The sequence below is a fragment of the Lacerta agilis genome, chromosome 2, assembly GCF_009819535.1.
Source record: "Lacerta agilis isolate rLacAgi1 chromosome 2, rLacAgi1.pri, whole genome shotgun sequence".
NCBI lineage: Eukaryota > Metazoa > Chordata > Lepidosauria > Squamata > Lacertidae > Lacerta > Lacerta agilis.
In genome coordinates this window covers 27976248-28234788 of record NC_046313.1, presented here as the reverse complement: position 1 = coordinate 28234788, position 258541 = coordinate 27976248, and the positions used below count along the sequence as shown (strand labels likewise).

The 258541-nt window shown below is 44.2% G+C and overlaps 7 protein-coding genes and 1 pseudogene across 8 annotated transcripts; 5 read left to right on the top strand and 3 right to left on the bottom strand.

The window, feature by feature from the left end:
- Positions 1-33089: 33089 nt before the first annotated feature.
- LOC117042898 lies at positions 33090-33373 on the top strand (annotated as a pseudogene).
- A 17492-nt stretch (positions 33374-50865) lies between these two features.
- SOCS3 (suppressor of cytokine signaling 3) lies at positions 50866-53519 on the bottom strand. The gene is made up of 2 exons (XM_033139060.1): positions 53356-53519; positions 50866-52884 (listed from the first exon to the last, which is right to left on the bottom strand). Exon 2 carries the CDS (start codon positions 52813-52815, stop codon positions 52198-52200), a length of 618 nt encoding a protein of 205 aa, XP_032994951.1. The 5' UTR covers positions 52816-52884; positions 53356-53519; the 3' UTR covers positions 50866-52197.
- A 15127-nt stretch (positions 53520-68646) lies between these two features.
- Positions 68647-106807, top strand: PGS1 (phosphatidylglycerophosphate synthase 1). 2 transcript variants are annotated; one of them, XM_033139059.1, is made up of 10 exons: positions 68647-68816; positions 84224-84413; positions 85332-85409; positions 86097-86196; positions 87466-87655; positions 87957-88135; positions 92666-93199; positions 100033-100181; positions 104875-105004; positions 106169-106807. In XM_033139059.1, exons 1-9 carry the CDS (start codon positions 68674-68676, stop codon positions 104992-104994), a joined length of 1683 nt encoding a protein of 560 aa, XP_032994950.1. In that variant the 5' UTR covers positions 68647-68673; the 3' UTR covers positions 104995-105004; positions 106169-106807. The 2 variants fall into 2 exon arrangements, with proteins under 2 accessions (XP_032994950.1, XP_032994948.1); XM_033139057.1 differs by having other exon boundaries at positions 104875-105019.
- LOC117040927 (dynein heavy chain 17, axonemal-like) lies at positions 106017-197016 on the bottom strand. Its single transcript, XM_033139056.1, is given in 77 exon segments — positions 106017-106350; positions 107265-107490; positions 107961-108104; positions 109237-109419; positions 109915-110097; positions 110501-110680; positions 111487-111678; positions 113302-113529; positions 114668-114795; positions 114910-115058; positions 115486-115679; positions 117223-117345; positions 118863-119033; positions 119416-119556; positions 119965-120129; positions 122279-122371; positions 122373-122458; positions 122461-122483; positions 125116-125238; positions 125970-126205; positions 128079-128271; positions 129340-129455; positions 131162-131369; positions 133000-133217; positions 133762-133857; positions 135272-135436; positions 137377-137610; positions 140778-140939; positions 143217-143483; positions 145901-146092; positions 146635-146799; positions 147854-148015; positions 149737-149828; positions 149976-150123; positions 150340-150442; positions 151913-152078; positions 155005-155212; positions 156391-156564; positions 157035-157317; positions 158775-158923; positions 159015-159142; positions 161375-161507; positions 161751-161888; positions 162220-162447; positions 162850-162988; positions 163642-163799; positions 164611-164715; positions 165781-165937; positions 166037-166197; positions 166970-167101; positions 167766-167873; positions 168292-168417; positions 168724-168876; positions 169590-169716; positions 170733-170824; positions 170914-171261; positions 173176-173298; positions 173397-173645; positions 174864-175016; positions 175353-175439; positions 176721-176837; positions 177385-177607; positions 180145-180314; positions 181025-181279; positions 182289-182471; positions 184650-184793; positions 185814-185954; positions 186074-186177; positions 188383-188491; positions 189456-189602; positions 190101-190296; positions 190437-190705; positions 192837-192953; positions 193196-193363; positions 193711-193797; positions 195979-196134; positions 196896-197016. Coding segments are annotated over 77 exon segments (12450 nt in total). The 5' UTR covers positions 196998-197016; the 3' UTR covers positions 106017-106102.
- An 852-nt stretch (positions 197017-197868) lies between these two features.
- Positions 197869-205942, bottom strand: LOC117039003 (dynein heavy chain 17, axonemal-like). The gene is made up of 6 exons (XM_033136031.1): positions 205868-205942; positions 201112-201473; positions 199152-199345; positions 198300-198492; positions 198105-198204; positions 197869-197987 (listed from the first exon to the last, which is right to left on the bottom strand). Exons 2-6 carry the CDS (start codon positions 201448-201450, stop codon positions 197869-197871), a joined length of 945 nt encoding a protein of 314 aa, XP_032991922.1. The 5' UTR covers positions 201451-201473; positions 205868-205942.
- Positions 205943-210711: 4769 nt separating this feature from the next.
- On the top strand, positions 210712-217219 carry LOC117038993. Its single transcript, XM_033136020.1, has 5 exons — positions 210712-211142; positions 213257-213431; positions 214271-214319; positions 215724-215846; positions 217001-217219. The coding sequence occupies exons 1-5, from the start codon at positions 210959-210961 to the stop codon at positions 217217-217219; spliced, it is 750 nt and encodes a 249-aa protein (XP_032991911.1). The 5' UTR covers positions 210712-210958.
- A 14-nt stretch (positions 217220-217233) lies between these two features.
- LOC117040926 (autocrine proliferation repressor protein A-like) lies at positions 217234-227289 on the top strand. Its single transcript, XM_033139055.1, has 8 exons — positions 217234-217347; positions 218960-219089; positions 221163-221283; positions 221670-221805; positions 223776-223864; positions 224793-224871; positions 225998-226063; positions 226937-227289. Exons 1-8 carry the CDS (start codon positions 217243-217245, stop codon positions 227054-227056), a joined length of 846 nt encoding a protein of 281 aa, XP_032994946.1. The 5' UTR covers positions 217234-217242; the 3' UTR covers positions 227057-227289.
- Positions 227290-236307: 9018 nt separating this feature from the next.
- On the top strand, positions 236308-255344 carry LOC117040923 (autocrine proliferation repressor protein A-like). The gene is made up of 13 exons (XM_033139053.1): positions 236308-236607; positions 238568-238754; positions 240324-240372; positions 241634-241756; positions 243438-243536; positions 243701-243790; positions 246274-246403; positions 248221-248341; positions 248746-248881; positions 251288-251376; positions 252276-252339; positions 253733-253798; positions 254904-255344. The coding sequence occupies exons 1-13, from the start codon at positions 236424-236426 to the stop codon at positions 255021-255023; spliced, it is 1458 nt and encodes a 485-aa protein (XP_032994944.1). The 5' UTR covers positions 236308-236423; the 3' UTR covers positions 255024-255344.
- Positions 255345-258541: the final 3197 nt, after the last annotated feature.

Sequence of the window (258541 nt, the reverse complement as noted above, 5' to 3'; positions counted from 1 at the left end):
AGCTTCTCCCATTCTCCCCGGTGCTGTTCGGAGGCCCAGGCTTGGAATGTGAGGGGAACGGCCACACATCCCTACCAAGCCCAGACAAGGATTTCCTTTCTTGCTGGCCAGGCTGTTTGTCTTGTTCTTTTGCCAGCCATTAATGAGCTCTGACAGGCCCAGCCATCGGTTTCCTATAAATCAGCCTGGTGTTAATGGGTAGGGAGCACAGCCTACAAAGCCCCTTGCTGGTAATTGCTTTGAAAATGGAGCAGCTGAGTCAGGAGGCTGAACCCCTGAGAGAAAACACCCATGGAAAGGGGTTTTCTGTTCTATAGGGGCCGCCTGGGTAAGGGAGAGTGTGGGTCCTATGCAGGCAACAGACAAAGAAGGGTGGGGGAGTGAGTGCGATTCTTACCCCACAAAGCTCCTTGCGCCATTTCTGCTTTTTAGCTTTCATTGAGTGCCAGCAGGGCGCACGGTGCGCAGTGATGCTGGAAGAAAATGGGAGGGCATTTCTTAGGAATGTGGCAGTCAGAGATCTGCTCTTGCACCTCACACGAGAAGTTGTAATCCTACTGTAAGCCTGGCCTAGGCCAAGCATTTAGGCTCCGAAATCCAAACAAAAGCTGCGGGAGAGCAGCTGGCAGCAGCCACGGCTACATTAAATCCACATCATCCCCAAGGCAAGTCACCACGAGTTGATCCCGCGAGGCCAGTCCTCGGAGCCAGCATCTGGTAAAGAGGAGGGGGAGCTGCCTTTTCCTGGAAATGGGTCTACAGGGATCATGCCAAACCTCCTAGATTCCAGTAAGGGCAAATAAGTGAAGTGACTTTTTTTCCCCTTTCCGAAAGGCGACATGCTTCAAATCCATCTCAGCTACACGTTCACATCAGCCCCATTTTGAGCACATTCCACCATCCTTTACTTTGCCCCACTTTTTAGCCTAGTCTCCCTGTCAAGAGATAGTGTAGGTCACAACAGGCAGTGTTGGGATCTCATGGAGTTCAAACCAGCAATCTCTGGATCTAGTGCCCTGATGATGGTGAGGTAATCAAGACTGTGCAGTGAGAGAAAAATAAAGTGTGCTGCTCTTGGATGCCCTAGGATGGATCCTCCTCTTTCCAATCCAGATAACTCCCATGGTTATCCCTGCACTGTGCTTAAACATTTCCAGGCCAGGCTTCGCTTCTTGCCCAAGGAATTTACTCAGCATCATAGAATTGTAGAGTTGGAAGGGACCACAAGGGTTATCTATGCAGGAATCTTTTGCCCAATTTGGGGCTCGAACCCACAACCCTTACATTAAGAGTTTCATGCTGTGTTGACTGACGTCACTTGCCTGGTATATTCCGAGCTCCCTTGGCTGAGCTTTCTGGCTCCTCCTGGCTTTTGCTGTCATTTTTTCCATGGTACTGATCACCATTTCAAGGCTGCATGCCTAGTTCCACAGCTCCCATTTTTTCAATTCCTCTGCCTTCCACCTTAGCTGTCCCACAGCTCTGCCCTAGCTCAGCTCTCTCTTCTTTTGGAACTGACATCTCCATTCCTCTGACAGCAGGAGATGCTTCCCTACGGAGAGCTGCCGTCTGCTGTCTGATTGTTTATTTTGTTCATTAAAACATTTATATACCACTGTATCATTACAAAATATATCACAGAGGTTTACAACAATACATAAACATAAAATAATAAAAAGTTAAAAATAAGTTAAAAGCAAAAAGAAATTAAAAACAAACATCAATAGACATTCTTAATTGACTGGAACAGAGTAGTTCAGCAGGCGATTAAAAGTTGGCACAGAAGGCACTCCCTGCAATGTTGTTCTTCCTCTACCAGTGATGTCTGGTTTGTCTTCTGAGGACTCCATGGTACCAGCTCAAGACGCAGCACACAACATAGTTGGATTCAACATAGAATTAAGGTGATCTTCAGCACACTGGTTTCTCCTTCAATGGAATGCTTCCTCATTCTCTTCTCACTGTGCCCACAATCTGTTCTGGGTGATGCAAGGTATGTGAGAGATGAGGAGAGGGGGAACTCCTGTTGCACTAATGCAAGAATTTAGTTGAATATCGCCCAAACCTTTTAAAAAACATAAGAAGTACCTGTTGGATCAGGCCAGTGGCCCATCGACAGCAACAGGCAATCTTTTAAGTTGTACTAGAGCACACATTCATTTAAGTGCAATTGTGAGGTTACTCTCAAGACTTCTCCGGAATTGTTTAGAAATCTTTGAAACTGTTAACTGGCAAATCTCCAGATCAACTGTCCCCCCCATCTCTTCTTGAAATAATGGTGACAGGAAGACAGGTTTTTTTTTTTTTTAAGGCCAGTTTTTAATGTTATCAATCTCTTCATTTAAGCACTATTTTGCTTAAATACAGAAAGCGTCTTTGTGCTCATTAAAAGACTGATACTAAACAGTTGATAAAAAGGCATCTGCCAGAAAGTTAATATGGAAGGTGTGCCAGATGTGGCTATAGACTTGCTTGCTGGATATGTCACTGCACAGGTCTCAACCACACCTCTAGGAAATAATGGAAAAAGCAATGCCAAGGGGACCTACACCTGCAGAGTAATTGTAATTGCCACCATTCAAAAAAGCTAGATTTTCTGTTATCTGAAAAGACAAAAGAACCCTGGGGAAAGCACGGGATGACAACAGCATGCAGATGCTCCATAAAATCAGAATGAACAAAGTATGGCTATTCCACGCTAAATACCTAATGTATAAAGTATCTCTGGTGACTCACCACTGATATAGGCCAGGAATGGAGGGCCTGTAGCCCTCTAGATGCTGTTTGCTTCCAGCTCCCATTAGCCCCAGTCAGCATGATGAATGGTCAGGAATTAAGGCAGCTGCAGGCCAGTAACATCTTGAGAACCACAGGTTCCTGGCATAGGCAGAGAGCCAGTTTGGTGTAGTGGTTAGGAGCGGCAGACTCGTAATCTGGGGAACCGGGTTCGTGTCTGCACTCCTCCACATGCAGCTGCTGGGTGACCTTGGGCTAGTCACACTTCTCTGAAGTCTCTCAGCCCCACTCACCTCACAGAGTGTTTGTTGTGGGGGAGGAAGGGAAAGGAGAATGTTAGCCGCTTTGAGACTCCTTCGGGTAGTGAAAAGCGGGATATCAAATCCAAACTCTTCTTCTTCTTCTTCTTCTAGGCAAAACAGTTTTGGTTGGGGCTGGGTGTCTTCTCCACTCATGACTGTCAGCAGACTGTCAGACTGTGTGGTTGGTGGCATTTTGGGGGTGCTGCTGCTGCTGCTGCTGCTGCTGCTGCTGAGAAATATGTGAGAGAAACAAGAATAACCCAAGCGCAAAGCACATTCACAACACCTTCAGACATTTTCCACTCGGCTAAGAAATGCCCTGGCTCGGCTGCAGCATGGAGACCAGGTGTTATTGGTAGGTGGTGATATGCAAGAAGTGAAAGGTCTGTTGTCTCGCACCGCACCTTTAGGATGCAGTTGCTTCTGTTTGCAGAAGCAGAACTGACACCTCACAGAGGAAACCCTCAGGGCGTGGGCTCAGGCTTACCGCAGTAGCAGCATTTAGCAACCATGGAACCCTCTAACCCACAGCTTGATGTCATATCTGACCTCGTGCGCGCGCAAGGTGCAGACACACAAAGACACGCCATGGCTTCTGGAAGAGATGCAAACATTGTATAGTTATGAGAGGTTACGTTTTCCTTCCAATTTATGTGCAAGCTCACTGCCAGCACTGCCAGGATGGGACAGTCCTTGAAGGAAGAGAGCAGTTCTTACTATTCACTTCCTTTCTGTTTCATGCAGCAACTGTGGTCAGCAACTGTGGTCCTTTCATTACAGCGCCTGTAGAAACTCTAGATCAGTAGTGGTCAATCTTTCCAGCCAGCGTGCACTAAATAAAGTCCAGAGTATAAGGTGGTGGCACTCTTTAAATCAAATATGTTACCTACATTCTCCCCCCTGTATATGGTACATTTTCATTTCTGGTGTAGTGAGCTGGGGAGCAGGTAGTTCAGCAATGCAGCCAGGGAGAGGAAGGTGGGAGGCCCTCTTGTTCCTGTTCAGACTTGTAAATCTCTTGCTTCCTATGCCATCTCTCATCTGCTGTGACCAGCAGGCTTCCATCTTCATTTCACAATAGCAGGGGTGAAGGATGGCCAAGAGAACCTGTAGAGCAGGAGAGGCAACACTTAACTTTTCAGGTGTTGTTGGACTATAACTCCCATCATCCCTCACCACTGGTCCTGCTGGCTGGGGCTGTTGGGATTTGGAGTCCAACAACATCCAGAAGTTAGCTACTTCTCAAGTAGAGGGGGAAAGCAGCTGATGTAGTAGCATATTCTAAACTGCACTTACAGTCTCTATATCTGGGTGGGACTGGATCATTTGGAAATAATCACATGCCACATTAATAAATTCTGACATAAGGAAAAACAGCTGGCATACTGTTGCATCTCTGCCAACTGTATTTTAGTAGTTCAGTAATTCCATCTCGCTATGTACGCTTGTTGCTTCATGTTTTGTCTGTCCCAAATATGAGCCCAGTGCTGTTCCTCCAATGTGCTTTGTCTGCCGGCACAGTTTTGAAACTCTGAAATGGATCGAGTGGGAGCCAGATATGCTGACATATCAATACCGCCATGTTACTTACACAACCTGCTTCCCTGTCCGCTCTGATCAGCTCTTCTCTCACTTAACATAAGGCAAATGCATCTCCACACCCCCCCCCCAGACAAACACCAGGCATTTTTCCACTGTTAGTATAACCTGATTGCAGGTTACTTTCCAAATTGTAGGTTCATAATAATGTCCTTGCATTTTTACTCTGCTCAGGTGAATGCCGATCACTCCACACGCACACACGTGCAATACCTTGTGGTTGTTTACATAGATTGTAATTCAGAGATGTCTAATCTCTGCAAGTCTGTTATCTAAAGAGCAGACAGGCGCCTGTTCGTGTATTTTGCCAGGCAAACTGGCTGTCTCATGAATGTTTAAACTCTATAATAAAGTTGCAGAGATCAGGTTTCCACATGTCAAGGCTCCTGCTTGAAGGAAAGATGGAGCAGGCCAGTTTAAAAAACAAGGCTCTAGGATCCTCCACGTGGCTCTCATATTTCCTTTTACTATGTTGTCCCTCGGCTCAGTGCAAAAAGGAGTACTGCCACCTGCACTTCCATTGTTCGTTTTCAAAATAACATTTGAGAAGGCTCACAATCTTCTTTTATTTGCCAGGAAGGTGGCATTGTGGCCAAGATTGAGGATATGTGCATCAACGGGCCACTAGGTGGAGACGAGAGTTTAAGTTAAGTGGAAAGAACATTGAGGTCCCTGCCAGTACTGTGCGGAACCAAATTAAACAGGATTGGTTGGGGAAGTTTTTTGTTTTTTTTAACATAGAAGAGGTTTCTTTTGCAAGATGGAACTAATGATTTTCATTCAGTGGTCTAGAGAGCCAGTGTGATCTGGTGGAGAATGTATTGGGCTTGGACTGGGCTTCATATATGGCTCTCCAGGTGTCAGTGGCGGGCTCTGCTAGGGCATGACAGCGCTGCAAGAATGCTGACACCAGCCCTGCTGTGGGCTTCTCCACATCACAGAAATGCCCAGGTACACATAACCCTTTGTGTCCAGTGTTTGCTGCTTAGTTTGTGGCATACCGGCTGCACAATACAATGCCAAATATATCTCCTCTTCCAGGATCAAGCATATTTCCCCCCTTGTCACTTTCTGATGGGAAATGGAGCATTCTCCTAGATCATGTGAAAAAGCACCTTCCTCACACTTCCCTATTATGGAGGCACTGGAGCAGAACGCTTTACTCAGTCTTCATCATGCAAATGTCACATGATCACTCTTTTTTGGTTTTGGACTAGTAAAACCTTGGTTCCTCCCAATTTCAACTTCCAGTCTGTGGTCACACCGTGTTAGCATTTGGCAATAGCCTGCCTCACTTTTTTATGACTTTTATGCTGTCAGTTATCTGTACTGTACTTGTCGCAAATGGTTGGTAGATGTGCGTTTGGCTCCCACCACTCTCAAGCATCCTTTCTGAATTTCCCCTGGTTCTGCTGCATGAAATACCAACCTCTCATCTAAAACCATCTCTTTGCTTTCCTTTGACTCTATCTGTTAATTCGTCCCGAGCTTCCTCTCCCAAAGGAACGGGTGCTCTGAAGACCAAATGAGATGTGACATTTGGGATTTTGTTGCCGAATCTCCCACAGTTTGCAAAGGCAGCTGAGGGTAATGGCACTGCTGAATTGAACCAGGGGGTTGTGGCATTGGGGAAGGGGGGGGGGAGTTCATGATCTGAATTTCTCTCCCCGTCGTAGTGGCTATTTGCTCTGGGAGGAAAACATGCAGGTGTTCTTTTTCCCCATAGAGCAAAACATGCAAGGGAAATATATATCCCCTTCTTAATTCAGTGCCTATGTTCCCAGCCACCACCACTGAACCCAGAAAGCCCTGTCCTCTCCTAGCTGTCTGAATTTTAATTTTTCTCCTGATGTCCAAAGCCACTACCATTTTAGCTTCCACCATCAGGTCAGGCCAGGATTGAAAATGAAATACCCTTATTCAGGGGTGTGTGGGTGCTGTTCCTACAGTTGAAGAGGTTCTTCTGACTCTAAAACGGGATGTTGTGGTTTTTCTCTGCAAGGAGATCTTCCACGACATGCCCACCAGGCAGACAAGGCTGACGTAGCATGACCAACAGATTTGTAAAACGAATGCTGGGAATGTACATGGCTTTTAGGGAAAACCCTGGCTTCCAGTGAATCTCTGAAAGTGCTTTCCAAGTCTAGGCCTGTGGTGGACTTTCCATAAAAGATGTGAGCAGCACACAGCCAACACTTGTGTCAGGGTTGAACTCCGAATAATGAGTTCAAGAGAACAAAGGTATGGCATAGACCCTTGCAACATAAATTATAGCAAATAATGTTGGAGATATTTAACGTCCCATAGAAGCTCCATATATAATACCACTTTCCCAAGTGGCTGTGTCCATGGTTCAGTGCTACTCTCTGCTGAGGACCAAAGAAAGCTGTATGTTCCTTCCTTCTCCTTGCTGTGGCCCCCACCCCTTCATGGACTGGAGAAAAATATTTGCCACATTGGTTGAATTTAAAAGGCACGGGACCCTCTAGCCTACCCTGTTCTGTTATGTGTCCTCACAGGCCTCCCTTCCCGCCCCCTATTCTTTTCATCCCTGGAGGGGAAGACACAGTCAGATGATGGGTCCTGTGTAGTTTCTACCTTGGTCAAATGTTCCTTTTGCAGTTTCTCTACCAGGGAAGCCCATCACCTTCTTGGAAGCTGAGTGACAAAGGCCTACTAGCAAAGGGGTTCAGGTGAGGATTTCTAAACATTGCCTAGTGACGTACATGTGCAAATGGCCCCAAACTGATACGTGGCGTGAAGGCAGAATTCTAGGTCTTACCTGAGGGCTTATCCACGCTTACCTTTCCTCTGCTCTTTCCAGGCATGGCCCATGCTTTAAAGCTTCATGCACAAGCACACACACCCTTTTTGTCCCAAGCTTTCCCTGTGAAAACCTGCTCTTTAAACTTAAAAAATCAATCCATGGAAAACCTGAATCGAGAGCATAAAAGTTTTCCAGATCATCATCATCATCATCATCATCATCATCATCATCATTTAAATTTGTATACTGCCCTATGTCCATAGATCTCAGGGTGGTTCACAACGTAATTATCACACATACCCAAACTAAGCAGCAATGTGTAGGAAGTTAATCATTCTTTCTGCACAGATTATTTACATGAGCAAGCCATTCCAACCATGCCCCTACCTGCTCTACTTCTGATGTCACAACTGATGTCAGGTATGGGGTAGGTGGGTGTGGTTGGGGAAAACAGCCTGATGAGACCAACAGGGAGCCCTGGTAGGTCAAATTTGGCCCTAGGGTGGGGAGAGGGACTGCAATTCTCCATCTTTTACCATGGGGCAAGTCTGAGCTGCAGCATCTCCCTATGCTATGAATGTAATGTCGCAGCAGGCCTGTGCAGTTCAATTCAAGCAGATTCTTATACACTTTCTCATATCAGGAAATCTGAAGCGTAGAAGACTTTCATTATAGAAATTCTTGCTTAGCTGTAACAAAACAGCTATTGGAAGATCAGTCTAAGAAGACAACGGCAAAGTACAGACTTGGTGGATGCAAAAAAGATGCTCTGCTTTTGAAGAATACCAGGCCAACTCTGGAACTACTTGCCCAATCGAAAGCTTCGAGAAATGCTACACAGGGAGGGATTGTGCAAAAAAATAAATAAAGGGGTTGGCTCCTTAGGAATGCCAGTTTAGCTGGGCATCTAAATAGCTCACCTTTATTACTGGGATTATTGAACCCACAGCAGAATAGCTAAGTGACTTGTTGGCTACTTTTCAATATAGAGCAGTAGGACTTACAGTATTTTGGCTACAGGTAGGTAGTCGTGTTGGTCTGCCGTAGTCAAAACAAAATAAAAAATTCCTTCCAGTAGCACCTTAGAGACCAACTAAGTTTGTTCTTGGTATGAGCTTTCGTGTGCATGCACACTTCCTTCAGTATTTTGGCTGGAAGGCTCAAAGCAAGAATGTGGAGTGAGATATCATAGTTTATTCAGAATCCCCTTGGATCAAACTTCACTTTAACCAAACAATTTGATTTAATAACATAATATACTGTACACTGTAGCCAATTTGGGTCTTGAACCAGTAGTCACTCTTTCTGCCTTCCTGGAAGATGAACAGCATGAAGCTTGTAGGGCTCCACCAGCTAACTTCAGCAGAAGGCCCAGAGCACAGGAGTTGGCTATAACTAGGCATTTATAAATATTTTCCCTTGGCCTCAAATGCATCAGGATGTTGGCTGGGGTGAAACAAAGGACACTCTAGATTGCCCATTCAAGAATAGGAAGGATGGCAGGAAGGCACATGGGGGGCCTTGGGCTGCAACAAAAGGTCAAACTTGACCACTTTAGGCATTTTCAACCATTTAACCCTGAACTCCCCAACTCTCTGTTAACATCTAGGGTAAATGATAATTGGGTAGGTTCAGGCTGGCATCTCTTTTAGAAAAGAGTCAGTTGCATCTGCCTATTAGCTAACTAGAAGATTGTATTATGGGTTGGCTGGTAACCCATGTGCTAGAAATACTAGTCAAACTGGTTTGAAAAATAACAACCGGTAAGGCAATTGTTTGTTGAACTGTCAGTTTTGAAAAGTATGTTCAATGTGGGTATTCCTGATCAAGCTAGACAAAATTATTCTTGTGATGTCATAGTTTGGAAGAAACCTCCATGCACTAAACTTGGGCTTGGATTTGTTTCCATCTTCAGCAGAGAATAAGAGCAGGGGAATTTATCACAGAGGAAACGTTTGCAAAACAAGAACTGAAAATGATACCCATGGGTTTTTCCTCAACCAAAACTTAATGTATTGATAGATGGAGCCTTACAGGTGTGCATCTCATGAGAAAGGCCATCTGGGTTTAGGAATTCATGGTCTCAGAGCAATTTAGGTTTAGATGCTCCTCCTGCTATTCCTGCACCTCAGTTCTCAGGCATACATGCATACACTTACTTTGTCACTCACATTTGATCTTCAGACACAGGAAAAGGTTTACTCCCTCTTGCTCATCTTTTCTTTATTGGTTTAGCCCCATAATTGTCTAGAAGATCATGGGCTCTTCCAAATGATGTTTATTGAGCATTCATCCTGATTTGTGTATAGAAAGCTTACGTGGAAATTAGACAACGTCTGGTCTTTATTGTGCATTCATTTGGATTTGTTTGCAGGGAAATTATATGAAAATGAGCATTCATCCTAAATAGACAGTGGTACCTCTGGTTACGAACTTAATTCGTTCCGGAGGTCCGTTCTTAACCTGAAACCATTCTTAACCTGAGGTACCACTTTAGGTAATGAGGCCTCCTGCTGCCGCTGCTCCGCCACCACACGATTTCGGTTCTCATCCTGAGGTAAAGTTCTTAACCCGAAGTACTACTTCCGGGTTAGCGGAGTCTGTAACCCGAAATCTTTGTAACCCGAGGTATTTGTAACCCGAGGTACCACTGTATTCTGATTTGTTTGCACAGTGGTTATATCTGTCTTCCCATTAATCATTTGTTCCTCCCACGCTTTTCAATGCATTCCCCATCACTTTTATGGTTAATAAAGGTCCATTTTTTTTAAAAAAAGGGGGATTTGTTGCGACAGAGCACTTTTATCCTCTTTAATTGCACAAATGTACATTTCTGGAATGCACTTATATCTGTCCCGCAAAAAAAAAACCAAAAAAAAAACCTGACAGTCTGTATGTGACTTCTTGTTTTTCCCCGTCTTCAGTTATTTTCTGTGTGTTTTGCTTCTGGCTCTTTTCCTACTGTGCTCTTGATCGTTCTCCACTCACTTCCCCAACCACTGTGGCATCAATGTAGTCACAAACAAAACACACACACACACACACACACACACACAGACACCCCAGGGTTTCCATCTAGGCATGGGCTGATGCAGCCTTTCAAAGGGCTTCCCTCCTTCAGAATTGTCCCACTGTGAGTTTGGTGAACCATTCATAGTTTCCTTTGGAAACAGCACTCTGATTCCTGCTGTGATGGTTCCAGGAGGCTGAGTCAGGGCAGCCAAAGCAAGCAGATGAGTCTCCTTATTTATGTAACTTTCCTGAGATCCCACAGAGAAAATGTATGCCACTGCCATGAAATTCATGGTCCCATCGGTGCATGCAGCTTAAATAAATAAATGATTTCTAAGGGTGTCAGCTTGAAATCTAGATGTCCATTATATATGAGTGAGGGAAGAGGCCGAACAATTAACTATAAAATGATGGTGAGAGCATGGCATCATAAATGGCAAAGTGAAAGGGTTGATGAACAGAGCACTTTATCTTAACCTGAATCAGGATGAAATAACCTATCAAGAAAAGAAGAGAGAAGAGAGGGACTTTTTTCCCTGACAGAAAAGCTGTATGATACGCACAAATTCAACTGGCGCAGCTTTGGCCTGAATGGAAAGGAACTTCTGCCTGCCAGCTAGTTATTAAGCACAGAGCTTCTATCAAGAAAAAGGTGGCGATCACCTGGGATAGGTGTAGGGGTTACAGATAAGGGTACAGGCCTTTTGCAGCAGGTAGCAATTAGCAGAAGTAAACAGCGTGAGAAATATGTACAGTTGCAGAGAGAAATGGGGACACGTTGTACTTTACTGTCAGGTCTTTGGTGAGTGGTTTAATTAATGCTCCTTGCCTCACAATTAGAACGTAGAGTTTCCCTAAGGGCTGTTTCTGAGCAACCCCAGAGTCTCTCAACCAGGTTCTTTCCTCAAACAGGATTTGCCATCCAGGCCACTAAACAGGAAAGGGCCTGTGCTCACATACAGTACAGTAGCTTATTATAAAGAAACCAGTTTCTAGCTGGCAGCTAAAGTTTATGAGGAACATGGCGCTTGTAGCTGCACTTTCAACAGTGGTCTGATATATTGATATTAGTGGGTGAACTTGTTTCTTTCTTTTCACTTTATTTTGATCGCTTGCAAATTGCATCAGGGCTTCCTTAAGGGGAAGCAAAGTACAAATATAATAAACATAAAGCTATGCTGTGGAAAGCTACACCTGCTTCAGTAAGTGGAAGAGCAGGACCAATGGTTCTTTTCTGATCAGTTGGCAACAATGATCATTGGAGAGGAAAATAATGTTTTACGTGCTCATGGGCTCTGTCTGTTATAGCTCTGTTCAAACATATCCAGGGTAAGCGAAGGTGCTAAAGGATCACGCCCACTGAAGTTGACAATAAAAACAGGTTCCAAGGCAAAGTCCTGATAGGTTTGTGTCAATGTCATCAACCTCTTTAGGGTTGCCATGTGACCTCTTTTTTTCCAGGACATGTCCTCTTTTTCAGGGGTAAAAATTCTGTTTTTAAATTTGCCAAAATGTATTTCAGGATGAGACATGGACATAACTGGTGGTTGAAGACTTGCTTCCCTCTTCTCTTCTCCTGCCGCCCTCAGCAATATATCACAGCTTCTATAGCCTACATATAGTAGGGCTGACCTAACTGCGGGAGGCAGTGGAAGACAGGAGTGCCTGGCGTGCTCTGGTCCATGGGGTCACGAAGAGTCGGACACGACTAAGCGACTAAACAACAACAACAACAACAACAACAACATAGTAGGGCTATTTAAAATGAGAGTTGTCATAGCATCCTCTTTTTTGCAACCCTACTTATCCCTAACTAGTGAGGTCTGAGGACAAATTCATACTATACGTTTACAGCATATCCAACACACATTATAGCACATGGCTTCCCACAAAGAATTCTGGGGAACTGTAGTTCTATCCTATTCCCTTAACAAACTATAATTCCCAGTATTCTTTGTGGGAAGTCATGTGCTTTAAACGTGCCTTGGGTGTGCATTTGTATGGATCTGCCCTAAGTTTGTGTAACTGCAACGTTTCCTGACATTCAGCTCTTCTTTCACAGATAAGGCTTAAATCATTTCAATGAGATCTCTCTGCAGTGTAAATGCAAAACATACATTGAGCAGATGGCAAATTCAGTTTTTAAATCGCTCCCTTCCGCTGTCTATCCAACGTTAAAGCATTAACACTTGGCAGAAAATTGCATGGGGCAGTTTTTATATCACAGATGACACCTTCCTGGATTTAACTTAGCCTGGACACAATGAATACTGGAGAAAAGTATTTTAATATTTGATGGAAGCTGCCCAGAGTGGCCGGGGAGAACCAGCCAGATGGGCGGGGTACAAATAAATTATTATTATTATTATTATTATTATTATTATTATTATTATTTAGGTGAAAGGGATGGACTCCCTGCTTTGCCACAGTGAAACATCTTCCTTGCCAACTGTCTACCAAGAGAGATGTTAAACTTTGGGTTGCCTGTTTTGCAGAGCCCAGGCATACTCCTCTGAGAGGATAAAAGGCATCAAGCGCTTCCACGCAACCTGTCTATTGACCATTCATCCTTATTTGTTTGCCGGGCGCTTAGACTTAGGTGGCAATTGGCTATTTTAATGAGTATTCGTTCTGATTTGTTTTGGGAGAGGTCAGATGACATTGCTGATCACATCCAGGCCACACACGTAAAGCACTCTTTAACAATCACAGAGCGTCCTGGGAAGTGTCATTGGTTATGGGTGCTGGGAACGATGGCAGGTCTGTGAGGTCAGCATCCTTAACAAGTGACACTTCCCGGGATTCTCCATAAAGCATCATAAGAGTGCTTTAAATGTGTTCTGATTGGATTATAAGCATTCCGATCTGTTTGCCGGGCAGTTCAATGATGTGTCAAAGTCAAGTGTCACACCACACTCCCCGGTGCATTTTCGCCTCACTTTCCTTATCACAAAACTTCAGATCTTTTGGGGAAGCAGGTTTGCCGTGCAATACCTCCCTCATCAACTATAATTGTGCAACCTGAATTTGCTGGTACGTGATTGAATTCCACTGGAAAGTAGTGGTTGTCTGGTAATGCCCCCACTTCCTTAAGACATGCTGATAACCAGTTTTTGATAAAGGTGTCACATGAAGGAGGCTTCGTGATGGCAGAAATACAGGTATTTCCCATATCAGTCCTCCAGTGTGTGTGTGTGTGTTTGTTTGTTTTTTGTTTATATGTGTGCATATTGGGCAGGGAGCGGTCCCAGGAGGTGTGTTTATAAGTTAAGTCCTACATCAAGCAGTTCCTTTGGTAGCAGTCTTAAGCTAACTGTGCAGCTTGCAGCCAGGGTGGTGGTGGTAGCTATCAGAGCGTCACTTGAGGAAGTGGCACTTGTGCTTGAGGCTTCTAGCCCTGTCTACCCAACGGTAGGAAGGCAGCGCAGTGCACAGCACTGGTAGCAGCAGCCTGCACAACTCTTCCCAGGATTCTCTATGAAGGTAGTGGCAGTGGGCTTGCAACAATCATCAGGCAAAAGTGGAACCAGGGAAGCAGTTTCAGCCTAGCAGCAATGAGTTCCTAAAGTCACTTCCCCAGACTTTATATGTGTTTTTGCAGAATTCAGAATGGTGGTGGTGGTGGGGATATGTTTGTCTTGTGACTCTCTTTGGGCGCTCGTCTATACTTCATTTTCTGCTGCGCTTTCTAGGCAGAGGTCTGGGATTTCTAGGTCTGTGTCCGACCGCGGGGTTTTATTGTCCCATTGCTTCCTCTGGGGAAACCTGCGGAAAACCCGATTCAGTGGGTAAACAGCGGGTTTTCCTGGGGGAAGTGGTGGGTCAAAAGAGTGGGGGGAAACACTCAGACATGGACCTAGAAATCCCAGACCTGTGCCTAAAAATCTTGGCACAGAAGGAAGTGTGAGTGAGCTTTTTGTTTTTCTTCCTGATCTGCCTTTGTGATCCGTTTTGGTTTTTTGGTTGTGTGCACTTGTGTATTAAGCCACACACTTGCTGGCTTGTTTGGGCAGGATATTCCCCATCTTATGCATCTTTAAAAATTCCCTCAAAGAATTCTGGGCACTGTGGTTTGTTAAGGGCCGCTGGGAACTGCAACTCTGTAAACTACAGAGCCCAGAATCCTTTGAGGGGGATAATGTGCTTTAAAGGTATAGTGTATTACACACAGAGTTAATCTCAACTTCAGTGCTCCCTGCATGAAAATTATCATTTTATTATTTTTTAATTTATTGAATTTATATACCACCCTCTACCCGGAGGTCTCAGGGCGGTTCACATAAAAGATAGAATCATAGAATCATAGAGTTGGAAGAGACCACAAGGGCCATCAAGTCCAACCCCCTGCCAAGCAGGAAACACCATCAAAGCATTCCTGACAGATGGCTGTCAAGCCTCTGCTTAAAGACCTCCAAAGAAGGAGACTCCACCACACTCCTTGGCAGCAAATTCCACTGTCGAACAGCTCTTACTGTCAGGAAGTTCTTCCTAATGTTTAGGTGGAATTTTCTTTCTTGTAGTTTGAATCCATTGCCCCATGTCCGCTTCTCTGAAGCAGCAGAAAACAACCTTTCTCCCTCCTCTATATGACATCCTTTTATATATTTGAACATGGCTATCATATCACCCCTTAACCTTCTCTTCTCCAGGCTAAACATACCCAGCTCCCTAAGCCGTTCCTCATAAGGCATCATTTCCAGGCCTTTGACCATTTTGGTTGCCCTCCTCTGGACATGTTCCAGCTTGTCAGTATCCTTCTTGAACTGTGGTGCCCAGAACTGGACATAGTATTCCAGGTGAGGTCTGACCAGAGCGGAATACAGTGGTACTATTACTTCCCTTGTTCTAGATGCTATACTCCTATTGATGCAGCCCAGAATTGCATTGGCTTTTTTAGCTGCTGCATCACACTGTTGACTCATGTCAGGTTTATGGTCTACCAAGACTCCTAGATCCTTTTCACATAATCAACATAAAAACCACAATGTACATAATAAAAATAAAAAGAACAACCCAATAACACCTCTCAAGTAAACCGATTTTTTCTATAATGCCTTAGAAATTCTTAATTCCATAATACTATGTTGCCTGTATATGTAAGTTCGCTGTGTACATTATAGCCACTATGGCCAATGGTCAAGGATGTTGGGAGGCAGTTCAGCAATTTCTGGAGAGCCATAACTTCTCTGCCCCTCCAAAGCTGGCATTCCTTGCTTGAGTTACACACACTTTTAGTTCTTGCTTTGGGCTTGTGATTTGATCTAGACTGTGTTAAATTGATCTGTGGTGTGGCTAGCTCTCGTGTGTGAACAGTCTTGCTCAGTGGCCAGTGACATGTTTAATTGTATTAGAGAAGAACAGAGCCTGTTCTGTGGGCTTTTGCCTCCTCACCTCCCTGGACCCTGGACGTGCCCCTTGCCAAGAGTTGGCAATCACATTCCAGCCATTTCGAAATTCTTTTAACTCTTCTCTTACAGAAAATCTCATGAGCAGGATTCCTGCAATGCAGTGATTCACACACGCCCTCACCCGAAGCTGGAAGCGATGAGTTTACCACCTCCAGGAAAAGCGCACAAGATGGGAGGATAGGGCTGTGGCCATTCATTATCCTTTCAGGCATGCAGGAACCAGATGGCAGAAGGTAGCTAATGGCTACATCTTGGAGCCCTGCCAGGGGTGTGGTTCCTGGAGCTGGAAGAAAATTCACCCCTAGGGAGAAGGGAACTTGACCTCTTCTTATAAACACCACTGTGCTCCTAAGGAGCCTGGGTCTGCTTGGACACATTGGCTTTTACAAAGAAAGCTAGTTTTGCATGCTTTCTGAAGTGGGCCTAGGGATAGGAAGAGAAAGGCAGCTGTTTGGGGAGAGACAGGGTTTGCCACAGCACCAAATCACCCAAGTCAATGATGCAGAATGTTAAAGTGCATGCACAAGGCAACCTCCCATAGTGCTGAAATATAATGACTATCATCCTGAGAGGTTTCACTCTGTCTAGTAAAGAGGGCAACTTACAAGCCTTATCCCTGTGCCAGGGCCAAAGGCTGCATACATTTCATATGTTGAAAGCACATGGCTTCCCGCAAAGAATCCTAAGAACCAGTTTGTTAAGGATGCAATAAATTGTAGCTCTGTGGAAGGTAAACCACAGTTCCCAGTATTCTTTGCAGGAAGCCACATGCTTTCCATGTGCCCTAAATGCACGGTATGTACGCAGCCAAAGAGAGGATAAACCTTTTACACGCATGATAAATAATCTTCTCCCCTGTAAGAATGAAGCCCCCGGGGTAAATTAAAACTACTGCAGATAGGGATGTGGGCGAAGCTAATAAATACTGCGACAGCGGCAAGCTGCCTGATCTTGTGACACGGAACGTTTCTGAAAGTGAATATTCTGCTCTAATATTAGGTGGGCAAATATTAGCATGTGGTACACAAGGTGTGGTAGCTGGTGTGTGTCTTTAGAGAAGTCAGAACGCAAGTGCAAAGTGGAGAAATCAGCTTTTCGTGCTGCAGCGATCCAGAAGAAGCTGGGGCTTTGAGACAAGGAGGAGGCCACCTCCCCAACCCCCCCCCCCACAAAGGCAACAGTAACATGACAGTGACAAGTAGAAACTGAGAGCTCCTCTTTCCAAATAAAAGTTCCTTGAAGGCCGTGTGTGTGTGTGTGTGTGTGCGCGCACGCATTTGTGGGAAGCAAAGTGAGTTAGTCCAGGTCTAAGGCATAACTGTTTGTATATCGCCTCTAAGACCCAAGGCCATATGTGCAAGGCCTGTTCCAGGAAACGACTGAGGGAAGCCAGGCTTCCGAGTTCCCGACAACAGCTTCAATAACAGCAAATCAATGGGGGCCTGATCCCAACCAGAACAAGACCTCCCTGTTCCCTGGTCATCGCTTTCCTGATATTTTCGCTATGCTGGAAAAGAGGACTTAATATACAAAGGACTTTTCCAGAAACGGCGTGTTTGCTTTTTGCATTATGCAAAGTTGTTTTTGTTACTCTTTTGTTCTGGGAGGGGAGGTTTCCTAGATGCCTTTCTTCAGGGTAATGCCTGTGTTGCAAGGGTATCACATTTTTTTCCAGCACTCAAGTGACCCTTGAGCCGTCAGAAAGTGCTTTGCACTGTGCTTTTTGCAAGTGAACACATTATATTATTTTCTCCGACAAAGAGCTATTGATTCTTGACATTTGTTAGGAATGATATTACCAACGTTGTTGTATTAAATGAATAATATTGTACCTTTTATTGCTCTCTACTATATTTGAAACAATTTTTAACTAATTCAGCACTCAAGCCTCAATATTTTGTTGTGGGGAAATGAAGTCCCCTTCCCAGGCAATGGGGCCGTTTTGACTCCCTGGAAGTGGCATTGTCAGCAGTTATAGGTACCTATTGTATAGTACTTATGAAACCATCACTAGCATTGAGTAGTACAAGTCCTGTGCCCCTGCCTTAACAGCAGCACATAAACTGTGGGAATGTCACTCATATCAGCCTCCCTACATTTTCTGAGCTCCGCAGATGAGGCCTTGAATCTCTGGGTGCTTCTAGGCGACCTGTTTGTTGGGCATTCACCTGGTTGGGTTGCGGACCAATTTGTGAGGAGGTTTGCATTTCCCCCTCCTTACTGCAAAAGTCCTACTTTGTGGGGAAAGTAGGTTTGTTGTGTGCTCTCTCTCAGCTTTCTGAAAACGAGTTAAAACATTTTTATTTCATTAGGCACTGGTGGGTGATTTTTATTTTATTTTTTATTTTATTTTTGCTGTTTTAATTGTGCTGGTAGTTATTTTTTCTGCTTCTATTTCTTGTTTGTAATTTCAAGTGGCCTGCAGTTGCTATTTAGTTGTTCAGTTCTTTTATTTTATTATGTATGATTTGTTTTAAAAACAGCATCCCACTATTCATATACCTTTTGTTTCTTCTTCTTCTTCTTCTTTTTTAAAAAATAGCTTTTTAAAGATTTCCCCCTTAGCATTAGAGCACATACTTGACTTTTACTTTCTTTACCTGTCAGAGCATAGCTCTCCCTTCTAGAAAGGTTATCGTTTCATGTTATGTGAAAAGAGAACATCCCAGTTTGGATACTGATTGGTCAGTGGCACCATAAACATAGTAATAATCTCTGCTTTTTTCTGGGGGGATGCAAGGGTACGCATACCTTTAAACATTTTGTGAATTTAATGGCCTAATTGAAGGGCAGTATTTTAATATGAGTAGGATAATGAGAGTGCCCCTAAACATTAAAAAAGCACTGGTAATAATATTAACTTTTTGTTCACATAGGGCTTGTCCACACTTCGGCTTGTCCCGTGCGTAGAAAATACGGGTCAAAGTGGTTTGCCCCATCACCTTCCCAGGGAAAACTCACTCTTCGCTGCCCAATCAGAGCAAACATCAATCCATGGGCGTACCCAAGGGGGGGCAGGAGGGGGCACCTGCCCCCCCTAGAAGCAAAAAATAATAATTAAATGGTTATCGGCAGCCTAAAAGGAAAAAAAAAGCTCTCCGAAAAAGCTCAACTACCAGTCTTTCTCCCCCTCCCAAAATCTAAATAACAATTGAGCTCTGCCGACCGGCAGCCGGCTAGTGTGTGTGTGTGTGTGTCTTGCGCTGGCTGATCGTTGCAAAGGAGCTTTGGAAACAGTTCCCTTGCATGGTGAGTTGCAATGGCTGAGGATCCTAGGAAACTGAGTTTTTCAGCCATTTGGGGGCTTTCTGTTTGGGGGGAAAGTTTTTCTGTTTTTTGAAGCTGTTTTTGTTTGTTTGCTGTCTACATAATATGGTCAATAATCTAAAAACGAACCGAACCCCTAAAAAACGGGGCATTTCTCATCCCCCAAAAAGGTCAACAACTTTGAGCTGAACCCCCAAAAACGGGGGTAGATCACTGCTGAAAGTAGATCAGTCTCTTGGGAGTTGGCCACCCCTGGTATAAGACATGTAACTAGAATAATTTTTTAAAAAAAAATTCAAGCAAATAATTGTAATAACTACCGTAATAAAGCACTGCTATAATTATATATAATTTTCCTAAAATTTTGGTTTCATTCGCCTTTCCGTGCTGAAATGTCACAACCTGAACGACCATGGCTTGCCCCCCCCCCCAGTTTTGATCCTGAGTACGCTCCTGCATCAATCCGCTATAAAGCCCATTGAGGTTTGCTCCTATTCAGTGGTAGAGAGTGGGTTTTCCCTGGGGGAAAGCAGTGGGACAAGTGGAAGTGTGGACAAGCTCTTACATGGTGAAGTGAGGGGGGAAACCCTGAGCTCCTTCAGGCTTCCTTTTCTACCACATCTCTAGGCACAGGTACACACTTTAAAGCTCTGTGTCAAAATGCGCTTTCCTCTCCCCGGCTCTTTCCCCATGAAACCCCCCAACTTTACCGCTGAATTGGAGCAAACTGCAGTTTGCAGAATACCCGAATGTCCAGCTTTAAAGTGCGGACCTGTGCCTAGAAAGCATGGGGCAAAAAGTTAAGTGTGGGTGGTCCCTCTGAGGGGCTCTTAATTCTGTTCCAAATACCCACTGCTCATGGGCACAACATACTCCAGGGTCATCAGCTGATGAGGAGTCGGATGCTGGTGTCAAACTGAAACACACGTGAGCAGAGGGAGGTTGGGCAAAAGTTGGCTCAACTTCCATCAGCCTCCGTATTGGGATTTGTAGCCCAACCAGCCAGGCATAATGAGAGTTGTATTCCAGCAACATTTGTAGGGTACCAGATTGGGGAAGACTGCTCCCTCTGCACCAGAATTCGCTGCAGACTCATTGCTGAGGGAGACCACAGCAATAAGAAGGGGGAGCTTTTGCTAATCCCAGTGAGACTGGGCCTTGTTTGCTGAGCAGTCTCTGCCATGTTGTGCCTGGCACTTGCCACAGGCTCCAGTGCAGTGGTGCTACAGCTGTGCCCCTGGCAGGCGCCTGCTGTCTTTTTCTTCCTCTGTTCAACATAATTTGCTGGCCTGTGCTTGTGACTCACCTTCCCCCTTCTTACCCCACCAGTCTCCTCTGGAGAGGTTTACACAAACCTTGTTTGAAGAACAAATTAGTCACGATTCTCAGCAGGGCTACCCAGGATTGATTCAACAACAAATCCATGGGCATAAAAGGCATTGTGTGTGTGTTTGTGTGTGTGTGTGTGTGTGTGTGTGAGAGAGAGAGAGAGAGAGAGAGAATGCCACATATCTGCTTGCTTTCTCCTGGTTCTGTCTAAACTGTACACACACACACACACACACATGCATGTTTCTCTTGCCAGAACCTGGAAAGGCTGGGATGTTTAATTTTTTTTTAGGAAAAGTGATGCTTACAACCCACCTGGTTTGCAAACCTGAGGGTGGGGGTGGGGATGCACTCTCCACCTTCTCAGAGGCACGTCCGTTAATTTTTACCTTATGCGTTCCAGAACTGACACTAAAAACTGATGCCAGGGCTGAGTCTGGGTGAGCCCCAAATTAAGCTCTTGGGAGAGGACCCTTGCTCGTTGGCAAGGTTTGCATGCAGAAGGTGCAGGGTTTAATCTCCAACGCTTCCAGGTAGGAGATGTTTTCTGTCTGAAACCTTGGAACGTCGCCGTCAGTGTAGACAATACTAAGCCAGGTGGACCAAAGGTATAAAAGCAGCTTCCTGGGTTCTTTACTAAACTCTGGTTGACCCTTCTAGGTTAAAAAAAGAAAGAAAAAAGAATGAGATGAAAATCCCACAGCATTTCAAGGATGCTGTGTTGGGAACCAATAGTAAAGGGTGTTCTGCCACGGCTCACATAGACACCAAATGCAGGATGACTGTGACCACAGTGATCCCCACTTCAGAAGGGAGATGTGGTGGTTGGGCAAATAAGTAAATATTCACCAAAGGAGCCCCAAAGTAAAATTCTAGTTGAACTAAACCACCTGCAGGGGCATAGGAAGTGGGGGGCGGGGTGGGGGCAGACCGCCCCACATTCCATCATGGAGGGGGTGACAAATTATCAAGGAACAATTACTGCCCTACTAGGGTGGTTCATAATAAACTTTAAAAAAAAATGCTTGCTCCAAAGGTCTTACCTTACTACACTAGGGATTATATAGCTATATATGAAATTTCATGCATATCAGTTAATATCTTGACCCTCCTCCATGAAAATAGCTGTTTACTTGGCCGTTTTCCTATGTCGTCAAGGCTGAAATTTCAATTCAGTGGAGCACTTACGGTTCCCAACCCTAACCCTGTGGAAAGCCATCTAATTAGACTTTAATTTGATTTTGATATGTTTTTAGGAGGTAATTTAATTATTGTTTGATTTTATACCAATGTGATGTATCTGACGTTAGCCGCCCTGAGCCCGACTTTGGCTGGGGAGGGTGGGATATAAATAAAAGTTTATTATTAATTATTATTCCTTTGTAAGAAAATATGAAATAATGTAAAACCATTTTTGCAGGCAAAAAAAAATCAATGGGGGGGAGGGTTGACAAGAATTTTTCCACACCGGGTACCACCTGACCTTTCTACGCCTCTGACCACCTGATAAAAAGAAAAGATCAAGGTTGTGTGAATATGCAATAGCTTCCCAGTTCATTTGCCTCAGGCAGCTGGATCTGGTGTGGTTTGGATCGTCCTTGTATCTTCTACAAGACAGCCTTTGCCAACTTTGTGCCCTCCAAATGTTTAGGACTATAGCTGTGCTGGCTGGGGCTCATGGGAGTTATAGTCCAAAACATCTGGAGGGCACCAGGTTGAGAAAGGCTGACATAAGACAGAAGCCATTGAAACTGGCATGCTATTTAACAGGAAGCTGAATGAAGCCATGACCCCAGTCCCCGGCTGTGTCCTTCTTGCTGGCTCAGAAAATCCCCCACCGTTTCCCCTGAATTATGTAAGTGATGTGAGGGCAAACTCAAACTTCACAGCAGCAATATGGATGATACCAAAAATAGGCACTGGAAGCCCAGTAGGTAAATCCACATCCACAATCTTTACATCTCATCTTCCCACCAGTAAAATTGGTACAATAGTGACCTACAATATGCCCGAGGCAGTTTGCATAGAAGCAATAAAACAATGAAGTGCTTACTGGAACTGCAAAGGGGAAAGCCGAAGGGGCCTTTCTGTCAGCTCTGGTACCTTTGGATAAAAGTAAACAAAGGGTGGCCCCCAGAAGAAAAAATGGAATGTAGTTCCCTCTGTCCAAGGTAGTAATTTGAGAACTGCATGATATGAATCACTGTAGTATACTGGATTTATGGGTGTGTACATGGATGATGGATATGCACGTGCAGATTATAAAATGGGTGTGTTATGGTTGTGTACAGGCTGACGGGAAGCAGGCCCCACATAAGAGTTGTGTAAGCTGCCGCAGCCTCCACTCCACCTCCCTGTTACTGGCTCCACGCTGCCCTATAGGCAGATGGGAGGGAAGGAGTCACAACAGTGTCTTGCTCAACCTGAATGGAATCAGAACAAACTTGTTCTGGACGTGTGCCAAGCTGGAGAAACCAAGAGCCGGGAAGAAGTGGGGGGAGGGATGCTACAGCATTGCCTAGGAAGCCAGAGCTGGGTTATGAAGCCTGATGTGACAAAGTAAAAGTAAAGGTGTAACAGCATGTGAAGGAAAATGCACACGACTCTTTGCGTCCAGGCAGGCCAAGGAAGCTGGGTCCAATATACCTAATCCAGGTGTATCCTCAATCCATGAAGGGGCTGGGGTGGGTAGACTGCACTGACTCAAAAGCAGAAACCTAGAGCAGTCGTGTGAATTTACCTTTGTAATTGCTGTTCTGTGCGTGTGTTTGTGGCAATGTTTCATGAGCGCTGGGCAGGGCTCTGGTGCCAGAGAAACATCAAACATCTGAACAGTTCTCCCCAAGGTACAAGGGGCAGATCAGAGATTTAAAGTGGCGTCTCTTTGAAATGGGCATGTGAGTTTGGCTCAAGGTCACATTTCTTGGTGCCTGCCCTCCCGGGCAGTTTTCCCGAGCTATCCCAGTCGTACCAGGATCCTGTCTGGGATGGGACGAGATAAAGTTGAAGTATCTTCTTGTTCCCGCTGTGTTCCTTTCCTTTCCAAAGAGACATTAGCCCTACCGAAAAAGGCACTTTCCAAGAAGCTCTGTAAAATTTGGCAGACAGTGCTGCTGTGTTGGACACCAAGGTGTGTGTGTATGTGTGTGTGTGTGTGTGTGTGTATGTGTGTAAGAGAGCCAGTGTGGTGTAGTGGTTAAGAGTGGTAGACTCGTAATCTGGTGAACCGGGTTTGCGTCTCCTCTCCTCCACATGCAGCTGCTGGGTGACCTTGGGCTAGTCACACTTCTTTGAAGTCTCTCAGCCCCACTCGCCTCACAGAGTGTTTGTTGTGGGGGAAGAAGGGAAAGGGGAATGTTAGCCGCTTTGAGACTCCTTTGGGTAGTGATAAAGCGGGATATCAAATCCAAGCTCTTCTCTTCTAAGAGACTATGTGTGCTGCAGTCGGGCTGCAAGGGTTAAAATGCAAAAGGAGAAGCATGCAAAGGCTGGGATCCTATAATGAGCGGGAACATATTCTGAGGCGATAATTGCAACTGAGCTTTCACTGTGCCTTCCTCCAGCCTGGACTTTTGAAGTTTGGCATTTGCCAAGGACTCTCCGTCCCATAAGAGTTTCCTTTTAATTTTTTCCTAATGTTAGATTTAATCCCACAATAGGCTCCTTTGTATTTACAGAATAGCTGCACCAGAAACACTTTCAGCTACCTTTCATATCTGCATAGGCAATTAAAGGTGGTGGGTGGCAGAAGGGAAGTAACAGAATGGCATTTGTGTCCACGCAGTTACATGGATCAGATTTAACTTCTAGGCATGCTCAATGCAGTCTGAAAACTCTAGTGAGCACGTGTCAAAAGGTTAAATAGGATTAGTGTTTTACCAGGGACAGGAATAAGAAAAAGGTCTGTCTGCCTCTGGTATATAAGGATGGCTGGACAATCTGACAGTGCAGTCTGCTTTGGAAGAAAGACTTTGTAGACAACAGTCCTTGTCCCAATGCAAAGATCAATCTATGCCCCGTTGTCCAACTGGCCTCGCTATGTTGCTATGTTTGCCCTGTGATGTCACCCTGTGATGTCCTGAAACCAGCATGCCCCAATTCTTGTCAATCCAGTGCCCATTGGAATCCCCTTCAGATTTACTAGGACCAAGAATTTTCTGGGCCAAGAATAGATGTTTTGGCACTTCAGCTTGCATGAGTCGCTGCCTTTCCTGCCAGGGAGCCAAGCAGTGGTTATTGCTTCCTCTTCTCCTTGGTTGCCTCCCCAATTTGGGGAAGAAGGAGGAGGGATGACATGCCTGCAGCTCCTGTTACCATAGGAACAAGGATTTGTTTAAATTCTTCCTCCAAAATGTCAAGACTTTTCTTTTTGTATGTGCATGCGTGCGTGTTTCTCCCCAACAAGCTTCCTGTTACGCAGGATAGAGATTTACTTGGCTGCCTTGGAAACCAAGAGGGATAGCTAGTGCTACCCACACTAAACATCTGCTCCAGAGTTTGTACACGTTACTAGCTTAAAACACAGGGTGTTGGTATGCGTATTGTTGTACACAGCAGAGAGAGGGCAGGGATGCATTCACACAACGCATATTCCCTGTTTGGTTTCCCTGTGCCCGAACCCTCTCCTCTGTCATCTGTGCATGCGCTGCGATCTGCACATGTGCGAGGGCCGTCTTGGAAGTACACACCTCAGCTTGACTGCAAAGCAAACTTGGGTTATGCTTTCAAATCAGTTGGAAGCTGGTTTGAGGGAACACACACCCAACAGCAGTATTTCTCAAGAAATACAGGATTGGTATGGATTGTGGCTAATGTCACGAGTACATGGCTTCAAAAACCAGAGGGGAGAGTGCACTGGAGCCATGGTAATGTGTACACAGCCCCAGTCAGCCGAGGAAGCAGAAAGTTTGACATAACAGAGAGCAAGAAGGAAAGGAAGGGCATGGTCAAAGCAGGCTCACTCAAAGCTGGATGTATCTGAGTGTGTCCTCCTTATTTTACCGGTATTTTGCTGTCTCGGGTGAGGCTGCTGGGTGAAGTTATTAAGACCAACAGGAAGATAATTCCGATATGTTTGTTCAGCTGCCTGCTTCCTAGGGGTCTCAAAAGCAGGTGTCCTTCTCCCTGGTGGTTGTGATGGCTATGTGCTACATTCAATGCTGGAGGCGGTATGGACTGAACCTTTCCAGGGGAAATTCATAGAATCTTAGAGTGGGAAGGGACCCCAAGGGTCATCTAGTCCAACCCCTTGCAATGCAGGAATCTCAGCTAAAGCACCTAGGACAGATGGCCATCCAACTTCTGCTTATGGAAGGAGAGTCCACAACCTCCCGAGAGAGACCATTCCACTGCCAAATCACTCTTACTGTCAGATAGCTCTTCCTGATGTTCAGTCAGAATCTTCTTGTAACTTGAAGCCATTGGTTCGAGTCCTATCCTTCCGAGCAGGAGAAAACAAGCTTGTTCCCTCTTCCAATTCAATAAGGGAAGGAAAACCCTGCTGCCAGTCACCCGTTAACGATATCTCAGTGACACCCCCTCCCCCCCCCAGTGGCTGGGAATCACAAGTGGGAAGAGTGCAGTTGTGCTCAGGTGCTGCTTACAGTCTTCCCACATTGCACCTGGGTGGCCGCTGTGAGCATAATGCAAGATGCTGGGCTAGAATTGCCTTTGGCCTCACCCAGCAGAGCTCTTCTGATGAAAGAGGGAGCTTCTGGAACCTTCCACAAGAGCTTCATGCCTTTGAATGGCATCCACGTTTTTGAAATTGCTCAAATGTCTCTGCCATGCTGTGCCCGTAAGTTACTAGTGCAGTGTAAACAGATTCAAAGAGCATTCAAGGTCAGGCATCAAAGCAGGAGGCGTCTGAATGAGTAAGCTCTGCTCCTGGCTATAACATGGATTTGGAAAGTTACTCTGTGGTTCCTGATGAGTCAGAGAAGGATCAGAAAATACCAGTGATGGCTTCTCCCTTTCCATACTCGCTGCATCCTAAACCACCCTCAGTTGGCTACTACTTCTGTGATGATGTAGTTGGTGGTAGAAAAAAGTGTGGAGGAAACTGAGCAAACCAAAATACAAGGCACCTCCAGACGGGTCTTTTACTGTGGGTGCATCCTGCAACATGTCATTGACACATTAAGTGTGAATCTGATGTGATAATTATCCTGGACTGTCTGCTCTATGTTTCATTGCATTCTTTTTTTTACCAGTATATAAAAAGCAAATTCACTCTCCCCTGCACCCCTGGCTTTATAGGTAAATGAAAGAGCATTTGTTTAATAAACCATGGCTTCAAGGAGGCTTGTTTCAAATAAACCATAGTTAACATTAGCCACTCTTTGTTGATTTGGATGCAGTTAAACAAAAACAGGAGCCGGAGCTTCTGAACTCCTCCTTGGTCCTGCACTGGAGGAAAGGGAGGGCGGGCATATGATACCAAGGCTTGCTATGACTTGTTCTTAACACATCAAACTATGATTAAGCATGACATTGGAATTGCACCATAGTCATGTCTAGTTGGGCTCTATCTCTTAGTTCCCTCACTCTCCCTATCTGTAGTATACAAATCATAATACAGAGCTGCTTTGGGGCATGCTGTCAGCATCTGATATAGTGGGGAAAACGTTTGGCCCCCTTGGGCCATGGAGGATTCTATGCTGCTGGTGCTGACCTGATTATTATTTTTTTTTTTACATCGCCCCTGCCCTGGCTGCCCCTGTGGAGCATGCAGAGTGCCACCAGCCAGGGCAGAGTTGCCCAAGGGCCCGTCAAAGCTAGTGCTGGCATCGACTTTTTTACAGGGCTGTTGTATGGATTAGTCAGGTGGTATATTATAAGATGTTGGGAAAGATGGAGGGCACAAGGAGAAGGGGACAACAGAGGATGAGATGGTTGGACAGTGTTCTTGAAGCGACTGGCATGAGTTTGGCCAAACTGCAGGAGGCAGTGGAGGATAGGGGTGCCTGGCGTGCTCTGGTCCATGGGGTCACGAAGAGTCGGACACGACTGAACGACTGAACAACGAACAATATCATAAGAAGCCCTTTAAACTCTCATAAAGTATTCTATGTGTTGACTATGTAGACACATTCATATTATTAATTCAGCCTAGTATCTAAGGCGCCTTGCCCTCAGAAAGTACAGGTCCCATGACTTCCCCCCCGGGGCTACTGCTTGCCTCCACTTGCTCTGTGCTGGGAGTAGCAAAAACAGGGGCCATATCAGGAACTGCAGCTTGCTGGGGAATTTCTGGTGCTTTTTTCTGTTTTAACTGCCTGACAATATTTCTCTTCCCTTTCCATGAACCAGCTCCTAGGGTGGGTGCGTGTGTGAAGGATCGCAACTGGAGCGTTTCCCTGAAACGCCAGCACTGCCGGGCTATTGAAGTGTGGGGAAAATAGCGAGAACTGGCTGCAATTTCCTCAGCATTGTGGCCACATCTCATTGTCCTGTTGAAACTGCTTGGAGTCTGGTCAAACAGGGAAGCAGGTGCTCCGCTCCGCTGTCCCTACACCACATTTCTCAGCTGCTAGTTCCCTTTTCTCTTTGCAAATTATGCAAATACGATGACATTTCCTTCTTTCCTTGCCACCAGGAGAAGCACAGTGCCCAGATAAGACACTGGATGGGGATTTCCTCCTAGAGGAGTTCGCCTAATTGCCAAGATGAGAGTAAGCGCAGGAGAGTCCTGTGAATTTTCTAGGCAGTGGCCGAAACCCAGACAACCGTGAAAGTAGTTCCACGAAGTCAAGAGAGTTTGCTGAAAGGCAAATTGATCTTGAAACTTAGGGTATTTTTGTAATATTTGTAACATGACGTGTTGGTCAGCTGAGAAACAACATGTCGTAGTTAATTTTACTTGCGTGACACCGTTCTCTTGCATGAGCCTAAGCAGTTCTTTTGCTCCTGGCTATCCTTTTAGCAGGGGTGGAAGCAAGATTTGCCTAAAAGCAATAAGATTCAGGCCTTTCAGGTCCCAGGACCATTTTTAGCAGATGTGTAGCTGCAGCAACCATGACCCCTCCAGACTTTCATATCAGTTTTAACCTGATAGGCTCTGAAGGTACTGGTGATATTGTGCATTGCACTGATAAAGTTCCTTCCATTTACCATTGTGGGAAAAGGAAACAAATGGATGGGGGATGGGGAAAAGGTCTATCTACAGCAGCAGTTAATCCTTGGGGAATCAAAACCCCAAATTCAAGGGCAGTAGAGCAGGGGTAGGGAACACTTTTGAGCCCAAGGGCCACATTTCCTTCTCGGCAACCTCCCAGGGGCCATAGGCCAGTAGTGAGCCAGAGACAGAAGTGGTTGGAACAATGAATGTAAATTTTACCTTTGCGCAGTAGGCTAGTTTCTACACATGTATCTCTCTATCCTCCAACCAGGGAAGCACAAATCGTTATCAGAGTTCAGTAACACATCCCAGCTAGATAAAACCACTCAAGGAGTGTGGGAATATGTTTCACAGGTGCCCTTGCACCTGGTTATTTGTGTTTATTTATATTTACTTTGTAATATCCTTCCACCTTGGAAGGAAAGGTAAAAAAGGATCCGACGGGCAGTTCACTGCATGGATCCTTCCGCAGTTAAAAAGGGTGCTTTAGTTTAAATAAGGTAACTGTCATTAGTCTTCTTCCCGCCTAAACTTAGCATGGTAACAGGACTGTAATTGGTTGTTATGCTTGTTATGACATTGGTTGACCCTTTAATAAATAGCGGCCGCTCCCTGTTTGTGGTGTGGAGAAAGCGCGAGGCAAGCCGAGTAAGATCATCGTTGCGTGGCAAGCACAGATAGAAAGAGAAACTGAAACCAACCACGCAGGGTAGCGGTAGGCTTCTTCACCAGACTGCAGTCTCCGTTGTATTTATTTCATTTTCGTTTTTGAAAAACCTTTTATTTGGCCGTCTAGTTTCTGGCCACCATTTAGTTTCGTTCTTCTTATTTTCCGGAACCTTTTGGAACTCGCAGACGCTCGCAGAAAACTTCCGAGGCAACAACATTCGAACTCACAAGCTATAACCTTCAGATCGTGGCCAGTGGACCCTTTTTCACAGCGCGGTGGGAGCAGGACTCCAGCATTACCGGCCGTCCCATCCGCAGGCTACCCCCACAAAGGAGAGCCTGAATATAGAGAGGCTTGCAGTGCCACATTTGGGTCCCAGGCCTGAGGTTCCCCACCTCCTGTAGTAGTATTGTGAGATTTGGAGGCTGGGAATGAGAGGATAATTGAAGCCAGAGGCACTGTTAGAGACCTCCTCAATGGAACCTCAACTGAATGAAATATTGCAGCTGATGCTATGTGGGAATACGTTTTAGGATTTTCCCGTGCGATAGCTGCTTTGTTAATCCTTCCGCGCTACTGCGCAGAAGGAAAGAAGATCCGGCCGGAGACTGGAGCCTGGATCCCTCCGCGCCTCCCCGAAAGCGCGCCAGGAAGCCTCCTGGTAACGGTCGCAAGGCTGGTTTCCCGCCCGGAAACACTCGTTATTGCAATGCTGTTATTGGTTGATGCTTGTTTGATGATGCCAATAAATAATTTGCCAATAAATAGCCCTGCCTCTGTTAGCTCGACGAGTACGAGCAGAGCGACACAGAGACGGAGAGCTCGCTCACAAAATTACCGACTGCAGTCTGCTTTATTTGGCCTCCTTTCTGCTTCTTCGGCTACACCTTTTGCTTTGCTTCTTGCTGCCTGTTCTATCCTTTTCAGCCCTTCATCTACTTCCAAAACTCCTCACGACCTTCAAGAACCCTCATAACCAGAGACCTTCATAACCAGTGGGAGCAGGCTCTCCAGCGACTGGTTATCCCAACAACTGGTTATCCCGACAATGCTATAGATTGGTTTATTCTTATTTTTATTTTACTAATATTGATGTTCAAGTACCATATTTTATGAAATAAAAAACAGAAGGCATATAGAATTAAGTTACTGACTGGTTCTTTGTGTTTTTGTTTTTTGGCATTGTTGAGTATGTGCATTATATTTATATCTATATAAAACACATGTGCATGTGATTATATCTATAAATCAACAGGAATAAATTGGATTAAATGCAGGTAATTTGATTACATTAGGCTGGTAGATCAAACTTTCCAGCACACAAGTACAGGCACATTTTAAGGGCAGCCAAAATAACTCTGGACAGGCATAAGTGCACTGAAATAAATAGCTTGCTGTAGAAACAAGAGTAAACTCCCAACTGCTAATCTAAATGTGCTTCAGTGTGGCAAAGATCCTAATGATAGACTCTTACTCTAATAGGACAGACTGCCAAGTCAGACTGGATTTAGACTCCAAGTGAGGTCAATGGACGCCACCCAATTATCTGTTAGTCCTTGTAATGCCCTGATTATTTTGTCCACTTTTGGCTGCAATCCTATACCCACTTTAATAAATGGCACTGACTTCTGCTAGGCATGTACAGGATTGCTCTGTAACAGTCCTTGTGACTTCATTAATAGTACAAACCTATGCATGTTTACTCAGGAAGTCGGCCCCACTGTGTTAAATGGAGCTTACATCCTTGTAACTGTGTTTAGGATGGCAGCCTAAGAAATCCAATTTGGGGGGGGGGTGTTTAGCGGGTGGGTGTTAAATGGCTCACAAATTTATATCTGTAGGAGCTTCTGAAAGGAGCTACTGCATCAGACTCATGATCTGCCCATCAAAATTTATTTATTTATTTTTTAAATAAGAATTAATTGGATTTTCACAATAAAAATACACAAAATACAAACACTATCAAAAAAACTACAAAACAATACAAAAATACAAAAAAGAAAAAAGAAAACTTACACACACTTATCTATCCTTATCCTCTTTATAATCATTATTTTGGGACTTCCTCGCATCCTCTCTTCTGCGTTCATTTCTAATCTTCTTTAGTAACTTTATAACATTGTAAAATCTTCCTTCTCACAACTAATCTTAATCTCACAAATCATAATCATCATATACCTAAAATCTTATTCCTAATAAAATAAACATTACACAACTCCAACTTCTTATATCCTCTCTTAACTTAATTTCTGATTACTGTAGCCTAAATCTCTTCTGATTCCAATTTCAGATATTAATTAATCACATCCTATCAAATAATTAAATGTTTCTTCCAGTTCTCATACACTGTTTGCCCCTCTGGTTTCGGAGTTCCGTGGTCAGCCATTTTTATATCCACTTTAAATATCTTCCTTTACCCCATACTTTTCCTAACCATCCTAACCCTTCCCTTTTCCCTTCCCATCCCCCACAGGTCTCCCCCCCCCCCAAAGTCCACTCTTTCCAGCTCCTTCTTCTTCTTTTGTTGTTTCCATTATGCCCAATTTTAAGCTTGAGATTCCTAGTTGTATCTTCTTCTTTTCCAGGTTGTATCTTTCTTCTTGGTGGATAACTGCTCTGACATAGCCATAAAGTGTCTCTTCTTCATTCTCTGTTACATGTTGCATTTTCCTTTGTTGCTATCCTTGAACTCTTGGTCTCTCACTCCAAGAGCTCTCTATTCTGTCCAGTCCCTGGGCTCCAAGCCTCTCACACTTAAAGAGCCCTTCTTGTTTTCCTAATTGTGAATCCTTGTAAACCACCTCTTCTTCATGCCCATCAAAATTTAAACTTGCCTATGCTTTGAATGGTGAATCTGCTGAGTTGCTCACAGAAGCGGATTTAGGGGGGCACAACTCTTTTGGTTGTGCTGGGAGTGGAGTCTTGGGAGCAAGCCAGGGTGTACAGCAGCTATGATGCAGAATGGAAGGTGAGAAGCAGGGGTGGGTGGTCACATTTTGGTGTTGCACAGGGCACTGCTGAAATTTGGGACCCCCAAGGTCTGTCTCTGCTGCTCATGCTGCTGCGACCCAAGTCTGAATTTATTTCAGCACTGTACATATGGCAAATTGTGATTAATGGATTTAGTTTGAGGATGGGTCATTCCTACTTTTAAATTCTAATTATTATTATTTTTACATTAGTCCTTGTATATTTTACTCTTGTTTATTCCCTACTGTTTATTAATATTCTATGTGTTGCTTTTAAAACTGTTGTAGAATTTATCTTTAACTACTTTTGTTACGACCTATTGGTTTAAGCAAATGTATATATTACCTACTGAAATATGTATGATAAGTAAATTCTGATACTGGAATATCCTAATCCCCCCCCCAAAAAAAATTCACTCATTCGCTGATTGCTGAACGTGCTTATTTAAAAAAAATTTCATACTACTTGATTGTAGTAAAACCTCTAAGTGATTTACAAGAAATATTAAATTATCAATAAAAAAGCTAAAAACATTTTAAACTAGTTAAAACCAACAGTAAAATAGATTAAAACATGTCAACACCTTCATGTCTGAACATTACACTTAAACTGTTCAGCCTATCACCCATTCCCACCACCCTTCTGAGTAATACCCCTCCTCACTCTCTCACTACATATAAGGGTCTGGTGACTTCTGTTTCAGTGTATCTGAAGAAGTGTGCATGCACACGAAAGCTCATACCAAGAACAAACTTAGTTGGTCTCTAAGGTGCTACTGGAAGGAATTTTTTTATTTTTTTATTTTGTTTTAACTAGTTTAACTAGTGTAATCCTCTGTCTCCTTTAGGATTAAGCCCTTTGCAATAGCCAATAAAAACTGTTTGGGAGTCTTTCATCTTGGGTACTTACCTGGGCAGGATGGAGGCGTCTGGCGCTCTCAGTGTGGAGGCCTTGCGGGAGCAGCTGCTCCAGGGGCTTGAGGCAGAGCATGTGGTGGAAGAGCACACAACCCCTGGACTCTGTGCCACAAGCTTCAAAGTCCTAGAAGCTTCCCCACGATTCTGAGGAAAAGCACTGTTGCATCGGCATGGGTTGGTCAATGAAGTCTTACTGGAGGAGTTGAAGCACATTCACGCCTTTGAGCAGAGAACGCCAAGGCCAGAACAGTGGGCAAAAGAACAAGAAGCTAAGTGAGAGGGGAGCTCCTTTGCCTTGGAAAAGAAGGCAGCAGCCCAGAGACTAAAACAAACTCCCAAGGGGATGGGAGAGGGAGCTGTGGAGCAAACATAGGATGCAGGCGTGGAACCCACCCAGGTCCCTCCAGTGGGTATACTAGGAGGACTTGGAAGAGCATGTAGCAAAAAAATAAAATGTAAAATAAGCTGGGTGGGAACTGAGAGAAAATGGAATGTGTTTTTGCCATATTGACATAGGTCTAATACTTCTTTTTAAAAACAAACAAACACGAAAGGTTTTTTTTAAGTATATTCAGGGAGTACCACTGACAGAATTTATTTTGAGAAATTTAAGAGATTCTGATTCACCCTCTTAAACATACAAGAGTAAGATTAATCCGGCAGACAGTGAAGACCCATTAGCCCTCATTCCCACCTGTGATGAAAGTAGCAGGGATTAGTAAATTCTACCCTGTATGTAGATATCGCCATAATCCCACTAGTCCATAGTCTGCTGCAGATATATATTTCTCATCAGAGAGAGAGAGAGAGAGAGATGATCAAATAGAGGGACATCCCTAGGGCAACAAAGGTGGGATTTGAAACAAATTCTCCCAGATCCTGACTCCGCTATCTAGGACAGGCAATGGCAGGGAATGCAACCACATGGACAAATGCCTCCTCCATTGCTTACTCGTCCATACAGAATTGACTATACTGTACAGTGGTGCCTTGCAAGATGAAATTAATTCGTTCCGCGAGTGCAGCAGAAATTTCATCTTGCGAAGCACGGTCGGAGGAAGCACGGTTTGACGGGGGGGGGAACATTTTCGTTTTGCGAGTCACGGCCATAGGGAAATTCGTCTTGCAAGTCACCCTTTCATTAGCGAATGCCTTTCGTATAGCGAGTTTTTCATCTTGCGAGGTACCACTGTATAGCAAAGACAGGGAACCTGCAGCCTTCCTGATGGTTTTGGACTCCTACTCCTGTCATTCCCAGTCAGCAAGGCCAATGGTCAGGGATGATGGGAGTTGTGTTACAGCAACATCCTGAGGGCCACAGGTTCCTCATCTCTGTACTATAGGGAAACGACGTTCATGCACATACCCGAGCAAAGTACTTCTGCTACTCTATTAAACCGCTGCAAAATGTTCTTGCCGCAAATACTGCATTGGTGCCAGTGAGTGCAGCCTTCATTAGAGACTCCTTTGACAGAACTACAATTCCCAGGCTCCTTGGATGTGAGCCATAACAGTTAAATAGGCTTTAAATTGATTTAAAACTGTAATGTAGTCATGCCCTTGGTTCTTTGCTCTGAACTCCTGGAATTAATTTCATTGTGTTTTTTTTTTAACAGCATTGATCTCTTGGGAATAATCTTGCTACTATTATAAGGTTTACAACATTCCATTTAAAAAGTGCCAAACTTAATCACTGCCGAATGGAGCGTTGCACTGTTATGTTGTCCCTACACCAGTTTTTTTTATATTCATTACTTTATGATCACTGTGGTTCTTCACAGCACTTGAAGCTTGCCAAAAATGTTTGGCTGATACGTTGCCCGCTCTCACTGAGCTGCCAGGTGTATATCACCTTATGAATCCTGCTTTTGGAGATGCTGAGTTGAGAGGGCAAGAGAAAGAGACCACAAATTGAATAGGGCAGAGCAGGGGAATAGATATTCCAGGTCTATGCCCACTCTAGACTGATTAAGCTTGGTGCAGCTGTGAATTCCCAAAGCATGCCTTAAAACAATTAACAACGGCACCTTACACACAAACAAATTTATACTGGCATAAGCTTTTGTGAACTACAATTCACATCATCAGATGTGTGAGTGCTGTTCTGAGGTGCAGGGTAACATATATACATGGTTTGCGGGGGGGGTATTATAAACAGTGAGGTCAGTGGGTAATGAAATGCAGAAAGAGCAGATGGCGAAAATTAATTAACCGTGCTCCTTCACAAAGCGGTTGTCAGTGGCAGATATCACGGCACTGGTAAGCCAATTGCATGTAGAATCAGAGAATGGTCGAGTTGGAAAGGACCCTGAGGATCATCTAGACCAGGGGTTCCCAAACTAAGGCCTAGGGGCCGGATGCGGCCCAGTCGCCTTCTAAATCCGGCCCACGGACGGTCCGGGAATCAGCATGTTTTTACATTAGTAGAATGTGTGCTTTTATTTAAAATGCATCTCTGGGTTATTTGTGGGGAATAGGAATTCGTTCATTATTTTTTTCAAAATACAGTCCGGCCCCCCACAAGGTCGGAGGGACAGTGGACTGGCCCCCTGCTGAAAAAGTTTGCTGACCCCTGATCTAGAATAATGCCCAGCAATGCAGGAATATGCAGCTGCCCCATATGGGGATCAAACCTGCAACCCTGGTGTTATCAGCACAATGCTCTAACCAACTGATAAAAATGATTTGTTCAGTCCACAGGTGATAGCATTGAACCTCTAGATTAACTGTAATTCAGTGGTTTCACATTGCAGTCTCCCTTTGAAGATCCTTTATTTAAGAATGGCTACTTTATAGTCAATTACCCCTGGGAGGTTGAAATGTTTCCCCACTAGTTTTTGATATTGCCATTCTAGTTGTCAGATTTGTGTCCATGTAAAAAAACAAACCACAAAAACAAAGCCACTGAGTTGGGTGGATGCACCTGCAATGACGTGCCCCTTGGAATGGGGAAGCCCCATGCAGACCTGACAGTGGAGCACTCCCCCCCCCCCCCCGTAAGGTTGCATGGCTTTATCCACATTAAACCATGATCTTTTACCACTGTCCTTAACAAGGCAAAGGAGAGGAATGAAAACCATATAGTAGGCATTATACAGTCAGTGGTCTGTGCTTATTGTTCTGGGAGCTGATCAAGAATATATTTACCTTTTTGAGAATAGAATGTAAAGTGTAACTATTCTTCCAGTTTTAATCCAGAAAACAGAGTGTTTTTGAAACACTGCTCTATTGATATAATTATCTGAATTTATTGTGTTCTCCTATCTGTCTTTTTCAAGCTTCTGGTCACTACATATTCATCATCTGTGTCATTTGGACGGATTAGGACCCTAGGGACTATAGCAATTTCCACTTCTAGAGTCATACATTTATGCATTATATTGCCTTGTTTCCAGTTCAGTGTATGAAGAATTCAACCTGGGCTGCAAAGACTGACTTGAGATCTTTGCCACCTCTGCTTTGATTTTATTCACAGGCCCTGGGAAGCCTTGTGGTGGTAGTGAGGGCCTGGCGGGGGGGGGGGGGGTGGAGACGAGAGAAGAATCTGATGATCTCATGGATCTTGGTTGCTTTGGCTAGAAGGAAAGGTCTGGGCTCCGAGAGGAGTTTCGCTAATGGAACAAGTGAGGAATGCACAGCTGCCCGTCTCCTTTTACGAGTTTACCGTAGGCCTCATTGGAGACGGAGCAACAGAAAACGTGTTGCTATGGATATGTACACAGCACTTCAAATGAGCCAACTCTGCCTTCCCAAATACGCGCCAGAGTTCCTTTCCTCTCCCTCCTACTCCCATTGCAGCAGTATGTGCTCACACTTCTGTTAAGAGCTTCCACTTCCCTGAAAGGCTGGTGGCTTGAATCGGTAAGACTCTCATCTCCACAGCACATTTAAACTAGCTTAAACATCTACAGTTAAAACAAACCCTGAGAATGGTAGCCTTCTGAAAAGGCTCAACAACAACAACAACAACAACAACACACACACACACACACACACACCCCAATACAGTGGTACCTCTGGTTAAGTACTTAATTTGTTCCAGCGGTCCATTCTTAACCTGAAACTGTTCCTTAACCTGAAGCACCACTTTAGATAATGGGACCTCCCGCTGCTGCCGTTGCGCCGCCAGAGCACAATTTCTGTTCTTATCCTGAAGCAAAGTTCTTAACCTGAAGCGTTATTTCTGGGTTAGCGGAGTATGTAACCTGAAGCGTATGTAACCTGAAGCGTATGTAACCCGAGTTACTACTGTATCAGGAAGGGCGAAGGGAGAACTCTCTTCCTCCAGTCTGTCAGACCACACACAATGATTCCTCAGGCTCACCACACCTTATCTATACATTGAGTGATAGACAATTAAATGGATGTGTGTGTCCTAACGTAGGTGTGCACACCTAGGCACTAATAATTTACATACACCTCAGGTGGTGTGGATCCTTGTTCTATGCTGATAACACCCCTGTAGTTATTCTGATATATAGATATAATAACACCATTCAGAATGCACTACCTTTTCGCAATTGGAGTTACCTTGAATGTATTGAGAAAGGTTTTGTACCTTGCTGTGTATCCCATCCCACCCTTAACTCTTTGCCTCCTTGCCACCTTCACGGCCCAAATGAAATTTGAAATGATGTGGAGAAAATTCTCCCAGGTATAATTCCCAGGATTCTTTGGGGAAAGTAATAATTGTCCAACTGCTTTCAAATACAGTTCAGTTTCATAGTACCAATGCTGCAGCTGCAGCCTGATTTTGAGGCCTGGACCCTGCTGGAATTGTGTAGTCCAGAGAGACACTAAGAGTTCTTCCATACTTTATTTTACACTGCGCTTTCCAGGCACAGACCTGGACTTTAAAGCTCTGTGTCCAACCAATTTTTTTGACGCCACTTTCCCCAGGAAAACCCATGGTTTACCACTGAATTGGAGCAAGCAGCAACCCGAGGAAAACCTGATTGCCATTTGCTCTGACTGCACGGTAAAAAATGGGGTTTCCCAGGGGAAAATGCCAGGACAAAAACAAAAACAAAAACAAAAAACCAAACACCTGCTCAGAGACAATAGCTTTAAAGCCCACTCCTAAAAACATGGTGCAAATAGAAGTCTGGATGAGCCCTTACATTTGAATTCTTCTTGGTTCTTGTTTGTTACTGTAAGATAACAGTATTGTAGAACACTGCCACTCATACACAACTACTTATGCAATGGTAGTACATAGCTGGTTGATGATGTCTCAAAGGTGCCATTTAGCAATGCTGCTGCCAACCTGGGTGCGTATTTCCAACTGTGGCAACTATATGGGCACAGATTTCCAAATTCATTATTCTGAATTGTCCTGAAGGGTCATAACTTGTTTGAGGAGCATGGGCTGACCTGGGAAGTGAAGGAACACGGGGGATTACTGTAAATGCCCAGCTGTGGTTCAATCTGTTCCTGAGCTTCTCTGGGAAGCGATGAGTGAAGAAATTCAGGCACAAAGATGAGCAGTCACTGAATAATGGGAAGCCTTATGCTCCTCCCTTCCCTGACCTATTCTGTGGGTTATTCTTGACTCAGCCCAGACTAAGCAGGAATAGGCCGCCAAGAGCAGGAATTGTGTGCAGCTGGGAATTATCCAGTGTCTTGACTGGGAAGCAATAAACTCCGGTAGTTATGTCACAACTACAAATGTTTCTTTCAATAGGATATGCTATATATCCTGGTGCTTCCTACTCTGCCTGAGGCTTAAAATGCAGCCAGGTCATTTATTTTTCCTCAATTTGGATCAGAGCTGATTTGGGGGAAATGCATCAAAAACGCAGTATTTCATAAGAAATGACAGGATAGATACAGGATATGGATAGTGACTAATGTCATGTGTACACCACTTCACAAATCAGCGGTGGGAGTGCACCGGATGCAGAGTAAACAGGAGTGTGCGCACAGCTCTAGTTTCAAATGGGGATTGTAATCTGTATTGGTTACTGTGATAGCAGCGGTTATTCTAGAGTAGGGGTCCTCTCTATTTGGCCCTTGGGACTTTCACTTGGCCATGTTCCACCCAAAGCCACACACCTCACTAGTCCCTGCCCCCTTCATGCTTTATTCATGTGCTTTTGCTTGACCGGAATGTGTCCTTGAACAATTATGATGTTGCTTGTTTCCTGGAAGAAGGATGGAGAGGAGCGTGTGCATGTACAGAAACATTTGACTTTTGTGTCTAGAATGGCATCTATTTCTCCCTCCACTTTTCCCCCTCTGGCCCTACCCACCACTTGCAAGCAGCCCACATGAAGTCTCCCAAGAGGGAATGTTGTCCTTGGACTGCCAGAGTTTCCCCATTCCTGCCCTAGATTAATTAACGCGGAGTACAGAAATCTGAAGTGCATGTGAGAGTAATTGAAATGGTGGTACCGTGAACGCTCTGCTGTTTTTGCCATTAGGACTTTGTGAGGTTGTTGTTACTAAACTTAAAGTGGTCCACACCACTGCAGCACTTTTATAATCCTTCATGTTTCCTTCACTTGTTGTTGTCCCTGCACAGCTTCACTTCCGGGCAAGTTCCTCTTGTGATAACTTGTATTTGTTATGTGAGATTTGCACAAAGTGGGATATTTGCAAGATATGCTGAGATGTGCAAAATCAAAGAAAAGGACAAAAAAAAAGAAAACCCCAAACAAAACGGAAGGAAAGAGGTTTGTGTTAGTAAATATGCAGCTGGAAAGGAGGAAATGTTGAAAAAGAAAGATATCTGTTAGGGGAATGGTCACAAAGCGAGATGATTAAAAATTAGACAAAAGTGGAGGCCTGGAAGCATGGCATGGGCTGGAAAGAGATGACTTCAGAACTCCTCTCATCTCATTCCACTCTTAGAAGGAATACCAAAATATGGTATTAGGCCACAGGAACATAGGTAAGTAGCTGCAAACATTAGGGAACCGTGTGCATACTGAGGCATTGAAGAAATGTCAAATTAAACTTCAAGGAACTTGTAACCCTTTGAGATGTATGTGGTCAGTTCATACGGCTTTTCTAAGAAAAAAAAAGTGCTGCCCACCATACCTGCCACATTAATTCATTTAGATAGGATTAGCAAAGGACAATCAGCTCATTTGCTGATGTGTTTATACTCAGAGGGAGATCAAGTCCTCGTGACCCTTTGATGTATGGAGCTTATACACCATGGCATTTTGCTGGCGTGTCTCTGTTTCCAGTAACAGGAAACTGGGTGGATCCAATCTGAGTGTCTTCTGCTGCCCACACATGAGCTTCAGTTGCCTCTTCCGGTAATGCAAGATCTTGCCATATTATACCCTCTCAGAATAGGTATGCATTCCCTGATCCTGTCTTCGGGGGGGGGGGATCTCCTTCCTCTTTGATCTGTTTTCATAACTTCCTACTGGAAGGGCGGATATTCATTTGTTTAATGCCTAAATGTCTAATGTGATCTTTGATGGGCATACATTACAATTATCACGTGCCTAGGGAGAGGCTGCTTGAATCAATATCCTATCCTTGCCCTACTGCCATGCCAACCCCACTTACATCGTCATCATCATCATTGTCATCATTAAATTAGACTTCTATACTACCCTTCATCTGAGGATCACAGGGTGGTTTACAATATGGAATCAAAAAAATACATAACGTAATAGCAAACAAAAACAATACCCCCTTCCGGTTTGAAAGGCCATAGATTGTATAAATAGCCAACGACCTGGGAGTAGAGGAATGTTTTTGCCTGGCTCCTAAAGATATGCAAGGGGACGCGGGTGGCGCTGTGGTCTAAACCACAGGGCCTAGGGCTTGCTGATCAGAAGGTCGGCAGTTCGAATCCCCGTGACGGAAATGCCGTTTACCTTCCTGCCGGAGCGGTACCTATTTATCTACTTGCAGTTCGAAAGCACGTCAAAGTGCAAGTAGATAAATAGGTACCGCTCTGGCGGGAAAGTAAACGGCATTTCCGTGTGCTGCTCTGGTTCGCCAAAAGCTCATGCTGGCCACATGCAGAAGCTGTCTGCGGCCAGTAAAGCGAGATGAGCGTCGCAACTCCAGTTGTCTGCGACTGGACTTAAAGGTCAGGGGTCCTTTTACCTTTACCTTTTAAAGATAAGCAATGAAGGCGCCAGGCAAGCCTGCCTGGGAAGAGCATTCCACAAGTGAGGAGCTACAACAGAAAAGGCCTGCTGTTTGTATTAACATTCTCCAAGACCTCTCATGGAGGAGGCACACGAAGAAGGGCCTTAGATGACGACCACGGGGTCCGAGTTGGAGAGGTGGTCTTTGAGGTATTGTGATCTCGAGTCATTTAAAAAACCAGCACTTTGAATTGGGCTCAGAAACCAATTGGCAGCCAGTGCAGTCAGGCCAGGATTGGCATTATATTCTCAAACTGCCTTCTCCCATTGAGTTATCCTGACCACTGAATTTTGCACCAGCTGAAGTTTCCGGATGCAAGCAACTTTATCCTCAAAATGCTTTGCAAACAAGTCACAGCATCAGTTCCGTTACCTCTTTCGGGCCAGACTGTAAAAGGCCCTGCAGTACCCGGAAAAGCTCCGCCGTAAATAATAAAGTTGTGGCCTGTTTCAACTCTTATTTGGTCTCTATTCATTCCCTCTGTCCCTGGAGCCTCATATTGTGCTTGTGCGCACAATGAGAATGTGCTCAGAATAGGGTTGCTGTTAGCAGCAGTGGAAAGGATTTGTTCGCTCTGGAGAAGCAGAACGAATTCACACAACTTTCTCCAGGTTTGATAGATTCTTTGTTTAAGTTGGTCCTATGGGGAAGCAATTCTTTCTGATCACGGAAACACACACATTTGTCTCACATCTCAGAAGTAGCATTCCCTCCTGTGCAAGAGAAAAGGGGAAATTCTTCTTTCACCTTACATTTTTGTATGTACCTGTACAGTCGTACCTTGGTTGTCGAACGCCCTGGAACTCGGACATTTTGGCTCCTGAACACCGCAAACCCGGAAGTGATTGTTCCGATTTGCAAACGTACTTTTGGAACCCGAACGTCCGACGGGGCTTTCATGGTTTCTTATTGGCTGCAGGAGCTTCCTGCAGCCAATCAGAAGCTGCGATTTGGTTTTTGAACGTTTTAGAAGTCGAACGGACTTCTGGAACGGATTCTGTTCAACTTCCAAGGTACGACTGTACTGTACTTGCATGAAAACTTTCCTTTAAAAGTATCTGCTCCCTGATTCTTCAGGGAGACATTTTAAATAGATACAAAGATTCTTAATTTAACAGATTAATTGACAAAGCACTGCAGCCCAGTTTATGAAGAAAATGTCAAAAAGTTCCAAAAGTTCCCTACATTTGGAGGTGGGTGGAGGAAGATTTCAGAAAGCTTCCTGCATCATGATGGATTAAATCAGTGGTTTTCAACCAGTGTGCCCTTAGGAACCTTGAATGATGGTCAGGGGTGCCGTGGGCAACACTGGCCTCTGTCCCTCTTTCCTTCCCTCCCTCCTCTGATGCCATCTCCTGTCTCTGTCTCCCAAAGGCTTGCACAGCTGTTTGTTGCAGCAGCCCTGGCTACAAGCTCCCCAGGCAAATGGTGCTTCTGGGGCTGGTCAGGGGGTGCTGGCTGCCAGGAGCTGAGGTGGCCTCGGAGTAAGCAAGCAAGTGGGCGAGGGAGCCCAGCCAGCCAGTCCACTAGCCCTTGCTGTTGGGAATGGACAGACAAGTCCCAGGCCCCTGTGGGGCAGTGTGAAGAGGCACTTCTCTTGGGGATGGGGGGGCAAGCAGCAGCTGCCTGGAGGACTTCCAAGAAGTAGGGAGAGGAGAAAAGGCTGAGGGAACACTCCACAAGGGAGGGTGCTTGAAAAAGGGTGAGAGGCTGCCAGCACTGCAGGCAAGGGGTGACATTACTGGGCTCGTGAGTCCCACAGGGGTACCGCAGAAAGAATGTCAAGGGATCCGTGGACTGAAAAAGGTTGAAAACCTCTGGATTAAATGAATGAGAGACAGTGCTGCCACATAATGTTCTAGTCAGCCAGAAGTAGGAGTTGTAATGAATTTCTTGTACTGTCTGATCTTGTGATGTTGCTGCTGAACTCCACCCACCACCCCTCCAACTGCATGTGTGTTGAATATGGTTTTGTTCTCTGTTCCCGGATTCATGGGAAGCTCAGGGCAATGTTTGCAGGGTCAGTGTCTTTTGAAGAAAAGCACACTGGTGATTGAAAAGAGAAGTTTGTTTTACAAGAAAGAATTAAAAGGGTGTAGCAGCCAGCACTGTTTCCAAAGTAACACCTATAGAAAAGTATAACTTAACACTTAAGGAGAACCAAACTGTTCTACAAGCCTCCCATATACCAGCATAGTGATCTTGACAGAGTGTGTTGCACTTTCTCATAGGTGTATCCTATCAAATGCCAGAGAATATAGCAATGTGCATGGACATTGAAATCATGCACAGCTTGCATCCTGGTCAGGTTACATTAGGAGGACAAGCAAGCATCTCACGGCACCTTAAAGGCTAAGAAGTCTATTATGTGGCATAAACATTTGTGGACTAGAGTACAGATGCATTAGCAGGGCAGCAGAATATCATGCAGTTCTATGCGGAAAAAGGAGAAGGGAAAAAGAAAGCGATAGAGAAAGGAGGAAGAAATAGGAAAGGAGAAAGTCTGTTGGAAGGAAAAGTAAAATAAATAAATGAGCAAGCAAAGTCTCTTGTTACAGGTGTGGGTCGAAGTGTGTGTCAGATCTGGAAAAGTTGACAGCCACTGCTCTGCATTGTGAAACTGATGTATGAAGCTCTTGGGAAATTATGTGTCCCATGGGCAGCCTGGGATATAGTCTAAGAATCCTTTCATTTGGTTAACGTCTGTTAAGTCAATTTTAGCAGTTGCCCTTTGGGGTGTGAGGTGACCCTTGCAGAGGCAGACTTTGGTCTTTCAAATTTCAGCAGCACCTTGTGCAAGGCCCAAAATTTGCTCTCCCTGCCCCTCCTCCCCCGCCTATCCATTGTGTTCAATTCACTATGTTATAGTTGTGAATATAGGGCCCCCTAGGTTTGGCGCCCAGTGGTGCCTTAAATCCACCTCTTATATCCTTACCCTAACCATTGAAGATGCAGCTCATTTATCATAGAATTATAGGTTTTGGAAGGGACCCTGAGGATCATCTAGTCCACCCCCTGCAATGCAGGAATATGCAGCTGTCCTTTATGGGGATTGAACCTCCAACCTTGGTATTATCAGCACCATGCTCTAACCAACTGGGCTTATCCAGCCTGCCAACAAAGCTGTAGTAGGCGTCTATAAGGAATTTACCCATTAAAGTATAACTTGTATATGATAATTATATCAAAATATACATCTTTTCATTATTGTCATATGCTCTAGATCAGAGGTAACTACTGGGGTGCCCTTCAGACTGCAATTCCTATCATCCCTGACCACTGGCCATGCCAACTGAGGCTGATGGGAGTTGTAGTCTAACAGAATATGGAGGTCACCATGTTGGCTATCCAATATCCATGCTGTAGCAAGAACATTAACTTGTTTGTGTCTTTGATGCATGCCTCTGATTTATCTGAAACAGCCTTTTTCTGAATTACCCATGATGTGTGATTGGGTTTGTTTGTTTGTTTGTTTGTTTGTTTGTTTGCAACAACTGCCCCTCTGTTGATTCAGAAGAAAAGCACATGAAGCATTTTAAGTTCAAACACTATGACCAAGGCCCCATTTTCTATTAAAGCAAATTGGCAGTCATTTAGTAATGGCCCTTTTAGAAACCTCTGTGAAGAGCAGAATCAAAACTGTCAAGATGCCAACCCTTTTCTGGCCACACATCTGGAAAAGCTGAAGAGCACTTCTCTACACCTTGCTGCTATTATGCATTCCATGGGTAAGGCTCCTTTTTCTCGTCAGCAACCTGGCTCTTCCTGCTCCACCACCACCCTTCAATATGACAGCCTTATCAACCAAAGCAGAGTTCATTTGTTCTTTCCAGGAGATGTTCACACGTCATAAACCTGACCCAAATAAGGCAGAGCATGAGTTAATGTGAATTTTGCAAAATCTCAGTATGGGGTAAGGTGGAGAATGAGTAATGAGTGTATGATTAAGTTCTGTAAATGTAGCAACTTTCTCCTTGTTCTGTTGGATTTGCAATCTAATTTGCATGCAATTGGGTTGAATGAATCGAGACCCACTTTTTTGATGTTCAAAAGGGCTGCCAAATAATCAGGTATATAATTCTGGAAAGTTTCTGTTTTACTTTCTCAGAACGTTGAGCGACAGGAACTGGTTAATTGTGTAAAGCGCTAGATAAGGGCTGCGCATCCTGCATTTGGCAGAGATACTTTTCCTGTTGGGACAGGGTATTTCCTGCCAGCGAAACCAGCCCCAAATATTAATTTTTCTGTTCAGCTGAGCTGCTATACTTTCCACCTACCGTATATCCAGCAAACTCTCACCATTACAACTGAAATTCTCTTTGTTCCCAGAGCTTGTAAAGAAGCAAGGAAGGGAACTGCGACTTACTGACACATTCACCGACACATTTCCCTATATGATGCAGGAGACATTTCTGGGGAAAGCATGGGGCTTGTGAAACTTCTGCTTAAAGGTTTGCTGCTCCTCCAGCACGTCATTGCTGACTGGGGGACGTTCCAAGAAACGAAAGGCACTCACAAAGCTTCCCGGACTTTTTGAATCAGCAGCTGATTGCGGCAGTGTGTTGGGTCCTGAAGCAAAAGGGAAGGGTAGCAGCTGAGGGGAAATGCGATTCTGGGGTGGGGGAGAGAAAATAAATTCCAGGCAATTGCGACTAATATGGTGAGACAGGACTGGTATGTTGTGCACAGAGCACAAAGTTTGCATTCTCCAAGTCAAGGAACCCACCCGGCAGGCTGGAGTGGGAACGACTCTCCCCGCTTTGGTGGTTCTTAATGATTACTGTGAATGTCTTTTGGGGGGAATCTTGTAGGTTCAAAAAGGGCACTTTTGTTTGGCAGATGGAACAGTGTATGTATTGTGGCCTGCTCCCTGGAAGATGCAGGCCGGGAGTAAGAGACTGCTTCTCACATGTACCACGCAGAGTCCCCTCCAAGGGACCTACAAATTGAGGGCACCCCACCCGACTCTCTCCTCGGATTCGCTGCTTCATTTTCTCCCTCCTCCTTCTCCTCCTTTCCCCCTTGCCAATTAATCACTTCATTTTCATGGAACAGCCAGGCCCCTACCCAACCGTTTCCATGAATACTACCCCCTAGATGGCAGTCGGGGAGCAAAGGGAGCGCGAAGGCCTCTCATTTCCTGGCACAGGCCGAAGAATAAACAGTGATATTCCAGCCTTTAATCCTGTTGCCGTGGAAACCCAGATCCCAGCAAGGGAGGAGGAGGGGTGTGTGTGTGTGTGCCGGTCAGGATCAGATGGCACTGACGCTGGGGATGTGCCTCGGCAGGGCCTGGCATGGCGCCACCGGCCTTGCTGCGCCTGGACATTCTTGACATAGCTGTAACTCCGACTGGGAATCAGTGTTTCCTGGCAGGGCTGGGACAATAGGCCAGAAGGGCTGGACAGGGGCAGGGCTTAAAGAGCCCGTGCAGCGATTATTTTCCTTTCCCTATTTGCCCTGCTTGGGTGAGAGTGAGCCACAGGGCTAGAACTACAGCAGCCATGCCACATGTGAGCTCCCTCACAAAGGTGTCTTACTTTTCTGGAGTGCCAGGGTGGGTGGGTGGGTCTTCTTTTCTTTTTTTCCTGGCTGCCTCATTGTTTCCTTGGTGGGGCTCCTGTGCTTTTAAAGACTTGTATGGCACGCGCACATTCAACCGGCAAAGTGTGGCAGTTTTGAGGAAAGCTTTATCACAGAGCTTTTGGGCCACCCTTCAGTACTTAAAGACACAAGAAGCAGCTTCCCAGAAAGAAACCCTATTCCCTCCGCCGTGGCCTAATGAAATCATGTTTCACTTTGGATTAAATTAGAGGGGAGATGTGATCTTCTTTGAGAGGACTGTGTGGTTTTCCCGAACCTGGCACAAGCCTATGGTATACATGTGCCTGTTCCCCGTTGTGAAAACCATGGCTTCCTCTGTCCACACCATTGAATCAAGAATTTGGCTGCCAGATTGCTTCTCCTATCTGGAAGGAACATGTTTCGTATACTCAGATGTCATATATTATTAAGGAACCGATTGATTATTAATCCGCTTTGTGTCTACAAAGTGTGGATTAATCCCCTGCTTGATTACAGGATGGAGTGTGCATTAATTCCCTGAACATCTATGAAGTGTGCATCTTGCTATTTCGGTGTTCAAGTGGATGTTCCTGTATTGAATTCTCATGGGACAAGCCAGTGTGGAGTAATGGTTCTGGACTAGGACCTGGAAGACCAGCATTCAAATCTCCACTCAGGCACAAAGGCCACTGGGTCACTTTGGACTAGTCACTGTCTCTCAGCCTAACCTACCTTGCAAGATTGCTAGGAGGATAAAATGGAGAGGGGAAGAAGTGAGCCCTCTGTAAAAAAAAAGGGGGGGGAGGATAAAAATGTAATCATAAATAAGGTTATTCATACATTCATCCCCATGTGTATGTTTACTCACATACACCTCTGTTTCTTCCTCCATTCTTATTCTTTAATAACAAGAAACTAAAATAAACTGAAAATCTTACCCCTCCCCCCCAAAAAAATTAATTACACCCAAACAAATAAATCTTACTCAGCCTAAAGACTTGGAGAAAGGAATTGTCATCTAAAGATGTGTGTGTTCATGTGTTCTTTCACACAAAACAATTTTAAATCACATTTTGAAGTTTGGTGACTGCATTTCTCTGGCCTTTTTTAAGGATCTGATGTGGAGAACAATTCCTAGCCTCTGACAGTGGATTTAGAACATAACCTTATCTTCCGGATTCAAAGCCAGATGACATTTATATAGCTGCAGATTTTCCAATCCAGCAGAAGATGTCAGAAAAGGCATCCTTGGCCTTGTCAGCCACCTCTCTCCCAAGTCTGTTGTAATTGATCAGTGTGCCAGGTATGCTGCACAGCAAGCAGGGAAGGAGCAACAGGTAGGAGATTCAAAGGTATATGGAGGTTTCCTCAGCTTTCCTGGCAACCTCATTATCAAGGGAATCAGTCAGCCTGATTTGTTGGTGTTACAGGTAGGTAGCTGTGTTGGTCTGCCATAGTCAAAACAAAATAAAAGATAAAAAAATTCCTTCCAGTAGCACCTTAGGGACCAACTAAGTTTGTTCTTGGTATGAGCTTTCGTGTGCATGCACACAAAAGCTCATACCAAGAACAAACTTAGTTGGTCTCTAAGGTGCTACTGGAAGGAAAAAAATTTTTTTGTTTTGATTTGTTGGTGTTTGCATAATAAAGTAACAGTGAACAGGTGAGAGAGAATCCTTTAAGGGCGGGTAGAATCAACAAACAGCTGGAGGAGAAAGAGAGGAGAGGGCAAAGAAAGAGCTGTGACTGGAGGGGGGCTCCTTTTCCCATCCTCTGGACCATCTGGGAAACTCAGCAAACCTGCTGTACCTGGAACTGGGTGTGGAGAGTGCAGCTGAATGGGACACAGCCTTGGGCAGCCTGAGGAAGTACCATCCACCTTGGGCCTGCCCATATAAAGCAAGTCTAGAGTGAGAGACTAGAGTGAAGTCTGCTGTTCGCAGAAACTCTTCTTGATGTGAGGCCTTTGTGGGTGAGCTGAGTGTTTGTCTGTTGTTGCTACTCTTTTGAATACTTAAGAGATATTAAGTGGTGTAGAAATGAAATAACCAAATCAAAATGAAATCAAACCTCCACATGTTTACCTGAGTGGTGATGGTGGTACTAGTAAAGGGGGGCGGGTAAATGCCATAATAAGCAGGGACATTCACTATTATGGGGAGGATAGGAATGGATTGCTTTCTGCCAAATTGTGAGCTGCCCTAATGTTCCTGTGGCTGGAATGCACAAAGAGATTAGGGAATAAGTTCCAGGAGTTCATTGTGCTCTGTGCACACTAGTGGCCATTTAGGAAAAATAAATAGAGGGGCCACCAGTGGAAAATAAATGTTTTGTGTGTGCATTTAAATGTATCATCATGAGCTTTTAAAGGAAGAAAGTAAATTGTGGTGAAAGGACAGGCTGGCAAAACCAGAGAAAATGAACTTTGAAAGTGGCACCTGTCTAATAATAGAAGTAAAGGAACATAATAGAATGCAGTTACAGAGAGCAATGCAGAGGAGGTGGGGGAGATTACAACTTGGTGGGGTGTGTGGGCAAGAAACATCCATCAACCATGCCTGGTTCAGTTTCATGTAAAGTAGTTTCTATGGGTTTTACCTTTACACTGCACTTACAGAAGGCTGCTTCTTTGTCATTTGTTGATGAAATGGGAGAACGGGCTTCTCCCTTGGGATTAATCCCATTGTGGAATCCACAGAGAAGGTTATGCTTGTATTAAGGTGGCTGGATGCACAAACATAGCACATCATACACACCTGAATGCACAAGTGGGAAAAGGCCAGGACTTCTGCTGGACCCATCAGAGGACACCTCTTCCACTCCCATTTCTTTAACAAATACCGGAATGATAAAGCAGCAGCCTTTTGCAAACACAACGAGATAGCTGACAGGCAGCCAGCACGTTCTTTTGCAGAACTTTCCACTGCCCTTGAAAAGCTCCCCAAGCTAAACAAGCTATCTTATCACACCTCCCAATGGTCCAGCCATAAGACACCAGGAACTAGAGCTAGATTTCCCTCAGCCACTGCATGAAGCTCCGCTGAAAGTTTATACACCCAAAGGAATGTTTTTTTTTTAATGTGCTTGCTTCTGGGAAGCATGGGTGTGTTTGCTTTTGGTGCTTTACCTTAAATGACACAGTAGACAGGCAAGTTGGGGTGCTGTATCCTTCACCTGGCCACGCCTTTCACACTGCAGCACCTTCTCATATGTCCTCCCATGAACTTCTTTCATTCCACCTGGGGCCAGGGTAGGGATGGGGGAATGGCTCCAGGAATAGGGAAATAGCAGGCAGTGATTGGGCCCAGTGCTTTCAGACTGCCTGATCTCTGCTGGTAACTTGCTCCAAACAGCAAGCTGCCTTGATCCAATCACATCAGATCACTGGTCCATTTCACCTGAAAGGCTCTAGGCAGATGATCTTTTATATCACCACCAGGGATTGAACCTGCGTTCTCTGTCTCTGAGCTAAAATCCCTCACATGCCACCCTATTGTCTAGTAGCTGGCCTTGCTTCAAAGTGTTGCACCAGGAGCACAAAGAATAGCACTCCATGCAACAGCAGCAGAACCTTGTCTTCAGTCACAAAGCAACACTGCTTTACTGCTGTTTCATAGTTGGGTGTGTGCTTGAAGACAAAGCTGTGCTGCCATCCTAAGTAGTTCTGTCTTTTGTGCTCCCAGTACTGTGCTTTAGAATTAACCACATCAACGAGAGAACCCCCCCCCCCCCTTTCCAAGCAAAAAATTGTGGACAGTCATTCCCAAAGTGCATTTTGTATGCTTCCTGCAACATGACTGCCCCAGTACTCAGTAATTAGTGGTTACAAAGAGATGATACCTTTCCTGACAGTAACTGGGACCCTGCCTGGCAACACCAGCATGAAGAGTTCCCTTGTTTTACACAAGGACGCTGCAATGTAGCTGCCTGCTCTTTCTAGCAGTGCAGGACCATAGCAGAGATTTTGGTATCTCCTCAACTTTTCTAATGCTGTTAAGAGGATGGCAGAAGCCATGTCCAGGATGCATGTATCTTTTGAATGTTTGGGAGTAGGTTGGAGTGGAAGAAAGAAAAGATAGTCAAGCATTTCATTTAAAAAATAGTGCCTTTTATTATAAATTAATGAATGTCATTTTTAAAATCCACTGACTATAAATATAAATAGATGTGCAAAGTTTTCTTCCAAGTTTGATTTTTTTGGTTGAGTCTTCAAGCATGTCTAACAGCCTGCAAGGCTGAAGGGTGGAATCTTTATAAAAGACAGAATGATATTTTTTAAGGCAGGTCTGTAAACATTTCTTTCTGTAAAAACAAAACCTCATCTGCCCTTCTAAAACCCTGATATGGAAAAATAAGATGAACACACAAAATTTTGGTTACAGTTTTTTTGGTTTTTCCTTTTTTACAAAAAAATAATAAGAGTTCCAGGTAATTCTGTTGTTGCTACATTCCTGTATGTTTTTCGGTTATTCAGTGCGATTTAGGGCCCAAGCAAATCCACAACCTCTGTGTAGATAGATACAAGACCATTCTTTGATGAGCTGAAAACCCAAGAATAAAGGCAAGAGATTATCAGTCTAGGTACAGGAGCCAAAGTTGAATAAAGCTTTGGGGGAAAATGACTAGATCATTCATTATCCATTTAGGTTTTCTAAAAGCAGTGGTGCCAATTTTGTAGAATGATGTCCTCCATTGCTTGCACAGAGAGTATATGGCATTCCCCCATCCAATGTGCAGTAACAACCCAGGTCCATGGGATCAGAGGATGTGGAGTTTGTTTTAAGGCTTAGTCCCCTGTATGGATGTGCGGCAGTTCCTCTGAGGAAGAGGCTTTGAATGAAAAGATATTCTGCCCCTCCAGGAGGTCGAGAGAGGTAAAGATGAATAACAATATAAAAAGGTTTCCCCTTAAAACTGAGGAAAAGTCGGGTCTTCAGGCACTAGCTGGATTCCAGTGCATTAGTTTCATTGTCTCTGCAGAATGGTTTTGGTCAAAGGTTATTAGAGGTGGTCTGGGCCAGTGCAGAGCAAATGCTCTTTGTAAACTGTCCATGGGTTAGGGAGGTTTGCAAACCATTCTGATATGCCCAACACAAGCCAGATAAACACAGTATTTACTGGGCTGTACCTGGGAAGGACAATTGTATGAAGGAGCAGCAGCCTGTTCCATAGTCAAGCACCATCATTGGTCTCTTGCACAGAGTACCCCATCCATGGGCAAACCATCCAGAACAAACAACAGCAAGACCGTCTCTGTGCTGGGCAGAGGCTCCTTGCCTGCTCCATGCCCCCAGCCCCTCTTATTCCACAAGCCAGAATGGGGGGAAAAAGTCTCGCCCTGTAATTTTGTTAGCCATCATTTTCCAAGTCCTGTCCTTGTGCTTGTGTGGTGTGGGCCACCCCCACTGAATAAGCCACTTAGAAGGGAGCGTCATATTGGTCCAGGAATTCTTTGATGGGACCTGGGAGCTGTGTCATCTTCTCGTACGAATCCAAGTGCCCGTTGACCGTCTTGCGACACAAATGCTGCAGGGTGGACACATTGGATGAGAGGGGGCGGCTCAGCACCAGCGGGATCTTCTCCCCACCTGAGTAGATGTAGTAGGCACGTTTGGGGTGCAGTGCCTGCCCTGGCTGTTGCTCGGGGAGGGGCATGTAGTGATGGACCAGCTTCAGGACGCAGTCAAAGCGAGGCACGGGCTGGCTGCTGTGAGGGTCGCTCTGGAGGGAGAAGGTGCCCCCCTCGCACTGGATCCGCAGGTTTTTGGTGCCCGACTCGGTCTTGACGCTGAGGGTGAAGAAGTGCCGCTGGTCCGAACTGTCTCGGATGAGGAAGGTGCCCGTGGGCTCGGCACTTAGCAGCAGGTTGGCCTGCCCACCTGTCACCGCGCTCCAGTAGAAGCCGCTCTCCTGCAGCTTGCGCACAGCGTTCACCACCAGCTGGTATTCGCTCTTGGAGCTGAAAGTCTTGAGGCGCAGGCTGGTGTCCAGCGGGTGGCTCATCCCGGCGCTGGGGAACTTGCTGTGGGTGACCATGGCGCAGGGAGCCAGCTTTCCGAGCGATCGGGGCTGCTGCCGGATGCAGCGGCTTGCTAGAACGCGGACCTAGCAAAGCAAAAGAGCAGGTGTTACAAAGACAAAGGGCAGCTTCTCCCCGCCAGCTCCAGCCCCGCATGGCCCAGCCCATGGCATCCTCCTCCCCAGTCAAGCGGGGTTGCCAGCCGCCCGGAAACCTTCCGAGGCATTCCCCAGAGTTGGTCGCTGTGCCCTTGAGCCAGGCTCTGAACCCAAGTGGCACCCCGGCTTAGGAGACCCCTATGGGCGAACTACCTCCGCTCTCCGTTCGCTGCACGTCGGAAAGCTCACCCCCCGCGCCTTGCCCTTGGCTTCCCCCGGCTCGCTTTTGCCTTTCCATGCAAGGCACGGAGCGCACGGTCGAGCGATCACCCCATCCCGTCTACGCGCTTCCAAAAGCCGAGCACTTGGCCGGCCAACTACGCCAGAGAGAGAAAGGAATAAATAAATAAATAAATAAATAGGGGGGGGGGTTGTCAGCTTCGGGTCGGCGCTGGTTACCTGGGGAACGACGAGAAACGGGGCAGCGGGAAGCGGGGCGCCGGCAGCGCACGGCTTGTTGGCGAGGCTTTTGCAAGGGAAGCGGGAGCCCCTTTGGCTTTTGCGCGCTTGGCTCGTCCTAATTGCAAAGCCGCCAGAGCCCCTGCTGGAGGTTTTTATAGAGCATCCGTCAGCCCCGCCTCCGGGTTCCAGGAACTCAGCTTCCTCGCGAGCGCGCCCTAGGCAGCCAGCCAGCGGCCAGCCCATTCCGGGCAGTGAGGCCTCGCTCACCACCCTCCCCACCCCCCCACCCCGGCCGCCGCCTCGGTCCTGGCCGCGGCTGGAGCCCACCGCTTGGTTGAAAGAACTAGGAGGAGGGGTGGGAGTCACGTCTCCCCCGGCCAGAAAGGCTTGAGAAGGCTCGTGGCCGGGGGCAGCCACGTGGAGTTGCTCCGGGAAGATAGTCGGGTTCCACGGGCACGCGTGAAGAGGCTTCCACGCGGGGCAAGGTGCCCTGGGTGGGTGGGTGGGGGGCGCACAGCACACGTCTGTCAGAGACGTAAAAGCACCTCTATGGACAAAACCTCCCCACCACCACCTGTCTCCCGCGAAAAGAAAGTCCTTCGCATAACGAATGGGACGGGCGCTATAGGGAGTCGTGGACCCTCACCGCCCCAGGTTTGTGTTTGTCATGCATTAGGAAGGGGAGTCCCGGCGAGGGTAGTAATTTGCAGCGCAATGCTAACCGTTCTACTCAGAAGTAAGCTGTTGAATACAGTAGGGCTTACTCCCGGGTAAATTGGGTTAGGAGCGAAGCCCTAGCTTTCTTTATAGTCTTAGGAGATGGGTGAAGCAGGCGATTTGCCTGGAATTTTGCTTAAGACTAAATGCATTCTTAAGAACAAACGATGAAGCCCCCTGGATCAGACAGAGGAATCTTATGTAGCCCAGCCCCGACACACACACACCCCCACTAGCTGCTTCTGGGGGCTCCAAAAGATCAGCATCATGGCAGTAGCTTCCCCACCCCACCCCAATTCCCTCTCAGCAGCTGGTATCTCCCTCCCCCCTCCAGTTCAGGGTAAAGATCCTGACGATTATTCACTTCTAACTTAGATCAAACCACAGCTGGTTCTACAGACCTTCCAGTCAGTGTTTTGAATTTCTTAGAAGACAGCCGTCATTTGAATATTGAACCCAGAAGTCAGATTTCCCAAGTATTGAAACTCCCTCCCCCCCCCCCGCTAGTTCCCCTTTCGTATTCCGCTAAGCCTAGGTAAAAAGTGAGAATCCGCGGGGGGGGGGGGGGGTTTGAGGCGCGACGGGCGCTAGAGGGCGCTCTTTTCGGCCTGGCTGGGATGTAGCAGTGACGTTTGCCGGCCTCTGTTACACAAAAGGCAAGGGCTTGTCAGGTCACCGCAGTGACACTACTTAGAGCACAGAGATCAAACCTGGGAGCTTTCTGGCATTGACGCGGTCCTCCAGCCGAGTTTCCTTTTGGACATTTGTGTGCTGCAAACCCATTTGCTCCTGGAGGTCTAGGGTTGGGACATGGAAAGTACTTTCCCTCTGTAGCTGATTGGTTTCATCCTGGCCCTGGAGGTGGTGCTTCTGCATTGAAATCCTGACCAGGTGCTGCAAAGAATCTCTCCTATCTCAGTGGACCTTGAGGAATCTCCCTACTTACATAACTAAACATAGCTGTCCAGTAGCATGCACCATATTATGTACACGGGTGCTTAATATAGTAAAGGGGTCACTCATATACCACAAATGGGTCACTAGTAACAGGTTTGTTTATTTTTAACTTACTGGATTTTCTGGAGAAATGATAAATCCAGATTAAATATGGGGGGGATAAGGGGTAGCATTTTGATGCCAATAACATTGTGTAGACAAAATAAAAAATAAAAAAATTCCTTCCAGTAGCACCTTAGAGACCAACTAAGTTTGTTCTTGGTATGAGCTTTTGTGTGCATGCACACTTCTTCAGGTCTTTATTTTTTATTCTGTTTTGACTATGGCAGACCAACGCGGCTACCTCCCTGTAACTGGAATTGTGTAGACAGTGCAACAAACAAACAAACAAACAAACAAACAAATGACAACTTATATGAAAAAGCATCAGCAACTCAATGATAAACACCCCTCCAGAAGCACACTGAGGCTGTTTTGGAGCTCACACAGCAGTTGGGAAAATTTGCTTTTTGCCAGCCATTTCTCTCCACCCTCACTGCCCCTCTGTGGGTACCTAAAAATGGGAGCAGGAGATGGATTTCAAGGAGGCTGAAACAGCAATAGGATCCTGTTAATATAACAAGCACCCGGTATCGTATTCCTGGTCGGCTGCTGGTTTTCTGTTGCACAACTGCTTTCTTCAATGCTGCAATTAAAATAACCTTTTGCCTCCAGCGAACTCACCCACGTATCTGCAAAGCAACCTCAGGGATAAACATAAACATCTCTTAGGAGAGCTAAAGCATACACAAAGCATCCAGGGGAATCCTTTTTGAGTAGATAGTTCCTTGTGCCGCTGTCACTCAGAAGGCATTTTCTCCAACTGAGCTGGATGATGACAGAACCATCTAAGTGTAACTGTTTTAAAGCAGCTGCTGCTCTGGAGAAGGTGTTCCTCCCTCCCTCCATCCCATCTCCCTACCGCCACCCACTTAGCATTTTGTAGTGTTTGGCAGTCTCTTTGGACCATGGAAAGGTTTGGGGTTTAATTGTCCACAGAGTTCTAAGCTGTTTGTTGTCTTTTCAAACTTTCCGAGAGCTCCATTCCACCCTATCCTCACATGCCCTTCCCAGAAGAGCTGCAATGAAAAGAGACGAACCCGTGCCGAAACGTTTGGGAACAAGAAGGGCAAGAACCTCTCCCCCTTTCTTGTCTTGATTCTGTGCCTGAGGACTTGGGGAAACAGGTCAGGTTACTGGATTAACCAATGACTAGACGTGCTGCAGCTGCATTTCTTAAAGGAAGGAGTTGGTTTTGCAAGAGGAACAAGAGATTGAGGTAGCCTCCCTACTAGAATGATGGGCTCCTTTAGGCCAGCTGCTGGAATTTTCCCATGATGACATGAGAAATGTGATGTGTGAGCTGGGATGGTAAAGGAGTGCATGGGCTGGAGGCTTTTTCGTATAGTGGTTGTGCAAGAGCCACTTGGTGCAATAATTGTGTTTGCTGCAGAGTTACCTGTGATCCCCACAGTGAACACATAAAGCAAGAAGGGCAGGTGTGTGGCCCGGAATGCTTGGAAATATGTACTGGGGCTCCCCAGTTGCCTGGGGTTCCCCAGGGCATGGCCACTGGGGTTATAGAGATGTAAAGCTGCCCTTCGCAATTCAGGTATTTACTGCTGCAGGCCTGGGGCAGCTCTTAGGGTCTTCTCAGAAGAACAGTTTTAATAGCACAGTAAATTCACAGTTCTTACGTATTTGCTGCATGAGATCCAGATGTCTTCCCTCAAGGTAGCATTTCTTTACATTTTTGCAACAGTCAAACTGCAGAGGGGGGTGCGGTTTCTTTTCCTAACACGTTTGTGCAAGCACTGCTTGGAATACTGCTACACGAATATTACAGTCACCATCACTAGTGTTAAATGGCACAGTTCATCTCCCCCCCCCAATACTTGTCACTTCTTTGTGGGTGTGCACTTTCCAGTGCTACTAGAGCTCTGCAGTGTTTGATGAGTGATCGTTGAAAGCAATGCTTTTTTTCAGACGGAGCGTGCCAGAGTGCAGTTCTGACACCTCTCAGGGGGGCGCCATTGTGGGCTGGTGCCTCCCCCCGGCCTGATTCTTTACGTACTTCTGAGAAGCCCAGAACGAACATTTCAAGTCAAAATGGAAGCTGGCCAGCGTGTGCGAGTCTACACTTTATTTTAAATCTGACTCCACCTAGCTCCTAGCTGCGATTGGTCAAGCTACGGGGCAGGGCCAATTCATATTTCCTTTTCTTCAACCTGTTTCCCATGTAGGGATGGAAGGCTTTAAGCTTTCTAGCCAAGCGTCTACCATTGCGTGCACGCACACACAAACACACACACACTTGTGCAAGGGCCCTTCCAGCTCCTCTACCCATCTGCCTGAATCTAAGAGAACAAGGGAGGCGAGGATGCATTTATTTGATCTGCACCAGAACCAGGGGCAACCCCCAAACCAGGGAGACAGCTTGCAATGTGCTCCTCAAATTCCTTTCTCCCCCCGCCCTTTTTAGCATCCTTTGTTTGTTTGCTTTTTTTTTGGCCAAAGTTTGTGTTCCTTTTCATTCTCTTCATTTGGACAAGACTTCTATTTTTTTGCCTCTAATAGCTTCTTTGATTTTGCTTGTTAACCATGCTGGCACTCTCTTGACCCTTATGGCACCTTTTCTGATCTGAAGTACACTCCAGGTGAATGTCTAATATTTTGTTTTTAGACATTTCCCAAGCATTTTGGAGTGATCTGACCCTCTTGACCTTGCCTTTCAACTTCCTTTTTACCAGTCTCGTCACTGTGGGGAAGCTTCCTATTTTGAAATCAGATGTGATGGTGTTGGATTTTCTTGGCATTTACGTGTATATTTAATTTAATAGCACTATGGTCACTACTCCCTACTGGCTTGACAACACTTACATATTGCATCAGGTCCTGGCTGCCACTCAGAATTAAATTCTGGGTTGCCACCCTTCTGGTCGGTTCCATAACCAACTTCTAGGGCACAGTCATTTAGGGTATCTAGAAATTGTACCTATTTGTCATGACTGGAACACTTATATAACCAGTTTAGGTGGAGGGTAGTTGAAGTCACCCATTACTACAATATTGCCTTTTTGGGTTGCTTCCTTGATTTCATTTATAATGTGTGCATGTATCCGCACAGAGCAAACACAATCCAGCCTCCCTCTCCTTATTGTGGTTGTAAGTTGTGAGCCATGGCTACTAGTTGTAGTGTAGATCAAGTATATAGTAATAAAAATCTGCGTTGTTGTTTTGTTTAACTTGGGGGAAAGTCTCCTAGTGGCCATCACTGTTTTCTTGTATGCAAAGGAGTTGGAAGACATATGCAATGAAATACCCGTTGTTCCTTTCTACCATCAATATTCAAGTACCACCAGGAAAGGAATGCTCAGCATTTACCTGCATGAGAGAGAGGGGGGAGAGAGAGGGAGGGAGGGAGGGAGGGAGGGAGGGAGAGAGAGAGAGAGTCCTAGCCAGGTCCTCCTCCTATGCCTGGAGTTTTGCAGCCAAAGACCTTCCTGTGTACCTCACTCAGCTGGTGTCCTCTTGCTGGTAGGATATGAGATTTGACCTTAGGAATAGGCAATATCTGTATGCTTGACTTTGGCACAGACAGAATGTGGGAGCGGAAGGGAGAGTTTCCCTTGCCCCAGAGCAGCTGCCATAGCAAGCCAGGAATAAACACCAGCAACCAGTTCTGGGAAGTGAGGCTGCTGCTGCTGCTGCTGCAGTAGCAGCTGCTCTGAAATGCAAACAATAAGATGCTGCCCAGAGCCCTTTGTGGAGCTGAAGCAGAATGCAGGAACATGTGAGAGCCATGCCAGGTATTGGCTGAATGGCAAGTGAAAATGATTCATTTCTGCCAATTAATCCTGGCAACAGACTGTGGCAACCCAGCCCTGAGGGGACTGAGCCGCATGTGTGGCATACTTGAAGTTCTGGCATTAAAATAAATTTGGGGTGCTGAGTTTTGTCTCAGACTTGGGCCTCTCTTGTAGGAGTATTTGTTTGTCATATTTATGCATCAGTCTTTCTCCAAAATGCTATATGTACCGGTAGTCTGCAGACCATTCCCAAGTGCCTTCCCATCCAGGCAGGCCTGTGTACAGTGGAACCCCACATATTCCTATGCAGAAATCAGCACCACAGTTTTAGTGGGACTTGCTACCAAGTGCCAAATGGCATGTGCCACAAGAGAACCTCGGTCAGATCTTCAAACTTTTTCTAGCAATGTTAAGGCAGCCCCAGGCAGCCGTGGGTAAGTGAGTGGAAGGGAGAAGCTCCTGTGTCAATAGAAGTTCCTGCATCAATAAGAGAGGAGGTGTTTAACCCTTTCTACCATGACATTTCCCCCGCCTGAATCATAACCTCGCTCTGGGGTGGGGAGATCAGGAAATCCAAACACTCATGTGCTGTCTGTTTTGGCCCTTGCAGTTCACACTGCATGTGCTTGACAGGAAACTTTTGTGAGAGTTAAGAACCACTCCATCTAGTAGTTTTTGCCTCTACAGCTCCCATTTATGTATGGCTGGAGTTGTCAACATGGTGCTCTCCAGAAGTTGTTGGACTATACAACTCCCATCAGCTCCAGCCAACAAGATAAGTGTCTGTGGATGATGAGGGTTAATAGTTCAATGATGTCTCAGAAGCTCCACATTGGCTGCCCCCGATGTAAGGGGTTAGCCCGTATCAGAAGGAAAATGGTTAGCCCTTATTGTATCCAGACTGAATGGGCTGCCATGATTAGACTAAGCAATCAAATATCTGATCTGTACATTTTTAGATTAATTTGCACTCCCCCCCCCACACCAATCCCCATGGCCACAAAGGTTTATGAACTAGAGACTACTGTCAAGGATATCTAGGTCAGTGATATCTTAAGAGGATTAACTTCTAGGAAGAGATGTACACGTTTGGCCCTGAGTGATGTGCCCCAAATATCTTGCTGTGGAATAAAGGTATAAAACCTCACACTCTTAGACTTTTGATTTCATGCCTCACACACTCAGTTTGCTTCTTTGGGAGCTCAGTCTAGTTTTGCATCCTTTTTTTTTGGTGACTGACGCAGGCAATTGCCATGGTCAGATCTGTATATTAGGCCAGCATCCACTCATCATAATTTCCTCCAGTTCCTTCAGGACCCCTCCCTTCCCAGCTCAGTGCAATCAATTCATACTTCAGTTGCAAACTCAATCATGTGCAAGTTCCATTGATTTTAGTGTATGGGGCATGTTGGCAGCTGAATTCATGTTTGCAGCCAAATCTAGTATCACCCTCATCTTTGTTTATTTCTGTGTTGCCTTTCCATAGTGAATCCAATAACAGCAAAAATTACGCATCTCCACAATTAAATCTTCAAAATTAAATCTTGACCTCCAAGCGCTGACTTATTTGTGAAATTTACTAAATTTTGGGAGACCTGCCCCCCTACAAACTCAACACATTTAGGAGGATCTAGCCTCCCTGCCAACTCAAAACAATGTACTTCATACTGCTTAGTCATGAGTGTCTCTTGTTTTCACATGTTCTCTTTTAAAGCAGTTGCTCTGGAATTCCCCCCATTCCTCATCCTAACCTCCGTGAACCTTGGACAGCCATTTCATATTACCTAGGAAAGTTGGTGGGTGGGATAGGTCAGGAAGGAGACAGAACAGTAACATGGAATAGTGGCAGTAGATTATCTGCTTATGAATCCCCATTTTCAGCATTAATGTGAATTTACTGGTTCCTATTGTGGAGCCATTCATTCTGGCTTCCTGGTGGTGTAAGAGTTTGGGCGAGACAGACCACTGCTGTGCTTTCCAATATGAGCTACATGTTTCCAGCACTTATTGGCCAGCAAGGTGGAAATGAGGTGTATATGGTACATAGGAGGATTGCAGGAGTAAGAATCAGGACCCAAACACTCAGAGAATTACTTTTTCATCTTAGGTTGCACCTGCAGATTTTAAAAAAAGATCAAAGCTGGTTTTCAACGTAGATGTTATATGGCATCCCACCAGGAATGCTGGAAATGGATGTATTTTGAAAGTGCCAACAAAACTGTCTATATCACTGCAATTCTCAGTGGTCCTTGGGAAGACACAATGGCCTGGTTCTCACATCTCATTAAGCCATAGTTAAAATAATACTAGAAAAATACAACCTGTGCTGTTAGTAGAAGTAATATGACTTGTACAGCACGTTGGCGATATATATATATATATATATATATATATATATACACACACACATACACGTACAATTGTTTCAAAAATACTTTAACAACAAAATAATGGCTTCATGGGAATGAGCAGAATCTCAGGTACTTTGCTGCTCCCCTGTTCCTGTTCCTGCTACTTCGCTCCTCTCCTGTTCCTTAACTCCTCCCCTCTGGCTTAATGTTACATGTGACCCTAAGCTTGTGGTTTGTTTCTCCCAACCAAACCATAAGTAGTAAGCAAAAAAACAAACCATAATTACAATAAAACACTAGTTTCATATGATGTGTGAATTGGATTCTAGCAACCCAAGAATCCTGTGGTAACTTAAACACTAATACTGTACAGTGGTACCTCGCAAGACGAATGCCTCGCACAACGAAAAACTCGCTAGACGAAAGGCATTCGCTAACGAAAGGGTGACTCGCAAGACGAATTTCCCTATGGGCTTGCCTCGCAAGATGAAAATTTCAATGCATTCCTATGGGAATTAAATTCCTATGCATTCCTATGCATTCCTATGGTTGTGCTTCGCAAGACGAATTTTTCGCAATACGAAACGACTCGCAGAACGAATTAATTTCGTCTTGCGAGGCACCACTGTATGGAAAGAGGAGGTGTCTTCAGTATCGGAAAATACATGCTATTGAACTGGATAACATTGGCACAATGGAGGGAGGGCCTGAGTTGGGTTTGCAGGTATAGATTGCTAATTCTAAGTTATGTTGGATCAGGCAGCTGAAGAGCCATTGCTCAAATATCACAGGTTAAGCACATGGACTACTGCTATGGTGTTTGTCCTGGGTAGATCTGATGGCCTAGTGAATTTGGTCAGACATTGAGTAGTGAAGCTGCCTGAATGAGGTTTCTTGTCCCACTACTGGCTACAGCCAAAGAGAAGCAAGTAGGGGAAAACAAAGCAAGACAAGACTCTAGTCTGGAGCACATTTTAGCAATCAGCCATGCTACAGTTTGCTGAGATCTCTTTTGTAGCTGTGTTAAGAAGAGTCGCACATCTCCCCATGCTTGAGGATCCAAAGTGGCAGGCAAACAAAGCTGCTAGCCTTGTGGCAGGAATAAGTTCCTGTTCCAAAAACTCAGCCAGACTTGCGGAGGTTTGGAAACCAGTTTGTTTATTAGAAAATTTACACAGTCAGCCCCTGGGAAACCAGAATTGAGTCAGTCTCTGTTGGGCAAGACTCATGTCCTGCAGAAGGAGACTTCAGACAATTTACTGTTAAAGGCACAGAAATAAAATTCCACATGGGCTGATACTCCATTTAGCTCTGTAAAAGACTCAGATTGTTCTCAGGTTCTTGCTGTCATGCAGATGAAGGGCGGGGTGGTGGTGGAGGATGGGGGCCTGGGTAGATTCTGCAGATGGAACCAAAGGAATACCCAAAGGACAAATATGGGGTGATAGCTCTGATGAAAATGAAGAGCAAAGAAAATGCAATGGCCACATTTGCAGATGTGATTTGCAACAATTCTTTGGAGAAATATGAAAAGAATGCAGGGTTACAGATAATCTTCATTTCAATATTTTCAGAGAAAGTGGTACCTTAAAAACCACAGTGAAATCGGAATGGCATTCACAATGTGGCTGAAGTTAAACACTTTTTAAAGGTATGAATGCTTTAAGGCATGTGCTTAAATCTCCCCATTCAAATCAATTGGACTCAATGGTGCAGGATTGTGTCCTAATCCTTTATTTTGAACAAATAGGTGGTCTAGAATCCTTTTATTTAAAATGCATCTCTGGGTTATATGTGGGGCCTGCTTGGTGTTTTTACATTAGGATAATGTGTGCTTTTAGTTAAAATGCATCTCTGGGTTATTTGTGAGGCATAGGAATTTGTTCTTTTTTCATTCTTTCAAAATATAGTCCAGCCCCCCACAGTTTGAGGACAAGGTCTGAGGACATCCCCCTGCTGAAAAAGTTTGCTGACCCCTGGTCTAGATGGTTACATAACTGGAGTATAGCATTGCCCTGCCAATTGCCAGAGCTGATCACCCTTGCTGTGTCTACATGGAGCTCTTTGTCTTTGAATATTGGGTTACAAACGCTATCATTCATTCTCACATGGTTGGCTGCTTGCTTTGTATTGGTGTTGGAAACCTTTTTATCTCCTGACAATCTCTCAGGAAGGTTGTGTACAAGCATATTGCATTTGAGTGCTCTTCATATTCAAGGCTGATCAAATCTTTCAAAAAGACCCACAAACACCCACCCATCTAATACCAATTGGGTGAATGCAAAGGACTTGTTACATCTTCAGAGGACAAGTCATAAGTTTGTAAGTATGCTGACATAGTTGCTGGTCTGTTACTTATCAGACCTTGCAGTGACATTGAATTATTTCCAATATCAATCAAATCAACAGTTTTAAGACTAAAATGACCTACTTTAATCAATTGCTTTGACCTCCCTTACAACAAAGCACTTAATCTTACACACCAGCAGCATGCAAAATACGCCACAACATGAAAGGTACAGTGACAGAACACCCCAGATCTCAAATCCCTAACTATTTGATCTGGGCTATGCCAAGAGGGAGTCTCACCTGGTTTCATAAATGACTGGCCCTATGACAGAATAGACCTGAAGCACATGTATGTTGCCTGGGGAAAACAGGTTATTAACCTTTGCTTTCCCTTTAGTTAACCTCTTGCCACATCTGAAAGAGAGTTAAGCTGGTTATTTATCTTTTATCTAAAGAAATCTTTTGGTCAAGTTACTTATTAAGCTAAATACATGATCTTGTCTCTTTATAGTCCTATATGGGGCTGAGATTCCTTCTTTTAAAAAAGTTAACCCAGAATAATTGTATTGGTTTAATAAACCATTAGAGGATCACAAGTCTGATAGGGAAATCCTAAGCAAGTAAATCCTACTGACTTCACATTGCAGTGTACAAAGGAAGGGCGCTAGCTTTTAAAATACTGTTGTGAGTTTTGGGAGCCCGTTAGGTTGTATGATGCCTGAGTCTCTTTTACTAACTGCCTCCAGCAAGTGTTAAAATCTAATGGAAGATAATATTGTTTTTCTTATGTATTTTGTGTTTTTATATTGTATTTTTATGCTGTGAATTGTCCTGAGATCTACGGATGAAGTGCAGTAAACAAATTTTTAATAATGACAACGATAATAATAGTAATACTGTAGTTGAATTAGCCAGGCAAGGCCCAAGTATCACCCAAGCGGTCCTTAAATCTGACAAAGGAAACTGCTCTGTGCTAGAGAGCAAATGGGTCACCTGGCTTGTGGTGAGGAGGATAACAGCCAGAGTAGAGTTGTGTGTAAGAGCTGGTCTAGAAGCAGGCAGAGAGTGAGAGTCATGCTTGATTTTTTCTGGAATCCAAGGCTGTGGCTATGGGAGAAACAATGCTTCTAATACCTCTTTGGGTGTTAATGCTGTGAGCCACTCCATAGGCTCAGGTTGTATATACAGTGGTACCTTGGTTGTCAAACTTAAACCATTCCGGGAGTCCGTTTGACTCCCGAAACGGTTCAAAAACCAAGGCGCGGCTTCTGATTGGCTGCAGGAGCTTCCTGCACTGAATTGGAAGTCACAGAAGTCGCGTCGGACATTCGGCTTCCGAAAAACATCCACAAACCAGAACACTCACTTCAGGGTTTGAGGTGTTTGGGAGCTGATTTGTTTGGGAGCCAAGCCATTCGACTACCAAGGTACCATTGTATATGTCAATAAATCATATATCCTAAAGGCACCACAGTCTCCTCTGCCCCTCATCCCAAGGAAACTGAACTCTGGGTAAGTGCCTGGAACCCCTGGAATCTTGCACTGCTCAGAAATTGGGGAGGAATGCAACAATACTCCGGAGAAATAGAATGAACTCTCTTGCACAGTCCTTAGTGGTTCAGTTTGTTGCCTGCAACACCCACAAGGCCTCTGTGGAAAGAGCTCCCCTCACTGTATTTTAGTGCCCAACAGCTGCCAGATGTGAAAGCCACAATGGGGAAAAATACAAGAAGTTCAACTGTGCTGTGATCTTTTAAAATGAATGCCATTGGTTTTGGTCAAATGCCCATGGGCATACACTAGACAGAGATCTCAGATCTTTTGAGAAGCCAAGAGCATCTGGGAATGGCATGTCTTTCAGACAATTATTTTTGATGGTTTTGCCTTAGGGGTGAATCACAGACATTCTGGCCATTACAGCCCTAAGGCAGGATTTCCTGTCTTTCTTGGATCAAACAGGAGGCACAGACACCATAGCAATGAGTTCAGAAGCTGAGTGTGGAGAGTGGAGCAAGATCTGGTTTCAGCGCCTTGACTTGTGCGCTAAGAAAATTCCCTGCTCTCCTAATTTATTTGAGAAGTTATTTGGAGATAAGTACATTGCAAATATAGTTGCCAGGCACTGTGGATGAAACCCCCTCCTTTTCTGAAAGTAAAAGGTTTTCTATTGCTTTATGCTGGGAAGGCAGCTGGGGTTCTGTAAATAACTACTGAACCTTTTTCAAGATAAATAGAAATTCAAGCTGCCATCAAGTACAAAAATATTTCTGTGTACCCTTATATGGAGTTAAGCAATCATTTTTCCATCTCACGCATGTAATTCTATATGGTGATCCTGAGCTCACTCTTAACACAATGGAACTTTACATTTTAGGAAGCATGCATAGGGTTAGAGTGACTATTGGTTGTGCAAGAATATTAATTAGTTTTAGCCTATTCCCAAGGCAACTTAAGTGTTTCCTTATTTGGTAGTACTGACAGGTGAAGTTCCATTGAGACTTGCACCCCCATCCCTTCCCCCAGCTTCTCTTGCACTGAATACATTGTGCTGGGAGAAATGTTGTATCTTGACCACAACTTCCTTACATTGTTTCTTGTAGTGCACCATTGTTCATCTTAGCATCTAGCACTGCTAGTATGCACTGCTTATCTTAGGATATTGCTCTTCTGGCATGTAAGATCTAAAAGGGGAAATCTAAACATACTGTTAAAATTTCTAGCCTAAAAAAAAACCACCTATTGAGCTACACTTACATGCTGAAGGCTCTTTATCTGATCACAGCAGGGATTTTGTATGGTAAGCAAACTAATTATGAAAAAGCAAGTCACTTGATTTACAATGTAGTAAACCTTTGGCCTTCCAGATATTTCTGAACTATGTATTCCATCAACCCCAGCTGGCGTAGCCAATAGTCAAGGCTGATAGGAAGTAAAAGTTTCTTACTCTTGACATATTCTATTATTATTTATTAAATGTGTGTACTGCCCTTCATCTGTAGATGTCAGGGTGGTTCATATATTGTTTGCCTTCCCTTGATGAAAATGCTGTAAGTTCTAGTGAGGGTATTATACATTTGAATAACTAGCAAGACAAAGTATCAGAAACCTGCAGAAGGGCCTTTGTTACCGATTCCTCCAAAATGCATCTTCTCTATGCTATTATCTCTTCACTAGATTTGCCAAATCAACAGGGGGAAAATGCCCTAGTTTTCTTCTACCACTTAAGAGAACTGTTGCACCAGCAGAAGATTAGCTCAAACTACTGTGAAAACGGCAGCTACAGGGTAGTCCGAAACAAAGGCAACTGTACCCAGAGATTCTGCCTGTGTCTAACAGGCTCCATCTCATTTAGAAACAGGTAGGTTCTCTGGACTGTGATGCAATAATCCTACCCTGATGTCACTCCTAACATTTAATACTAACCTGTCCTGACCTGAACCTAATTATTTTCTATTGAGTAACCCACCCACCATTAATTTGATTCTATTAATTCTGTCCAACATTTGAAAGCATGCACATACTTCTACAGACACAACACACAAACTCTTATTTTAAGGTGGCATTGCTATGCACAGTTACTTGGGAATAAGCTTGATGAAATTTGGTGGGAATGACCAAATGTACAGGATCGGGTCATACATGTGGTCAGAAAACTGCTTGACTTTGGTTTCTTTTTTTCTAATGCACACGAATAGTAGTCAGAACATGTTAGAACAAGTATGTAAGTTTTTACATCTGCTGAAAGAAACAAAAATACAAGGAAAATGCACAAAGCAGAACCAGTATTTATTTTATTTTCTCCCAGTGCAGGACCCGAGGTAGGTCACAGCATAAATGAAAACATACAACTAAAAATACACAAATATAAAAATAAAGTACTATCACTATTAAAAACAGCAGTAAAAACACTCAAAACCATTAAAAAGTGCACATGTGCAAACACAAAACACCACCACCCACCCTTAGAAGATCCTGTCGCTACAGCCAGTTAATGGCCAAAGGCCTGTTGGAACAGGTCTGCCTGTTGGTGAAAGGAAAGCAGAAAGGGGACCAGCCCAGCGTCCTGTGGAAGGGAGTTCCACAGTCTGTGAGCAGCCACCAGGAAGGCCTTTTTGTCATCACCAAATGTACCTACGTAGGTGGCAGGACTGAAAGAAAGACCACCTGAGATTTTAAAGCCCACCCAGGCTCATATACAGTACTTCAGATAACCGCAAAAATAAATAGAACCCCAAAGAAAGCAAACTCTGCAGTATTATATAAATACATAGTCAAAGCATAATATAACACAAACTAATAAACATTTCAACAGCCAGATGGAAATTCTTTTACATTTTTTTAAAAGAAACAAAGTAGCAGGAAAAAGCACTTTTGAAACTGATTAAGCCAGCTGAGCAAACTTCCATGTCTGACGAGCATGAGTTCGGTGAACTTTTTTTTTGGAGTTTGTTACATGTTGCAAAAGACTCCTGTCCAATTGTTTTCTGCGGATAATTTCACATGTGATGTTGGGATGCACAGAAGACTGCAGCAGCTGTTTGCAGGATGGCGGAAGGCATGATATATCTCGTGAGCTTTGCGGTCAGGGAAGACAGTGGTCGCTGAACAAGGGTGTCCAATTCAGGCGCCTGGCGAGTACAGCGCTCGCACGAGGATTTTAAATTACAGGGATTAGCCAGTTGCAATCACGTGTACTCGGGGAAGTAGGGAAAATTTGCAAGCGTATAAGCTTACAGCATACTTTCTCGGAGGCGAGGCGTACTAAGTTCAGTGGGACTTATGAACCCTTGTTCGTTCTCACGTTAGCCAGCACAGAACTGCAGCCTTTGGATAAACACCACCCAGCATTATTATTATTATAACCCCGCTTTATTCTGTGGCTTTGTGAACAAGACCACGGCGGCGGGAGTGGTGCACTACAAAGCGGAAGAGTGCCGAGGGGGATGGTCTCGAGAACTTCCTAGTCTGTATTTTTCCTAAAATCTCACCATAACTGCCATCAGGTGCCAAGGGGAAGGTGGCGCCCCCTGTCCCCTTGGCAACGGCGGTGGACTTTCGCAGAGAGGAAGCGGCCTCCCATCTCTATGGCAGGAAGCGGAAGTGGTGGAGGGTCTGCGGAGCGCTCACCCGGAAACGGAAGTAGTCGTGTTTCCATGGCGGCGGCTGTGGTGGCTGAAGGTCCCGTGCTATGGCGGCGGCTGCTAGATTATTTGCCCCGGGGGAGACCTGCCTTGGCCGCTCTGTTCGGCCGGCTGTCGGACCGCCTGACCCGGGGCCGGGAACGCCGCGCACGCAGGTGAGGGAGGGTGGCCGGCCGGCCGGTTTTTCACCTGCGGCGGCTTCTGCATTTTCTTCCAGGGAGGACTCGCGCTTAAGAGATTCAGAGACTATCTTGGGCTGGGCGCCTTCCTAGTGGAAAGTAACTGTCGCTGAGGTTGTGTCGGCGTCGCGTTTAAGTGCATGAATGATAATCAGGGAAGGGGCCGGGATAGTCCTTGAGGGTAAAGTCTTGGTACCCTCTAAAGTGGGTATGGGGTGTACTGGGAGGAGGGCCAGTTGTAGTACTTGTGTGTATTTCAGTAGGAAGGGAGAAAAGAATAAGGTACTGTCGGCCAAAGAGAAGCTCGTCGGCGTATATTTTTATTTGGTGGAAATGTGTACTCCAGCTGTACGTAGAGATTTGCAGCGTGGCTAGCAGTAAACGCAACAAAGCAATCAGAGCAACTTAAGAGGAGCAGAAGGTAAAACCACAGCATTCCAAAAACCCTAGATGACGATTTAAAGCCTGGTTCAGCTAATGTTTAAAAAAGGATTGAGCTGGAGGTCGTTTTAACTCATGTTTCTCCTGCAGTCCTCAAAATGGAAACTCTTGTGTTCATGCCAAGTGGAGCCTTTTCGCATCATATGGCTACATTTGTGCTGCAGATAGGAGTTGTAGTACATGAGTGTTACGCTAGTGTTTCCAACAGCAAATGCATAAAATGTAGAGAACATATGTGCATCTTTAACTAAGTGTGCCTGGGAACCCTAATTAGACTTGAGTTTCTTGATGTGTGTGTTTGCTGTAAGAAACACAGGTGTGCACACAGCAGTTTTTCATGTAAAGGTTTGCAGCTGTTATCAACTCTCCCCCCCCCCCCAGCATGGGGTTACATGGGGGTTAAAAGGACAACTTTGGAATTCAGGTGGTTGTGTTTGAAGTATCTTGTGATAAGGCCACGGTTTTAGCACTTCAGTATAAATTAGTTTCCTTTTGCTAAAATTCAGGAAGCTTTCAGACCATTGCTGGACCATTCTAGACCAGGAAGTGGAGAAGGGGCTGGTTGATGCTGCAGCGATGGCGGTGGCACCCACCATCTCCATCTCTGCTTCCTGGTGCTGAGCAAGGGAAAGCGTGCAGAGCAGGAATGTCGCTGCAGCTTTCTTTTTGTGAATTTGGTATTAACAGCCTTACATGTTTCATTACTGTGTGGAAATGCTACAGAAACTTAAAATTTTTCCTGTACTAAAGCTGTTTACTTTGAACGTGATACTTCTTGGAAATAGCATTCCATGATTCCTAAAAGCTCAGGAGTTTATTGTTGGCTTAATACTTTTCCCTGTATGGTAATTTTTGTTCTTGTTCAAGCTTCTCCAGATCTTCCTCATCCAAGGACTAGTTTATTTGCATAAAATATGATGATGATTTGGTAAAATGCACTTTCTATTTGAAAAACTGTTATTATGAACAACCTTGTTATACATCTGTGAAAGATTCTGACATTTACAAAGAGTTTCCCTTTAGTGAATCAGACTATTGATGCATCTAGCCCAACATCCATTTTGATAGGTAGCATTCCCCCCCGCCCATGTCAGGGGTCAGCAACCTTTTTCAGCCGTGGGCTTGGTCCACCATCCCTCAGACCATGTGGTGGGCTGGACTATATTTTTTTGGGGGGGGGAGTGAACGAATTCCGATGCCCCACAAATAACCCAGAGATGCATTTTAAATAAAAGCACACATTCTACTTAAGTCAAAACACGCTGATTCCCGGACCGTCCGCAGGCCGGATTGAGAAGGCAATTGGGCCGCGTCCGGTCCACTGGCTTTAGGTTGCCTACCCCTGCCCTAGGTACTTTGAGGACTGTTTTTGGAGCTTTCCATGTTTGCTTTCATAGTTATGATCTCATGATAGACTACAGTGATACCCCGGGTTACGTAAGCAATCCGTTCTGGGTCACGGTACGTAACGCAGGCGTGCGTATCACGAACGCACAAAAAACCCCAGAAGAAGCGTGATTTGAGCGCTTCTGCGCATGTGCGAAGTGTGCAAAATGCTTCAGCACATCAGGGGGTTGCATGTGCTCTGGAAACACTTCCGGGTTGTGGGCATTTGCAACTTGAATGTCCGCAGCACGGGGGGTATGTAACCCGGGGTTCCACTGTATATGTTTGGAAGAAAACAAAGAATAAAATTAGTTCATAAAAACATATTTTTATGTAAACACCAAATTAAACATGTATTAATAATTTCTGTTAAAATGTGATATCAGCAATGTGTCACTTATGTGGATTGTGTATTAGTTTATGCTTATCAAAATAATAAATAAAAATGTTGCTGGCCCCCCCATGGCAACTGGGCATTGTTTTGGCACCCACAACCCAGGTTCAGGGAGCCATTGGGCTCCTAGCTTCTCTATCCCAGTTTCTAACACTGCTCATAAATCCAACTTGCTATTGTAGCGCTTGGCAAGCTGCCTATCACACTTGAATTGACTCATTTTTGACATATTAGCGTTGCAACTACCGCATTTTCCGGCGTATAAGACGACCCCCAACTTTTCCAGTTAAAATATAGAGTTTGAGATATACTCGACTGCAGATTCTCCACCCGGCATATAAGACGACCCCCGACTTTTGAGAAGATTTTCCTGGATTAAAAAGTAGTCTTATACGCCAGAATATACAGTATATTTATGTCCCAAGGTAGCTTATTCTCCACTTGTTTTATGATTTTCTTCTTGTACTGCAATCTTTTTTTATGTCAGCTATTTGGAAAGGTCCCCTTGGGCTTATTGCTGTTTATGTAGCCATCTGGCAGCAGGCTTTTTATTTTCTTTGTAAAGCTTAAAAATGCAGAAGTGAAGGATTGGAGAAGCACAGCTGTAGTGCTCATTTGGTTGTTTCTGTGCAAAAGCATTTATAAATAATAAAAATACAGTAATGCTCTCAAACTTCACATAACTGTCAGCTGCAGATGTAATGGGTTCAGTGTGAAATAATGAATTTTGTGCTATGCCTATGACATAACTTCTCTCAAGCATTTACTTTGGAAGAATGAGACATCATTTTTGGCATGTGCATTACTATGAACCCACTCTTCACTCCTTTACTTAACAATATACCAGAAACTTACCTTTATCTGTTTCAGACAGTTTGGGGCAACCAAATTAGTAATGCTTGTGAATCAACGTTTTCTCTATTTTGCATCTCTGGTATCAGTTGCTCTCTTTCATATGTCAAATTTACTAGCATCCTGTAACTAACTAGAACCAGTTTTCCCTGATCTGTGGCTAAATTCAACTCTGGGTTTCTCTTACATGTTCATTTTCAGGTAAAACCAGTGCTTTTTCTGGGGGGGGGGGGTACGCAGGGGTATGCATACCCCAAAACATTTTGTGAATCTTTATACTTTTGTCCATTTACTATATTTATTTTTCCCGATTTGGTCTATAAAATGGTGATTTTCTTGAGTCAAAATGAGAGTATCCCTAAACATGTTTTTAGATAAAAGCACTGGGTAAAATGATACATAATAGATCCCAGGAATGTCAAGGCTAGTTGCCCTTTTGAAGAACTATGGAAGGCAATGAAATGTAGTATGGAGGAGATTGTAACTAGTGTGCTTTTCCTTGTTAGAACCCTCCACTCCATCCTGTTGTAATTTGCAGAATTCCTGAAAAGAGCTTATATAGTTATATAGTTGCTCCAATAGTTGGGTTATCAAATAGATAAGGTTAATAATATATGATTAACATATATTTGTGAGAGAATATATTCTGTTATAGTGGGAGTGATATGCTACCGTTTTTATACTGGTTAATGGAGGAAACAACAGGCTAGGGCATCTCATTTGGCCATGAAACCATGAGGGTCACACTAGGTGTGAAGACCTCCACAGAGCTTTTCATTAAGGGTGATTTGCAGTAACAGGATGCTATAATGGAGCCATGTGTGTTTTTGGTGCCTGGCTCCTATTTTCAGGAATTCTCTCAGAACTAATGTTAGATATTTTTTTCAACTACACTTTTTAGAATTGCTCCTCAGACATTTTGTTTGTCCCCCCCCTTCCCCAAACACTCCCCAAGTTTAAGAGCTTGAGTTTTGATCTCTACACACCATTTGCCATATTTTTCCGTGTGGTAAAGCCACACCCATTTTCATATGTCCACTAGGTGCACTCATTCATATCTTTTAAACAGTTGCCTTTAGTTTTGCTGTTCCAGAATGACCACCTTAAACTCAGTTACAGTGTGTCCTGCGGAAAATTGCCATCTGAAATAAATCAGTGTGAGAACATTTCAGCCTCCCAGGACATTCTGTAACTGACCTTAAAAGTGTCCTTTCTAGTACATAGGTACTTCAAAGAAGAACGCAACTTGAAACAAGTGAAGCTGTTGAATTGCAATACACCAATAAGTTCAATGCCATTGTTTGTTTGTTAAAATGAAACAAAGAATTTTTATCACAATACATATCCAGTTGTCAGATATCTGTGCTATCTATGACTGATTCTTGCTCATGGTTCTCTGCCTAGAGGTGTGAATACAGTAGTCCAAGCAATTATCAGCAATCTGCTCTTGCAGAATATAAAATATGTTCCTGTGTAACATATATTTAAGCTCTAATTGTCACCATAATGTTTGCACCTTATTGCCATTCAACTCTCACTTAATAATCTTCTCCTTTAGATACTGTAACTGCTAACTAAGACTTCATGCATCTGATGAAGTGAGCTTTGGTCCATGAAAGCTTGTGCTTTGATAAAAAGTGTTAAAATTTGATAAAGAATCTTTAATTGTTTTATGTGTAATGATGAGTGGTGTAAAACAGCAGTGGTTGTCTGTGCAACATTTGGCCCAAGTTCTGATAATTAATTTTATTAGATTTATATCCTACCCTGCCTCCCAAAGAAGCCCAGAATCGTTTGCAAAGGCTTCAAAGAGCAGGTGATGAAATTGACGAGACTTTGAGGTGCATTCCTGAAATTAATCTCTCTCATTATCATGAATTCCCTTTCCCACAATGAAGTGACTGGAGACTAGTTGCAGAGACGAGTGAGGGCAAAGTCGTGTCACTGTGACATACCCTCCCATGGGCCATTTTTGCACAATTACTGGAACTGTGTGTTACTTAGCCTAAAGCTGCATTCAAAATCCCATCACAGTAATTCAAAATCCTGTAACAATAGAGAGAATTAGTAAGCATCTTACTTACTGTTTCTTAATTCGGAAGGCTAGCATTATATGTTGATGGTAAATAGAGAACAAATGACAGTAGATACACATCACGTCACATCAAACAGTAAAGCAATGTTTCACAAACTTGGGTCTCCAGCAGTTGTTTGAACTACAACTCGGATCATCCCTAGCTAGCAGAACCAGTAGCCAGGGATGATGGGAGCTGTAGTCCAACAACAGCTGGAGACCCAAGTTTGAGAAACACTGTTCTAAAGGTGAACACGAGGAAATATAACAACACAACAAAATATCAGACATGAAAAACTTCCTGATACAGGGCTGCTTTCAGATAATTGTTTATCTCTCTGACATCTGATGGCAGGGTATTCCACAGGGCTGGGTGGCTAATGAGAAGGCCTTCTGCCTGGTTTCCTGTAGCCTCCAGTGAGGGAACCAGCAAAAGAATGTGGAGACACTCCTTCAGGTATACAGAGATGAAACTGCAGTGGTTGCCAATCCACACTTTATGAGTATCACATGGATATGGCCATTTTAACATGGTAACACTACCTGGAATGTGCCAGCATGGTATAGTGGTTAAGAGCGGTGGACTCGTAATCTGGTGAACTGGGTTCGCGTCCCTGCTCCTCCACATGCAGCTGCTGGGTGACCTTGGGCTAGTCACACTTCTTTGAAGTCTCTCAGTCTCACTCACCTCACAGAGTGTTTGTTGTGGGGGAGGAAGGGAAAGGAGAATGTTAGTCGCTTTGAGACTCCTTCGGGTAGTGATAAAGCGGGATATCCAATCCAAACTCTTCTTCTTCTTCTTCTTCTTCTTCTTCTTCTTCTTCTTCTTCTTCTTCTTTCCTACATGTGATTTTTTTGCCTGTGGACTTAGCAACAGATTTCTTCCTTCTGTTGGAAGCCATCCAGAGTGGCTGGGGCAACCCAGTCAGATGGGCAGGGTACAATAAATAAATTATTATATATTATAAGTAATCAAGGCTCGGTATTTTTAAAAATGGCATGCTATGCTATTCCTGTAATCCAGCAACTGTACCCATTTGAAGTTCATTAATGTTCATGTTAACATCTGTAATACCTTTTGACTCAGTAAACATTGGCTAAGGTGCTATGTTCAACGTTCCGTTGGCATAATCATATTAATTTGTCAGATGGAACAATTCAACCCACCCCACTTGTTCTGGGGGATCTCTTGCCCTGAGCCAATTTTGGAGGTGGGGAGGGAGGGTTGTTTAAGCAGAAGACTATGCTTCTGCTGATAGGGTTCATTATGTGAATCCTACCCTAAGTTCCTGTCCTTGATCTTACTAGCAGTAAGAAGACAAATCTGTGTGGAACATCCATGTATAAATAAGAGTGCATACATCTTGTATGCTGATTTAAAGCTACAAAAACAACTGAAATCTCAGGTAAATATTAACCTCTTCCTGCTGATTATGTTGCTCTGCTCAGATGGCAGGGTCAGGAGAAGCAAATTTCTATCAGTGTTTTCACATAAAGCAGGTGCTTTTTCTCCAGGGTATTGAATTACAGAACTTTCCCAGAATTCACATACCAAGCAAAGACTGTAGATGTTTGCTTTGGAGATGCAGCGTTAAATGCTGCAAGCATTTATATCCTGGTCTCCAGCCCCAAAGGGTTCCCATGGTGTCTAACAATTAAAACAATAATGCACATATGCCACCAGACATGAAAGAGATTCTCGGAAATAAAATCACAGTATTTTGTACAATTGCCCTTTCTCAAGAAACTAAACTTGTCAGCATAAAATTTAGATGCTAAAGTAGAAAAAGAGAGAAGATTGAATTTTGTTTGATTGCCCATGAAATGCACCAGTGTTTCATCATGTTTTCATTTGTAATAGTTTTTTGAATCAGTGTAATGCTTTAGCATCTTCAAGATTCACTTTTCTAATTAGTATTGTGATCTAGAGGCTTGACTGTGGAATTTGGAAATCCTGGGTGTGTTATCCTCCATTTCATCAGCATAATGGGAACAGCAGCTTAACTTGCCATGTTCCTTAGAGTACAAAACATAATGTGTGCATGGTACAAAATGCTTTGCATACACTGAACAAGTTCCTGTTTTTTTTAGCATATGAGAAGGAAAGCTTCTGAATAACATTTGTTTATGGTGAGTCTTGCATTATCTGGGGAAAACTACTTACTGCTTGGGTTACAGGAAGTATGTTGGATTAGCATAATTTCTTTGTTTTCTTAGCAGATGTTCTTAGACTAGTTTTTCTCTTCATGCCAGCTCATCTGTGTACAGTAAAGCATACTGTATTCAAAACAAATCTTTTCTTTTAAAAATATATATTCTTAAAGAAACGATTAACAATGATTTCTCTGTTGGAAAACTTCCTCTCTTGGCCCCTCTCCCAAACCTTTGGATGGCTCCCAAGTACTTATTTTGTTGCCAATTTCCATAAATAATCAATTGCTAGAAAAGTGGTTGGATGGATTAAATGTGGTCTGTTGAGCAAGGAGGCCCAGGAGGCCTTGAAATCTGTACAGCATGTCCACAGAATCTGTATCTCTAACACAGTTTCCACTGGCTTTCATGGGAATAAGTAAATGTCTTGTCCTCCTGGTTGTATGGAGAAAATACGAAATGGTTGTTGGGTATTGTGCAGGTGTGGGTATAGACTGCTTAACCCTAGGTAGCTCTTTTACCCCAGCCTTCTCTCTCTCTCTCTCTCTCTCTCTCTCTCTCTCTCTCTCTGTGTGTGTTTTTAAAGAATTGAATTAAATATACAGTACCTTATTTGCTTTCTAACACAGTTCTTAACACCATATGGAAGCTTCATTTTGCAACCAAGTTAAAGTATTTGAATTAAAGTAATTTATAAAAATGTGTACCATTTAGTCTGAAAAGGTTTGTATTTCAGCACAGAATTCTAGATTGTATTGTCTATAGTCATGTTATGCCCCCGCTACACACAAGGATATGGCAATATAGATTTCCAGGTTATATGCATCTCCTTGTCTTCAGGGGGATAAAATTGTTACATGGGTTAAACACATTTATCGGTACCTCTGAGCATCATGTTACTGCTGTTCTTCACTTTTAAGGAAGTTTAATGTAGTTTTAATTGGATGGTTGTTGTAATTTATGCAAGTTTGTACACTGTCTTAAAGGGGGCAGTTGTTTCCTAAAAGGTGCTATATAAATCAGCTAATAAATATGGTTGTGTTTTGTGCTGAAAGTATATGCTACACTCGAGTCATGTAGCAACCGTTTGGTTATTCATCATCTTCAGGAACTAAAAGCACAGGATATGGAAATGTACCCATATGAGGTCATTTTTGTGTTTTGTGAATAGATGGTACTACTGCCAGGGTTTTGAGTAAATTAGCATCTTACTCCTAGGGTTTTGTTTGCTTTCAATAGCACTTTTTTGTAATGACAATTAGTATATTTCTTTTAGAAGCGGCTTGCTCTTTGATCTGAGCTGTTTTCCACGCAATTGTGGGAAAGAGGAAAAGGTGAACACTCGACTATTTGTAGCATCCAGTAAGCATGACTCAGTTAAAACAAGGGAAAGCAAAAGTCTCAGGCCACATGTTCACACCCAGCCTTCTTACTTTAAGGAAGTTACCCTCAAGCCTTTATTGTTCATTGCATCAGAATGTTAACAATAAAACTAGTTTCCCAGATTCAGTCACAGCCTATGCAGAAATACAGTAATACAGACTCAGGCATTCCAGTGAATCAAGAGCTGTTGGCAAAAGCCACTATGTTGTGGCTTCTGTGTGGGTGATGCACACTGAGATATCATGCAATCTCTCGTCTCCTGTCTGCCGAAGAAGCTGAGGTTTAACAAGAATTGTGGTACTTGAGCTCACTTTGTCGCGATATTAGTCAAGGACCCACTTCCTAAAAATAGATCTTCCAAAACCCCCAGATTTATAAATAGCAGATACTTCAAAGATAGACAGACACACCTTATTCAATTATTTTTTCCCCCTAGGTAATTTTGATACTGCATTTATGCTAGCTAAAGAATTGCTTTTTGGATTAGCCCAGTGTTTTTCAACCTTTTTTGGGCAAAGGCACACTTGTTTCATGAAAAAAATCACGAGGCACACCACCATTAGAAAATGTTAAAAAATTTAACTCTGTGCCTATATTGACTATATATAAAGTAATTTTTCAATTTTTCCCACGGCACACCAGGCAACATCTCGCGGCACACTAGTGTGCCATGGAACAGTGGTTGAAAAACACTGGATTAGCCCACCAGGTTGATAATATGGGATCAGCTAGCTGTTTTATTTAAAGAACTGCATTACCACTCCCACCCCCCTAATATTCATAAGAGGGTCTCTTCTCCAGTCTTCAGAAAGTACCGGTAGCTGGAAATGGTGGGGGGGGGGCAGAAAAGGTCCTTTCCTTCCACTCTGCAGTTTTAATCTGAAATCTTAGGCACAGTACTGCTCCCAGAGCTCAGAAACTGCTCACGCTAATGAAATTCCTGTTGCAAAATGCGCCTAGAACAATGGGAGTTTTGAACATTGGCTGCTTTGCTATTCATCTGGTCCTGCTGCTGTGAGCTAAGCCATGGTTTGGCTCAGTGTGATACTGGGCTTATCTTTTGTCTTGCTCCAGACAGAGTTGTAACAAAGGTTTGTTCTAAGTGTACAGGTTGTAATTTGTCTGGAGTAAGACAAATTATGAGCCTGGTTTGGATGGCACACTGAGCCATACCATGGTTAAGCTCACAGCAGTGCAGCAGCAGGGCTGCAGGAAGAACCAAGTGGCCACAATTTCCTTTCCAGGAACCTGCACATTCGCATTAAGCCGTGGTATGGTTTTGTGTAAGATTCAAAACCGAGTCTTTAAGTTTATCTACCGGTATTTTAGCAGAAATAGTTGCCCTGTTTAATCACCCTAATTCCACTACAGTACGTTTTGTGGCACCCTCGTTATGGAACACCCCTCACTTGAGAGGCTTGTCTCACAACAATATAATATTTGCTGTGCCTGCCGAAGATCTTTGTTTTCTTTTCTTACATTTATAACTTACTTTCCTTCCTTCATTAAACTCAAGGCAGTGTGTATTTCTTTAACATAATTTGTAGCAAGCTTAATTGTAAATAAAACCTCTATGCGTGGCTTCCACCCATAGAGATCCAGATTTACTTAGCTTCAGCGATGTGATGATGTCTTGTGCCTTCAGACCAGGTATTTTCCCAGCCTTTGTAATCTCTGATGGGTATGATCAATGCTAGTCATAGAGTCAACCCATTGAAGTCAATGGACTTAAGTAACTTGAGTCCAGTGGGTTGTATCCAACAAAGTCATCCCTTTTGCATGGACTTCCACCTGTGTAATAGGACTTCCTCTCACCCTCCTCTTCCTGTATCCCACCCCCCAAAATCTGTTCTTGGATTCCTGCAATACAGTACTTTTGAGCAAATTGGGGGTGGGCATGCACGGAGAAGAGTTGGAGAGGAAAAGCTACTGCACAGGCAGAAAGAAGTTCCTTTGTTAAGAGGGCAACTTTGTTGGATACAACACAATGATTTCAGTTGCACTGACTTGGATGTCACCCCAATCTTAAAACCTTTACTGACTACAGATATTTATTGAAGTTCTAAGAGCTGTGGAATTTCTGGTGCCGTTAAGTTTTCTGTAGTGATTTTATTCTCTGTTTCTAGTTCCTTGCTCAGTGTTTTATAGTTTTATGATTTTGACACTTACTGTAAGTCCCCAGAGAAGTTTTAATTACTGGGAGGAGTGGGTAGTTGGGTTAAAAATGTAGTTACTTGTATTAAAAGCTCTGAAATATAAAGATGAGATCAATGTGTGCTTCCAAACAGTTCCCCTTTTTGGACTAGGAACAGTATTTTCCCAATCTGCATTTCAATTTTGGATGATTCTTGAATATTGGGAAAGCTTTAAAAGGTGATTGCAAGATAGCATTCTGTTCTGAGGAAAGGAAATAAGAAGCTCTGCTGTGTGTGGTCTCTTACATGTGTTGAAAAAAGACAGCTTTGAACTCTTAGCTATCTGCATTAATTTCTTAAAAAGGGAGATGTGCTCATCAGCAAAACACAAGCCTCAGGGTAGCCTTAACTCTATTCACGAAGATAAAGCGGATTAAAGATCCCTAGGCCCTGTGTATTGTCCTGCTCTGCTTGTATAAGAATAAAGTGCATGTTTGAGAGTTGTGATGTCTTCCCCCTTTCGCAGAAGTAAATTGCAAGATACTGTTATGGATCACTGAGAGAAATATATTGTTGATCGTGTTATATAAGTGAACAAGCACAAATTGTGCTGATGCTGTTTCTGTGCATATACATTTGAGTGTAGCCATGATGTTGATAAAAAGGAGGGAGGGTGGATTCCCACAATGCACCAAAACCATGTTCCTTATCAAGTTGTTTTGGGCATTTGAAAATGCATTTGAATGTGCTTCATGTTTAACAAATACAGGTAGATAAACCAGTGGCACCTTGCTATTTTGCTGCTCTTCAATTGCTTGTTCACAGACAGGACAAGGGAAGTATTTCTTAAAGTTCTCCTTTTCAGTTTAAGGAGAATAGAAACTTTCCTTCCAAATTACTGTAACTCAGTGTTGCCAAAGCAATGCCCAGTCCTCACGAACTGTTGAAAAACGAAATTGCTAGGAATTCTTCCACACTCTGACTCAGATCTCCATTGTGATGAATAGGCAGTGACAAACCGGTGGGCTTTCTGGGAAATGCAATGGCAAACTGTCTGGGGTTTTTTGTGCAAGGATGCATGCAAACCTTGTGAAGATTCAGTGTTTTATCATGAAGTAAATAAGTGAAATCATCTTCCTGGAATCTGTGGTCACTTGAGCTTTGGACCAAGAGTTCCTCATAACCATGAGTTCCTCATAAGGTTCTGGTAAAGGTCATGCATGTTGAAGCAAATCACATTGATGGAGCAGTGTGGGATTGAGCTGCTCATAAGGTTATATACTGAGAGGATGGTGTCTCTGTTAGGAAATGGTTCGCTAATGTACAGTTAATTAACGTTATTTATTTTAAAAATTATTTTATTAAATTTATATCCTGCCCTTCCTCCCAGAGGAGTCCATTGCTAAACATAGCAATGACTTCTGCTGAAATTATTTCCTCTGAGCTCAACTGTCTTTTTTGGTTTGTCTCTGTATTCTTCTCAAAATACCACCCAGGACTGTAATAATGCCAGGGCCTAGAAATCAGATGCTGGCACATTTCTTCCCTGCCTCCAGCTTTGCTGTTTGTTGTGTTGTAGCTTGTAGTAGTTTTCTAATAGTGGATCTATTTCCACCAAGGATTATGTTGTGATCTCCTACATGTGGTCTTTTTGGAATAAATACCAGAGAGAAGCTCAAAATTCCTAGATGAAAAGGAAACCATATATTAAGCAGTAAAGATAACTAGGGTACAATATAAACAATCAGCTGAAACTGAAGTACACGAAAAGGATAGCCCTATTCAGATGTTCTTAAATTATATCTGTAGAAGGAACACACATGCTGACCAGCCCCGTCTGACATTCCTTTGTTTAGTGGGAAGGTCTAAAGGGGGATTCTAAGTGCATTCGGTGTTTGGTTGAATGCACTTCCAGTCCTCCCCACAGTCTGGGTTCCCAGTTGCAGGGACGACTGTAACCATGTTCAGTTACACACATTTAGATTATCCCTTTAGATCAGTGTTTTTCAACCACTGTTCCGCGGCACACTAGTGTGCCGCGAGATGTTGCCTGGTGTTCCGTGGGAAAAATTCGAAAGATTTTTTTTTTTAATGTCAAATTTCCGCGGCGAGCGGGTTCCGTCGGGGCGCCATTTAGCCTCTCTGGGGCATCGCCCTCCTCCGGCCAGCAGCACGTCCGTCCGTCCAGAGGGCCGAATGGCTTCTCTCTGCCTTGCCGGCCAGCGCGCCCGCCCGCCGGGGGACTCTTTCTTCTTCACCCCCCTCCCCGCTTCGGACTGCGCAGGGACACAGTGTGAAGACACACAAAAGGGAGGAGGGGGCTGCAGCTGCGGCCAGGGTCCGGCAGGACAGGCGAGGGGGAGGAGGCGGGGGCGCGAGGGGCTCCCCGGTCCTACTTTCGGTGCCTCTTCATTGGCCTTTGGCTGGACCCGGGCGGCGGGGGGAGCCAGCCCTCAGTCCCCTCCCCCGCGCAGGCACCTGAGGTCAGCCTCGCCAAGCGCCCGCCTGAGAGGAGGAGCCGGCGCGGGGTGAGGAGGCTGCCGGCGGGTTCTCCCGGGGGATCCCCTCGCTGCCTCTACACCGGCGCGGCTGTGGGGAGGACGGGGGCCCGGTGGGAACAGGCAGCGCTCCTTGATGCGCGCCCTCCTGAACGGGCTTCTCGCCCCGAGGATTCTGTGCAGCGCTGCCCGGCCCGACAGGGCTGCATAGAAGAGCTTCCAGTGCCAGGAGCAGCTGGGCGGAGGGGCTTCCCGCCGGCCATGACGAAGCGCCTCGCAGCCCGTGCAATAAGGGAACAAGATCCCCCAAGAGCCAGCGGCCTGTTGCAACCTGAGCGCAGGGAGAAGGCCTGTCTCTCCCAGGGCTGCGGACCCCCCGGCCCCCAACATCTCGCTCGCTGCGCTGCTCCTGCCCGAAGTAGACCGTCAAATGCGGGGGGGGGGTTGCTGAGGGACCCCAAGGAGAGCTTCGTGGGGGCTGCCGGGGTCCCAGAGTAGAAGAAAGGCGGCAGATAAAGGGCAAAACATGCCCCTCCAAGCACTATTAACCCGTTGTTGCCTTCCTATTTGTTGTCTATTAAAATGATGGCTTGGGGCAGAGCAATATGTATTTGAAGAGCCTGCCAAACTCAGCTTTCTTTTCTACTTATCTATTTATGGCTGTCCTCCTAGCTCTGATTTTGATGAATTGCTGCTATAACTGGAGACCTTCTTGAAGCTATGCAAGGTATGACACACAGCACTTAGGGCTGATAAAGATCTCTCAGCATCAGTGCTGTGTGTCTGCCCCCCTCCTGCATCCTTTTCTCACAGTAGCCCAATGGGAATAAGCTTGAAAGCAGGGCATGTGCTCCCAACATGCTGCCTCCTATGTGAGGTAGATTTGTGTTTATTTGATTCCTATTCAAGAGAATTACTTTATATATAGTCAATATAGGCACAGAGTTAATTTTTTTAACATTTTCTAATGGTGGTGTGCCTCGTGATTTTTTTCATGAAACAAGTGTGCCTTTGCCCAAAAAAGGTTGAAAAACACTGCTTTAGATTTCCCGTTCAACACGGGAAGTTTGGGGGGGGGGTAGAGAGGTGCCCCCCCTATAGCTATAATTTAAAGGTTGAATCCAGCTAAGGCACCACCGGCATGATAAATGTAAAGCAGCATCATACCACTTTAAAGAGTCACATCTTTCCCCAAAGAGTCCTGGGAACTGTAGTTTGTAAAGGGTGCTGGGAGTTGTTAGGTGTTCCTCCTTTTCCTCACTGAGCTACAGTTCCCAGGGTAGCTTAACAAGCAATCCCTCTTTCCAGAGAACTTTGGGAATTGTGGCTCTGTGAGCAGAAGAGGGTTTCCTAACAACTCCAATCATCCTTTACAGTTCCCAGGATTCTGGTATGATATTGCTTTAAATGTATAGTGCAGATGGGCGCTAGGTCATTGTGCAAGCAGAGCAACTTTTGCAAGTGCAACAGAACTTCCCCTCCTCCCCTTCCCCCTTCCCCCTGTACCCCCTGCACTGCACCAATATCTGCTGGTGAGGTGGGGGTAGAGAGGAACTCCACAGCAGATTTGGGTGCATGGAGGGGAGGGAGTGGAAGTTTCCTTGTGAAAGCTATTGCACTTGCGAAAGTTCAGTGAATGCAATTGCTCAGTTGCATATAACCCTGTGAAAGGCTGAATAGGACTACAGTATTGCTGTTTCAAGAGCTGAAACATGAAGTGATCACTGCAGTCTGTCACCTTGGGTATTGCTACTCTGGCCACTGTCCTTTTACAGTGCATTCTGTTGCTGTTACACAATTGTGGGTCAGCTTTACTACTGTCCGCAGAGCCTCCTCTTTAGCCTTGAAGGGAAGTTATTAACATACAGCTCAGGTCTGCCTTCCTTCCTTTGTCTACAGCCTGCTGTTCCCCTTCTTGGCAAAAATTGCCCAGCTGTGAGTAATGGAGGTGAAAGGCAGATGTGTAATGCTTCAGGCTTGACTACCCCCTTGCTCACACACCTGGAGGCAATATAAAGGAGAATAAAATTTAATGTATGCAACTGAGCCCACTTCTCTCTCCTTATTAGATCATCATGGCTGCTGTTGGCTCCGCTGCTCTCTCCTACTATTCCTCAGCTGACAGCCCCACCTTGCTGCCTCTGTCCTGAGGGATCCCATAGATTTCAGTGGATCCGAAACTTCGTCCCAGAGTTTGGAATTGCCAGTTCCCATGTTAAGGTGCTTTCCTCTCCGACTGAATTCTACGAACTTATGAAGGTGATTTGGCATGTCTCCAGCATGTGACTTTGGGAATAGAGGTGGCAACAGAGCATCAATGTCAAAATGTGTTTTCTTCATCCATTATTGCTTTCAGGTCCTGCATGCAGGTTTGACATATTATTCTTGTTGGCCACTGTGAAAACAGAATGCAAGAGTAGACGTGCCTCTGGCCTGATCCAGCAGGGCTTTTTTTTTTTTTTACGTTCATGTGTTTCTGTTGCCACTTACTGTGTTAAAAAATGACAACTCAGAATTTCAGAAGTACACAGTTGTACTCCTGCTGCATCCTAAAAGAGTTTTTCCAAGCTTATGGATCACAGTGATCTTGCTTTATCATTCCTTATTCAGTAAGTCTTAGTGACTGGGCCAGTATGACTTTCCTCTGGATTGGGTCTTAAGAAACTAAGTGTGGGGAGCAAAAATTCATTTGACCAAGTACACCTTTCCCTTGGCTATGGTGAGGCAGGAGAGGCTTGGCTTGGCTGTTTTAAGGCACTAGGTTCAATTCCTGTCATTTGTAAAAAAAAAAAAAAAAAAAAAAAAGTTAAGGTAGTAGGATTGGGAAAAGACCCTTTCCTAAAAACTTGGAGAGCCACTGCCAGTCATAGTAAATGGTAGTAGCTTTATAGTCTGGCTTTGTATGAGGCAGCTACATATGTTAAGTCTTGGACCTGTCAAGTGAAAGCAATAGGAATGCTGCCTTGTCCACTCTGATCAAGAGATATTTGTCCTAAAATGCAATGAGGCATGCTGTAAGAATTTTGTGTGCTCACTTTGATACAAAAAAGAAGAGACATACTGATAGATAAAGCTGAGTTTTTCACTTTTAAGTACTGGATTGAGTGGACTTTGGGAGGAACTTGAGGGCTTCACATGACGGACAAATCAGTGAATCTAAACTTTTCTCTCTCTCAGGGACAGATAAAGACGGCCAAGCGGCGAGTGGTTTTGGCTTCACTCTACCTTGGAACAGGACCTCTGGAACAGGAATTAGTAAGTGTTTTGAGCTGGAGAGAGCGGGCTGCAGATATCTGAGAAATAATTGGTTCAGAGATGTCCTCTGTATTTCTTCTTCAATGTTGTACATAGCCTCCTTTTTCTAATTCCTTAATTCACAGAATTTCACCTTCCCTTCTTTCATCCCTGCCATCTTTGTCCTGTGGGCTTTTCATGGTAGACCTGTCAGGCTAGAAAAATGAAGGCAAAACATCTTGACATGGATGGCAGGCATGCCAGTGTGCCATATATATCTGCTATAAGAATTGGTCTATGCACACATTCTTTTTTATCTTCTTTGCTACATTATTCTATCCTGCAATCACTTAACTTTTCTGCAGCCTGCCTTTGGACTAATGAGGAGCCTTTGGAAGAACTTAATGATAGCCTACAATGAGAGCCCTAAACTGTTAAATAGATGAAAGGCCCTAAATTGTTTTCTCTCTGTCTTGTGGCTGTTTTAATCTTTGTTTGCACAATGTTAACATACCTGTGATGGGAGAATAAATACAACCTGCAGTGATGGGAACTATTAATTTCTTCCCCCTTTTGGGTGGGTGAATAGGCAGATGCCTAGCAGTGATAGCTGTACTAATTAGGGAAAACTATGAAGGCTTAGGAATAGTGTGTGCTCATAAAATTGATTTTCCCTGTACATAAGTTTTGTTCATATATTGTCGTCAGGTGGATTGCATTGAAGTGGCTTTGGAAAGGTCATTGCAGGGATGTGGGCCTTCCAACTTAAGAGTGTCCATTCTCTTAGACTACACAAGGGGATCTCGGGGTAAGTGTGTGTTGCTTGGTCACAATCGCATCTCATGTTAGCTGGACTCGGCTGGTTAGGCAGGCTGGACATCTCAGCTCTAAAGAACTATGTTTACAACCTCTTCAAATTTAGAGAATTTGAGCCTTTTGAGGGACCAGTAATCAAAGACCCAACATTTCAGTAGTCTTAATCTGCAGATTTTCACACCCAAGACTCTACTGGCAATGACCATTTTACGCACATTCAATATGTGCACAACTCTGCATGTGGTCATCACTGCAAACCTGAAAGTAACTAGAATAAGGGCAAAAACAGTGCCTACCAATCCCATGAGCCTTTGAAAGTGCAATCCTAGGAGTCCTTGCACTGACCATTGAAGCCCGTGGAGAAGTGGAGTTTGAGCAAAGAGGTTTGGAGGGAGTGATTGTGGTGGAGTTTGGTGGATTTAAGGGTTTTTCAAGGGTTTCCAGAAGTTTGGAGAGTGTTTGCAGGATTTTTGGATGGTGTTCCCAATATAAGCAGTTTCACTTACCCCCAAGTAAAATGGTCATTTATACATCTGAAGAGTCATAAAAATCACAACCAATTTTCCCCCTCTGTTACATTTTGGCAAAATATTTTTGATGATGAGTCATTACTAACGTCATTGATTTTAGTGGATCTACTCTTGGGTATGATGGAGCTGGCTACAGCCAGCTAGCTTCTGTGTTAGCTAAAAGTGAACCTTGGTATTCCATTCTTTCTCCTAATTAGGTTTCATCTTGCCCAAAGTTGGTGGCAATGTGGAAAGCACAAAACCTCCAACTCTCTGAGCTAGCATCACTGCAGCCATAGGGGGACATGTACATACCCAGGGGTGCCATCTCACTCTCAGGATTGTGGGTGTCCGCTGCCGTAATATGGATGTGTGACATCACATGCACATGCCTGCACGTAGTGCATGCGACATCACACGGACTGCGTGCAGGAAAACGGTGACTTGCTGGCTGTGGAGGGTATAGCTGAAGTGCTTCTCTCTTGGAGGCACCGCCAGAGAGGCTGACTGGCCGCCTCTCTCCAGCTTTGCTCATTCATTTGTTGGTGTCCCTGGAGTTGGCTCTTATGTACGTAACAATCCTGATAAGCAGTAATTGTCTATTGAGGAACTTGGACTGCTAAAAATGTTGCTATAAAATATGGCTTGAAGAAACAGCTTGCTTAAACTCAAATATACATAGTGTGTCAAATGTACTGTCCTTTTATTGAAGCTGGCAATCCATTTTCATTCCTGCCTCCCCCCCCCCCCAGGCCGAAAGAACTCTCGGACCATGCTCCTTCCACTGCTGCAGAGGTTTCCAGAGCAAGTCCGTGTCTCTCTTTTCCATACTCCTAATCTGCGTGGTCTTCTCAGACTCCTAATCCCAGAACGTTTCAATGAGACCATTGGGTTGCAGCATATCAAGGTCTATCTCTTTGATGATAATGTGATCTTGAGTGGGTAAGTCCCTTGTTGCAAGAAACGTAATAATGGGGATATGTGGATGAAAATGTGATCTTTAGAAACAACAGGAAAAGCAACTAAGGCCTTGCTGCTTGTTCTGCAGACATTGTGACATAATTCTCCCTCCCACCTTAGCATTGCTGGAATATTGCCTCCGTTTCTGCTTCTGCAGAATATTATGAATTTATTCTCATTTCAACCAAGCAGGACTAGGGAGGTGGGTGAGGGAAACTTCCTGTGATGGTTCAATAGATATCCTCAGCTAGCTGTTGGCATTCTCCCTCCTTTCCCTTTCCAGAGCTAACTTGAGTGACTCTTATTTCACCAATCGTCAAGACCGCTATGTGCTCCTACAAGACTCTCCTGAGATTGCAGATTTCTTTACTGAGCTAGTAGATGCTGTTGGGGATGTGTCCTTGCAGTTACAGCAAGACGATACAGTCCATGTGATGGATGGGATGGTGCATCCTTACCAAGGTAAGAGGACCATTTAATAAGCAGTTTTGATAGAGGCATATTTTAATTGGTGTTATATGCCCTCTCAGTACCTGAAGTTATATTAGCCCAGCTGTTCTTCAGCCCAGCTGAGGTTCATCTTGTGTACCTCTAGGCAATAAAGTACAAACATACTCCTTTCATTTCAAAGGGGACAGGAATGTTTGGGAGAGATTGTAGCCTAGTATCTACACTAATAAAGTGCAAGCGTCTCTGTGTCCAGTCCCTGTGTCCGTGGGATTGCGCTACTGCGCATGTGCCCTACGGACAGCCGTTGGGACTTGGAACGCAGAGACACTTTGGGCGGCCGTTGGCGTGAGCGAGCTGCTCCCCGGCGCTCGAGCCCGAAGAGGCCTCACCGTTTTGGGCGCTGAGGCAGCCCAGCTCCGGACCCTGCGACGATGACGACGGCGGCGGCTGTTGTTGTTGCTGCGGTTGCTGCTGACCCCCTCCTGCCCCGTTGGCCTGCATGGTGCTGCTGCTGCTGCTGCTGCCGCTGGCTCTGAGGGGGTTGGCAGCAGGGGGGGCGAGCCCGGCGGAGAGCGAGGGGGACAGGGACGAGGTGAGGTCTGCTCTGCCCGCGGAAGCCCCAGGCTCTCCTGCTCCCTCTGCCGCCGTCGGCGGGTAGGCCTGCACTTTCTTCTGCGGTGGCGGTGAGGCTCCACCGGTGTCCGAGTCGGAGGAGGAGGAAGCAGAGGCCAGAGTTTCCTCGGCGAGAGCGGCCGGGGGGGGTGAGGAAGGGTAGGTCGGGGTGGGAGTGGGGTGGGGGAGGTGGTGGGGGTGAGGAGCGGGGTGGGGGGAGCCCTGGTACCCCTTTCTCGAGGCCCCAGGCAACATTTTTCCGTAGATGCAGGGAGGCAGGCTCCCCCCAGGCCCAGGGAAAAACCCCACTGCTGCCACCGCTGCCTCGCAGGCTGGGCCGGTGATCCCTCTGCCTGCCTGTCTGCTCTCTCTTGCCTTGGCTGGCTCCACCGATTTGCAAAGGAATTCCCTTTGCATATTGGTTTTTACCTCATGATCACTACCTTTTTTTGAAAAAAAATCTTGCTGTACATCTGTTGAAGTCCACATATGTTCTAGCGCCCGTTAATTTAATGGGTTTAAAGCACTAGTGCCTTTCATAAAGTAGGACCAAGGTCCAGACTTTCCCATCTCTCAGTAAAAGAAATGGAACTCGGAGTAGGGCTGGAATAGACCTTGGAGAGTTGTTGCTACACCGAGTAGACAACGCTGATTTCCTTTCCACTGGAGACTGAACCTAAGCTAAACCATGGAACTCTGCCCCCCCCCCACTTGATGTGTTGTTTGCCTGACCTCTGGACATGTATGTCTTTGGTGTGGCCAGGTAGGGATGTTTCTTACGTGAGTCAGGAAGTAATTTAGCCTAACCAGTTGGGAACTGACACAATATGATATCTAGTAATGGGATTAACAGTGATGGAAAAGGTGTGTCAATAGATAGCATTGTGATTTGGGGAAACTTTGTAGCCCCAGTGCTGTTTCCATGATGTTTAGAAGTTTCCTATGGATTGCAAAAGTAGAGCTAAACATTCTGATTGCTGGATGAATTCCATGCTTGTGAGTAGTTTTGCAACCTTACATTTGCAATGCGTGTGAGGGTTTTGTTTTTTAATAAAGCAAACAATTCCCAGTATTGTTGTACAGTATTTGTGGAAGAGTTTGTGCATGGATGCTTATGTGCTGGATATTATTATGTACTCTTAGTGAGAAAGTGTTTTTTGTATAGCACATTTGTCAGGGGAATACTCTTCTTCTGTTACAACCTGAAGAAAGCAAAATTTCTTTAATATAAAGTGTTAAGATGCTGGGTTGTCACCTTCCCTTGGGAGAGGTTTTCCAAGCACTGCCAACTGTTGAGACATCTTCCTGGCAACACAGTTGCTGAGATTTCTGTGATCAGGTGAGTTTCACAAATGCAAATGCCATGGGAATAGGTGTGGGGGGACTGCCCTCCAGTGTTTGTTTCCTTGATTAGCACACCACAAAGGTTGCCTGACAAAAGACCATGCCTTTTGGATGGCGTGTGAATATTTGCCCTCCTTCTACTCCCCCCCCTTTAAGTCATAAGGGCCCTCTTTTTTCATCATTCACACACAATAAACTCTGCTAGTGAAGTGACAGATGCATACAGTGTCTGTTTGGGCATTCAGTGAATGGATTAGCACTTGCTCTAGTTTCAGCCAAACGTTTCTAGTTGGAAGTGTGTGTTCTTCCTTGTTCTTTGTCCTTCCACTTTCCTTTATATGATGCCTTCAGCTAGGTATTTGCCCCTGACCCTTGCACACAGGGAAGAGGGACATGCCTTCCTAAGAACACATTTGCTTAGAACTGTCTCAAGTATTACTCGCAGCTGCTTCAACCTGAAAGTGAAGGGTTCTTTCACCTTCTTCTGACCACTGGGTTGGCGACTAGATGCTCAAATCACATCAGAAGAGCTGGCTTTGGTTGGAAGGAATTGATCTTTTTTCCCAAATGGGTAGCCTTGCTATAATATCATAGTTTAGATAGCTACCAAAGCCTTAATTAAAAGCCTGAGTTTTTTATTACTGTTCCTAAAGTGGGCCATGCCGAATTACTTTTGAAGTATATTTGAAGCCATGCTCCCTCCTGCCTTTCCATTTCTTTACGGTTCTACAGTACTAAAATAAATGTTGGTCTGGATTAGAACACCATGCATGAAAAATGCAGGTCATAAAATCCAAACAGTAACAGTGTAATCCTTTTATTGGGACTAACTAAAATGACAAAATAGCGAGCCACCTTTTGAGTTTTGCCCAACTTCTTCAGGCTGCTGTTAAGCAAGCAAGTAAAAGAAAGGGTGTATTATGGGGAGGGAAATTGATGTTGCTCATAAATGGTATATTGGAAGTCCTCCCTGCAACATAGGACCATCTTAAAATGGTGATAAGGAATCTCTCTGCAGACTATAACATCACACTCCTGTGTATGCGTACTTAGGACTATGTGACGCTGAAGTCAGTGGAACTTACTTCTGAGTAAACATGGATAGGATTGCTTGGCAAGTTTGCCAAGTGCAGAAGATCAGTTTGAAATAAGTTAATTTGAAGTATATTATTTCCACCTTTGCTTAACAGAAGGACTACCATGTTTTCATTGTTTTGCTCTCTGCCTTGTAGGGGACCTGTTGTCTCTCTTTGTATTAGAGGCAGATTGAAAAAAAGTGCTGGCTTTTACATTTTCAAAGAGAGGGTGGCTATTAATAACAGACTACTAGTATGCCTCAGTACAACCTGAGATTTCTTCTGTTGGGCACACATTAGCTTAATTAGAAATCTGTGGCAAGCTATAATGTGACAACCAGCCTCTTGTTTTCAGAGTATAATGTGGCCATTCTATGGTGGGTGGCAGAAGTCTGTTGATGTATGCTGCAGCAGATGAGGATATGTGAAGGGAGCCTTTATATTCCATCTGCCTTAGCAATGGGCTTTTGAAGCAGAAGGGGGGAAAGCATCTTTACCTTGATTCAGAGAGGAAATAGATGAAACCATCCATTATAGGCAGATGCCTCCAGCTTCTCTGATCGGGCCTGAGTAAGAGATTTCCTGTGCCTTCCCCACTTTTACACAGCTCCAGACTTGCTCATTAGACAAAGAATCCTTCCAGTCTGATTTGGGAGGATCCACTCTGAAATGGAGTGGCTGGGGAAACTCAGCCAGATGGGCGGGGTATAAATAATAAATTATTATTATTATTATTATTATTAATAATAATAATAATATTATGTACAGGCACCAACCTTTTTAAGCACGTCAGATATATGTGTGACTGTGCCGAACTCAAAAGTGACCTGAAAATGTAACCAAAAGGAGCAGAACAGGGCTGGGGCAGAACAGGGTGTTTACAAGCTTTTCAATGGTGTTTCAAATATACACAATTTCACTTAAATGTTTGGTGCCTTGGAATGTAACCCTCGTGTAAATTGGGAGTTGCCTGTATTTTAATCTGGTTTTTGTCTTGTAAATTGTGGCTTGTAGAAAAGGCAGTATATAAACCATCTAAATAAATACTTGCAGATCTATGAATTTTTGTTCTGTTCTTGAACTCAAACTAAAACCCATGCAGTTTGTCTCTATAGGATTGAACATGAGCAGAAAGTGTAGAAAAAAAATCAGATTGTGAGGCTCCAGTGTCGACATCTGTTCAGCTGGCAAACTCCTCAGATGTCAATGGGAAGTCCTCTAACTGGAAAGAGTACCTCCAAGCCTTCCTGTGGCCCATGCTTTATATGGAAGAAATGCATTTGGAATTGCTGATGCAGGCTTATTCTGTGATAGATGGTTTCCTCTGAATGCCCCAGCATTTGGATACAGGCTCCTTTTTGGATATATGTTTTTCTCTCAATGTCCTGGGATGACCTAGCTTCTATTAGTCATACTGGTATTCTTTTGATCTCTTTATAGTTTCCTTGCACGTGTACAGGTAATGCTGTTCAGTGTTGTCCCCCATTAAATCACTTATTCATGCCCTCAGGAGACAAGACGGCCTACTGTGAAGCAGCAAATAGGAGAGTGATGGAAGTGATCAACTCTGCAAGGACCAGACAGGAGTTGCTCCACACTCAGACTTTCCATAGCAACCATGCAGAAGGAGGAATCCCATTGTCCAAAGATCCAAAGGCAGCTGCTGACAGGCAGCCTGAACCGGACACGTGGATTTATCCACTCATACAGATGAAACCTTTTGGGATTCACATAGATGAGATTGTCACGGAGACTCTCCTGTTGGAAGCAGAGCGGGGTGCCAGCATACATCTCACCACGGGCTACTTCAACCTCACACAAGCCTATATGGACCTGATCCTGGGTACCAGGGCCAAGTACCAGATCCTCCTAGCCTCACCAGAGGTGAATGGGTTCTTTGGGGCCAAGGGAGTGGCGGGTGCCATCCCTGCTGCCTATGTTTACATTGAGCGGCAATTCTTTAGCCAAGTGTGCTCTCTGGGTCAGCAGGAGAGAATTCGGCTGCAGGAATACTCTAGGCGTGCATGGACATTCCATGCCAAAGGTGAGATCTTGTTGGGGGAAGGCATTTAATATAAGAGCTTAATATTCAAAGAGCTTTGTTTGCTTTTCTGTTGGTATACTTGGTATACTTGGTATACTTTATACTTAGGGCCGGCTAACCTGCGGCCCTCCAGATTCATTGGACTCCCAACTCCCATCAGCCCCAGCCAACATGACCATGATCACGGATGAGGATGGGAATTGCGAGGCCAACAGCAACTGGAGGGCCACATGTTCAGCACCCCCGATTTCCCTGAATATTTTACCTAAATTGGGGGCTAATGCATTGAATTATCTTTTAGTATCTGCATCCACTTTGGGAGAAAAGCTCTGTCACTTGGATAATTTCCATGCCAGTTCCTAGCCTGCTTATCCTACTGCTTTTTTCAGTTTTAGTGATTTGATTGTGCATAGTATCAAAAAGGCTAGGAACAGGCAACCATCATGATATGTTTCCAAGAAGTGTATGCTGAGGATTCTTGAATCAGATGCTTAATTCACAGAGGCCATGGCAGCTTTGATTTAAGCAGCACATTGGGTGCCTCTTCATTCCTCAACTGACTGATGGCAGCAAAACCTTTGTGTTGTATTGTGGGTAATTAGTTTGAATTAATCGCTTTGACTCAACTGTTCAAACAGACTTCTAGTTCTAGCTAAAACCTGTCGGTACACTTCATGACCAAACCTAAATATGAGCAAGACTGAAGTTGTGACTTTGTCCTTAACATAGAAGAGGGAAGCTATCTGATGCTAGATACGGGAAGAGCTGGGAGAGGAGTTGTTATTATTTGACTGCTTGTCATTTTGTCTTACGGTGTTTCTTCATATGTAAGTGATGTAGCCAATGGGGAAAACAGGAAATTGTATAATTTGTGTCCCTGGAAGGGAGATGTGAAAGCCAATTGTAGTCTTAAATTAGGGTTTGTCAGTTGATGGCTTGTGGTCTGAATTCCCTTTGTACTCCCTTAAGCTGCCTATCTTCCAACCAAGGGAACCTGAGTGCATAAAGGAGATGAGGAATCCTCCCCTAAATGCAGTGACTCAGTCTGTTCTAGGAAAGGAGGATGCTGAAATCAGGTCCATTCACCAGTGTTTATGTCCCTCCTTTCTCTTTCTCCTTTGTGATGAAATGTTTCAGCTTCCCCTTCTGTGAGGAGAAGTGTTGGGTGGGGAAAGCAAGGAGACACTGTGGGATTTCATAAAACGATGGATGTTCAGGATGCAGTCAGGAGTGGAGAATGTGTTTCATGTGCCTGATATGCTCCCAAAAGACATGGGACCACTGATTGTGAAATAACTGGGCTAAGCTTTGTGATTCTTTCACAAGGACTGAGACATACCCATCATATTTTGGAGACCAAAGCATAACTCTTTGAGAACTAATTCTTAATGCTATATGGTGGTGTTTTGAAGTTCTCTTGTTGTGTCACAGAAGACTGCTGCCACTAAGCTGCAGCTTTGACAATGGTAGACACTGCCTCTGTAGCGTCACCTTTGGTTCCCGCTTGCTTCTCCAATGGTTGTGTTTTTATTGAACTAGTGTAAGGAAGCACCACCCCTTTCTGAGACTTCCAAGCTGACAGCAAGCAAATTCTGCTCTGGAATGCATTTTGAAGTTCCCGTGGTCAGCTTTCCATGGTACTGAGGGAACCCATTTGTCACTTACATTAGAAATGGGATTAGAGCAAACTGAGCAGGCCTCCCTTGAGCCTGTCCCAGCTCACATCCTATTCGGCTGCCCTTCTCTAGGGACCCCTGTTTTTGTTTGTCTACGTTTGTGGTTGTTAATGATTATGGGAATGCTGCTATCTTCCCTGCCTCCTTCCTGCAAAGCTGCTGGGAAGAGGCTGGTGGGGTGGGGTCGGGTGTGTGTGTGTTGCTAACTCTTAAGAAAACATGTCTCTGCACACTGCTGCTTACCCACAACCATGAGAAACAGTAAGGGAGAGGGCCACATGGGTAGCAAACAACATTGCTTACAGCTGTGCAATTGTGCTCACTCTTAAGATCTCCTGTCAGCAATCCTCTGAATGTGGGATTTGCATAGGATGGCAGGTAAGCATATCTTATCTCTAGCTGTGGGTTCTATTATTGGAAGACCTGGCTACAACCGCACCAAAGATACATGGCTTCCCAGTACTGATTGTTCTTTCCCACATATTCAACTTTTACACCCAAGAAGAGAGATGTGGTACAAAGACACACAGCATTTGAGAAGTGTGCAGCCAACATAGCTGATAGTGTAGCAGCGCAAGGCAATGTCACTATCCTTCCACAACATGGCTGGTTCTGCTTGAACCATGTAAAACTGAAACTTAATGACAGCTGTAAAATGGGGAGTGCTGTTGAAATTAATAATGCCACCAAAACCACCAATTTCCACTGCCCTGGGCAATCATGCTATCTTCAATTTATGCATTTGTTGTTGCCAGGCATTGAGATAGAAGAATAGTTCCCAAATATAGTCTTGTGCAGGTGACTGCTCCCTTGCTGTATAGTCCAGGGGACAGCAACCTTTTTCAGCCATGGGCCGGTCCACCGTCCCTCAGACCATGTGGTGGGCCGGACTATATTTTGAAGGGGGAAAAAATGAATTCCTATGCCCCACAAATAACCCAGAGATGAATTTTAAATAAAAGGAAACTTTCTACTCATGTAAAAAGACACTGATTCCTGGACCGTCCGTGGGCCAGATTGAGAAGGCGATTGGGCCAGATCCGACCCACGGGCCTTAGGTTGCCTATCCCTGGTATAGGCCATCTCAAGAAGCTCTTAGGCACTCTGAATAGTTGGCACTGTTGGAAATTCACAGGTTTCCCAAACCAAATTGGGCTAGACTACTGCTGCATCTATTCTGCTTTGTGGCTAAAGGGGCATTTAAGGATTTATTCATAGCATTTGTACCTTGCTCTTCAGCCAAAAAAGGTCCCAGAGCGGCTTACATAAAATCAAAACAAGACACATTAAAAATAAAAGGATTCCTGTTAGGGAATCAAGCAGGTGAAGAATATGAGATACTTGGTAGTAGTGAGGTCATAAGCACACTCTCAGGAGAGAGAAGTATGTTCTTGGGGCAAAGAGAAGAGGAGAGTTTGGCAATTGGTTATGCAGCTGAGTGCCAGGTATCACTTGAGACCCAGATAAGGCTCCTTTATTAGACTGAATGATGATAGAGAAATGTTTTAGGTTTCCCCTCCTGAAAAGGTGAGTCATGAGATGAGCGGATTCAGCCTGGCATAGTCACAAAGCTAAGTTTGTGGGCTCAATCAAATTCCAGCATGCCTGCAGGCATCCCTCTCTCCTCGTTCTGCAAGGCTGGATTGGATGTTTGGCCAGGGACATCAGCAGGGCACTCTTGCTTGCTCATTTGGTTTTCTAAATGGATATAGAGAGGGAAGAGTGTGGGGATGTTTAGAGTTACAGGAACTATTTCAGACTTGGAACACAAGACACTGTCCAAGTAGGTCAAAGTAACTGTAGATTATTCTCCTTGAGTAAAAAAGCTACAAGCTGTGATGTTTGTGATGCTGTCTGTGAAAGGGCTTCTTTGCCCTAGCAGAGGGGTGCAGAATGGACACAGCAGCTCAGAAAATAGAGGCAGTTAATGCATGTGCACAAGATTGCTAACAAACAGGAAAAATGTCTGTTCAGCTTTGCTGGTAAGCTTTAGCCATTTGCCTAAGTGTGGAAGTTAATTGATTTTAAATTTCTTGGAGAATGGTCCAGGACCCACAAGTGGGCCTTGCTTCCACTGCCTGTCCACTGGTGACCAGTGCCTCCTCACTTGCCCACCCTGCCCAACCAGCCTTTTCACAGCCTTTTTGTTGAACCAGTGCCAGCAACAGCTTTTCCTTCAGTGGTTGCTTGCTTAAAACTTTATATCCTACTTTCCCGCTTACCAGAATAACTAGTTTCAGGGACTTAATGATGTTCAAAGAATGGTAAAGCAATCCCCAGTCATTATATAATTAAAACAATTAAATGCCAAAAACCTAGAAACAGCATGGCAGAGCACCAATGTTTTAACTATATTTAAGATTACAATGTTGACAAAAGTGCCACCTGAACGAAAGTGTCTTTACCTGGTGGCTGAAGCTAAGCAGAGAGTAGAGCAGACCAAAGAAATTTCTGCAGTTACAGAAAAGGCTCTCTAATGTGTCTCCCATGTCAGGATGTTAAATAAGGCCACACCATTAGGGTGTGGGCAGCTAGTAACTCTGTCCATGGTGCTGTGTTACTCCCAGGGCTTGGGCAGTTTGAGGGAGACCTCTTCCTTTTGATTTCAGGTGGGCAAAGAGACATTAAGAAGCAGGAGTTGAGAGCCAGGTGGACTGTTTTCTTGTTCTTTCCCATGTTGATAAATTCCAATGAGAGCGAGTATTGCAAGCAGGGTTTGTGTGCTCAATGGCTATAATACTTCTTCCCTGTCGCTTCCCCAGTTTGTGGCTCCAGTGAGAGTGGAGCTAGTAAGTGAACACCAGAAGGATATTGGACGTAGTGGGAAGCTCTGTGCAGGGTTATGGTTAGTTGATAGGATTGTTTGTTTTGGTGTGTTTTGCTGTCATGCTTCTTAGCCCTTCATAGTGGTATTTTAAAAATAATTGAGCTGTTTAGTTCACTGTATAGTATGTGCTTAGGAGATGGGAAGTTGTTAGCTAAGGGAGACCAGGGTGTCACCATTACAAGGATGGAGGGAGAGATGGCAGGGGTAGGTGAACTAGCCATTACAGGAGAAGGGCTCTCTCTCCTTTTCAGTTTGTTAACCTGAGTCTGTGATGGTAGCACTCCTAGTTGTAGGTGATGCTTTTGTACACTAGGGCAGTAAATGGAAGAATCGGAGCCATCCAGTTGGAGTTGGTTGGAGCAAGGGTGTGTGGTGAACTTGGGTTGGCTCTGTCCACCAATGGCTGCTGCATCGTGGAGCAGTCGAGAGACTGAAGGCTCTTCAAAGGCAGTCCCAAGTATTATAGGATTATAGCTGTGTATTATACTATTATAGCTTGCTGATTGTAAGGTTGGCAGTTCAAATCCACATGACTGTATGAGCTCCCATTGGCTCTGTCCTAGCTTCTGCCAGTGCAAGTAGATAAATAGGTACCGCTGTGGCGGGAAGGTAAACGGCGTTTCGTGCGCTCGGGCTTCCGTCATGGTGTTCTGTTGCGCCAGAAGCGGTTTAGTCATGCTGGCCATATGACCAGGAAAGCTGTCTGTGGACAAACACCGAATCCCTCGGCCTGAAAAGCGAGATGAGCGCCGCAACCCCACAGTCGCCTTTGACTGGACTTTACCTTCCAGGGGTCCTTTACCTTACCTTTACCTCTACCTTTATAGTAGGGCAGCATTGCAGCAACCAATGGCTTGTCTTGCACATGCTCATTAGCTTGCTGCTTCTTTTTTCATGATTTATTTCTCCTGACCCTTGAAATGGAACAACTACTATAACCCCAATATAATTTACCCCAGTGAACGTACCTAGTTTTATTCAGTTGCAAACCCACTGTTAATTGCCTTGGCTCTTGTTTTCTGTAAGATGGGTCGTATACATCTGATCATCATTTGTCTTGTTCATCTGGGGTTTATGCATCACAAAGGGCAGTTTAATAATGATTTTATTCTTTATACCCCACCCATCTGGCTGCGTTTTCCCAGCCACTCTGGGCGGCTTCCAGCACATATAAAAACATAATAAAATGTTGAACGTTAAAAACTTCCTGATACAGCGCTGTCTTCTGATGTCTTCTAAAAGTTGTGTAGTACTTTATCTCCTTGACATCTGATAGGGAGGGTGTTCCATAGGGAGGGCACCACTGCTGAGAAGGCCTTCTGCCTGGTTCCCCATAACTTCACTTCTCACAGTGAGGGAAGTGCCAGAAGACCCTTTAAGGTGGACCTCAGTTTTCCATCATTTCCCAAGTGTGGCAGGAAATATGAAAAGTATGCTCACATGTATTTGGCTCAGTAAGAGATAATGATGAGAAGTGTTTCCTTTAAGCTTGTGTGGTTTTCTTCAATGGGAAGTGCTCTACAAATGTGGACACTCCCATTGGCCTGAAGGAAATGAGATGCAAAACTCATGCAGTGTTAGAAAAACAAAAGTTGCCATCTTATGATTCCCACAGGGTTGTTCCTTTGTTCCAGATGAACGGGTGAGACCAGGTTGGTAGACTGGTGTTGCCTTTGGTGATTGTGCTGTGAGTGCTGTTTAGTTTTGTTTGTGTGTGTGTGTGTGTGTGTGAGAGAGAGAGAGAGAGAGAGAGAGAAGAGGAAAGGGAGGGAGATAGATAATGACATACAGATATCGCTTCTGAAGGATAAACCTTTTTTTCCATAGCAGTTGCTCTGATATGATCAGCAGCAGCATCTACAGTAAGTCATTCTGTGCATAAGTACTGATCTTGAGGGATTATAGTCTTTGCTCCGTCAAGAACCTGGGCGCATCACTAATTTATTTTTAAACATGATCAGTGTAATATTAAAAGCCTGGGCCTTTAGTGCAGCTGTACAGGGTGGGGAGTGTGTGTTGCAACGGACCTCAGAGCATGGTCTGCATCCCATTGTGCAGGGATTGTGTTGTACAAGCTGAGAAAAGCGTCTCCAAAAGTGCAGCCAGGTACTCTGTTGATTTTTGTGCCATTCATTTTCTGCAAGGAAGTATCCCTATTTCCTGGTTGCTTCTTTAGTACCCTGACCTATTTATACTGCCAGTAAATTAAATATTTGGTGTGTTTTGTTGCTTTTCCTTTCAAGAATAAACTATTGTTTGAGGCTCATAACAGCTTCCATGAAAACTTCCTTCGTCTGCCACATTTCCTTTCTCCTCATGTTTCCTTGCAGGCCTCTGGTTGTACCTGGCAGGAAGCAGTCTACCCTGCTTAACTCTGATTGGCTCTCCTAATTTTGGGTACAGGTCGGTTCATCGGGACCTCGAAGCACAGGTTGCAATAGTGACGAAAAACAAAGCCCTGCAACAGCAGTTTCATCAGGTGCGTAGTTCGTGGGCCGATGACTTGAGTGCTCCGCTTCACATTGAACAGCCCTAAGATCTATAGGTGAAGGGCAGTATACTAGTTTAATGAATAAAATAAAATAAAATAGTGGGGTTGAGGGAAACTGGAAGTTTGTGTTGCTGTAAAACTGGAGTAATTCAAAACTGTCCAGAGGAAGTTTGTGTGAGCAGTTACTTTTCTTTATTTATTAAATGTGTTGGTTGGTCTTTTACAAAAGCAACTCTAAGCCATTTAAAATAGAAAACAGATACATTAACACTGGAAAAAAGAAAACCAAGAACAATCTTTTTTGAAAAACCCTCCAGTGATGGATGTATCTGAAATAGCTGTTGTAGTCCTGAATGCAAACAGGCTGGTCCCGGAGGCTGAAGATAAACATGGGAAAAGCTGAAAGTATTGCTAGCTGTCCCTGATGCATACATGTGCTTTTCTCCTTTGACTTGATGGTTGTCCCCATGTGAAGATAAGTGGGGAAGTGTAGTGGCCCATAGTTTTTCTAAAGACTATCCTAGTAGCTCCCAGTATTTAGGTAATCTACCTGGTTGATGAATTTTATAAAGAGGGGCAAAACTCTTAGCTGCTTTCTGGCTTTTTCTTGCTCACAAATGCAGAGGAACGTTGTATCTTTTCGACTTTTCGACATACAGTACAAGTGCCGATGTTCCCTTTATAATTATTCTTGTAGGTTTCCATTTAGACTTTTCTGCTCCCGATTCTCTCCTCCTCAGTTTTATTTATAAAACAAAGATTATACAGAGCCCGAAAGAATACGAAAACAGTGCTCTTGATTTTTAAGGTTAATGAAATAGTTGCTATGGGCTTTCCCAGGATTTCTTGGTGTGTGATCTCCTGCTGGCTGCAAATATATTTCAGATTGACCTGATTCTATCTCTGTTTGAGTGACCTTGATTCCCGTCTCTGTCCACTTGCTTATTCTGGACTGGCGTTTTAATTGCCCTATGCAACTGCTGTTGGATTTGCATGTACATATTAATCCCGAGATTTAGTCTCAACCAGTTAATCCAAACTAAAGTTATGATTACTTGTCGTAACATTGAATTTCACTGGAAACAGGAGTTCCCATAAGAATGCTTACCCCTGGTTTCTAACTGAAATTTGCAGTTGGTTAAATTTATATGAAAATACCTGGTACCACATAAAATCCCCATAAAGCAGGGCTGGGGAACCTCAGGGCTCGGGTTAAATGCGGCTCTGCAGTTTTCTCTGGCCTTCAGAATCTCCAGCAGCCCTTTGCACCTAGACTGGAATGTGTTGTCAAACTGCTAATGCCTCTTGCTTGTTTGAATGGCAGACAGAGAGGTGTGTGTATGTATGTAGAAATTAGCCCATTGTACATTTGTTGCACTCTTCACTTTAGCCTCTGGCCCCACTCATCACAGTCACATGGGCTCCTGAAGGTTGTCCAAAAGGGAATGCAAGCCCCTCGTCCCGGGAAAAGGTTTTCTACCCGCAACACATAGTCTCTAAGTGTTGACTGGATTTTTGAAAGAACATTGCTTGAGACTTTGTAGCAGCCAAGCCATAGAAGCCATGTATAATTTCAGCCTTTAAATGCAGGGGCTCCATAAATACTGTATTGGCTTACTCTCTAGCAATTGTTTTCCCCTACGCCAGAGGATTCAGGGGAGAGATTGCTCTCTCCTCACGCTGCTTTTGTACAAGGCAAAAGCAGTGGAAATGACGGTGACTTGTGGAAACAACCAACCAACCTCCCAACCTCCCAGCTCTCCAGCTCTCTCTTCTCTGGAGCATGCAGAGGACTTGAGGGAAGGGTAGGGTCTTGTTCCACATTGTACAAGGAAGGCTTTGGGAAAGGCAAGAAGTGGCATGAACTGTTCTCACCACTTCCCTCTTCCACAGGTACTGGGGAAGGGGAAACTGACGAGAGCAGTTCATGCCACCACCTGCCTTCTTTTGAAGTATTGCACTATATTAAACTTGACTTAGCCCCTCCCACAATTCCTCTCCATGTGCTGAAAGATGGAACGGTTTTTTTAAAAAAAATGTTCCACTTTTGTATCATCTGTCGGAGGTTATAAACATCCGATGTATACAGTAATCTGAAATAAATGGGAGCTATTGGAAATGCGGTAAGAATTCAGATGACAACCTAGTAAGCTACATACACAAACTGTTGCTGTTATACTTATCCTTTGTGGAGCATTGGTACCTCTTGTTGTAGGGGGTGGTTATGACTAACCCAACTAAGTTTCTTATAGTTTGTGTGAATCCTGCCTTTGGAGTGGATTGAGAGCATTCTGAAGTCTGTGGATAGTCATTTTTTGATCCTTTAATAACAGTCCTTTACATTCTCTGCTTCCCATCCCATGTGGACTGCAAACCTTTTGCGAAGGCACCATGTCGGGACTGTGCCCTGTATACTTCCCAGCACATTGTCTTAGCAGCATTAGCAGAGTCCTTAATGGCACACTTCTGCTGCTCAGTTAGCACTTCCGCAGACCTTCAATTAGCCCTAGTTCAAATCACCTTTCTAACTACACTTGCTCTGCCTAAGCTGTAATTTCCAGTTGGTAAAGAAAGTCAATTGTGCTAGCCCTCTTTAGATGACCAAAACACATGAATTAATGAGGGAGAAGAACACAGGAGGACACCCTTGTTCACAAGCACATTGAATAAGGTTTACTTTTTATCTATTTACTTAAAGAAGGCCTTGTTAAATCCTAGAGGGAACTAGTTTACAGGAAATAAGAGGGGGCGGGGGGAGAGAATTAGAATGCAATCTGCATGGGCTAGATCTGCTCAGCTGGGCTTGGGAAGGTTATACAGTGAGGGGGGAAAGTATTTGATCCCCTGCTAAATTTGCCTGTTTGCCTTCTGGCGAGGAAATAACCAGTCCATAATTTTAAAGATAGGTTTATTGTAGCTGTGAGAGACAGAATAACAACAGGAAAACCCCCAGAAACCCAGAAGACAAAAGTCAGAGATTGATGTGCATTATAATGAGTGAAATACCGGTAAGTATTTGATCCCTTTGCAAAAGATGACTTAGTACTTGGTGGCAAAACCCTTGCTGGCAATTACAGAGGTCAGACGTTTCTTGTAGGTGGCCACCAGGTTTGCACACATCTCAGGAGGTATTTTGTCCCACTCCTCTTTGCAGATCCTCTCCAAGTTGGTAAGATTTTGAGGCTGATGTGTAGCTACTTGAACCTTCAGCTCCCTCCACAGATTTTTGATGGGATTAAGGTCTGGAGACTGGCTAGGCCACTCCAGGACCTTAATGTGCTTCTTTTTGAGCCACTCCTTTGTTGATTTGGCCGTGTTTTGGGTCATTGTCATGCTGGAATACCCATCCTCGACCCATTTTCAATGCCCTGGCTGAGGGAAGGAGGTGCTCACCCAAGATTTGATGATACATGGTTCTGTCCATCGTCCCTTCAATGTGGTGAAGGTGTCCTGTACACTTAGCAGAAAAACACCCCCAAAGCATATGTCCCCCTCCTTGTTTGATGTTGGGGATGGTGTTCTTGGGGTTGTAGGCAGCATTCCTCCTCCTCCAAACACGGCTCTTTGGTCTTGGTCATGGTGGCTACTTTGGAATCTGCTGAATTGATTGCTTCTGATGACAGGTGCCTTTTGTACAGGTACTGTAACGAGCTGGGATTACAGGTAAGACCTCTCCCTTACAGAAGTGCTTCTAATCTCAGCTCGTTACATACAGTGAAGATACCAGGTAGCCTGACATCTGGCTGGTTGATAGGGGAACAAATACTTATTTCACTCATTATAATGCACATCACTCTCTGCCTTTTGTCTTCTGGGTTTCTGGGGTTTTTCCTGTTGTTATTCTGTCTCTCACAGCTACAATAAACCTACCATTAAAATTATGGACTGGTCATTTCTTCGTCAGAGGGCAAACGGGCAAATTTAGCAGGGGATCAAATACACCCCCCCCCCCTCACTGTAGGTGGCTAATAATGTGGCCGAGGATGGGAGATTGAACTGTGTTGACTTTGGAGTCAGGCAGAAGTCCTATAATTGTGTCAGGGCTCTCTGCATGTACAAGAACCCATCTTGCTAGCGCAGGTGATAAAGTATCTTTGTGCTGTAAGCACTACTTCAAATTGCATGGGGTGTATACGTCCTGTATCACACAGACACTTGCTGTCCCTGCCAGCTGTATTGTTTGTTCTTTGAAGGTGCTTAGTATTTCTGGGAACCACAGCGAAACCTTGACGGCACATTCATTTAAAAACGCAGCTTCGGAGCTTTTTCTGAAGAGAAATGAACCGTCTGGTCTCTGGAGATTAAAGTCAGGCTTCCTTTTGGACGATTATAGCTCAGGGTTTGGCTGTTACGGGAAAAAAGTAACTGCAGGGCCAAATCTCGCAATGCTTTCCTCCTTTGTGTGTTTGTATACATATGTGGGTTGGGCTCTGTGTATGTGCAATTACTTGACTCAGTTGGCATTTGAGATGCCAAACTTGGGAAAGCAGGTCAGCCTGCATAAGAGGTACTCTCTTCAGGGGAATGAAAGTATATGGATCCTGATCAGCCCTGTACTTTGATTAAAACCAATTAAAGCAGACAATGATGTTATATTATTTTACCAACAATCAATAATGCAGTCTAGGAGCAGATGTTCAAACTCATGTAGCAACCTCCCCCCTCCTTTTCCCCACTATAGGAGCAAGAGCAGCTTTATTTGCGGTCTAGTATAGTGTCTGCGTCAACCTTTGAGCAGTCTAGTCGCTATGTCCAACTGTGGGTGAAGATGGTGACACCTCTGATTAAGAACTTCTTCTGAAAAAAGATAGGCGGGTCCTTTTGCGGTGAGTTTCGTATGTTGTTGTTTATAACCCCCCCCCCGGCAAGCACTTTAATAAACAGGAAAGAAGCATGAGCCGATTTCTGTTACAACCAAGGCAGTGTTTTTCCTTGCGCAGCATAAGCCTGCTATCCAAGGGCCTGCGTTGGACTGTCATTGCAAAGCGCTGTGAGACCTTATTAATTTGTATCAACCCGTCAGATTATTCTGAGAAAAGGCTAAAACTCGCATATAAAATAACTGGAGAGCAGTAAAATGCCAGGCAGGCAGGCATGTGTGGAGGAGAAATTGAGGCTTCAAATAGACAGTGCAGGTCAATTGCATGAGGGCTAAAAAGAGTAGAAGGGAAACAGAAGGGCAGATATTACAGCTTTGAATCAGGTGTTCATCCATAACACCAGGGTTTATTTGGACAGTTCCTTATGTATTATTTGGGACCAAGTTCTTTTTGATATTTGTTGTTGTTTAGTGATTGAGGTGGGGCTGAGGGTTTGTTAACTGCTATTGTAATGAAGGGAGGTACTGGAGCTAATCAAGAATATGAACTTAACAAATGTTTATATTCTTAAGTAGTGCTAATGTGACTACCAGGAGCGCCTCAGGCATTAAGCTTCCTCCTGCAGAGCTCCAAGTAGGCCAAATCAAGAGGTGCCTCGTGGGTTCAATAAGTTACAGAGGAAGGCATTTGCATTATTATGCCCAGCTGGTGAGAGAGTCCCTTCTCCTTGTGGATTAATGTTGGTGGAGATAAACCTGAGCTAATCAGCATATATTTTCATACTTAGGAGAACTGAAGTGTCTTCTAGTCAGTTGCAGTGAATGAATGGTACACAATGAAAGTGAACTGGGAAAGGAATCCTGGCCAATGTGGACAAGTGTCCACAGACTAGTTTCTTGTCATAAACTGCAGGCTTGCATATATTATTATAAAAGTACTGCTTATCAATGCCAACCTGAATAGCACAGCCACACTTTTTTATTGAAAATTTTGCAAACAAGTCTTCTTAGTTTCTATTTTGGGAAAGGTGGTGGGGTGACATGATGGAGTGGGGGGCGTGTGGGTAGGGCTTTGCTTTCAACGCAGGCATTAAACTTGTAAGAGCAAAGCAACTCCAGCAAGAATCCACTTAGCTGGCTTCTCTTTTGTCTTCAGGTTGAAGGTCCAGACGTAGGTGGGGCCTCGCATGCGCGTCTTATAGACAGGACACTCATACATGTTCTTGGTGTCCATACGATCCACGGGAATGGCTTTGATGAAGATGACGGGCATCGAGGGGGTCAGCTCCTTCAGACGTGCATCACTGATGACACCGGTCTGAGTATCCCAACGCGCACCTGCAGGAGGACAGAACTGTGATGTTGCTTCAGCCTAGAGGGTGCTTCATTTGCAGCAAGCGTTAAGGAACCAACCTTCTGTCTTTAGAAGCATGGCTACAGGCAGTTGCTCCGGCTTGAATGTGCCTTTGCTGTCATCTCAATAATTTACGTGAGCATTCTGAGCATTAACAAGCTAGAAAGAGCTGAATTCACAACTCTGCTCTGAGCCTACGACAGTGTTCCTTCTATCTTCATTCAGCCTTGTAGGTAACAAATGTCCCCACCTACAGTGACTTGAGCACTAAGGGTTAGGCTTCTTCAGGGGCAATATTACATTCCTAACCTTAGCCACGCTTAAGAGTATTTTAATATGGTCAATTAAGTAGTTTGGTCTGTAAGGGCAGTAAAATAGGCATGTGCTGCCCTCTGCTGACATGCTAAAATGATATGAAACAATAAAGGCAGCTACTGCAAAGTGTTGTCTGCTTGATCCTTTCTTGACAAATATTTGTGCTTTCAAAATAGACAGATTTCAGCCTGGAAGTAGTTTACAGTGTGGAAATAAGCAATGAACTATCCTTAGGAATGGAAAATAATAAAATTTTACTGCACAAAATTGATTAAGAATCCTCTGCTGTTACCAAGTACAAATGTACACAGCTGAAGCGTTGATGGGGTGCCCGAGTTGTGCCTGAAAGCGGTGGGGCAGGGGAAGGTGGTCTTGCATCAAGGTCCTGGAGGCAAAGGGAGAACCCAAGGACAAAATGTTCTAAAAATGCAAGAAACTATAGTAAACCTTCACCCCCACCTCTCTCAAAGAAATAGCACAGGTGAAAGGGAGAGCTTCCCTACAGTAGAATAGGACAAAGGAGAAACTGTCTTGTCTGCTGTTGAATGACTGCATCTCTGTCTAACATGATAAGCTAGATTACCTTCCATGAAAAGCCCATGCACATAGGAGCCTTCTCGAGGGGGAGCTGTCATATCTTCCCGGTTCTTCTTGGTAACTTCCACTGAAAGGCACATTCGGTCAAGAGGCCACTCGTTTTTCCTAGCCATAGACTGCATAATGGCCGTGAGGAAAGACTGAGGGTTAAAGAAGCCTGCTAGCCATACAGTTGTGGGTAGGGCAAAGTCTGTTGTCCAGGCCTCCAGCTCCTGAAAATGGAAATATTACACATAGCTAAGCATGTTGAGGAGGTCCATGTTTTCTGTTGCACTTGGGCATCCATCTCCCATCAGCCCCAGGCACCACCACACTCACAGGGTGACACATTTCCCATTGCTTTAGTAGAAACCAACTCCTATAAACACATTATCTTCACATAAAGATTATGAAAAACCTACGCATGTCTGTCATCCTATAGGATGATCAAGACTTTACCTAGTAGAATTGCTTGCAACTACAGCTGTAAAGTATTTTTGTTATTTTATTAAGGATTGTTATTAAGGATATATAGAAGGTAAAATTGGGGGGGGGGAACAATGCGAAAGCAAATAACTCTGAGTGTTGCTTAATTAAAAGATGATGCTTAAGTACTAGTTCTTAGCTTTTCTGGTTGTTGCACTGCCAGGAAAGCTAATAACTTGTTTTTGGAGAGCTTTAACAAAGGAAACATCTTCCTCACCCTGATACGGAGCAGTAGGTCAGCATACCAAGCTCCCAAGCTGAGCAAAGATGGATAAGCCCGGTTTGTCCAGGAATCAGGAACATTGTCATAGTAAAGAGCATTTGATAGATCTTCCATGTCTGTTGTGATTGTCAATTCTCCCTGTGGGAAAAACAAAACGAAAGCTTTTAATTGGATTCCTCCATCAGCTCAGCTCAGCTTTTTGTGGCTATGCAGACCATTTGAAGAATTCTTAGTGTATTTTTTACGAAAATGGCATCCCTGTTGATCTAAGGTTCTGGTTATGTGAATGCTCTGGCATTAATTACAGCACTTTCAAGATTATATGTTATGCAAACAATGTACCGTCTTTCCTCACTTGTGGTGGTGTTTCCAGGCATTTTCCCTCATGGTACTGCTGATGTTGTTGCAATTTAAATTTCCCAGCACTTGCATTGCTGAGAAAATGAGATACACTCCTCCAGCTAGTGCTATAATTACGGGTGCCAACGCTAATGCCGAGCGGTTGTATAACTGATATCAATGATTAAAAACAGCAAAACACACACACACACAATTTTTTGACCCTTAGTAAATTATTTTTAGTTCTCTGCTGGACAAGCCCTTATTGGTTTATGGTTCCAACACATACATCATTTCTGTGAGTTGTCGTATGTGGCTCATTTAATGTCCAGCAGCCTTATTTCACCATGGGGAGTTTGGGGAGCAACTGCATTGAGCCAACGCCTCCCTGTCTCCTGGGCCAGAGCACACAGTTCTAAACGGCTTGTTTTGTTTTAAAGGAGGAAGCAACACAATGAAGCTTGCAACAAGGATATTTTTCTCTTTATCCACCCCACCTTACCCTAATCTTGCCATAGAATTGTATTATGGAAGACTTGTTGGAAGGTTGAGCTATTGGCAAAACCTGAATATAGTGAAGGCAAAGTCCACTGGGCAGTGAACACCATCTGTGCTGAAGTCAGCGACCTGCCAGTGAACATAGAGGAAAGAGCCAAGATGCTTGTCTTGGGAATCTATCTCCCTTAATTATCATGTGCTTGTATATACAAACTACTGAATATGTACTGTTCTGATTGGAAAAAGAGTATCATTATCTTCTAGTTTAAAGTGCAGTAGCAGGAAAGATGAAAATCAAGTCTTGATGTTCAGGCATTTCCTGTTACTGAGAAAGCATGCTCCACTTTATTTTTCCTATGCCAGGTCATGTGTCAAGTATGGTGATTGAACCAGGTCAAATGTTGTTGTGCAATAGCATACAATATGCCCCTACCTTCAACCCCAAGTTTAATTCTTTCAGAGAACGTCTAATTTCACTGGTAAGGATGTTCATTCGTTCACATTCCTGGAAGGCAACTACTACATATGGGGTCTTCTCAGCTGCCTTTGCCATGATCTCCACCATATTGAAGGGCTCTGGAAGCCGATCCATGATCTCATCTAGCACAGCTTTTACCTGTTACACAGAAGGCCAAATGAATGTTTCGCTATACGCAGCATCACTTCAAAATGCTCCAAAGAGTAAGCAAAGCACTAGACTAAAATACCTGCCCCAGCAGGTGGGCAGACTTCAGAGCATTTCCCACATTTCCTGGGGCCTGAAGAAATATCAGTGCAACTGAAAAAGGACTGACAGTGGAAGGGGCAGAGCAGGTAGCAGCAAGCCTAAAACCTGTTGCTGATTAGAAACTAGGGTTGGGCAATATTGGGTTTTCAACATTGTGATATATTACGAGCCAAACATCGCAGTTTGGCGATATACCGCAATGCTGAAAAGAGCTGCATTGGCCCCAGCCTGCAAGGCCCCGGGTGAAACCACTGAGTGAAACCACCATAACGGTCTGCCCATCAATGAATCGCCCAAGCCTATTAGAAACATTCAAATAGGAACTCCAAACCAATATCAGGACCCCGAGAGCCACGGTCAAAGCAGACCAGCAGGTTTTCCTACCTTTTCTTCTCGGGACACACCAGTTCCCCCTCCGGCATCTGACTCTTTGGGTTGCATTTCCAGCACAGTGCGGAAAAGTTTCTCAGAGGTGACAGTGAGGAACCCAATCTCTGCATTAGGATGAAGCCCGTACAAGTAAGGGCTCTCAGGTGGGAGATTTTCATCAATATATTCATGATATCCCTACAAAATGTAATATGCAGAAACTTGGATGTTATAAGATGTTAGTGACTGACTGCTTAACGCCTACGCCAGCCGGGCACATCGTTATCTTCAAATTAAGTTTCCAGTAAACTATATGCTCATAACAAGCACTGTCTTGCCAGTTGATGTGGCTGTTTCCCCCGGGACTTTTATCCAACTTGTCCACAACTATAATACTGTTTCTCGTGGTTCTCTGAAGTATTTTTCCATGTTCCCTGTGCTGAGGTGTAAAACTATTTCTGTGGTTGCTGTCCTTTCTCTAGACCTTGCTATTGTTTCTTCTGTGGAAAATAGCATTTGCACCTATGGCTACCATTTACTTCCCAAGATGAATTATCAGAAGTGTGTTGTTGGAGCACCTCCCCACCCCTCCATTTTTCACCTTATAATCGGAGTTTGGTGGTATAAGGAAACCTGGTGCTAGCATCATTTCTCCCTCCAGCATCTCCATACGGATGTATTCACCCAGGTAAGTCCGGCATAATCTGCGGTCCCAGTCATCGGTGATGTGTCCCCCATACATGATCTCCCCAAAGAGATACCGCAGGTCATCCCAGGGAACCTAGGGAAAGATGCCACAGAGGGAATAAAGCAAAATTTTGGGGAACAACACCCAACATTCTACTCGTGTATATAAAGGTATTTGGGCTTTTTGCCACAACAAAAGTTCTTTTCAGAAAACATACTAGTCTATTAAGGGGCACATTTGGTCTCATAAGTACAGTGAAAAATCTTGGGAAATGAGACAAAATGATTTAAAGCACAGACAAGTACTCTGGCAGAGGGTTAGCCAGCAGGGGATAATCCTGGGGGAATGCTGAATTGCTTTTCCCATCATGGCCTGTGAAGGCAGAAGAATACTTTGGAACTGAGGAGGTCCTATTTGATCTTGGCATTCTGCAATAGATTTTGAGTGGGCTAATAGAATGGTTTTCATTCTATTCATGTAGCATGTGCTACATGCTACGTGTTATTGTAACAGAGTTTGTGAGTTTCCAGATGTAGGAGCTCCATTCAGAACAGTCTGTAGCTCCTCAAATTATTGCTGTCCCAAGTTGAAAAGTGCATTCTGCCCTGGAAGCAGAACTCATGGTGACAAAGTCTCTAGGTGCACAGATGCCAAAAAATGAGAATACCCTGCTCCCAAACACAGGCTTTTCAGTTCAACGTTTCTCTGCACCAAGATCCCGCAGTACACCTTTTCCCTAATTAAATAATAGTAAATTCAAATAGCAGTTCTCCATTTCCCAAAGGTCTTAACTGACCAAGCAGGCAATACTTTGATCAGACCCTTGGGAAACAAGGGACCACTGACTACCACTTACACAGTTTCTCTTTTATGCAACTCACAAGTTACCAAATCTTTACCTTCACATTGGCTTCCAGATAATTATACAGTACATTGATGGAAATAGTGAGATCTCCATTGTTAAATGGGTAAGACCTATTCCATCCTTGAGCTCCAAATTTCCGCCGTTCTGCCACCACTGCATGGAAATAGCAGAGGGCAAAAAGAATGCACTTGAATTCAATTTCTTTGGTGCACATTTCTAGGGTATCCTAAAGGAGAACAAGAAAAAAAGGGCAGTACTTTTGCACAAAGCATCTCCGGCTGTTGGAAGTCAAACAACAGAAATGAGAAGCTATCCCCAAATGGGAGGAAGAGGTAATTAACTAGCAGCAAAGCCTAGATGTCAGCCCCTTCTAACAATCTGCTTTTCATTTTGTGCCCAGTAACTCCACCACTTTGATATTGCCTTCAGTGTTTGAAACTCCCATTGTTCTAGGCACATTTTGCAGCAGGGAATTTCATCAGTGCGAGCAGTCTGAGCTCTGGGGACAGTACTGTGCATTTCAGATTAAAACTGCAGAGTGGAAGGAAAGGAGGACCTTTTTCTGTCTCCCCACTTCCAGCTACTCTCTGAAGACTGGAGAAGAGACCCTCTTAAGAATACAGTGGTACCCCGCTAGACGAATGCCTCGCTAGACGAAAAACTCGCTAGACGAAAGCATTCGTCTAGCGGGAGGCAGCCCCGCTAGACGAAAAAGTCTATGGGGCTGCCTCGCAAGACGAAAAAATTGCGTCTTTTTTTTTTTTCGTTTTGCGGAGCGCGGCTCCCATTGCCGCTCCGCAAGACGAAAACCCCGCTAGACGAAAATTTTCGCGGGACGAATTATTTTCGTCTAGCGGGGCACCACTGTATTAGGGGGGTGGTCAGGGGAAGGACTAGACCATGTGAAAAATGAACACAATATTTTAGCTGCAGTTCATTCACTTTCAGCTTTGTATTCTTGTTATAAAAAGCACGCCTAGACATTCCGTTGTTGCGCCTATAACCTAGGTTTAAGGTGCCATTTAGCGCCTAGTTTTCATATCTCGGTTTCTAACACTGATTGCCTTCAGACTGCCTACCACCATCACAATTCATGCTTTAAGATTCTTAAGATCAGAGCACATCACCTTAAAAATTATTTTGGGCCAAGTCAGGACCTAAAACTAGCCCTCCTCATCATATGCTTAGGTTTGGGCAGAACCTTGTACATTGTGTGGTTATTAGAACTCCAGCTTCAAATTTTGTGTGTGTGTGTGTGAGAGAGAGAGAGAGAGAGAGAGAATTTTCATAGCATCATGCTCTCATTTTACATGAATACATCAGATAACTGCAGATATTTTTAGATGGGGAAAAAGACAATCTAATCTCAAGGTGAGTAAAGCATTACTACTGCTACTGCTACTGCCACTACTACTACTATTACTAACCAATAATTTTATTTTATTGAGTTCATTTAATGCAAAAGCAGATCAACATAACAAGTATAATAAGAGCCCCAGGGAGAATACAGCCCATTTGAAGCATTAAGTTCAAGAAGGAAAAGCAAAAATATGAATCAATATGGCTTAGAACTTAGGGCAATTAACAAATGAGTAAATCACGAGAAACTAAATTATTATTATGCGTTCCAGATTTCCAGAGAAGTTGCAGAAAACGGGAGCAAAGCATATACTATTGACAGAAATGTAAGTTAGAATATCCAGAAGTGAGATGAGAGTTTAACACTTCCTTTTCTTAGCGAAAGCGATGTTTGCATTGCCCAAAAGACAGGAAAAACCAACGTCAGTGCTAATCTTGGATTGTGGCTGAATACCGAGTCCAAACAAATGGAACAGCAGGTCCTGCTTACCTGAGTAAAAAGATCCAGGGCTTTGTGTAAGTTGGCATGCATGCCTGTTGGAGGCTCATTGGTGATTTTAATAGCATTTTCCAGGAGTCCCTGAGGGATAATGTGAGAATCTGGAGAGGGAGCAGGCTCTGCGCTCATGTATACTCTGTAATCGTCATGGCTCCCTATGCTATACCGTTCAACCTTCTTATCCAGTGTTCCCAGCCACTTGGCTACCAGATGGATGTTCTGTAGGGTATATAAGGCACATGTTAGTTGCTGCTAATGAGGATGGGCTGCATTCTACCTCCAGGGCTGCCTTTAGTGGCAACCAGAAGTCCTGTAATGTGAATGGAATGCTATTCTAAACTGTCCTCCCATCCCAAGGAACTGACATCACCTAGCTGTAGTACATTGATATAAATGGTTCCATCCTAGAACTTCAGGAAGACAAAATGCTCAGCATCCTGCCCTCATTCATGTCATGTTCTAGAATGGATATACATTCTCTGCTGTTTCAACTTTTTAGGCATAAAGACCCATGCACTCATTTTATAGAATTTTGGAATCTGGAATCTCAATTAAAGCATCCATGACAGATGGCCATCCAACATCTGCTTAAAAACCTCCAGGGAAGGAGAGTCAACGGCCTCCTGAGGGAGTCTGTGCCATGCACACTTCCCCCAGTATGAGTACTCCTTCCTTACACATGCAACAGAGTCTCAAGTTGGAGGGACCTGGAAGAGTGACAAATTGTCTGGGCATCAGCAAAATTCTTGTCCTCACCCTACTCAATTTCCTCTCAAGGCCTGGATCTTTTTTTAACATAAGCCATAGACATATGGTCCTTAGCAATGTAAGGCAATAATATCAACTGGGCACCAGTTTGGGGGTGGGGTGGAATGGAATGGGAGAGGGAGGCTCCACTGCAGCCTTCACACTGAGAATGCCCCCAGTGTCGCAGTTACTTCAGCGGAGGAAAGAGAAAGGGTCTGTTTGCAAGGTACAGACTTCTCTGAAGCTGTGTTTCCGCACAAAGGCTGCAACAGGATCATCTTCCCACAGCCACCTGCAACTTCTTCATGCTGGCACAGATACCTTTGGGCAGTGCCAGCATTGCTCAACAGCCCAGTATATGCCTAATTCTATCAATGGACATCCAGCATATGCCAGGGATTATTATTATTATATTTTTTACTGTAGATTATTTATGGACTGGGTTACAGAGAGTTTGCACAGTTCCAGAAATGATTATTAAAAGCTATTTTCATTTGCTGTCAAATAATTTACTTAAATCATGAGTGCCAGGGAGGCATGAAAGAAGTGAAGTACACTAGACAAAGCTGTAAGAAGTAATCGGCAGGAAACATTGTTGGAATTGAAATACCTGAAGAATGACCCAGTGTCCCTCTACTGCAGCCACATCCAGAGCATGTTCTGCCACAACTTCCTGTCCTTGTCCTAGAGACACATTGTGGATTTTCCCATTGTCTATGGTGAAGCCAAGCTTTTGACCTAAGAGAGTTATTAAAATTAAGTGGAATTCTTCAAACGTCTGTTGTTCTTTTAAAGCTTTTTCTGTGTGCGCTGTTATAGGGCACACCAAGTGGAAAGGCTCTCCCAACTCACCTAGGGCTTCAACGTCCTTCAGGGGATCAACTCCGGGAGAGAGAATGAAGAATATGGGTGTTGACTGGCTGCTCTCTTCATAGGATTTGGAAAATTCAACACTTCGGCCTTCAACAAATTTACTCCCCATTTTCTCCTCCACAAAGTTCCTGAGGGGAAAAAAAACCAGGGGATTGAATTGGCTCTGGTGAACATTTTGGCCCTTAAACCTATGGCGTTGTGTGATTGTTTTCTTTAAAAAAAATATTGGGGGAGGGGGAATACAAACTGAACATTCCCCATCCCCAACCCTAAAGCATAGTTCAGATGTAAAGAACAATAGTGGAGTTTGTACAAGCACTGAAGTGGAGCGAGAAAATGAAGGGTGCTAATAACAATATGAAGGAAAATGGAACATGGCACAGCATGTCCCGTTGTCTTTGTTCATGTGCTGAACAGCCACCAGTTTGCCACAAAAGCGGTTTTTTGCCCTCTAGCCATACAAAGTTTTTGTCTCAGTTTTTCAGAAAGTGCCATGTCCCAAATGGCCGTTCCCTGTACAGCAGTCCCAAGCTGTAGGAAGAGTGCAGCACATACTTGACTGCATAGGTCATGCGGTCTGGCCTCATACATCGCATCATGCACAGCTTTTGCAGGGCTGTCTTGTTCTTCCACTCCTTTGGAAATACTTCCTTCTCAGGGGTCTCGGATTCCACAAACTTTTTCCACCGCTTAGCAGAACCTTCAATGTCACTGTCCAAGTTTTTGAACTCGTCCATATCAGACAGCACCTGAGAGTAAGTTAACAGAGAACATGGTGCTGACAAACCCTTGCTTTGTTTCCTCCCAGTTACACCAGTGGCTTTAATGAATCCACCTGAGAGCAAGAACTCATGTAAGTAGCACAATCCCCTTCTGACACCACACATGTCAAACCAAGCCAGTGAGCCTGCTTCTCAAGTACAGTAGTACCTTGGTTATCGAATGGCTTAGTTGTCGAACAATTCAGCTCCCAAACGCCGAAAACTCAGAAGTGCTCCGGTTTGTGAACGTTTTTTGGAAGCCGAATGTCCGATGCGGCTTCCGTTTGAGTGCCGGAAGCTCCTGCAGCCCATTGGAAGCCGCGCCTTGGTTTTCAAACGGTTTCAGAAGTTGACCGGACTTCCGGAACGGATTAAGTTTGAGAACCAAGGGACCACTGTACTCTGCTCACAACCACCTGAACTGTTAACAGACTTCCTTCTTCTACCAGTTCGAGTGAAAACAGGAGGCCTATGGCAAGAGGAGGGCCACGTTGGATACTACAGATATAGTGCCCAAGGCACCAGGCTGTCACGCTTGCAGCAGAGCAGAAATGGAGAACCAGAGGCCCTCCGGTAGTTGGTCTCCAACCCCAGCCAGCATGGCCAATGGAAGCTGCAGTCCAAGAGCATTCAGAGGGCCTCAGGTTCCCCACAGTAGAGGAACAAGAGGAGAAAGAGGTCCAGGTACCCTAACTTGACTTCAGCTAAAATGTCACGAACCACAACAGGCTCTAAAGAGTACTGCTTCACAATCCATGTTGTAACCCCTCCGATAGCACAGCCACAGTTGGCCATTTCATTTGTTTAAAAGGAACATAGCTTTCCGGATGCCAAGCAACTGCAGGAAGGGCTTCACTGGCACTCACTGGCAAGGTGGCAAGGTTTCTAAACTCTGTCATATCTCAAAAAAGGCGCTGTGGCCAACTACACGACCACTAATACTTTTGTTTTCTGCTCCCTGGTTGCAATTTTAAAACTTGTATTTGTGCTGTGGTTTGTTTCCCTATGACTCCAGGGTCTATGGTTTGCTGTAACTTGATGTCATATATTCCATATTTTATGTTTTTATGGGCTTATAGCCGCAATAAATTTGAATTTGAATTTGCAGGAAGGGCTTGACTACTGTTCCCAGGTCATTCTAGACCTGGATCAAAAGGTGGCCTCTTTTCAGCTCTCATCTTGCTTTCCTGCAGGAAGTGAAATGCAACTTGTCTGTAGAGCGTGACTGCTCTTTTCATGTACATGCAATGAGAAGCTGTGGCTATAGGTGGGCTGAGGGAAGGAAAAAGGCTCCACCCCACAGACAGGCTCTCTCCCCAGTTATGTGCATTCACTGCTGAGCAGAAGTTTCAAACTGCTAGCACAGTTCTTCTTTAGATGGCTAACACAAAAACGTGTGAAGGTGGCTTAACTTTCCCAACTTAGTCGCCATCAATCATGGACCATGCCACTAGACACCAGCATTTTCTAATAGGTCTCTCTCAGCTCCTGAAAAAGGACTTCATTCTAGAAACAGTATTTTAAAACAAACCTTAATTCCACCCCATCCTTGACCTAACAGGAAATCTACTGGAGATGCCAGTCCAGCTTTAAAGGGAAAGCGCAGAAGGAAGTCTAGTTCCACCGGATTCACTTCTTTCTTCACCAACAAGACCTAGAGAAAACATGGGATTAAAAGCATGAGGACTATTTACTCCAGAAACAAAAGCTGGAACAGCTGCTGGTCTTGTTTATCCTTCTGAGTTTATTGACTGCAGAACCCAAAGACAAGGGTAGAAGAGACCACATCCAACAGGAATCTGGCTTTGGAGTCTTGTGAGGTCAGATGAATACTTTGGTTAGGGAAAACCTGGCCTGAGACTACTGTATACTAAGCAGCAGCAGCTGCAAGCCTAAACAAGACAGAAGCATCACTTCAGCATTCAGCGAGGGAGGGGACCCTGATGATGCTAGGCATCCCTACTTTTAAACTTACCCAACAAGATTCCACAGCCTAATCTTTCTCCTTGACTGCTGCTGCTGTTAATTTTACTCTAGTTTACATGGGGAGTATGGGTGTTAGGGGAGTAGCAGTACCTCAGGGGGGACATGCTGTGCTCCTTCTGGGGTAATTTGTCCAGCTGTGGTTCCCACTCCGCACTCAGCTCTCACCTAAAAGCTGTCAACATGTGACAGTGGCCAAACCTGGGAACGGCTTCAACTGGCTGGCGAAACCAGGTGAGGGGAGCCGATGGGCCTCAAACCCTTAGTGAGGTGGAGACTTCCTTTCATGTGAAGACGGGCTCCGGTGGATTGTATGGAGAAGCCCAACGGTCAAGAAGGTGGTTTCTGCACATACCATAGAGGGAATTGAGGGGCAGATGGGGCTCATCAACCTGGGAAGGTTGCTCATCTAGGAGAAGGGAAACTGATCCTAGACCTCCACTGCCTTGTGGGATATTTTCAGGAGAAGAAAGCTAAAGAGTGAATCGTAAACAAATCTGGAGTGGAGTCCCTAAGACAGCTGGAAAGTGGCTTGTACCCCTCCTTCTGGCAACTCCTGCAGCCAAGCTGGTGCCAAGCGTATTGCTCTGCTTTCCTTTGAACCAAAGCAGCTTAGTCATGCTGGCCACATGACCCGGAAAAACAGTCTGCAGACAAATGTTGGCCCCCTCGGCCTGTAAAGTGAGATGAGCCCTGCAACCCCAGAGCCGTCTGCGACTGGACTTAACTATCAGGGGTCCTTTACCTTTATTTTAGTGAGGTTGAGGGGGGTGGGGAGTCCTTTCGCCTGGGCAGCACAAGACTTCCATTCACAGAGCCCAGGGTTGCATGCGACCTGAGGAGGTCACTTTGGTGCTGCTAATGCAGTGGTATGACTTCACATCCAGAGAAGCACTCCATTGTCTCTTGAGACAGACAGATGCTGACAACAAAGTTTGACCTACTCTGGAACTCCTCTTGCTTCTTCATTTTCTAAAGAGCTACCTCCTTCTAGTCCTTCTTAGAAGCTTCTCCACAACTTGCTTTAGAGCATCCCTTTCTGATTGTGCTCTGTCCATCATTTCTCTTTGGGTCTAATGATCCACTGTCCACACAGCTACATCTGGATTACCATGTTGACTGACTCCATGGAAACAAAAAACACTCAGTTACATATTTTGTCAGTGCCAGGGGCATGAATCACCTTACCTGAAAGGCAACTTGGGCTAGAAAAATAAGCTTGTCTCTCTCAAAAAGTCCCCGAGCAGTGTACATGAAGACTGAGTAGGTGATCTCGTCGGTTAGGTTTATCACTCTGTGTTTCACATCTTCTGCTGGAGGAGTCCGTTGAATGGCCTTCTCAAAAACCACATTAAATGCCTGGCCAGAAAAGAAGTCAAAGCACAGATGAAAACCGTTTAACGTGGTTGGACTTCTTGGCCCTTTATTAAAGGGCAGACACAGGGGAGGTGCCTTCATCCAAAACACAAGAACGTACAGTGTTTGGGCTGCAGCCTCGCATAAACTCTTATGTTTCAAGTCCCTTTGGCAAGATCCTCTAATATGACCTCGGGACAAGGTATTTATGCCTGACCCTAAGTTATAATGAACAGACAGCCACCCCTGCAATAGAGGTAGACTGTAAGATTAACTGCACAAAAGGATGTGAATGACTTGGTGTCAGTGATAGCAGGGAAGAGGCTACTCTCCACAAATATAATTAAGTGGCCTGTCCAACTAGTCTCCTTCCTTGGTTAATTACCTTTAATGAGAACTGATAGATGGGGTTGATTTTGTTGAGGTCATTCAGTATAAAGTACAACAAGGAAGCCCTTTCTGCAGCTGGCCTGTAGTTCTCTCTAGCTTCATTTATTTGCAGCTCAGTAATTTTAGCCTCTTTCACCTAAAAAAAAACACCAAGCAATCTTCAATGCAGCAGCTATCAGTTCTCTAGAAACCCACAGTGTAAGCTCCATAGCCCCTTACTATGTTGCTGGGTTGATAGATCACATATGTTATTGGAGATGCGCCCCCCCCCCATAGCACAGTGATTGTGCAGAGCAGCCCACTTTCCAGGGGTTTTATTAATGAGTGAGCCTCAGGGTTTTTAATGCTGAACTGGCCCCTTCTCCCTCTTCTTTTTCTTTTCTTTTTCTACTTTACTTATAGGACAGCTGAGTACACTGTAAATTACACTGCCAGTGAGATATTGACTACCTGCCAACTTAATGGGCCCAGAAGCACTCTACACATTGATGAAAATTTGTGTTCTTTGTCCTCAAAGAGCCCTAGCCATGGCCCTGTGACTCACCTTTTCCTCTATCTCATTTGCTGTGCGCTTGGTGGTCTCCAGATTTTCCACCAAGGCTGTGTCGCCAAGGAAGTTTCCTGATGCAGCAGAGAGTCTAGCCAGTAAGGAATCCTCCAGCTCCTTCAGGATGATCTTAAACTCATTCTGTTGTTTTGTGAGAGTAGCCTATACCAGCAATGAGAAAAATATATACCGGTATGTTAGAATTTGGTAGGGGTGTGTGTGTGTGTGTGTGTGTGAGAAAGAGAGAGAGAGAGAGAGAGAGAGAGAGAGAGAGAGAGAGACTTCCTTTGAAGGTGGACAGCCTTCACAGACAAGCCACAATTCAACAGGTAAGAAAGTTGGATGAAATGAGAGCCCTTTGGACTCACCAGCTGTACTGAGCCTCAAAATTATGGCAGAGAATGTAATTTTTCAAGAGGTAAAAATGCAAAGAAGCTCATGGAACTGAAACTCTTTGTTCTAAGCTCATTCAAGGCAGTAATGCAAATGAGGGGACCCCCGGCATAACACACCACGTAACACACAAAGCAGCTTGTTCTTTTCCTACAGGGGTCTATTTGTGACTACAAGAGTTTTGTAAAGGGTCATCACAATACAGCAGTGACTAACAGCTCAGGCAGACACTGAAGATGCCTTGCAGATGCAAGTAAGGGCACAAGGGCCAGTTATTAGATGAAGTTCATTTACGTCCAATAAGAGAAAATGCACCAACCTCCCCCCCCCCCAATGGATACAGCTTTGCCTATACAGTAGTAGCCCCGGTTACGTAACCCTCTGGTTACGTAAACTTCAGGATGTGAAAGGAACGGATCCTGTCCGCAACCGGAGGTACCATTGTAAGTTGCATATACCATACTTATATACATGCAAACTTAGAAATAACCACTGTATTTAACTAAAAATATAATGAGGGGCAGCCCTACCAATTAGGTAGAGGGAGGCAATGCTCTCAGGCAGCAGCAGCTGGGGAACAGCTGTGGCAGCCCCCTGCCCCCCCTCCTCCAGAGCCCCCCTGGCCATTTGTCCCTCTTGGAGATCAGAGCTGTGCCCTAATGTACACTGGGGGGGACATGGTCCTGTTCCCAGTGGTGCAGCAAGGTTCAACAGCCTGTCTATTCAGTTTCTTTACATGGGATGGAGGTGTGTGTGTGTGTGCGCGTACACACATGCATGTGTCATCTTGCCCTGTGTCTCAGGCAGCAAAGTGCCTTGGGTTTCCCCTGAGTACAGTATGTCTCACTATAGCGGAGAAGCCTGAGACCAGCAATGTCTGCTCAGTCGGCTACTGATGAGCTACTTTGAAGGACTCTGCTCTTCCTTCCCAGGGTTCATTATCATTTAAAGGTAATTTGGACCAGACAGCCCTTCAAACAGAAGACTCCTTCAAGCAAGAGGACTGCTTTCTGTAGAGCAGGACACAGTTGCCATTACCAGTGTGTGAAAGAGCTCAGCTCCAAGGTTCTTACCTGCGCGGCAATGAAATGGCTACAGCCATCCTAAATAGCCCCTCCCATTGCATAATGCCATTTAATATGAAGGTTTGGGTGGGGCTTCTGCTTGTGGCAACCCTCACTAGTGGGTCCTTCTATCCTAAAGAGGTTCACCCAAATAATAGCCTAATATACTTCATTAAACAGTAAATGTAAAGTGAACAAGAAATAGTAAATGAAAATCATAATTAAATAAACAGATATATGTTTGCATTGTTAAACATACAAAATTTAAAATATACAGAATGAATTCATTGGTTTGAAATATCTATTTAAACAGAGGAAATGATTTAAATACAGTAAATTAAATCCAAGCAATTCATTAATATACTAGTAAATATTTAATTATTTTACACAAGGATCTGGTTCCCTTTCACATTTAAAACCTAATGCAGGGAAGGGAGTGCAGAGAATATATATATATATGTGGACACATAAACGGAAAGTAGGAACAGAAGCTTAAAACCACCCTCACCACCAAGGAATTGGAATTGTGTTGGGTGTTAGGTACTAAGGTTGCAGTCTATGCACAAATTAACGCCTTTCCCTTTTTAATATACTTGGAACCTTACTTTATTATTATTATTACTCCAAGGTCCCAAGGCAGGTTACAACAATTAAAACACAACATTAATATGCAGTAACCCACTACATGTAGCAACCACTTCGAGGCAGATGAAAACCTGAATGGTAGGTTCAGAGACCCACCTTCTAAGACCATTTGGCTTGCTCTGAAGTTTCTGACCAAGTGTGGCTACCATAAATTCTTGTAAAATAAGCCATGTTGTTCGTAAACAACTCACATCTAGCAATTACAATACCTTCAGTTCCTCTAGGTCAGGTCTCTCCTTAGCCACCACAGCAGCTAAAAGCTGGTCCTCCAGCCCATCTCTGGTGACCAGAAAGTTGATGAGTGTGCACTGGGCCTGCATCTCTGGCTTGTAGTGGGGGTTGAAGTACTTGGTATGCAGAATGAGGCGGAAATTGGGGTGGTACTCCACCTCCTTGTCTCCTATTTTAATGTATCTGGGGATTAGAGTGTTAACAGGTCATGAGAACAGGTGGGTAACAGGCAGACAAAGCTTCTTCAAAGAGACCGTAGGCTACTTCTGGCAGTTGGAGGGGCAGAGTTGGATGAGGACGTCATAGGAAGGGTCAAATCCTATTTTTGCACACGCTAAAAAGTTATTTAATGTATACAAAAAAGCAGTGCATTTTAGGCACATTGTTGTTGCTGCTTTGTGCCTCATAGACAAGCCTGCCCAGATGCTTAGAAAGTTTATGCGAATTTTAACCAATTTCAGTATTTTAACTTCTTGTATGCTTTAAACTATTGTTGTAAATGTTTCTTGACTTTTATTGTTTTATCTTTTTGGAAATTGCCTTGTGGGTTCTTTGTTTAACAATCAAGTGGTGTATAATTTGGATGTAATGAATTAAATAAAAAATAACTTAAGGAATAAATTATATGTGGTTCGAAACACAGGGGAGGGGGCGGTACTTCTGTCCTTTTTGGGGGGGGAGGCTAGGGGGTAGAAGCAAGAGTTTTGTGTATACATATGCACAAGTGCACAAACACCACAACGGAAAATGTGAGACATATGTTTGCAACTTTGAACCAGTTTAAAAAGTAAGAGGCATGAAGACCGGCTCTCAGCTTATGAAACGATTGCTGCAGTCATAAACACACTCATTTGGATTTGGAAGGAAGCCCCAGTGAAATCAACATGGCTTCTTTCCAAGTAGATGTGGTATAGGGCTGAAGCAAAAACAGCACTACTCTGGGAACATTTATGCAACAGCACCCAATGAAAACAAGAAAACAAGAAGGGATATAATAAATGGAAATATGTAGGAAATTCTACATTCTTTCCCCAATGAACAGAGAAAGTAGGAACAGGACAAACAGGTGGTGTCAAAGCCACCTGGTGACGGTAGAAAAACCCAGCCACTAAGCTGCTACTGGTTTGAATCTACTGTCAGAGAAATGTAGCACGTGCGGTGTCATCGAAAAGGACGGTGTGACCCTCAGGAGAGTCTTTATTCCACAGGTAAACTAGATTAGATGGGGTCTAGTCACATCAGCTTTACAACTAGGACTAAATCCACCCTAAAACATATTGTGAATTAGAGGTCTGCCACCACCTACTGGATAACTGAGTAATAGGGACTCTTATATTGAATATATAAGCGCAAAATATGGTCTGAAGCTCAACATCAAAAAAACTAAGATCATGGCCACTGGTCCCATCACCTCCTGGCAAATAGAAGGGGAAGAAATGGAGGCAGTGAGAGATTTCACTTTCTTGGGTTCCATGATCACTGCAGATGGTGACAGCAGTCACGAAATCAGAAGACGCCTGCTTCTTGGGAGAAAAGCAATGACAAACCTAGACAGCATCTTAAAAAGCAAAGACATCACCTTGCCGACAAAAGTCCGTATAGTTAAAGCTATGGTTTTCCCAGTAGTAATGTACGGAAGTGAGAGCTGGACCATAAAGAAGGCTGATCGCCGTAGAATTGATGCTTTTGAATTATGGTGCTGGAGGAGACTCTTGAGAGTCCCGTGGACTGCAAGAAGATCAAACCTATCCATTCTCAAAGAAATCAGCCCTGAGTACTCACTAGAAGGACAGATCCTGAAGTTGAGGCTCCAGTACTTTGGCCACCTCATGAGAAGAGAAGAATCCCTAGAAAAGACCCTGATGTTGGGAAAGATGGAGGGCACAAGGAGAAGGGGACGACAGAGGATGAGATGGTTGGACAGTGTTCTTGAAGCTACTAACATGAGTTTGGCCAAACTGCGAGAGGCAGTGAAGGATAGGCGTGCCTGGCGTACTCTGGTCCATGGGGTCACGAAGAGTCGGACACGACTGAACGACTGAACAACAACAACAACAATATTGAATATACCGGTAGTTTGTTCCAGATCACAAGAGTGCTAGCTTCCAATCTCTAATCACATAGCTCCTCTAAGGATAATGACTGTGTTTCTTTTAACTTTGCTGAAAGCACAATGACATTTACATGAGAATAGATGAGCCTATTAGGAGCACACCCCTCCTGTTAGTGGAGCGCACATGATTTTCTTAACAAAGAACTTAGATTTATCCACCACACATGACAAACAACATTTCAGCTGAATGAAATAAAAAGTAAAATGTTTATCTAATTTAATACTTCCCCTGGTTGATATAGACAGGCATTTATAATTTATAGTACTTGGTTACAGGAGATCCATAGAAAGGAGTGGTTAGAAACCAGGATTCCTCTCTCTGTTCCTTGGCGGAAAGTCCACAATGGAAATGCGGGAGCACCACATCTGCTCATTGAAGGCAATAGGTTTGGCTGTATTAATTACAGGACAACCTGGCTGTGAACTAGCCAGCAGGCACATTGTGGTCCAAGGATGCAGAACAGTAGCCCATGGCAAGGTCAGGCTTGTACCAGCAGCATGACACGTACTCAGGATGAATTGCTAGGGATTGGGAAGGCCAGCAGACAGTAGCTATGTGACATCTTAGTAATGGAGGCACTCTGGCCAATGTAGGGAGAGAGAGAGAATGGACAGAGATACGCCTAACCCCAACTACAGTAATTCCTTTTTAAAAAGCAAGGGCTACTCTGGCTTCAATCAAAGGAGCTGCGACAAACTTACCTTCCTTTCTTGATGGTGTTTCGGCCTAGCAGAGGATCCAGCACAGGCTCCACGGTCTCTCCGATGTTCTCAATGAGCAGGGTGTCTCCATCAGAAACTGCCTTTTCAATGATATCTAGATAGCTGCAGCATTGGAAGAAAATCCATTAAGCACGTCGCAGTGTTTTAGAATACAATCCCCGCTCCTCATTTTGCACACAAGAATGCTGGTGCTCACAGAAAAGGGAGCCTTATGAAAAATCACTATGGTTTGGGGCTGGGCTTCCCTGAGTTCAAAGACACTGGACAGCTCTGAAGCGGGATCTGGGCAGAAGAGGCTTACCCTCACAGGTTCCAATATGCAAACAAGTGACAACGAGGGAGTGTTCCTTAACACATATGGAATCTGATGGAAAGGAACAGGGATTGCCAATATGGCCCTCTTGGATGCAATGGTGCCTTTGAGGTTTTTCCATGGGGCCTACAATGTGTTTGAGGCCCTACTCCACCCCCAACTTGGTCCCCTTGGTCATGAGGTGGTCAGGTTACTTTTTTCTTCCTCGAAAAGTGCATACAACTGAAGGAGGAAGCTGCAAGTTATGCTCTTTCCCAGTTTCCCCTTAAGCACTATGTGTTTTTAGGGCTCAGATTTACTCTGCTGAATCGGACTTGTATCAGATAAATTGAAAAGGCTAAGGGCATGTGTGCACTTGTCCCTCTTTCTTTCTCTGTGGCGGGGATGATCTAGAGAGTGGAGCGATGTGACCAGAAAGGGTGGTGCCCACGGGCCTGAAAAGGTTGGTGATCCCTGGAGAGCACCACCCTCATCTTTGGAGCTGCAGGGAGGGAACTCCTTGTCTGGCAGAAAAATTGACCTTCTCTGTCCAAGCCGGATGGCCTTCAGGTCTTCTCCATGTTTGTTCTTAATCCACTTGATCCCTTGGAGCTGGGCATCTACAATAAGTGGCCAGCGCTCTGTGTTGCAAAGTATAGTTGCATTTTCTGTTGACATCCGGTCACTGGGGAGCCCCTGGTTGTTCCACGTTGCTACATCTGCATCATCTGTTAGGAGGCTCAAAGGGTCCAGCCCAGGGGTGATGGGAATGGGCACCTGCCAAGTAAAATAAAAGGATCCTGAAATGCATCAACTGCTCCTGTTTTAATACAAAATCTCTCAAGTGGCAATAACCCCTCGTGGGTATAGCATGGGTCAAGGGGAGCCAATGTGTTACCTTTCAGTTGTTGAAGGACTACAATTCCCATCAGCCATAGCCACCACTGCCAATGGTCAGGGATGATGGGAGTTGTAGTCTATAGCAGCAGGTTGGGCCAAGTTGTGGAGCTACCCACCTGGTGCCAGAGTTGCTAGTTTACCTGGATGGGGCACGGTGGTGGCAAGTTTGGGGAGCACAAGCTGGTGCATGAGCAGAAGGGCTAGATTGGCTGCCCTGATGTGACTGTGCAGCCCCAATCCCACTGGCACCCTGGCCTATCCCAGTCCCATTCAGGTAAGCTGTAGAGACTCTAGCGCTGGGAAGGTGACTATGAAGCCCTGCCCCACCGCACTGGCTGCTACTGGATGCAGTCTGAGAATACCTGGAGGTCACCACACTGGATACCCCTGCAGTAGGCAAATGATGTAACTGAGTTTAGAATGGATGGTTAAAGAGAACCAGCAATAGCTCTTAGCAGGGATGGCCAGAAGGGAGAACTTCTTGTACGATGTGTTTTGTCATCCCCTGGGCCTGCTGGATGGCATTTCGGGAAAGGAAGAGCTGGAAAAGACTGCTCCAGACACTTTAATGAAGAACTAATAAACCAGGTAGGATTTCCTGAAGGGAGGTGAGGTGGGAGTTTGGTAACTCCATAAAGGTATTGTTATTGGGGATCAGACTACGTCACCGAGTAAACATTGCAGCAGGGGTCTATGTGAACTCCAGGAGAGGCTCAAATGTTGACTCCATGCTATTAAGGATTAAAAATATATATTAATTTAGGTTAGGTTAGAAACTGCTGTGTGGCTTTAGGGGAGCTGAAGTGAACTAGCTGACTCTGCCTGCCTGGAATCAATGGAACATAAATATTTCTGCTAAATCAGAAGACTGCCTGGAAGTTACACTTAGCGCAAAGCATATCCACCAGGTTCCTAAGTGGGACCAGGTGTTGGGAACACATCTTGCCAAGGCTTAAGGAGTTCCACTGGCTTCCAGCCCATTTCTTACTGAGGCTGTATATACACACCATAAATTTAAAGCACACCCTCCTTCCCCAAAGAATTCTGGGGAAGTGCAGTTTCTTAAGGCTGCTGCGAATTTTAGCTCTGTGAGGGGTAAGCTGCAGTTCCCACAATTCTTTTGGGTGGGTATGGGTTTGTGCTTACCTTTAAAACCCTACAGAGTTTAGATGAGGGTACAGGAAATGATGTTTTCTTCTATGCCACTAATGTGCTTATATATCAAAACATTCATCTGAGGTTCTCCTCTAGATGAAGTGATGTGGATGATGACCGGGTAGAGGGTCTTTTTGCTTTTGTCCTCCCTTCTCATGGCTCTCTTTGCTTGGTGCCACCATATAAAAACCCTGTTTATTTCTCCAGGCTTTCAATTGCTGATGTCTTTTTATTTGTGGGGTGATAGCTTTTAGAACTGCCCTTTGCTGTTGTCAACTATTTCAATGATTAGAGCTGTTGTAAGCCTTGGAAATTTTCGTTTTTAAATTGAGGGATGTTTAAATGTTTAAAACAAATCAAAATAAACCATCAAGCCCAAGGGGTTTAGTCTCAGGCACCTGATGCCAGAGATATCCCAAGAGGAATCCACCTGTAGTCTGGCTGGCCATGGGGATCAGAATCCTACTTCTTGGAAAACAGAAGCAGGGCTCACCAGGATACGATATGAACCCCCAAATATATTACTCTACGTTTATGTCCCAGAAAAGCTTCATTCAGAGCTGCCCTAGCGCAACGTGGCACTGAGCAGATTCACCTTTAGGTGCTGGAGGAAAGGAGTCCAGTACTTGTCCAGAAGCTCAGTCCTGTATTTTTTTGTAAAATAGCCAACGTAGGAAACAAATGCAGTAATCAAGAGCACATCCCCACACAAAGTCTTTTCTTGCTCACGGAAATTTTCCACAGACTCGGCCCAACGCACGTTTTCCGAAGCTAATCCGCCAACAAGCCTGAATAAACATTTCAAAAGGAGATGCACATTTGGTTAGCGCAGCCTGGGGTTCTGGCCAGCCTTTGCCTTGATGCTAGGCCTGTACATTCCCAGAAACTGATTAACTGTCTGCCTGGAATGTTGACTTTTTGAGAGATATGGGTGGGCACCTTTTGCATGATGAAGGCCAGTTTTCAGGACAGGCTGGAGGGTTGCAGCACAAGCTCTTAACAACACATTCCTGGGATACCTGGCCACCACTACTGAGATGCCTTGCACTTTTTGTGAAATTTCTGAGACAAGACTGAAAGTGGCCGTTTTTTGAAGTCTTTTGTATATGCTAATCACTTAAGATCTCGATCACCAGAAGAGCCATAAAAACACAAAAGGAACTGTTTGCCTTTGAACTGACAGTCTCTCCTCCCCCCCAAACAAAAACAAAAAAAATATAACTGCAGCTTCTCTAAATAAACTACACATTTTTGACTCACTCTCCAATGTAGCATTCCATTTTCAGGAAATGGTTCACAGCATGCTGAGAAGCACAACAAGTTTCTTCTTTACCAGCTGGGATGACCAAGAGCCCAGTACTGCTGACTCCAGATACTGAGTGATCCCCTCAGAACCACAAAAATTATATGATATGAACATGCAACGTTTGAGGTTCTTTTAACTGCTTCCAGACTTATATATTATTATTTTAAGGGCTGCTACTATCGTGTTTTTGACCTTTTTGGAAAAGCAGCTTTGTAAACATGACAGAAAGAGATTCTTGGGATTCTGAAAAAGAGTATCATAGTACCCACCCTTGGCTTTAATTCAGAAAATATCAGAGCTTGATTCTCAAATTTGGTCGAGCAATTCAAAGATCACACCAGTTGCACAATTACTGCCATCTTGTTAATTGTGGTAGTCTTTTATCTTTGAAACAGTGACCCACTCAACTCCGTTTCATTAATAAAACGGTAAGAGATCAAACACAGACCTTCCGCATAATATGTTTCGCTCAGTGAACTCGTGAATCATAGTGGCAACTAGCTAATACCAGCACAGGATGCTCCCGAGAGTGTGCTTGCTTACAAGTTACCTGTTAGCCAATGATATGACTCTGTTTGTTGCATCTGCCTCTTGCTGGCATTTGATTTTCTCGGCTGTGGCCTTTTCAAATTCAGCAGTCAGATTGGCCAAGTTGGCATTTAGATCCTTTAAAACAATAGGTTTGAGGTTACTCTAATAGAAACTTTGAAGACTGCTTGCTGCATGTGTTCAGTGAGTGCACCCCACTATTTGTTTTAGTGGGACACAGCACTTAACAAGCCATGTCTAAAAACTCTGAAAATGCCAATAAGTACTGGGTATCTGTTATTGGCACTCAGTATATATGTACCCACAGCTATGTGGAAGTATTTTCTATTACATACTTCCGTGTGGCTGGGGCCCACACCTTAAGGATTCAGCTGTAGGAGGATTGTGGGGATCATTTCCATGCATCACAGAAAAGAAGCAGCTTCCATGAGCATAGGTACACTGAACAGGAATCACAGTGCGTGTCTGTTTGGCACGTTCGCTTCTGCACATTGCTGTTTTTCAGCCACATATATTCATTGCTGTTCTACTCTGCTTGCTGTCCATATCAGGGCAGAACTCTGAAACTATCCAGAAGTTTTCTTAGTCTCTTCCAGGCATAGGCAACCTTCGGCTCTCCAGATGTTTCGGACTACAATTCCCATCATCCCTGACCACTGGTCCTGTTAGCTAGGGATCATGGGAGTTGTAGGCCAAAACATCTGGAGAGCCGAAGGTTGCCTATGCCTGGTCTTCTCTCAAACGATCTTCCCCTGCCCTTTGCTGTTCCCCGGCAATGCAAACAGGTGTTTCGGGACATGTGTATGAACTCCTTTTTAAAAAAAATTCCAAGGAAGTGCAGATCTTGCAAAAAGCTTGTGTGCGTGATTCCACAACAAACTCCTGTCCAGAAGTCTCCTTAACTGCATTTAGCTGTTATTAAATTGCTTTACAGTTTTCAAACCAGAGGCTGCAAGCAGCGCTTTTTTTCTAGAAAATTAGGTGCCGGCACTCATCATGAAGTTGTCACAGTAAGTGCCACACTTTTTAACAACAACAAAAAGAGGTGCCAGCACTGTGTACCCTTGAGTATCCCCTGAAAAAAAAAAAAGCACGGGCTGCAAGGTGGATTAGGTCTCCAACAAGAAAAGGCTATGCTTAGGGCTTCTGCTTTAGGAAATAAAGAAACTAAGAGGAGATGATAGATGCTTCTAAATTATACATTTTGTGGAAATTATGCATTCCTCACTCCTACCCAGTAACAGCAGAAATGGAGCAGGAGATTCAAGACAGACAAAAGGAAGCACTTCTTCCCACACTGCATAGTTAACACCTCTGGCCTTCCCTGCCACAAGATGTGGTGATGACCACCAGCTCAGATGGCTTCAAAGAGGAATAAGACAAATACAGTAGCCAGGAAATGGCTACTAGTTACGATGGCCGTATGCCACCTCTGGGATAAGAGGCAGTCTGCCTCTGAATAACAGTTGCTGGGGAGGGCTTTTGCCTGCATATCGTCCTGTATGTGAGCCTCCCATAGGCATCTGGTTGGACACAGTGGAAAACAGGATGCTGGACTAGAGAGGCCTTTGATCAGATCCAGCATGGTTCTTTATATGCTCATTTGAGTCATGAACTGGAGACAGATTACAGTTCGCACACACAGCTGAAATGTCAGCTCTCAGTTTGTACAGACACGGGAAAATGCCACGTGTGTGCCACCAACTCATAGTTAAATATGTAATTTCCTTCCTCAATGCCAGTCAATTTCAACAGTGATGTTTACCTGATGGGACACAAGGGGGCGCTGGCATTTTATCGAGCCAAGGTTAAGGTGTACTTACTGCAATCTTGTTCTTGATCAGCGTGAGCTTTGCTTGTGCTTCTGCTAGCTCATTATTAGCCTCTTCCAAGGCCTGGCGCTTGGGAGCAACGTCACAGTAGACTTCATAGAAGCGAACAATGTTCAGGCACCAAGAACACAGACCAGCTGCAGCCGTGGACTTAGACAGTATAAAATCTGGATCGAACGTTGGATCGTTTTGAAATGGCCTGCAGCGAGAAAGTTAAAGGTAAAGGTAAAGGGGCCCCTGACCATTAGGTCCAGTCGTGTCCGACTCTGGGGTTGCGGCGCTCATCTCGCCCTATAGGTTGAGGGAGCTGGCGTTTGTCCACAGACAGTTTCCGGGTCATGCATGACAAAGCCGCTTCTGGCGAAGCAGAGCAGCACACGGAAACGCCGTTTACCTTCCTGTCAGAGCGGTCTCTATTTGTCTACTTGCACTTTGATGTGCTTTCAAACTGCTACGTGGGCAGGAGCTGGGACCGAGCAACAGCAGCTCACCCCGTCGCAGGGATTCGAACTGCCGACCTTCTGATCAGCAAGCCCTAGACTCTGTGGTTTAACCCACAGCACCACCTGGGTCCCTCTCAGCGAGAAAGTTACAAAGAGCCATTGCATTGGGTGGAAGGAAAAGCATGGTTAACATCTACAAAGGCACATCATACAACTGATCACTTCTGTACGCTGCCTATACCTACAGAAGAGGTGACCATGGCTAAATCACTGCTGCACTGTTGGGATTTAATAAAAAGATAGAATCTGGGGGCTGGCCACTGTGAGAACAGGATGCCTGGTGTGATCCAGCAGGGCACTTCTTATGTTATGACTCTGACTACACACCATTCATTGCAAAGATCTTGGGCAAAATACTATGCCGGGAGGAAGGCTGCCCCTTCTCATGGGCCATGTTTGCGCTGTCCATCCGTTGAAGCTAGTGGCTTGCATTCACAGGAGGAAATCTACACAGCAAATCCTACAGACATTATAGGACTTTAGCATAAGGAGGAAGAAGGTGCCTACCCCTGGACACTGGTGGAGTTCCACAGTCTCACTCCTGGGCAAGCAACTAGGAAACAAGTGTTTGCTTTTTATTGAAACAAAATAGAAAATTCTTTTCAGTAGCACCTTAGAGACCAACTGTGTTTGTTCTTGGTATGAGCTTTCATGTGCATGCACACTTCTTCAGGTACACTGAAACAGAAGTCACCAGATCCTTAAATATAGTGAGGGAGTGGGGAGGGGTATTACTCAGAAGGGTGGTGGGAATGGGTGATCAGCTGATAGGTATGTATATAGCTATCTTTATACATAACAAAGCTATCTTTAGCCATCTCACCCCTTGCCTTTCCCTGCAAGACTAATTGCAGCCTTCGTCAACAGGTTTTCCACACCTATCAGCTGATCACCCATTCCCACCACCCTTCTGAGTAATACCCCTCCCCACTCCCTCACTATATTTAAGGATCTGGTGACTTCTGTTTCAGTGTATCTGAAGAAGTGTGCATGCACACGAAAGCTCATACCAATAACAAACACAGTTGGTCTCTAAGGTGCTACTGAAAAGAATTTTCTATTTTGTTTCGACTATGGCAGACCAACACGGCTACCCACCTGTAACTGCTTTTTATTGGTTGATGTTAAAGTGCTGCTACCCTTCAACAGGCAGGACCAATGCTGGGGCAGAAAGAGAAGAAGCTGAGTGTGGAGCACAAAGCAGGATTGGCGGTGGACATGGGCCCTTGGAGAGGAACAGCCCCTGCTTTTTCTCACCTCTGATCCAATGAGCAGACTGTAGGAATTGAGGTTGGATGTAAGAGCATAAATTTAGATTCCTCTTACTTGAAAGCTTTCAAGCAGCTCTCTGGAATGTGCTCCTTGTCATATTTCTTTAGGGCATCCAGGAAACTGTCCACTTTGCCCATCATGACTTTTGCTGCCTTCCAGCTTCTGTCCTTTGGTATCTTGCCACCTGGAGCTGTTAGGATCATCACAGCTGCTGTCACGTTAACCACAGCTTCCGGGGGAGATCCAAAAGACTTCAGTTCTGTCAGGTTGTTCTGGAAAAGTAGAATTTGGGGGGGGGGGAGGGAGGGAGCAGTGACAGTGATTTTCCAGAGCGTAAGTCAGAACACCTAGCCACCAAACTGTAAATTTGGCAATGAAACAAAAAATCATTGAGCTAAGAGTCCAAACCAAGCTCTGAAACTTGTGAGTTTTTGGCAAGGTGGGCAATGATCATGGCAATAGGTGCCGTGTGTGGTTTGGAAAGCTTAAAGCTTTTGGGAAGTAGCTCACTGGCTCATTCTCACAGCTCCAGCCTTAATCAAGACTGTAGAAAATGTCAAACCGTGGAGGCTTAAGTTACCTTACATTTTCGTGCTCATTATTTTGGTATCAAAATAATTTGTGGCAAGAATTCAACTGCAGTTTCAAAATACTGTGAGAAATTCTGCAATCTGAAAATATAAAGGGCCTGAAGGTGATCACTGAGACAAGAATCGAGCACCCCAAGAACAGCACTGTTGTCTCTCTTGTATTATTTTAAACAAATCTACCTTCAAAAGCAATAGGATATACCAGCTGAATGCTCAAAGGATTTACCTTATTGAGAGTGTCCAAGGCTTCCTGGGCAGCCATCAGAGCTGGTTCAGCTTTAGCCAAATCCGTTTCACAGGCCCTTTGCTTCTCTGTTACATTCTGTGGGCAAAAAGTCCCAACAAAATATGAACATTTGAACAAAACTGTTTATGCAGGCCAACCAGCTTTGAAATAAAATCAAACTTTGAAATCCTGAAGTCCCTATCTCTTTGTTTTCCCCTTACTTGTTGTTGGGGAGCAGTTTCACAAGTTATACTAAGAACAAAGAAACTAAAGTTCAAAAACCAAGCATCGCTTCTGAACATGGTTATAAAGTGGGACTGGACAAATTGTCCATTTCATATTATTCTCACTTTCTCATTCTTCCAAATTTAAACAAAATAAAAAATAAAATAAAATAAATCCTTCCAGTAGCACCTTAGAGACCAACTAAGTTTGTTCTTGGTATGAGCTTTCGTGTGCATGCACATTTCTAAGTTCATTTTCTACACCAGTTTGTGATTTTCTTTAAAGCCAACAACAAATAGGATTTTTGTGCAAATGTCTCAATTTTGTATATAATTGTGCCTAATACAGTAGAACCTCGGTTGTTGAACGTAACAAATTCTGGAAGACCGTTCAACTTCCAAAATGTTCGACAACTGAGTTGCAATGGGCGGTCGGAAAATTCAATTGAGAAAAGCACCTTGGAAGCTGTTCAACTTCCAAGGCGTGCTCAAAAATGTAATTATTTCCGGGTTTTCGGCGTTTGAAAACCAAAACGTTTGGCTTCTGAGACGCTTGAAAACCAAGGTTCCACTGTATATACATTTTTGCAAAGCAACGTATCCTAACATAATGCATTTATACATGCATTTTTTCTTCACGCTTTACCTTATTGGGTGTATTTTTGTACATATTATTTGGCTGTAGAACTGCACTGCAAAATTTGGAGAAGTGTATAAATTTTGAAGGATGGCTGCGTTTCAGTTTGTATATTGGAAGGTTTATATTTAAATGTGAGGTGGGTTGAATTTATTACAGTGTCATATTATATAATGGTATAGCCTCTCCTTGCACTGTAGTGGATCATAACAAGCAGTGCCGGTTCTAGCTAGAGGAAATGGAGACTGGGAGCAACAGGCCGAAGAACCTGAAACAGAACAGCCAGCATTGCACCCTTGCTTAATCCTTGTACGGTTTCTTTACCAGAGGTTTCTGCCTCCCTCAGAGGATTGGACAGCATGGCGCTGGGATTACACTGCTACCCTGGGTCTCTGACTTGGCTGACCCCACCAAAAACACATATAGTAATATCTGGACAATGAAATCATGTGGTTAAAAAGGATTCCATGAATTTTAACAAGCTAGGTAGTTCCTTGATGTGCTATAGACTGAAAATGCTTTGCAGAAATGAACCTGTTTCTCGCACAAAGGTCCTTGTCCTTCGGCTAATTAACCTCCTGCTCTTTCCCTCATCGCCTGCAATATATGCAGCCATCAACTTATAGCAGCAGAAAACAGTTGTACATACTGTGTTAATGACTTGCACTTTCAGCTCCTCTTCATCAGCAATTGCTTTCTCCTTGCTCACTTTCTCCGTTTCTACCCCAACCACTTGGATCAGCTTGTCAGCATCTTCATTCTTATGTTTCAGCTCCAGCTCTTGAACAGCAAGTTTGGCTTTCAGATCATCAACCTAAAAAGTCCAGCAGGAAAGGAAACTCTAAAGCTGCACTGACAAGGGTTAGAAGACTTATTTTGTGAACCCCCTCCCACAGTGAAATGCACCCTCCTGCTTTTGTTTTGCTTTTTTTGTTTTGCACCTAAGAAACAGAGTGAAAATAATCGACCACTCAGAGTGAGAGCAGGAAACACTGCTCTTACTCTGAATAGGCTTCATGGCATCATCTCATAGCCAAATCTGATTGGTTACGTGGTATCATCAGGAAGTTAAGTAAGAGTGAAGGCAATGCTTCCTGCTCTCACAAAAATGGAGTTGTGATAAGAGCCACAGAGCCAATTTTGATTGGATGCCTCATGACATGATGTCATTATGCTGCCTAGACCTCTTAAAAATTGTGCCAAAGCTGCAGCTTAGCACCAGTGCATAAAAAGGTAAATGAAGGTGGAGTGGATTTGTGAAACCATTTACCCAAACTTCAAAAATAAAATAAAATTGTGGGTGAAAAAGCCAGTATATTTCTAGCTAACTCCCAATAAATTATAGTAAAACCACTCCCCCGCCCCCAAACAGTGTTGGCAGATGTTGGGAAAGGGGTAAAATGAAATCAACACCACAGGGGAAAAGGGCTGAAAAAACAAACAGGACTGCTAATGAACCATAATCTAAGTAGGTCAGATGGGCGGGGTACTAATAATAATAATAATAATAATAATAATAATAATAATAACAAGTACCTCTCACCACAGCTAAGTAGGTCACTGTCTAAGTACCTCTCACTACTGCAAAGTACGGCAACAACCATGAAATGCCTAATATATCTCCTGCCTGCTGTGCACAATTTGCTCTAAATGGCTTGCATTATTTTCCTCCCTTTTGCCATCCCTCCCCATCCTTCTGTGGCTAAACAGCAGCTTCAGAGGAACAATTAAATTGAGGAGGTGTGCAGCAGGGAAAGAAGCACCCACCTCCACAAGCCTGAAAACCACAGTCCAAATTAGGCACCTGCGTGGCTGGTTTACCAAATAAAAAACTGCCAAGAGATCCAATCATGTGTGGTTTAGCGCTCCAACCGCATATCATAAGGAGTTTCCCCCACTCCCCTCCAACCTAGGCAAGCTGAGGGCCGAGAGAAAGCAAGACGCAGAGAGGAACACAACCGTCCCCTCCAGCCTTTCCTCTCAAGTATGAAAATGCAGTTTGATGATGGTTATTTTGTGTTGAAAAGTGAGTGCATGAGAAAATGCTAAGAAGCCTCCCTGCCTCCTTCCATTGTGATGTTTGAGCTGCCCATGCCAATTCTGGCTTTTATAGAAAACGTGTGGAGAAAAACAAAGTCATGAAACTCCGTGTAGTGACTAATTTGAGCCTGCTATTGCTTTATTATCAACATGCAGGGAGTATTAAAGGTAAAAGTAAAGGGACCCCTGACTGTTAAGTCCAGTCGCGGACGACTCTGGGGTTGCGGCGCTCATCTCGCTTTACTGTGGCCAGCATGACTAAGCCGCTTCTGGCGAACCAGAGCAGCGCACAGAAACGCCGTTTACCTTCCCGCCGGAGCGGTACCTATTTATCTACTTGCACTTTGACGTGCTTTCGAACTGCTAGGTCAGCAGGAGCTGGGACCGAGGTTGGAACATGAACTGGTTGTTCACCTGGAAAAACTTTTAATTGTGTGTGAATAATGAACTTCTTCACTGAGGTAATTTGTTTAGCCTATGTTTGGAGGCAGGGGTGGGAGAGTCATCTCACAAAGGGCAACCTTTATCCCAAATTAGTTTTGTCCCAATGCGAAATATGGAACATTTGCATTGTTCACAATCCTCAGTGACCAAAATAAAGCATCCAGTATGCTACTATAACTATCTAATCTCGTTAAATTTGGTTGAAAATGACCAGCCACTGAAAAACAGTTAACAAATGTACAGATGGCAATTCTGTGTTCACACACATACCTGTGAGGCAGTACTCTGGAGTTTCATCAAACCATTCTCCAGCCTCTCAATTTTGGCAATAAGCTCTGCTCTTTTTTTAGCAAGCAAGTTCTGGTACAGTTTGATCTGTTCCAGGAAAGTCTTTGGGGTTGTATAATTATAGCGCCTCTCAGTAGCCAGGTAGACCTTGGACATTTCATTGACAGTTGTGTGGACAAATGACATAAACAGACTGATGGAGGACTTGACATCATTCTGAAAGAGGAACCACAAGAGTAACAGTTACCATTGTATGGAACAATGGGCAATTACCAGAGATGCCGTGAATTGTCAAAGTGGAACCTTGCTAATTTGTTCATTTAGTTACAATTTTCACAACCAATCTCAGTTTATATACATTCTGTCCTTTTTCTTGTTAGGTAGAATTTGTTCATTTACTTCATTGCTTCATTAATTGAGACATTTTTAAAAAAACTTTAATAGACAGTGATCTGTATTTGGTCACCATAGGTGACAAAAGAATTGCATGCAGGCAAGTGAGCGGACTGGAAAAGGAGAAACAGAGACCTCCATTTCCCTGTGCCCAGCATAGAAATGCACCAAGCTGCATAGGGAGGACTGGAACTCTCGGTCCCTGCTCCCTAGAAAGCTAGTACTCTGCCCCCCCCACTAGTAAGTTTTGTTGGCTTATTTACAGGGCTTCCCTAAGCACACTAGGAAAGAGCCATGCATTTCCACACAAGCAACTATGGAAAACTCCAGCAGGAACAGCCACCAAGATCATACATATTATTTGCATTATTTGACAGCGACACACTTGGTGCATGGCTACAACTGGAAGTCACAAAGTAAAATGTGTCTTGTTTAAGATGCTTGGGTTTTCCTTAATTGCTTTTTCAACCACTTTGAATTTTTACATCTGTTCATTTGAATTGAATTCACTTGATTCTTTTTGCTACTTCAAGTGCTGGTGAAAGAATGAATTACAATAATTATAATAATCAAACTCAAGTTAAGAGTCAATTCATTTTAGTTAGTTTTCGTTTAATAAAAGAAGCAAAACATGCACTTTAGTCAAAGCATAGGCTTGTGCAAACCTGAATACTTTGAATAAGTCCATTAAATTCACAGCTGCAGTTAAGGGGACAAACTATGCCAAAATCAGGGGCCACAACTTTCTGTTTCCACAGTGTGCATATTTGACACCTGATTCAATTGTGTAAATGTTGCTGTGTGGTAGCAAAACAAACGTTGCTCTTAGGATCTGAGGTTTTGCCTGCCCCATTTTCCATTGTTTAAATATGCAACATGAGCTTTGCTGTATAACACAGGGCCTATTAATGTTTAATGTACTTAGGATGGGAAATGAAAAGATAAAGTCAAGGTAGGTGAATATTAGCAGTAACTAGTCTCAAGGGGACACTGATGTCAATATAGATCTCTACAAACAAAATGAGCGTTGGACTTGTACTGCTCCTTTTTATCAGCTGTACATGTCAAAAAGGAAAAAAATTAATGTGGTGGCAAGATTATTTCCAAGGAGTGAAAGCTCCAGGTGAAGACCTAGAAAGATGGGTTTTTAACAGAGTCACCTCACCTCTCCATGTGTTTGCAAGCAGACATTGGTGTGAAATAGGGATTCTAACAGGAAAAAGACCAATTTGCACCTCACTATAAACCGGAGCTGCTTTCCTCCTCCTGATGCTGGGCAGAGGAAACAATCCACAATCGGTAAGCCAAGAACAAACCTTGCCTACAAATTGTGGTCTGGTGGAACAAACTACAACCCCTGGTTTGGACATAACAGTAAGCCAGGGGTTGTGGCTGGTTTCTCCCCAGTGTAGAGGACCAAAGTGGGTGTGACTGGATAATACACAGTAAGCCCTGGTTTATGGCTCACATTGATGTGCAAAGATGGCCAAGGAAAGTAATAACGTAAAACACAAAATGTCAAGGTAAACAAGGTGTAAATAATGATAAGCATGCTATATTTTCAACCTATGCATAAACAAAGCCTGATGGCTATAATGCCAATGAATGGATTTGCCATATTTATTGCAAACAATGCAGAACAAAAAGGTGCAACCTTGTTATGAATGTGAAAAGTTAACAAAAACCCACCCCAAAATAAAAACAGGTAAATAATATGAGTAAGAAGGAAAAACTCAGCCCAGTTCTCAATAGCCTTCAATGGAGTTCCAGGAATACTTGGAATGCAGACATGTTTGATACAGCTGGATACAATACCTTTATATTTTTACTGTTCATGGATTTAGCCATTTGACGTCTCTGTATTATACAAGTTTTGTTTAAAAATTATATTTTCAGTGTTTTGGTTTTTAATTATCACATCCATGACCAAGTCTGTCTGTCTGTCTCTCCCCTGGCAGCACACTGGGAGGGGGGAGGACAGGGGTGCCCCAACCAAATTTTGGTTCTCACCACACCCACTTTTGGGTTTTTGCCCTGCCCACTGCCAGCACGTGCCCTCTCAACAAGGAATGCAGCCCTCAACAGAACAAAAGGCTTCCCATCTCTGATCTAACTCTGGTGCATACCGTATTTTTTGCTCCATAAGATGCACTTTTTTCCTCCTAAAAAGTAAGGGGAAATATCTGTGCATCTTATGGAGCGAATGGTGGTCCCTGGAGCTGAATTGCCCAGGGGCCAAAAGCAGATCGTGCTTTTTTTTTCTTCACAAAGAGAAAAGGGGGTGTTGAAAGGACCCCGCTCAGCAGCTGATCAGCAAGAGATAGGGGGAGAGATAAGCGTCCCTGGCTCCCTTTCGCCCCGCCCCCTTGCCCAGGCCTCCATTGTTGAATGTGCTGCAGAGGGAGGTTGTTTGTTTCCCCAGCGACATGTGACTGGCTGATTAGATTATCTGTCTGGAAACTGTAGAAACGGCTCCCTTTCCTTAAGAAGCTGCAGAAATGTGAGTTGAACCCCATAAAAACGGGGCTTTTCCTCTTTGCTTTTCCCCCTTTGCAAAAGAAGCTTTGCTTTTCCTCCTTTGCAAAAAAGCTGCAGAAATCTGAGCTGATCCTCAAAAGAACAGGGCTTTTCCCTTTGTAAAAAAAGCTGCAAAACTTTGAGGTGATCCTCAAAAAACCAGGGCTTTTCCCTTTGCAAAAAAGCTGCACAAATTTGAGCTGATTCTAAAAAAACCAGGGCTTTTAGAGGAGGAAAGCCAGAATTCCCCCCCCCCTTGTTTTCTCCTCTAAAAATGAGGTGCGTCCTATGGTCCGGTGTACCCTATGGAGCGAAAAATACGGTATATATACCATGTCAGTCCTGAAGAACACGGAACCATTCATGGAACACAGGCAGAAACTGCCCTCCTTAGTAACAAGTTATGCTGGGGGGGCACAACATTCATTGTAAAGACATTGCTAGAAATGATACAGCTGCAAGGGTGGAGTCACCTCTATTCCTTCGGTCTCCTCTAGGAACCTGGCACTGACAGATACCAGGGCGTCTTCAGGCCATTCGTGAAACCAGTCAATGGCGGTGCAGTTCACTACAGCAGGGAATTTTCTTGCCCGCACACGGAGGGTGGACCCCACAGGGGAGAAACAAAGAATCACCTGGAGTCAGGGTGGGGGGGGGGGAGAGAGAGAGCTCTCATTAAGAACATAAGAAATATTACCAGTATATAAAACAGCACAGGAGCAAGCTAAAAACAGAACTTCTGTCTATTGCAGTGTTTTTCAACCACTGTTCCGTGTGCCGCGAGATGTTGCCTGGTGTGCCGTGGGAAAAATTGTGTTTATTTGATTCCTATTCAAGAGAATTACTTTATATATAGTCAATATAGGCACAGAGTTAATTTTTTTAACATTTTCTAATGGTGGTGTGCCTCGTGATTTTTTTCATAAAACAAGTGTGCCCTTGCCCAAAAAAGGTTGAAAAACACTGGTCTATTGCAATAACTCCTTTGTACTATGAAGAAACCACAGTAGCTTAAGGTTGCCATACATCCGGAATATCCCGGACATACCCGTTGGGAACTGTCCCTGTACGGCAACCCATATCGGAATTGGTATTTTTTGGCAATTTCTGGGGAAAAAATAGCTCTGAAACCTAAAAAAAAAAAAAAGAGCTCAACAACTCTTCTGTCCAGATTTTCACTTTCTGAAATATGGCACCCCTACAGTAGCTGAGAGTCCCATCCCCCCCAGGGTGTGGGTAAATGCCCATGGACAAATGGGCTTGAGGACTTGAGAATGCACAAACCATCCCAGCCTCATTAAAAGTTTTAGCTCTCTTTCATCAGCTGAAGAGAGGGGTGAAACCTAAGTCCAGTCAGCCACCAGGTTAAAAAGCCAGTTTTGCTACTCCTGGTGGCTATGCAGTGCAATTGAGGACCCCCTGGGCAATGGCAAAGCACAACACTTGGAGCACCTATAGCCTGTGTGGGATCCGGGAGCTGTGCCTTTGCATCTGTTGGGAGACTGAAAGTGATTTTAGCACATGCCTCTTCTTTCACTGGATTTAGAGAGCTTTAAAAAAAAAAACAACCCTACCTAAGAAGAGAACTTCATAATGTTTCATCCTTCAGAATTTTATCATTACTTGCTCTTCCTCTGGAGCAAGTCTTTACCTCAATATGTGCTTTTAATAATATTTATTCTCCATTATAGGAAGACATACTTCAGAAGAAGCCCATTAAATGTTATTTGTTTGCAGAGGAGCACCGTGGCAGGGAGAAGGAAAATCAGAACAAGCGCAAGAGGTTTGTCTCCTTTCACACACAGAGGAAGTGACCAGGGAAGAGAGACAAATTTAAAGAAAAGGAGAACACCCAAAACATAAGAATCTGGATCCTGAAAATTCAAAGCACCAGTTAAGCCATTTTGAGAACAATCAGGGTAAACAGATGCTAAATAATAGTGACTGCAGATCTGCAATGCATCCATCAATTGGGGGGGGGGGCACAAAGTAAGCCTCTTGGAGGAGACCCTTTCAGCTGTTTCGACAAAAGCAAAAGCCCTCAAACAGGAGCAAGACTTTGCCACTTGGATAGTTACCACAGTAGCATGGACAATGACACATTTCAGAGGCTTTCATTCTTTTCATGAGATGCTGTTCATTACAGGCTCTCAGAAACGAGGCACCAGAGACGTCTCTATTAGGAAGGTTTCCCCACAACCACCCATGTTTGAGATCCTGTGGACGGCAAATCCTTGTAATTTTCTACCCTTCATTTTTAAACTGTGATTTATTAAGATCTGTGGTTAACAACAGAAGTATGTTTCTACAGGATGTGCTCCATCCACTATATAATCTTTTGCAAATCCCATAATCTCCTGATGAGACAGACGAGCAGCACTGGAAGGGCACTAGATGTTCAGCCTACGCCAGTGAATGTTGCTTCTTTTTTTATACTGATAGCTGATGGAATGGCTTGAAGTATCCTTCATTGTTACTGGCATCTGTTAGTGCCAGCAATAACTCCTCCCCCCCTTCAGATACTCCTGAGTACTCCATTTAGGTCATGGTATTATAAAACAACATTCTGAGACCTGCTTCAATTTCAGATTCACTTCCTCTTGAGCCTTTCACTACACATTAACAGTGCTGGCCTAGGACATTTTTGTGACTTGCACCAGAGACCCAAAGGCAGGACCTTCTCCTCCCAACACTTCCAAAAGGGATATTGCTTTATAAAGTCTTGCTGCACCGTTCAGCCACAAGTTCCTGCTTTCATCTACCCCACACACCCAACAGTGTGAATGGCAGAGATGGTACTTTAGTCTCAGCCACACACACGGTCAAAATTTAGTACGTCCCTGTTGTACAAAGATTTTGGAACGAACACAACCGCAAGCACCCTGAGTTCTGGAAGGAGGCGGCCTTCTTACCTTCAGCTGCCGACGGACTTTGTCAATAAAGAACTTCCAGCAGTTTTCCCTAGTATCCTGCATGCCCATGGATTTCACCTGGGGCCTCATGGAAGTAATAATGTTTTCCACTTCATCGTCCTGGAAGAGACCTGGGATCTCACCAGATGCCAGGAGGTCATTAATCAATACCAAGAACTGCTCCTCAGCAACCTGCGAGTCCGTCATGAGGAACACGGTGGGGGTGTTCTTCACAGCAGATTTGATGTACTGGGAAGCCAAGTCAGCCTGGACCACAGAACAGACACATGTCAGTTTCTTACATTAAAAAAAGAGAGAGAAGATACTTCCTTTGGATTATTTTTTGAAGTGGAGTTATTCTTCTTAAAAGTTCCCAACACCGATCTGGGAAAGAAGCAGCTTTCCTTTTGTGAAAGATGGACCACAAGAGGAAAAACTAATCTTCAGACCTGTACACCATTTTCAAAAGTCCTATTTGGGTGTTCTCTTCCCCACGCAATTACCAGCGTGTGAGGAGGGGAGTCTGTTGCCTCTGCCCATCCTACTGGGTTGGGAAGGTGAACCTCAGCACCACAGAGGGACTCTTGTAGAGGCTCCAGTGTGATATGGAATCCTGATCTTCCGGGGTTCTAAATCACATGGGGAGTCACCATGAGCATAGCAGGGGGCCCCCACTGCAGAAGTTCACCTTCCCAACATGTGCAAGATGATGAAGCCAGTGACAGGGACATGACAGAAGGGTGGGGCCAACAGGCTTTGTTGCAGGGATGGCAATTTCAGTTTCTCTCAGGTTCTCATTTTTCCTGTTGAATTCTCCACATTTCCACATCAGTTTGCATTAAAAACACCCTCCAAAGTTCTCATGAAAATGTGTCAGCAATATTAGTGTGTATTTCTCCTGAAATGTATCTTTTTTTGTATGCAATTTTGTCTAAAATACATTTTTTTGGCAAGCAATTCCCCCTAGTACAACACATTTTGAAAGTTATGTTAAGGGGGGGAGCATTTATTCACACTTTCCCCTACTATATGCACTTTTGTACAGATTTGTTTCGCTGGAGAACTGCTTCGCAAAAGAAGTTCAAATTACGGTTCACACATTGTTTGGGTAAATGGGAATCAGATAGTTTTATATTTTTAATTGCAAACTGAATCGAACACCTCCCTCACCCTTACTGTGACCCCTTTACTTTGAACGAGATTCCTGAACAGGGCTATGGCCACACAGCCACATCTTGAAACCGCAGGAAGGGAGCAGCTGCAAAGATGCACTTCTTGGATCTGGGGCTTGTCTTGCCAAGTGTTTCCCTTGCCAGATCAATTGCAGGGAGGAAACACAAACCAGCATATTCCCTAGTGAACACTAGGTGCCACTCTTGCACTTCCCAAGCAGGCTGACACAATGGCAGGAGTTTCATCTGTCTGCTGATCAGCGTCAGAACACATACATGCCTCTGACCAAAGAAGTTTGGAGAAGCGCGACGGCTGTCATAACACTAGAACCTATGCTTGAGTACAGAACTGATGTGTGTTACCAAAGCTAAACGTAGCCACTTATGCACACCCCCCAAGAAAAACTTGTTGTCGTTCAGTCGTGTACGACTCTTCGTGACCCCATGGACCAGAGCACGCCGGGCACGCCTATCCTTCACTGCCTCCCGCAGTTTGGCCAAACTCATGTTAGTAGCTTCGAGAACACTGTCCAACCATCTCATCCTCTGTCGTCCCCTTCTCCTTGTGCCCTCCATCTTTCCCAACATCAGGGTCTTTTCCAGGGAGTCTTCTCTTCTCATGAGGTGGCCAAAGTACTGGAGCCTCAACTTCAGGATCTGTCCTTCTAGTGAGCACTCAGGGCTGATTTCTTTAAGAATGGATAGGTTTGATCTTCTTGCAGTCCATGGGACTCTCAAGAGTAAAGAAAAACTACTACAGTGCATATACCACAGATCACATTGTGGGGCAGAGGGACTGAGCGACCAGAGGTATGTACAAAAAATACTCTCAGCCAGCTTTTTCAAAGGATATGTTCCTCACTTGCACTTTCCTTGCTTGAAGAATATGTATGTAAGTTAGACCCTGACTCAGCTCCATAGACATGGGAAGCCAAATGAGACCAAGGCCAGCACTCGCATGAGATGAGGTGAAGTAATTTGCCTCAGGTGGCAAATCTGCCACCCCCACCCCACTGTTGGCTGCCCTGCCACAGCACCTTTGCCCTTGCCGTGGCATGGGAGCGGCCGTGGGCGAGGGTGCAATTGCAGTGGCGTGGCCAGTGGCAATAGAGCCATGGCGGCAAGGCAGGGAAGGGGCGTTTTGCCTACAGCGGCAAAACCTCCCAGGCCGCGCCTGAACAGAACTATTCAGGCCACAAAACAGAAGGCCAATTCCTACAATCTTCTCTATGTGCAGCAGCAGCTGCAGCTGCAGCACTGACAGGCAGTCCATGTCTTGCCTTGCAGTCAATTTTAAAAAAATGTTCATGGCAGGCATAAAGCATATATGAACTGTGCTACGGCAACAGAGCGCTTTAATCCACTTTAACTTCACAAACCGAAGGTTCTTGTATGCACATGAATCCCTCCTGCAAAATAATGACCAAACTAGAAGCATTTTGGGTATCAGGCACCTGTTATGGTTCTTTTTCTACTGGGACACCCCCTAGAGAAAACCACTTAGCTTCTCACTTTGAGGTCTGGAATCCCATAGCCTTTCTTCAGTGTGATCTGAAACACATCCAAGGCGCTGATATAGGCTGCCAACCGAGACAGGCTCTGCTTGCCACTCCCTCCTACGCCCACTAGCAAAGCGTTCCCTCTGGGAGACTCTAAGATGCGATTGATCCTGCAGACGTGGGATACAGCATCATCAAACAGCACCTGCAACAGCCAAGGAAGGATTATTAATAGCACAGCCCACAATAATACAAAACTCTAACATTAATGGCCTATATACCAACCAATTTTAGCATGGATTTTATTAGTATGGGCTACTTTTTCCTAATTTGTGATCTGGGTTTTTTGGAACAAATAGCGCAAACTCCCCCCGCCCACACATTGACTTTAACATGATGCCCCTGTAGTTTTTTTGGATAAATGTTTCACAACGCCCTTTATCTTAGCTAGTGCCCCACCCGACTATTTCCACCCTTACTGGTGCATTTCTCTTTTATAATTTTAAAATATCCACCTATTTACTCTACTCACCCGGAACACGCCATTTCTGCTCCTCTCCCATGCCCAACTTTGTACAACTAGGGACCTTTTGGATTTAAGCTATTGACTGCAGGAATATGCTAAATGAACGGTGGAGAGAATTTAAGACTAAACCTTTAAGCCTAAGAGAAAGACCACCACGCCTTTCAGGGCCAGCATGGCAATTGTCATCTTCTCCCTGGGTTTTAGTTCCAGCTTCCACTCACCAAATTCATCACTGCATTGACCTCGTTGTAGCTGTCCAGGGCTTCTGCAAGCAGCTTATTCAGAGACTGAGTGTTAGAAACTGGGAGATACTTTGGATCGCCGATGCCCTGAGCAAAGTGGCAATAAATATTTGGCTTCGCAAAGACAACATTGTCACCTAGCTCCTGCAGAAAGGACAAACATAATCCCATAAGATGCTTTTTACCTTTAAGAATAGGAACACGGGTGGCGCTGTGATCTAAACCACAGAGCCTAGGGCTTGCTGATCAGAAGGTCGGCGGTTCGAATCCCCGCGACGGGGTGAGCTCCCAGCTCCTGCCCACCTAGCAGTTCGAAAGCTTGTCAAAGTGCAAGTAGATAAATAGGTACCGCTCTGGTGGGAAGGTAAACGGCGTTTCCGTGTGCTGCTCTGGTTCGCCAGAAGCGGCTTAGTCATGCTGGCCACATGACCCGGAAGCTGTATGCCGGCTCCCACGGCCAATAAAGCGAGATGAGCGCCGCAACCCCAGAGTCGTCCACGACTGGACCTAATGGTCAGGGGTCCCTTTACCTTTAAGGATGGCAAACATCTGGACTGGGTGCAAGTGTATTTTTTGGGGGGGGAGCAGGATAGGAGGGTCAGTCACTGAACTCTGCGTTTCCCCTCCATCTCTGTTACAGCTGCCAGTGCCTATTCGAAATGGTAATTGTGATATAGCTGTGATTTGGCGTGAGGAGGGTAGGATGTCAGCAGATGATGCTGGACTCTGATCAGCATCTGGACTCCCAGGTGCCAGGGCCCCAGGGCCTTTCCTGGGCTCTCGTGAATTCTTTTTCTAGCCTCACACTCTAAGCAGCAATCACTGGGACTAGCCACCCTTTAAATTCTCCACAGTGGCTCCGAGTTAGTAGCGTTGCTTCAGGGTGTTGGTGAAAATTTTAATAGGAGGCTTAGATCCCGTTGTCCAATGCCACTTGGGGCGCTGCCATCGAAGCCAGATAAGGTACCTAGATCCCATTGACAGAGGAGGGGGGGAAAGGCCTTTTGTTCAGGGCTGCCTCAAATCAGGAGCCAGCCCTGGACATTTTCAAATGTTCCTGGATTCTCGTTTTGAGGAAGCCTATGCGGATTTGGACAAAGTTTAATATGGAACGGACTGCAGGCATCCCGGAAGAGTCCACATTCACCCTTGAATCTAGAGTATCAGCTGAAGAACGGCAGAAGAATGCCTATCCTACCTCAAAGAATTTTTTGCAAGTAGCCATCATGACCCGGCCAAAGCTCTCCTGATCTTTTTCCTCCACAAGTTTGTCACAGTAAACCCTTGTGGCTTCGTGCAGCCACAGTCGGACCAGGTCCACCGGCAATCGGAGGCATTCGGCCGTGGAGAAGAGAAGTCCCTGCCAAAGACAGAAAACGCTTCCAGCACTAGCTGCCTGGTCCCATAAGGCAACAGTGCACAGGCAGCAGAGACTTCTGATGGCATCAAGAAGCAGAGCCCATCCATCTTGCTTATCCTCGTTGTGATTGCATTGCCCTCTTCCGCCCAGTGCAAACACTGCAATAAGCTATAAGGATTTCTTTTCATGTGATAGTTCACATCAAGTGCTTGCCCAAAGGTGCTTGCAGACGCAGAACCCACAAACCCAGAGGGACGTTGTGAGGGGTATTGAGAGCGTGGGTTCTGCCTTCATTACTTAAGATGTCAGCATATAAAAGTTTACTATGGGAGGGAGTCCACCAGCACCACTGCTGCTTCCTCTCGGGGGGGGGGGGGGGATTGCCAGACCTTGGGGATGAAGTATTGGGAATTGTGGTTGCTTAGCAATGACAGTTATAACACTCTCTGGTTTCTGAACCTGCTAGCATGGCCACACTGAGGTTGATGGGGAAGAATAACCTCTGTGTGCTTGAGCATGCAAGTGTCTGGGTTCAGTTGCTTAGAGCATGGTGCTGATATTGCCACGGTTGCAGGTTTGATCTCCGTATGGGACAGCTGCATATTCCTGCGTCGCAGGGGATTGGACTAGATGAGCCTCAGGGTCACTTCCAACTCTGCCATTCCATGATTCTATGATTTGTGGGTCGTTATTCCCAAGACTGATTGCTGGCATCTTGGGCACTCTTTGCAGTGCTCCAGTCGCACAATGGAGTACCCGGCTCACTGCTCTAAATCTGACAAGTGCCACGGCAAAAGCAGCACTTCGCTCGCCTGCCACAAAGCCAGGTTGTAACAAAACAAAGGGGATGCCGAAAAACTGACAAAGGAGGGACAACAACATGGTGGCGAGCTTTGCGTTTCCAAGAAAGCTTGTTGTTCCCCAGGGCCCTTGTGTTTACGGCAGTTACATGGGTGTTAACAGATTGCATTTCCTTATGCCAGAACAGAACGCCTCGGGAAATGTCACACTGTATAAATTCACAATGGCTGTAAGAAGAACAGTCATGCTGAATCACGGGGGGGATGACTGCAAGCTGTAAAAGGCATGAACTGCTTCTGAAAGCGGAGGCGATACAAGGAGAAAACAGAGGCAAGGCAGGGACACCTCTATATAAACATGACTTGCCGGAGGTTCTGTGGATCTCTCTCTCCCTATCCCTTTGAAATCAGTACAGGTAGCAGAATAGGATGCAGGGGCAGAAGGTAATACATGCAAGGATTCAGAGAAAGCAACAGGGTTAGGAGGCAGTTACGCTCTGCATCCTACCATCCATGGGGCACTTCACACTCCTATGCGCAAGTTGGCAATGCTAAGATGGGCCCCCCCATAGGATGCTGGTGAAGCAGCAAATCGGTCTCAATCACCTTCAGCTTGAAATCAGCATGGCTAATACGGGCGGTCAGTCCTTGAGTCAAAATCCATTCCTTTCCCCTTCAGAAAGGAAGGAAGCCAGCACAGCTTTGGTTGGAGAGACCGATTTTGCTTGCCTTCCATTTCCTAAGCTGGGTGTCCTCTAAGGACACAGGTATACTCTATAATGGCCTCGACAGACTAGACCCCCCCCACACTGTCCCCAGCCAGTGGGACTATGTTTCGCCTACGCTATTCCTAGGGAATAGGGAAAGAGAAATCCACACACATAGCAAAGTGCAAATAGCTATACAGAAGTGACATTGTACCTGGAAGATGTTAGAAAGGTCCCGGAGATTGAAAACATAGTGAAATTTGATGGCCGTAGGAAGAAAGGTTGATGTGATTTTCTGATGCAAGGCTGTTGTGGAGAAATACAGCAGATATACATGAAAATGAAGGGCTGTTTGTGTGACTTAAACCTGAACTAGAAAACAGAGCAAAGAGAGGGCAGTAAGCATGCTAAGCATGAACCATGGCAAGGTTTTCTACTTTTGCAAGTGCTTACCCAGAGCTGCAGAAACAAGCTGTGAATGCATCTTCTGAACCACCATGGGGACAGTTCGGAGGGCCAAGTGCTGACCCAAGATGGTGCTGTAAATTGCCATAAGAGCATCTTGTCCTGGGAAACTCACCGCAAACACACAGAAATGTCGCTGCAACAAAAGCCATTCATAAAGATCAGGCTGGGCAGCACTCTCTTAAACAAAAGGGCACATTTTGATTCTCTAAAAGAAAGCCAAAAAACCCCAGACATGATCTGCTTTTCTGCTTCTACTTGGGAACACGAGACCAAGTCCAAAGAAGCAAACGTTGCAGGGGTGTACATGCCTTTGACTGAAACCCCTACAACAGGGGTCTTTGACAGGTACCTGGAGTCTCGAGTCAATTGTGAAGGATCCAGAAGTTGGATTCATACATGCAACATACTGGCAGTTGTGAATATCCTTCAGTGTCAGCTTGGTTCTGTCATACCTAACACAAATAAGCAAGAAGGGGAAATGATTCTGAGACGGAACTCTTGCACAAAGCTCCGTATCCGCTTACATTTAGGTAGTCTCATCTATCTTGAAAAAACAAAATAAAATAAAAAATTCCTTCCAGTAGCACCTTAGAGACCAACTAAGTTTGTATCTTGCACGTACATTTAAGGAAAATGAGGACAAAGGGCAAAATGAAGACTTCTTTTCATGACCCCCTCTCATTAAGAGAACAACAAATGAGATTTTGAGAGATACATCAGCTCTGTGGAAGTACAAGCTGGAGATTGTTCCCAATAGGATTTGAAGATCTACTTCAGATCCATATCCCAACTCAGTCAGCCCTAGTTTAGCTAATCCAGTGGAATCTCCACAGTGGTCATTTGCACACATTTTGCAGGAAGCGAACCTTCAAACACTCGTTTTCTCTAGATTATGCTGGATTTTTATGTATTAAACCCTTCTGCAATCCGCACATCATTCATCATTAACCCATCTGCAATATCCAGCAACAAAAGTCTGAGGGTTGAGTCAGAGAGGTTTCATTACTTGAGTTACACACACACACACACACACACACACACACACACACACACCCCTACCCCAGACGAATAAAGGAAATAAACCGAAGGGCGTGTGTCCAAGACCAGCCTGCATTTCCTGTCTTTGGCTGCAAGGTGGCAACATTACCATGGCATATGTTCATCCACTTCCAGAGAACATATGACTCCTTCATAATTAGAAATGTGCATGTATATGTTGTATGTGTGTACACACAAATGTATAAATATGTTGCACATTATTGGTTTAAGCACAATACTTTCTGAGTTCTGATTCCTTACTTAAGCCAAATGGGGATTTCTGCTTGTGATTTTGCGGGGCTGATGATCCCTGCTTGGACACAGAATGCCTAACTTATTTTCTTTTTGGGACTCTGTTGTGGGAACACCTAAGAGGTAAAAGATAGAATTTGATATGATGTTGCAAAAAACAGGTCTCGGTCCAACTCCTCTGGACTTGTTCAGAGGTCTACAGAAGTGGACATTTTACATTCTGCACATCTAATAATAGTGTGCTGTAACTCCCCCACAAAAGCCAGGCGTCCATCATAGAAATCTAGCCTTGTGTTGGACATGGTATACAAGGGAGCTACTTTTTTTGGGGGGGGGAGATATACTATATAGATTGGTGTTGAAGGTATGGAGTCAGTTCAAAACAGAGAAAGTGTGAGAGCAAGACTTCAAAACTTTAAAGTAAGAGGGTGGTGTCACACTTGCGTGTACCCATTTCTACTGCATATATTTCATTGCCTTTTGGACCGTCGCGATTCCAGAATCCCTGTCTCAACTGAGATTTCTGGTAGAAAATGAAAGTGTATTTTGAATGTATATATGTAGCGCATGAAGTTCCACAACATTCAACCGTGCCATTCAAATAGGAGTCACATGACAAAGTGCATTCATACCAGTGCCCATGGTCCATGTGCTGCCTGATTAAGGTATGAGGAGCCACAGTGCCATATTTGTCGACTTCTGGCATGTTCATATCATCTATGAAGTAGATGAGTTTCTTGGTACCAGGGGGACCAAAGTTCCTGCCAGATTTCTTCTCCAGGGGCTTCTCAAGAATAGCTGCATGGAGAAAAAAAAAAAGACCACGCAGAAACAAATGTCACAGGGTCTTATCCTGGCAATCAGGTAAAGCTTTCCTGAGCTCCATCCTGTTGTAAAGGCAGCCCTTTTGCTATTTATACGCCGCCCAACTGGCTGGGTTTCCCCAGCCACCCTGGCTGGCTTGCAGAATATATAAAACATAATAATGCATCAAACATTATAATCGGATTTATGTGGGAAAGGCAGTCGTTCTTACTGAGGGGGCAGGCAACTTAGCCACACAATCGAAAATTCTTTCTAGTAGCACCTTAGAGACCAACTGAGTTTGTTCCTGGTATGAGCTTTCGTGTGCATGCACACTTCTTCAGATACACTGAAACAGAAGTCACCAGATCCTTAAATATAGTGAGGGAGTGGGGAGGGGTATTGCTAGGAAGGGTGGTGGGAATGGGTGATCAGCTGATAGGTGTGGAAAACCTGTTGACGACTCTTAACGGCTGTAATTAGTCTTGCAGGGAAAGGCAAGTGGTGAGATGGCTAAAGATAGCTTTGTTATGTATAATGAGATAAGAATCCAATGTCTTTGTTCAGACCAGGTTTCTCCGTGGTTTTAAGTTTGGTGATTAGTTGTAATTCAGCCACTTCTCTTTCCAGTCTATTTCTGAAATTTCTTTGTATTAAACTCAGTTGGTCTCTAAGGTGCTACTAGAAAGAATTTTCGATTTTGTTTTGACTATGGCAGACCAACACGGCTACCCACCTGTAACATTAGCCACACAAGTCCCCCATGAGAACCATAGCTGTCAACCTTTCCCTTTTCTTGCGAGGAATCCTATTCGGAATAAGGGAATTTCCCTTAAAAAAAGGGAAAAGTTGACAGCTATGATGAGAACAGAAGCTGACTAGTTAGAAGGGAGAGTGGAGTAGCTCACGGACAGTCAGACCCATTGGAAGAGCTTTTTCACGTTAACACATCCAGGATGAGGGAATGCACATGGCACACGGTGCAATAGATGATGGTGGGGGATGGCAGCACGACTGCAAATGTCGGCAGGCTTCATCTTCATTCTTGCATTCTTGCATAGAATGGATAGGTTTGATCTTCTTGCAGTCCATGGGACTCTCAAGAGTCTCCTCCAGCACCGTAATTCAAAACCATCGATTCTTCAGTGACCAGCCTTCTTTATGGCCCAGCTCTCACTTCCATACATCACTATTGGGAATCCCTACAGAGAAGACTCCCTGGAAAATACCCTGATGTTGGGAAAGATAGAGGGCACAAGGAGAAGGGGACGACAGAGGATGAGATGGCTGGACAGTGTTCTCAAAGCTACCAACATGAGTCAGACCAAACTGCGGGAGGGAGTGGAAGACAGGAGTGCCTGGCGTGCTCTGGTCCATGGGGTCATGAAGAGTCGGACACGACTAAATCACTAAACAACAAAAAGGGATGTCCATGGAATTAGACCCCTCCCTTTCTTGCAGGGTTCCTGGCTGCATATACAGAGCTCATAAGTACCGTATTTTTCGCTCCATAAGATGCACTTTTTTCCTCCTAAAAAGTAAGGGGAAATATCTGTGCATCTTATGGAGCGAATGGTGGTCCCTGGAGCTGAATTGCCCAGGGGTCAAAAGAGGATCATGCTTTTTATTTTACAAAGAGAAAAGGGAGTGTTGAAAGGACCCCACTGAGCAGCTGATCAGCAAGAGATCGGGAGAGAGATAAGAGTCCTGGCTCCCTTTCAGCCCCACCCTCCATTGTTGAATGTGCTGCAGAGGGAGGTTGTTTGTTTCCCCAGCGACATGTGACTGGCTGATTAGATTATCTGTCTGGAAACTGTAGAAAAGGTTCCCTTTCCTTAAGAAGCTGCAGAAATGTGAGTTGAACCCCATAAAAATGGGGCTTTTCCTCTTTGCTTTTCCCCATTTGCAAAAAAAGCTGCAAAACCTATAGCTGATCCTCAAAAAACCAGGGCTTTTCCCTTTGCAAAAAAAGCTGCAAAACTTTTAGCTAATCCTCAAAAAACAGGGCTTTTCCCTTTGCAAAAAAGCTGCAAAACTTTTAGCTGATCCTCAAAAAAAACAGGGCTTTTAGAAGAGGAAAACCAGATTTTTCTTTTCTTTTTTCCTCCTCTAAAAATGAGGTGCGCCCTATGGTCCGGTGCGCCCTATGGAGCGAAAAATATGGTATATTGTTTGCATGCACATAGACTTTGTTCCATAGTCTACTGATCCCACACAGGTCAGGGATCAGGTCCACTGCTGCAATCCTATTGCCTCCCTCAGCACATTCACTCAAGCTGGATGTGTTGCATGAAAAGGGTGAGCGAAATGGGGTGCAGAGTCCTGGCGTCAGGGCTGCACAACATTGCATGAGCGGGTCAAATTATGTTGTTTGTGTTATGGGCATTTGGTCCCTCCACAACCATACCCCAGGTAGTATTTCAGATTGACAAAACGGCCCAAGCTTAATGGAGAAAGAATGGCATTTTCTCTGCAAATATTCATGGCATGTAAAATGCTACGAAAATGCAATCTCCCCAAAGCTTCCTCCTGGAAAGACAGCTAAATCCCATGTAACAAATGTGCGATACCTACGGATGTGTTGTACTAGACACAGATTGTCCAGAGTAGGCCTGGCTTTTTTGTTACTCAACATTTGAGCCAGCGTGGTGCAGTGGTTAGAGTGTCAGACCAGGACCTGGGAGATATGAGGGTTCAAATCCCCACTTGGCCATGAAGCTCACTGGGTGTGATCTTGGGCCAGTTACTGTTTCTATCATCCTAACCTACGACACAGGATTGTTGTGAGGATAAAATGGGGAGAGAAAGAACTGTTGCCGCCACCTTCTGCTCCTTTCAGGAAAATGGTGGGATATAAATGCAATAAAACGAACAAACACACACACACACACACACACACACACACACCCGGCCTCCTTACACTGCAGCATTGCTGAAGTTGTGTAGAAATTAAAGGGGACAGATTGCACTAAGTAATCATCTGTGTTCAGGGTGTCCAGCTTATCTACCATTAGCACTGACTTCCCAGTGCCTGCATTCCCAACTAGCATCACAGGCCATTTCTTTGCCATTAAGAGATCCATGAAATAGCGAATCCGGATAGTTTCTGTTGTGTGGACCATTGAGGCCTGCAAAAGCAGAATGAGAAGAAACTACTTATAAAGTCTGAACAACATAAACCACATGGCTGAAGGCGCTCTCTGGCACAGTATTCCTTTGAAGACACAGTAAAGCCGAAGTGCATGGAAAATCATTTTCCTGCAGTTTCATAAGAGTATATATTTAAAGAAGATGAATAAATGAGCAAATTAAGTTAATTTGGATATAATTAATATATTGAAAATAAATTTAAGGAACCGCAGAAAGAGGGGGAAGGAAGTCAAGTTTTGTAATGTCAAAACGATTGTAAAGTTAGTGAAATGTATAAACCTGAAAAGCATAAATAATTTTTAATAATAGGAAAATCATTTTCTCATATGGCTTTGCAACAGGACTCTTGTGAAGACCTCGCAAATCTCAGACAGGCATCGTGATAAGCATTCCTAACTCTCTGAGATCTTCAAATTGCCAAAGATGCTACATCTGTAAATTCCTATCAGACCTAATAAATGTGATTTTAACAAGGGAGGTCGATTCAGCACTGAGAGTTGTCTAGGGCTGCTATTTGGGCTGAATGGAAATTCATAGGATTTCCTCTAGCGCTGCAGGAATTCACTTATTTGTCTGAGGAATGACCAGATTAGTAGCAGTGGTTTTAGTAACCGAGCTGTAAGGCTCAAATATCTAAATTACTCATGTGATGTGTGTCTGCTGCCACAAGGAGTGCTTTCCTCTCAGTCTAACCCACCTCACAGGGTTGTTGTGAGGATAAACTGGGAGAGAGGGGGCCGTATACACCACTTCCGTTGTGAGCTCCTTGAAGGGAAAATAAAATATAAATGTAATAATAATATAGCTCTGAAAAACCATACAACGTGATGCAGTTTTGTCCTTCTCCAGATGTAATTTTCTATGTCTTCTTATCCTTGCATGAATGAGCATTTTTGTTTCTGCCCCGTGCCTAAGTAAGCATGTAAACAAGACTGAATACCTGATTCTGTGGGATGGAGCAGGAACTCTGTGACTTGAGGGAGACATATTGCTATATAAACCAAGGACACTCTTAGCATACACTTCCTACTCTTTACTGGGATATTGAGCTTATGCAGGAATTTTCCTCAGCACTGGTTTCTATTTTGCAGCACCACAGGGGAAGAGCAATTAAAATGAAATATGAACAGGAAGGAAAATGGGTTTTAGCCATTACCTGCAATGGGACGTCTGGATCCAACTCAAATACAGGCACTTTATCAGTCCAAGGCAAGAACTTTTTCGTATCTGAGTCAATGTAATAGTCAAAAATAGTCCCCTGAGAAGGAAACTTGATGGTTTTAAACTCATTTATCCACCATTTGCTGAACTCCACACGATAGTCTACAAGCTGGCAAGGAAAAGAGGGACGTTTAACATGCTTTTTATGTTGATTTGATCATAGATATATATTAAGTGGCCATGGAGAATGTCAGAAACATAAAAAAACTACTGGTAATCCTATTGAAACCAAACAATTAAAAAAATGTGAATACAGACATGCTGCTTCCCTAAGAGAGAGTGACGTAGGGCAGAATCACTTGCCTATGGCTGGGGTCCTACACAACTGTGCCCTCATGGGAAATGTGGCACTGACATAGCACCAAGCAACCCAGGCGGGATGCACAGAAAGCAGATTTAAAAGGTTACCACAGCCACAAGGAAGCGGTTTTTGGTGCCAGCCTTGTCACCGGGGTAGTGTTTGAAGAGGCACCTAGAAAAATGGCTCCTGTGTACATAAATGCTGCTTAATGTACCTTTGGGCAATAATACCCTGAAGGTACGAAGCAGAACACGGGAATTTAAATTTCTAAAAGGTACCTGATCTTGGAACATCGCTCCTCCAAATGCCCAGAAGCAGGCAAACACAAAATAGAGCTCATACAGCTCTTTGGAAGAATCCGGAGGCGTGTTGACTGGGGTTAAGAGGCATTCTAGAAGGTACAGGATCGTTTGTATCACCGTCACTTCAGGTACAGGGGTTATCTTCTTGAACCCAAACTTCAGCTTATCCAAACATGTGGGCAAGTATTTGTCAAACAGGATCATCAAATTGGCTTTTTCAGATTGTACTTCCCGACGCTCAATCCAGCTGCTGACCACTCTGTACGGTGATATAAAATTACTTATTCAATGTGATGCATTCTCTCATGCATGGAACATGTACATTCTACTTCAGGCAAGCATTATGCCTCTTTCCTCTTACTTAAACTGCATCGTTTTCAGAGTGCAGAGGAGCCATTTTCTTATTCAGCTGTTGGGCAATATGAAACATGCTTCCCTATTATAGCAACATGAGCCATGTGTGTTCCAGGAAGCGAAGCACTGCATTTGTCTCACTACATTTTCAGATCCTAACCTCCATTGTTTAATTCTCCTTGCTGATATTCCCATTGATGGCCTCAGTAGATCTTTATTTTGCAGAACAAGAAAACATGAACCTGTGACATAACAAGAGCCCAATGGCTAGGGGAGGGTGTTTAGTGCTAGATTCAAATAATTTTCATGACTGAACCCAGTGCTCATAGATATGTCATAATCTTTAATCATCACAATAATTTTCCTACTTATAAAATGGGTTTGCAATAAGGACTGCAAATTTCTTTATAATGGGAAATGTGTTATTTATTTATTCATTGCATCCCTTTCATGATGGTTTACCATTTAAAAAACTCCAAAGCTCCTCCAGATGTCCTTTCTTCAGCATTCAACCTGATTTGCTTGCACAAAACTTGCATGTGAGGTGTTTACTGATTCAGTCATGTCACACTTTTCAATGGGCTACAAAAAGTTTGCTTAAAAAAGAAGTGGATCTGCTGTGCTAGATCAACAGAACCCTTTACTCCACTTTAAAAGCACAAACCAGAATTCTGGCATGGGGCTTGAATCTCAATGGCAAATACCAATGGTCTCTAGGCACCCAAAGGAATATAACAAAAAATACTCATAAGTAAGATACTGGGAGACCAGCAACAGATAACACAGGCAGTGCACCCAAAAATTACTAAAATACATTGAAATTCAACAGCAAAATTACACTCTTCCATTTATAGGGGAACCTAGTGGAGAGGGGATGAGTCTGGTTAATAATAAATATTTGAACAATGAGGGGAAGAAAGATTCAAAATCCCTGCCTTCTCGAGTGCTACTTTAGGCTACGTTTAACAAGAAGCCACCAATGGAACTGGATTTCTCTTTCCCACCTTCATTTAACCCAAACAGTCATATCTATGTCAAAACATAGATATGCACCATCAATTATTTACTACAGAAGTCTTGTAAAGATGCATCTCTTTGCACAGGCTGCCCCTGATCCAGAAGATCTAGACCATTGGATTTATGTATGGTTATAATATTGTTTTAGGGTGCTTTTGTGTTGATTTGCACTGTTTTATGCACCTTAGGTTTTTTAAAATAATACATGAAGTGGCTTAGAAATATTTTAAAGTAAATAAACGAATGCATCAAGGGATGAAAGCTTTTCCTCTGTATGCCATGAAGAAACTTGCTTTTGCTGGCAAGGGAAGACACTCATATGCTCAAAAGGAAACTCAAACTCACGGATTCCAGCCAAGGTCAGCAGGGTTAATGTACAAGATTCCTGCTCTGGACACTGTGGCGGGTGTTGCTGTTCTTAGGTGGCTGATCTCAAACACAAGCCTCATGGTGGGATTTAGTGGGATTCGCTCATTGCTTGCTAGGGTGAGCACCTAGGAGGGAGAGAAACAAGCATGGCATGACTTCTTCTTCATCTTGCTGATGTGGAAACCAACAATTTTATCTCTGACTTCCTGTACTGACCTTGTTGTCATCCATAACCGTATTCAAAGACTCAATCCACATTGGATCTATATCTCCATCCAGAACGATCCATTTTGGTCCACGATGAGTTATATTAGCGAGATCACGCATAATGGTTGAAAACAAGCCTACGCGGAACACAGAAATCCACACTGAATTTCACTGTTAACACGTCTTTCATCAATTTTAAACTAAACTTTTGATGTAGAGAAATCATTTGAGAAGTACAGCTTCTAAATCAGGGGTCGGCAAGGTTTACCTCGCCTGGACTGGTTCACACCAGCAGAGATCCCTCCGTAGGCCGGATTGTGTGCGCCCGCAATTTCCGGCATCTGCGCATGCGCAGACGTGATTTCTGGTGCCATGGACGCAAGTCCCCGTGTTGCACTGGTTTAACACAGCGCGCGGGAACTCGCCAAGCGGGCGGCTCGGTTCGGAGGCATCTCGTGGGCTGGTTAAATGACTCCTTTGGGCCACTTGTGGCCCATGGGCCTTAGGTTGCCTACTCCTGTTCTAAATGTTGTTTGTATATAACATCGGCCCAGTACACCTAAAGGAGCATCTCCACCCCCATCATTCAGTCTGGACACTGAGGTCCAGCTCCGAGGGCCTTCTGGCAGTTCCCTCACTGCGAGAAGTGAGGTTACAGGGAACCAGGCAGAGGGCCTTCTTGGTAGTGGCGCCCGCCCTGTGGAACGCCCTCCCATCAGACGTCAAGGAAATAAACAACTACCTGACTTTTAGAGGACATCTGAAGGCAGTCCTGTTAGGCAAGTTTTTAATGTTTGATGTTTTATCATGTTTTTAATTTTCTGTTGGAAGCAGCCCAGTGGCTGGGGAAACCCAACCTGATGGGCGGGGTATAAATATATTTTATTATTATTAATTATTATTATTACAGATATGATAGTTCATGATAGAAGTTTAAATCAGTATATACATTTTGTAAATAGATGATCCGACGAGTGAGCGACGCGAAATGGCGGAAAGAGCCGCCGCGGCTGCCTAAGGAGCAGCAAAACCCCGCCCCTGCTCCAGCCCTATTGGCTGCCAGCCAGGGGCGTGGCGCGGCGGCGGGAAAAGGTAAGTCTGGGGGCAACGCCCCCCGCCTATGCCGGAGCCGGCTCCCACTCACAACCCCTCCCCTCCTGGAGGAGGAGAGGCTTTCTCAAATATGTAATAAAGCCTTAAAAACTGTGACACAGTAGGATTTCATCCTGCTAAAACATGCACACCTGTGAACTGCTCATACAGTTCTGGCTGAGATCAGTTTAGTTCATGAGCAGGGAGCCTATGACTCTTCCAAGCTGGAAGGGGCAAATGGGGGTTGTTCCGCAACAACATCTGGAAGAGACAGAGGCTCCCCATCCCTGGTCTAGGTAAAGGTAAAGGGACCCCTGACCATTAGGTCCAGTCGCAGACGACTCTGGGGTTGCAGCGCTCATCTCACTTTACTAGCCGAGGGAGCCGGCGTACAGCTTCTGAGTCATGTGGCCAGCATGACTAAGCCACTTCTGGCGAACCAGAGCAGCGCACGGAAATGCCGTTTACCTTCCCACCGGAGCGGTACCTATTTATCTACTTGCACTGTGTGCTTTTGAACTGCTAGGTTGGCAGGAGCAGGGACCTAGCTCACCCCGTCGTGGAGATTCAAACCACCAACCTTCTGATTGGCAAACCCTAGTGGTTTTAACCCACAGTGCCACCCGCATCCCATATATCCCTGGTCTAGAGGGACCCAATTTATATGGTGTTTACCTTTGACAAGATCAAATCTCATGACTCTGAATAACTAGAGGAAATCTGGAAGCCTAATTTGAGCCAGTAATTTTCATGTGGAATCACTGGCAACTTCCTTGTTTTCCAGTAATTGTATGTCAAACCAGTTTAAGGGGATTTCAGAATAAGTACATTTTGAAAAAATTCATTTCTTGGGATTCGCCCTACTGAAACTGGCACAAACAACCATGGGGCTAGGGGTGGAAGATCAAAAGCAATTTACAACTGATACTTTCATATGGAAGCACTTTTAAATGTCAAAATTTTGAACAAATTACAAATGCATCAGGTCAGTCCAGGTGCCCTGCCATTTCCCCATGCTAAAAAAGAGCCTATTGGGTATGAAAAAGGATCAATGCTGGAAAGAAAATGTAAAAAACCTAATTAGTTTTGGCAGAAATCTCAGGTGGAAGCAAAATTTTGACAATGTTGTCAGGGTAGGGTTTGGGTTTTCTCTTCTGAGAAGAAAATATTGGAATTTAAACTTCACGCTTCTAGGATACAGCCCTAAGATAAAATGTTTTTCCTTTTTGTGTATCTGGAGATTTATACTACCCGTTATTTCTGTGATTATCTCCTACCATCTTTCCATTCTCTGGTAGCAGGGTTAATGATTCCAAATAGTTCGTCACAGGTTACAGCTTTAGGGTCAAGGTCAATAGCTACAGGTTTTCTTTTCATCAGTTGGTAAGTTTTATTCAGAGATTTCAGAACCTGTAAGGAGAAAGGCAAAGACTGGGATGGAGCTTCCAACTGCTTCTGTAACATCAGAGAATATCAAAACACAGCCACCCCCCAAACCGTACCTTTTGTTCCAGTATAATGTATCTCACAAAGCTATTTTTCTACTCTTCGGGGCTGTGGATCACTTGAACAATGACTCCTTGCTAATTATCACGATGTTTTGGAATGGACTCCCTAGTGATGGAGCCCTAACTGTAGGCTCATAGCTCTTACCTGAGATTTGCCACAGCCTGCATTTCCAATCACAAACACAGAATGCCGAACTTGGAGTAACTCTTCCAGCTGTACCACCTTCAGCACAAAACTCTCCTCGGGTTGTAGTTTGAGCTCCGTAACGGACTGTTTGATTATCTGAGAAGACAAGAAATGTGTTTACAAATCCAAGCCCCAGTGTACTAGGGGGTGTAATTCTTGTTTGGGGGCTCATTCCTCAGTCCCATGGCTGGTACAGCACTGAAGCTGTGATCTGCTATAAATGATGGGATTATTGTACGGACACAATCCCAGGTGTCCAAACAAGAAAATGAACAAATCACCAAAAGCTTTCTGAGCAGGGCTCTTTTTCAGAGGTCTCTGTAGCAACAGGGTTTTCCCCAGTGAAGTCACAAAAAAGAAAGAAAAGAGGCCCAGACATTCAAATCACTTAATTATACTGCTTCACAAACAACTAAAGCAGATTCACCTTTTCAAAGTTTAGATCACGCTTCCTAGGCACATCCAGCGCTGGGAAAAGGTCTCCGATGAGTCCCATGAAGACAGGCAAGTCATCCGTCACAATCTTGGGGATGTTAAAGTCTCGCAAAGCTCTCATGAGAACCTGGTCTTCTGCCCGTCCTGGGTCTCCTCTCTTGAGTGAACCGGCCACCACTAGCACAGACTTGATAGCTCTCAAACCCCAGTCATAGTGATCCTGTCAGACATATGGCAACAACTTTGCATTGCACGTAAACAGAAGGACATCACTTAAAACAGGTCAGGAAAGGCACCCCTCCACTTTCAAAAAAGGCAAGGAAAGTCGTTTATGCTCCTTTGAGGTGGGTACAGTAGCACGGGCACCCTTTGTTACCATAGCCATAAGGCTTTAGGCTCACTTCTGGAGGTGAGTGGTGAGAGGCAGCCATTTTTTGACATTCCAGTATTCTACCTTTGTATATCCCTGCTGATTTTCTATGACAGGTTGAAGTTTGGGGTGGAATACAACCACTTTTAAGTATTTTTTTTAAAAAAAGCCCTGCCAGCGTACTCTTGCAAACTCTTCACTGCACAAAAAAAACTCTGTGTCAAACAGGCTCAGTGAACAATGTTCAATTACCTGCTTTGAAAGCAGCTCCTTACACAGTGTGTAGAGAGTAATAAACTTCCTAGCTAGAAGCCTGGCTTCAATGAAACCTTCAGCAACAAGCATGATTTCACAGATAAGCTCGAAATCAGGAACAACCATGGCACAGGGCCTGAAAAGAGAGAAATGAGACAATTAACATCTGGTGCGATTACGCTGCAGAGACAACAGCCAATCTTTCCTTTAGGCTGCAGTGAATATTCAGTGCAAATGTCAGATATGATTACTGTAATTTCAAACGCCCACATCCATTTCCCGCTTACACTTGGTCTCGTTTTGTTTCCACTGTTTTACACACTGTATAATCTGCCCTGACTCCCGAGAGCTTCCACGTTGGCGAGCCAAGCCTGTGCAAAAGAGTAACTCTCTCTTCCCTCAACACGCTTTCCAAATCTATTCAGGGTATCCTTCATGTGCCCCTATCCTCAATAGCGCAATAAATCTCATTGGCGTTACTACCCCCCACATTACTTTTCCGGGCAGAGTGACACATTACATGACTGTGGCAAAATGGCAATGGAGGTGGGGAAAGTGAGGCATGCAAGAAAGAAGCATGGCCAGAAGTGATGGGTGTGGGAAGAATGAAGCAAGTGCCTGTCCCTTCCTCAGACTGGAGAGAACAAAGGTATTAGGAGCCTAGGGAGGGGAGGCTGGCTGGCTGGCTGCGCAGAGGCATCCCAACTCTGATCCCCAAGAAATCTGGCCATTATTGTGGTAATCCCTTATCGGTTCATTCCCCCCAGAATAGTGGCTGCATGTTAGTACCTGAACAAAGCTTTCAAATTTTCAGGCAGCTCAGTACGGCCAGCATATCCCGGATTCATAGTAATAAACATTCCAACAGTTGGAATAAGAGAAATGGTCTCTCCAAGGAAGTTGAAAACCTTCTTTTTGGCTCTTATGGCATCTTGAACACATTTAACCTTTCAAGTAAAACAAAGTCTTAAGAGCTGTTCCTATGAGGTCTTCGGTAAGATAATGAAATACGGTGCTGAATATAAATGCAAACATATTAATAAGTTTTTCCATAACCAATTGTAGTCAATGAAACCTAAAGATATGTAGGATGCATCAAGAACTAGGAAATAATTGCACACTTGAGCCAACCAAGTTCCAGGATACTCCACAAACTAAGGTTGACTAAAATGGCGTGCAAGGAGTGGGAGGCCTTCTGCACAAGCGTTTGCAAGCTGCAGGTTGCTCCCCTCCTTTAAGCAATTTTGTGGGGCTCAGCTTCATTGACTGGCAAATTTACTCATACAGAATGAGAGGAGTACTTCCTCACTCTGAATTGACCTCATAATGTTACCAGAATGCTAAATCTGGCTGGTTGCGGATGTGATACTGATGGCCTCAGGGTTCGTCTTCAGCTGTCACCTACAACAGCCAATCCATCGGACTGCAGCAGAGTTTAATAAGTTAAATTAATTACATTTCATTTCATTACATCCCATTACACTGCATTATTATGTAAGTTTCAGTCATAGCAGATAGTGAGACAAATGGCGTAGGTTTTAGTGGACACTGAACTGCAGAGGAATGGAAACAGTGCTGATTGTGGCAAACCAAAGACAGAATAGAAACAGCTACCTCCTTACAGCCTATCATTCCCAAGGGACATGTATTAATCCTAGAGACGAATGGCCAGCATTTGACTGCAGCGATAAAGCTGGAAGCAGTATGAAATCCAGGCTATTTACACACAATGAAAGAAAACCGAAGGAGAATCTTTACCTGTACAGCAATTACAGACAAGACTTCCACCGAAATCCGATTGAATTCATCAAAACATCCCCATGCACCTGTCTGGGACAATCCTTTGTAGATATTTCCGCAGGACTAGAAAGGAAAGGCACAGGCATTTGTTTGTGGACCATCACATTCAATCAATTAACTAGTTAATATATCCTGTTTATGTATTGTTTTGCTATATTTTAAAACACAAGCCACAGGAAAACACATTGTAGCACAATAACAGATGGGTGGGGAAGAGAGGAAGTGCTGGAAGGAATGAGCAGCCTCTTGTTTTCTTTTAGTGCGATAATAAGATATACAGTTGTACCTTGGTTTTCGAGCTTAGTTCTCGAACGTTTTGGCTCCTGAACAATCGAAGGCTGGAGGCAACCGTTCCGGTTTTTGAATGTTCTTTTGGAAGCCGAATGTCTAACGGGGCTTCCATGGCTTCTGATTGGCTGAAGGAGCTTCCTGCAGCCAATCAGAAGCCACACTTTGGTTTTTGAATGCTTTGGAAGTCAAACAGACTTCCAGAATGGATTCCAGTTGACTTCCAAGGTATGATTTTACTTGAAAACAAAATGTAGATCTGTGTCTGTAATAAATAATAATAATACCAACAACAACAAATTTGTTATTATTTATACCCTGCCCTACTGGCTATAAATTTCTCCAGCCACTCTGGGAGGCTTATAGCATATCTAAAACATAATAAAAACACCACGCATTAAAAACCTCCCAAAACAGGAGTGCCTTTAGATGTCTTCTAAAAGTCGTGTAGTTCTTTATCTCCTTGACACCTGATAAGAGGGCGTTCCTCAGAGAGGGTGCCACAACCGAGAAGGCCCTCTGCTTGGTTTCCTGTAACTTCACCTCTCACAGTGAGGGAACCAGCAGAAGACCCTCAGAGGAGCACCTCAGTGTTTTACAGTGCCTATTTTATTCTACAGAGCTGTAATGTCCTAGAAAAAGGTACAATGTTTTAAAAAAATAACAGATATCCCTGAGGGTACACAAAATACTAGGAAAGTAGAGCGTTCTGTAATTGTACCTCTGAATGGATAGCTGTTTACCTCACACTCCTAACCTCAGGGATGACTTTGGGTGCTTTTTGGCTGAATTAGGGACTCAGATAGGACCCACTGTTACTTTTACTGGCTAGATCTCTACCTTATAGTCCATTTGCTCAGAGCAGTTGAAGACATACACCATGATCCCCACTGCCCTTCCCAAGTCTTTGGTGGTCTCTGTCTTCCCTGTGCCAGCAGGGCCTGCAGGAGCTCCTCCCATGATCAAGTGGAGGGACTGTGTCAGGGTGATGTAACACCTGCAAAAAGATAGACATTTGGCATCATCCTCGTCAGCGCACGCCCTAAGAACATACGCTGGGCCAGGCTGAAGGCTATCCAAGCTAATCAGCTCATACCGGTCAGTGAGCGGTGTGATCACCAGCCGTGGAGTGTTGCCAAGGTACTCATAGGAATACTGGAGCTGAGCGTCACATATATTGGCATAGCAGTGTCCCTTTTCATCATCCCAACGATGCCTAAGTTGAGACTGCCAGGTAAAGGCCTGGGAGCTTTCCACCTGCAACCCAAATGCGAAATCATAATGAATAAATTACCAGTGGTACCTGTATCTCCTTTTCTATCCACATAAGCTTGTGTGTGTAGGAGGCTCCTGATGGTTTAAAGTTTTATAGAACCACAGAACTGTAGAGTTGGAAGGGACCCGAAGGATCATCAAGTCCAACCCCCTGCAATGTAGGAATCCTGCCCACAGCCGTTCCTGCCTGGGCTTGAACCACCAACCTTCTGCTTAACAACCAGAAGCACGGACCCGTTGCACCACAGAGACCTCATACTTCGTTCCTTTGGCAACTTTCTAGATGTAAGTGCAGACTGAGTGGCCTTTTACTTCAGAGCCTAGAGAGATTATTTACCCCCCAATAAACCACCAGAAAGAGAGACCACACCTCTTACATGCTGATAAATATTTATCAGAAGCCCAATGCATTTCAGCCAAAAGGACTTCTTCAGGGTCTTCGATATATGAACAATATATTCTTTAATAACTCAAATGTAGTAACTCCCCCAAAGCAGACATAGTGGATTGACTATTTAATACTTTTGGGGGGAGTCTTGATAGGACTTAAGTTTGTATTTTTGAAAAAACCTGTTCATTGGAAAAGATACAGGGCTAGTCCTTAGCTTTCACTAAGTAAAGGATGGTTGAAGAATGAGTGAAGAGAACCACATAGCTATGTGAAAGTGGCTTGAGAAGATTCTAAGAAAATGTGTGCTTCCAAAAGGCAAAGTACTATTTCACAGTACTATTTCAAAACGTTTACTGCATATACCTTTGCTAAAATCATTTTGGCAATGACATCTCTGGCATGGACATCAATGGTACAGATTGTCATAATCTTCATTCTGTCTCCTGGGGTTAAGTTCCCAATGAGTAGTGTAATTAATGTGTTTAGCTGGTTAATCTGGGGAAAGAAAAATAAATATATTTAAGCGGTTTCCAATCTTTAATAACCATGAGACCTAGAACAGGGGTCAGCAAGGTTTATCTTGCCTGGGCCTGATCGGTCCCGCGAAGATCCCTCAGTGGGCCGGATTGTGTGCGTGCATGAGTGCCCGCGATGTGATTTCCCCGCTCCGCACTGGTTTAGCGCAGTGCGCGATTAGGCAGCTCAGTTTGGGGCAGCTTGTGGGCCGGTCAAATGACCTCCGTGGGCCGCTTCCGGCCCATGGGCCTTAGGTTGCTGACCCCTGACATAGAGGCTTGCTGTACCTACTCCTCTAAAAAAAACCACCAACCTCACACAAAATCAGAAGTTGCATTCAGAGGTGGAGCTAGCTGCTCCAGCACCTGGAGCAGCGCACATGCTGTGCACTCAGGGGCAGGAAGAGTGTCCCAGGGGGCGGGGCAGTGATGTCACCCCCCCAGGGATGACACCCAGGGCAGGGCAGGCCACACCCACCACACACCCCTTCCTCTGCCAGTGGTTGCATTCAGTGACAGAGCTTGAGATGACATCTGTGCGATATGTCGTAGACACAAAAGACTGCCTACTATTCCACTGAAGAATTTGCCACTGCCAATCTGAACACAGTCTGACAAAATTAGAGGGGGCTGCTGTTGCGTACCTGTTTCTTATTGTAATCTTTAATAGCATTTTCATAGCCTTCCTCCAGTCGTGAAAAGGCAATGCCAACCTCCGTTGTCCACCAGATCTGGGTACATGTTAAAGCAATCTGCAACAACAGCCAGAGTGTGCTATGAGATGGTGAAGCCATGTGAAATGCCAGAACTGTCCTTAATTCAGGCTCTGCCCCTTGACCTCCAAATGTGCAGCTTTGGTGGGATGAGTGACTAGAAAAGAACTGGTCATATGGTGCCTTCCAGCTGACCCATGGGCATCCTTGACTACTGGTCATGCTGGCAGAAGCCTGATGGGAATTGTAGTCCACAACATCTAGAGGGTACTACGCTGTCTACTAGACTTTATAAAGGCCTAATCCTACAAACATGCTGAATGGCTCCGCTTTGTTCCTCTGGCTATATTTACTCCTTATTAGAATGGACATCTATTTCTGTTCCTCTCTTTTCTTTGCACTTTCCACAGGTTAAACATATAAAACATTGCATTCTGACTCCAGTCTTTTTGCTTACCTGTGCCGGGTAATCAAATAGCCATTGCTCTCTTGGCTTTTCCTCATAAGTCACCACAGCCTCAGAAATCTCTTTGCGCAATGTGCTCTGCATTCTCTCCAGCACTCGGTTTAGCCAAACCTCCACCTAGGGGCAAAACTCTCCTGTTTAATGCTTATTTATTTTCCTTTACTTATTTCATTTATATCCCACTTTTTCTCTTTGCAAGGAGTTCAAGGTGATGAACCTGGTTCTCCCCCTCACAACAACACCTTGTGAGGTTAGGTTTAGGCTGAGAGGCAGTGACTGGCCCAAAGTCACCCAGGGAGCTTCACGGCTGAGTTGGGATTTGAACCCATGTCTCCCAGGTCCTAGTAAAAGACTTTAACCACTAGACCACACTGGCTCTCCGTTTACATGACCAATAGTGAATTTAAAATAATATCCACCAACCTGTCCAGAACAGTCACACTCCTTGTCAAAATCAACATACTCGTCCTCTTTGCTGTACATTCCCAAGCCAACCTTCAGAGGCTGCTCTTTTGCATCCAATTTGAATTTCAGCTTGGCCATACTATCAAATAGCTTGGACAAGTGACGGGATACCTTCAAGAAGATATGATTGCGATATTATTAGGATACAAAGTTTAGAAATATAGAAACAGAAGCGGTCGGAGAAGAGGACTAATGAAGATGCAGTGGTACCTCGGGTTAAGAACTTAATTCATTCTGGAGGTCCGTTCTTAACCTGAAACTGTTCTTAACCTGAGGTACCACTTTAGCTAATGGGGCCTCCCGCTGCCGCCACACGATTTCTGTTCTCACCCTGAAGCAAAGTTCTTAACCCAAGGTACTATTTCTGGGTTAGTGGAGTTTGTAACCTGAAGCATCTGTAACCCGAGGTACCACTGTATATGAACAATGTTTATAAAAAGAAGACCGTTTTAGAAAGCCTAAAGGAAAGGGGCACTGAACAATCTAAAATATCTGTGCTACATAGGATCTCCTATACTCCAACCAGACCACTATTGTGACTGCCAATAGCTCCCCAAGGTCTTTCCCAGCCCACTACCCAAAATCCTTTTTAAATTGGAGACATTGTGGCTGAACCTGGAATCTGCTGCATGCCAAACCCCACTGGGTTTGCAGCCCCTCTCCCCAGTTGCTGATCAGGTCCCAATGAGTACAGGTCCAAGTTATCTGTGACTTAGCCTCGGGTGAAGTCAGATTTCTGGTAAAAGCTCTGGGATTCAAGGCCCTGATTTCTTTTTATAACAATTCTCAAGAAAGCCCAGGCATTCCATGAATGCATATCCTACCTCAACGGGGTCGTTCCCATTGGACAAAATATCCAGCAGGTCGGCAGAGGATACAAAATAAAATCTGGGGAAAGCCAGTCTCTTTGTTTCCAGGTATTCAGCCAAAGCCTTTTCACAGAGTGCCAAGCTAATAAAAGGCAAGGTGAACAAGAGTGTGTGGGAGAAGCGTTGTGTTTATCATCATTAGCTGCACAGTGCCACTGCTGTATATGATACTCAATAATATAACTAACTAACTAACTAACTAACTAACTAGACAGTTCTATGTCTATACAAACAAACAACGAAAGCACTCTAAACTGGGAGCAAATGGTGCCTTACACTGCTCCACTGAGATGCTTCAGATGTCATATCAAGGGAAGTTATAAAACCTGGCATTCGCATTATGCTTTCTATGTTCGCTACCACAGGCCATTTTCAAAGCCTCTTTAATCCTCATCATTTGACTGATATCTGAACACTTCTAATCGAAAGGAATACATGCTCAGTCCAAGTGTTAAAGCAGCTTATTCACATGGAGGTTTACATTAATTACGCCTGGGTCATTATAGATACCAGGAGATGCCATGGAAAGTAGTCGAGACCCAGGCAGAAAAGGTGTCAGGATATGAAGGGTGAGCTGCTGTTGGATTCCAGATCCCAGCTTAGGTGTTTGCTACATGCAGATTTCACCGCCTTTGAAAATGGTAGTCGTGGTGCCTGTTCTGTTTCTCTTCAGTTCCTGATAATGGTTGGACCATGACATGGCTGCCATTCAGTGCAAGTCAGAGAGATATTGCTGTCTAAAGCACAGCAACAAATGCTACTCCCCAGCACTTCATGGTGCCTAGCACACAAGTTTCATCACTGGAAGTAAAAATCAAAATGCAAATTAAGTAACACTTTAATCGGCTGCCTGAGGCAACTGCCTCACTCTGTCCAATGTTAGGGCCAGTCCTGCTGCCATTTAAAACAAACAATCCACTGATAAACAGGTATCTGCAACTGTCTTTCTGGGCCTAAAATTAAAAGACCTCTTAATTCAAGAAACTGCAACCAGAACTGAACATATGCAGCCTATGATTTGCTTCTTCTCTCAGTAACTAAATCTGGCCAGATGCTTACACTTGACAAAATCAAGCAGGAAAATAACGCCTTCCTTACCTTTTTTGCAAGGACTCTAGTTTGTCATAGAGACCTGGTTTATTTGTTGCTTCAACCACATTCGGGGTTTTTACTGCATCAGCCATTAATTCCTGCAAGAAAAGAGGATGGACCTGTCAGCTGCTCCAGTTTTTATTGTTTCTGTATGTGAAAATTAGGGGAAGTAACGGGCCCTGCCCACCTTAAAATCCTTGTCAATGTTATCAAAACGCCTAGAGTCCTCTGGGAGCTGATTGCGAATGTCCTCCGAGCCAATGAAAATGCTTTCTAGGTGGCTCCAGGTTCTCTGGACTTCAAACCAGATACTTATCACAGAGTCAGCTGTAGACAATTTCTGCTGCCAGCTTGAGACTTCCTGAAGGAAATGTGCTAAATACTTTGAAGTCATCAGGGTCTGGAGTTGCACTTGATTTTCTTCAAGGGTCTCTACCAGTACCTCATCAGACTTGAGCATCATGGTCCCAGTTCTATGGTGGGGCTCGTGTTCAAATTGCATAGTTGACCAGGTACTATCAAGAGCCTTCAATACCTTCAAACAAAAACAAAAACAGGAAAGAGTTTTAACCTGGTAAGATTTCAAACTGAAAACATGCAAAATGTCCACGAAACTCCAAGAATTAGTGAAGAGGCACTATGACGGTATTGTTCACTCTCCGTTTCTAAAACTACTTTAGCACTTCTTAAGGGTTAATATACTCTGAAGGAGCATGTTCCACTGCCAATTAAGCAATTGTTTTGTATATACAAAGTAAGAGCATATGAACAACCTGCTGGGTCAGGTCAAAGGCCAATCGAGTCCAAGATCCTGTTCTCACCGTGGTCGAAGAGAAGCCTGTGGGAAACCTGCAAACGGTTCCCAAGCCCAAGAGCGCTTTCCCCCTCCTGTAGCTTCCAGCAACTGGCTTTCAGAAATGGTACTGCTTCCGACCGTGGTGGCAGAACACATAATTTTGTTATTAAAAAAACCCCAACGGTCTATAATCCTGCCACATATTGCAAAATTCAGCACATTACGGGATTTGGCAAAACATCTGTCAGTCAAACGGCTCTGAGGGAGGGGGGAACTCATAAAAGACAAACCCACAAAAATACACAAAATACAGCAAAGCAAAAATCAGTCACAATAGTATCATAACAAAAACGGCAACAGAGCAGCCGTTGCAACCAGTTAAGACGTAGAACAAAAAAAAGTCTTTGCCTCATGCCAAAAGATAACAGGGTAAGTGCCAAGTGAGCCTTTCTAGAGAGGGAAATCCTTAAGCGGGGGCCCACCGCTGAGAAATCTCTCTCCCTGGTCACCACCTGCCTCTCTTCAGATGGCAAAGCAAGGAAAATCTCCATGGATGACCTCGGCAGGTGTTGTTCCTTCAGGTACCCAGGCTTTGAGCTGCGTGGGGCTTTAGACGCAAGCACTAAAAGAACCAGAAGACAGTGCGGTTCTTTAAGCATTGGAATATGGTGGTTCCACTCTCTGATCCCAGTCAGTAGATTCATGACCACTTTGTGTGTGTTTTTGAACAGTCTTCAAAATGTCCATCGGGGTTGGGAACTTTAGGGCTGGCTGGGGGCTGAATGCTCTCAAGCTGGCCCTCAGGACTCTTGCCAGGGCTGTACCCAACCCTAGGCCACACCTGTCACTGGCCCCAGTCTGCATACTTCAAGTCCTTTTGCCTGGTTGGAATGTGTCTTTGAACTGTGTGATGATGTATTTTGCTTGCCTGGATGGAGAGAGGTACCTGTGTAGAAACTACCGACTTGTGTGTGGCTGGAGTGTAACAGTCACATCCATTGCTTTCCCTGTTTATGCCTCTGGCCTCAGTTACCACTGCCATGTCGACATTGAAATAGTGCTCACAAAGAGAGGTGGCTTTTTGGCTGAAAAAAGGTTCACCACCCAAGACATGGATGAACAAACCGATGATAAGGCATGTGCAGCCTTATCAATTTTTGTGCACGTCTGTTCTGAAGAGGAAATGCAGTACAGTGTGCCCCGCTAGACGAATGCCTCGCTAGACGAAAAACTCGCTAGACGAACAGCATTTGCTAGCAGAAGGCTGCCCCGCAAGACAAAAAAGTCAATGGGGCTGCCTCACAAGACGAAATTTTTTTTTAAGCGAAAACTAGCGGTTTTGCATTGGTGCTTAGCAAGACGAAAAAATCGCTCTACGAAGACACTCGCAGAACGAATTATTTTCGTCTAGCGAGGCACCACTGTATATAAAAGGAAGAAGTAAGAAACTTAAAATTTCCATGTGTTGCACCTGTGCAGAATATTATCAGGAATAATAATAATGTTAAAGTCAGAGAAGCCTATCTCAGATCGACTTCCAAATGTAGGAAATGAAGCATTATCTTTTAGCATTTTTATAGGAGTGAGAAGCAGGAGGTATCTGAAAGCTGCATTTGATTGATGGCCATGGAATGGCTAGGGCAAGAGCAGTACCTTTTCCATCCCAGACTCTTTCACAGCCTTGTCCACAATACTGCGAACTTCATCCTCAAAATTGTGAAGATTCAGCTGAAGTAGGTCTGCAAGCGTCGTCTCCTCAGACATGGTGAACTTCACCTGTTACAGAAGTAAAAGTTGAAAACGGAGCCAGACCAGTTGGCAAAAGATGGATGAATGGAAAATTGTACACACTCACTGTAGCCTGTATCAGTTACCTGTGTGGCCTCCATCAGTTCTTTCCAATGTCTGTCTCGAATAGCTGGATTCTGGAGCTCAGTCACAGCTCGGAGAGAGGTCATCATATTTTTAACTGTGTTATCCAGTCCCACAAAAGCATCCCATGCCCTCATTTCCTTGTCTAAGGCTCTCACATCCTTAGCAAATTTCTTGCAATCCAGGTCCATTTGCTCGACATTAATTTCCTTCCACTTGGTTGTCTTCCAGTCATTAATACTTTCATTGACCTGAATGGAGGGGGGGGAAATAATAGTTTTTCCTGTTTTCACTAGCAGAATAAAATATGTACAATGCAACTTTTTGGAAACATTCAACAGATCTTGCACCTCAAAGCGGAACAGAAATGTTATAGTAGGACCTTTCTAGATGTTGGGGGAAATGGATTTTATTTTTAAACCCTTTCCTACCGCTCACTTCTATCCACTGCGAGTAATCCCATCTCCTTTCTACAAAAGGAAGTGGAAGGTTTTTGTGCTGGAGACGGAGAAGTAAACTTTAATAAATTAAAAAGCCGAAGCTCCATACAATGTTGGATCATATGTTGTGAGGAAGGGAGTACCCTTGCCATGTTCCCCCTTTGCTATTTAAGGGCTAAATAAGCAAGCTTGCATTTGAATGCAACAGCATGTAATCTCTATAGAAGTAAATACAGAAAACACCCAGTAGTTGCTGAATTACTACCTTTGTTCTTGGGGAAATTATCAGAGTGGTACTGGGAGCAGAACCTACTTGGAAATCACTTCCTGCCCTATCTGCCAACAACGTCCTTTGGTCCGCAACTCCATTTCTTCCATTATCACAATGCTGTCATAGCATTCATGACACGCTCCCAATTCCCTCAATTGGCAAGCAGTTCCAAAGGAAGCTAAACATGAACTGCCCTGGATGAAGAAGCATGAAGACTTTGGGCCAAACTACAGGTGACATTTATTACATATCTGAAGAAGTGTGCATGCACACACGAAAGCTCATACCAAGAACAAACTTAGTTGGTCTCTAAGGCGCTACTGGAAGGAATTTTTTTATTTTATTTATTACATAGTTTGCCTCCGAGTGCAAGCTTTTTCTTTTATCAATTGTCAGTGCGGGGGGCTAAATCCAAATTAGATCCCTGGTGTGAGTCAAGGGGGACAATAACCTTCTGCCTCCTGTTATGATCCCAATCCGGATTGGGTCCCCCACACAATCACCATTGGAGGGAAAAGCTTGTATTCGCTCAACGGGAACTCCCCCTCCACAAAGTAATTTGCAGTCATGGTGGCACTGATCTAGATTGGAACCACAGTGCAGGGAGTGGGGTGCAAAAGATTCAAATCAGCCTCAAAAAAATGAGAGCAATTGGGTTTTGGACCTCGTTTACTCGTGGTAGAATTCAACATCTGGATGCAGAGTTCTTTCACTTGTCCTACCTGACATTTCCTAAGATTACAAGGTCAAAGTCTTACCAAGACAATCATATCCCAGAGCTCCTTGAGCAAGCGCACTTCCTTATGGCAGGCCTTCAGCTGTTTGTAATCTGGGACAGATACCTCAAACAAGCCTGCAGATTTGGATAGGGCTTCCATTTCTTTCTCCATATTGGTGATCATTTTTTGTTGCTGGAAGCATTAAATGGAAAGGGGGTTAGTCAATGTTGCAGGCAGATGAACGCAAAGAGCAAACAACTAGGGTACAGCACTGGAAAGCGTAATGTTGCAATGTGCTTCTGGGATATACCCTCTAGGATGCCTGGAAAGCTATATTAACCTTTTGCTCCACTGAAGTCTCCTTCACGCATGGTTGGTGGCATATGCCCTACCCGTCATTGGCAACCACATGCATATGCAGCCCCCAAGAAACTTCTCAGCTGGTTTTTGAAAACGCTATTTTGCTACATCCCTTGAGGAAGGCATGGATATTGCCCATTCTGACTTTCCCGACTTTCAAAAAATTACCTTATTGAGGGATTTATATGGATCTGGATCAACATGGGTGAAAGGTGCTTCTTCTCGGAATTTCTCCCTGAACTCATGCTGCTTAAGCTGGAGGGGATGGGGGTTTGGAGGAGAAGAGAGAGCAGAATATCCTAGTTAAAGCAGGATCTCGTAGCATCACATCTGGAAGGCAGGAGTTTGTTGGCTGTGGCTCAAGATTAGAATTATGATCCATCTGGATGATGCCATCTACAGAAATAGCAGCAGAGGGTTCTGCCTAAAACATTCACAATGGGACACAGGCTGTGGGGCAAGACAAGACGCTAGCAAATCATGAGCTACAACCTCATCTCTTTTTAAAAAGTTCTTACTGCCCACTACATGCTGTGACATCACAGCATCTTACAACAAAGTAGATTCAGAATTGGATGGTATCTTGTACGCCTCCTTCCAGCAACTCCTGCAGCCAAGCTGGTGCCAAACATACGGCTTAATTTTCCTTTGGAACACATCAGAGAGGCCGAGAGGGGGGGGGTCTTGTTGTCTGGGCAGCCCAGGACCTCCATACATACTACCTAAGCTTCTGCCCTGGAGAGAATTAGAAATGGAGGTGGCAGCCACTGCTGCTGGTAGGGATGGGGTAGATATTTAGCCTGGTTTGCATTTTCATGTGATACACTCCTCTATATCAATGGGAAGAAACACATAATGAATTTGAATGCTATGAATATCTAATATTAAAAATTTCTAAGGGACGGTTTCTTAAATTTTCTGAAATATCCTGAGGACATTCCTTCTGCCCCTCCTTCATGGATCTTATTATTACAGTGACCCATGGGGGGAGAAATTATGAAAAATGAAGTATCACTTTATTGAAGTGTTAATAGATTCTGGAAGAGGCAGTCTGTTAAATGAAAAGTCTGTTAAACTGCTTCCCACTTCCCAAAACAATGCACAAACTGAAACACAGCTACCATTCAAAATTCACACTTCTCAAAATTCAACCAAAGAATGCATACAAAATGTATTCAACAGGGATAAAAATGCATGTATTAGGAAATAAAAAAGAGGCATTGTATTGAGGAAAACTGCTTGCAAAAATGTGTATGTTAGACACATTTTCATATGCAGTTTTGTCTATCAGGAGAAATGTGCACTGAAAACAGTGATGAATTTTCTCGGAAAGTTGCAAAAACGTGACAAACTGAACATTGGAATACTGAGAGAATGGATTTGTCCATTCTGGACAGCTGCCAAATTGAGACTATAGTTGGTAGGTAGCCCATCTGTCAGTGCCTTCGACCTACAGGTCTCCCTGAATGTTTGGTCTGTAGGGAGCTCAGCATGCCAGCTAAGCAGAGAACACCTTGCACTGCAAGAAAAAGGTACCTCAAACTGTTGGCATTTCCTTCGGAGAATGGTAACTTCATTTGCCTGCAGAGGAGCCACATTCTGCTTGACTTGGAATGATAACTTTTTGGTGTTATTCCATTGTTCTGGCAATTCCTAAAAGCAAACAAAGAAGAACCCTCAAACCTCTCAGACCACTGCGAGGTGGGGGGGGGGCCTGCTTGGTAAAACCAATGCAGGAAGGGTAAGAAGGGGAGAAATCTAAAAAATCTCAATATGAGGAGAAAACACACTTTGGTTTGGTAAGGGTCTGTGGAAATGTGCAGATTACTGAATTTAATCTGCCCCAACCCTGTTAATAATAATGGATAAATGCTATGATGCTGCTGCACGTCCAAAGTGAAATTAATAATATTAAATAGATTGTAATGCCCAATGGCTTCAATCGTGGGCAACATTGTGATCACTTTCGGATTGTGTTTATCAGATACATTCCCATGAACTTTCCTGATGTATTATTTCTGGCCTGGTTTCCCACTCCTCCCACACCAATATGAATGTTTTCTTTAAAAAAAAAATCCCTGGGATATATTTCTTTATTTAGTCTTCTACAAAGCAGCGAGGTCATTGGATTACACTATAAAATGGCAACATGAAAGATGACCAAATATGTATTGAGCGAAAAGCATTTGTAATAACTCACGTGCAACTGCATATGGATTTCTTCGGGCATTTCTTCTCCATATAGTTTGAGCAACTCAATGGTTTGCTTTAGAGGCTCAAACATATTGTCAGTAGCTGCATGTCTTTCTTTGACCCTCATCAGGTGTCCCATCACTTCCACAAGCCCATCGTAGTCACCTTCCTTCACAGGTTTGGTTAAGCCTGCATTGACTTCTTTCATGAAAGTGGAAAGATCCCGAAGACTGCAATGGAAAAGTTATCAGTTCCAGTTGGGGTAACAGTACATGTAACAAAACATTGGATTTATTTCTGATAGTGCTTTCTCATTATGGAAAGAAGATGGCATCCTGGCCGGGGGGGGGGGGGAATAACACCCTCTAACTACTTTGAGAAGGCACCAAATTAAATAAACTTAGGGCTGCCATATGTTCTATTTTTCCCAGACACAAACCTTTTTTTCAGCCTTAAAACTTTTTTTCTGGGTGGATTTTTAAAATATAGCAAAATGCCTGGGTTTATGCATATACAGTGGTACCTCGGGTTACAAACGTAATTTGTTCTGGAGGTCTGTTCTTAACCCGAAACTGTTCTTAACCTGAGGCATGTTTTCACTAATGGGGCCTCCCACTGCCGCCGCGCCACCAGCGCGTGATTTCCGTTCTCATCCTGGGGCAAAGTTCTCAACCCGAGGTACTACTTCCGGGTTAGCAGAGTTTGTAACCCGAAGTGTTTGTAACCCGAGGTACCACTGTACACATATACATACACCTTTCCTGTCCAAACAAAATAAAAAATAAAATCCTTCCAGTGGTGTCAGGGCTGAGTCAGATGAGGAGGAGTGGTGGCAAGCCCCCCCTGACAAGGCAGCACCCACAGAGGAATCTGAGGAATTCGTACCTGGGGAAGACTGGTGGCGGCATTCCTCAGAAGAGGAGGAAGCTGACAGGGAGGAGGAGGGAAGACCAGAGCTAGAGGAAGAAGTGGGGCCAGAAGCAGGTCCCAGTCAGGAGGGGAATCAGCCGATCCCCTCTCTTCCTCCCTTCTCAGCTGTAGAACGCCGAGCTGAGAAGCGAAGGCGGCAATTAGAGACAGCTGTAGCTCATAAGAAGTGTGGGAGTGAACCGGCTTCTTAGGGAAGCCGGCTGCCCTATTCTACAGCGTCTGCAACTATTGTGCTGGGCGCATGGTTGCTTTTGCTCGTCTTGTTCCTGTGTTCCTGGTTTGTTCCTGACTTGGCTTGTTCCTGACTGACTTGGCTTGTTCCTGACTGACTTGGCTTGTTCCTGACTTGGACTGTCTCTGACTTCGGCTTCTCCTGACCCCAGTACTGATACCTGACTTCGGCTGGCTTCTGACCTGGACTGTTTGACCTTGGCTTATCTCACACACGAAAGCTCATACCAATAACAAACTTAGTTGGTCTCTAAGGTGCTACTGGTAGGATTTTTTTATTTTGTTTTGACTATGGCAGGCCAACACGGCTGCCAACCTGTAACCTTCCCTGTCTTTAGGGTTGAAGAAGAAATGGCTGCCTAGCCCCTTTCACATGACTAGAGCTGGCCAATAGCTGGTTGTCACATGATTCGGTCCCTGCGCTGTTCTTCTCCCCTGTTGCGTGATCCACAGAGCTTGAGGCTGGAAACCATGGAGGGATATGCCCAGGAGCCCTGGTAACTGGGAGTGGAGGCTGCCTGGGGCTTTGCCACCTGTGCCCTGTATCTAACCAGCTCAGTGGGTGGAGGGAAGTGAGGTTGATCCGAGCCCCCTTTTTGGGGGCTCAAGAGTGGCGTTGGCAAGTGGGGAAGCTGTTCTGCTCATTCACCGGCTATGCCAGCCCAATCAGAGTGACTCACTCTGCACTTTATGTGGCTTTCGTAACAGTAGCAAATACATGAACCATTATATCAGGTCTCCATAAATGCATGTAACACCAATGCACTCATAGTGAATGCAATTACTATTACAAGTGTGGAGCTGCTTTCAGTATCTGGTACAAATTAAAAACAAACAAACACTAAACACTGAGTTGGCTGAATATTTAAACTATTTTCCTGTTCTGATCCTCATTGCTTTTTGGAGTATATGTGTGACTTTATAATAACAATTTAAAATAATAATAATAAACTGCAAATGTGTCCTCTTTTTTGCTCTTCAAAATATGGCAGCCCTAGTTTTAAGCAACACTTTCTAACCATTTCCATCTTGCCCTCTTGCCATTTTTCTGGACCTCTAGAGTTTAACCTGAGATCCTATGGGTATAGAGAGTAAGATATTATTGATCCCACAACTGTGAGTCAAATGCAGTGTTTTATGCTGCAAACCACCCTGTGATCCTTGGATGAAGGGCAGTATGGAAGCAACAGCAGCAGCAGCTGAAATGTTACCCATGTCTAGAAAGCTAATTCCAATATGATAATTGCCCAAGCTGGGATTCCTCCGACACCAGATTCTTCAGCTCTGGGATCTGACCTTTTCTTTCATGTTGCAAAGCAGAGCGTTTGTAATTGGGGGACCTGATAGAGGTTTATAAAAGTAGTTCTCAAGTCACTTTTCTCCCTCTCTCATAACATATCCACTAAAACTGGGTGTAAAGACGGTTGATACAAGACAGACAAAAGGTAGTGCTTCTTCACACAAAACATAACAGGTGCTGATTCAAGGAATGGATTCGTAGGTTTGTATACCAAGCACTGGCTGATTGTGGCCGATTACCGTACATGCAGGGAGGAGCTGTAGGAATGGAAAGTTTGGAAATTGACAAAATTATTCCCCACCCTACCTGGTGGTCACGTGGTTGATGAGGTGCTGTTTGAACATCAGGCTCCAGCGTTTGATGGTATTCAGGAGCGCTTGCTTGAAGGGACGACAGTCACTTTGCAACCAACCGTTGAACACTCTGGTATTCTCAAACTTGGACACTTCTTCATAGAGCTTCTCGTAAGTGTCAATCTAGAAACACCAGGGGGCGATGAGATGCAATAGCTTGTGATGCAAAATTTATACCTGCACATCAGTAACGGGAACAGCTGGAAATCATGATGGGACCACTATGGGTTATGGCTTTTGAGTGTGTGGGTTCCCTCTGTAGCCATCTGGTTGTGAGCTAGAGTCCCTAAAGAGGAAAACCTACTTTATTCAAATTATTGAGTTCAGAGTTTGTGTCCCTCCCTGACAGGTAGATTCTAATCTGCTTTGCTCTGTGGGTGAGGACTTACAATCCCCTAGTGAAGATACGCATACTTGAAGGAAGGGGTGGGATACAGGGCTATGAAGGGGATAAAACCACTTACACACAGGGCACATAGGAACTCCTTTAAGCTTCTCCCAAGTTATTTGTGCTGGGTGTGGGTTGATTGTTAAAATGTGTAATAAGAACATTGAAATTTTATTTGCATTCCTGCCAATGCCAGTTTTGCAGAAACAGCAATTTTACTCATCTTTAGTGTGAAAATGCCCAAAGAATTGTGCATTGCTGAGGAAAGATGGGGACTAGGAGGCGAGAAGAGGAAACAGAAGAGGTGTGAAAGCAACAGGGATATTGCAATGTTACCCACTTGCATGAGGGATGATGTAGGGTTATAAAGGCAGAGTTGGTGCCACAGAGAACACAACACACACATCAATTTGGATGAAACGTATAGACATACTCCAACCCTCACCTGGAGCTGAAACTGGTCTAGGGTGGGCGCGACATGAGGCAAGTACTCCTCTGCGTGAGACTCCAGCTCTTCAGGTGTTAGAGCATGGCCAAAAGTGAGGAAGCGCTGCATGAACTCGTGGGGATCATCCATCCAAAGGTACGAATATCTCTCAAATGAATCTTCGTATTCTTCACCTTGTTTCATGGCATTGACCACAATGTTCCCAATCTCCTCTCGTATCTCCATCAACTCTCCCATGTCTTCTAGGTCAACCTGAAAGCACCAGGGAATAATTAATGGAGGCACGAAAACAAAAGAACAAGCTGAGTATGTGGGCCACCCACTGGCATCTTGGCTGGAACATAGGATGCTGGACTAGGTAGATCTTTAGATCTTACGTTCAATCAGATTCCAAATGAACAAAGTATTCATGCCAAGAGATAACTTAACAGCACTCGCATATTCACACAAACATTGACTGACCAATGTTCCCTGTAGCATTTACAGGTGACCTGGAACTCTGAATAGTCAAAATCACACTCTGCAACCCAGCTGTACTTTCTAGGACTAAATTTGCTGGCTTGCCTAGAATCCTGGGATTCTGAAGTTTTCTTTTAATTTTTTTTAAAGAAGTTATTGTGCCTACAACCTAAATGGAAATATGTGGATGACAACTGCAACCCTCCTGCCCTAAGGGTATGCAATCAGATTGCTTTGTTGTTTTCCTTAGCAAGCATATGGAGAAAATATTTAACTATAGTCAAATGTGGAAACCGAAGCATGCCTACCAAAATGGCCATTGCTTGCTTTCTGTCCACTGAGAATTGATAATTATTTCACAGTAATTATGTTTCTTCTGGAACAAAATGCATTTATTTACTTGCTCTTTTCTCTATATATCTCTTATATGCCAAAATGGCTTCTACAGAATGGAAAGAACATTAAAACATAGCTGCTTGGAAGTCAGATGCAAGCATGGCAAGAGTTTGGGGGCAGCTAAGAATTCTGGGCATGTAGACAGACACATATGTTCCTGTGTTTTATTTTCATTATAAGACACATTTGCAGGAATTCTCTTGTGAACAAAAATGATTAAACTGAGCATTACAAGGGACCCGAAAGCAATGCTTACGAGTTCCTTATGAAGTATATGCTAGCCAATCAATCCTACGTACCATTACAAACCTTGGCCTGGTTTGAATGTCACTTGAAACTGGGTGTTGTCAACCTAGCACCCACAGAAGCCTTCACTAACACCCCTGTGCGGAGGCCCCAAACCAACCTTATAGCTGGACTTCCCTTTTGCCAGTCGCGGTATCAGCTTAGCTGTATCGTAGATATCGTTCATCAGGTTTTCCACCAGTTCGAAAAATCCTTCCTCTGCTCCCACTTCCAGCGATGGACGATACCTCAATTCATCTTTATACAGCTCCATGCGCACTTCAAACAAAGGGGCTACAGCAGCCTGAAATGCACCGGTGCATTCTTTATTAGTCAGTCTTCACTCTTGCGTTCAAAGTACTGTTTACTACTGCTCTGTCAGTTCCCTGCCTTTATGGCCACAACCACTAGCCCTTTTTGTATACAATTACCATTCCCCACGGGTTTCCGGCTGACGGGGTTTCTGGCTGACGTCGCAATTTATGATGCTAGCTCTCCACTGCCCTCCAAGGTTCAGGCAGGGGAACAGGGCCGTCTTAAGCATATCCGGCGCCGTGGTGCAAAGCTCCCTCCGGTGGTGCCCCCCGCCCGTTTCCCAGAGGTTTTTTTTTAAGGGATGATGGCACTGCCAGCAGAGCTGGAGGAGGCAGGCAGTGGCTGGAGGGCGGCTCCTCCGGCAGGGAAGAGGTAGAGGCTGGAAGCGGCGCCTCCCAGCTCAGCTAGCCGCTTCGTGCCACGGTGGCCACGGTAGATGGAGGCTCCGGGTGCGGCGCTGCTTTGGCACGGCATGGCAGAGGGGGGCGAGAGCGGTGAGCTGATGCTGGGAGGCACCGCGTACAGCCTCCACCTGTTCCCTGGCGCCCTCCAGAACGTGGCGCCCTGGCGCCACTAGCCTCTATGGATGAGACGCCCCTGCAAGGGAAAGCCAGGATTTATGAGGTGAAATTCCTGGCAATGCTCCCCAGTTGCAGTGTACTTTCCTGGCTTCAGTGTTGTTCTTTCTCATCTCCTGCACTGAGCCGGGGGCCTTCCAAGACTTCAGAAGCCAATCATGAGCAACCCAAGGGGTATGGCTTTGGAGCAGACTCAGTTCCTTTAGGGCTACGTAAGCTAGCCATGTGGTGCAGAGGGTACTGCAGCCTTCTTTGGATTCCCCTCCCTGTCCCTTTGTTCTAACAGTTAAATTAAGCCACCTGGTTGGTGATAAACAGGCATAGCCATGCAGGACCTTGCTATGGGTTTACTTGGCGGCTGCATTCAGGGCCAGGGAGGAATTTGCCCTGCAGACTAATTGGACCTGTCTGCAGTTCTGCCCACCTCAGAGCAATCACCACAACATTTGGGTAGATGAGGCATTGGGTTGGATATGTAAGTCAAGGAGAGCAGGGTGTGGGGGCCCCTGCATCCAGTGGCAATGGGTATCCCCTTAAGGGAGTCTGGAACGGGTGTTTCCTGTCTAGATTAAGGTTACCAGGTGTCCCTGTTTTCCGGGGACAGTCCCCAGATTTACAGCTTTCTCCATATTCACATGTACATAGCAAACAACAAGTGTCCCCAGATTCAATCTGGTAACCTTCGTCTAGATGCCCAACTTGGGGGCTGAAGGGCTTTACAGCAGGTGATCAGATGGGGCCCTAGGGTGCTCAACCCTACGGGTTGATAGTGGTCAACCCCTAATATCCATCAACAAGCAGGCAGGCTGGTTGATCTCAGAATACACACCCAATGCCTACACCAAGACTTGCTTACAACTGTAATCAGTAACAGTTGTGGACTTATTTGACACCAGCATTCACGTACTAGCAAGTAATATACAGGCATGCTCAGAAACCATGATGTCTCTGGATGGGAGTGGAGTTTGTCTAAAATTTATACAAACTTCCCTTCCAACACCTTTTGCGAATTTCCTACCTTCCACCACCAAATCCTCAGTTAAAAATAAGAAATATACATATACAGTGGTACCTCGACTTACGAATTACTCGACATATGAATTTTTCGACTTACGAATGAAAAAAGTGCTCGCACGCCTACGAATTTTTCGACATCCAAAGGACATCCGTTGGCGGTTTTAGATGGGGTTTACTCGACTTACGAATTTTAGATGCGGTTTACTCGACTTACAAATTTTTCCGAATTTTTCGTTTCCAATGCATTCCTATGGGAAAAATCGCTTTTTTCGACATGAATTTTTCGACCTACGAATGTGCATTCGGAACGGATTAAATTCGTAAGTCGAGGTACCACTGTACCAGAATAAGCGGGTCTTAGTAAGAAAAAATGCTTGCATGCACACACCCTGCTTAATTGATTCCTATTGCAAAACCTTAGTTCTTTTGCTCACAAAGCTTGAATTTATTTAGTTTTAAAATTAAGCAACCAGAAGGTGGTGGCAGAGCTCTGGCATGTGGTAATGATATCCACTGATAAATTGGTGCTTCAGCAAATACCCTCGCACCCTGCAGAAAGCTCACCAACGTACATCAGCAGACATGTTGCTGAGCAGAAATTGCAGCGATTTGCGGATAAACTTAAAGTAGCCATCTAAAATCATGTCATCTATGAATTCCACATAATTAGACCACATTCTTGTTGTCTTGTCTGCCTTGAACAATTCTGCATTTTCCTGCAAACAGAAAAATCATTACCTATGATACGCATTGTAACAGATAGGTGAGATTTCTTCTCCCGATGATGTATGATTTAATGGTGATAAAAGCCTAATGTTGTCTCATAAAACATTTGGGTAACTCCCAGAATTACACCAGTAATGTCAGAACTACCACCAGATGGAACGTTGAACTGGCATTCACTTGAGAGAAGCTATCCTTAGGGTAGTCAAGATGTCAAATACATGATCAGATATTATTATTCACTGTTTCCTGTCACCATGCGTATGGACTTGCTTATACAGAACAGTATACTTAAAGACGTTTTGGGTGCACCCGGGTGCAAGTCTGTTCTTGAATTGGGGCTGTTTGTTTTGCAGCATCGAAATTAAGTTGTCTTTATCAAAAGACCAGTGTCCTTTTTTATATATTCTGTTGGAAGCCACCCAGAGTGGCTGGGTCAGCCAAGTCAGATGAACAAGTAATAAATTATTATCGTATTACTATTATTTCCCCATTTAATCTGGATTTTCGCTTACCGCAGGAAATCTGATAAGGAAAAACAACCTGCTATACATCCAGTGTCACCAATGTTGGCACATTTCTTTGGCCGAGTGGTTTGCTCTGTGGACGTGCTGCTGTTTTGGTGGGTGGGCGGTCTCTTATTACTTTACCCCTACACGTTTTCTCCTCACCTGAGCTTCACCTAACCATTTTGATTCTGGCAGCAGAGGGTGAGGGAGGAGTGATTGAGTGTTGGAGGGACCAGAAACAGTAACAAAACCCACCCCCAATGCGTTATTCCACCAACATCAGTTCACCAGTGTGGACAGCAAATGGCAGAATAGCAACAAATGCCCATGGCTGAAAAGTGAAAATGTGAGACAATTAACATGCCAATCAAACACACACACACACACACGGGAACTGAATGACCATTTGGGAACAGTATCTGTAAAAAAAATTTTTTACCAGTTATAAGCCCTACAAAGAACTGTCTGCTGTTCTAACTCCTATGAAAACTCACTCTTTCTCACCTCAACCATAGCCTGGATCTTCTGCCCGGCATCTCTGATTGCGCCATAGCGTTTGTGGATGTTTGTTTGTTTCCCATCCAGATCAAGGAGTGCTGTCTCCTTATTGTCTTTCCTTTCAAACAAAGGACTAGCTGACCATTCCTGTAAGAAGAACCAGATATATGGAACACGCCCTTTGACTGCAGCTTGAAAATAAAGGAGAATCTTTTTCTGTTTTTTAAGCGCCTAGTAGAATTCAGCAGTTGTCACATGCTACACACCTGCATAAGCTGCCCAATGTTCTCCACGTTTAATTTCGTTTTCTGAATTCTTGTCTCTAAATCATATAAGATATTTCGCATCTCCTGAATATAGTCCATAACATCTGGTCAGGTTATTATGGTGGGGGAAAAGACATAGTAATTAGCAGCTGACTCCCAAGGCTTCCCTTTGCCTTTAGCATCCAACCTCCATAATAATAATAATATTAGTAATAATTAATAATAATAATAATAATTTTATTTTTTTATACACCACCCATCTGGCTGGCTTACAGCATATATGACGCATAGAAAAACATCAAACATTGAAAACTTCCTGATACAGGGATGCCTTCAGGTGTCTTCTAAAAGTTGTGTATTTCTTTATCTCCTTGACATCTGAAGGGAGGGCATTCCACAGGGAGGATGCCACTACCGAGAAGGCCCTCTGCCTGATTCCCTGTAACTTCTTGCAGTGAGGGAACCAGCGGAAGCCCCTCGAAGGAGGACCTCCGTGAACAATGGGGGTGGAGACGCTCCTTCCGGTATACTGGGCCGAGGTCTTTTAGGGCTTCAACAGTTAGCACCAAAACTTTGAACTGTGCTCGGAAACATACTGGGAGCCTATTAATATCCTTTAGGACCGGTGTTATACGGTCCCAGAGGCCACTCCCAGTCACTAGTCTTGCTGCCGCATTCTGGATTAGTTGTAATTTCTGAGTCACCTTCAAAGGTATCCCTGCATAGAGCACATTGCAGTAGTCTAAGTTGGCAATAACCAGAGCATGCACCTCTCTGGCGAGACTGTGCGCAGGCAGGTAGGGTCTCAGTCAGCATACCAGATGGAGTTGGTAAACAGATGCCCTGGACACATCTTTACCATCTCCAAAAATGTTGGTTGACACCAACATCCTCCCATCCTTACACTGACTGTAATCAAACAGGGCAAAAGATGAAGGCAGTAAAATTCCGAATGGGAACTCTTTGGATTACTGGTCCAAAGAACACAGTATGGGGAGAGGTGGGGTGCTGTTTGATCACATCTATGCACTGTTTCTCCACAGTAATATATAGCTGAAGTGGAAATGTGTGTCTGCCCCCTGCAAGTAGCAGCTATTGAAGAAGTGGAGCAAGAGGTGGCAATAAGTGAACCCAATGGCACATCTTTTTCTTGAACTGTGCATTTGCGGGGAGACATTTATTTATTCACTTCTAAAGTTTGTGGGCTGCCCTTCATCCCATCAAAGCAATCCCAGGGTTGTTTTCAACCTTATATAAAATACAACAAATACAGTGGTGCCCCGCTAGACGAAAATAATTCGTCCTGCGAAAATTTTCGTCTAGCGGGTTTTTTGCCTTGCGGGGCTGCCTTCCGCTAGACGAATGCCTTCGTCTAGCGAATTTTTCGTCTAGCGAGGCATTCGTCTAGCGGGGCACCACTGTACATCAAAATCACATCAGCGATTACAATGATAAATTAATTAAACTAATTATTAACAACAGCATGAGAATACTAGAAGCATTGGGCGATCTTACTAATGTGCACTAAAGGTCTGTGGTTAATAAGATTTTTTTATTGTTGGCAGAATTCCAGCAACAGCCTCTGCCATCTGTACTTCCAAGAAAAAGGGTATTCCACTGTATTTTGGGGGGGGGGGTTCTTCTCTCGCGTTACCATACAACAAGTCTGCAGAGCTCCCTGCCGCCTCAAATCACAAGGCCAAGGATGGATGGTATGGCAAAAGCTGCTTCAACTAACAGCTGTGTGACAGGCCAGGAAAGACTTTAAATACTAATACCAAAACCTTAAATTGGGCCCTGTAGCTTAGAGGCAAATCCTGAAAGCATTCTGCACTAGCTGCAACCTCTGGACCATCTTCGAGGACAGCCCAGTGTAGAGCACATTACACTAGTCTAGCTGAGAGACTACAAGAATGTCAAGGCTGCCCTGATCCAGGAATGGCACACTAGTCAAGAGCTGTTAACAGGCAGGCGTTCCTCCCCCCTGAGGCAACTTGTACCTGATGTGACACAACGCTAGATCCAGCAGTGCCCCCAGACTACAAACCACTTCCTTCAAGGCGAGTAGGTAGAACAAGCCTACATCCAATTCCCAGATGCAGGATTTGCCATCCAACAATATCTGGAGGCTCAGAGGTTCTCCAGTCCTCCTTTAAGAGGTACTAGTTGGTTCCCATTTTGTGTGAAGGCAGATGGGCTTCAACTTGCAAACTCTGGTGCTGAGCACTTCAATCGTTTGATCAATGCACTAAAAAAGGAAGGGTGTTGGGCTACAGTTCGTAACGAATAAATGACAAAGAGTTTTGTACCTTCATTGCTCCAGTACAGGTTGGTCTCGGCTTTTCTCAGGCCAACATCAATTTCTTGCAGCTCCCCCTTGATCAGCGGAAGTTCTACTGTCAAAATTGTCTTTTTGATCTAAAAGCAAGCAGCTTATGGTAGTGTGCAGAGCTCATCTCGCTGAAGCTCAAGATAGATAGTGCTGTCTTAGGTAACACACTTCTCATCTTAACCCCTTCCAGGGCCAGTACCAAGCATGGTCAGGCATCTGCCAAGAGTCTGCACCTCAGCAAAGGGCCCTAGATCTCCTCTTCACCATTGCAAGTTGCTTGCTCACCAGCTTCTCCCTCTGGCCCAGACTGTGGTGACGAGAGGGAAAGGCAGTAAGCAGGTGGTAGCAATGATGAGGAAGAGCAGCAGCAGCTGTCAGTGATAAGGAAGGCAAGGAAGTGGACTCACTGAGGGAGTAGAACCCAAGGAGGGTAACTAAGCACAGGCCCTCCAAAACCTGGTATTGGCACTGACTCCATCCTAGACACTTAAGAGAGGTCTGGACCCCTGACGAGGAGTTTCTACTGAGATCAATGGTGGGGCATTAGGATTAGACTGAGCAGGAGATTTAGCAGCTGCAGGGCTGAATTGCTGAGCCTCAAACTACATTAGTGGGTGATTTAGGTAAAGCAATAAACTAGCATAGCAAAAGAGAGAAAGTGACTTGTCTGTACTGTTTCGTTTGCCTTATTCCTTTAAGTTTTGTAGAATGTTAACTGTACAGTGGTTTCACATTGTGCTCAGACACCATTACTTGGCACAGTGGTTAAGAGTGATGGATTAGAACAGGGACCATGAAGAATGCAGACTATAAACCAAAGGAAGAAATCCACAGCTACTTCTTATTCCATATATATATATATATATATATATATATATATATATATATATACACACACACACACACACACACACACACACACACACATACACACACACACACACACACACACACACACACACACACACACACACACATATATATATATATATATATATATATATATATATATATATACATACACACACACACACACACACCGGTACATACCTTGTTATACCAGCCAACTATGAGATCTAAGTTGTCCACAAACTTCCGAAACGTTTCATTCTGAGAAAAGAGGCTTCCAGCACTGTCCGGAATTTCCTTCTGCTGCTGAAAGTTCAGGTACTTGACTTCACGGAGAACAGCTACAAGCTACAATATAATATAGCAAGGAGAAATAAATGCCCTTCTATAGATGGAAACAACCCCCCCTCCCCGGATCTAATGGCACGGTCTTCCGCTCTATGGATGAAGACCAGGCACCTGGAAGAGAAAGGGAAGTGTGCGGGACCACAGGAACTGAGGGTGGTTCCACACCAGGCATTTGCTGTGGAACTGCTACGCTTCATTCACTTGCTTTTTACAGAACATCCACATGACACCACCACTCAATCACTACCATGCTTTTTCAAAAAAACAGAATAAAACAAAACCTGGGGTTCTCCTGTCTTTTCTAAGATTACAGAAAGAACAGAAGGGTGGTGCAATCTCCACAAGTGGATATGCCTTTAGTGCTCCTCTTCGTGTCTTTTTAAAAGGGTGGGATTTTGACTGGCACCATTCAAGGAAAGGGGACATGTTGGGAATAAATTTTCTAACACAAGGCAGCCAGAAATCACATGCTAGCATGCTCTCTTCCTATTCACACACCTCTTTGCTGAAATTCACACTAATAAGATTAGTCTCTGGATCTCTATGGATCAGTGGCTGCTCTAGGTTGAACTGGCAGTCTCTGTCAACCCGGCCAATCCAATCTGCATAAATTTTCTCACGGTAACCTTGCAGCAAACGTATCATTTCATCATACTTTGCATATATCAGCTTGGCCTCAGAACTGAACATAACCCTGCAGAAAGGGAGAAAGCTCAGTTTCAGATGGGCAGTGGAATTTAATTGACACTGCAAACAAAGCTGCCTTATAGCTTTTAATATTACTCCAGGAAATAGCTTGTGGGTAATGGAAGTTATAAACGATTTGCTACTTACGGATGATCGATGGCCCGCAAGTCTTTCCTTGGGAGCTGCAATCTTTCCTGGAGTTCCAAAGCCCACTTCAGTTGTCCGGCAACAGGGGGCATATTTTTGCTAAGGGGAGGCACACCATCACCTGCTGTAGTGGCAGCTATTTGGGCATCATATAAAATCTTTGCATTGTCCAGCTCAACATTGAACATCTCCAGAAGGGTTGCATAGTGTGGTGCTACATCTGCCTTTATTAATGGTCGATCCAACAGGGATGCAAACATATGGATTTGCTAGAGAACAAAAATCACAAAGAAGGTCCCAGTTTTTTAAAAATGATATGTTCTCTTGAGCTTTCATTTGTAAATCCATTCTGAATTATGCTAAGCAAGTGGACCTGCAATAACATTTTACAGTAAGAACTGCAGATGTGTTCCTGTTTAGGGTTCTAGCCAGACAAACATGCTCGCCTCCAAAATGTTTTATTCCATTCCCTTCCCTAGGTTTTCTGGTTTTCTTTTCCATCTGACACTCAACATGCCATGGGCTACTGAGTATACTCAGTCTGCATTGTGCCTTTTTCTTTTTTTGCAGGTGTTTAATTCTGTAAACCTTGGGGTTCCCCCCAAGACATGCTAAGAGCTTTCCGAGTGGTTCTATCCTGTTGACATCCATCACCCAGGTTTGCTATTAGGAGTGATCCACATTGACTCACATCCCGGTTCTAGTAAAAGCAACTTTAAACGACATCAGCTTCTGTTCTCCCTGGTGAGCTCTACTATAACCTTTACATGTTATAGCAATTAATTTAATATCTGCAAATGGCCACAATCACTCTGTTGCATTGGTGACTGACTGCCTTTGTTTGCACTGCTGTCCAGACTGGAGACTAAACTTGATATACTTGTTAATTGGGATAATGGTAAACCATTGGTAAACCATTATTACCCTTTTTATAGACATATGATTACATGATTCCTATTGTCCATTTATCAATTTAACAGGCCATCTACTGGCGTCAAAACAAAATAAATAAATCATAATGAAAGCAGACATTATACACAACTCATTAAACACAATTATTAAAAAGAGTAGAAAATGAGGAGAGTACTCAGAAAGTGGCAGTGAAAGCTTTTGTTGTTGTTTAAATGCATTCATGTTAGTTCACCTATGTTCAGAGACCTGCACTGTTTGCCAGCTTGATACTGGGCCAGTTTCAAGATGTTACTATCGGCATATTGGGACCAGCTTACCTACAAGATTGCCTTGCCTCACATGTGCCTACTTGACCACTTTGATCAACAGAATTGGCACTACTAGAGGTGCCATATAATTCATGTTCTGCATCTGTTAGAACTCAATTGTTTAGTGTGACAGGCAGCACCTGTCCTTTGGAACTCCCTGCCTTTTGAGACCAAGCAGATCCCATTAACAGTTAGCCGTGGAACAGAAGACTGAACAGGCAAAAATGGGCACCGGCTTACCATCTTCCTTGCTATGGTGAGATGTAGTCTGTTCCTACTTAAATCATTGACATCATTTCTAAATCTGCATCTATACATATACATGAGTGTGTGCAAACATGGTACAAAGCTGTATTCTCTTTTTTTCTCATGTGGTGATTCATAAATGGCACTCAAAGAAGTAGAAAGGAGGTGGGTTGACACTGAGAGAGACCCCACACAATCCTGCTATTTACTACCCTAGGACAGTGGTGGCGAACCTATGGCACGCGTGCCAGATTTGGCACGCAGAGCCCTCACTGCTGGCACGCGCACCAGCGGCCCACCCGTGCTGTTGTTGTTGTTTTTTCCCCAGGCTTGCGTCCGCTGTTGAAACCTTGAACTTTTTTTTTTTTTTTTTGCTAGTCGCTGGAGATTGTGTTCGGCGATTGATCTGTTTTTCAATTTGCTGCGTCAGTAGTTGTTTCTGATTGGGCATAACAGCGTTCGTTTTTTTAACCCTTATTGTGCTGTGTGTGTGTTTTTTTGGCACTTTGGCAGACGATGATGTCGGCGCTGCATGTTAATTCCAGCGAAGGTATTATTTGTCATTTATTTCTGTTCTCCCCCCCCCCAAAAAAAGCTCAGCAGCTTTGGGGCGCCCCCCCAAAAGCAAAGCAACTTTTGTGCGATCCCCCCAAAAAAGCTCAACAAGTTTGGGCACTTTGTGATAAATAAGTGGGGTTTGGTCTCTAAAAGGTTCGCCACCACTGCCCTAGGAGATGTTTGCTTGAAAATTTAATGTTAGTCTTCAGTGGGCTCAGATCTGAAAAAGGAAAGTATTTTCTTCCTTGCATGGGACGGACATTCCATGGCAGCTAGGGACAAAACTGGCTTCATTACCTGCAGGAGCATAAATTACTGCTTGCTCTACTGCAGATAAAGCTATCCAGGTTTGGGTCAAACACAGGAATGTATGTACCTTGACAGCAGATTCAAAACTGGAGCAGTCAACAAATCCTTGATAGAAAATGGTGGACAGCCGTCGATCCAAATCCTGAATTTTGATCTGGAAGGCTGCAAAGTCTTCATCAAATTGCTTTTAATTATAATAATAACAGTGAACAACAACAAAAAATGAGTTAGAACAATCATGTACTTTATCTGTTGTCTTTTAAAAGTTAATTAAACCAAAGTAGAAAATAAGCTAGGCCAACTACCTTGAAGAGAATACATTTGTTGCTATAGTAATTAGAGCACATCGGGATTTTGTCCCTTACAGTAAGCAAATAATTTATGCCATCTACATATGAATAAATTTCCCATATTGAAATTACTAACCTCATCTGCCGGATCTAAAGGATCATATTTGCACTCAACAAAGACCTTAACATATTCGAGAACCTCCTCATAAATTTGAACCACCAGCCTCCCTAAGATATTGCCTCTCACACCTCCCAATTCAATTTTCTCCAGTTTGAGAAATTCAATTGAAGTCATGTACAGTTCCTAAAAAAAAATATACGAATGAACAACAGTTATCTACTGCCTCCTTCTTTCGAATAAACTTTAAAATGGCTAGGTTTCGCTGGTAATCAGCTCTCTTTACATTCCTTAAACAGGAAACGCTTTTTTACAAGTGGCTTCAACACTGATTATTTTTAAAAATAACAAGGGTCACTACAATTTACTTTCTCCAATGTTACCACTTTTAAATACTGTACTGTATACAGTTTTCTGAAAACAAAAATATGGTCTGTGATTTTAAATACAATTACAAAAATGCACACACATTTTTGGGGTCTGGGCAACTTTTAGCTATGGTTGTTTCTTATTTTAGATAGTTTAATTCTCACCTCTATTGTCTTCAGTCTGTGAAAAAATGAATTCATTCTAGTGAAAACTAGCGTAGAAGGGAACTCCCAGTACTGGGGTTCTTTGTCCTGCAAAGAGAAATAAAAGTGTGACCAGCTTTATATAGGCAGCAGCTGCCTTTAGCTGCAACTCTAAGGCCCTATTTGCACTATATATATTTAAATTGGTATCATGCAGTAGTATTATCTGTCTAAGGATGTGTAGGTCAGAGAAGCTGAATAAGAAATAGTTTTGTTAAAGGACAATGAACAGATCTTCCCCCCTTAAGCTACTTTCTCTGCTTTCAGCCCTGCTTCCTGCTTAGGCCTAACCTCCTAAACGACATACGGGAGGTGCCCTTAAAGGTATATTCATGTACCACTTGAAACTGCCATGCTTTCCCCCACAGGATTCTGGGAACTGTAGTTTATTAAGGATACTGAGAGTCTGTCAGGAGGTTGCTATTTCCCTCACTTCCCAGTTCCCAGAGTTCCCTGGGAAAAGGGAGTGACTGTTAAAGCCGTCTGAAAATTGTAGCACTGTGCAATGGAAGAAACAGGGCCTACCCGTGGCCCTCAAAATACCCTTTTGTCCCCGGGACTGCAAGGGGTGGGAGGAACGCCTAAGGGACTTGCTCAAAGCTCATTGCAAATTGCTGATCACTTAGTCCCCAGATGCAAAGGACATGCGTTGTGTGCTGTTTGCATGGAGTTCTGTCGCCATTTTGCTCTGTAACCAAACATCCCTTCCAATCATAACTTTGCACATGAGCTAACAGGGGGGAAAAACAAGCAATGCACAGACCCTCACCATGATTTCTGGTGCTTAGTTTGTGCAGAGGTCTGGAAATCTGAGTACAGTGGTGCCCCGCTAGACGAATGCCTCGCTAGACGAAAAACTCGCTAGACGAAAGGCATTCGCCAGCGGAAGGCTGCCCCGCAAGACGAAAAAGTCAATGGGGCTGCCTCGCAAGATGAAAAAAAAAAATTTCGACGCGAAAACCGCTATTCTGCCTTGGTGCTTCGCTAGACGAAAAATTCACTATACGAAGACACTCGCAGAACGAATTATTTTCGTCTAGCGAGGCACCACTGTATAGCACAAATATGCCCCCTTGGAAATAATAAAAATCTGTATGTGCATGCTCAACTTGGCTGCCATGGGTGGGCAGAGGAGGAGGAGATAATAAGAAAAGCATGCTAGAAGAATGAATGGGGAAACACAGATTTGCAGATGTTTCCCCCTGAATAAAACCCAGGCAAAATCTGAGACAAGAAATCAGGTGGGAATGCAGAGCTCTGAACAAAATTGATACTGGGAAAACTAAGCCCAGACTTAACATAAATTGTGGATGGGCCCTCGGTCACCAGCCAAACTGAAGTCAAGGGAAAATTGCTTCCTAATATGAATTTTTTCTGCAAGTACAATTCTGAAATTGAACTACTGCATCTAGAAGCAGCCCTGACCAGGTAGAGTGTTTAAAATAGTTTTCCACAAGAAAGAATGGGAACATTTTATAATTTATTTAGGAAACCACTGTAAGCAGATGAAAACATTAGCAGGATTTTAATCTCACTTATAATGTAACAAATACAATGGACAATATGGATAGATATAAAATATAGATTATGAAATAATATGCAGTTGAAAACGTTGACAATAAGACCCATGGAGGGGATGGGGGGAAGTCTCGAGATTCAGAGAAATCTCTTTATATGGATACGTATGTAGTTTTGTTATAAATTTATATCTGTAAAATCAAAAGCATTTTTAAAAATAAATAAATAAAATAGTTTTCCACATTATTAAATGGAATAACTTATACGGAATGTACTGCACTGTGAAGTTCTGAGTAATGCTTTCTCTGAGAACCAAAGTGCACTGGTATCAGTAAGGTAAAGGTAAAGGGACCCCTGACCGTTAGGTCCAGTTGCGGACGACTCTGGGGTTGTGGCTCTCATCTCGCTTTACTGGCCGAAGGAGCCGGCGTACAGCTTCTGGGTCATGTGGCCAGCATGACTAAGCCGCTTCTGGTGAAACCAGAGCAGCACACGGAAACGCCGTTTACTTTCCCGCCGGAGCGGTACCTATTTATCTACTTGCACTTTGACATGCTTTCGAACTGCTAGGTTGGCAGGAGCAGGGACTGAGCAACGGGAGCTCACCCCATCGTGGGGATTCGAACTGCTGGCCTTCTGATCAGCAAGCCCTAGGCTCTGTGGTTTAGACCACAGTGCCACCCGCGTCCCACACTGGTATCAGTAACCTACCTTAAAAAACTTGGGCATCATATCTGTGCAACAAACGTCATAAGTCTTGTAGAGTTTCTCTATCACAGAGATAGCCAGCTTGATCCCTCCTAGCACCTCTTCAATTTCACCTTGTAAGCCTTTGAGCACTTCCTCGGGACTCAGAAAATTACGTGTCTAAATAGAAAACAGTGTAGTCAAAGATGACGCTTAGGTGAACAGGGCACATTAAAGCAAACTGGAAGTGGAGCCCTGCAACAGTTTGGCAGTGAAAGGCAGTGCCTTGATGAATCAGTTGTATATTGCTCATGATTTATCAACACAAAGCGTGCTTGTTACAGCAGGAAATAATGGCTTTCATTGATGCCATGATTAAGGCTCCTTCACTGTCTCCTTATGCACATGCAAAGTGATAGGTCAAACTGTCTGCAAATCTCATCCAAATGGGAGGACAAGCAATAGTTGGGACTCTGTGACAACAATACCATTGACCACCTATACTCCTGACTTTCCGCAGCACACCTAAGCATACATAGCCTACCATTCACTTTTCCTTTGACAGTTGAAACACAAATGTGGGCAATCCTTAGCTCACAACTAGAATTGACCAACTTCCTACTTGTTTCAGTTGATCAGGTATGAACCACAAAACAGACGCAAGAAGGGCAAGTCCTCCCAGTCCAACAATTTCTGCTGAAATTTTGCGCTAGCTTTTGGCTCTCAACCAAACCTGCCCAGGCCCTGTTTCATTTTCTTTTCCCACCCCACCTTCCACTTAACTAATTTCAGCATCTGCAAAATAAATTTGGCTGAAACTATATTTAATGGCCGCAGTCATCAAAACAAAAACCAAATGAAAATTAGAAGAAACGAAGAAAAGAATATGGGAAAGGGGGGGAATCCCCCCAATCAAGAACTTTATTTTCACAGAACAGTACCAAATCAATGAAGAGGTTACAGATCTCCTGCAATACGACAATGATCCGGGATGGAATGTTGTAGTATTCAGAATTGGCCCAGATCAAGCATACGGTGTACATGACATTGCTGATGAATGGAGGAAGCTGTGTGGACATATTAAAAAAAAGGGAAAGTAAAGGTTTCAAGCAACTAAATCCCACATGTTTAAGATAAGGTGGTTTATTTTTAACTTAAGCTGTAGGCAAATGGCCTCTAAAAATTCTCCACCCTATTTTTGGACGGACAAATTTACTGAATTTCTTCAAAGGGAGGAGAAATTCTTCAACATTGACACACTTGCATCACTTATTTACCCCAAAGAAAGGCAGAGACTCAACCCACAAGGCAGAGTGCATGCCTGAAACCCAGGAATTCCTGCAGGGATATGGATTCCTGTGAGTAGCTGGGTATTCTTCAACTCTGTTTAAAATCTTGGTGGGTAGGTGGGAAGCTTGTAGGAACACCACAACATCCACAGAACTCTAGTTATCAGTCTTAGACTTCTGAACGTTGGATCTTGTTCCTGGACCAAACTTATTGTTGCTACTTCTTGTAAGAGCACTTGGACTCGATTCTGCACTTTCCGAGCTACTAAGGACTGCTTAGGCTACCCTTAGACTGCATTATTAAATGTTCATTTCTTAACTTCTTTACTTGCAGGTAAGCTCCCATTTCTTCTTCACGGAGGTGATTGTAGGCCATTGAAAACAGCCCTTTTTGAACTTTTTGGATAACAATGGACTTCTTGGAGAACATTCACCATAGTGCTACATAGAATGTAACCCTCAGTAAAGTATCGTGGAAGACAGGCAAAATGTATACACCAAGCCTGGCCAAACTGCTGCCCTCCAGATATTTTTATACACCATTGTAGCTGTAAAAATGGCTAGCAGTTCATTTTTTAAGAGGGTCTTAGCAGTGTTGCATAAGCAAGGTGGCCTATTTGAATTCTCAAATGTTATTTCCTCCCTTTAATATATATACCTGTTGATATTCAGCTTGTTCCACTTCTTCCAATACAACTTTCAGTGGCTGCAAGTACAAGTTAATATCATCAGCTTCCTTCAGTCCTGTATAAAACAAAAGTGACAGAGTAGGTAAATTAAGGAGGGGCTTGAAAGCCATCTGTTACATATGACCCAAAATAACTCGCTGGTGGTCATTTAATTTAAGAAAGGAGGTGGTACCTGCAGAGACGTCCTTGAAAACATTCCTGAGGGCTGGCCAGTAACAGCTCTTTGCCCTCTCCAAAATATCAGCAATCTTTTTCACCTGAGGGGCATACAGCTGGAACAAACAAAAACACAAAACCCCCAACTTTAGCAACTTGTTTTCATGACCATATGGTGATTTGCAGCCAGGTCTCATAAACTCCCACCTACCTGTTCATTTATGCACTGCAGGTTAACCTGCCGACTGTGCCAGAAATCAAATTCCACTCTGGGTAATGGGTTCAAGCCATCCAGAAGAGGCTGTGCTGAGTCTTTGCTCAGGATATCTCGTATCTGGTGAGACCAGTCAATGATGATGGTTTCAATGGAGTGTAACAGTGTACTGTCCACAGCTCTAGGAAGACTGAAAGAACCCACAAAGGACAGTATGGTGAAAACAGCTTTAACTTCTGATCCAGAAGCAACTTGCATAGCGGTTATTAACCTCTTTGGGGTCACAGGCCCCTTTGAAAATCTGAGGAAACCTATGGGATCCCTTCCAATGCACACAAACACATACAAAAATTTTGCATACCATTTATTTTATTGTTTTGGGGTTTTTTGTACTTGGTTCACAGACCCCTTGAAAGTGGACCTCCTAGGTGACATGGGCCACAAGTTAAGAACCTCTGAACTAAAAGTTAATAAAGGGAGCTCCATTCAATTACTAGCCAGCCCAGCTATAATATAAAACTCAGTAAATTGTTCCAGGATCTCTTTAGCTGCAGGAGCACTGTCCTGAATGTACACCTTGGATTCCCTCCTGGGTGCCTGTGCCATTACAACCAGGAACGTTTGTATTTCCCTTTGTTTGGGCCATCACTCTTCCTTGGTGGTGGGCATCTCTGAGGGTCACAGCATGGAGGCATGCCAAATACATACATGCAAGTAATTGCTGAGTAGCCTTTTAAAAATAAATAAATACATGAATGAAAATAATGGGTTCTGCATATGCTGCACATACACTATGTACAAGACAACAAGAAGTATAGACATTGGCAAACATTATTTTAGGGCACCCACGTGTCAAACATATCCACTGCACTCTCCAAGGTATCTAAGTGGTCTGGCAGAGGAAGCAGTGTTTTCCCTTTGATCTTTCCTCCCATCACAAACATCTCATTCTTCAGTCTGTGAGCTGCCCGTATAACATCATCAGCTACCACTTGAGGCCATCCAGTAAGGTTTTCGTGCTTCATAAATAAGGAATAGACCACCTAGAAGGAAATAATTGCTCTGTTTCAAACATTACTGATCACAACACTGTATCGAATTAGTTTTAATAAAATCTAAAACTTTTTTTCTGGAGACGTCCAGCCTCTTTTTTTAAACATCCCAGTGGCTGGAACTTCTTTTTGGAAGTTTGGTTGGTCCTATGATTCTGACAGCTACCACACCACTGCAATGCCATCATAATATCAGTATTACATTACACTGGTGCAAAGCTAAAGCACCACTTCAATGTATTGCCTTTCACCAGTGCAGGAATATAGCAGTGAGCCTAACCCTGCCCAGCTGGAATAACTTGAGGACAGAATTGCATTGTTAGGCTTTGTCAGGCAGCCCAGCATGCAGCAGCTGTGAAAAGGGAAAATCCTATGCTAGGGATATTTAGGAAAGGGACCCGAAACAAAACTGCCAATATTGCAATGCCTTTCTACAAATCTGGGGTGTGACCACATTTGGAATACTGGGTGAAGTTATGTTTGCCACATCTCAGCGGCGATAATTGTTGAGCTAAAGAAAGTGCTGAAAAGGGCAACAAACTCCATACCTGTGTAACCCCCCCCCCCTTTTAAACTTTTTGTTGAGTTGGCTGCTTTGTAAATATCAAGTTTTACAAAGATGGGCAAACCTTCACCGCCACAGTCCCAAAACATTGCAGTGCTCAAACATGCTCAGGAATCACTCTTTGATAGTAGGTTGTGGCAAGTGTGGGACCACGAGAAGCTGGTGGCAGGGCAAACCTGGAGGCAGTGACCATGTTAGTGCTGTTTGCTCCAATTCTTCTGTGTTTGTGTCTTTGTCTTGCATCATTATATGTTCCTGTGCTGCTCTTTGGGTTACTCACATTCAGTTCCTTGCATCTCCAGTAAAAGCAATCCCAGGCAGCAGGTGATGTGATGTCTGCCTGGACAGCTGCTGCCAGTCAGAACAGACATTGCTGTGGCTAGGTGGGAAATAGTTCTTAGCTGCTGTAAGGCAGCTTCCTATATAGCTTAAAATGTGCAAAGAAAAGCAACCGGTTGGCTTTGAGCATTTACAAAGAGGATAATAAACTTGCCAGTGAATATGTTAATCATGTCATCTGTCCCAAAGCGCTGGAAAATATTAGTGCCTTTGGATCCTGAGTAACACTCTGCCACACCAACAAGAAGCAGAACCAAAATTAGAGAGAACATTAGGGATTTTGTGCAGACTGACCCAGTTGTTTAGCCAAGTCCAGGAAAGACTCTGGCACAGACATACCCTAAATGTTTTTTTAATGCACATTTTGACTATGGTGAATTTAATCATCAACCAGTATAGCCAGGGTAATGTGGCAATGCAACTTTTACACTTGGGGCATTTCCTAATGATCAGGAGCTGGTAGGCTTTATTTATTTATTCCACTTCAAGCCTGCTGTTCCTCGAAGAAGCACCAGAGAAGGAATTCTACCCTTACAACAACTGTGTGAGGTAAATGTTTAAAATTTACATTATTGGAGTTGTAGGTGATATGATAGGCTTAAGGAGAGGGATCTCTCACTTCTAGGCCCAAAGCCTGACTGACTTTGTCCAACACTGGAAAAGGATAGATCCATCACATCACAGCAGTTTCTCCTGCAACTTCATGAAATATTGAGAATCCTGTTGGAACCAAAATGAGGAGCTGTATTAACTGTACACCCCATTCTCTGCCTCATGTCATTGTGTGGCTCTCATATGTTTGTTTATAAAGAGATATCATTCAGTGAACCGCTAAAAGAAACTGGATGCCCACCTCTTCCACGACAGCCATCATCTGCTCTACAGGGGAGGGGCTGAGATCTCCAACAAGGAGTAAATCCAGAAAGTTATCTTTGTTAACATTTTCACGCCTCTTTTTCACAAAATAAACTCCTTTATTCTTCAGTGTTGCCGGGAAGCCAAGACAAGGAACTAGTTGTCCAGTGGGATTGAGGGTGATCACCAGTGCTGTCACATCATGCTTCTCGTAGAACTCATTGAGCATGGAGTGCACTTCCTCACTGGTTGCAAACTTGGTCCATTTGTCAGGCTTAACATGGAGAAAGAGAGTGCAGTAATTCTCTATGAAGTCCAGTCGTTTGTCAGTCGCCATCTTGATTCCTCAGTTGCAAACCACTTGAAAGGAAAAAAAAAACTGACCAGGTAACCAACTGGAAAATTTTTCTTTCCTGTCTTGAGAAGAAAACATCCTTGTCAACACATTTCAGAATACCGGTACCTATCCAACCTGTTGGGAACCATACTACCGGTATGTTTTCTAGCTTCCCCGTACATTACATATCTGCACTATGGAATTCATTGCAACTGAATGGGGGCAGGGAAAGAGTATTTGGGTTTAATTGCAGATGACAGCTAATTTCAAATTATAGGGCATGTAAAAGCTCTTTACATCTGATGCATCTGTGTATAATCAACAAAGGTCAGGCAGGAGCTGGATCACACCTGTAGCCCTCATCATCTCACGTCCCTCACATGGTGATCCAAACCTCTATATATTTGAATATGGGGGGCCAGTAGGCATGGCCCCACCCACTGCCTGTCCATGTGTTGATTATACAGAGATATTTTGCATGTACAGGGCTAAAGTCTTCATCCTAAATGACCATAGCAGTGCCATGCATGTGATGGGAAACATGATTTTAACATTGCTTATGTTCTTGGGGTTCTTAAAATTACAAATAGCATCCAGAGGCGATCCACCCCCCAAATCCCGATAAGAATCACACACGGAAGAGGGGACTACTTTTCTTCTGTGCAAATACTGCTTGTCATTAAAATGCTCACACGTACACACAATATTAAATCACATACTACGTAAATGTCATATATTGTTTAGCTTTTGGCAGGTGCAGAGTCTGTACACTTGCCAGTTGGTTAGTGGTGTAGATCATATTTTGGAGCACCAAGAAAGGAAGACAATATGCTGACAGGTAGAGATGGTAGACAGGATAGTGTTGAAGATTATTTCTAAAAAGTCCACATCGGAGGAAAATGTAGAGTGAGAGCTTGCACTTAACTTTTTTGCCCCACTGTTTCCAATCACAAGTTCGCAGTTAAAAGCTCTATGCCCAAATACCCCCCTCTCTTTTTGCTGTGGAAAAGTCCTCTCTTCATCGCTCAATCAGAGTAAATGTCAGTTGAGGTTTTCTGTGGGTTGCCTTTGTTCCAATTGAGTTTTAAGGAGTGGGTTTTCAATTACTGCACTCCAACGAATAAGAAAAAGGCTCATTTCGTGGTCCAGCACCCAAGTAGCTAGTTAGGCACAGCCAAGGGCTTGGGCATTTTAAACTCTCCCCTTTAACCTTAGACCTGCTCTTCCGGACTTCCGGCGGCGACGCAATCGCCGGGTGGTCGAGGGCTGCTTCGGGTCTGAAGCGCCCTGTCCATCCCGGGGGTTAGGAGCCCCGCTACCGCAAAGCGGGGCTCCGGTTGGGGTGCGGGAAGAGCGTCCCGCACCCTGGGCTCCCCGGCAGCGCCCGCGGAGGCTCCGAACCCTTCCCTCGCCCCCCCTGTAAAGGGGGAGTGGGGGTGAAGGGACAACGGAGCCGGGCTTCGGGGACATGCCCCAACCGGGATGCAAATGCGGCGACAAAGCCCGCGGTGAGCGTCTAAGTTCTACCTTTGAAGAATGGAGCTAAAGGAACCCGGTGGTCGTGAGTAAAGAATCTGATTAGAATTCGTGTTTTCGGAACGATCCGGGGGGAAGGAGAAAGGCAGCCTGCCTCCCTCCCTTCGAGCTCAAACTAACCAATTTGAGTGACTACTGCTACAGAACTGGTTACAAAGTATTTAAAATTGACACATGAGACTGGCAATCTCTTTTTTTGGGAAGCTAACTAGAGGAAAATATCTCCATTTAAAGTTGCGGTATTTGTGCTCCAGCTCAGGAAAATGGCGACGAACAAAGAGGCAGGAGTAGAAATATGATACCCACTTCCTCCTCCTCTGCCAGTATGCTGGGCTTCGTCCTTGAACTGGTATTGAACTCTGGACTAACAGATGAACAGAGACTCACTGCCTTGAAGGTGGAACTGCTTTGTAGAAAAGTCAAAGTCTTGTGTGGGGGTCTGAAATGGAACCAATTGCCCACAGAGGAGGCTTTTAAAACTTTTGACACTTTGGAAGAAAGCCTTGCCAAGGAGCTGAGAGGGTGGATGGAAAGATGGAGAGAAATGAGTGAGCTACTTCGGAGAAGAAATTCGCTTTCTGGGGGTGGCAGCCCCAAGGCGACGTCAAGATTTTTTATATCCAGTCCCCGAGGTGTGAGCTCGGGGGCCAGGGACAGAGAATTAAGGTATTTACAAGAAGAAAAGGAATGCTACAAAGAACCGAAGAAGCTGAGAGATGATGAGATGGACACCCCTGAACTCGTGGCAAGGAGAGGTTTGGACTGTGCCTGGATCTGTGGACGTTTGGAGAGGGAAGCTACATGGAAGTTCAGTGCTGATGCCACCAGGAGAAGAATAATGGACAGAGGGGGTGTGGGGTGAAGCATTAAGTAAAATTTAAAGTAGCCTGATATGGTAAATTGAAATCGGAGGGCGAATACTGTCAACAATATTTTTTCTATATTTTTTATTTGAACATGAAAGGAGATATTTCAAGTTTTTATGTTATTAGCAGTGGTCTTAAAGATAGAAGAAATAGATTTGATGCGAATGATTTGTGAAGATTTGTGAGGTGGAGTATAAGTAAAGTGAATTTAAGTGGATTAAGTTTATGGATTAAGATTGAGATGTAGATTAAGATAAAAAATCGATAAGAATAAATGAAGAAGAATTACGACGAGGCATTATTATGACGATGTATTCTTAGTAAAATGTTGAAGATATAAATTGAATGTAATTATACAATTGAATTTAATTTTCTTTTCTTTTCTCAGGAGAAATGGTTATAAAGTAGATTAAGGATATAAACTCGAAGGTGAAAAGGCAGGGGAAGTCAATGGTCAAGATATGGAAATAGAAATTTTTTTTTTTTTAGAAAGATGCAATAAGAAAACTTGACATTGTTTGTATTTGTTTTATTTGTTTTGCATTTGTTTAATTGTAGGTGTGGGTGTGGGTATATGTTGTTATAGAAAAATGCCAATAAATTCTTATAAAAAAAAAAAAAAAGACCTGCTCTTCCCCCACTGTATCACAACCTGATTTTAAAACTCCTTTACAGTTTAAGATATGTACACACAATATCTTTCCCCTGCAGGTGGCAAGGCAGCTGCAGGAGGGGAATTTTTTTACTGGGAAAGTGGCCTGCAGGGAAACGGTTAAGCTCCTCTTTGTTTGAGGCTATAGTTTTGAGTTCCTTCCTTGTAGCTTTATAAATCATTTAATATGTCAACATGAATAGAAGTTATTAATATTGCAGTTGTTGTATAAGGGATTATTATTATGACCGGACTGTAACTGAAATTAATAAGATTCTGGAACACAGGGTGGGGAAAAGGAAAACCATCAAACGGCTAACAGATTGTGGTTGAATCCTGACAAGACAGAAGTACTGTTCTTGGGGGATAGGGGGTGGGCTGGTGTGGAGGAATGGTGTGGTCCTGAATGGGGTAACTGTGCCCCTGAAGGACCAAGTGTGCAGCCTGGGAGTCATTTTGGACTCACAGCTGTCCATGGAGGCACAGGTCAATTCTGTGTCCAGGGTGGCTGTCTACCAGTTCCATCTGGTACGTAGGCTGAGACCCTACCTTCCTGCGGACTGTCTCGCCAGAGTGGTGAATGCTCTAGTTATCTCCCGCTTGGACTACTGCAATGCGCTCTACGTGGGGCTACCTTTGAAGGTGACCCGTAAACTGCAATTAATCCAGAATGTGGTAGCTAGGCTGGTGACTGGGAGTGGCCGCCAGGACCACATAACACCAGTCCTGAGAGATCTGCATTGGCTCCCAGTACGTTTCCGAGCACAATTCAAAGTGTTGGTGCTGACCTTTAAACCCCTAAACGGCCTCGGTCCTGTATACCTGAAGGAGCATCTCCACCCCCATCGTTCATCCTGGACACTGAGATCCAGAGCCGAGGGCCTTCTGGTGGTTCCCTCACTGTGAGAAGTGAGGTTACAGGGAACCAGGCAGAGGGCCTTCTCAGTAGTGGCGCCCGCCCTGTGGAACGCCCTCCTATCAGGTGTCAAGGAAATAAGCAGCTATCCTATTTTTAAAAGACATCTGAAGGCAGCCCTGTTTAGGGAAGTTTTTAATATTTAATGCTGTATTGTTTTTAACACTCGATTGGGAGCCGCCCAGAGTGGCTGGGGAAACTCAGCCAGATGGGTGGGGTATAAATTAATTATTATTATTATTATTATTATTATTATTATTATTATTATTATTATTATCAAATCTAGCACGCAGTGGGGAGCACCTTATCTAAATCATATAATTTGGTATTTGAACGATTGATATTAATAATTGCATTATAAATTGGTATTGTTATAAGGAGGCTATTATTGGACAGTAATGGAAAACCAATAAAAAAAATTATTGTAAAAAATAAAAGATTCTACAACCTTTTCTCTGACCAAAGTGTATGCTTTGACCAAACAGGTTTGGTGGCATCCAACTGAAAGTCACTCAACTGCCGAGGAACAATGGCTCCCACAAGATTCTTGTGACATCAGCCCTCAACTGCCGCACACTGGTAGAACCTGCTTCTATTTACCTCATGTAAATCTTACTGAAGATGTCAAAATAGAAAGTTATGGTGCTTGTATGACTACCTCATTGTGTTGCGTTTTATACTCACCAAGGCACATCAGGTTTCAGTCATGAGATGGATACCATCCCTCTGATCCTCACATTAATGTTGCTCCAAAGCAACAGTGAATCTCCAACTATCCATCTCTTGCTCGTGTTAGTTTTAAAACACCATCTTAGGATGCTATGCGACCTTATCCCTCGCATTTGTTAAATGTCTCCTTAATGTAATTTGTCCACAAACTGGTATCACATCATTCACAAATAAAGCGCTACTTAGGTTGGATAAAGAAATACAGTGGTACCTCGGGTTAAGAACTTAATTCGTTCCGGGGGTCCGTTCTTAAACTGAAACTGTTCTTAACCTGAAGTACCACTTTAGCTAATGGGGCCTCCCGCTGCCGCCACACGATTTCTGTTCTCACCCTGAAGCAAAGTTCTTAACCCGGGGTACTATTTCTGGGTTAGTGGAGTCTGTAACCTGAAGCGTCTGTAACCTGAGGTACCACTGTAAAGTGTTGCTTAGCTTGGATTGAAATGTTTTGATGCATTTTTCATAAAATAAGTGTCAGCATCAAGTTATGGAGACTTGTTTACGAGTATGCATAGCAGACATAGAGTTGCTCACTTCCTGCCTTTGCATATCTACAGGTGCCTCAGTTTAGCTAATATTAGGCATGGCCCTGCTCATCCCACACTGGTGCAATCTTCAGCCCTTCAGGTGAATGAACAGTGTGTACGAAGCCACAATGAGCAAGCCAGCCAAACTCACACACTATTATCCCTTTCAGAAAAAGTTCTGCTGTATGCTGATATTATTTAAATGGCCCATGGTTACTAAGTTTTCTGAGAAGAGGTGTGTAGTCATCTTAATAATATTAATAATATTAAAACTTATCCATGCGTGGATTGCAAGGAGAGGAGCAATGCTGTGCACCCTCCAGCCCTTGCTGCTGTAATCACCCCTGATCCGGAGGCATGAGAGGCACTCAAAAAAGCAGGCAGTAGGAGGGGTGGACATAAAAATGCTTAAAATAAGCTAGGTGATGGGTTGAGCAAATGTGGGGTGTGGGATTGGTGAGGATGCAAAGGAAGTCTCAGCACAGTGAGGCAAAGTGTTTGTAGAGAGCATGCTGGCAAGACAGAAGAAAGAATGGCGTGGTGATTTTATTTTAAAAAGCAACAAAGCAAGGGAAACAAAGCTATCTGTATTAATGGATAAAATACAATCCCCAGATTTAGGATCATAAGAAAAATTCTCTCTCTCTCTCTCTCTCTCTCTCTCTCTCTCTCTCTCATCTATCTATCTATCTATCTATCTATCTATCTATCTATCTATCTATCTATCATCTATCTATCTGCCTTGCCTAAAAATGCTGCACTGTTTAAATGTGAATCCTGAATGAGTCCCCCTCCATACAACCCTTTTGTTCATCCAGGTCACCATTCAAATCTCCACACAGTGGCGAATGGAGCCGCTTGGCTGCCTGGGGTGGCAAACATGGAGGCACCCCCAGGGGCAGGGCATCGCTCCACAGCATGCATCAGGACAAATGGTGCATGTGCTACAGAGGCGAGGGTGGGCCAGCGAGGCGCCGTCACGCTTGTGGCTGGCGTGACGCCCCTCACTGGCCCGCCCCTCAGCTCTGCCCAGGGCCCAGCAGCAGGAAGGGAGAGCACATGCCGGCCAAGAGAGTAAGCCGGCCCCGCTGCCTGGCAAAAACCTCGCTTGGCGCGTCGGGGTTCGGCTTGCTCTCTCGGCCGGCACACACTCTCCCTTCCTGCTGCTGGGCCCTGGGCAGAGGTGAGGGGTGGGCCAGTGGGTCAGCGACCCAGCGAGCCCGACACGCCGAACAAGGTTTTTGGGCTCAGCTTGGGAGTCGCGGATCGCGGGAACAGGGCCCCAAGTGTCCCCCCCCCCAGGGTGGAACACAGGTCAGACCGCCCCCAATGCCCCACCCTTGCTGCGCCCCTGTCTCCACATTTGATAAAGATAACATGATTTTTGCCAGGTAGGTATTCTTACAGGTATTTTTTAAAAAAACTTGGTGCCATTTCATTGTGTTTTGAAGTTGTATGTCAATCAAAGGAGAAAATTCTGAAGTAAGTGGACCCCCTCAGTTATGCAATTATAAGGTTGGGACAGGGAAGGGCAAGGCTTCAAAAAATGTGGAATAATGTGTGGGAGTGGGAAGTGCATTGTCCAGGGGGTTGCCATGGGAGAGTGGCAAGGAGGTTGGTGAGGGGTAAATGGTGTGTGTGTGTGTGTGGTGGGGAAATGTTTGTTTGCCTAACTAACAACTGAACAAGAATGCTGTTCAAGAAGAGGAAATTAGGGAAAGTTTCAGGAAATAACTTTTAATGAAGTTATTTTATGCCCAGCACCTATCCTATTTCAGTCATCATGTCAGATTAGAGCTAATTAAACCCAACCCAACCCAAACACAGGAGTTGTGGTTTATTTACAGTAACAACTAACCCATTTACAGTAACAGTCTGCTCCACCCCTTCACTGTGGATCCACAGGGCAGCCTCAGGCACTGCCACCTGGAGGATGGAGTGGGAAGGATGTCAGCAGTGGTACGACTCACAGATAGGGACACGTGTGCCACCTTGCCCCCCGTTACTGAAGGGGTACAGGGACACATGACGTCAATGTACCATGCATGCCCTGCAGTATGCGCACACAGCTGTCACAGAAGTTGGGGGGCTGGCACTCTGATTTGGATTTTTTGGGGGGATTGGCCCCAATGGCCCCCCCATATTTGCTGCCCATGGTCTTGGGGGAGAGAAGCAATACAACCAGGGATTCTGGCCCCCCTGCTCACTTTACATGCAGCCCTCGCTACCGCTGTTTGTTATTGTCAACACTCTCTTCTGCTGCAGTGCACGCTGGGTAAGGCACAAGCTGGAGGACCTGGAGCAGGAGGGGGAGGAACCACAGAGATGAGACAGTGGCTCAAGGGATAGAGCGGCACCAAAACTGCCTCCTTGGTTAAGAAGAGGAGACACATAAAGTCTCCCCTTCTCAAATGCTGGAGAGGTCCATTATGGAGAAGGAAATTGTCACCACTCCCCCCCCAAAAGGAAACGGAAGGGGAAATTTACCAGAAAATGAATGGGAAGAAGCAGTGTCAACATACCTATATTTCTTGTATCTCCGTTCATTTTATTTAAAATGTTCAGATTTTACAATGTTCAAAGCAACTCACACACACATAGGAGCCAACTCCTAGAGGCTGAGGTTCCTTTGGCCCTCCCGCATTGGCAGCAGCAGGAGGAGGAGGCCTGGTGTCTCCTCTCAGTCTCCTCTTTTCCAGGCAAAACATACCCAACTTCATCAACTATTCCTCATATGGCTTGGTTTCTAGACCCTGATCATCTTGGTCACTTTCCTCTGCACACATTTCAGCTTGTCAATATCCTTCTTAAATTGTGGCACCCAGAAATGGGCACAGCCTGGCATGGTCTGACCAAGGCAGAATAGAGTGGTACTATTACTTGTTGGAATTTTCCCATTCCACCTTTAGTTACAGACGTGGGATTGTTACATGCCACATGTCTGTTTACATTCCAGCACTGTTTGCTGGCGCAAGCGGAACTTCCGTTGTGTTTTTGTTGCTTTTGATTTATTCTCTCTCTCGGAAGAGACTGCAAGGAACGAGACGACATGTTTCTTTGTTTCTGATTTATGATAATAAATCCATAGTTTGCTAGTATGTCTTCACAAGCCACAAGCCTCTTTTTGTTGCGTAGTTTGCTCTGCTAAGTAAAGTGTCCCCATGTCAGCAGACTTGGGTCACTGATTTATGCTGCACCAGAGGTTGAGGGGTCTTCACAGTGTGACGGCTGGAAAGAGACAAACCAGCTGGGGGCTAGCCAGCTGGCCGTTCGACCCCCGGATGCCAACCTTTGATCGGGACACTATACTTCTGTTGAGTAGCACTAGCTTTTTCTGCTGCTGCATCACGCTGTTGACTCATGTTAAGCTTGTGGTCTGCTAAGACTACTAGATTCTTTTCACACGTACTGTTGGCAAGACCGGTACAACCGGTTCTTTCTGTATAAGTGCAGAACCTTACATTTGCCCCTATTTAAATTCATTACATTAGTTTGGGCCCAGTTCTCCAATCTGTTATGGTCATCTTGAATCCCGATTCTGTCTTCTGCAGCATTAGCAACCCTCCCAGTAGGTGCCATCTGCAAATTTGAACAACAATGGACCTAGGACAGAACCTTATGGCTTTCCACTTGTCACCCTTTCCCAAGCTGATGAGGAACAATTAGTGAGTACTGTTTGGGTTCGGTCAGTAAACCAGCCCATATTATACCAGCTTCTCCACTGAGATCTGCTGAGCAGATCAAGTAAGTAAAGGCTGGACTACCACCACTTCAGGTAAGGAGGAACATTTGCTGCTAATTAGTTTCTCAAAACATTTCCCGCTCAGTTCTAAAAAGCAAGCTGTGAGTTGTTTACTGGAAGATGTCATTTTACCATTTCAAAATGCTCTTTTTCAAAAAGTGCAAAGGGAAGGTGAACCAATGTCCCAAGTGAAACTGTAGAAGTTTGGCTAAAGGCCTGAACTGATAAGTGGGAGGGTGCTTTGTGACTGGAAGTCAGTGAAGAATAACCGGCAGGATTACTTCCCGCGCTCATTAGATCAATATGCATAAATGCTGTCTTGGCCATGTGATTCAGGGCCCTCCCTGCTATGAGACTTGTATAAATACTGGAGAAAGTTGTTGTGACATTCATGGAGAGAACAGCTCTAGATGAAAGCTTTGGCATCCACCACCAAGCCTTGTGGAACTTTACTGCTGGGAGCAACTGTGATCTGAAGTGGGAGAACTGCTGCTGAACAAAGGCAGGTGCCTCTTTCAAGGCAACTATACCTGCTTGACCATGTATGCTGCTCTCTCTCTCCTCCTCCTGGCAACCTGCCTGCCCTCTGGATGGGCGCAGACGGCCCTGGATGACTACGTCAAGCAGTATGACCCTCACTATGACTACACTGTCACAAAGAAGGAAGACAGGCCTGATGTGACCATCTATACCCTCAACATGACCTCCTTGAAGTGGCTGAACGGTGAGAGCAGCAATTTTGAAATATAGAGGAAGACATTTCCTTTAAAAAAAAATATTTTTATTCATTTTATAAGAAAAAATACAAACAAAACAAAAACAAACAACACACAAATTTCTTATACATTTTTAACATCTTTCCTTTAACATTCTAGGGTGACTAACCCCGGTCTCCTCCTTCTGAAATTCATTTTCAATCTTCATTGGCAGTTACAAAGACTAACAATCACCCTTAATTAGTCCCTTATAACATTTTATCTTATAAAATCCACTTCCAATATCATTACTGAAAACCTATAACTACTTCCCTAAGGAATATAAAATTTAAATATTACAATGCTTTTTCAAATAACATCTGAATTTCTTCCAATCTTCCTGCACCGTTTCCTCTCCTTGGTTGCGTAGTCTCACTGTTAGCTCGGCAAGTTCCATAAAGCCTATCATCTTCATTTGCCATTCTTCTACTCTTGGTATCTGTTGGTTTTTCCAGTTCTTGGCAATTAAAATTCTTGCTGCTATCGTGGCAAACAAAAAGAAAATAATATACCTTTTGGGAATTTCTTCCCCTATGATCCCCAATAAAAAGGCCTCTGGTTTCTTTGTAAAAGTGTCGTTTAACACCTTTTTCATTTCATTATAAATCCTTTCCCAGAAGTCCTTTATCTTGGGTCACATCCACCACATATGATAAAAGGTTCCTTCTTTCTCTTTACACTTCCAGCATTTATTATCTGATGTATGATACATTTTAGCAAGTTTTACAGGAGTTAAATACCATGTATACATCATTTTCATCATATTTTCCCTCAACACTGTACATGCCGTAAACTTGTAACCTTTTTTCCACAACCTCTCCCAATCCTTAAGCACAATGTTGTGCCCCATATCCTTAGCCCAATCAATCATGACTGATTTCCCTTGTTCATCTTTCGTATGCCATTCCAGCAATAAATTGTACATTCTAGAAAGATTTTTACTCTTTGTGTCCAGCAATTCTGTTTCCAATCTGGATTTATCTATCTGAAAAGCTGTATTTTTATTACCGGCTTTAAACATTTCATTAATCTGATGATACTGTAACCAATCACTTAACTTATCTTTAAGTTGTTCATATGACTTTAATTTGAATTTGTTCTCTACTTCCATCAGCAAATCACTATATTTCAACCACTTAGTTTCCATATTAAGCTTTTTCTGAGCCTTGGCTTCCAATGGAGAGATCCACCTAGGTGTTTTCCTTTCTAACAAATCCTTATATCTGATCCAAACATTAAACAATGATTTTCTAATTACAGTATATGATTCTTAAATCCTCTGTGGGCAGAGGAAGACATTTCCACAGGGAGCCTAATCCAGGGAGGTGGCTGCTGGGTTGGTGTGATCTGCACCGTGGGACGTAAGGATGTTGCAAAGTAGCAATATTTAGCAGCTAGGAAGCTAAAGCATATGTAAGGCTGACTCCCATTTAGGAATTAAAGCATGGTCAATATAATCCTTAAATATTCAAAAGCTTTCACTTGAAGAACAGAGGATAAAATAATGCACTCTCTCTCTCTCTCAAAATATATGCTTATCCAAGCATAGTCTCAGCTTCACTTAAAAAAATAATGCAGCTTCTTGCTTTAAGTCAAATACTGTATCTTTCGCACTTCCAGCTTTGCATTCTGCCTGTACTTTGCCATACCAGACCATGCCAGTTTCTCATTCAGTCTTGCAATCTGTTCTCCCATTCAGAGAGCCCATTTACTGCTGCACTGCTTTCTGTCTATTCATTTTAGAGAGACTTCTGTCTTCTTCATTCAGAGAGGGAGAGAGAAAACATTAACATGGTCCTCCTCACAGTGTTCAGAGAAGTTTCTTTATACAGCCACCTCTCTCAGCAATGTTCACAAGAGCTTACTAACATAGCCCACTTCCTGAGCCATGTCATCGCGGTGAACTCACTCACACATGTAAGATGGAGATACCAAACACTCTCTTACACTCTGTTTCCATTTTGTTACTTTTCTGCTACTACATAGATAAATATCCAATACGCCTCCTGGGTGGAAAATGTATTTCAGAGGGAGAATGGAGGCCAAATCCCCCAATGAATAGATTCTGTGTATCTCTTTTCAGAGTCTGAATTGTCTAACCCAATTTGGTGGCATGAGCTGATCATCGTTGTGTCAAAGGAACGAAAAATGAATAACTCGTGTTTCCTGATGCTTGGGATAGGAAGAAATGATGACCCATCTAGTAACCGAGATTTGACTGTTGATGACCTTGTCAATATAGCAAAATCGACTGGGTCGTAAGTAATTGGAGGGACCTCTGAGCAATGAATATGGCACCATCTCTGCTGTGCTCTGTTACGACTGTTAAGGGAATTAGCAACCCAACAAGGATAGAGAACTGCGAGGCAGACGTACTTGGAGAAAATACTTTCCCTGGTGGGGAATGAGGGTTGCACATCAAACTTGGACAACCCTCCAGCTGAGGAGGAATACCTCAGAATGATTTGGGGCTTCTCTGAAGCAAAGCAGGATTTGTATGAGGCAGCTATATAGTGGTTCCTAAATTATTGCTATAGGAACTCAAGAGTGGCTGATGAGAGCACTGTAGTCCGAGCTGGAGCAACCAGCTTACACACATTGGGGTTCTCAGGTAGACTGGGGGAGAACAAAGCCTTGAATACCTAGTTCCTCCCATGGTGAGTAGAAGTGGCAGGACAGTTTGCTCTGTGGTATTTACCCCTTCATGCCTTCATCAGACTTAAATATGTTGGTTATCCCACAAACATTAATAAATTATGTATTTTGCAACCTGTGAGTGTTTTTGCAGGAGAAAAATAAGTTCTAAGACTGAAGATAACTATTCCAGTTCACTGTATTCTAGACAGTTTCTCTATGTTCCAGAGACATATCCTAGTTCATCTTTTCCCCAGCCCCATAATAAATATGTATATATTAAAACAAGATCGGATATATTGCCTGAATTCTGTCTTTGCCTTGATTTTAGTGTTAAAATCATAGTTTTATGATTGTTCCAAAGCAACCCAGAGCTATTAACTCTGGTCTCTTTGGCATCATTGCCTGTTGATGCCACACGACATTTACTGCTGTTGACTAATATTTCATTTTGTCTCTGAAGCTGTGCAGCACTTTTGGGGCAGATTGGAAACCAGCCAATCACCTTCAAGGTAAGTGCTCTAGGATCTTAGCCATGCTGGGAACTTCCCACACTGACTTTCAAACTCATGTAAGAGTCAGGAGTCAGTTGGGTGGGTGGAAATGGGGAAACAGGTGTGGCTGTCACATTTTCCCACTGGAAACTTCTACTACAGATTCTCTTTCCCCAATTTCACTCTAATGAGGGAAGTCTCAGAGCAAAATCCAGTATAAATATGCAGTGTGTCCAATAACCTTTCTTTATAAGCTAATTACAATTCATAATCTGTGAAGAATTAACCATCTCTTTCATAGATGTGGTTCAAAATACTACAATTAAAATGTGGGACTCACCTCCTTAGTCATGTGGGGCTCACCTCCTTAGAGAAGGTGAAGGTGAGAGCAGCAGGAGCCTGTTCCCCAGATACTTACTGGAGCCATGGACTCCTACTGCATTCCCAGTGGGTTGTACATGGGGCGACTGTGCCTCCTTATCACTAGGAGTTTAACAATCCTGGCCTATGGGTGGCAGAGTCTGGTTGGATGAAGAGGAGAGCTGGGAGCCACCTGCCCAAGATCCCCCCAGGGAGGGCTCTGCAGATGATGCCTTAGGGGCCAGAGACTGGTGGTGGGACACTGAGCAGTCAGCAGAAGGGATGAGCTGGGAGCTGAAAGAACCAGGAGACTTGAGCAATCAAGGGGGAGGGGTCAGGAGAACCAGGGCATTCCAGGATAGGATTAGAGGCTGAGAGTCACAGTGTGCATGCTTCTTCTGTTGATTCTTCTTCCCCTCTCCCCTGCCTGCTGGAGGGTCATGCACATTGCTGAGCAATGGGCCAGGCAGGCCCAGAGGAGCTTATCCATTCAACACCACCTTTATCTGCTTGGGTGGAATCCAGAGTAAAAGGTCACAAGGGGAAGGGCGTGCCTATAGCTTTGTTTCAACACCACCTCCACTGAGCTAAGATGAACCAGGAACATTGCTATGTTGTCATTTTCTGCTAATAAAAAGCTAATTGCCTTCCATGTCTGTGTCTGCCCTGTGAATGTTGATAGCTTGTTGATAGCCACTTGACAGTGCCTTACCAGGACCTCTGTTCCTAAAGGTTGTGTTCAGTGCCTCTTCAATTTGCAGTCATGGTTACTGAGGACTGTTTAGCTCAAATATATGTGCAAATGAAAGAAACGCAGGATTTTTTGTGGGGGTAGGGGAGGTATCATCTGTTGGACAGGTTTGGCAACATTAAACAGAACAACCCATCCATCAACAGAACTGAACAGATGCCTTACGTTGCCCAAGTGATAGCGAATTCCCTTCCTATTTCACCTGGTGCCCCTCTCTGTGAACTAAGTCAGACCTATCAGGCTGTTCTACGGGTCCAGATGGGATGCATCAACCCAAAAACACATTCATCTTTCTCTTATTTTGCTTCTAGACAATCCCTTTGCAAATGTGCAAGAACAGCATTGAAAATGCTGCACTTGTTTGTTCGTGGTGGAGATACATGAGCGACGAGAATTTGCAGCCACATGTGCTGATTCAGTTTCCAATGGTGAAGGTAACTCTGGCTTTCTGTATTGGCTGGCAAGCACATGCTGCCAACATTCCGGGAAATATTCTTTATTGTTTCCAGAAACCCCTGAATGCTGGCAGAGTTACTGTAACATTTGCAGAGCACATATCATTCACTTTTTAAAATCGGCTTGCGCATCGCAGAATCCAGCGGAGCTGGTCCACCCATGAGGCGAGGTGAGATGGCGGCCTCTGGCGTGGCCGTGCCTTCTCCTCTGCAGGTGCACATCGCCTCCTGTGCTCCAGGTGCATTCCTCCCACATGCCCATGCCCCCTGCAGTGGTGGTTGTGTGTGTGTGTGTGTGTGTGTGTGTGTCCACTTGCCCATGCAAGGGTGCACTTGTGGTGGTTGCCTAGAGGAGGCATGGCAGAAGATGTATGGGCCCATGGAGGAGAAAGTTAGAGCAGGGGCATGGCGGCATTTGAATGTATTTGGATTAAGGATACCTGCTTGAGGTTTTCACCTTTACAGAATGGCTAAGTAAATTCTAGTTATGTTTTGGGAGCAGGCAATTTAGTTGTTTTCTGCTGCTACAATCTCCCATTAAGATTTTGGAACTAGAGGTCTGCAGGCTGGCAACACAAGAATGAGCCTTTTTTGCAGTGGCTCCTCGTTTGCGGAATTCTCTCCCCAGGGAGGCTTGCCTGGTGCCTTCACTACAAGTGCCAGGCAAAAGCTTTTCTCTATAACCAGGCCTTTGGCCTTAAACTATCTGGGGCCTTTTAAAAGTGGGTGGGATATTTCCAATGTATTTCTCTTTCCTCTTGTATCTATGTGGGGTTTATTGTCTGTCTGTTTGCTTTTAAGTCGTTTTGCATTGCCCTGGGCAAGATAAAGCAGCTAACAAATTTAATAAATAATAATGATGAATAATATTAAAGGCATGAAGAGGAAACATCTTTTGAGGGCACTTAAATTATGTCATGCTGATAGAATGATATAGTTGAACCCAATGCAAGCATCTCCTTCAAATTCTTTAATAGAGAAAAATTAGAGAAAGGAAAATTAGAGAAAGGAAAAACAGAGGGGAAAAAAGAAAAGGCATTGAGGCATCTGACCAAAAGAATGAAAAAGAAAAAAGCCTCAAAAGGCATCTCCTTCAAATTCTAGAGACTATAATCCATTTCTCTTGTGTGCAGGCAGCTGTCCGTGGCATGGACACTGTAACAGATTTAATGCTGAAAGAATCCGGTGGAACAATGAATATCACAAAGTTCACAATGGCTGGTTACTCCAAGGTAGGTATGAACTGCAAGTCTGTGCTGTATTGGATTTCCAGTACACCAGAATTAACCCTATGCATGCTCATTCCCATTTCACCTGTATATGCCATGTTTGGGCTCTCCAGTGAGAACTGAATACCTCTGCATCTTTATGCTTTATGTCTTTATTGCAGCGTGGCTGGGCCACCTGGCTAGCAGCAGCTGTGGACAAGAGAGTTGTGTCATTTATTCCAATTGTCTATGATCTTTTGAATATCGTTAAGGTGAGTATCTGTTCACAGGATGGTGCACTATAGCTGTGTGTACTTAGTCTTGAGTCATCTTCATAGTACTCTGTACAAATAGGAATATGTTGGCCATTTGCAGGAAGGCCACAAGTGTGAGAGCCAATGAAGCTTCTGAGGAAGGGCACTCCACAGCCTCAGCACCACTGCTGCAAAGACCCTGTCCTGTGTCCTAATCAGCCATACTTTTAAAGGCAAGGGACAGTGAGCAATCCCAACAATGATTGAAAGGGGGAGGGGGGCAAATTTCTGGAGGTAAAATGGTCCTTCAAATATCCTGGCCCAAATATTGGTTGGTTAACAGCTGTTTGGTTATGAGGCTGTGGGGGGGACAAAGTGTAGAATATTTAAAATGCAGTCAAATCAATAATTTAATGTTTTGCTAGATAGGCTGATGATAGCAGCTGAAACTCACAGAATTTTCTTGTAAACTTACTAGAGAGAACTCTGTGAGAGATACCCCCACTGTGCCCTGACATGGGGAGGGCATAGTTATATATTTTCCGACCTGCCTTGGCACACCCTCCTTTCAGTTTCTTTCCATTCTGCCAGCAATGTGAAAACATCTGTTTAGTCTGAGCTCCAAGATCAGACTACATTTTAAGCTAGACATTAAATATGTCTTAGTAATTGAATTACCATTTTAAGCCTGCCTGAACAAAGCTGCTGTATCTGATACTCTTCAACAAGTATTCAGAGTAAATGCTATTTTTACATTATACAATACTGTTTATGTGATTGTTGTCTTAAGGGGGATAAAATGGGGAAAGGCCAGGAAAATCTAGTCTGCCTTAACACATTCTGGATTACTTAAACTAAAAGGCTAAAGCTAGCCTATGTAAGCTTCCCCTTAAGCTGCCAAGGGATGGCACTCCGCTGAACTCACAAATGTGATGTTGAAACCCAAGTAAATAATAGGGGATAACTTATTGGCATGTTTTGTTTCATGTTTATCATCTTAGCCAGAAGTGTACCTAGGGGTAGGTGAAACCAAACTCTGCCCAACTGGGGATGGGGCACAAGAATCATCCATCGGATGTTGGAGTCCTCCCACGACACCTGGAACGCCCCACACTTACAGTGACTTCCAGGCAGAGAGCATTGTGGGTGCCCCATCTAGGCCTAAGAAGGCACCTTCCTCCTGTCCAGGCAACCTTGCCTGCTTCTCACATTTTTTTGCGGGGGGCACCAATTTAGCTCCTTGGCAAGGGCACAAGGGACCCTAGGTATGCCTCTGAGCTTAGCCCTGCTATAAAGAGTTGAATAAATCTTGTCCTCCATACTATAGAACTTAAGGTTCTTAATACAGTGGTACCTCGGGTTACAGGCGCTTCAGGTTACAGACTCCGCTAACCCAGAAATAGTACCTGTACCTCGGGTTAAGAACTTTGCTTCAGGATAATAACAGAAATTGTTCTCTGGTGGCGCAGCGGCAGCAGGCGGCCCCATTAGCTAAAGTGGTCTTCAGGTTAAGAACAGTTTCAGGTTAAGAACAGACCTCCAGAACAAATTAAGTTCTTAACCCGAGGTACCACTGTATATGACACTTGTTATGTGCACATAGAATTCATTTGTGACTTCTTTGCTACAGAACTGGCATCATGAATACCGATCATACTGTGGCTGGGGATTTGCATTGTATCATTTCTATGTCATGAATATAACTCGGCAGTTGGACACTCCACGGTTCCAGGAATTAACTTCACATGTTGATCCGTTTGGTGAGCAATTCCTACCATCTCAGATTTCTCTGGTGAATCAGATAGTAGCAGAAGAAAGGGATGAATAAGTGGGAAAGGGCAGCCCTGGGGAATTTTGGTGGCACTATAACGCATGTAAGATACATTGAAGAGCATGACGTCCATTTAATTAAAGGGCCATATGGTGCTTCTGAGGAGTGAGGATCAGAGGGTTGTTGAATAGTGCAAATATGTGAAAACGATGAAATATTTGCGAACGGAGAACACTGAAAAGTATGTCGTCATGCAGTGGGATAAAGAATGGGTCAACCAGATCAAGTCCTCTCCCCTTTTCCACTTTCCCTTTGGAAACTTTCCCTCAATCCTGTAAACTAGGTCCTTCCTCATCTGAGGCATGGCAGCAAGCTGTGAAATCCTGGCTTTAGACTATGAGTTTGTGACATACAGTAGGAGCCAACTCCTAGGGGCCATGGTTCCGCCACAATAAAATAATTGAGGGGGCTGGGCCTCCACAAAGTTGATGACCATTCAGATGGTGTGTGTGTGTGTGTGCGCGCACACACACACACACTGTGTCATGTGATCAATTATGTGGGGCGGGGTCTACCTGGGCCCTCACTATATTTTATTCAAGTTGGCACCTCTGGTTTGTGATGAATATGGAGGCATCCTTACATACAGAGGGATGGGGGAAACCTATATGTGATCAATGTTGCATGTTGTTACCTATAACAGTATTCTATCTTCTCTCCTAACAAAATACATACTTAAACAAAAATTAATATACATTTCAAAGTATATTTTCTCTCAAAATATTAATTTAAATGTGTGTGTCAATACATGAAAACTTCCAAGAACAAGGTGTAAAAATCCCACAGACACTGAAATACCCTAAACTTACGTCTGCCTTTAAAGAACCTTCAGAAACTTCTGCTGGCCCTGAATGCAGCACTGGGGGGTCTTGATAGGGGCTCACCCTTAGGATCTCAGGACATCTATTTTTCATTAGACACACTGGGTTCCAGGATGCTGCCAGGAACAATTCAGTGCAGTAGCCTCACCTTTACAGCCCTCTTTGATTTGGAATAGCTATTGCTGCAGAAGTGGGGGGTATAAATGACCCCATGGACCAGAGCACGCCAGGCACTCCTGTCTTCCACTGCCTCCTGCAGTTTGGTCAGATTCATGTTGGTAGCTTCGAGAACACTTTCCAACCATCTCGTACTCTGTCATCCCCTTCTCCTTGTGCCCTCCATCTTTCCCAACATCAGGGTCTTTTCCAGGGAGTCTTCTCTTCTCATGAGGTGGCCAAAGTATTGGAACCTCAGCTTCAGGATCTGTCCTTCCAGTGAGCACTTGGGGCTGATTTCCTTAAGAATAGATAGGTTTGATCTTCTTGCAGTCCATGGGACTCTCAAGATCCATACTGGATAGTTTTAATGTGCCAGATATTATTAGCTACTCAGTCCACCTTCATGTTCCTCCTTAAGAGAGACAAGTCCACTGTAGCTGTTATCTCAAGCCAAATTCCTTCTCACAGTTAATAATAGCTACTCAGCTTTCAGTTCTCTAAATCTTTAGTGGTGTGTGGGGGGTGGGGAACAGAACAAAGGTAGCCTACTGGTATTTCTGTCCTCCATTTTTAATCTTTTGTGTCCACCATTTCTGTCAGCCAGAGCTAGCAGAAAGATTTTCAAGTTGCCATTCCTCTCAGGCTCCGACCTGATGCATAGACTGAATTCTTAAAGCATCCAGAGGAACCTCATTGCTTTCTTGATAACCTGGCGAACCTACTACAGTTTTTTTTAATGCAAAGGAAAGCTCCCTTTCTAACACTGCATCACCAACATTTGCTATCTAGACTTTGATCTATTGGCTTAGTTTGCCACAAGAAGGCTTTTAAACATGTTTTCCAATTCTATTTTTCTTCCCACCTGCCCAGTGAATGTTTTCAGCTCTTTAGGGATTTGTGATCTTTACTCCATTTGTCTTGTTTTCCAATCTTACCAGCCTTTGATGATGTAAATAAGCAGTAGCAACTTGAGAATTGCATGTGTTGCCCATTAAAATAACATTTAATTCTTCCATCCTCAGTATATAAAGAACGATACCAAAGTAGGTCCCTGCTCATGATCTTATCAACAGGAGATGACTTCTTCCTGCCTGATAACTCGTACTATTTCTTTGATGACCTACCAGGAAAGAAATATATCCGGTGAGTTCATGCTGCAAAAGATTACCAGACTGTCCTTTTCAATGATCATTCCTCTGGTTAAAGGCAATGACCAGATGGCTTGAGCCCCACACGAGAGACAATACTGAGAAAGCACAGCAGATCCTCAGCTTTTGTGTGAACCAACTTGTGTAATCTGAACAATAGTACCAGTGAAGAAAGCTCCAGATCTTTGCTGCACAATTCACATAGGCTTTGAATGATGATGCAATGATTTTTTTCTTTGTATATTTATATGTGTGCATTCTTTCCAAGGAGGAAAAACTCTGGAAAGTCAAATTCCTGTGATTAGAAGAAACATGTCATTGCTTTATCTTAGTCTATTGCAAGGAAGCTATTTTTGCGAAAACCTCTCTGTTGCACTGCAGATTCATCCCGAACACTAATCACAATATAATTTTATTACCGTGGAATAAAGCATCTATCCTTGAGTCGTGTAGAGCCTTTCATCTCAGCACCATGCAGAATTTGAACATGCCTCAAATTTCTTGGAACAGGTCTGAGGTGAGGAATACATGTCTTCTTTTATGTACCAATTCAGTACTGTACTGAATAATTCAGTCGTGAAGTTTGTTCTATAATTTAGAGACCAAGCCATGAATGAATGTTGTCCCTAACAGATGAAAATTAAGTGTGGTCCTTTACTAAGGATACTCGGGCAAGCTCAAGATTCTTAAGAAGCTACCAGAATTTAAAAATTCATTTGGCTGCAATCTTGGTTGTAAACATCGAGGTTGGGTGAACAGGAAGTCATTAATATTGTAGAATAGGATTACAACTGTTGCATGACAAAATGTAACTTTGAATTTTGAAATAAAATAAAATACTAACAATAAAGAAATACTGAAAGCAGGAAAGTTGTTATGATTATACGTAAACAGGCCTTGCTTAATATTGTCTTTTACCAGTAAATGATGGGAACAATAACTGGGATAGCTCAGCTGGTAGAGCATCTTCCTTCAAGAAGACTGAGGGGAGCGTAGATCTTCCAGCATTTATCCTTACAACAGCTTGGTCTTTTGGGTGGGGGGCAAAGAGAAAACTGTGGGAGGATCTCGCTTTCTGTATTTCTTGTATGTGGGCATTGTTGCCATTGAGAAGATGTAAACACAACTGTGCAATGGGATTGATTTCAATGGGTGTTGTGATGCTCTGTACGGGCAGCTATATCATTTCTCACCGGGCTGTTCTCATGAATGGAAACCACACTAGCCCATCTGCTTTTAAGCCCCACAGGTGCAGGCCATCTGAATGTTTGCTTTTCAATAAGCAGTTTTGAAAGAGGAGGTTTTCATTGTGGAAATGGTGTGACGGGAAAGTGTTGGCCTAACATCCACTAACACAAATGCATTTTTTAAAAATTGCCCCCCTTCCGAGAGAGAGAGAGAAATCTGAGCAAAGATCTCCCCACAAGAAACAGGGGAGGAAGCGAGGAGGGAGAGACAGAATGGCTCAAGATCACTAGGGGGCCCCTGTGTTCAATTTTAGAGAAGGCAGTCCTACTTCTGGTTTGCTGGTGTCCTCTATCTGAAGAGCTTGGTTCAAGTGTCATTTTAAGATAAAGAAGAAACCCAAGAAGAAAGGGTTGGGGGCCTAGAATCACACACTTACATTTAAAACCTGAATAACAGACTGAGCAGGTACACAGGTTCCTCCCATATGTATAGATTAGTGTGCATAAATATGATGGAGATCTGTTTGCTCCTTTTGAGAGGCAGAGGTGGTGTGTAATTAAGGAGCCAACCTAAATCTCATTCCTTAAACAGGGCAGGAATTGGGAAGTGTATCTTCCTGATTTAAATCCAGCAATCTGGCCACGATGTAATACTGGCTCTCAATTTGTAACAAGTGCTACATTCCGAACATTCTCCAGATACTGAACCATAATACAGACAAAAAGATGCTGATCATTCTAGTTTTAAAAAGCGTACCCACTCTTTAAAATATTAAAATTAGTCATAGTGATTTAACACAGACATAGTGGTTCAGTGCAGCAAAAAAAGGCCAGGTGAGAGTGGTACAGATAAGTATTGGTGCATTTGTGTGATGTTTTTGATTAATTTTTTTCTCAGTTTGCAAGGAATAAACACTTCACATGAGCTGCAGTTACTCCTGGCCCTGATGAGTATACATGCATAATACACACATTTGTCTCACTCCAACATTGCATTTTTAGTCGTATGCTTAAAGAAATATTTGCTGTACACCTAAAAATGTAGGGTGAATTTGATCGTAGCCTGAAAACGCAAACAAAACTTCAAGGTTCTCTATTTCCTTTATGCATTTGGCAACTATTTGGGTTCACCTCACATATTGCATGACACAGCCAGTTAAAGCAATGATTGCTGTTGAATTACAGTAAATATGCTGTGGAAACAAATTTGTTTTCTGCACCTCCTGTTTGGGAGGATAATAGGAATGGGTGATAACTGGAGGAAGACTTGATGTTTCTGTGCTATTCTCTCTTTTTCTAGGCAAATGGCAAAGGCATTATCTCTCTCTACACAGACCAGGAGCCTTTAAAAACTCGATGTTTCTTTGCTGACACATGGCTCACCAACAAGTAGGCTTCTTTCAGAAATATCTTATATAATTCATTAATATATGGAATAATATACAAAGTCAACGTTACATATAAAAAAGCCCCTGAGGTATTGTCTTTCTTAAAGCTTACCAAATTTTCCTGAAAGCAAGCAAGCCACTGGGCTTCTATCAGCAGTGAGCATCACTGCAAACTTCTAGGTCTCATCTGCACTGCACATTAAAAACAGCATCATACCAATTTAAACAGTACAGTGGTACCTCTGGTTACAAACTTAATTCATTCCGGACGGAGGTCCGTTCTTAACCTGAAACCGTTCTTAACCTGAGGTACTACTACCGGGTTAGCGGAGTTTGTAACCCGAAGTGTTTATAACCCGAGGTACCACTGTAATGGCTCCACACACAGCTCAGGCAAAGAATCCTGGGGGTTGTAGTTTGTTAAATGTCCTGGGAGTTGTTAGGAGATCCATATTCCCTTCACAGAGTTACAATTCCTAGAATTTTCCGGAAAAGAGACTGATGGGTAAAGCACTTTGAAAATTCTAGCTCTGTGAGGGCAATGGGGATCTCTTAACAAACTATGGCCCCCAGGGTTATTGCAAGAGAGAGCATTGGTGTTTAAAGTGGTATGGTACTGCCTTATATTTAAAGTGCAGATTGAGCCCTGTACTCCCCCCCCAAAAAAAAAATCCTACTAACAAGGAATCACTGAGTCGGTTATTATGGATACTCTGGAACCTTTTGGATCAGGTTGACTATATTAGAGAACCATCCTGATGGGTGGGTAACCTTGTATAATAAACAGTATCTTTAATTTCCATAAATAACATGATTACTTGTGCCTCAAACAGTGAACTAAAAATAATATATTGTTGATAGTACTTTTCTCTACAAAGCAATTTATTCTGTGCTAATGCCACATCTCTTCTTTCCCTTCTCATTCTCAGGCGAGACTTCAGGCAACTTAGGCTTTCCTTGATTATTGTGAATCCTGTACTTTGGATTGATTGCAAGGTTGATAAAGTGGTAAGAGGATTAGAATTTCCTTAGTTTCTTCACAAAGCGAAGAAAGACACAGACAAACACAAAAGCCGTTCATAGGAAATAAATGTCTTCCTTTAAAGTTGGAATTCTGTTGCAGATATTGAATTTGCCTCAATATTTGAAGATTTGCAAATCAGCACATTCGTTTAGGCTTTCTGTGTGGTGTGTCTCACAGATACCTGTTGGTTGCGAAGGGTGGTGAAAACAGGCACCAGAAAGGCCATAGCTGGTGCTTCATTTTGGATGAGCAGAACCTAACATGCACCACTAAGTATGTGAACAGTAGGGCCATTCTGGAGAGTCCCTGAGCTCCTTCAGGAGGAAGGGTGAGACATTAATTGAATGAATCTGTAATAAATAAATCAAACCAATAAATAAAATGTCTGTTACCCAAAACATTCCCCTGCACCTAGCAGAAGAACATTGTCTTTATGTTGCAGTTGTAAAATCACCCATGCTAGGGAGTAGAGCTCCCTAATGTAGTGGGGAGTATGTCTCTACACGCATAGTAGGGGTGAGGAACTTCTTTCTGACCGAAAGCCACGTTCTCTTCTGCACAACTTTGTGGAGGCCAGGGTCAAAGGCAAAAGTCAACAGAGCAATCAATGTGAATTCTACCATTGTGCTGCAGCCTAGTTTCTTCACACTCAAACATCTTTCTCTATCCTCCATCCAAGCAAGCAAGAAGTATTATCAGAATTCAAGGACACATTCTAGTCAGGGGAAAACATTCCAGGGGGGAGGAAAGCACAGCTGGTGAGGGGTGTGGTTTGGGGTGTGTGTGTGTCCTGGAGATAATCCCAAGGGCCAGCTAGATAGAGCTGATTTATCTAATGCAGGAGTGAGAACCTATTCTACTCTATGTAACAAAGTAGGCTGGGGGGTCATATCCATTGGAAATACGTAGAGTGGTTTAAAGTCACCTGGAAAGAACGGCTATGTCATCTGTGGTCATCCTCTAAAACTGTTCCCTCTTCCCTATCCTTGGAAGACACAAATCAGGAACCTCAGCTCATTCTTCTCCAAATTCACACTAATGAACATTCTATAATTTCTTAATATTACATGTTCGCTTCTCAGCACCGTCTTCTGTCTGATCTCTTTGCAGGGAACAGGTGTTTATAAAGCAGAATTGTCAAAGCCATTACTTGGATGGAAGGCTTTCTTTATTGAGGTAAATATAATCTCTAGTCGAGTATCTGACTCATTCTTGCACAGCTTTTCCCTTAGCTTAATAGCAGCGTAGGGGGAGGCACTTTCCATTGGAATCGTGGAAGAGGGAGGGGAGGGTTAAAACGTTCCTTTTCCTGCAACCTCCTGCTGCTGTTCTGCTGACTGGGGGACAAGTGAGAATGGTGAAAAGTGAAATGGCATTCAGAAACAAACAATCTTTATCTGGACTCCCTTGCCCTTTTCCTGCTGCTCTGCTGACCAGTGGGAGGGTTTTTTGTGCGCCATATAAGATTAGACAGCAGATAGAACAGTTGGGAATTACACACATTGAACAAGAGATGGAAAACATGCATGTTTTTGGAGAGTATACATACAAATGGGAGAATATGCATATTGGCCAGAGAATGTAAAACATTCAAGTATGACATGCACATCCCCCAAAGCCTGTTGGGAAGCATAATGGCTAACAATGTACAGAATTCAGATGCTATAGGCAGGTTTCCCAAGCTTTATTAGAGAATATGCATATTGACCAAGAAATGTGCACAATTTCTACTTCATAGAAACATGGTCTGTACATTTTCCATGAAGGCTGCTGAATGTGCACAATGTCGGGTTTTATGTACATTAACTGTTGAACTTACATTCCCTTTAATATACATATATTAACTGAAACTACCGTAAGTACTCCAAGACTGTTGTGCAACTGTATAAATAGGTAACGAATTATTCTGCGGTAAGGCACAGCTCCTAAAATCTGCAGTAAGATGCATGCATCATTTCTTTGATATCTCTGTGCTATAAACTCCTAATCTTGCTCCATTCAGCTCTCTGCAAAGCAACATATTGAGCAGAACTCCAATTTCTTTTCCAGGTAACTTTCAAAGGACCTGAGAACGATAAGCATGTTTTCACCTCAGAGGTTCAAATCATCCCAGACACTTTTCCATGTGCAGACTGCAAGGGGGAAGGATGCTATGGGAAGCTGGTGTGAAACGCTACAGAGACACGGTGGCTCCTGTTGCTGACAGCATCCATGAGGGAAGACATAAGAGGCATTTGGAAAATAATGCAGAGAAGCGGGTGGGCAGAGAAGGCACCTCATGCAGAGAAAGCAGACAGGTCCCACTTAAACTAAAATGCAATAGGTGCAGGGGTAGGGAGCTTGGTGTCATGGGGTTAGTGAGGGTGTCACTCAGGATCAGGAGACCTAACCAAGGAGCAGATGTTGGGGGAATGGGGGAATGGGGAATGGGGAATGGGTAGGGTGGATGTATGAATAATATCAGACATGAGAGGAAAGGGCTGGTTATATAGAATGATGAACAAGTAAATATGACACAGGAAAGTGTGCCTTTGTGATTTCCAGTGCCCTGGATCAAAATAAAGAATATAGCTATGCTTTATAAGTCTTCAATGAAACTCTGTACCAGTTTCTGGTCGTTTTATGCAGACAGTACAATCCTTATCTTACTTTTAAGACAGTTTGACCTCATAATGGGATTAAATATTCTCTGATCTAAGTAATTAATTATAACTGTCATGTAAAGTGACTGAGTTCAAATTCTGCACAAGGCCCAGACCAACAGCTTAACTTCTTTGGCTAGCTATTATCGCCTGCCTTTAGAATCCATTCTGCTAAATGGGGACACAGTACTAAAAACACGAATATGCCTTAATATCACCTGCAGGGTTTCCATTGCCCTATTCCTATCTTGCTGTTTTCTTTCCATTGTCAAATATAGCTTGTTTCTGGCATTTGCGCACTTGGTGACATTTTCTGGAATTTTGAAGGCATATGTGTATTGCAAGGAGGAAATTCAATATGATACGAGATTCCCAAATAAGTGAAAATTACATTGAGTCCCAGGAACATAGTAAAACTCCGGCAAAAGCAGAACACTTCAGATTTTTTGTGCATGACTAATTGCTAGCCCAAAAGAAATCAGGATCAAGCATGCCAAAAGTTTGCCATCCAGGTATACCATCACATAACATACAGTCTCCCACTGATTGTTGGAGGAGTGAGTGGTACCACATCCGTACTTCACACCCTTTCTCTCCCAGCCCTCTTTTCCCTTCCTCAGCTGCTTAACTCTTCCCTCCCCTCCAATCCCAATGTTGATTCACCTCAAGCTTTCCCCCAAGCTTAATTTCTGCTGGGATGCCGGTGGGGGTGGGTGTTCATCAGCTGAGTGGGTATGTTGTGGCCCATGTGAGATTAGCCAGCAGACCAGGGGTTCCAGATTGCACATTTCTGCACTAGAGACATAGAACACAAGGTTGTTTCTTGGAGGCTATGCATACTGACTGGAGAATGTGCATATTAGCTTGAGAGTTTACTATATGCAGTTGAGCACATGTCAAAAGACATAGGCGCCATCACCTAGGGGCTGAGCTCCCTTTGGCTCCCTAATAAAATATTTGAGGAGCTGAGTTTATGCATATCCCTTCTTTAACGCTGCTCCCTTCTTTATATGCAGACAGGGAAGATATATGAAAAGAAATTGGTTTGTCCCCACCATGTCTAATTGTGCACTCCTAAACAAGGAGATATGACTCAGAACTCTGTCATTGTGATATCTCCCACCACAAAAGTTTTTTTTCTCCATTGCAATGGTTTAAAAAAGTATGTATAATGGGGAACACTTCTCGCAAATACATAAAGCATACAGAAGTTTCTCCACTATGAACAATCTAAATAACTCAGAGCAATCATCATCATCATCATCATCCCCTGCCCATCTGACTGGGTTCCCTCAGCCACTCTGGGCGGCTTCCAGCACAGATAAAAACATACTAAAATGTCAAACATTAAAAAACCTCCTGATACAGGGCTGCCTTCATACTTATTCTAAAAGTTGTGCAGTTATTTATCTCATTGACACCTTATGGGAGGGCATTCCACAGGGAGGGCGCCACTGCCAAGAAGGCCCTCTGCTTGGTTCCCTATAACTTCACTTCTCGCAGTAAGAGAACTGCCAGAAGACCCTTGGAGGAAGACCTCTGTGTCCGGGCTGAATGATGGGGGTGGAGACGCTCCTTCAGGTATACTGGGCCGAGGCTGTTTAGGGCTTTGAAGGTCAGTACCAACACTTTGAATTGTGCTCAGAAACGTACTGGGAGCCAGTGAAGATCATTTAGGACCAGTGTTATATGGTCCCAGCGTCCACTTCCAGTCACCAGTCTAGCTGCCACCTTCTGGATTAGTTGTAGTTTCCAAGTCACCTTCCAAGGTAGCCGCACGTAGAGCGCATTGCTGTAGTCCAAGTGGGAGATAACCAGAGCATGCAACGCTCTGGCAAGACAGTCTGTGGGCAAGTAGGGTCTCAGCCAGTGTACTAGGTGGAGGTGGTAGACAGCTGCCTTGGACACAGAACTGACCTGTGCCTCCATGGACAGCTGTGAGTCCAAAATGACTCTTAGGTTGCACACCTGGTCCTTCAGGGGCACAGTAACCCCATTCAGGACCAGGGAGTCCCCCACACCCATCTGCCCCCTGCCCTCCCCCAAAACAGTACTTCTGTCTCGTCAGGATTCAACCTCATCCATCCTCCAACCACCTCCAGACACTCACACAGGACCTTCACTACCTTCACTGGTTCTGATTTAAAAGAGAGGTAGAGCTGAGTATCATCCACATGCTGGTAAACACTCAGCCATAACCACCCTGATGATCTCTCTTAGCGGCTTCCACTGGGATGATCTCTTCCAGCTGCTTCCAATATAGAAGTTGGAAAGCATGAGGGAAAGCGGAGCTCTGTGACACCCCACAAGTGAGAGCCCAGGGGTCTGAACACTCACCACCCAACACCACTCTTAGGACATGGCCCAGGAGGAAGGAGCAGAACCACTGCATAAAAGTGGCCCCAGCTCCCAACTCCTCTAGATGGTCCAGAAGGATAGCATGGTCAATGGATTCAAAAGCCACTGAGATATCCAGCAGAACCAGGAAACAGCATTCACCTTTGTCCCTAGCCTGCCAGAGATCATTGACCAGTACGACCAAGGCAGTTTCAGTCCCATGATGGGACTGAATCTTGATGGGAAGGGATCCAAATGATCTGCATCTTCCAGGTGTGCCTGGAGTTGTTCAGCGACCTCCTGCTCAACCAGCTTGCCCAAGAATGGAAGTTTTGAGATTGGGCAATAGTTGGCCATAGTGGCCAGGCCCAAATACGTTTTTTTTTTAAAAGAAACAGTTTGATAACTGCTTCTTTAAGCAGGTCTGAGAAGACTCCTTCACAGAGGGAAGCATTCACCACACTGTGGAGCCCATCACCCAGCCCTTCCCAGCTCGCTTTTATGAGCCAGGATAGGCAAGGCTCAAGTAGACAAGTGGTCAGTTTCACTCGTCCAAGCAACCTGTCCATATCCTCAGAGGTAACAGATTGGAATTTATCCCATGCAACTTGACTAGACAGGACTCTAGCTCTCTCTTGCCCTGACCCTGCTCCCACGGTAGAGTCTACCTCTTTCCGAATCTGAGTGACTTTATCTGCAAAAAACAAAATTATTGCAGGAGATCTTGGGGTCCTCATCAGGCCCCAATGGTGACAGTGGTTCAGTTAGGATTACAAACCACCTGAAAGAGTCTCCTGGTGTTGTTCTTTTGCAGATGCAATAGAGGCAGTGAAGAAGGTCCTCTTTGCTGCCACTATTGCCACCTGGTCGGCTCGACGTTGAACTCTAACCCATTTTTGGTCTGATTCAGAATGAGTTTTCCTCCACCAGCACTCTAGCTGCCTCAGCGATTGTTTCATTGCCCTCAGCTCTGGGGTAAACCATGGAGCCATCCAGGCCCCATGTGATCAGAGAGGGTGCTTTGGAGCCAGACAGTCGATAGCCCTGGTTAACTCTGCATTCTAGCAGGCCACCAGGGAATCAGCAGAGAGCCAATCAACATGGGATAAGACAGCCCCTACCACTCTCTGGAAACCATTTGGATCCATTAAGTGGCAGGGGCGGACCATCTGAATCGGTCCCACCTCCCTGCAGAGGGGAAGGGTCGCAGAGAAATCCAGTTGCACCAGGAAGTGATTCGACCATGGCACTTCTTTTGTTTCGCTTTTACTTAGTGTCAGATCACCCACATCCATAGAGGTGAACACCAGGTCTAAGGCATGTCCGCGACTATGAGTTGGGCCAAACTTATTCAGGGACAGCCCCATGGAGGCCATGCTTTCCAAGAAGTCCCAAGCGGCCCATTGTAAGGTTGTGTCAGCATAGATGTTAAAATCCCCTAGGACAACCAAACTAGGTGTCTCCAGGAGAACATCCACCATGACCTGAAGCACCTGAGGCAGGGAATCCTTGGTGCAGCGGGAAGGTTGGTACTGCTGCTGCACCAAGGATGCAGGAATCCTGTACCGCCCCTATTGCCCAACGTCCAGAATGTGCACTCAGAAAACTGGCTCTCCCCAATAGGGAAGACCTAAAAATCACTGCAACCCGCCCTCCCCGCCCACATGACCTGGGTTGATGTGTGTAAGAGAAACCTGGAAGACAAGCAGTGGCAAGAACATGCTGATCTGCCATGTCCAACCAAGTCTCTGTTACACATTAGGAATGCAGCACAACAAAAGCAGTTGAGGTAATTGTTACTCACAAGTTTGTTGGGAAGTATTAACACTCGCACAAGTACTTCAAATGCAGCCCGTGTCTCAAAAACATTTCAATACTTTTTTTTTGTTCCAACACGACTTTGGGCCAACAGACCTTTGGCAGGGTTTCTGAGGGTACTTCCCCCCCTTTTCTACTGCGCTTTTAAATTGTTGTAAGATTTTAATGATGCTCTTAATAGGGTTAATTATTAAAACTAGTTTTTAATATTTATATCTACTGTGTTTTTTTTTTTAGTTATATATCTTTAATTTATGCTGTGAACTGCATTGGGTTCTGAAAGAATTCCATTTGTTTACTCTGACCTTTCTTAGATACTCTGTGCACTGGACATTTTAAGAAGTATCAGCTCTCTTTTACACTGGATAAGACTGGTAAAGAAAAAGCAATTTACAATCAAACCTCCTGAATGCCTCTGTTTTGGAACGTTTTGGCTCCCTGATGCCAAAAACCCGGAAGTAAATGCTCTGGGGTTTTAAAGTGTTTTTTGGAAGCCAAACGTCTGACGTGGCTTCTTGCAGTCAATCGGAAGCCGAATCTTGGTTGTTGAACATTTCGGAAGCCAAATGGGCTTCCAGAACAGATTACGTTTGACAACCGAGGTTTGACTGTATATGCATTGTATGTTCAATATAATATTGTGCCACCAAATGGCAACGTGGAGCCCCGTTTTTCTCCACCTGTTTTCCCTGTTTAAATTTACAACAAATGCAAACATAGGCCATATATCTGTAGTTGTAGTTCAACCCACTATGCATCTGGTTCATAATATTTTATAGGTAATTTCATCTGACTTTATGATATCAGAATTTCCCCCAAAATGAATATCAGTCAGGGACAATCACCACAAAGCATGTGGAAGTACTTCACAAATGTGGTGCATTAAAATGCAGAAGTGAAATCCTATTTTTTCTAGAAACCGCAGAGCATGAGGTGTATGTCTCATCAAACTAATGAAAGTTATTTTTCTTTAGAATATCACAGCAGTTGAGTACAAAGGGACAAGCTGGTTCCCCCCCTCCCCCCAATAACTTGTAATAATTTTTATCATATTTATTTTTCTGTTTGTTCTGGATCCCATAGCCTTGCTACCGGATTCATAGAATTGGAGAGTTGGAAGGGATCCCAAGGGTCTTCTAGTCCAATCCCCTACAATACAGGAATATTTTGCCCAACATGGGGCTCGAACCCTTGACCCTGAGATTAAGAGTCTCCTGCTCTGCCAACTGAGCTATGTTGCAGCTTCAGCTCCCATCAGTTCCAGCAGGGCCAAGAGTGAAGGATGATGGGAGATGTAGTCCAGTGACATCTAGAGGCCCACAGTTTCCCCACCAACACATTGCAAGGATGTGTGCTCATTGCACACTTCCTTCAGGCAAGCAAGAAGTTATCACAGTGCAAGGACACATTCTGGACATGCAAAATGACTCATGGAGGGTGCACAGCAGGGCCTTTGTGAGGTGCGGCCTGGAGAAGATGCAGACGTTACAAAGAATCCTGAGGGGTTTGTCCACATTTGACCCCTAGGCTTGAGGGTCCAGAGTAGTTTCACAGTTCAATGAAAAACAACCAAAAGTAGATGACATAAAAGAAAAAGGGAATAGGAAGGAGGAAATGAACAAGCTCAGGTACTAGTTCTTAAAGTAATAACGGCCAGTTGGGAACTGAGCATATTTTAATGCAGGAGCTCCCAGGTCTGCCACTTGGGACCTCCAGTCTGAAAGACTTCCTGTAGGACAGGGCTTAACTGGGAGGAGTACCTCTTGACCCAACAATTTGGAAAGCTGCTGCTAGTCAAAATGGAGAGAACGAGCTAAGATAGACCAGTGCCACACAGTGGCACAGCAAGGGAGGGGTGATGGGGGCGGGGTGCCCTGGGTTCTAGGGGAGGGGGGTGACACTCTCTGGCCCCTCCCGCCACTCCCCCGCTGCCCAGCACCCCGCCCGTGCTTCTTTACGGACGGATGGGGCAGCCCCACAAGCTCGCCGGCTCGCTGCAGGAGCAGCAGCGCTGGCCCAGATGCACTACGCATGCCCGGAAATTCCAGGCATGCGCAGTGCACCTGACGTGCGTCCTAACACCCTGCCCCCAGGGGGGTGCGTCCGCGCTGCCGCACCGGGCGGCGAAGAGGCTTCCTCCGCCACTGGTGCCACAACTCAGAATAAGCCAGCTGCATCTATTGGTTTGCAGTCAAGGAATTATGGCAATCCAGTGTCCTGGGCCTTCATCCTGGAGCTCTCTCTGCCTCACCCAGGAATACCTACTCCTCCTTCTTCTTCTTTTTACATGAACTTACACCTACAGCTTGGCAGTCACTTTGAACCACTACCAGATTTTGTCCATGGCGCTGTTTACATTCTAGATCTTCACCCCTTCCTGGCAAAGGTAGAAGCTCTTCCCGGCATCGCTGCAAGTCTCTTCCTCAAGTAATTACATATTCATTTCCAAATAACAGCAATAGCAACATTCACTGGCATCTCTGTCAGCCTGAGGCAACGCCTGTGTATAGAAAGAATCTGGCAATGCAAACATGCCATATGAAATATCTTTGGCGCAATCTTTTTTCAGGACCAGAATGAGGACAGAAAGCTCACACTGGGAAAGAACCTGAAGCTCCTTGTCTTCTGGGGAACTGCAGGACAGTTGGAGATTGGATTGGAAATGCTTGTAAAAGTTTGAGTTGGGTACATCCAATTATGAAAAATCATAACATGGTATTGTAATATAGGGGTCCTAAAAAAGATGTTAGTGGAACTGATAATACTGGTATTTTGTCAGTTGGGGCAAAAGGCAGTGGGCTCTGTAGGAAAGTATGCTGTAGAGTAGAAAGAGATGGTTGCAGATTGCGCACTCCTGAACAAGAGATAGATACTCTAAACCCAGTTTGCTATATCATAGAAACTAGCTCTCAGTTAAGAACTAGCCTAAAGAGAGGACTGTACTCCATTTTTACTTTTTGTAGCTGCTTTTGTAAATGTGTACAATCCTTTCTTCATGGATCACTCACTTTTGCATTCTCCACAAGGCTTTTTATGCTCAATTTACATTCCCCTTAACATATATGTTTGAAATGGCAGAATAAAAAAAGAAAGAGGTCTTAAAGCTGTGGTAAACAACTGTTAAGAACTACCGGTACCCTTAAGATCGCACTCCATAGGTAAAGGTAAAGGGACCCCTGACCATTAGGTCCAGTCGTGTCTGACTCTGGGGTCGCAGCGCTCATCTCGCTTTATTGGCCGAGGGAGCCGGCGTACAGCTTCCAGGTCATGTGGCCAGCATGACTAAGCCGCTTCTGGTGAACCAGAGCAGCGCACGGAAACACAGTTTAGCTTCCCGTCAGAGCGGTACCTATTTATCTACTTGCACTTTGATGTGCTTTTGAACTGCTCGGTGAGCAGGAGCTGGGACCGAGCAACGGGAGCTCACCCCATTGCAGGGATTCGAACCGCTGACCTTCTGATCAGCAAGCCCTAGGCTCTGTGGTTTAACCCACAGCGCCACCCGCGTCCCGCACTCCATACTCGTTTTTAAAAACTTTTTGTAGTTGTTTTTATATTTTATTTACATTTCTATATTTTATTTACATTTGTTTTCTATATCTTACTGTATAAAATCGTGAATTTTTTAAATAAAAATCTTAATGAGAAAAAACAACCCTCAGTTAAAAGATTGACTAGGTCTGTTGTAGCTGTTAAAGAACTGAATTCTATGGCAAGGATTGTTATGAAACGGATCAAAACTGAAATTGATCATAGTCCCATACAAATCCAGTGTGGACAGTTTTGGTCACTCACCACACCTCAAAAAGACATATATGGATTGTGGATGGTGTGAAGATGGCTTTACAAGGGAATTAGTCAAATCCTTGAGTAATCCTTGACTGTCCAGGGCTGCTAGTCATGCTGGCTGTGTACAGGCTATGAGGCAATATGTGTCCGGTCTACTGGAAAACCATGGGAGAGGGAGATTGCACTCTTGTTCTGTACCACAACTGCAGAGGGTAGGAAGCACTTGCTGCCAAATAAAGTTTTAAAACATTTCCTCTTCCATCCAAAAAGCCAGCTTTGAATTGTGAAATGGGAGATGCCATGCTACAATGCTGAAATGCTTCCCCCCCCCCCCCGAAAAGTGCTTAGGTGGCTGAATGGTGAGAGTAGAATCCATCTCACTGGCTCCAACCTGAATTGATGAGTTGGAGGGTGCTTTGCAGCAAGAGGTTTTACACTTACTGAACAATGTCACTAGAAATACAGCCTCCCAGGTGGCTAAATTTCTTTTTTTAGCTTTTAAGCGCCGCAAGATTTTAATTGATTGTATTGATATGGGGCTATTCCATTGTGGGTTATGTTTTCCCTTTTTTCTTAAAAGTTCCTTCAGGTGTTTTTTTTTAAAAAATTCTGTACAAGTGTATTTTTTTCTGACTGATGGTCGAATTAAAGAATGTATGTATGTATGTATGTATGTATGTATGTATGTATGTAACTAGCACACTTCCTCCTCTGCATGATTTGAATCAGTCTGCTTAAATGCTACCTCACCCTTGTTAACCAGGACCCTCCCTGATAAGGGATCATTATAAATAATGAGCAAACATCAGATGATGTTTATGGAGAGAACTGCTCTAGAGGAAAGCAGGGTTTTTCCACCCGCTGGTGGCAACTGTGATCTGAAGCAGGACAACTCCTGCCACTTGGACACAGTCACACACCTCCTTCAAGGCCAAGGTACCTGCTTGACTATGTATGCTGCTCTCCTTCTCTTGGCAGCCTGCCTGCCCTCTGGATGGATGGTGGACCAGAAGGCCCTGGATGTCTACGTGAAGCAGTATGACCCTCACTACAGATACACCCTGATGAAGGAGGAGGATAAGTGGGGTGCCACTGTCTATACCCTCAACATGACCTCCCTGAAGTGGCTGAATGGTGAGAGTAGAAGCCATCTCCTCACTGCTCTTTTCCATTGAGGGGATACAGGGGTGGGAGGGAGGGAGGCTAGGCTGTTGAGGAGGCTGCTGCGTGGGTGTGATTCGCTCTGTGAGAAGCGAAGAAACACGAGGGGCAGTAAGTACTAGCCCTGTGGTCTGCCGTGGCTAGTTATGAAAGAGATCCAAGCCACTGTTTCTTCCTAACCTCTGGGGGAAACTGAATCAGTTATGGAGCAAAAAAAAAAAAAAAAAAAAAGCAAGATATTGAGTCCAAACAGAAAATGCATATACAGTATGGTATGTTTCATCCTCCTATTTACTCTCAAGAACTGAAAAGTTAGCATAAATAGTTGGGAGAGATGCTGTTTCTTCATGTGCACTTGAGAAAAGGGTGAGGAATGTTTATGACAGGGGAAGGGGTGTAATTTGGGTGATGTCTATGGGCACATGCCTCTTTGCAGCTGTCTCTATAGACAGAGTGATCCTTACATTGGTTTGCATAGATGAAAAAGGCTGGATCCCTAGAAACAGCGTGGCAAGTAACACACTCAATGTTACCCCCAAGGGGCCATTTATGGGAGGATTCTTCCTCCACTCAACAACATGATAGACATGGCAGCCTTATGTTTCTCCCAATGTAAGTCAATGGAAAACTTGAATGGGTGTGGAGAGTCTGAATACCCAGAACAACTAGCAGAGGTGGTGATGGGGCAGAATGCCATTTACCCACAAAGGAATCTAGGGGGTATCGAGCTCCTTGCTGTGAAGGTGACACCCCACCCCAACTGTTCCCCCATCAACAGGGCTGGGCAATATTAGGGTTTCAACAACACAATATATCATCGATATATCACAATGTCTGAAATAAGGCTGGAACGATGCGGAGGTGAACAGGGTGATGTCCTGGCAACTGCTACTAGGGGTCCAAAACTGATAAATGATTATATTATCAGTCACACAGTCACTTTCAGCAGCAGGGAAGCCAAAATGCATCCAAAGAGGACTTTTGATTTGGGGCATGGCTACCAAATGGTGGTGTTCAGGACAATCCAAAGTACGGTGATGATTCATAGTGAATACAAATAAACTGGGGAAATATTCAACAAAAAATATCTAAATTTGATGCATATGAAAATTAACTCAGTGATAGCATGTTTCAACTAAACCATTAAAGATTTCTGGATAATATATTTAGGGGCAATTTTAAAATTTAAGAAAGTAGATGATTTACTAAAAATATTAATTAAACTTGAATATGGTTAACAATTTAATCTATTTTCAACTAATTAAAGAGGAATTTAAGTAATTTCCTAGTGTCAAGTCGCATCTGCTTCCCCACTCAGAGGGCCAAGTGCAATACTGCAATTCTATGCACTCAGTTCAACTACACTTACTTCTGCTTTCCTGGGAGTAAGCCTCATTGAATTCAGTTAGTAGGCACGCATTTGCTTGCTCTGCTTACCAAGAAGCACCCTCCCCATCATTACCTCACAACAACTTACTAACCTATCTCCCGTTTCAGCATATAAGGCAAAACAAAATCGAAAATTCTTTCTAGTAGCACCTTAGAGACCAACTGAGTTTGTTCCTCAGGAACAAACTCAGTTGGTCTCTAAGGTGCTACTAGAAAGAATTTTCGATTTTGTTTTGACTATGGCAGACCAACACGGCTACCCACCTGTAACTGCAGCATATAAGGCAGCCACTGTTAAATCTCCCTCCTCCATTTCCCTCTATTGAAACACAGACAGCCCTCCCCAAAAAGCCCCTGTCCCACCAATCTCTCCCCTTTTATCAAAGGGAGGAAGGGAAGGGAAGGAAGCAAAGAGATTGCATCCTTTGAATTAAACAAAAAAACAAAACAAAACCCCTTTTTATATGAGGGAAGCTATTTAAGGTGAACCAACAACGCCTTACTTTACACGGGGGGTGAATAGATTCTGTGTATCTCTTTTCAGAGTCTGAATTGACTAACCCAATTTGGTGGCATGAGCTGATCATTGCTGTGTCAAAGGAACGAAAACTGAAGGACTCATGTTTGCTGATTATTGGGAATGGCAGAAACGATGCATCTAATACTCCCACAGATTCTCCCACAGATTTGAGCGTTGATGAGCTCGTCAATCTAGCAAAATCCACTGGGTCGTAAGTAATTGGCGGGATCTCTGAGCAATGAATAAGGCACCAGCTCTGCTCTGTTAAGACCGTTAAGGGAGTTAGCAGCCCTACAAGGATAGAGAACAGTGAGGTAGACATACTTGACGGAGGGAGGGGTCGTGTAGAAAATACTTTTGCTGGTGGGGAATGAGGGTTAGAATTAGGGTTGCATGTCGTATTTGGACAACGCTTGAGCTGAGGTGGAATGCCTCTGAATGATTTGGGGCTTATCTGAAGCAAAGCAGGATTTGTGTGGGCATGGGCACCTCCTGAAGTGCTTTGCAGTGTCCTGCGAATCCAGACATAAAACAACGAGTGTCTAGTAAAAGGCAAACTAAATGTCTAAGTCAAGAATGAGGAATCTATTTGGGCTTGGTGGGCCACATCTTTATTTCCCCCTACTCTGTGGCCAACTTGGTCAATCATCTGACATCATAGTGACATCAGGCGGCTGATAGCTTTATGGTCCCACCTATGAGTGGGAGTGGGGGCTGGAGGATCTGCTTTACCAGAGTGTTCCCTGGAAAAGTAGCACCCAGCGATATTGAACCCTATACTGACCATTTGATGCACGGAGTGTTCACTCCTGCTGACTATAGGGGTCTGCTTCAGTAGTGGTTTCCCCATATGCTGGCAAAGTAGTACCCAGCAGGAATTCACCTTGCCCTGCCCATCAGCTGATATCACCCCCTGGCAGGGCCAAGACTTGTCCAAGGACCAGATATTCTCCCCAAGCCGTCATCTAAGTTTACCCTATAAGGAATAACACCAGCATGGGGAGTGGGTGGAGGGGAAGTTCACATGTTTCAGAAAAGTTGCACACGCGGTAAAACTTTGCTTACTTATACAGTGGTGAAAGTTCCTAAATTAAAAAAGTTTAGGGGTGCTCTCATTTTCCTGCTCATATTGAAATACTGCCTGCCCAGCAATGAGGCCAAAATGTCTAGGGGGTATGCATCCCCCTGCATCCCCCCCCCCCAGAAAAAAGCACTGGGTCTAGGAACTCAAGAGTGGCTGATGAGAGCTGTGTTGTCTGAGCTTGAGCAACCAGCTCAAACCTCTTCACAAACGTCTTCAGTTTCTGAGGTAGCCTTGAATACCTAGTTCCTCCCAAGGTGAAGTGAGCATAGCTAAACCTGGCAGGTAGATTGCTCTATGGTGTTAACCCCTTCATTCTTTAATTAGACTTAAATATGTTCGTTATCCCACATGTACTAGAGGTGTTGTATATTTGCAACCTGTGAGTGTTATTGGAGGAGGAAATACCGTACTGAGTTCTCACTAATAAAGCAGCCAGAAACAAAAGCAGCCTGAAGGCCAGGTTCTCTATGCGCCAGAGAGACATCTTAATTCATCTTCCTCTCAGCCCCCCCCCCCAAATAAGTAACAAGAAAGGTTATATTGATTGAATTATCTGTCTCTTCCTTGATTTTAGTAAATCTTATGATTGCTCCAAAGCAGCCCAGAACTATTGACTCCGGTCTCTTTGGCCTCATTGCTTGTCGATCACAAATGACGTTTACTCCTGTTGACTAATATTTTGTTTTGTCTCTGAAGCTGTGTAGCTCTTTTGGGGCAGATTCCAAACCAGCCAATCACCTACAAGGTAAGTGCTCTAGGATCTTTGCTATGCTGGAAACTTCCCACAATCATTTTCAAACTCATGTGGGAGTTTGGGTGGGTGGGTGGGTGGAACTGTGGAAACAGGTGTGGCTGTCACATTTTCCTACTGAAAACTTCCACTACAAATTCTCTTTCCCCAATTTCACTCTAATGAGGGAAGTGTTTACTTCCTCAGAGCAAAATCTAGCAGAAATCTGCAGAGTGTCCGATAACCTTTTTTATAAGCAAATTGCATTTCATAATCGTGAAGAATTAACCATCTCTTTCATAGATGTGGTTCAAAATACTATAATTAAAATGTGGGAGCCAAGTCATGTGGTGCTCACCTCCTTAGAGAAGGTGAAGGTGAGAGCAGCAGGAGCCTGCTCCCCAGATACTTACTGGAGCCCCAGATACTTACTGGAGCATTCCCAGTGGGTTGTACATGGGGCGACTGTGCCTCTTTATCACTAGGAGTTGAACAATCCTGGCCTGCCTTACCAGGACCTCTGTTCTTAAATGTTGTAGGGACACGTGTGGCTCTGTGGTCTAAACCACTGAGCCTCTTGGGCTTGCTGATCAGAAGGTCAGTGGTTTGAATCCCCGCGAAGGGGTGAGCTCCCATTGCTCTGTCCCAGCTCCTACTAACCTAGCAGTTTGAAAGCACGCCACTGCAAGTAGATAAATAGGTCCCGTTGTGGCGGGAAGGTAAACGGCGTTTCTGTGCGCTCTGGTTCCATCATGGTGTTCTGTTGCGCAAGAAGCAGTTTAGTTATGCTGGTCACATGACCCAGAAAGCTGTCTGTGGATAAATGCTGGCTCCCTCGGCTGAAAGCGAGATGAGTGCCGCATACCTTTTCTTAAATGTTGTGTTTGGTGGTTCAACAATTCGCAATCATGTTGTGTTGGGTGGCTCAACAATTTGCAATCATGGTTACTGTGGGCAGTTTAGCCCAAATATGTGTGTAAATGAAAGATATGCAGGATTTTGTTGGTGTTTGCAGCAGGGAGAGGGGAGAGGATTTCTGTTGGATAGGTTTGGCAATACATTTGGCATGCTGATCCCTGCTCCGTTAAACAGAACAACCCATCCATCAACAGAACTGAACAGATGCCATACATTGTCCAAGTGATAGCTAATTCCCTTCCTATTTCACCTGGTGCCCCTTTCTGTGAACTAAGTCAGACCTGTCAGGCTGTTCTATGGGTCCAGATGGGATGCCTCAACCAAAACCACATTCATTTTTCTTTTATTTTGCTTCTAGACAATCCCTTTGCAAATGTGCAAGAACAGCATTGAAAATGCTGCAGTTTATTGTACGTGGTGGAAATTCATGAATGACGAGAGTGAGCAACCAAATGGGCTAATTCAGTTTCCAATGGTCAAGGTAACTCTGGCTTGCTGCACATGCTGCTATCATTCTGGAAAATGTTCTTTATTGTTTCCAGAAACCCCTTAATGCTGGCAGAGCTACTGTAAGTTTTGCAAACCACATACCCCATATATACATATACATATAATATATATATATATATATGTACACACACACAAGCTTGCAAATCACAGAACCTAAAGCAGGTGAGGTGGTGGCCTCAGGTGATAGATCTGGGTGCAAAGAGTACACCACTTGCTGCCACCTCCAATGTGGATGCCCCCTGCAGTAATAGTGGTATGTGTGTGCCCACGCCTGTGGAGAGGTATGCCTGTGGCAGAGGTGGCAGTTGCATATAGGGGACATGGCATGAAGGCAGGGGCATGACAGCAGAGGAATGGGTCCATGGAGAAGCTGGTTTGGGGCAGGGGCCTGGTGGCATTTGAATGTATTTGGATTAAGGATACCTCCTTGAGGTTCTCACCTACTCTTTGGAGCAGGTCAATTAGTTGTTTTCTGCTCCTGGTACACGGTATGTATGGACAAATATTGTTTCCCATTTAGATATTTTGGAACAAAAACAAAGTATAAGATGAGATGAATTGCAATGCATTCCTATATATGTTTGCACAGAAGTAAGATACATTGAGTTCAATGGACTTACTCCCAGGTAAGCATATCTAGGATTGCAGCCTTAGAAAGGAAATTTGAACCTATCACAATGGTTTCAATTTATGAAGATAGATTTTATTAGTAATCATAGAGTTGAAAGAGACCACAAGGGCCATCCAGTCCAACCCCCTGCCAAGCAGGAAACACCATCAAAGCCATTAGGAAGATGAATTATTACTAATTAGGAAGGTCACTTGCAATTTGGAAACAGGGATGACAAATATATGGTTCAAAAGATGTTCAAGAATGTACCATGTATTAATAAATAAAAACACATGGAAAGGACAACATTTTAAGACTTCCCGGCAACTATTAGTTAAGCAGAATGGAAATCTTTCTCTTTTTGTATTAATTTGGCAGAGAATTATTAAAAGGTGTTATATTGTTGGCATCTGACACTTGAAAAAATGAATGAATGAAATCTATAATACATATTAATGTTGGAAATTATCTCAAATTCAAACCTTAAAGTCCTTGCAGTTGTTTATGTTCTGCAGTTTGTGATATCATCTTTTCTAGCACGCGTCTATACTTTAGTCCAATTAAACTCTAATTAACAGGAGGACCTCTGCTCCTTAATTATGACATTGCAGGTTTATGGCAGGCAAAGTGCTTTTGCACTCAGCGCCTCCCTGCCTCCCACAATCCATGCCAGAGCGAGAGCCAGGTACTGAGACGAACTACGAGTGAAGCCCATTTCCCCCTGTCCCTGGGGGGAATTTGCAAGGATAATTACCCTCAATCATCCTTGTTTTTCCTTCACCACCGATCTCCTGCTGTCGTGGGAGCTGCCTCCATTAAGGCAGAGAGGAACCAGAAGCCAATATATTTTCTCATTCCGGACATCAGGGGAAGAAGATGGTAGACTAGTCATCATCAGCTGCTGACACTCCTGTCGGCAGAGATAAATATGTGGTGATGAAAAGCAACCAAGGTACAAATCTTGGTTGCCAAATCTCCTGTTTGAGATAAGGGTATTCAGGGATCAATTCCAGAGACTACAATCCTCTTCTGTTGTGTGCAGGCAGCTGTGCGAGGCATGGACACCATAATAGATTTCCTGCTGAAAGAATCTGGTGGAACAGTGAAGATCACAAAGTTCACATTGACTGGTATTTCCAAGGTAGATATGAACCGCAAATCTGTGCTGTGTTGGATTTTCTGATACAGTACACCAGAATTAACCCTATGCATGCTCATCCCCATTTCACCTGTATATGCCATGTTTGGGCTCTCCAGTGAGAACTGCATACCCTTGCATCTTTATGCTTTATGTCTTTATTGCAGCGTGGCTGGGCCACCTGGCTGGCAGCAGCTGTGGACAAGAGAGTTGTGTCATTTATTCCAATTGTCTATGATCTTTTGAATTTCGTTAAGGTGAGTACCTGTTCACAGGATGGTGTGTACTTAGTCTTGCGTGTACTTAGTCTTGCGTCTTCTTCATAGTTCCTTCATAGTACTCTGGACAAATAAGAATAAGTTGGCCATTTGCAGGAAGGCTAAAAGTGTGAGAGCCAATGAAGCTTCTGAGGAAGGACGCGCCACAGCCTCAGCACCACTGCTCCAAAGACCCTGTCCGGTGTCCTAATCAGCCATTCTTTTGAAGCCAAGGGACAGTGATTAATCCCTCCAATGATTGAAAGGGGGAGGGGGGCAAATTTCTGGAGGTAAAATGGTCCTTCAAATATCCTGGCCCCAAATATTGGTTTATTAACTGTTGGCTTCTAGGGTTGGGGGGCACACAAAGCTTTGCAAGCATATTTCTTTTCCCACAATCCTGGTAATTATGGAGGGTGAACTGGATGATTTCATGAAGTGGTGCCATAGACATTGCATGTAACAGTAATTGTTCAGTTTGGGTGTGCATTTTAAATGCTTTATTTATTGTTTAGAACTACCTTTGGTATGTTGTAATTATTCATTTTTGTGTTGTAAGCCATCTTGAGCATATTTTGAATTGTGGAAAGACTGCATAAAAATAAAATTATGAATGTATGTAATCAAATTAAGGTTAAGCAAGAAATGTGGCACACACTGTGTAGAAAAAGGTGAACATGATGAGTAATAGGTGGTTGGGTACAAATATGTACTTTTTAATAATAATAATAATAATAATAATAATAATAATAATAATAATAATAATAATTTATTTCTACCCCGCCCATCTGGCTGGGTTTCCCCGGCCACTCTGGGCGGCTTTCAATAGAACATTAAAAACAGAATAAAACCTCAAACATTAAAAACTTCCTTAAACAGGGCTGCCTTCAGATGTCATCTGAAAGCCGGATAGTTGTTTATTTCCTTGACATCTTATGGGAGGGCGTTCCACAGGGTGGGCCCCACTACTGAGAAGGCCCTCTACCTGGTTTCCTGTAACCTTACTTCTTGCAGTGAGGGAACCGCCAAAAGGCCCTCGGCGCTGGACCTCAGTGTCCGGGCTGAACGATGGGGGTGGAGACGCTCCTTCAGGTATACATGCTTAAATCTTCTGAATGAGACATACATTCTGGCCTACCAATGGGACGGCAGAAAGTATTTGTCAACACTGTTGTGGAGGTGGGGGATGATTTTAAAAAATCAATCCTCCAGGCAAACTGGGAATATCCCCTCATTCACATTAGTTTAGGATATTCCACCGTTCTTCAGCAGAGTTTCTTTTTCTTTGAGAAAAATAAGTGGCTCACGTAAATGTAAACTAAGATTTAATAATAAAGAAAACTATAACAAGATAACAAGAGGCAAGTAGAGGCAGTTGGTCCCTCTTAACTGGCATTCTTAAAGGAACATAACGGAGCACACACACCAAAGGGAGGGGCTGATTCTGGAGCAAAACACACAAGCCCCGCCCACCAGATACCAAGCACTCTACTATTCCAATTAGGCCCCAGTGTTTTTCTTACAAACATAAAACAAGTAAACAACAACCCATTAGAGCTATAGGCACTGACTGTTGGCACTAACTTATAGGCATGTCCTGTTTTGTGTCCATCAGTTTAGCCAGAAGTGTACCTAGGGGTTGGCGAAACTGACTACTGCCCAAAGGATGGGGTGCTAAAATCACCTGTTGGGTGTTGGGATCCTCCCATGACACTTGGAGTACTCCCCACCACTCAGCACTCCAACACCTGCTATGCCCAGAGAAAGAATCCACCAGGATCTCCAGGAGAAAAAGGCTGCTGCTGCTGTTGCTATAGGAGAGAGCAGGCAGGGGCAGAGGAAAGGGGCAATGGGAGCGCACCACCCTGGGCAGCGCAATCCCGGTGGGGTTCCATTACGGCTGCCCCCCACCCGGGCTGGGTGTCCCGCCCCTGCAGGCTGCACGCCCCGCCCCCAGAACGCATGCCCCACCCCTGCGGGTGGTGCGCTCTGCCCCCAGAATGCGTACCCCACCCCCAGGATGCGTGCCCTGCCCCTGCGGGCAGCGCGCCCCGCCAGCCCCACCCCTGCCTGCTCCCCGCCCCCGGTGCCAGAGCATGAAGCTCCACCACTGAGAGCAGGAAGGGGTCCTTGGAGTGGCTTCCAGGCACAGAGCAGTGCAGCTGCCCTGTCCAGCCCTGAGGACACAAATTCCTCCTGTCCAGGCAAGCTCACCTGTTTCTAAAAGGGGGAGGGGGCACCAATACAGCTCCAAGGGACCATAGGTATTCCTCTGAGCTTAGCCCTGCTAAAGAGCTGAATAAATATTATGGTTTTAGCATTTGACTCTCTTACATACTGTAGAACTTCAGGTTCTTTATATATGACAGTGTCATATATTACCCTCCATCATTTCTCAGAAAATAGGGACATTCTACTAATGTAGAGTGGAATGTTCTTATTTGATGTGCACATAGAATTATTTTCTTTCTACTTTGCCACAGAACAGGCATCATCAATACCGAGCATACTGTGGCTGGGGAAGGTCATTGAATGTCTTCCATGAGCTGAATCTAACTCGGCAGTTGGACTCTCCACGCTTCAAGGAATTAACTTCATATGTTGATCCATTTGGTGAGTAATTCTTACCATCTCAGATTTCTCCGACAAATGAAATGGTAGCAGAATAGCGGAACAAAGGGTTGAATTGGTGGGAAAGGGTAGCCCTGGGGAATCGTGGCGGCACTCAAAAATAGCTCATAAAACTTAATTTTTTGTGATTTTGCCAGAAAAAGCTCAACAACTTTTGTGCTGGATTTTCACTTTTTGAAATATGGCAACCCTAAATTAAACCTAAGAGAAAATATGGATAGCTACTTTGTGGATAGTTTTAAGAGAATCTCCCAAGGCCACGATCCTTCAAACCAAAGGGGCAGAGAAATTATATTGGGATCTAGTACTAGATATTTGGGTTACAGGAATTAAGTTTTTTAAAATTATGGTTTGTTTTAACAATAGCAATAGCAAACATATGAGGGTTTTCCTTCTAAAAATCAGGCTGCTGGGATGAAGAAAGCTCAAAAGAACCTTCCGAAACGTCAGCTGCCCCCAATGCTGGGGGTCTTGACAGGAACTCGCCCGTGGGATCTCGGGACATCTATTTTTTCATTAGACACACTGGCTTCCAATATGTTTCCAGGAATAATTCAGTGCAGTAGCATCACCATATAACCCTGGCTGGTTTGGGCCCAGATTATCAAAAAGGGCCATCTCCTCCCATATGAGTAAGCTCATTTCTTATGATCTGCAGGGGTAGCTTTTATAAGCATCCCACCATGGAGAGAGGTACTGTTTGTTGGGAATGGGGACTGTGGAACTTCCTGCCACAAGGCATTAACTGGGTCCCCTCTCTGTGCTGCCTTATAGTTGCCTGGCTTCTGTTCCATGTTGTGTTAGATGCTTTTATCCATGGTGCTTGTTCCAATTCCATGTCTCGATTTCTGTCAGAAATGTATGAAAGTACCCAAGGAGTCATTTTTTAAAGTAACAAAGCAGACCCCCCCAGGTGTCTCTGTTTTCCAGGGACGTCCCTGATTTAGAGAAGCCGTTCCTGTTTCTGATTTGGTTCCCAGAATGTCCCACTTTTCCTTAGGGTGTCTCTATTTTCATTGGAGAAATGTTGGAGGGTATGGAGTTATCCGATCCCCAAGCCGTCTGAAGGCAATCCTGCATAGGGAAGTTTTAAAAATGTTTAATGTTTTATAATGTTTTTATATTTGTTGGAAGCTGCCCAGTAAGATGTGTGGGGTATAAAAAGTAAAATTATCATTATGGAATGGGACATCCCTATTTTCATAGGAGAAATGTTGGAGGGTATGACAAAGTTGTGTGACCTGGTTTCTAAGCAAGCTGAACTAATAATAAATGTGTAGTTATAGTCTAGGTTCTCAGAACTAGCCCAGCCTTAGGCTAAGATGCCACAGGACAACAACAGCAGACCCCCTCATAGCTGTTTCTTTTGAGTCTGCCAATATTCTAATGTCAGGCCTACCTGTTGAAGCTGAAGGTGGGATATAAATTATCCTAATAAATAAATAATGCACCACGAGACATCTCATACTGGTTTCTTGATGTCCTGGAGAACCTACTATCAAACTTCTTTCAAAGACCCAAACAGCATATATGCTATAGAAAGACTCCCCTTTCAACATTGCATCACCAACATTTTCTGTCTAGACTTTGATCCATGGTGCTAGTTTGCCACAATAAGGCTGTTTTACATATTTTTCAATTACCTATATTTTTGTTCCCACCTGCCCAATGAATGTCTCTTGTTTTCCATTGCTCCTGTCCAATCTTACCAGCCTTTGATGATGGAAATAAGTAGTAGTAGCAACTTGAGAACTGCACGTGTTGACCAATACAGTAACATTTAATTTTTCAATCCTCAGAATATAATGAGCGATATCAAAATAAGCCCAAGTGCCTAATCTGTGGAACAGGAGATGGAATAAATCCACCTGATGACTCTCACTATTACTTTGATCAACTAGCAGGAGTGAAATATATCCGGTGAGTTCATGCTGCAAAAAAAATTATCCTTTTTGAGGCAATGAAATCATCCCTCTGGTTAAAGGCAGTGACTAGATGGCTTGAGACCCAAATGAGAGACAATACTGTAATTTGAACTGAGAATGCACAGTTCCCTTAATGTTGAGCAAACCCCCCTGTGTAGTCTGAATGATAGTACCAATGAACAAGACTGCTGATCTTTGCTGCACAATTCACATAGGCTTTGAATGAAGATGCAATGTTTTTTCCTTGTATATTTCTACACATGTGTGCATTCTTTCTAAGGAGGAAAAACTGCGGAAAGTCGAATTTCTGTGATTAGAAGAAACATGTCATTGCTATATCTTTCTCTATTACAAGGAAGCTATTTTTGCAAAAAAAAAAAAATCTCTTGTTGCCTTCAGGTTCCTCCCAAACACCACACACCATGTGGCATCGCGCCCTTTGGATAAAGCATCTATCTTGGAGACGTGTAGAGCCATTTATCTCAGCACCATGCAGAATTTGAACATGCCTCAAATTTCCTGGAAAAGGGTGGAGGTGAGGAAAACTGATTTTGCTGATGATGTCAAGAAGCATGTTTTCTAATTCACCACAAGCTATGGGTGCATGTTGTCTCTAACAGATCGAGTCTCCTTTACTAAGGAGATGGAGTCGAGCTCGAGATGGCTAAAAAGTTATCACAAATATTGAAAACTGGAAGGTTGTTATGATGATATGCAAACCGGACTTGGTTAATGTTGTCTGTTACCAGTAAATAGGGTTGCCACCTTTGTTTGGGCAAAATGCAGGACAGGGCTGTTGTGATTTTTTTTAAAAAAACTAGAGCTGAATTGACTTCAAAGCAATCCGTTACAATCTACTGCAGCCTAACAGGATGGCCCCTCTGGAATTTGTCAAATGCATGCGCGCACACACACACATAAACATGAATTTGTAAATTTGTCTGTGCTTGGCTACTCAGAGCTTAAATGACATTTCACACACACTTTCAAACACATACATTTGGAGAGGATCCCTAATTTGGCAGAGAGGGAGAGGGGGGAGATAGATAGAGATAGAGATAGAGATAGATAGATAGAGAGAGAGAGAGAGAGAGAGAGAGAGAAGACCTGAAATATAGGACAAATACAGGATGTAAAATTTTACATTGAAATACGGGACAATCCTGTATTACACAGGACAGATGGCACCCTACCACTAAATGATGGCAACAATAGCTTGCATAACTCAGTTGATAAAGCACAAGACTTTTAATCTATGGGTTGTGGGTTCAAGCCTCTCATTGGGCGAAAGATTCCTGCATTGCAGAGGGTTGTACTACATTGCCCTTATGACCTAATTCTACAATTCTTTGATTATAGCATTTGGTCATTCTCTGAGGGCACCGTTGGTTAGCCTTTGAGTGTTCTGATAAACATCAAAATATTGCCACGTTTCTCATTGGCCTCCTAAGATCTTGGGTGTTCTCTGTATTTACTGTATCAGAATATAGGATTCATTTCCTTTTTCAATCACAGAGAAAGTGTACTGAAGTGATCCAGAACAGGCTCAGAAAGTTGGTTGTGTACTCTTGAGTCCTATAGAAGAGCAAATGACTGCTAGACCAGTTTACTTCAGTAGTATAAATATACTATTGGTTGTGGCTTTCATCTTCCTTCAGAAAGGCTGAGAGGGGTGTAGATCTTCTAGTATTTATCCTTACAACAGCCTTGTGGGATACACTGGAGTGGCCAAAGTGAGAACTGTGATAGGATCGCCCCTTTTTTTCTTTTGTTGTCACTGTTGCTGTTGAGAAAAGGTAAATGCAACTATGGGTTTATATTATACATTATACATTGGATAGGTCTTGTGATGATCTGGGGAGGCAGCTAAATCATTTCCCACCAGGCTGTTTTCATGAATGGAAGTCACATTCATTTCTGTGCCCCACATCTGACTGTTTCCTCTTGAAGAATCAGTTTTGGAAGAGGATATTTTCATTGTGGAAATGGTGTTAAGGGAAAGTGCTGGCCATACAGCCATTAACACAAATACATTCTTCTAAATTGCTGCAGTGATCTTCAAAATATAGTACGAGAAATCTGATCACAGATCTCTCCACAAGAAAGATGGTGAGGAAGTGGAGAGAGACAGAATGGCTCAAGATCACTAGGGAGTTCCTGTGACTTACTTTAGAGAAGGCAGTCCTACTTTTGGATGACTAGAAAATGCTGTTTGCTGGAGTCCTCTATTTGAAGAGCTGCCCGGTTCGTTGCAGGTTAAAGATAAAGAACCCCAAGAAAAGAGACTTGAGGGCCTTGAATCACCCACTGACACTTAACACCTGGACAGCAGGCTGAGCAGGTCACTTAATTACAATCTTCCCCACCACTGTATTATATTTCTATTTAAAATACAGTAATATTTCTAATTTTCACCCTATATGTATAGATTAGTGTGCATAAATGTGATGGAGATCTGTGTGCTCCTTTTGGGAGGCAGAGATGATACGCAATTTAAGTGGCCAGCCTAAATCTCACTCCTTAAGCAGGGCAGGGGTTTGGAAGTGTGTCTCCCTGATTTAAGTCCAGCAACCTGGCCACTATGTGATACTGGCTCTCAATTTGTAATAAGTGATGCATTAATCATTATCTCCCATCCCAAACTTTCTCCAGATATTGAACCGTCATAGAGATAAAAAGAAAGATAGGTTAATCATTCTAGTTTTTAAAAGTGCATCAACTCCTTAAAATATTAAATTTAGCTATAGTGATTCAGCATAGACATAGTGGTTCAATGCAGCCTTTTGTGGTTTGTACTGCTTTCATGTGATGTTTTTGAGTAATTTTTTCTCAATTTGCAAGCGCTTCATGTGCAGTTGCACCTACTCCTGACACTGACATTACATTTTTAGTTCTATGCTGGAGGGAGACAATTTTTCCGTGATATTCTCTCTCTTTCTAGACAAATTCCAAAGGCATTATCCATCTCTGTACAGATCAGGAACCTTCAGCAACTAAATGTTTCTTTGCTAACACTCTGGACTCTAAAAGGTATGATTCTTTCAGCAAAATTTTATATAATTCATTAGTATATAGAGTAACATACAAAGTCAACATAAAAAAGCCCCTGAGCTCTTCTCTTTCTTAAAGCTTACTAAATTTTCCTGAAAGGAAGGAAGGAAGGAAGGAAGGAAGCCACTGGGCTTCTGTCAGTCAGCAGTGAGCAGCTCTGCAAACTTTCAGGTCTCATCTGCACTGTACATTTAAAACAGTATCATAGCAATTTAAACAGTAATGGCTCCACACACAGCACAGCCACAAAATCCTGGGGGTTGTAGTTTGTTAAGGGTGCTGGGAGTCACAATTCCCAGAGTTCCTTGGAAAAGAGATCAATTGTTAACCCACTTTGAACATTCTAGCTCTGGGAGGGCAATGGGGGTCTCTTAACCAACCGTGCTTCCCAGGTTTCTTGCAGGCATTAGTGTATAAAGTAGCATGATATCACTTTAAATGTAAAGTGCAGATAGAGCCCTGTACTCTTCATTTAACTCCCATAAATCCTTTGCAAAGGCTTATTTGAGCATGAGTGGTTCATCCCCACTGGGCACTGCAACAAACATAGAACAGAAGCTGTGAGGCAAAGTGAACCCAAGTTTTGTCATTGCACAGGATGCCACTTAAATTTGAAAGTTGAAAATCTGTGTTAAAACCTACTACCAAAGATTCAAAAGGACGAATCTTGAACATTTTGCATCAGGTTGACAGCATTAGAGACCCATCATAATGGGCGGGTAATCTTGTAAACATTACTGTATCTTAAATTTTCATAAATATGAGTCCTTGTGTTGCAATGTGAATTAAGAAATATTGTATTGTTGGTGGTACTTTTCTCCAAAATGCAGCTTATTCTGTGCTCATCCTGTACCTCCTCTTTCCCTTCTCATTCTTAGGCGAGACTTCAGGCGATTTCCGGGTCATCGTGTATCATGGTTTCCATGCGAGGTTGAGAAAGTGGTAAGAGGATTTTAGATTTAGAATTTCTTTAGAGTTTGTTCACGAAGCTGAGGATGTCAAGGGGTTCCAAAGACACAGACAGACACAAAAGCAGTTCTTGGGAAACAGATGCCTCCCCTTAAAGTTGGGAAGAGACATTGAATTTGTTCAATGTTTGCAGATTTCCACAATGTGGTACTTTGCACAGCACATTCATTTAGGATTTCTGTGTGGTGTGTGTCACAGGCACCTGTTGGTTGCCATTTGTGATGCGAAGAGTGATGAGAACAAGCAAGGAAAGCCCACTGCTGGCGCGTCTACTTTGGATGACCAGAACTTAATGTGCAACAGCAAGCATGTGGACAGAAGGCCCATCCTGTAAAATCCCTGAGCTCCTTCAGGAGGGAGGGTGGGACATAAATTGAATAAGGAAGCCATCAAACCAATAAATGTAATGGGATTCCTTCACTGTCTGAGTTGCCTGGAACATTGTATTTCCCATGGGGGAGTCCATAGGATGGTTTTATTTCAAACCCAGCAGAGCCTATTTCCATCTAGCATTGCCCAGGCATGTGTGAGCAGAAGAATGTTGTATTTATGCTGCAGTCATAAAAACATCCATGCCAGGCCTGCTAACGAGTATACATGTATAGTAGAGATAGGGAATCTCTTTCAGACAGAGGACCACATTCCCTTCTGCACAATCAAGGTGAATTCTACCATTGTGCAGTAGCCTAGTTTCTTCACACTCTTCTCTATCCTCCATCCAAGCAAGCAAACAGCATCAGAGTTCAAAGACACATTCCAGCCAGGCCAAAACATTCCAAGAGGGAGGAAAGCACAGCTGGTGAGGGGTGTGGTTGGGAGAGTGTGGGGCTTGTTGAGAATCCCAAGGGCAGGGTAGAGCAGACTAGATGGCCACATTTCCTCCTGGGCCTGAGGTGTCCCCTCCATGAACTACAAGATTGTGCTGTTTGTGACTTTCTGTAATGCTGGTGTGAGAACAAAATGGGATAGGTTTACATCCACTGGAAATAAGTGGTGTGGTTTAGGGTCACCTGGAAAGAAGTGGGATGTCATCCTCTCCCATCCTGCCCCACTTTGAGCCATAGTTGTTCCCAATGCTTTTTTAATGGGGACGACGACGCAGGTGGACGCATACCCCTAAACATTTTGTGAATCTAAGTTTGGCCTCATTGAGGGGCAGTATTTCAATATGAGTAGGAAAATGAGAGTACCCCTAAACATTTTTTTAAATAGAAAAAAGCACTGGTTGTTCCCCTCTTCCCTATTAAATCTCACCTCACTCTTCCCCACATTCAAGCCAATGAACATTTGAGACTTCGTTAAGCTCAGTATTATACAAGACACCATGCTAGGTCTCAGTGCCTTCTTCTGTCTTATCTCTTTGCAGAAAACAGGTGTCTATAAGGCAGAAATGACAAAGCCACGTATAGGATGGAGAGCCTTCTTTATTGAGGTAACATACACATCCCTATACACATACGTAAGGATTCGCCGAGCATCAGGACTGATGGGGGTTCACCCTGATCAGTCTTCCTGGAAAAAGCATGTTCTTTCAGGAGTGTCATATAATGATATGAATACTGGAGCATTAAACAGTAAAGCAGGCCAGACATTGCTAGCCTACCTTTCTCAGGTCACACAATGGCTCACAAGTATCCACCCCATTCCTGTACTATGTCCTCATTGCCACCCAGAAATAAAAAACCAGTATTTGTGGGATTTTCATAAAGTGTGCTTGGGGCAGGTTATGGCTTAGATCAGGGGTCGGCAAAATTTTTTAGCTGTCCACTGTCCCTCAGACCTTGTGGTGGGCCAGAGAAGTGGCACCGGGGGGAGAGGCTAGAAAAAGAGGCGAGGGGGGCAAGTAGTCCTCCCCAGCCACTGCACTTACCTTCCCACAGGTTGCCGCTGCCACTGTTGCTACTTCTCGTGCGTAGGCAGAGGGAGCTTGTCCGCTCCACTCTCTGGCTCACAGGAGCACCAGGGTGGTGGTGACAGCAGCAGCAGTGGAGGGAAGATGAGCGGTGCAAAAGGGCTGGCTCCAGAGAGGGGCTGCTTAAAATGGCGCTCAGCCAGCTCAGCCCAGCCCCCTTCCTCCTCTAGGCAGGGCAGGGAGAAGCCAGGAGGAGGGAGGGAGGAGGCGCCGGTGCGGTGTGTGTGAGGGAGAGGGGGGATGGAATGGTGCAGGGGGAAAATGGCACAGCCCGAATGAACAACTTCTAACTGCTGTACGTGAAAGCTGTGTTGTTGTGGTCTAAACCACTGAGCCTCTTGACCTTGCTGATCAGAAGGTCAGCGGTTCAAATCCCAGTGATGGAGTGAATTCCCGTTGCTCTGTCCCAGCTCCTGCCAACCTAGTATATTAACTGAAACCAAGTGATCCAAAGCTGCTTTTGCACAGTCATGAAGTATTTTGCCATAAGGCACTACTCTTGAAATATGCAGTAAGACGTAACAATTATATCTTAGAAATTTCTGTGCTATATGCTCCAAATGCAGCCTGTTTTCCACTCTTTGTGAGGTGATGTACTGAGCAGATGCTGCAATGTTGTTTGTAGGTCACTTTCCTAGGATCTGAGGAAAAGAAGTATGTTTTCACCTCAGAGGTTCACATAATCCCAGACACTTTTCCATGTGCAGACTGCAAGGGTGAGGAATGCTATGGGAAGCTGGTGTGACATCCATTACAGACGTTCTGGTTCCTGCTGCTGAAATAATCCATGAAGGAAGACACGTGGCACTGAGGAAACCATGCAGAGGAATAGATGGGCAGAGAAATAATCGAGCCTAGAGAATGTACAGCTCTTACTATCACTAAAATATGGGGAATGTGGTGTCATGGGTCGGTGACAGAAAGGTCGGAAACGGATAGCATGAAAATTAGTGGGCATCGCTGCCCCCCCCGGCTATATAGAATTATGAACAAGTAACACAGCAAAAGAAATTGCGCCTTTGTAATTCCTGGATCTCTACATAATCTATATATATATAATGCAAGTGTCTCTGCGTCCAGTCCCTGTGTCTCTGGGTTTGCGCTACTGCGCATGTGCCTCAGGGACACAGGGATTGGATGGAGAGACATCGGCCGGGAGCAGCGGCGGCAGTTGAAGCGGGGCGGTTCATTTAGAACGCCGGCGCTCCAGAGGCCAGGGGAGGACGAGAAGGGAGGCCACGCTGCTGCTCCCGCCGCTACGAGAGCCTGTTGCTGCTGACCCCCTCCTGCCCCGTTGGCCTGCATGGCGCTGCTGCTGCTGCCGCCGCTGGCTCTAAGGGGGTTGGCAGCAGGGGGGGCGAGCCCGGCGGAGAGCGAGGGGGATGGGGAAAAGGTGAGGCCTGCTCTGCCCACGGAAGCCCCGGGCTCTCCTGCTCCCTCCGCCCACACGAGCCCACTGTCATGGAGACATGGCCGGCGGAGAGGCGAGGCCAGGCGGCAGGAGCACCGGCATCAAGTCAGCAGCCCTGCAGCGGAAGCGCCTCTTGCGCCGGGGACCCCGGACGGAGGAGGGCAAGGCGCGCGCGCAGAGGGTGGCTGGCTCCGGGTTTGTCCACCCCCCACCTCCCGCTAAAGCAGGCTTTGGCAGGGGGTGGGGGTGGGGCGGGCAAGCAGGGCTTCTCCGTTAAAGCGGAGAAACCACTGTTTGCCTCTCCTGCGCCCCCGACCTCCCGCTAAAGCAGGCTTTGGCAGGGGGGCGGGGCGGGCAAGAAGGGCTTCTCCGCTAAAGCGGAGAAACCGCTGCTTGCCTCTCCTCCACCACCACCCCTACCTCCCGCTAAAGCAGGCTTTGGCGGGGGGGCAGCCCCCTCCACAAATGTTCTAGCGCCCGTTATTAAACCACTAGTAAGAAATAAAAGTGTTATTGTCTATAACTCTTCACTGAAATTCTGTGCCAGTTCATGAGCATACCTACATACATCTATTGCAGCAGAACAGTGCATTGTGGGGAAGAGAAGATGGTTCCCTCAAGCAAGCAGCAATACTTGCACTGAGTTTGTTTTCTCCCCTGATCCTTTTCACTTCTGTGTTATGTTTTTAGACTGCTAGCCTTGGGCAAAGTACTGTCTTGTTTTAGTCAAGTGCATGTAAGGTGCCTCTAGGAGTCTTTTTGGCTGAGCAGCAGGGTACAAAGGCTCCAAATCAATCCACCAACCTCTTTAACAATCTCATGGTTCTTTTCAGAAGCAAAGCACAAATTTATTTAGTACTGTTTCCTAAACTCATATGACCCGCAAATGTTTAATGGTATAGTACTGAAATTTTATTAATAAAATATTAATTAATAACAGAAAAAATGATGTTTTGGTTTGCATAACGTTTTAGAAAGTGCAAATTAGGTAGATTTGCCCATAAATGTGAACTGAATCAATATTTGGCTAGCTGTTGTCTCTTCATTTTAGATTCCCTTCTGATGAATGGGGATAATAATAAAGTTGACTATTTTTTTGTGGCAGAAGTGGGATTTCATTGCCTGATCATTTCTTGCTGTTTTCTGTTTGTTAACAACTAAAGGTTGTTTCTGGCATTCCTACCATGTTGCATTGGGTGACAATATCTTGTGTTCTGAAGTTGCATGCCTATTACAAGTAATGTCCTTCCTTCAATATGATATGGTTGAGCCTAGGAAAGCTATAGGTTCCCAAGATGGTGAAAAGCATGTTGAGTCCCAATGTGCTTTGAGGATACAGTAAAAAACAGAACACTTTGAATTTCTCATACATGGCCATTTGCTAACCAGAACAGGATCAAACATACCAAAAGTTTGCCATCCCCTGATACAACCACCACTTGCTCCACTATACTCCTGTAGCTGTTGTTAGTGAAACGTTGAGCTACAGCTTAAAGGCACAGAAATGTTTATATGGTCCAATCCTTCTGGTGGGATCTGAATGCATGAATGGGGCAGGCACCCTGAGACATCATTTACACAAGTTGTATGGGAAAGGGTTGTCTGAAATTCCTTACCGTAGCATAGAATGGACAATTGATACCTTGTCTGTGACACTGAAATTGTATACACACCCTTTCTTCCTTTTGCATTGAATTGTGTGAGGATTTACTTGGCAACTGCAGCTCACAAAATTTAATGTTGGGGTCAGAATCGCAGATAAAGTTAATTCACCTATGAAATTATTCTGATTGGATTGTTCAGGAGGATTCATTTATTTTAAACTTTTCAGTAGTGAATTGATTGATTAGCTGCTTTAAATTGCTTGAAAAAGCACGTATTACAAATTAGCTTAGCCAAACAACATATTTAGGGTTGCTGGAAAAAAAAGAAGTACACCCCAAAGTTTGCTGAGAAGGGCCAAAATGCTGCCTAGGAAGATATCCAAAGCTGCATAGCCAAGCATATAGGCTAAAGGGTACTTGTCTTGCCTGTGGAAAAGTACTGAGCTGACATTAGGAGCTGACATCTCATACTTAAAAGAAGTGTAAGATCAGTACAAAGAAGTGACAGCTTCAGAGAAGGAAATAACATCTTGAGATATATATATACCGTGTTTCTCCTAAAATAAGACACCGTCTTATATTTTTTTCCCCTCAACAAAACACAGTATGGCTTATTTCAGGGGATGTCTTATTTTAACCGCATCGCATCAGTACGCTGCATAGCCACGCCTCTCCAGGCTGTTTTAATGGGAGGTGCCGCATCACTATGGCTTATTTTCGGGGTATGGCTTATTTTCGGGGAACGGCTTATATTTCGCAAATGCATAGAAATCCTGCTATGGCTTATTTTATGGCCATGTCTTATTTTAGGAGAAACAGGGTATATATAAGAGCAAGGAACAATTTTGCTTATGCCCAAGGTAAACCTAGGCATGGAACATGAAGTACTGGTATGTGACAATGATATAATTTGCAGTTTTTGTTAGAGTACTGTGGTTTTTAGAATGGCAAGAAAGAGTGTTGTCCCTCAGCAAAATCAGGATATGCATAATCTGAGATGACATTCAAGAGGTCAACTTTTCTCAGTCACTGTGTTACCTTTGTTCACTTACCATATATACCGGTAGCTGAGAAAAGACAAGATGTTCTGGCCCTTGGTTTCTACACTGTATATATTTTGAGAGCAGAGGGTGGGTGTGCCTTATTGTCATTGATAAGGATCTAGTAATTGACTGTCTCTAATGCAGGGGGTGCTCCCATTACCACCTGAGAGCACAATGAAGTTTTTGTTTTTGGTTTGTTTCGCAG

Bases quoted from the DNA above. Each gene is read 5' to 3' on its own strand.
- SOCS3 (XM_033139060.1), bottom strand. From the start codon at position 52,815: ATGGTCACCCACAGCAAGTTCCCCAGCGCCGGGATGAGCCACCCGCTG.
- PGS1 (XM_033139059.1), top strand. From the start codon at position 68,674: ATGGCGGCGGCTGTGGTGGCTGAAGGTCCCGTGCTATGGCGGCGGCTG. The intron at 86,197-87,465 runs GTAAGTGTGTGT...CCCCCCCCCCAG, and splicing joins CTACACAAGGGGATCTCGGG to GCCGAAAGAACTCTCGGACC. The intron at 100,182-104,874 runs GTGCGTAGTTCG...TCCCCACTATAG, and splicing joins TGCAACAGCAGTTTCATCAG to GAGCAAGAGCAGCTTTATTT.
- LOC117039003 (XM_033136031.1), bottom strand. From the start codon at position 201,450: ATGGCGACTGACAAACGACTGGACTTCATAGAGAATTACTGCACTCTC. The intron at 199,346-201,111 runs GTGGGCATCCAG...ATTTCCTTCTAG, and splicing joins TGATGGCTGTCGTGGAAGAG to GTGGTCTATTCCTTATTTAT. The intron at 198,493-199,151 runs GTGGGTGCCCTA...GGGTTCTTTCAG, and splicing joins GCAGTGGATATGTTTGACAC to TCTTCCTAGAGCTGTGGACA.
- LOC117038993 (XM_033136020.1), top strand. From the start codon at position 210,959: ATGTATGCTGCTCTCTCTCTCCTCCTCCTGGCAACCTGCCTGCCCTCT. The intron at 213,432-214,270 runs GTAAGTAATTGG...TTGTCTCTGAAG, and splicing joins ATAGCAAAATCGACTGGGTC to CTGTGCAGCACTTTTGGGGC. The intron at 214,320-215,723 runs GTAAGTGCTCTA...TTTTGCTTCTAG, and splicing joins ACCAGCCAATCACCTTCAAG to ACAATCCCTTTGCAAATGTG.
- LOC117040926 (XM_033139055.1), top strand. From the start codon at position 217,243: ATGTCTTTATTGCAGCGTGGCTGGGCCACCTGGCTAGCAGCAGCTGTG. The intron at 221,284-221,669 runs GTGAGTTCATGC...GTTGCACTGCAG, and splicing joins CCAGGAAAGAAATATATCCG to ATTCATCCCGAACACTAATC. The intron at 221,806-223,775 runs GTGAGGAATACA...CTCTTTTTCTAG, and splicing joins TTTCTTGGAACAGGTCTGAG to GCAAATGGCAAAGGCATTAT.
- LOC117040923 (XM_033139053.1), top strand. From the start codon at position 236,424: ATGTATGCTGCTCTCCTTCTCTTGGCAGCCTGCCTGCCCTCTGGATGG. The intron at 252,340-253,732 runs GTAAGAGGATTT...ATCTCTTTGCAG, and splicing joins CATGCGAGGTTGAGAAAGTG to AAAACAGGTGTCTATAAGGC. The intron at 253,799-254,903 runs GTAACATACACA...TGTTGTTTGTAG, and splicing joins GGAGAGCCTTCTTTATTGAG to GTCACTTTCCTAGGATCTGA.